The 228364-nt window shown below is 45.5% G+C and overlaps 4 protein-coding genes across 11 annotated transcripts; 3 read left to right on the top strand and 1 right to left on the bottom strand.

Annotated features, from left to right (window-relative positions):
* Window positions 1-6171: 6171 nt before the first annotated feature.
* On the bottom strand, window positions 6172-28746 carry MCOLN1 (mucolipin TRP cation channel 1). Its single transcript, XM_083184938.1, has 14 exons — window positions 28455-28746; window positions 20062-20258; window positions 17821-17988; window positions 15405-15555; window positions 14650-14719; window positions 14208-14304; window positions 13583-13682; window positions 12283-12389; window positions 11995-12144; window positions 10688-10789; window positions 8767-8889; window positions 8448-8654; window positions 8232-8365; window positions 6172-6999 (listed from the first exon to the last, which is right to left on the bottom strand). The coding sequence occupies exons 1-14, from the start codon at window positions 28513-28515 to the stop codon at window positions 6945-6947; spliced, it is 1722 nt and encodes a 573-aa protein (XP_083041064.1). The 5' UTR covers window positions 28516-28746; the 3' UTR covers window positions 6172-6944.
* A 25-nt stretch (window positions 28747-28771) lies between these two features.
* PGLYRP2 (peptidoglycan recognition protein 2) lies at window positions 28772-82122 on the top strand. Of its 2 annotated transcripts, none has more exons than XM_083184939.1 (6): window positions 28772-28875; window positions 49785-49863; window positions 65687-66583; window positions 67669-67879; window positions 78543-78837; window positions 82036-82122. In XM_083184939.1, the coding sequence occupies exons 1-6, from the start codon at window positions 28801-28803 to the stop codon at window positions 82042-82044; spliced, it is 1566 nt and encodes a 521-aa protein (XP_083041065.1). In that variant the 5' UTR covers window positions 28772-28800; the 3' UTR covers window positions 82045-82122. The 2 variants fall into 2 exon arrangements, with proteins under 2 accessions (XP_083041065.1, XP_083041066.1); XM_083184940.1 differs by lacking the exon at window positions 28772-28875 and adding an exon at window positions 48528-48661.
* A 140-nt stretch (window positions 82123-82262) lies between these two features.
* On the top strand, window positions 82263-138869 carry RASAL3 (RAS protein activator like 3). Its single transcript, XM_083184941.1, has 19 exons — window positions 82263-82898; window positions 90579-90607; window positions 100733-100840; window positions 102439-102517; window positions 112243-112307; window positions 117374-117447; window positions 118297-118417; window positions 118728-118826; window positions 120306-120830; window positions 120917-121061; window positions 122393-122537; window positions 123357-123593; window positions 126754-126955; window positions 128556-128647; window positions 133887-134145; window positions 135434-135550; window positions 136227-136414; window positions 137389-137464; window positions 138507-138869. Exons 1-19 carry the CDS (start codon window positions 82592-82594, stop codon window positions 138663-138665), a joined length of 3027 nt encoding a protein of 1008 aa, XP_083041067.1. The 5' UTR covers window positions 82263-82591; the 3' UTR covers window positions 138666-138869.
* A 17552-nt stretch (window positions 138870-156421) lies between these two features.
* WIZ (WIZ zinc finger) lies at window positions 156422-195652 on the top strand. Of its 7 annotated transcripts, none has more exons than XM_083184933.1 (13): window positions 156422-156557; window positions 164109-164439; window positions 166278-166335; window positions 168270-169801; window positions 172045-172278; window positions 177016-177144; window positions 179834-180097; window positions 180434-181213; window positions 183897-184253; window positions 185491-186333; window positions 186496-186852; window positions 186948-187137; window positions 192645-195652. In XM_083184933.1, the coding sequence occupies exons 2-13, from the start codon at window positions 164217-164219 to the stop codon at window positions 192799-192801; spliced, it is 5124 nt and encodes a 1707-aa protein (XP_083041059.1). In that variant the 5' UTR covers window positions 156422-156557; window positions 164109-164216; the 3' UTR covers window positions 192802-195652. The 7 variants fall into 7 exon arrangements, with proteins under 7 accessions (XP_083041059.1, XP_083041057.1, XP_083041058.1 ...); XM_083184931.1 differs by having other exon boundaries at window positions 186936-187137; XM_083184932.1 differs by having other exon boundaries at window positions 186493-186852.
* Window positions 195653-228364: the final 32712 nt, after the last annotated feature.

Below are 228364 nucleotides of genomic sequence, written 5' to 3'. Positions count from 1 at the left end.
TTCACTAGGTCTAGCCCAAAAGGTCAACATGCAATAGGTCGACAGGGTCAAAAGTTCAACATGAGAAAGGTCAACAGGGTCAGAAGCACACGGTATCTACCAATGCAGGGAGAGGAGTTGGGGTGCTGCCGAGGAAGCGCAGGGTACGCCTCCGAAATGATGAAAAACACCCCTCAGTCCAAGGCCTCGCCTACTTGCATAAGGCCACTCCCCTTTTTCGGCAGTGTCTGCAGCAGAACCCGCTTTCAACACTGGACATGTAAGGAGGTATGAGATGTCCACTTGGATAGTAATTCAAGTACATTTTGGTAAACCATGTGAAAAACCTAAAAATCACACGTCGATGTTTTTGTGTCAACCTAATGTGTATGAACCTATTGACTGTCTACCTAGACTGAGTAGCTCTATCATCTAGATACCGAAGCTTAGCACATATACTATACGTTTGTGAATGAACCCTGCACTATATATACACATGGGGAAACACATGCACAGCATAGTGCCCTTTGCTCTACATACCAGGCTGGCAGCCTGAGCAAAGACTATTTGTGGACCTTGTGCTGCATTTAACCCACGGGCATTTCCTCCCACTGTTTGCATATATAATACACTTATTATGTAACTACAAATATGCTTTTATTAAACTGAACTAGACTATAGCAGAGGCTCCAGTAGATACTGATATTTCAATTAAATAACAATTAATGCTACAAATTAATTCTTAGATTAGGGCTCCCCAGCATGTGTCAGGCACGCCAAGAATAATTCCCGAAGAGAACGGGTATCGGGGGGACGGGAGAGACGCTGGCACTTAGGATAATAGGATAGCTACGCCAACCCTATTAACGGTGGCATACCGCTGCTTGATCACTTTCATTTAATGGTTTGAGTATTTATTTATTTTTGTAGCAGTTCAAATGGGAGATCTTGAAATAATATAGAAACGGGTGACACTACCGAATTCATGAGCATATTCAGACTCGCTCATAGGAAGCCGAATTTTAGACCCAGAGTACGATAGGGTGGATGGCGCATGCGCGTTTATGCGTAAACAGCTTTGGCAAGTTTCACACTCTCCGGGCTGTTTGCTCTAGAGAGAGGACCAGGGGCAGACGGGGAAACATCCAGTGTTTTATGTGCATCCCCATGGGAATGCAGGCGGGTCAATGCCTACTCAGTGCCCACCTCCATTTTGCCCATCTCTGTCGTTAATAAAAGTCAGTTCATCTAGTGATTTCTCTCCCCATTGGCCGCATGGGAGGGGAGGTGTTCTAGTACTCATCCGCTTGCAATCAGGTCTGAATCGGGCCCCTACTGTGTATTTGGATGCAGCAGCGATATGGAGAAATGCTAATAGGAAATGTCTATTAAAAGACACCTCTATCGGCTTTTTTGTTCTGCTGCTTTGTCCTAAAGGCCCCCATACTGTACATCAGGACGACCTGGTCATATGACTGATTGTACTTTAAAAGCACATACAATCCACTTACAACCGCAATGAGAGCCGATGGATGAGACGTACAGCACATCTGATCTGGGGGTTGATCACAAGACCCGTGGGTCACAATGGCACACAAATCCATGGCACGACCAGTCAACATTGGATGTTCGGGTTCAATGTCATTCTAGTGTAAAGACCCTGGCTTCAGCACTCCCAGATAACAGGGGCCACATGCCTCCATTTCCTGGATGGCTGGCGATTACCACCCCGAAAAAACGGCTTTGGGGAACAGTAAAATGCCTTGCAGTAGAAAACCAGTGCATGATGTTAACCTGTGTGCACATAACATCACTGTATGCAACTGGCACATGCCCTCCCCGTTACTGTAAGGGGTCAATTTAATGAGATATGATGGGGGTGCACTTGCCATTGTAACCGTATTTCTATACTGCACATAGCACCACAACTCACCCACCTTGCAGTCCTATAGGGTCTCAGTCTCATGGGTTTTGTGTGAGTCTGCATTGACTATGAGACTGCTATCAAAACCCTGGGAGTTCAGGAGGTACAGTGGCCATGGCTTATAGCCACACTTACTCACTATGCCATTAGAGACAGTGGGCACGGCCCTCGAATATAAGTGGAGTCTACACAGCGCTTGTGAATGAAAAGATATATATATACACCTCACTTCCCTTTTTGTCGTCTAGGGTCTGAGGGCGTGAATAATCCTAGAGCTCTCAATGGTATCCCATGGGAATGTTCACATGAAGAGGCATGAAAAAAATGAAGACAATGTACTTTGTGTCAGAATACATGTAACCATATATAGAGAACAAGTCCCAAGTGATTCACGCTCAGGGAAAAACAGGTGTTTTGATAGATGTCCTTCCAACATCAAGTGCATGAAATAACGTTGTACCCATAAACTCACTTTAGTGAGGTGCAGAACCCACATATAAAGGTATCTTTAAGGATATTGAAGGTCATACCCCACTCACAGTAAAGAAAAGCCGATATTTCCTATAAAGGTATCTTTTAAAGGGAATATTCCATGGGGAGCGTACCCCAACTCACTGGATGTGGATGAATCCGGATTGTCCACATAGATGGTAAAGTCCAGGGTGTTTCAGTCCCCACAGGCAAGGGGTCAAGGTACCCCCACAGCTTTCCAACGTGTTTCAAGATACCTTTATAGGAAATATCTGCTTTTCTTTACTGTGAGTGGGGTATGACCTTCAATATCCTTAAAGATACCTTTATATGTGTGTTCTGCACCTCACTAAAGTGAGTTTATCGGTACGACATTATTTCATGCACTTGATGGTGGAAGGACATCTATCAAAACACTTGTTTTCCCTTAGAGTGAATCACTTGGGACTTGTTTGTTTCTCTATATATGGTTACATGTATTCTGATACAAAGTACATTGTCTTCATTTTTTTCATGCTTCTCCATGTGAACATACCATTGAGAGCTCTAGGATTATTCACGCCCTCAGACCCTAGACGACAAAAAGGGAAGCGACGTGTGAGATATATATATACATACATACATCTGTTCTTTCACAAGCACTGTGTAGACTCCACTTATATTCAAATGTTCCAGTATTTGTATTTGTGGGGAAGGTGATCCCCGATAAGTGTTAGAGTCAGGCATAGTAGCTGCGCAAGGAGGAAAAGGAGTTGTGGCCCTTTTTGTACTATAGCTGCACCTACTCCCTATGCCAGTAGGGACAGTAGGTACATCCTACAGCTGCACTTCCTCCCTATGCCAGTAGGCACAGCCTACAGCTACAATTACTCACTATGCCAGTAGGGACAGTTGATGCAACTTATTTGCACTGGTTTACTATGAAAGAAATTTGCAGGTTAATAAACCTATGCCTAAGAGGGACCAAAGTCTGCCATAAGCTGAGAGCATTTTGATACAGAATTATTCCTACCCCACCATAGAGATTTTAAAAATTGCAACTTTAATACTTTTAATGGAAGAAACCAACAAAATAACCATTGTCCTAATTAGAGGCAAAGGGATCTTTGTTCAGTAGTTGCCTTCAAAAAGTAAAATATTTTTTTTTACACAACTGTTCATCTAAAGGTTTTGTTTTTTTGTGGTAAGATTATTTCATTTGTGTCATATACCGCTGTACCAGATGTCAAATGTCTATGGTATTTTTGTTTTCGTTGTTTCTTTAATATTGACCAACTGCATAATAAATTTCCTGCTTGTCGGCATGTTATGCTGGGCACACATTAGGACAATCAGACAGCCCTGGTTTATGAATGGGATATGACCCGGTTCGGTACTGTATCCAAAAATCCAGGTGGGAAATGGAAATGGGTATTGGTAATTATGAAGCATACCCAAAGTAGTACAGTGTAGTGTCTAGTTCTAATCAGCGCCTCACTGGAGTCTACAATTCCCCACTCAGACACACAGAGGACAAGTGGGGAATTTAGACATGGTATAAACATGGAAGAGGAACAATTCAGACACAATAAGGAGCAGGGTCAATAATGAAGGACCAGTGGGCCGGGTTGCAGCTGCTTGTTACCAATTAACGACTGAGACAGACTGTGGCTTTATTTATTCTAGCAAAAACAAAGCACAAAAACTATACAAGTGCCCTGCTGTGTTCTTTTTGCTTATGGTGTCATGCCTGGGGTAACTTTAGGTGGCTGCGTACACACCATCAGGGTTATCTCTTACCATCCACAAATGCACGTCTGGCTAACCTGTGGCTCTCTAGCTGTTTTGAATCTACAAGCCCCAGCATGCCTTGCAACCATGTTGCTATTAAGGAGTGCTAAACCTGTGGCATGGCATGCTGGGACGTGAAGTTTCACAACAGCTGGATAGGCACAGGTTGCCCAAGCCTGCACTAGTGTGATGTGCCCACTTTTGATTCAATTCAGAGCTTCCTGAACGAGGGATCGGATGAGAAGTGGCCATATGGCATGCATTTATTCTCCCACTCCGATGTGGGTTCCTGTGCTCCTCGGAACGAAAGTCGCAGACCGCCATTAACATTTATAGTATATCGCAGCCATGACTTAGATAGCATAGGATACATCATATGCAAAAGGACCACAAACGATGTATCGTACGCGGCCCAGCCGCCCAGGAGCTGCCGAGTTGGCGGGAGAAGGAGGCGAACAATAGTTCACGCTAGTGGAAGGGAGCATTAAACAAAATACATCATGCTAGTCTATATTAATGGTAATAGAGCACTGGACTTCAGACAGATGGCATCACTTACATGTATATAAAATGAAAGTTTTAAATCAATGGACTGTTCAGACCATAAGCAAGAACAACAGTAACAAGTCATCTGCAGCCAGAAGATAGATGAATATTGCTCTACCCTGGCAGCCAGCACAAGCTGATGCTGTAAGTGTATGCGGCAGACCTTCCATGTGCAGACCCAGTGCACTCCTCCCTATTGTGTGTGCAGTGATAGAATACCCGTCATCTGCTGCAGGATAGGAATTTACGCAAAAGGGAAACTCACAGCAAAAACCTCATAGTAGGTCTGCAAATGGTATGGATCATAGCAGTGGTACTCAACCTCGGTCCTCAGGACCCCCACACAGTTCATGTTTTCCAGGTCACCCTGTGCATTTTTAATATGTGACAGTTGGTGATGCAGAGGGCAGCTGCTGGTGACCTGGAAAACTTGCAGTGTGGAGGTCCTGAGGACCGGTGTTGAGAACCACTGGATCATAGTATCTACGGCGTCTAGTCAGACAGGTTGACATGCGCAGTTTCGACACAAGCAAAGGGTGGACTTAAGTTTGAGAATAATATTTGGTGTCAGTGTCGAAACCTTAAGGATCAACAGTCAAAAGAGAGACCACAAATGGTGGACATGGGCCAGGACAACAGAGACCACAATGGTCAACTCGACGTATGTTTGTTTGTAGATTTCAGCACATGGACCTCAAATTAGTGTACCCCTGTGCTCGGCCCACATTAACATTCCCAATCTGAATCCACGTAGATGGTCAAAGTAAAAAAAGTAAATGAAAAAAATAAAGATAACCCACGTTGACTCATTGATATCAAATGAGCCAGAACACCTAAATTCCCTCCCCGCCCCGCCAACCTGGCTCTGGGATTTGTCGCGCCCTGGTGAGGTTATGCAGCCTTCAGTGTTGGTTACTTATTGTAATTGTCAAACATATTACATAGTGCTCTATACAGAGTATTTGTCCCAATAGAGCTTACACTCTTCTCCATCACACAATGGAGCACCTGGAGGAAACCAAAACCACACAAGCTCCAGAGAAAGTACAACATCAAACTCTAAGTGCTGGGATAAAGTCATTCTTACCACTGTGTAATCATGCTGTGGTTGTATATACTAGCACTGCCAACAATGGACACCATTACATCGGTCTGGAACAGACTCTGCAGTTCTGTATGCACTGTTTATGCCGAAGGCTAAACTATAATGCAGTGGCTCTCAAACTTTGTCCTAACTGACACATTTTAAAACATCCACAGCTGGAGCTAATTATTTCAATGGATTCTGTGAGGAGACCTGCAAAACATGCACTGTATGGGGTCCTGAGGACAGACTTTGGGAACCTGTGGTATAAGCTGAAGAAAGGATAGAAGATTTGGACACTTGTTCTTACCCGGTCAACAATTACCCCTCGAGAATGAGGACATCGTGTACTTTTAAGCGGTTACATCTATTTTTCTTTTGCTAAGTTTAGAGATCAGATGTTCAGCCCATATGAAAGAAAGGCATTTATTAGCCTTTTGCCTGAGGAGCAGAAGATCACTGGCATACATGTTCTAGTACAAGCACGCGGTACACAATGAGGTCATGGAACGTGGCTCACATGGTAATGCCTACTACTACATGGAGAACTCTAGGCAGCTGCTGTCAGGTTCTTGTAGCAAACAGGACCAAGCAGATTCCTGAAAGCACAGATCACAGATATAAAGCAGCAGTAGGAGGAGTAAGCACTATCGTGGCCTGTAAGAGAAGAGGCCAGTGTGTGACCTGGATTTCTGCAATTATGTTCAGTCTCAAAAATGCAAACTATTATGTACTGTGACACTGTTTATTCTCATACAATAATAAAAACAATAAAAAAAAATGAAAGATAAAAAATAAAGTGTCACCTAAATAACAAAAAACAGTTGGCTGAGTATGGAGTGTCCACTTGTGCGTTTGGCTTGGCTCCTCCAATGAAGCACATGCATTGGTTTCTTGTACCTTATACAGAGATTTGTCTCCAGCAGAGATTCTGTACCTCGCCGGACCTCCTAACAACCCCTACTAAAACATATTAGGTTTTCTTCATAAAAACATCTGATAAAAATTGTGTCTATATACGTTTAGCTTAATACTTCTAGCACCCTGTCACGGATTAGGGATTTTCCACATAAGGCAGGGGAGGAGTTACTTAAATATAATGGAAAAATCACCCTAAGAAAGTCCTTAAAATGGATTTAAAATCCAGGATTCCGGAACCCTTGTCCTCGCTCATGATGATGGCACAGGTTCGTTGATGACTAAATTAGACTCGTTCTCTTCAGCACTGAAAGAGAAGATTGAAAAAAAAGTCAGATCGAGGTGGGAATGGGGAAGATTGTGTGTAAGTGACAGACCAAGAGAACTAGCCTCTGCTAAGTTTGGCCATGGCAAGGAATGATGCTATCCATACAAAGGGCCTAATTCAGGTTTTATTTTTTCAGTTTTGCACCTGCTAATAATAGTAAATGAAGCTGCTGAGAAAGGAAGGAACGGAAAAAAATAATAAAAAAGACGCACCCTAGAACCATTGCAATGGTGTACACATTCACAACCTATATGCTAAAACATGGGACATTGGGTCTAAGGGCTTGCCTTTGGCTACGCAGTAGGGACATGGCAGTAGTGAGACCGGTGCCATGTTTTTATACATACGAACCCACAGCCAAAAGGCAGGCAAATTTTTGCAACCATTTCCGCTCATTTGTGAGGATCACAGCTGCACCTTGGCTAATGCGCAGTGCTATTACATCACATGTGCAGTCTGACGATAACCGCTCACTTGTGTGAACATCGGCCATAGCGTACAAACATGAATTAGACCTACAGGCTCCTTTTTGCCACTTAAGGTGCCCACACGCTAGAACGAATTTTTTGCTGATCTGCCAATTTTTACCGCAAATTGCCCCCCCCCCCCCCCAAAAAAAAAGTCTTCTGCCCTCAACCCTAAAGCATTTACATGTAAAGCCCCCATACACTACTGTAACTTCTCCGAGGGTAGAATTTGCAGCCGATCCCCTTGAACTGCCCAGGATCGCATGCGATAAATCGTATGGGGTCCTTTTGCATACGATATATTGCATGCGATGCCAGCAAGGGCTGCGGGATCTGATATATCTTGAGTGCAGCACTTGAGATCTCTGGCTCCGCTCCTATCTGATGCACACAGGACCGCACATCTGATTGGAGACAATACACATGGTGTTTACCACTTTTCACCCAATTTCTTGATTGAAGATTGAATTGAGTGACAAGTGCCCAAATTGTAAAAATGTATGGCCAGTTTTAAATGCGTTTGTCAAACATCATTTCCTCAACCTCTCCACCTTTGCCTCTACAACAGGTAGAGGTGCTAAGATTAGACCCATATACGAGAGAGATCACCATGGTTTCTCCCACATCTGCATAAGAACATAGGATATAACAGCAATTTCCAAAATATTCCCCTTTGACTGCAATCATAGGAGTTTGATAAGGCGAAACGCGTTATTTTGTATGGACCCATAAGACAATACTCACGGTTTAGTACAGCAGCAAAATATGGAGCAGCTGTTGGTACTGGTAGAACGGTATTTCCCGGAGCTGGGGCTGTCCTTACACTCTGCAATATACTGATACAGGGCAGACACACTGTTTTCACCTGCATTCTGGAACTGCGAGACACAAGACCATGTCACATTACAGAGGAAAAGGTTTGCCATCATCACGTCCCAATGCCCATTTTCAGGGATTTACCTTGATGGTCTCATAGGCTCCAGTGATCAGGGCGATGAAGAGACTGAGTACCATGTAGATAAAGAGGCTGATGAAGGTATATAAATACAGCTGACTGAACATCCACACGAGGTAACTACTGTTCTGCATCTCCGAGAAGGTGACAAACATGTCATCACCATTAATAAGGGAGAAGAGGCACTCGGACACCATGGAGAGGGAGCGGAACTAAGGAAAGACAATGGCAGGGTTACTACAGTGAGACAGAGGTAGAGAAGGGGATTCTGAAAGCTGGCGTCGGACACGGGGGTGGGGTGGACTGATGAGGGCAGCTACTCACCTTGACATGATAGGGTCCAAGCACAATCCAACCACAGAAGCAATATCCCAGGTAGATCACCGCAGCACAACAACAGAAGCGGATAACGTTAGGCAGAGCCACCCGGAGTGTAACAATCAGGATCTGCGCGGACAGAGGAGAAAAGGACACCATGAAATCGCCAATGCGGACCGTATGCCGGTCGCTTGCACCAATGTCACAAGAGTCCGGTAAATTCATGGTGCTATTACAATACAGGCATTTAGACCGTAACCCACATAGGGCATGAACGAGCGGGTGATAAAACCTGAAGGGTATGAAGAGCCCATGGGTCAGCCACGTTCCTCACTCCCATGGCCGGCTCTCCGCACAGCGATGCTTCAATTCTCTGCCGTCAGAGGCCATCACTTAATCAGAAGCACTTAATAGGGCCGTCTCGATCGGCACTTGGTTTTACATGTGGCCTCACATTTCCCTATGGGATACTGTGGTATAAAAGTGAAGTTCATGGGGGCACAACGAACACAAAGGAGCCCCCCCCCCCAAAAAAAAAAAGCAGCACATCCGCCCACTAGTAGATGCTTCTCGTTATTTTACAGTGTTCCTAAAATACAGAGGGGTTTATTTAATGACAGATTCAAATAGCTAAGTCACATGGTCATTTACGCCCATAACCAAGGAGTATAGATCGCCCGACTGAATTCGCATCTAGATGCATCTGCCGCTTTGTCTCGTGGCCCAGAGGTTGCAGCTCCAGGTGACTTGTGCTTTTTTCTTCAGATCTTTGCAAGCGAAAGCCAGATAGAGATAGATATCTATATATTATTTTTTTTTTTTTTGGAGAGAACGAACTTTCTCAAGGATAATATACCATGAAAACTATTCATATACACATGAATTTAACATTCGCAGGGATGCCCCAAACTGGCAGATACCTGGGTGCACCTTCTGGATCCTGTGATCTCTAGGACCGTCATACCCGTCTGGTCTTTGGATGAATTATCCCAGAAGCGCACAGGTGCACTTGATGATCCACACAGACACCGTGAGTTGCTCATCATTTGCCTCATCAACTTGATCAGACCTTTCACCCTCCGTGGAATACTGGCTCCAGGTGCTCGAAGACCCATGGCCGGTGCGGTCACAGACATGCACAGATAGCATGATAGACGTCGTCGTATGGGAGTCCATCTGATGAAACGGTGCCACTGGTCCCTTGGGTACACCCTGCTATGAGCGCCTTCATAATTCAGCAGGTCAATGAGTATCTCATGACAGCATTGGATTTTCATTTGTAGTTCTGGTACACAGCAGCGATTATTCCCATGAATTATATAAGAGCCTGTGCAATGTTTCCATTTGGGGTAGACTATTTTCTCAATGTCATTACAATTGGACTACACACTAATCTAATTTATGTCATATAATTTTGTACCAATCACCTCAGCTATTACATTTAAGGTATTGCTACTCCCATGGCGGTTGATTGTTTTTGCTCCAGAAAAGTCATACTGTTGGACCTTTGGATGCATTTGCTGCGAAGCCTGTCCTTTGACTTGTCAATGGTCTTCTAGGGTCTCCATTAAGAATGTATTTCACAGGTTTAGAAACTGCCTTCTAATGCTCTCAAGACTGAGGAGCAGCTTCCTGGACTTCATTGCAGAGGTCTTGGCATGGGGCAGGCACAATCCTTAATGCCCCCTCAGTAAACTACCAAGGTTTTTGCTGGTAGAGAAGGTGACAGCACCTCCTACTGATCAAATAATGCCGTGCACTCTATCAGGTTACTGATTTATAGATTTTAGAATCTACAAGTTCCCCAATCTAGAACCGGTAATTGTGTAAGGAAACATTCACAGAAGGTCTTCTGCAACAAAATATTTCATATATATTAAGTTAAAATCGATCCCTTTAAAGCACAAGCACAGTTCCCCATACTCACATTATATTTCTGGAAGAAGCTCAGATAGCGGATTACACCAACCCAAACCAGCAAGGTTGAAGTACCCAGGAGAATACTGCAAACATCGTAACTGGCAAAGGTCTAAAAAACAGGGATGAAGGGGGAGAAGAGTGATACAGACTATATTAAAACAGGATCAATTTGGGTGGATAATATCTGAACATTCATTTTTATTGAAGTCCTTCATTTCTTAGCTAAGTACAAGTCGACACAAAAAGAGTTGGTCAGTCGCACAGGACCCTCCTTGCTGTTTGAGAAAAATAGAGGGGATCCCCCAAGATTTCTATGCACTAGGTATAGAGTATACGATATGCACCAAACAAGAGAAAAAAGTGTGTCACGGTGTGGTGCACCTTTAATGACTCTCACAAATAAAAATTAACTTTTATGGTTATGGTTTAAAACTAGCGAAATATAAACACACAAGACAGAACAACAAAAATGTGGTGCGTTTAAAATACAGCGGCTCACTCTCTTAGCACAATATGAGAATTGTATGGGAATGCACTGTTGACAGGTAATTCTCGTCGACACTTATTATATTAAATCAAACTAATTAATATCCTATATATTAGTGTTCAAGTCGGGTTACACTTCCAGCATAGGGGTGTACATCAACTGCATGAGATAGCCTAACATATAGTAGGCTTGATATGACCGGTTATCTGGATTGGTCAGGTAAATCATAACAGTTTTATCATTCTCTATATCATCATCTGATGTTTATGGTAAGTATGTAGTGTCGACCTGTGTCGATAGTTCTTTGTGGGTGTTTCTTATTACACATACAGATTCTTATGAACCAAGGGCAGTTTGGGTAGCCTGTGCTCAATAGGTCAACCCAATTGTCTTATCGTTGGTTAGAGATCGTCACACTGAGTTATGCTACAGCAGTGTGGTTCCACTACAAATTTTAAATTTTAATCGTAAATGTTTAAGGATACGTTGTAATCACAAATAGTTACTCAGGAATAGGCAGTGTAGTGAATCAGCCTTGTTATCTCCAGGTATAGTGGTCGCACTGTATTATGCTGTATTGCAGTGATATGGTGTTACAAAAGTAGCTAAGTACAACCATTGGCAGCTGCACAAGGAGGGATACAGGAGAAGGTTCTCATTGGCAGTCACATGCACTCTATAACCTTTTAGAGACCAATTATATCGCAGAGGGTTTTTTTTTTTTTTTTTTATTATGGACAAATATATATATATTTCTATTGCTCGGAACAATGTGCAAGACTAAAGATACATTTTTAATATAGCAGGGTTTGATCCGCATCTGATACCTTGGACTCTATCCCAATCTTCATGACTGTCCCAGACACTGTGAGAATATCACTAATGATCAGCAGCAGGTACCAGCCGTTCACAAACTCCAGACGCTCAGAGAGCGACACAGTGAGGCCGCGGCGGCTGTGAACAAACATTGCAAATTCCTGGAAAGAGAAAGCAGGGACAAGGTCATCACACACTCAGCTGTCCAAGCCAGATCCCAAACCTATAGACTGCACTGAGAACGGACACGCTGGCCTCTACGAGCTCATAGCACAGGATAGGTAGAACCTAGAACTTACATTCTGCAGTGTCAGGCCTCGAACAATGGAACGCCCACACAGGATGAAGGAGAGGATGCAGGAGATTATCACAAACACATCAAACACCAATCGGTAGTAGTTATCACCTATTGGGAGACAATGTACAGAGGCAAATGTCATTTATCTAGGACCATCAGATAGGGAAGGAGAGTATAATACAGGCATGTCCAAGCTGTGGCCCTCTAGCTGTTGTAAAACTACACATCCCAGCATTCCTTGCCATAGTTTTAGCAATCCCTTATAGCAAAACTGTGGCAAGGCATGATGGGACTTTTAGTTTCACAGGAGGGCCATAGTTTGGACATGGCTGGGTGCACAGGTACACATCTATGCTTACATCTTTGTTCCCGATTTAGGTTCTAATGCAAAATATTTTGTTCTTTTACTGAAAAAGAGTTAAACTAAAGACGAGCTCTGAGCGGGAACACCCAGCTGCATAATAGACTCTTGTAGTTCAGTCTATACAACGTGGGTATGACAGTCCGCATCCCGCCAATTCATTCACTTCTTATGTCGTTTGGGTTTTATTTATAAAATTAGCCCCCACAAATGCCCCCCCCCTTCTCAAATAATGTGTCACATGGTCATCACTATGATTAGATACACTTAATGGCACAAGGGACTCCAGTAAAACTGTATTTATACATCATTTCTGTACAGGCGTAACCTCATTTTAATCAACGATAAACATGCAACATACATCTGTCCATAACACAAGAAACCATAGAAACAGACTTTGATGGCATATAAGAACTACTCTGTACATGTTATAGGGCAGACTAGAAGGGCAAACAGGGATACGGCTGTTGGGTTGACCTATATTAGTCGACAGCTATTGGGTCAACACCCTTAGGTCGACAGGCCACATGTCCACACCTATAAAAAGTAAACTGACCTAAGGATGTCAACACAATGTATGTTGACCTACAGTCGGTCGGCCCAATCACCCATACAAACAAATGCACACACACACTTGAGTTAATATTTGTTGCGTGTAAATTAACCCACGCAAGCACGAGGATAAAGGAAGAACCCCACAGTTAGGGCCACAATGGGATTCAAACCCAGAATGTCAGTACCGTGAGGCAGCAATGCTGACCACTACACTACCCATACTGCCCATGTCGCACTAATGGTTCCCGAGTGAAGAGATGTCATCTCCTATGATACGTCTGGGACAGATTAGCTGTATATGCTTTATCACTGTGGAAGATCACATCTACATCATAGGGGAGATCAATGTTGGAGTGTCCGAGATGGGAGTAATTCAGACGCTCACCTCGGCCATACACGCTGGGGTCCTTGCATTGTTTAATGGTCGCATCGTTGTCTAGTTGGATTTTCACCCTGCCACTGTGTGCCTGGTTGTCAAATAATATCTACAGGGAGACATGCACAATGGGTTAAATCAAGACTACTGTATCAGCCACTGGATGCTGTATATACTACTTTCTTAAACATCAAGAACATGCTTATATCACACTAGTAAGCCAAAGCAAACGCTTCGAAAGCTAGTCTGCTACCATCTGTGATTGTGCAGGTGTGAGAATGATGTAGTTTTGCTCTCTGCCAGCAGATGGCAGTGTTTCGGAAACTCACTGACACTAGACATATAGATCAGTGGTTCCCAACCCTGGTCCTCAAGGACCCCCAACAGTGCATGTTTTGCAGGTCTCAACACAGAATCACAAATGCTATAATGAGCTCCACCTGTGGATCTATTCAAATGTGCCTGAATAATGAGTGCACCTGCCGGGTGACCTGGAAAACGTGCACTGTTGGGGGTACTTGAGGACCAGGGTTGGGAACCACTGATATAGATGATGGCTTGTACTCCTATGTCCATGTGATGCCCTCTGTCCCTTCCCCCATCTCTGTCCCAAACATTCCCCCGGGTTACTCACAGTGATGGTAAAGGTGTAACAGTCAGGAATCTCATTGTTGATGATCGTCTGGATATTTATGGCTTTCAGCTGAAATTGTACCGTGATGTTGATCAGCCTGGAGGTAATAAAGATAGACAAGGGAGTCTGTAACCAGACCGTTCTGCAGAGAGAGGGTAAAGTTGCCCCCACACACACACTGAACATCTAGGTCAGTACGCAATGTCCCTGGCAGTGCCCACACCACACATGGATCTAACGGCTCAGGAGCTGCACTGGCCTGCATTCCCCAGGGGAAAAGGACCAGAGACTGGTCTAGTGTTCTGATTGGTCAGAGCCCACAAGCAGTAATACATCTGTATAATTGTAGCCCTGTGTACATGGGCAGCTAATGTGAAACTATCACAGAGGAGAATTAAGCGGAAGCCGTCAGACATTGATAATCTGCTGCAACATTACTTACTTGTGAAACTTAACGGTGAAGTTCTTGTAGCTCTGGCTGTCTGGGTCTTTGGGGTCCATGAAGATGCAATCTATAGCAAAATAAAAGATAGATATTGTCCTGTACGTGTCATCGATACAAGTTAATAACTAGATAGTACAACACTCCTCCTCCCCACATGTAGTGAGCTAGAGCTGCCATTTATCACAGGCTCAGCTGCAGGGCTACAGGGAGACTCAAAGCAATTACAAAGATGCGCAGTTGTGTGTCACAAGCCCTGGCAAGAATTAAAGTACCAGCCAATCAGCAACTGGCAATTTTCAAACACAGCCTGTAACATGACAGAAGCTGACTGTTGGTACTTTATCCCTCTCCAATGCCTCGTACTTATACCCCACAATCACTGGTACGTCCGCACAGCCCTGTACACATGTAGAGTAACGCCCATAACACACCAAGAGCCTGATTCTGGTTCACTCGCAAAAGCAGAATCTCTCTAATGGACAAAAACCATGTGCACTGTAGGGGGGGCAGATGTAACATGTGCAGAGAGAGTTAGATTTGGGCGAGTAAATACTGGCTGCTTTATTTTTTAGCTGCAATATAAATATCAGTTTGAAGTACACCCCCCACCCAAATCTAACTCTCTCTGCACGTTACATCTGCCCCAGCTGCAGTGCAGCATGGTTTTGTCCATTAAAGAGATTTTGCAATTGAAACAGAATCAGGCCTGTGGTCCACCATTAGCCATGCAGGCAGAATAGCTGTACATTTACCTGTGACCACTTTGGGATCAATATTAAAGGTATCATTAGCCGGATCGATGTGACCCTTCCGGTAATACTGCTGGCACATAGCGAGCGCCCCCTGGGTATCGGTGCTGACGTAGGCATAGCGGGCCGTGGTTTGGCTAGGTAGCAAGATATACTGTGTGAAAAGAGACAGATTTTACAATGAATTCATGATACAATACAGAACAGCTGTAAACATCCCTCCATACTCCCAATATCAGGGTATATCATATACAGATCACACATTTGATTACCCCAGATAATGCAAGACATCGGGTGCCCTGTAGCTATGCTGTCTGCAGCTGGTTAAGGTATACAGTATTAATCCTACTGAATGGAAACAAGAACTCTGCCTTACGCCCTTGGCGGCTGGGGATACAATGGTTTATATGCCTTGTGCCCAATTTCCCATGTAAAAGATCGCAGAGCGCAATGAATTGGTTTTTTTCTCTTTACGCTTGTCACACTCAAACTGGTGGGTTTAACTGAGTAAAACAACTATTCTGTGCTTTGCAAACAGTGTCGTATGGGTGCCCAAAATGGTCACTTTTCTCTAACTTTAGCTTGCCACCTCATGCCGGCGTAAGAAGCTGTTGGCACCTATATGTAGCAACAACTGAACTTCTCTGTTGGATGCCATCTAGTGAATGTTGATGCAATAAACATTACCCCTCTCCCCCCTGACATGTTACTTTACAACAGGGATGGGGAATTTTCTGCCCTCCAGCTGTTAAGAGAACTACACACCCCAGCATGCCCTGCAACAAATTTACCAAGTCCAAATAGCAAAAAAGTAGCAGGGCATGCTGGGATGTGTAGTCCAACAACAGCTGGGGCGTCAAAGGTTTTCCCATCCCTGCTTTACAACATAATATTTGTAACTAGCTTACATCTTTATGCCGGGTGAAATCCTGCAAAGCACATACATACATACTGTCCTTTTCTGCAAATGCTTTGAAAGCTAGTCTGCTACCTTGTGATTGCCTCTGTGTTTCTATATGTGTAAAAGAGAAAGATGCAGTTTCATTTGCTGCATAGAGGGCCTGGTTCAGAGCTGTAGCAAACGCCGATATTGACGCAGTTGAGAGATTGCCAGACGTGTCACCGTCACAATGTGCACACATGTGGCTGCTCACATTGAGATCTTGTGGAAAAATCGATTGACCGTCCAGGAGCGTTTTCTCGGACAGTTACAGGGAGAGGTGGAAAAACGCAGGTGTATCGCAACGTCTTTGCCTACATCTGTGATCTCATATGCAGAGAACATGGCATCAGGAATGAGGTTTCTAAGATGGTCAATTTCCAACAACCCGAGACCAGCGAAGCAGACAGAGGGAGGCTCAATCCTTCCCCAGGCGGCTGCACCATTAAAATATTTTTGCACACCTACTGTGTATGGGATCACAGCTGCAAATTAACTCAAGTACATCTGACAGGTGTATGGAGGCATGTGGGATACTCTAAGCCTTACACAAACACTGAAACTGAAAAATATAATAAAAAAACCACCACAGGTTTTAATTCAAACCAGGGCCGGTGCTAGGGTGTCCGGCGCCCTCCTGCAAACCATACATTTTGCGCCCTTTCACATTGCCATTGCAACAAGCTGCAGCCCGATTGTGGGAGTGTATGCAACATGCGATCCTATGGAGGATCTCGGGTGCATGTACATGTATGCATACACCATCTCAGTGCTGTGTCCACAAAATGTTGCAGGCACTAAAGGTGCCCATACACACTGCGAGAATCGCATAGTTATCGGCTAGATCGCATCACACGGCATGCATGCAATGTGTGTGCGATGCGATCCGAAAGCAGTACAAAAAGTATGTGCAGCACATTACATCCCTCTCATGACTGAGGGGGAAAGAAGGAGAGAGCAGGAGGAGATGGAAGAAGAGGGGAGGAGATAGAGGGGGCGGAGTGTTGAGGACTGGCAGCGGCACTGGCAGAGCACACCGAGAAGAGGGAAGGAAGGGGAGGCGGCGCTGCTGCCTGTTCGTCATTTGATTGACAGCTGACAGGCGCAGGGAGCAATGGGTAGGGGGCTGATCCGGACATGACATGTCATCCAGGAATTCACAGACAGCGCTACATGCCTCAGCGCAAGTGTCCGTGAGGAAGAGGGAGCTGCTCAGCCTCTCCATACTGCCGCCCCCCGCTGTCAGACAGGCGCAGTGACAGTGAGGGCTGAGGCAGCTTTAGCAGAGCAGGGAGGGAGACAGCGCCTTTTCAGCATGACGCCTCCCTGCTTTGCAGGAGCTGCTGAGTGGGTAGCGCCGGCCCTGATTCAAACCCACTAGACCTGCATTTGTATTGTACTAGTGTTACACAGATTTGCAGATTTTTCCTTTTATTACACCATGCAAAATAGAACAGCACAAGAAGACGGCTCCCTCACCTGCTGCACGGCATAGTAGAGGTGCTCATACACATCTTTCTGGGTGTAGACAGCATACGACTTGTCTGCGGCGTCTGTGTAATTCTTCAGGAAGAGGTGCTTGAATACCACAGTGTTCTCCTCCCTGAACTGCACAACCATCTGATTACTGAGGCCAAACAAGATCAGCTGCAACAGAAAAGGATGAGCCATAAGCGTCTGGACTAGCTGCATCAGTAAGTGACTATAGGGGACATCAGCTGTATCAGACGCTGGGCGGGATGCACTAAAGCAAAACTGGGGTAAAAACCCTGTTTACAGGTTTTTACTGCATTTCCAGATGTGCTAAAGCCCGCTTGCAGGGTTACCGCTGCTGGGGGGGGTGCATCGCCAGATATCCTATAGAAGTCTATGGACTTCCCTCCACATTGCTATGTGAGGGATCCATCACAGATCCCTCCCAGCATCCCCTGGGGCCGGCACAGTCACTCTGCGCATGCACCCGGAAGTCCATCGATTGAGCCGCATAGCGATGGACAGCTCTTATTGTAAGTGCTGTCCTTTGCTTTATTAAATCACATATGTTAGTGCATATGCGATTACTAAGAATGAGGTGTCCGGTGACGTGGGCGGCCGATGTCAGTGCATCCCCCCTGTAGTGGCTGATAGACAATATATAGGTCGACACAACAAAGAGTCAACATGTAAACCAAGACATGGTCGATGAGCTATCCTGAACCCTTATCAGACATAGGCTGACTAATGCCTTAAACAGAATTTGCTGAGCTATACAAGAACCTGTTAATAAATAAAATAAATCAATATCTAGGAGGGGTCTGTTCTGGCTCTACATTAAATGGGAGGGAATAGAACATGCTTTAACTTATGATAAGCAGAGATCAAAGAGATAGATGCGTCTTTATCTGGACAAGCGGTATCTCCATCTGGGCACAAATATCCAGAGAGCACTCAGATGTGACCTCATACACCGAGCATCTATGTGCCACACTGAGCCTGACCCCCAGCGGGACTCGGAGGAGTAGAGAAACCTTTCTTTAATAACTGAGCTGCTGGAAGCTGCACCTTCCAAACCGAGCATCAGACACTGTACATAGGGGAAGGTAACATGATGTACAGGAACAATATACTCCTACACAGCTTAAGCCTAGCACACCCAGGCCTTGTATAATGCACCCTTACAATGCAACGCCTTATGTCCACTCCACTAGAAAACCTGCACAATGCCTCTGTTAACAGTTTGCCAGGGTGGTGCATGACCTGGGCAAAGTCCTACAAGGCCTTTCGGAATCTGCTTGCTGTAGGAGGTGTAAACCGAAAATGAACTATAGGATCTTCCAGCTTGCTGATCACACAATCACAGAGAGTTGGATTTGTCCACCTGTAGCATTCTCCCATGAGTGCCCATTACCATCCAACTCCTGCCTGAGCAGTCCCTATTGCACAGATGTATACATTTACTTCTGGATTACTACACCGCAAGCCAACAGGTCTCATAACTGCTATACACTATAGCCTTCCAATCCCACCACCCTCCACCCAGCTGTATATGTACCTAGACCCCACCAGAAGTACCTGCTACCACGGACATTATGCGTAGTGCCTTAGGGGGTTATTTTGGTTCACTCTGACAAATTCCTTCTTAGATGGACAAAACCATGTGCAATGCAGGTGGGGCAGATGTAACTTGTGCAGAGAGAATTAGATTTGGGTGGGGGTTTTACTTCAAATTGCAGTGTAAAAATAAAGCAGTCAGTATTTTCCCTGCACAGAAAAAAAAAATAACTCACCCAAATCTAATTCTCTCTGCACATTTTATATCAGCCCCCCTGCAGTGCACATGGTTTTGTCCATCTAAGAAGGAATTTGTCAGAGTGATCCCAAAATCACCCCCTTAGTGCTCCAGTACCATATACTTCACCCCATGCATCCCACATCTCCCATCACTGTCCATCCCCTGGCCTACACTGTAGATATAAAATACAGATATTGAGATGAAGGGATATTTCTGCGCGCCATGCAGTTTATTCTAGTCATTCTTCTGCTCAGCTGTGCCTAAGCACTATGGCATATAACAACTGATGACGTGCTCTCAGTAAATGCTGGAGGAGGAATTGTATACAGCAGTTACTATCACCTCATCACTTCAGTACAACATACCAGCAATAAGTATACACAATGGCACTATACAACAACAGGATGTGTATATGTAGGTGTGGTAGTGCTAGATGCCCAGTGCTGTACCTGTATTGTGACCATCATGATTTTGATAAGCTGAAGTGCAAGTTTATACGGCTTCCTCCCCTTGGCTCTGAACTTATCACAAGGGCTCATGAAGAAATACTTAAGCCGCCGGCGGAGCCGCTCCTCCTCCGGGTTCGTCCCTTCACATATCCGGGCCCCATAGCACGGTGATGGAGATAGGAGGCGCTGGCGCTCAGCTACAAGAGAAGAGGAGACATTTGTAATGAGAGACCAGCGATCAAGGTTATAGGACGAATGCACAATAAGACAGAAGAGCTATTGGCCAGACTCCGCTGTGGTAAGGCCACAAGCTTGTAGCAGTCCCAGGGGGTGTATTCTACTGCAGGCCACGGTAAGCGACAAGGTTGCACTTTCCTGAGGTACGAACAGAAATCAGAGGCAAGTAGGTCTTACTAACACATACAATAAGCCTTCCTCCCGCACACAAACAGCTGCTAATGTGTGTCTACACCATGGGTCTTCAACCTGTGGCCCTCCAGATGTTGTGAAACAACATGTTCCAACATGCATTGCCACATTTTTTCCTATAAGAGCATGCCAAAAACCCTCAGGGCATGATGGGATATGTAGTTCCACAACATCTGGAGGGCCACAGGTTGAAGACCTGTGGTCTACACTATCACGCCAAATAAGTAACATACACAAGCAAAATAGGCTGCTCCAGCCCAGAGCTTGCAGAATCACTTCTACATTTGTAACAATACGTATAGAAGTCCATGTAATGCCAAAGCAGGATATGCGGTTCAATGTCCGCTGCCCTTCTCTGGCCTCCTCAAGAACAAGAAAAAAGGATTGGTTGTGAAAATCTATACAAAGTCAAAACATCACACCATCTTCCTTAAGGCCCATACACACTGGGCGATTTTTAGCTGAGTGTTGCTGTTTGATGGAAACATACTTGGGACACTATAGTTTTGAAATGTTGCAAAATACCTTTGGAGACGCCTTAATATTGAAATAGAGAAGAAATGGTAAAATGGAGGAGGAGGTGTAGCAATAAATCTAAATGGTGGCCATACACTACTGTGTTGTATCGCAGCAGCAGGGTATGGCCATTTGACCCCCGATACATCACATGCTGTCCTTTCCCATGTGACCACATTCCCCGACACCAGGAGGGGGCCGAATCGGAGGTCGGGTGGGCAGTAGGTCTGACCGCCAACTACATCCGAATCACACTGGACCATGTAATGAACTCGAAGGTGGATGTCAAACACACCGGATTTGGCCAGATCTGTCGGGATTGGGTCAAATCTGACTAGTGTATGGGGGCCAGACAAGGGACAGGTGTTTGCCGTTGTAACTGGATTTTGGAGCCATAGTTAAAAAGTTGATCAATATTGGTTGACATGGACAATATGTCGACGTGGTAATTAGACAACCCAGGAAAAGGTTGACATAAAATTTTCACAATGAATCCAGGCAGTGTCTATAAGGTTTGCTTTTTTGTCTCAGAATGTTTGGATCCCCCTTCTTCTAGATCAGTGGTTCCCAACCCTGGTGCTCAAGTACCCCCAAGAGTTCATGTTTTCCAGGACACCCAGCAGGTGCACTCATTCAGACACATTTTAAAAGATCCAGAGGCGGAGCTAATTATTTCACTTTTGATTCTGTGGGGAGACCTGGAAATTGTCCACTGTTGGGGGTATTTGAGTACGAGTATGGGTCATATGGTCGACTCAAAGAATGCCGACATACATTGGTTCCACCACTGAAGGTCAACACGGTTGGAAGGTTGACATGAATTCCACATATTTTGTCCTGAATGTCAACATGACACTAAAGCTGGTTTCACATTGCAAAAACCTGCTTTCAACCCATTTTTGTAAACGTGTCTTAAAACGGGTCAAAAGCCAGTTAAACCCCTTTCATACTGCATGTTGTAAAGGTATATTGCAGTTTCAATACCATTTTTGTACCTTCAGATTCAACCGTTTTCACCCATAGAAAGCCATACAATGTCATTTTAAATGTTTTTTCCTGTATGTGGGCGGGGATCATGCAGGGAGATAACATATCACCCTTGTGTGGTTATCATTTGTAGCAAATACCGTTTCTGAGCTGTTCAGACTGCAGGGAAAACGGCTCAGAAACCTGTAGGATCCTGCTTTTAACACATTTCAAAATACAGGTATTTTGTAACCGGTAAATTGATTGTGGAGCTTTCATATTGCAGCTGGTACCGTTTTAAAGCAGTAAAAAAAAAAAAAAAAAAAAAAAAAAAAAAAAAAATCGGCAATATGCCGTGTAAAAACTGCAATGTGAAAGGGGCTTACGTTTACCGCACCCCCTCACATGGCTTGCTGCGCTCGCCATGTTTTTGCACGGTGCCTCGTTGAACTCAGCACACAACGTAGTGGATGGTAAGGTATGAAATACAGGTTGAGTATCCCTTATCCGAAATGCTCGGGACCACAAGCATTTTAGATAAAGGATTTTTACAGTGATAAAAAAAAAAAAAAAAAAAAAAAAAACACTGTTTTTGGAATATTTCGGATAAAAGATTTCCGGATACGGAGACTCTACCTGTACTGCCTGTCCGCATGGTCCACAATGTATATTGATCTAGTGAACATATCCCCTTGAGGACCATGTTTGGGAACCACTGTTCTAGATCATACTGAGAATTGGTTCTAGTCCCATCTGTTAGAGAACTGCGTGTTGATTATTCATTTAAAAGTGGTGACTGGACGCTGAATGGGATGAATACGGTATAACCATGTAATATAGTATTCTTGCCTAGTATATACTGATTTAATCTCAGCGATCTGCTTCTTCTCTTTCCTCTGAAGTGCGTGGAGAAGCATTGGCAGCTATGTCAGCTTAGGGAAGACCCAGAATACAAACAGGTGCCATGAAGAGGAGTATTAACGCTTTAAGCGTCAACATTGCTATGAGCGATCCTCAAAATATCCACCAAAAAATGCCAGCGTCGCTCACAGCGACTGTTCTTTTAGTATAAATAAATGCAAACAGCCAAGTCAATTAATTGAAGTGTAGTTAAATATTGCACCCAAAAAAAAAAAAAAAAGTCGCTGTGAGCGATGCTGGCACTTTAATGGATATTTTGAGGATCTTGCAGCAATGATGGCACTCAAAGGGTTAAGAACTCGCACATCAAATATTCTCATTACACACTGTATATAGAACAGGTTCAGCCTGAAGGCCATGTTTGAAAAACAGGCCCGATGACAAATATAACGTCACCTCAGTCTCCCCATTACAACAGAATAAAATAAAGCACCTACACGTGTAACCAGACAAGTCAGTAACACAGAGATACAACGGACCATTAAAGAACCCTATATCTCTCCTAACCCTTTCACGCCGACCACCGGGCAATTACCTGGCATGTTTGAGTGCTGGGTCATTTTGCCAAGTACAGTCTGATGGGGATTCTCATCACCCGCAAATTACCGGGTTAAAACTTTTCAACACAGGAATTTGCTGAAAAACCCGGGTTTTTCTGTGGGGTGAGAGGGTCAACACAGGTATTACATCCCGGCACTAGTCAAGACCTTCATTGGTCGACCCAGTACACGTATACCTAGTGTGCATTCTAGCACTTCCCATCTTTGAAAACCCATGCAGTTCCGCTTCCCTGCCTGGGATGTCGCTGTCTGCTGTAGTGCTTCTAGCACAGTGTGGTCTGTATATCAGCACTGATAGACAAACCAGACCTGTGCTAGAAACACCACAGCAGACAGCGACACCCAAGGCAGGGAAGAGGAACTGCATGGGTTTTCAAAGATGGCGGGTGCTAGAATGAACACTCATATACCCATGAGAAATCTAGAGTAACAATGATGTGCTGTATAGTGACCGCTTGCAGGAAAGTGCATGTACAGGACTCAATTACCACATGTTCAATGCAGGTCTCTTCCTAAAGATAAACGGAACAGACCAGTTTATAGAATATGCTACTCTGTTAGCAATGCAAATAAATTATGCATGGAAAACAATCACCAGCATCACTCAGGAATCTGTTATTTCCCCTTGCTTATATTTAGATGCGTATTTGTGTTTTCCTATTAACTACAGCACGCTCCTCCATACCCAATCAGCTGTTCTATATTTGCGCAGGATTCAAGACAAAGGAACACACTGTTGAGAATTCAATTATACCCCTTTCAGGCATGCCATCTGGCAATTACCCGGCATTTTGAGTGCTGGGTCATTTTTCCGGGTGCAGTCTGACCCCCTTATACCGCTTTCAGACTGCATTCTAGACCCGGGTTATTGCTGTGTTCCGCCTAGGGTGGCCAATCCCGGGATCAGGATCGGCGGGATCCCGGGATTTGGCCCCCAAAAGGCCGGGATTTCAATCCCGGGATTGGAGTTTCCAATCCCGGGATTTCGGGATTAGACTGCGCATGGCTAGCCCATCCGCCCAACTAGCCAGCCAGCAGCATTAACCACCCATCCCCCAACCCGGCTCCTGAAGCTGACCGCCCATCCACCCACCCGGCAACCCGCCCATCCACCCACCTGACAACCCAGCTGCACCTGCATGTAAGTAAATGCGGGGCAGCCAGGGCATTTTTCTATTAGAAAAAATGCCCCGGGATTGGCTTCCCTAGTTCCGCCCCATGCGACATCACCGACACGGCAATATGCCGTGTCAGAGCTTTCAGACCACATATGCCGTATCGCTCTAGGGATGGGACCCGTGTCCTAATCCCGTGTGCAACACGCATTTGCAGTCTAAAAGCAGTATTAGCAAATTACAGGGTTTAAAGCTGTGAACCCGGTAATTTGCTGAAAACACGGTTATTTGTATAGTGTGAAAGGGTCTACCCGGGTCACAAATCCCAGGTCGGTGACCCTGGTAAAAAGCAGGGACGGTGACCCGGGATTTAGTACCAGGTACAACTGCTTCACCCGGTAATTTGCCGTTATGTCTGAAAGGGGTATTACAGGATGATTTTGCCCTGTCGATCAGCGTGGCAGCAACCAGATCTTGCACAGAAGTGCCCTCTCCTCTACAAGATAGAGAGCCCTGCTATACGTATTTGGGATTCGGTGGAAAGGCAAAGGGTGCAGGAAATGGCACAGCTGCTAGTGTTTAAATACTTCGGCACCATGTCATGGGAGAAGATAATTACATTATATGGGTATGGTCACAGTTTAATCCTCAAGCAGTAGAGAAACAGGACTTGAAGTCTCAAAGTCAGACATTTGTTAAGTGAAATAAAAGCAGAAATGTGAGGCAGAAATGATACAGATGTTACCAGCTACTATTCATGATGCAATTCCAAGGCAAATATGCCAAGAGGAGGAACCATCACACAACTATCCTAATCCCAATACTTTATATCAGGCATATCCAAACTGTGGCCCTCCACATCCCAGCATGCCTTGCCATAGTTTTAGCATTCTGTAATAGCAAAACTGTGGGAAGGCATGATGGGAGTTGTAGTTTCACAACAGCTGGAGGGCCATAGTTTGGACATGCCTGTTTTATTGGTAGTACATCAAACCATAGTAACCAAAACATAAGCCCTGTTCCGAGCTCCATTTCTGCTTTCAAACCAACCTTAATTGCATGACAGCCGAGTTTAATGGGGAAATTTACTTAGAAGGGAGTTCTATTTCACATGGGATGTTGATATGGGAAACCAATCAGAATCTTCTAGAAGAGAATAGATAGATCTGACTGGTTGCCCATAGCAATACCACATCTTAGTAAATTTCCCCCAATGACTTCTATAAAAATTACTTATGGAAAACAAATACTGGTATTATGGGGATACAGAGATTATGTGGGTGGTAGATTATCGGCGCATCATTTGTCAGCAGGGGTGTGGATCGTTTTATCGACCGGTCGACAGTCATTAGGTTGACACCGTTGGGTCGACAGGGGGCAAGGTCAACAGTGTTCTAGGTCGACATGGGGTTTTTTACTTTTCTTTACCCGAATGTCAACACAGTTGACATGGACACAGTTGAAAGGGAACCGCTTCGCTCGCTATGCTTCGGGCACGGTGCCTCGATGCGCTCGGCACACTATTTTATTCTCCCACCACGCCCTAGTGGATGGTAGGGCATGAAATAACACCTGCCGGCACATGTCAGCTCAAAAAACTGTGAAAAAACACATGTCGACCTAATGACCTGTCAACCTAACCCATGTTGACCTAACGCATGTGTCGACCTAAACCCATGTCGACCTAGAACCCTGTCGACATTGCCCCGTCAACCCAACGGTGTCGACCTCATGACTGTCGACCTAGGTGCTGTCGACAATATGACCAGATCCCGTCAGCAGAGTACACATCAGCATGTTCACAATGTCAACATCTAACCCAAAAAATTGTATCAACTTTACATTATGTCAACAGAGAGACTATTGACTTTTTTACTTCAGCGCCTTGTACTGGAGTATGGAAACCAGAAGTCTGCCCTCTGTATCCAGTACTGGGAACGTTCCCTCAGCTCCCTACCACATAAGCCAGCTTTGTCTCCGGGTGCTCAGGCAGCCCCCAGGCATGTCTACAATTGGAAGTCATATGGTTTAGATTATATGAGCACACTCAATCACTTTAAAAAGTTTGCTGCCATTCTCCCTGGTATGCTGCAATATTTAAGTGATATTAATGATAATGATATAGTCTATTGATTACACACTATAATGTTAACATCACACACCATCTCTCCCCCGTCATCTGAACATGCAGTCAGATTCACCGATATAGTCAACAGTAAGTTCAGCAGGGGGGTCAGGTGACATCATTAGCAATATCGTTAAGTGTTGGTTATCAATTATTTTCTAAATTCTCAAATCTAGACTATGATGGAGCCTTCTAGAGGGATAAAGTAACAGCCAATCAGCTCCTAACTGCCATGCAGTAGGCTGTCTCTGAAAAGTGACAGAAGCGGATTGGTTGGTTATCTCTCTCCACTTTATCACACTCAAAAAGCTTAGTAAATCTGCCCCTGGGAGTCTTCATCATTAACCCACACTACTCTGGCTGCAACAAAAGGGGTGTACCAGTCACCCTACAAAGCACAGGCAGAGAGGAATGATGGTAACCTTACAACTAAGCGTCACATATTACTATCCCCAGGGCAGTGGAAGAGTGCATGCTGCTGGCATAACACTATGGAGCTGGTGGTACAGGACACAGTGAGGGAGGGAGGAATGGTGAATGGTGCATGCTGCTGCAGGGCACTATTGTGGTACAGGACACGGAGAGAGGGTGGATGCTGTTGATGACCACTATGGTGGTACAGGACACAGGGAGGAAGGGTGCATGCTGCTGCAGGGCACTATTGTGGTACAGGACACGGAGAGGGTGGATGCTGTTGATGACCACTATGGTGGTACAGGATACAGGGAAGCGAGCAGGGTACCATAGTAGTACAGGACACAGGAAGGCAGGGTGCGTACTGCTGGCAAGACCCTATGGTGGTACAGGACACAGTGAGGGAGGGAGGAATGGTGAATGGTGCATGCTGCTGGCAGGGTACTATGGTGGTAAAGGACACAGGGAAGCAGGCAGGGTATTATGGTGGTACAGGACACAGGAATGGAGGGTGCATTCTGGTACAGGGCACTATGGTGGTACAGGACACGGAGGGAGGATGCTGTTGATGAACACTATGGTGGTACAAGACACGGAAGCAGGCAGGGCACTATGGTGGTTCAGGACACAGGGAGGAAGGGTGCATGCTGCTGCAGGGCACTATTGTGGTACAGGACACATAGAGAGGGTGGATGCTGTTGATGACCACTATGGTGGTACAGGATACAGGGAGGAAGGGTGCATGCTGCGGCAGGGCACTATTGTGGTACAGGACACAGAGAGAGGGTGGATGCTGTTGATGACCACTATGGTGGTACAGGACACAGGGAGGAAGGGTGCCTGCTGCTGCAGGGCACTATTATGGTACAGGACACGGAGAGAGGGTGGATTCTGTTGATGACCACTATGGTGGTACAGGACACAGGGAGGAAGGGTGCATGCTGCTGCAGGGCACTATTGTGGTACAGGACACGGAGAGAGGGTGGATGCTGTTGATGACCACTATGGTGGTACAGGACACAGGGAGGAAGGGTGCATGCTGCTGCAGGGCACTATTGTGGTACAGGACACGGAGAGGGTGGATGCTGTTGATGACCACTATGGTGGTACAGGATACAGGGAAGCGAGCAGGGTACCATAGTAGTACAGGACACAGGAAGGCAGGGTGCGTACTGCTGGCAAAACCCTATGGTGGCACAGGACAATGGGAAGGAGGCAGGGTACTATGGTGGTACAGGACACAGGGTGGGTACTATGGTGGTACCGAAGGCAGGGAGGGAGGCAGGGTACTGTGATGACACAGGAGACAGGGTCAGGTGCACAGAGCAGGCAGAAGAGTAATACTACCTGCCGATGCCGGCACGGGGCTATCACTCAGACTGCGGCTCCTGTACAGGGAGCCCATCATGCTCAATGTGGTTGGTCACTGCAGGGAGTGTGAGTACGCGCTGCCGCTCTCTCTCTCATCTGCTGGAGGAGGATGCGCTGAGTCTCCGGGATCCCTGGCAGCCTTTGTCCCATGGGTACAGCCAGAAGCTCTAGTAGAAGCAGCAGCAAACAGCCGCCTGTGCAGTCTCAATCAGCTGACCGAGTTCTGGCTAGTCATGTGACCGGCATGTTAGCACCACCCTCCTTCAACGTCACATGGAAGCACCACACACTACTTAACTCCTAACGCACAGTGTATGACGTCATGCACACTGTGCTGCAGGTCACGCCCATTTCTCTTCTTTCAGTTCGGGTCGGGAATCTGATTGCATCCCCCTGGGTAATATTCTCTGGGAGCTTGGCACAAGATTATTCCTATGACGTGAATCATATAAACTGCTGCCTATTATACCGTGTTTTAACTTCCATCCTAATAGATATATTATTTGGTAGTTTGCATAATGGAGCATGGAAATTACAGCATTGTGTCAACTGAGATTTATTTGCTGTAGTCATTTCAATGCAGAGGTACATATTATTTTTATTTTTTTATGGTAGGGGCTTTCTATCGGTGACATCTCAAGTAAATATTATTGTATTTGTATTATCTTTTAAAGCAGGGGTGTCCAAACTTTTTGCGACGAAGGCCAGATTTGGTGAGGGGAAATTATGTGGGGGCCGACCATTCAGCCTGACATTCTCTGAATCATTGTGAATCTCTCTGGTTTCTGCTGCCGCCCTGCTGTGCTGTATATATCTTTATCTGTATATTTATTTATTTACAGTGTCTTATATAGCGCAGCAGATTCCGTTACAGTGTCTTATATAGCGCAGAAGATTCCATTACAGTGTCTTATATAGCGCAGCAGATTCCGTTACAGTGTCTTATATAGCGCAGCAGATTCCGTTACAGTGTCTTATATAGCGCAGCAGATTCCGTTACAGTGTCTTATATAGCGCAGCAGATTCTGTTACAGTGTCTTATATTGCGCAGCAGATTCCATTACAGTGTGTTATATAGCGCATGCAGATTCCATTACAGTGTCTTATATAGCGCAGCAGATTCCGTTACAGCGTATTATATAGCGCAGCAGATTCCGTTACAGCGTCTTATATAGCGCAGCAGATTCCGTTACAGTGTCTTATATAGCGCAGCAGATTCCGTTACAGTGTCTTATATAGCGCAGCAGATTCCGTTACAGTGTCTTATATAGCGCAGCAGATTACGTTACAGTGTCTTATATAGCGCAGCAGATTCCGTTACAGTGTCTTATATAGCGCAGCAGATTCCGTTACAGTGTCTTATATAGCGCAGCAGATTCCGTTACAGTGTCTTATATAGTGCAGCAGATTCCGTTACAGTGTGTTATATAGCGCAGCAGATTCCGTTACAGTGTCTTATATAGCGCAGCAGATTCCGTTACAGCGTCTGGTACTTGTTTCCTAGCACGGCCACAATCGCGGGCATCGGGTGTCATTTTTAGTGGTATACGACGCGACCAACGCGATGCCCCCGATTTTCCCATTGAAATGCATTGAAAAAAGTCAAAATCGCGTCGGTCGCGTCGTATGCGGCTAAAAAAGGCTTAAATGGCCCAGACGCGATGCCCACGATTTCCCCATAGGAAACAATGTTAAATGGCTCAATGTACCCGCGATGCCCCCGATTTCTCATAGGGAACAATGTTAAATACCTCAATTTCACCAAATCATCATAGGGAACAATGGTAAATGGGCCAGAAAGCCCCAAAAACACCCCAGAACAGTGAAATGTCCCCCCAAAAGTACTTTACGCCACCCCACGATCAACGCGAACCCGAAGCGTGGCGAGCGCAGCGAGCCCGCGAGGGGCGGCGGTACGCGTCCTCCGACCTTTTCATACCCCCACTATCCACGTCGGCGTGGAGTTGAGAATAGAATAGTGTGGCGAGCGTAGCGAGCCACCGAGCCCGAAGCGGGGCGTGAGGGGACGCGGATACCTTCACAGGTAAACGCGTTCCTTCGCGGGCGTCACAGGTATCCGCTCGGTGGCTCGCTGAGCTCGCCACACTATTCTATTCTCAACTCCACGCCGACGTGGATAGTGGGGGTATGAAAAGGTCGGAGGACGCGTACCGCCGCCCCTCGCGGGCTCGCTGCGCTCGCCACGCTTCGGGTTCGCGTTGATCGTGGGGTGGCGTAAAATACTTTTGGGGGGACATTTCACTGTTCAGGGGTGTTTTGGGGGGTTTATGGCCCATTTAACATTGTTCCCTATGATGATTTGGGTAAATTGACCCATTTAACATTGTTTCCTATGGAAAATCGGGGGCATCGCGGCTAAATTGAGGCATTTAACATTGTTCCCTATGGGGAAATCGCGGGCATCGCGTTGCGACCATCGCACCCGATTTTTTTGTGCTTGCGATGGCCGCGATGCCCCCGATTTTTCCTCACGATGCCCACGATCATGATCGTTGTGGCCGTGCTAGGAAACAAGTACCCAGCGTCTTATATATTTCAAATGTAACATGCCAACACATGTTAGCCACGCCTCCCATTCATTACTGGGGGGGGCACAAAATATGTCCTTGCTCTGGGCACCATGGCACCTAGCTACACCGCTGGGACAGAGAGTCAAAGCAGGCACTGCAAGGACAGGAGATGCTTGGGCTCCTGCTGCCATCCTCCTCCGCTCTGCATGTTACGGGAGCAAGCTTCCCCCTTGCTGCACTCCCTCCCCACACACTGCTGTCACTGTGATTGTGGAGGAGGGTGATATACGATTGCAGCAGCAGGGGTTGGATGCATGCTGACCCAAAAGATGCCAAACACATCTCACTGTGGTGGCGGGCAACTCCTCAATGCAAGGTAAAGGCTCGCTCGCCGAGGCTCCACCTTTATTGTCCTGTGCTGTGCATCCCGCATCTGATGCTCCACACACTTCCAGCTGGAGGCTGCGGGCCGCTTGAAATGACAGCACGGGCCGCATGCCTGTTTTAAAGCAATTATTGTACAGACAAGTAAAAAAAAATGTTTGGGTACTTGTGTATTATCTGGGCGCCCATTGCATTGCATCGCATACCACTAATTAAGGTATACGATGGGACCCGATTTCAGGGTTTTAAGACCCGACTATACAATTTTTATATCGCATCGCATCGCACGCCATTATAATGGCATGCGATGCGCCGCGATCATAGCCGATTTGGGCTATGTCAGTCAGTCCCGGGCCCCAACATTTCTAGTGGCAGCCCTGGGTACTATGTTTTCTACCAATATGGAATATATAGTTCATATCGCACCGTGTGTATGCCCTATTAGACAAATAAATGTAATGTTTTATTAGCTGAGGATATCTTAGAAATATGAAACATTCTGTATATAAATAAATATCAAAAACCAAAATTGAAACCATTGAACATTATGGTTGGTCTGGCCCCTTGATAAATATATATATATATATATATATTTATATATATATATATATATATATATATATGTTGATAAATATATAAAGCAAATGGGTTGGGATCACTGGGTCGACCACAGGAAGGTCAACATGCATTCGGTCAACCACGGAAGGTTGACAAACTCCAAAGGTCAACATGGGGTTATGTTGACACAAACATTAGGTCGATATTGGGAAGCAATCAAAAGTCAAAAGGTGGACCTGGTTTTTGTCACTCCATATTATCACTTTTTGGAGCTTGATACATCCGGCCCTTAATCCATTATTTCAATGAATGTTAATTATTGCTTTTACCCCAGGGTTGCCGACCCTCCCGGAGAGGAGAATAATAAAGTCGGCAACCCTGTTTTACCCGCTTCACCATTACATTTTTATTTTTATGTAATGAACAGACTGTTGCAAGCAGTGCTGTTATATGGTTTTATCGAGGTTACTATTTGTATGTGTCAGGATTCATGTGGGATTTCCCCTGTAGGAATGTACAATACACACAGAAAACATTGCTGTGATTACTGTGAAATAATGTTATTGACATACTGGCTAGTGCAGGGTTTAATCAGCCAGATAACAAACAGGTATCAAAGCCAGGTAGGCACTAGTGAGCGTGGGTAGCTTTCTAGCGTGTATTCAATGATAAAGCCCACAGTTGCACTTGGGAAGGCAAAGCAAGAAGTAGTAATGTCCCGGGTATTAACGGTTAATTCAGGTAAACCGAGGTGTTAATTGCAATGTCCAGATTGTACTAAAAAGTGCAGGTACAATAGTAGGGAAGCCAATCCAGGGGCATTTTTTTCAATCCCCGGATTTGGGATTCAAAACTGCTCTGGGATTCCCGGGATTGGCCTCCCTGATAAAAAAAAAACGCCTTCTCCCCCAAACTGCCCGCACATTTACTTACACGTCCGGGAGCGAGCGGTGCAGCTGGGGGCGGGCCTTAGCGGCAGGCTAAACAGCCTGACCTCTGACCACATCATGCTGCACAGAGCCACGAAGCCGGGACGGGAGCAGCCAGGCAGCATCCGAGTGGGTGCTCAGAATCTGCACGGCATCAGACTGCGCATGCGAATCCTGAAATTGCGGGATTGGAAATCCAGTCCCGGTATTCAAATCCCGGCAATTTTGGGGCCAAATCCCCTATACACTAGGAACTTGGTATAGTACAATGTGCAGGTGACAGCAGGTAACATGAATGCTGCACGGAAGTGCAGGTGATGTGGAGCAAGGACTGGCTTGCAACTCGCACACTGGTGGTCAAAAACGTGACTCTGTGTTTCCACTGTAATAAATAAACGCAACAATAGTGAGTGTGAAAAGAACGGGAGGGAGCCAGTAGAGATATGCCGGGTGATAGGGAGGAGATAGAGAGCCACAGGGCGTTAGAGAGGTGAAAGCGAGACACTAGCTGGGGGGAGATAGCGAGCCGCAGGGCGGTAAGGAGGTGATAGCGAGATGCTAGCCAGTAGGGAGGAAATAGTGAGACACTAGCTGGTAAGGAGGAGATAGCGAGTCGCTGGGTGGTAAGGAGGTGATAGTGAGACACTAGCTGGTAGGGAGGGGATATATATATACACACACATATAGTGTGACAAAGATCACAAACACTGGATTAAAAGCAGTGGTTTCCTTTATTTGTAGCATGTAAACAGCATACAGGCTTGACAACTTGGCAATTCATAAGTCACAGCATAGCAGGCTTTCCAGCACTCAATGGACAGGCTTCTCAATGTGGGTGTAACTCTCCAGAGGTCCCCAGGGTAGTCCCCACAACCCAAGCCTATTGCCCAGCCACTATCTGGTGTTGGGAACCCTGATTTCTGCTCTGAACAGATATTTAAAAGGAAACCACAGGTGTTGTTAATTAGCAAAACCATGATTAATATCAGATCTCTGGAAAACCAGGACTGAATATAATTAGTACTCCTGCTGCTGACCAAAAAGGTGCATACACACAGGCATTTATCGCTGGCAATATGGTTGCTGGGCAACCATATTGCAAGTGATAGGAGTGTGCACTGGCGATAAATAGCCGGGTGCGCGCTCCCGTTTTTAGCCCCCTTATTATCGCTGGTCGCAGGAGCTTGCTCCTGCGACCAGCTGATTCCCTCTACTGGGGGAGCCGCATCTCTGATCGCTGATGAAAAGGAGACAATGAGCAATATAACACCCCCGTGTGTACACAGCTTAAGTCCTGGTCCTGCTGTTACACACCAACTTCCTGTGGAACTATGCTATCCCTGCCACAAAATATGTATATTCACTATCTGGAGGTGGACCAGAGCAGTGTTGCCTACACTCCCAGAATGGCTGGGAGGCTCCCAAAAATAAGGTCCCCCTCCCGGCCCTCCTGAAAGATGGGCGTAACACCCCGAATCTCCCTGGCCGCAGCAGTAAATTACAGTGATTCGCCACTTTTTGGGGTGGGGCTAAAGATGCAAATTGTGTCATTTAGCCCCACCCCTCCTTGAGGGCCCTCAAATTGCAGGATTTGCCATACTGGGGGCGGGGCTTGATGATGTCTACATCAGGCCCCGTCCCCCAAAGTGCTGCTGACCGTCTCCTCTCTGGGCTTCTCCCAGAGAGGAGACTTTAAAAGTAGACAACCCTGGACCAGAGAGGTTTGGCATCTAGACAAGCTCTTGCCTTCTTGATCTGCATTCCATCCAGACTGGTCTATCAGTGTATTTGTACTTAAGGGCCACTATGCTGAAGAGATTTGGTGACACCTCACTGCTTGTTTTAATGAGTATTTTCTAAAGTCTTTCGGTACTTGTTTCCTATCACGGCACCCATCGTATGTGATCGCATACCTTAACTTAAGGTATGCGATGGATGCGACCGATGCAATTTCAGGGCTATTTTTAGCCTTTTTCCCGACCATTTCGCGTCCATTGCATGCCTTAAGTTAAGGCATGCGATGCGAACGATGCGATGGACGCGATTTTACATAGGGAACAATGTTAAATGGGCCAATGGACCCGATTTTTCATTGTATACCCACCCTTATGGGTATTTGACATGACAAATGCCCCCCCCCATTGTTAACACCACTCCACGATCAACGCCAACCCGAAGCGTGGCGAGCGAAGCGTGGCGAGCGGTACGCGTCCTCCGACTTTTTCATACCCCCACTATCCACGTCGGCGTGGAGTTGATGTTATATAGTGTGGCGAGCGCAGCGAGCCACCAAGCCCGAAGCATGGCGAGCGGACGTGTAATACCTGTAAAGTAATGCGCGTCCCCTCGCGGGGCACGTTGCGCTCGCCACGCTTCGGGCTCGGTGGCTCGCTGCACTCGCCACACTATATAAAATCAACTCCACGCCGACGTGGATAGTGGGGGTATGAAAAGGTCAGAGGAAAACTGGAAGGCATCCAGTTGAAATGGCTGTTGGGTCAGCCTTGCTGCACTATACTTTGTATAATGTTTTGAAAATACACCTTTTTTTCTTCACCTCAAACTACGTGAGTGTTGGTCTGTTTCCTAACCTGGTTCCCAGGATAGGTAAGTGCTGACTACCATTATCCCCCTTGGACCCTGCACCGCATCATTCCTTAAACATCTGAGTGCCGTTTTGCTTCTCTCTCTCTCTCTCTCTATATATATAGATAGGCAGTAAAACCGCACACATAGGACTTTGCTCCTTCCGAAATAAATATTAGGCAACAGCCATTTCAGTGCAAGCTTTCGGGAAGCCTGTTGCTTCCATCAAATCGTTTGTACAGGTTGAGGAGTCTTCCATTAATGCATTGGAGGAATTAGCGCTGGCCCGTCACTCAAATCTCAATAACATTGAATATGATGCATTAAAATCTCTCAGCAATAGACGTGATATTGTCATCCGCGCCGCCCTTATCGGCGCGATTGTCGTGCAAAATGTATCAGATTATAGATGTGAGATTGAACGCCAAATGTCAGATGTCGACACATATCAATTGTTATCTGGTGATCCAACCAATGCATTTAAGAGGGAGCTTGACAATTATTTGGTAGCTGTGGTGGCTTCTGGTGTCATCACTCCTAATACCAGGAGAATCTTAACTTGTGAAATTTCCGCGGAGGGCGCTGTTATACACACTCCCGAAAATTCACAAAAGTCTGGTAAAACCCCCTGGCAGACCTATCATCTCTGCCAGGGGGTCTATTTTTCATCCAGTATCAGCTTTTTTGGATATATACTTGCAAACAGCTGTGCAGCACTCTCAGTACTATTTGCAAGACACCACAGCGTTATGTAGGGTACACACCAGGACGACCCGCTCACTATGCACATAGTGAGCGGGTCGTCAGTGTCTCGTCCGACCCGCTCACGGTGACGCGGGGGGGCACGACCCGCTCACGATGTGCACCGTGAGCGGGTCCGATCCGATGGCGACCCGCACCCGGCTGTATGGTCGTCATTGAGATCCTACCTGCAGCAGGTAGGATCTCAATAACGACCGACCCGCGGGACCGCGCATCGGATCGGTATCGGTCCACACCAGGTCAGAAAAGGGCCCAATCAGCACACAATCTACATCCAATTGATCGGAATTGGATCTAGATTGTGGGGATCGGGCCCTAGTCGTCCTGGTGTGTACCCAGCATTACTTTTGGCTCTTAAGGAGGTGGGCAGCATTCCTCGGGGCTGCTTATTGTGTAGTATAGATGTTACCTCACTATACACCAGCATTCCACACTCAGAGGGTATAGCTGCCACATGTCACTTGATTTCGAACAGCCCTTGGTATCAGGGTCCTGATGTTAACTCTTTTTTTGCAATTTATTGGAAATGGTTCTTATGAAAAATTATTTTTATTTTAATGGCCAATTTTTCTTGCAATTGACCGGCTGTGCGATGGGGTCCTCAGTGGCCCCATCGTACGCCAACGCTTACATGATGATGGTTGAACGTGACATTTTTTCACAGATCATGAGGTTACTCGTAATTAGGGTGGCCAATCCCGGGATCGGCGGGATCCCGGGATTTGGCCCCCAAAACGCCGGGATTTCAATCCCGGGATTGGAATTTCCAATCCCGGGATTTCGGGATTAAACTGCGCATGCGCAGTTTAATGCCGGGCAGCGTCTGAGCACTCAGACGCTGCCCGGCTTCTCCCATACCCCGCAGTGCGCAGCGTGACGAGGTCACGCTGCGAGGTCACGCTGCGCAGGGCACAGCCGCACATCCACGGCTGCCCGCCCAGCGCTCCCGGCCACCCGCCCGCCCACCCAGCGCTGACGGCCGGCCACCCGCCCGCCCACCCAGCACTCACGGCCGGCCACCCGCCCACCCGCCCGCCCACCCAGCGCTCACGGGCACCCTGTGGGGCCAATGCTTTTTATTATTTTCTGTTGTGAGCCAATGTGTATTTTACCTGTGCAGACCAATGTGTTTATTTTTTTTCTTGTGCAATGTTTTTCGTCACACATATGTCTGAGCTGCACCGCCCATGCGTCCTGATGGTGTTTGTACAGAGTTGCCGAGTTGCACTGCACCAACACGTGTATCAGAAATGTGTTCTGGTCTTTCCTTGGAGTTGGCTATTCAGACACCATATGGGCGTGTTATTTCAGTGACATGAGTGAGTTGCTGAGAGTGGTTGCATACAGAGACGCTGAATTGTTCACATTGGAGACCATACTGAGGCACATGATGTGCACTCAGCATAAGGCAGGTGAACGTGTTAATGGTAGCTTCTAAAGATACATAAAGCGTTATTGCAGCGGCTGTACACACTGACAGCTGAAATGCATTCGGACCCCCGATTTTACACCAGGGAAGGGGCAGTGTAATGACATTAGCATAAAGTGCAGCAAAAGACGCAAGGAAGGGCACAATTACATGCAACTTGGAATCAGACCATATTATACAATTTTATATAGTGTGGAGAGCCCGAAGCGCGGCGAGCGGACGTGGAATACATGTAAGGCAATCTGTGTCCATGCGACACTATGTAAAATCAACTCCACACTGGCGTGGATAGTGGAGGTATGAAAAGGTTGGGAGGACGCATTACGCCAACCGCTCGCCACGCTTCGGGGTGGAGTGGATAGTGGGGGGGGGGGTGCCTAAATCTCATTACATCTCATACAAATGTATAGCAAAGTCAATGGCATCGCACCCTATAAAATCGCATGTGATTTTGCGGTGATGTGCGGTGCAATGCGATGGCATCGCCCGTGGGTAGAGGGCAGTGAATAAATTACATAGGAAAATCGCATCGCATGCGATTGCATCGCACTCAAAAAATCACATGTGATGCGTTTTTCCCAGGATGCTGTATGTATGCTAATTGGGTGCCCTGCTAATACACAAGTACCATCTGTTGTTAAGCCCATTACACATTATGACACACACCATAACTCCCATTACAGAATATGACACACACACCGTAACGCCCATTACACATTATTATGGGCCATGGCAATTATTCCTGCTGGCTGGAGGCTGGGTTCAAATTTACCTTGTCTCAGCCACAGGCAGCAGAGATAAGTCAGAGGTGCGCAGGGTAGGGGCAGGAATCAGGACTAGCCAAAAAAGAGCAGGACACTGATCCATCATCCGACTACACATGGATGGCCCTGGCCCCCTCAGCTGCCACAACCCGCGCTGGCTGTGCAGACTGGTAATGGGCAGGTGCGGCCACAATGAAGTGGGGGGTGTGGGTGGTGCTTAGTGACTGACGACCAGGAGACAGCGGGCTCAGGAACGGCTGCATCATGATGGTGGGGGGCGGCGCCACATCATAACGAAGGGGAGGGGGGGCAGCAGCGGGCTCAGAATCAGCGCTACTGCAGAAAGTTCTAAGAACTTTCTGCACAAAATCGGCCATCGGCCCTGGGTGATGGCAATCATACATTACCAGGGAAGTCCAGGAGCAGAGCATTTTCTCCCTGAAGTAGAGGGTCAGATAGGGTTGCCTACCTGACCCTCTCCTTCAGGGAGAAAATGCTCTGCTCCTGGGCTTCCCTGGTAATGTATGATTGCCATCATACACACAGTGGTGTAGCTAGGTGCCACGGTGCCCGGAGAAATGGCATGTTTCGCGCCCCCCCCCCCCCGATTTGTAGTAGGCGGCAAAAAAAAAATTATAAAACACATTGTAACGCCCATTGCACATTGACCTGCAAACAGTAGAGCAGCAGACATCAGCACACAGCACAAAACAACAGATAATAGGCGCTAAAAAAAACACACACACATCTATCACATTATAGGCACATACACACACCTCTATCTCATTATACGCACACATACACACGCACATCTATCACATACGCACATACACATCTATCACATTATACGCACACACACACGCACATCTATCACATTATACGCACACACACACGCACATCTATCACATTATACGCACACACACACACGCACATCTATCACATTATACGCACACACACACGCACATCTATCACATTATACGCACACACACACGCACATCTATCACATTATACGCACACACACCTCTATCTCATTATACGCACGCACACATCTATCACTTAATATACACGCATAGCACTATATATGTGCACACACACTTCTTTCCCCTCAATCATTTAAAAAATGTGCATGATGCACATAAACAAAATTAACAAACACAAAGAGACCTACTCACATTTATTACAGATCGCCCCCCACCCCCACTCTGGGATGATGTCAACTTTTATTTTAGTGGGGGCAGACTGGGGTTGGGGTGCCCAGTGCTCAGTCCTCAGCAGCATCAATCTCCCCCCTCTTCCTCCTCCTTAGCATTAGCATAGTAAGCCCTTAAGAGTACCTAACCTCACCTGCAGACAGTCCGCAGTCACACCAGATGCTCCGTGAGTTACTTCCTCCTCCCCGCGCTCCCGCCGTGGAATGACAAAAGCGGCAGCTCTTCCTCTCTCTCCCCCCTTCCCTTTAATCAATGCGTCGCAGCGGAGCGTACCTCCCGGCAAGCGGCAATGTGCCCAGGGGACTGCTGCTTGCCGGGATACATACAGCTGGCTGCCAGTGGTGGCTGGGTGTTTATGAGGAGCCAGGCCAGAAGCCGACTCACTCCCCCCACACCGCACACATACCGCTTCTGCTCCCGCTGATGCCGGCTCCTGGATGAGTTCAGTTGCCTGATCCGACCTCGGCAGCCAGCCCCAGCATTACTGAGCAGGCATCAGTGGGAGCAGAAGCGGTATGTGTGCGGTGTGGGGGGAGCGAGTCAGCTTCTGCGGGGGGAGGGAGGAGAAGGGACAGCCAGGGAGAAGCTGTCACTTCTCCCTGGCTGGCGGCGGCTGTCTGGTCACAGCCTGCCGCCCATGATAGGTGCCTTAGAAATCCGGCCCTGGCGGGGAGCGGGCAGAGGAGAGAGCAGGGGTGCACGGCTCCGGCGCCAGTTGCTGTCTCTGCACCTGGAGCACGTGCTCCACCGGCTCCGCCCTCCCTACGCCTCTGATCATACATTGATTAATGTATGATTGCCTTAGAAATCTCGGTACTTGTTTCCTAGCACGGCGCCCGTCGGGTTGATCGCATGCCTTAAGTTTAAGGTACTTAAGGCATGCGATCGACGCGATTTTCTGTCAATCACAGGCTTAATTGCCGGTAAAAGAGAAAATCGCGTTGATCACGTCCATCGCGGCCCATTATAATGGGCCGCGATGCGACCGACGCGATCAACGCGATTTTTCCATAGAGAACAATGTTAAATGATTTTTAAAGTTAAAATCGTGTTGATCGCGTCTATCGCGGCCCATTATAATGGCCCGCGATGCGATCGACGCGATCAACACGATATTACATAGGGAACAATGGGAAATGGGCCAATATGGCCAATTTCTCATTGTATATGCCCCCTCATGGGTATAATGTATGGTTACTGACCCTCCATTGTTAACGCCACCCCACTATTGATGCCAACCCGAAGTGTGGTGAGCGCAGCGAGCCCGCGAGGACTGGCGGCACGCGTCCTCTGACCTTTTCATACCCCCACTATCCACGTCGTCGTGGAGTTGCTTTTATAAAGTGTGGAGAGCGCAGCGAGCCACCAAGCCCAAAGCGTGGCGAGCGCAGCGTGCCCCGCGAGGGGACGCGTATACCTGTGAAGTTATGCGCGTCCCCTCACGGGGCTCGCTCCACTTGCCATGCTTCGGGCTCGGTGGCTCGCTGCGCCCGCCACACTTTATATGATTAACTCCATGCCGACGTGGATAGTGGGGGTATGAAAAGGTCGGAGGACGCGTACCGCCGCCCTTCGCGGGCTTGCTGCACTCGCCACGCTTCGGGTTGGCGTCAATAGTGGGATGGCGTTAACAATGGACGGGGCATTTGAACCATGAGGGGGGGTTTGCTATTAAAATTAGGGGGGTTTGCTATTAAAATGGGGGGTTTTGGGGCTTTTTACATTGAAATCAATGTAAAATTGGGTCTCAGGGACCATTTTACCTTGATTCCAATGTAAAATTTGCGTAGATCTCATCGCATGAGATTTGGTTGGCATGCGATCGACGCGATTTTTCCGACCCGATCAATACAATCAAAATCGCGGGGCGCCGTGCTAGGAAACAAGTACCGAAATCTCTTACTCCAAAGTGTCATCAAGTGGAATAGGGAGATCACACTCCTGGTCACTGTAATGTTCTTCCTGGGCTTTCCTTTTGACTGATATCTCATTGCAGTTTCCCATTTTTTCTATCTACCTTTTTATATATATATTTTTTATTTTATTTCATGTATTGGACATGATGAAGGCAGCGCAGCAGTGATGTAGTTTGAAACAATGGGTGAATCCACTGCATTGGCAGACTGTGACTCAAGATTTGGCCTGTCTGATACTATGGGGGTTATTTTGGTTCACTCGCAAAGGCAAATTCACTCTCTAATGGACAAAACCATATGCACTGCAGGTGGGGCAGATGTAAAATGTGCAGAGAGAGTTACATTCGGGTGAGTTATTTTGTTTCTGTGCAGGGTAAATACTGACTGCTTTATTTTTGCACTGCAATATAGATCTCACTTTGAAGTAAAACCCCACACAAATCTAATTCTCTCTGCACAGGTTACATCTGCCCCCCTGCAGTGCACATGGTTTTGTCCATTTGAGAAGGAATTTGCCTTTGAAAGTGAACCAGAATAAAGGACTAAATTTACCACACAGGTTTTGGCTCACTTTAACGTACAGCCACCATTTTGGAAAAAAAAAGTGCCTTTAGTAATTCACATGATTTTATACTTTGCCAAATCACCAACATATATATGTTTATATATTTTAGACCAGGATACATTTGCTTGTTATACCTGACATGTAGAAAATGAATGACAACATACCCTCCAGCATGACCCATTCCATTAGGTACAAAATGCTCTATTCCTAGACTACCTTGCCGGTGGCCGTACCAGAGGTGGGTCTGCGTCACAGTCCAAAATTCAAGTAGGGGAGACATACCAACTGCCAGTGAGTACTGGCCAGCGCTCTATGGCAGTGTTTGGGATGGCAGTTGGCATTGTTACCCTATTTGAATTTTGGTCTTTGCTGCAGCCCCACTTCTGCAACTGACAAGGATGTCCCGGAACAGAGCATTTGGGGGCAGATGTATTATGTCTGGTGAAGTGATAGAGTGGTAGGTGATAATGCAGCAGCCAATCAGCTCCCAATTGCCATATTATAGGCTGGGATTGAAAAATTACAGTTAGGAGATCACAGGTGCTTCCTAAATTTATGGTGACATAAACAAGAGGATGTCATCTTATACCCTGGTTCATCTTACCACACTCTCTCTTCCCATGTGTGGACTAACAGCCACCAGTAACAAACAACTGTACACCAAACAACTAACCCATTTAACACATGCAGTTGTTGTGCCACCCCGCCAAATCGCCGACGCCCCCACTCCACCGGCCGTCCCCATATCCCCTCACTACCATGCTAGAGGATGTGTTATGGAAACACATCCCCTCGCATGTGCCCGCTGTTGGATGTCAGCACCGGGGATTTCTGTGTTCCCGGCTGTGAACTGGGTGGACCAGTGGAGGGCGCTGGAAACAGGAAACAGGGTGGTTTGATGTATGGTGAGGACATATACTGGGGTTCCAGGGATCAGCTGAACCAGAGGGTTGGTGGAGACCAAGAACAGGGGAGCAGAGTCTAACTCGCTGGTGGTTTACACCAGGGAGCCCTACAAGGAGCTTTGAACTTAGCTGCGCCCGACGAGTAGGTCGCAGCCCCCTGCCCTGGTCCTCTGGAACAAGCTGGCCGGTAATAGAGGACTCAGAGGAGTGTAAACTGGGGATCTTGAGAAGACTTAGGATACAATGAGTAACAGTCTAGGAACTGATGGTTTCAGTGGTCATGGGCCTGGTAGCCGGTGATGACAGGAGGTGTCAGCCTGAAAGCTGAAAATGAATGTCTATGGCCTGGGAGCCAATAATACTAGTCGACGGTCTGGTAGCCAGAGATGAGTGTCGATGGCCTGGGATCCAGAGATGAGTGTTGTCTACCTTAATAAATACCCTAATAAAACAACATTTTAACCCTCATTACATGTATATTTATTATGTTGTAATGTGGCATTTTATTCACTATCTATGTGTCCCCACATTGGTTTTACTTTTTTTTTTAAATATTAAATGTAGTTTTACTTTTAAATAAAGTTATGTTGGTGTTTGTGTGTCTGTACTAAATTATGTCCATAATTAGTTTGTTCCAAATTTTTAACATGTATACCTACCCTGATGTTATGTGTGATGTTTCAATCTAACAACATTAAACATTCATGCCTTTTCACTATGTGTTATTTAACCCAAAAACACACAAATTCACACATCAATCGTTACCCCTCACCTCAAATTACAAATATAAGTTACATTACACATCTGTATGTACCTGCCCTTACAAACCCTCTAACATATTTCTGATTAAAAACACAGGCAACTTCTAACTCAACAAAAACTTTTATTTTTTCAAAACATAATAAGGGAAAAAAAAAAAATTAAAGGAGGGCCTCCAGTCTGCCAAAAAGAAGGTTTAAATAAATAAGGGTGAGGAATATTTCCCTCAGAATGTGGGCCACATCATCCTGGTGCTGTCCAGTGTCTGTAGTGAAGGGAAAAAAAACATAATTAATATATAATATACACAAATGTTTGTTGTATTTTAACATAATAAGAAGTTGTGAGTTAAGTGTGAAGGCCACATAAATTTTTCAACTACATTGAAGATGGGTCTGCTGTAAACACGGTACTAAATACTATTATGTTTACACACACATACTGTACATATTACATAACATGAAATAAATTCCTCCTTCTTGGATGAATGTATGCTGCATCACAATTGGGAGGTTTGTGCTGGTGGAATCACCTCAAACCTCACAATTAACCTGTGCTATTTAAGGGTAATGACATAGTTGCGGCTTAACCACTCCTTACTTTTTAAAATGTAGGACATTGCTGTACAAATTATAGGCCTACAGCTATGTTTGAAAAGCATGCATCCGCATGGCCTCACACACTATTAACAAACAAATATATAAATGAATGTTGCACATCATGCTGGGAAGTGTAGTTACACAACACCTGGTCCCACATAACTTCAACACCACTAATGTAGGATATGTCATTGGATGTACTGTTATGTCAATTACTCAAGGGGTGAGGCATGCCCACACTCAAAAAATACACCAAGGGGACCCTTGTTCCTGGAGGAGGACAGGCCACAGCTCAGGGTTGCACTGCAGTGATATGTTGCAACTAATGATGATGGGGGCTACACATATGTGGGTGTTGTGATTGTTTATGTGTAGAAATGTGTATGTAAACATTACACACATTGTTTACTTATGGCTAGCAGTCCCATCCTGGTCACCACTGGATGGGGCTCCTGTGCTTGTGAATGGGGGGGACAGGAGCAAGGGGGATGGGATGGGAGTTGGGGTTAAGGTGGTGGGGTGGAGTGGGGATTGGTAAGGGTTGGGGGTGGGTGGTGGGGAGTAGTAGGGGGGTTGGAAATGGGGTTGGGGAGGGGGGTGGGTGGGGGTAGGGGAGTGGCTGGTGGAAGGTGAGGTGGAGATGGGGTGGGCACCAGCGGGCCCCAAGGTGCTCTCCTCCTCTTCCTCCAGGAGCTGGGCTTCCTGGCGCTGGGCCTCTTCCCTGGCCCTCATGCGTGCCCTGGCGTATGCTGAAATGGTGATGGTATTGAATTTAAAGGTTGTGGATCATGAAAATGGGGGAAAGAAAAACTCACATTAGTCATGTTTATAACATTACAAATGTACATTTTTCATATAACTAATAAAAATCTCATGCTAATGAATAGATATGCTACACAAAAAATCAGACCTTAGCTATATACACCCCTATACACCCATATAGACACCCACATACTCATGCACATATTTAAAAGCATTCTTTAAACCATTGCTAACAAACGCATACATATTTGTAAATAAAAATATACTTACATCGGCTAATATGCCGCCGAATTTGTAATAGCAGGACTGGCTGCTGGCGGCGCAGGTCTGACCAGCGCCGCTCCACCTGCCCCAGGCTCCTCCGAATGTGGGTCCGGGCATAGATTAAGCGCCGGGCAGCGTTTGAAACATAGGGGTCCCAGGCGCTGGTCCATGACCTGGACCAACGCCAGCAGCTCCTCATTGGAAAAAGGCACTGCCCTTGTTGTAGACATATTGGCAATGGCGCAGTTATTAATTGCAGGTACATATATAAGTTTTGTTGGTTGCTTTTTTTATTGTTAACTTTATTAATCCAAAGATTCGCTGACCATTCCGATATGCACACACGAACATACAGTATGCATTCAATGTAGGGAGACATGTACTGTATATACAGTATGTGAAAATTTATACACGCAACTATATACTAATACATACGCTGATAATAACGCATATACAACATGCTGCTCTGTGAATAATTATTACACATAAGAAATGTAAGGAAAGCATTGTAACGTTGGTATGTTTTTCATTTTGGATAAGAAAGCATACAAGTACTCCAACAGAGACCACCTGAAAACACATACTCATCAGTGGAATTACATGTGAACACATTTAGCCATGTAGCACAGAATGGTCAACAACCTGTGTATGTTCATGTACAGGTGTATGCTCAGGTGCCTTGTTACAGCGTAATTTAAGCGGGATTTATCGGCGGTAATTAGCTACAACATTGCGGGGGGAAAAATACGCCCCTTGTGAAAGGCGGGATTTTAGCATATAAATATGCAGCCAGATGCAGACCACTTTTGCTGCAAACATGTCAGGTTTTGATGATTCCGCAGCTGAGGATGCCCTAGAGAGGGCAAGACTTGAATCCATGATGGAAACATTGAGCAGGAGGCAACAGGAGCGGAGAAGGAGGGCCCAAGAGAGGAGTATGGGGGAAGATCAAGGGTGCCCCTCACAAACAGGCCCTGTTCCTACTGTACCGGCTCAACAAGGGCGCAGCAACCAGCCAGAACAAGAGGTTGCATCTCTACCAACATGTGTGACACAGCAGCTGCATGGTGAGGTGACTGGGGCCACCAGAAAACGATCTGCAACATCTAGGAAGAGTACTGGGCAGGATACCACCAGCAAAAAGAAAAACCCTGCATTTCAAGAGGAACAATTGAGAGTTTTAGTACCCCTAGCACGAGAATGGATTGAATTAGCTCCCAGGAGGCCGGTTCCCAGTGCAAGGCTAAAGATTTGGGAGAAAATCACAGAGGAAGTGAATAAGGTGTCAAGAGTGCCAAGGGATTTGGTGGCAGTTAAGAAAAGGCAAGTGTGTTTCTCCCCCAGATATTCAAATATGTGTGTACATATGTTACATGTATGTTTTGAGGATAATAGAAAGGTGTGTTTGTAGATAGTGCTACACTTCAATGACACATGTGAACAAAACCATGTCTAATAACCCACATTTATCTATGAAACATGCACCATTGGTGTGATGTGAGGTTATGGCCACAGTTCTGCTCATGTGAAGTATGTGATGGGACAACAACAAGTGTGTTGTTGTTATAAATTTGTGGAAACATGTTCCATATGATGCAAATTAAATAAGGATGTCCAAACTGTGCACATTTAGCGGATGGGAAACTACACATCCCAGCATGCCTTCCCATAGTTAAATTACTCCCTAATAGCAACACTGGCAAGCTATGCTGGGATGTGTAGTTTCACAACAGCTGGAGGAGCACACTTTGGCCATGGCTGCTCTCATTTCAGCATAGTGAGATATGTATGTGCATTTAGCGGCCTAATGAGGGATATCAGTCACACTAGTAAATGTAACGTAGTAATGGTGTTCAATATCAGAGTGGTGCACATATGTCCTGATTATACTTTTATTTATTATTTGTAGGTGGACAGACTTCAAAAGTGGGCTGAAGAAGAAGATGACTGAGCGGTATAATCACAGCATGTCCATCGGGAGGGGGCCTATCCCATCCAATTTGGACTATACCCCCATGGAGCTGGAGGCATTGGATGTGGTGGATTTGGCCGAGGTCAGGGGGGGGTAAGAGACATTGTTTGTGTGTGTGATGGTGACATTGATTTGTCTTTTTACCCTAGAAGATCCGGCTAGCCTCGGCCAACACGAAGCCCCCAGCTACAGCTGGCAGGGGAGCCCATGTGGACACAGCTGCTGGAGATGGTCGTGCAGCAAGAGGTGGAGGCTGCAGCCTGTCAACAGCAGTTTGGGGAGTTTTTTGGCGACTGGAAGGCTGCCAACAGCCAACAGTTTGAGGGGTTCACCCGCCAAAATGACATTCTGGCGGCTGGCATGCAAAACATTGGCCAACAACTCAGCCGCCAAAATGACATTCTGGTGGAGCTGCTCACCACCGCCAGGTCGCTCAGGGCGGACACCCCATCTGCTGCCCCACCCCAAGCTGCTCAACAAGCGACAACATCTGCCGACCCTCCTGTGCCCACTGGCAAAAAAATGGCGCAAGGCCGCTATCCCCAAGGCCCCTTGCCCCAAGGCCCCATCAAAAAAGGGGAAAAATGGCCAAAGTAATGCCACCTTATTCACTTCCTCTGTGTTTGGACCCCAAATCTTTGCATTTGCAACTCTTGAAATGCAGGGTATATTTTTGCTGGTGTGTATCCTGCTTAGCATTCTTCCTGGGTGTTGCAGGTCGTATGCTGGTGTCCCCTTTCATTTCACCTTTGCAGTTGCTGGGTAACACATGTTTGTAGATATGCCACTTCTTGTTCTGGCTGGTTGTTATTTTTGTTATTATATTTTTTTGTTAATATTTATGCCATTAAAAAAAAAAAAAGCTGTGATGCTTAACAGCAAATAAATTAATTTTACAAAATAAAAAACCCGTGTTGTATGTGTAATTTCTTGTGTAAACCAAATACTACATTTATGTGTACTTACTCAACTTGGTGAATGTAGTGATGTGTTGTTCAAGTTTGGCATGTAGAACCCTCTCCATGACCATGCACATGTTCATCTCCACCATTTCCCTGCTAATTTGTTTGTGCCAGCACATGTGCAGAGCAACTTAATAGGTGAGAAAGCAGTTTCTGTGCAGGTTATGTATCTCCTACATTACTAGTTAAAACCAGGGCCAGAACATTGATTTCCTCATGGAGTGGGTGAGGTAAGCAAACAAGGGGCCAAAGTGACATTTGTGTAGGAATGATTATGTGTCCTCCAAAAACAACCAGTGAGGACTCCCCATCGGTCGTGGTACAGGTATGTTAAAGATGTGTCATTCGACCAAGCATGACAAAATGGTTTGTGTGCAAACATGTTCAAATATTGATTGAAATATGAGTTTACAGTGTGATAGGCAGATATTGGGATCCTTTGTTAGAGAGATGTGATTGCAATAATGTGCTTGGTGGCATCTTACATACAGAGTGTGCTACATAAAATTCATAGCAGATATGAAAGTGCATAATGTATGTCGTTGGGCTAAAATAAAAAGATTGTGTGCAAAATAGTGGCCATGTCCTTAGGACATTGCTCAAACATCCTTGTTGCTCTTAGATGTGGTTTATGTGTCTTTTTCCTAATAAAAAACTGGTATGTTTGTGTTACAGTGAAAAAGTTGACACATGTCGACTTCTGTAAATTGAGTGTCCTGCTTTTTAAAGTATATAAAAACACTTACTGAATGGGTGTAGATGGTTATAAACTAACTACCTTGACATATATAACCAGGTATTAGAATGAATCTTACCTAAAATTAAACAAACCTTTACATGTTGAAGTGTAGAAAGATATGCTTCCAATGTGTTTGAGTGCTGTGTGTGTGTGTCTCTTGCAGGTAGTGAAATAATGGTTTGGACTTAATAGGCTGCAGCATTGCTTATTACATTCAGGTGCATGTGTTTGAGTAGTAATCAGCGTTAATTAGCAGACCCAGGCATCCGCTCTCATGCGGTATCTCTAGGAATGGTCATGAGCAATCTTTGGCGTCCGCCTGTTTTTGTATCAAAATGCACGGCGCGTTCACAGATCGTGGCGGTTGTGGCACTGTACGTTTTTGGTGCACACCCCTGTGTACGCCCATGTTTACGCCCAGTTTCCCTCATTATTCCGGCCGCTCACCGAAAAACGCCCACATCCCGCCCACAATGACCGTGCTCTTGAGGACAGTTTTTTTCGCATGGAGAGACCCGTCCGTGAGCGGTGTGAGGTTGCCGCACATGCGCATAGCAAAAGCTACGCATGCGCAGATTTAAAAAAAAAAAAAACGACCGCCTATGGTCCCACCGCACCGAGCAGAATAACCCCCTTATTCCCTGCAGTTTTATTTTGTTGCATACACCTGCCAAGACTTTATTTGTTCCATGTTTCTCTCACACTGCAGGTGGGCATAAATATGACTGCTTGGCATGTTATCTGCTTCCTCATGCTCCCTGCATGTTTATCAGCTGCTCCTCTACTCGGTAAGTGATGAACATGTTTAACTATAAGAAATGTGGGTACTCTTTACCTAGAACGGCGCCCATCGCGGGCATCGCATGTACATCGCATGCCATTATAATGGCATGCGATGCGACCGACGCGATTACCGCGATTCCACATAGGGAACAATGTTAAATGGCCCAATTGACCCGGTTTTACATAGGGAACAATGTTAAATGGCCCACAGAGGCCAAATAGCCACCCTCAAGTGTGAAATGGCCCCCCCAATTGTTAACGCCACCCCACGATCAACGTCAACCCGAAGCGTGGCGAGCGGCGGCGGTACGCATCCTACGACCTTTTTATACCCCCACTATCCACGTCGGTGTGGAGTTGAGAATAGTAAGTGTGGCGAGCGCAGCGAGCCACCGAGCCCGAAGCGTGGCGAGCGGACGCAGATACCTGTGGAGCCCGCGAGGGGACGCGGATACCTGTGAAGGTTTCCGCGTCCCCTCGTGGGGCTCGCTGCGCTCGCCACACTTCGGGCTCGGTGGCTCGCTGCGCTCGCCACACTTTCTATTCTCAACTCCACGCTGACGTGGATAGTGGGGGTATGAAAAGGTCGGAGGACACGTACCGCCGTCACTCGCGGGCTCGCTGCGCTCGCCACACTTCGGGTTGACGTTGATCGTAGGGTGGCGTTAACAATTGGGGGGCCATTTCACACTTGAGGGTGCCTATTTGGGCTCTGTGGGCCATTTAACATTGTTCCCTATGTAAAATCGGGTTAATTGGGCCATTTAACATTGTTCCCTATGTGAAATCACGGTAATCGCGTCGGTCGCATCGCATGCGATTTTTTGGTCGCATGCAATGCGACCGATGCAATTTTTTACCTTGCGATGCCCAAGATCAAAATCTTGGGCGCCGTTCTAGGTAAAGAGTACCGAAATGTGTTCCTAATTCCATCTATTCACTTGTTGCCTACATGCAAGTCTCCAGTTTGAGGACTTATATTTATCTAGAGCAGGGCTGGGCAATAGCGGCCCTCCAGATGTTGATGAACTACACATCCCAGCATGCCTTGCATCAGTTTCAGCATGGCCACATAGCAAAACTGATCTTTGACCTTTTCATACCCCCACTATCCACGTCAGCGTGGAGTTGAGAATAGAAAGTGTGGCGAGCGCAGCGAGCCACCGAGCCTGAAGTGTGGCGAGCGCAGCGAGCCCCACGAGGGGACGCGGATACCTTCACAGGTATCCGCGTCCCCTCGCGGGCTCCACAGGTATCCGCGTCCGCTCGCCACTCTTCGGGCTCGGTGGCTCGCTGCGCTCGCCACACTTACTATTCTCAACTCCACGCCGACGTGGATAGTGGGGGTATGAAAAGGTCGTAGGATGCGTACCGCCGCCGCTCGCCACGCTTCGGGTTGACGTTGATCGTGGGGTGGCGTTAACAATTGGGGGCCTGATCTAGAGCTTTAATAATCAATGCCAAAGGTTTTCACTATGTCACCATTTTGAAATTTCTCAAATCAACATAACATACTGTAGTGTTTATTAGTGAAAACAAACCAAGTGTGGCCTTGCATCATAAATAAGAGAAATAGAATATACGTAACTGCACATCTGGTAGCACTCAGGAGATAGAGAAAAGCAAATGTTGCCAAGCAACAATACCGGGTGCTGGTCTGGGGTGCGTGTGCGAAGCAGCTACTTAAAGGGGTGAGTAATACCTTAAAAAGATAGGTAAAGAAAAAGGAAAAAAATAGCGCTGATACACCAATGAACATTCACAATATTTAATATCAAGAATTAAAAACAAGTAAACAATAATGGTAAGACAACAGGATCCGTTCCTATGAATGCCACCGCTAATAGTGATTTGCTCCAATAATATCCAAAGCAAAACATGTAATGGGCACCAGTTGGTGGTATGCGGGTAGTGGGTGGAATTGAATAGTTACCACAGTTGCCACAGTTGGATCACCAGGAGGAATTGTTCCATTCGGAGTGCATAAACAGCACTGTCTCTCCAAAATAGGTGAAGGTGCCAGAGTCCAGTGGAATGGAATAAATGGAGTGCGCGGTTGTGGCGCTGGGGGTGGCTGGTCCGGATCCAGGGAAATAAAAGTGCTGGGTGCAATGTCCAGGGCTCCTGACTCGTTTACCTGCAACTAGGTGCAGCTTTGTCGAAGGAATAGCCATGTGGCTTGGAGGATGGTTTGTATACCTGTCCTTAATTGGACAAATCAGCACATGTGTGATGCTTACATCACTATGTTCATTGGTGTATTCATATATCGTATACAAAACCAATATATAAAGGAGGAAAGAGAGAGCTGAACAAGAAGGCATAATAATGAGCATAAAAAAAGACATGAATATTATAAAAATATATAAAAACAACTTCTGATACTAGCATCGTGTTTAATAACACTTCCGGGATTTAGTAACCATGGTAATCAATAAACAGACGTATCTAAGCCAATCACAGAGATGGAGACGTTCCCCTGTCTATATGATGCGGTGTCACATGACCCGCTCGTCCAATAGGTGTACCGCTATTAGTTTGAACAGAGGGGAGATAAACACGTGTTTAGGCGTGCGTCTCAAGCCTCACTATGGGGCTGATAGTTGGCCCGAGATATCTTAAAACACAGTCTCGTGTGAGGTCGTGGAGAACGCATATTAAATGAAGCGATCATGTGACTCGCGCTTCATTAGGCAGGAAGTGTTCCTGTATATGCATTCCAGGTCTCTCTATGAGAGCAGGCTTTCGGCTGGATATCATAAGACACATGCCTAATAGCACATGGTGTGAAGACAGACTTCTCATTGGCTGGAAGTTTATTACAGTCTCATTAGGGAGCTAAACATGACAGAGTATAATAAATGGTATGCAAAACACATAAAGATAAACATATAAACTGTAGGGTGTTTAGGACGAAACATTCTAAGAATATTTTAAAAAACGTAATCCAAAAACATATTTTATTTTAAGAAAGAAAAATAAATAAAGAAAAATAAAGAAAAATAAAAATAAACCAACAGTGGGAGAAAGACCCCCCTGGTGGTCGGTAATGAGAATACAATTTATTAGTATATTCAATTCAGTCTGATATCTTGGGTGTCAGCATCCAATTTTAAGATGATGACCATCACGTATATTGAATGAAAATATATATAGGAATAATATACTATACATAACCGTACATTATGATCAAAAAAATAATAAGGTACTTATGTAATATCTGGGCTCCCGTTTTTCTTATGAGACCGCGTCCCCTCGCGGGGCTCGCTGCGCTCACCACGCTTCGGGCACGGTGGCTCGCTGCGCTCGCCACACTTTATAAAATCAACTCCATGCGTAGTTGGATAGTAGGGGTATGAAAAAATGGGGTGCATTTAACATGGGAGCCCAGATAATACATAAGTACCAATAATAATAATAATAAATCAAAAAATAATAATAAATGAATAAAAGAATAAAATAAAATAAAGAAATAAATAAAAATAAAAATAGTGACGATAATAGTAGGAATAATATAATAATTAGTATTAATTAAACAGAAATACAAAATGTGAACCTCAAGACGGGCTAGATGACACTATTGAGTTCAACTGCTTCGTTTAGACCATTTGGATATATCGAATTCATTTGGTACATCCAAAATACCTCTCTCCTACAGAGTGTCTTGAACCGGTCACCACCTCTTAGGGTTTTTGGTATGTGTTCGACTCCTATTAGTCTGATTTTTGTAGGGTCACTGTCATGAAACTGAAAGAAGTGATTTGAGACACTATGTGTGCAGAGGTTTTTGGTTATATTTCTACGGTGCTCCAAAAATCTTTGTTTGAGCGGGCGAGTTGTACGTCCTACATACTTTTGTCCGCATTCGCAGATTAAAACGTAAATTACATAACTCGTGTTACAGTTGATGAAGCTTTTTATATCAAACATCTTATCTCCATCAATTTGGATTTGAGATGTTTTTCTTGTTGTATAATTGCAAGTTATGCAGCGACTAACGCCACACTGGAAAAATCCTTTTGGTTTTATCCCTAGCCAAGGGGTAGTTGTTCTGGGGTCTGGTGTTTTATCAACCTGTTTAAGGAAGCTTGGAGCCAATACATTTTTTAATGAACGGTTTTTCCGAAAAATAAAAACCGGTTCTTCTGGTAAAAATCCACACAAGAGATTATCCCCTTTCAGGATATTGTGATTTTTCTTTATTATATTCCTAATTTTATGACTGAAGTCATTAAACTTGGAAATAAAAGCTATTTCTCTTTTTTCTTCCTCTTTCTTCGAGGGAGCCTGCGGGATTTTGTTGAGAATAGTATCTCTTTCTATCTTTGATACTTCCACCAGTGCTTTGTCGATAATATATTTGGGATATTTGCATTGGTCAAATGCTTCACTCAATGTTTTTGCTTGTCTTTCAAAAGTGCTATTATTAGAACAGTTCCTTTTCAAGTGAAGGAACTGTCCTTTGGGTATGTTTTTCTTCCATGCGGGATGGTGAGAGCTATGGAAGTTAAGATAATTGTTGGTACTAACGTCCTTAAAAAATGTACTCGTAGTGATCTTATTGTTCTGGATTTCAAGAGACAGATCCAAATAATAAATCCGGTTAGGGTGATAGGTGTGTGTGAATGCTAGGTTGAACTGATTATCATTAAGGTGTTGAACAAAAGAGAGTGCCGATTTGTGATCCTCATCCCAAATAATAAATAGATCGTCAATGTAACGGCCATAGAGGACCAGGTTCGCACCGAAAGGGCCCCCCCAAATGAGGGAGTCCTCCACCTCCCCCATGTAGTGGTTGGCATAACTCGGCGCGAACCTGGTCCCCATGGCCGTACCCATCACCTGAAGATAAAATGTGTCTAGAAATAAAAAATAGTTGTGCTGAAGAATAAACAAAATACAATCCGTTATAAATTTCCTGTGTCTCTCCCCCAGGGCACCATCTCTCCTTAATTTGTTGTTTATAGATTGCACTCCCAATAGGTGTGGAATATTGGTATACAAATATAGGTATATCCAAGGTGAGGAAAGCATAAGAGTTTTTCAATTCAACACCCTGTATTAGTTGTAAAAAATGGGTGGGGGACTTCCGGTGGGCGGACCCAGCTGATGGCCGCATCTTAAGGAGCTCTCCAGCCCCAGACTCATAGAACCGACCAGCAAGGGCATAAAAATCAGCGGAGGAGTCCCAGGGCCCTGTGGACCCCCCGATTAGGAGATAGAGGTGGGCAAGAGGTGGATACCCGGCTCCCCACCACACAAAATACCCCGGAATCAGCGCCTGAAACGTAGCGCTACAGGAGTATGGGCCCCATCTTGGAAGCGCACCGCACACTCCACCGGCTACACACCGCTATAACACCGGCTAGGTGAATCCAACTGACCCGACCAGACGACCGCAGAAGACCCAAGCGGCAACACCACCGCACGGGGTGAAAACAAAGCGGCAGAGACCAGGCGAATGTGATCAGCCGGATCGCGGGCGCCATATTGGATGAGGCAGGCGGCGGCAAAGCCACACACAGCAGACAGGCAAGTGAACTGCGGAGGGGGAGTAGGGACACCTCAGCGGGCTGGGCTTCCCACATGCCCCTCACCCAATTCCCTAACCGCCCCAACCTCTCCAAACCTGCATAAGACCCACGAACATCGCTCACTTAGAGAAAAACTTAGGGGAAAAACTGCAAAAGACCCTGCAAATACAGTAGGAAGACTTACCCCAAGTACTCTCCATAAGTATATTGATCATACTATCTACGACAAGCTCTACAATACTGGCAGACGGCAGTGACATAAACGAGCAAACTAAATTAAAGCGGTCAGGCCCCCAGAGGACTGAACACCAACCTCAGGGCTACCCTGAAGCAAATAACCAGGAGTAGGGCTTTGGGCTCTCACATTGCTTCTCATAACATAGCCCCAAACACTAAGGAATAGCACTTTTGTGCTAAACTTGAAGCAAGCCACAAAATCTTTAAAACAAGCCTGCACTGCCTCCCTGTGGAAGGTGGTGGAACACCACTATAGCGGTGAAACAACACATTCACCTGCTGCCCCACCTGCACTGACATTAAGGAAAGAGGGCTAATGCAGCCTGCGAGACTGAGCACACATGTCAGTAATGGATAAATATGTTGGAAAAACGCCGAGAGGCGGGAGGAGTGGACCCTCGATGAAAAATAAAGATAAAAGATCCTCACCCACGCTCGAGACCACCCCTCCAACATCACCGGCTGACAAAAGAGCATCACGGGAGATGGATCCCCCTATAGAGAGCACCTCCTCCATAACACATGCACTGGAATTTGCGGCCATACTCTCACCCTTGCTTGACGAGAAACTATCTGGAATAAAGGAAACTATAGAATCGGTGGTCTCGCAATTGGGTGAATACGGCTCACGATTTGAAGAAGCAGAACAGCGTATCTCTAACGTGGAAGATGACCTCATTGCCGCAAAGAACACGATAGCATCTCAGGAGTCCACCATACTAGCCATCCAAGACAAATTAGAAGATTTGGAAAACAGGAATCGCAGGAATAACCTACGCCTCATTGGCCTACCGGAATCAGTGAAACATCGCGAGCTACTACAGCTAGTTTCAAAATGGCTACCAGAGGAACTCAAATGCTTACCACCTGCGGGCATAATACAAATCGAAAGGGCACACCGCATAGGCCCTGACAATCAAGACAAAAGGCGAAGACCAAGAACTGTCATCTTTAAATTTCTTAATTATCTGGACAAGATAACAGTGATGGAAGCATACCGTAAAATAGGAGACCTACAGTACCAAGGTGAACGTCTGCTACTGTTCCAAGACTTCTCCTACCAGGTAGCGATGAAGAGAAGAGAATTTGCCCCATATGCAAATCATTGTTCGAGGCAGGCATCAGGTTCGCACTGCTGTACCCAGCAAAATTGCGCATTCAGCGTGATGGAAAACAACATTTCTTTGATACAGTTGCTTCAGCACAGAACTTTCTGGACTCTGTTGTGAATGACCCTTCTCACTTATCGGACGCTGATTGACTGTCGCTGACATATACTTGCAAGTATACACCCATAGAAATAGCGTAAAGATGTTATTTTGGCTAAAGCATTACTGGATTCAATCTGTGATACTTATTCTAGTTGCCCCCCAGGGGTGCGTTACCCAGTTGGTGTCAAAAAGACACAAAGTTTCCCCCCCCCCCCATAAACTTTTATCTAGCCAATTATTATAGTAATGGTTACAACAGGCAAGGCTGGCCTGATTACTGGGTTCGAAAAAATATAAAAATTGTAGGAACTGTTCGGTATATCCAAAGGATGCATAGTGGGTCACAAGATAGGATTAGATATAAAACTAGTTTCGTGGTCAGGCCCCAGCTCGCTGGGACTGGGGTCCCCACGAGGCAGACGCTTGCTCTATTTGGTATGATTCCCTTATCAGGTATAGGTTAAATGAGCACACAAGTCGCTGATATGCTTATCACACGCACACATATACGATTTCTATCATGGAACGAAGGAGGGTTTAAATACACCTCTCAAGAGGAAAAAGGTCCTACAACAATTGAAACGTTTAAAACCAGATGTAGCAGTGTTACAAGAAACACATTGGAGGGAGGGAGACCCTAACACTCTCAGAGATACTTGGTTCACAAAATTTTATGCAGCCTCCTATACGATAAAAGACGAGGAGTCCTCATCATTGTTAACAAATCCCTAAGACACGAAGTGATAGACACCCTGAAAGACCCTGAGGGACGCTATGTGTTTTTGAAACTTAAGATAGAAGGTGAACTGTTCACCCTCGCAACATTATATGCTCCTAACTGCCCCAATACTGTCTTTTACACAAATCTGTTTGTTCCACTGCAGGGCTGGGCAGAGGGTCCTGTAATTCTAGGAGGAGATTTTAATGCCACGCAAAAACAATCGCTGGATAGAAATAATAATACATGCGGCGACATGCCACCCCCTGCCCTGGGTTTATTGATGAGCTCTCTGGATATTTCAGACCCCTGGCGCTACTTGCACCCGGTTGAGAGAGATTACACGTTCTACTCTCACCCCCATCACACCTCCTCGAGAATAGATTTTTGGTTACTGCCCACACACATGCTAAACAGGGTTAAAAAAGCCCATATTGAACCAATACTGATTTCGGGCCACGCTCCTACATGGTTTGAACTGGCTTTAACCACACCCACACGACATTCCTATAACTGGAGGTTTCCCTCATATCTAGCAGATTCCCCCGACTTTCAATTAGAGTTAAAACAACACTTCCTAAATTATGTCGATGACAATTTTCAACATATAGACAACATTAACCTATTCTGGGCAGCATCCAAACCAGTGATACGTGGACATGTAATATCATACACCTCAACCAAGAAGAAAAAATTGAATGCTAGATTCCTAGAACTGAGTACGGCTGTTTCGGACTCATATGAAGCTATGTTAGGGGTGATACCTTAGCCAATAGACAATGTTACACCGACACCAAAGCATTATATGACAGCCTATGTACGGAAAAAGCACAGTGCACACTGGATTTTCAAAAACAACGGTACTTCAGGTGGGGAAACAAATCTGGCAAGTTACTAGCTACCATTGCCCGTGGACAGCGCCCACAACATCATGTAAATAAGATAATTTTTAATTTTTAAACTACTATAAAAACCTATACTCCTCCCCTGCTGACCATCCAGCATTAGGGATGGATTTCCTTAGGAGGGCATCGCTTCCAATATTAACTCAAGCAAAAAGAGAAGCCTTAACAATGCCCATCACAGAATTAGAACTAGAGGCGACCATAAAAGGTCTCCCAAAAGGGAAGTCGCCGGGCCCAGATGGCCTAGGAGCGGACTATTACAAAATTATACTGCCACATCTTAAAACACATTTACTGTCCCTTTATAATTCTATATTAGCTGGAAATGCCGCACCTCCTGACTTTAACCAGGCAAGGATCATACTACTACCAAAACCAGGTAAGGACCCTACTCTGGTCGGCTCTTACCGCCCGATCTCCTTGCTAAATCAAGATTTAAAAATACTGACCACTATAATGGCCCGCAGGTTGCAAGTGGTTTTGCCGAAACTGCTTCATCCATCCCAGACAGGTTTCGTTAAAGGCAGATCATCAGTGCATAATATTAGGCAAGTAGTGGCGGCTATAACTAAATCCCAGTCAGTAAAACAGGGGGGCTCTCTACTAGTGAGCTGCGACGCAGATAAAGCGTTCGACAGGGTATCCTGGCCCCATCTCCTAAGGGTGCTCCACACCCAACAATTTGGGGTTAACTTTATATAATTTTTCCGCAGACTTTACAATAGCCCTACAGCAGTCCTTACTGTAAACGGCCTAAACACCGCCAGCTTCATATTAGCCCGCGGCACCAGACAGGGATGTCCACTCTCCCCGCTGTTATTTAATTTGGCCATTGATCCCCTGATTAGGCTATTTCACCGACAGGGCGATTGGCAGGGAATAAAGTGTGGAGGAACGGAACTGAGGGTCTCGGCATACGCCGATGACCTGCTGCTTTATTTCACTAACCCACAGGAAGCGTTCCCTGGCTTCTTAAAAACATTAAAAGAATTCGAGGACATATCTGGCTTTGTGATAAATAAAACAAAAACCAAAGCATTGGCACTGCACAGAGGGGCTAGATCTGGATGGCATAGTGAGTTCCCATTCATATGGGCAGATGGCTCTTTAACATATCTAGGACTTGAAATACCGGTAGACCCGACCCAATTATACACGGTAAACTATCCCCCACTCATAACAAAGTTGTTGACAGACCTAAAATCCTGGAAGTCCTTGCCCCTGTCCTATTTGGGAAGATGCCACATGATCAAAATGATCTCCTTCCCACGGATACTGTATACCATCCAAATGCTCCCTCTTTTAATATCTGAGACCGATTTACGTACTATAAACTCGGCAATCAGCAAATTTATTTGGGATGGGAAAAAACCCAGGATTTCTATGTTCAAATTGTCACAACATGTATCATTGGGAGGCATTAATTTACTGTGCATAAAAAGCTATATGTTGGCACCTAATTTCAGATACGCAATTGACTGGATACATTCCACAAGCCACTATGCTGACACAGGGCTTGAGCAAGCAATGAGTTCGCAGGTCCCATTGCCGAGTCTCCTTCACATGAGACCAACGGAATATCCACCTGAAATTGCAGGGAATCTATTGTTCACCACGACATGTAAAGCATGGAGAATGACACGCTCTAGACTTAAACTATCCACACATGACACGATATTCAACTCAATCCTTTATAACACTAACACTAATGGGCAGATAATCCAAAACACCAGACTGATCAGATGTTGTGAAGCAAAAGGTCTTAGATTACTGTACCAATTCATAGGAGATGGAGATGACCCCATCATGTCTTACCAGCAAATCTGTAATAAATATCCAGAGGTGAATTTGCCCATTTATGTATATTACCAACTGAAAAGTTATGTATCCAGCCAGATTAAACGAATCCCGGCAACATACAAGACTGCAGGCATGGATATTATGATCAAACATGCTCATAATAAGCCGTGCACCACCTCTCTACTATATTTACATATAAAAAGACGCATAGATGTAGACACATTAGACTCAGGCATGGCAAAATGGACCATAGACCTGCCCAATATAACATTGCCCTCCCTCCTATCTGCCTTTGTAAGGTTAAATAAAACATTGATATCTGCCTTATATATGGAAATGCAGTACAAACTACTGCATAGAACATATTACACTCCAAAAAGAATGTTACAAATGGGTACTGCAGAAGACTCTTGCTGTTTTAAATGTAAAATGCCTGAAGCAGATATTCTGCATTGTATGTGGAGTTGCCTGGAGGTGCAGAACTTCTGGGGCAATGTATGCACCTATATTAAATCGCAATATAATATTACATTTACTGCCACCCCTGAATGGGCATTATGGGACATATACCCAACCCCCAACAACATCCGCCAACCAGCGGGGCAACGAATATTTTTATCTAAAATAGCCGCAGCAGTACGAAAAACCATTTTATCGCAATGGATCCAATCTAATACTTTGTCCATATCTCTATTAGTGCCCCGGATATCCCATCTTTTCCAGATGGACTGGCTCGAGATGTCATTAAATAAGGATGCAAAGGCTAAAAAATTCTTTGCAATCTGGTTACCTTATATAAAATCCCTACCAGAATCTACAAAAATTAACCTTAGGAAGGCTGTACAACTAACATCATGGTATAATCTAATGTTATTGCAATATAACACACACCCCTTCTGATAGAATCCTCACTTATTTATTGTAAACACCCTTGTGTACTATTTTTTAACTGTGGAACTACAAGTGCCAGCGGGCCCTTTAATGCCCAGCAGGCTGGGACTTGTGGTTCTCCAAGTCCCAGCTTGCTGGGGAGGCTTGCTGGCACTTGTAGTGCCACAGTAAAAAACAATAGTTTAATCTTTTTTTTTACACCATAATCAGCCCGATGCCCACCGCCCAGGGGCATCGGGGACAGTACCAGGCTTCAGCCTGGTCAGGTAAGTCCTGGAGGGGGGGGACCCCTTCATTGGGGGGGTCCCCACTCCCCCAGGGCCCCTGGCCAGGCTGACTGGTCGGTAGGGTTAATGTTTTGGCCGCGGGACCTTTTATCATAAGTGTCCCCCGGCTGTGGCATTACCCTGCTGGCTGGTTGTGCCTGGGGCTGGTTCTTGAAATACGGGGGACCCCTAGTCATTTTGTCCCCCGTATTTTGGGAACCAGCCCCGGACCTGGAGCCTGGGGCTGGTTGTTAAAAATCGGGGAACCCCTATTTGTCGGGTTCCCTGATTTTTAATTACCGGCCCGGCTCCTTCAGCCTGGTGCTGGTTATAGCTGTGGGGGGACCCCACGCCGTTTTTTTTTAAAATTGATTTATTTTTCTATTTTTTTTTACACATTGCAGCCTGCACGGATCTGACTGATCCGTGCAGACTGCTAGAAAAATTCGAATTAGCGGCCGTATATATGGCCAGCTAATACGAATTGTTACACCATCGGAGGGTTACAAAGCAGTCGTATCTGACTGCTTTGTAATTTCCCCTCCGGAACACGACTTTGCATACGACTCAAACAGTCGTATGCAGCCGTAGGGGAAATACCAATACGAAAAACTAGGTTTTTCATATTGGTAAATTTCCCCCAATGTGTCTCAAATCACTTCTTTCAGTTTCATGACAGTGACCCTACAAAAATCAGACTAATAGGAGTCGAACACATACCAAAAACCCTAAGAGGTGGTGACCGGTTCAAGACACTCTGTAGGAGAGAGGTATTTTGGATGTACCAAATGAATTCGATATATCCAAATGGTCTAAACGAAGCAGTTGAACTCAATAGTGTCATCTAGCCCATCTTGAGGTTCACATTTTATATTTCTGTTTAATTAATACTAATTATTATATTATTCCTACTATTACCGTCACTATTTTTATTTTTATTTATTTCTTTATTTTATTTTATTCTTTTATTCATTTATTATTATTTTTTTATTTTTTATTATTATTATTATTATTATTATTATTTTGATCATAATGTACGGTTATGTATAGTATATTATTCCTATATATATTTTCATTCAATATACGTGATGGTCATCATCTTAAAATTGGATGCTGACACCCAAGATATCAGACTGAATTGAATATACTAATTTATTTATTTATTTATTTACAGTTTCTTATATAGCGCAGCAGATTCCGTTGCGCTTTACAATAGTAGACAGTGATAAGACAAACTGGGTAACAACAGATATACTTGGAGGTAGGAGGGCCCTGCTGCAAGCTTACAATCTATAGAATACTAATAAATTGTATTCTCATTACCGACCACCAGGGGGGTCTTTCTCCCACTGTTGGTTTATTTTTATTTTTATTTATTTTTATTTATTTTTCTTTCTTAAAATAAAATATGTTTTTGGATTATGTTTTTTAAAATATTCTTAGAATGTTTCATCCTAAACACCCTACAGTTTATATGTTTATGTGTTTTGCATACCATTCATTTATACTCTGTCATGTTTAGCTCCCTAATGAGACTGTAATAAACTTCCAGCCAATGAGAAGTCTGTCTTCACACCATGTGCTATTAGGCATGTGTCTTATGATATCCAGCCGAAAGCCTGCTCTCATAGAGAGACCTGGAATGCATATACAGGAACACTTCCTGCCTAATGAAGCGCGAGTCACGTGATCGCTTCATTTAATATGCGTTCTCCACGACCTCACACGAGACTGTGTTTTAAGATATCTCGGGCCAACTATCAGCCCCATAGTGAGGCTTGAGATGCATGCCTATACACGTGTTTATCTCCCCTCTGTTCAAACTAATAGCGGTACACCTATTGGACGAGCGGGTCATGTGACACCGCATCATATAGACCGGGAACGTCTCCATCTCTGTGATTGGCTTAGATACGTCTGTTTATTGATTACCATGGTTACTAAATCTCGGAAGTGTTATGCCCCTTTCAGACCGCACTTTGTAAACGGTATATTGCCGTTTTTTTACCGTTTTAAAACGGTAATCTGTGCGGTCTGAAAGGTGCAGGACCCCTTAACCGTTTTACAAAAGCCGATTTTGTAAAACGGATAAAATGGAGGGTCCTACCCATTTCAGACCCGGTATTTTTGCATCAAAATCGGGTCTGAAACGGTATTTAGGACCCAGCCAATGAGCTGGGTCCTAAATTCAGAGCAGCAAATATTTAATGAGCACTCATTAAATATTTGCAGCACTGGAGCCGCCCCCCCCCCGCGCATGTGTCGACACCCCCCCACGCTGCGCGTGTGTCGACACCCGCCGTGCAGCTGGTACCTTCGTTGTGGATCCCGGCAGTGAATTATGGTCGGGGAAGCACTTATGAAAAAAAAGCGTCTTTCAGAAAATGGCTGCCCCATAGGAAAACCTGTTTTAAAAAACTGTCTTTCGTATGGGGGCAGCCATTTTCCAAAAGTCACTTTTCTTATAAGAAAAGTGACTTTCGGAAAATGGCTGCCCCCATACGAAAGACATTTTTTTAAAACTGGTTTTCCTATGGGGCAGCCATTTTCTGAAAGACGCTTTTTTTCATAAGTGCTTCCCCGACCAACTGCAGTGCCAGATCACGCAACGGAGGTACCGGCTGCACAGGGAGGGGGGGTTGTTAGCCCTGGGGTGGGGGGGATTTGGGGGTCTTAACCCCCGGGGGAGGGGGGGCGGGGGCGGCGCACACTGAAGACTAGCTTTGACCCTGTTTTTGGAAAGTTTCCAAAAACGGGTCTGCCAGTGTAAAAAAAAACGCACTTAAACGGTAATATACCGTTTAAGAGATGCGGTGTGAAAGGGGTTTTACCTGGCAGACCCGTTTTTGGAAACGTTTCCAAATACAGGGTCAAAGCCAGTTTTGCGGTCTGAAAGCAGCATTATTAAACACGATGCTAGTATCAGCTGTTGTTTTTAGATATTTTTATAATATTCATGTCTTTTTATGCTCATTATTATGCCTTCTTGTTCAGCTCTCTCTTTCCTCCTTTATATATTGGTTTTGTATACGATATATGAATACACCAATGAACATAGTGATGTAAGCATCGCACATGTGCTGATTTGTCCAATTAAGGACAGGTATATAAACCATCCTCCAAGCCACATGGCTATTCCTTTGACAAAGCTGCACCTAGTTGCAGGGAAACGCGTCAGGAGCCCTGGACATTGCACCCAGCACTTTTATTTCCCTGGATCCGGACCAGCCACCCCCACGCACTCCATTTATTCCATTCCACTGGACTCTGGCACCTTCACCTATTTTGGAGAGACAGTGCTGTTTATGCACTCCGAATGGAACAATTCCTCCTGGTGATCCAACTGTGGCAACTGTGGTAACTATTCAATTCTACCCACTACCCGCATACCACCAACTGGTGCCCATTACATGTTTTCCTTTGGATATTATTGGAGCAAATCACTATTAGCGGTGGCATTCATAGGAACGGATCCTGTTGTCTTACCATTATTGTTTACTTGTTTTTAATTCTTGATATTAAATATTGTGAATGTTCATTGGTGTATCAGCGCTAATTTTTTTTCCTTTTTTTTTTCCTTTTTCAGCACTCAGGAGATACCAGATAACCTATACAGCTGGCAAACAGAGCCTCTGATTAGTGATTTGGGGCGGTATGTATTAATATACATCGCCGCCCGGCCGCCGCGAGCCAGCACATATGTATCAACATATGCAGCTGGCATCGTGGTGCGGTGACGGAGGCCACCCGCGATACCTGTAATGTGGTGTGCGGGGGGTCTCCGTCACCTCCCTGCCGCCTCCTGCTCCCCTCTTGCCGGGACAGCTCAACGTGACTTGCTAGGGGGAGGAGGGGTTTAACTTCGGGGTCCAGGAGGACCTGCAGCAAGGTAAGCCCGGGGAAGGGATAGAGGGGGGCTGCGGGTTTGCAGCAGAGGTGGCGAAAAGAAGCCCATAGGCTTCTATAGGGTGGCGATACCCTGCTATGTGGTCATGCGGCGGCCGGACATTAATACATTAGGAAATGCAGTAAAACCCCCGAAAACGGGGGGTTTACCACATGTTTAGCTTAATACATTCCGCTGTTGGTATGAAGGGGTGGACAGGGCGGATGACTGGAGGAAGGGTGAGAGGCAATGTAGTGTGGTCTAAGTCATTGTATATGCTACACTCGAGTGAGTGGATGTGTCTGCACTCATAGAGGTGCTAGCATTTTGGTCTTACTCACCACAGTCTGACTTACAATCTACTCTTAATCCTTCTTTAGGACAAGCTATGAATATGAAAACCTTTCTTGGCCTTGTGCAGGATTTGGAAGCCAATGTGACAAACTCCTCTGCCCAGGATCTAGCCCAGCTTCTCCTTTCTTCTGCTGCCAGTCCACCATTAACCTCCCCTCTGTATTTTACTGATGAACAAGCTGCTGTAGCCCGTGTTCTGCTGTCTCACAAGGTCCAGAGATCAGAAGACCTTGGGTGGCAGGAACAAGGGGTTGTCCTGGCCCCTGATGGCAGCACTGTGGCATTAAGACCTCTACTTGGTGCCATGGCCAGGGGATGGAAAGCTGCCTGTGATGGGCAGCATGCAGAAAGTGTACCCAAGAGTGTGGTGCAAATGTCACAGGATGCCGAGGGAAGACGTCCTTGTCCACATAACTCAAGTTCTTCTGACCAGCAGGGGTCAAGCCTAGAACCAGGCAGTGATGACAGTTTCCCAGCCCCCCTCGCAGTGTTGTTAGGATTGAATTTTGCTGATCTTGGAGCCTTCCAGGAAACACAACTATGTATTGCAGATGGCTGCTGGGATTCCATCTCCTCTCCCAAATACTTTCAGCTAAAATGTGCCCCTTCCAGAAATTACCTGACATTGGCCTACATCAATGGTGCAGTGGATGGTACTCTGCTGCGGGAGAGGTTGGCAAATGAGACCCAGACTATGAGTTCCCTGCTTCAGTCATACTACTGGGGGGAGCCAGCATTGAGCTCATTTAGAAGACAGGACTTCCAAGCTCTGCTAGAAGAAGGTCAGTTAGAAGAGGAGATCCGCAAAGCAATTGGTTGTTACAGGAAATCTGCCGCGAGCTGTGGACGTAATAACATCACGGACACAGAGCTGAACAGCACGGCAGCTGCAGCGGCTAAGGAGTTTCAGCAGCAATATCTCGGTACAAATCACAGTTTATAAGTCTGTATAATGGCCCTTATTCTGGTTTACTCTGAAAGGCAAATTCCTTCTCAAATAGACAAAACCATGTGCACTGCAGGGGGGGCAGATGTAACATGTGCAGAGAGAATTAGATTTGGGCGAGTTATTTTGTTTCTGTGCAGGGTAAATACTGACTGCTTTATTTTTACACTGCAATATAGATCTCACTTTAAACTAAAACCCCACCCAAATCTAATTCTCTCTGCACGTTACATCTGCCCCACCTGCAGTGCACATGGTTTTGTGCATTTAAGAAGGAATTTGCCTTTGCGAGTGAACCAGAATAACCCCAATATGTATATGTGTACAGTAATTGTATCCAGAAAGAGGCATTTTTTTTATCCAGACCGGCACTTAGTAATCCCAATACCTTTTATTGCCTTGGGTGCCTTGTGAAAAGTAGGGATATCCAAGTGAAATTCAACAGCACACCTGTAATTCTTCTTTGAAGAATATATACACTTCAGTAGGCTTGTACTGTATACAATAGTAAACGTTTCAGAGCCCAACCGGCTCTTTTGCCAAGACATACATATGAGTATATAATGTGGCATGCTGTCCTGACGGGGTCCCGACAGTCGGGATCCCGTCAGGCATTCACCCGACGTCAGGATCCCGACTGTCAAAACACCGACAGCCGGGTTCCTGACGGCCACCGGCTATTTTCCCTTAGAGGGAGAATAGAATAGGTGGCTCACGTAGCTCGCCACTGTGCCTGCAGCGCGGCGAGCGCAGTTTGGCAAGCTCAGCGAGCCCGCAAGGGGCTTAGTTGCGCTCACCATGCTGTCTGAGTCTGGGCAGTCGGGATCCCGACTGTCAGGCCCCTATATCACACCCGTCCTGCCTTGGCCTGCAGACGAATGGGCCATCAGCACCTATTTAAGGCATCTCTTTCCAGCTATGTGTTTTGCCTATTATATAATGATATGTATGTCTTGACATAAGAGCTGGATGGGCTTGACAATATCTCTTTGATCTGGCGGATGTTGCAGTTATACTGTGTCAACTATTTGTTGTCCTGATTCACTTTACTTCACTTTACAGAGTGTCCTGCAGTGATACCTCGCTGCATGTGGGAGGCCCAGCCATACAAAGGGACCCCCACTCTCCTGCAGCTTCCTCTGTCCAACGTCTATATCCACCACACCTATAAGCCATCTCAGCCTTGTACCTCCTTCCAGGAATGTGCAGCACATATGCGCAGCATCCAGAGTTTCCACCAGCAGTACCGGGGCTGGAATGACATTGGCTACAGGTAGGAACTAGAAGTGGATGATTAATTTACAAACACTATATAAATCAGTGGTTCACAAACTGTGCGCCTAGGCTCCCTGGGGTGCCTTGGGACACTTGCAGGGGTGCCTCGGGTTGGTCATCCAGGACCAATTCAAATTATTTATGATCAATTATTTCTAGACAAAACCAGTGTTGGTGGCTGCCAATCATAAAATGTGTACAATCAGAACCAAATCCTGCCCTTTACCACATAACTGACCCTAAGAAGCACATATAAACACAATCTACTTCATTTGATATATATTTTTTGGGGCCTAGTGGTGCCGTGGAAGAATTATGATACTCCAGGGTGCCGTGATTAGAAAAATATTGGGAACCCCTGATATAAATATTAATTATACAATGGTAAAAATGAAAGATAATGGAGTATAAGCTTCTTGGCAACAAACTTTTAATTTGAAAAAAAGAACCCCATACATTTATAACTAGGGTGGCCCCAAAATGTCCGGGATTTTAATCCCGGGATTTCGGGATTAGACTTCGCATGTGGCCTGCGCAACGTGATTCAGTCATAGGTCACGCTGAGCAGGTCGCAGCGCTGCACCACCAGTGCCGAAACCCGCTCGCCGCCGGATCTCTCCAGACCGCACGTATCTTACTTGCCTCCACATCGCTGCCTCCTGCCCCCCTCCGCCGCTCCCCAAATTAAGTCACTGTGGGGCACAAGGGAGGTTTACTTTTAGGGATGCCAATCCCGGGAATCCCAGGATTGAGCATTTTTCAATCCCAATTCCCAGGATTGAAAAAATGCCCCGGGATTGCCATCCCTATATATATAACCCTCTCTGATGAGCTACATTGAGTGATGGCTAATGGTGTCTCAAAGTCCTGTTTCTTTATTTCATTCTTGTCTGCAAACAGCCCTAACGGTGTAATCATTATAGACTGTTGCCATAGCAGAGCCCAGAGTGTATAACTTGTCTATTGCCAGCTCCGATTTCCATTTCTATATTGTTTACTCTGTCCACTTACTGCCCATTTGTATTGTTCTCAGGCGATTTCTAGTTTAAGACCATAACATTAAATCTAGAGATCCTTTTAGTGGCAAATCCATCCTTAAATGTAGGCAATAAGTTGAAGTGATAGGCAATTATGTTAGGGACACGGGAGATCTCGCCAACCCTAACTCCGTTGTCACCTATTGGAATTGGCGGATGCGTGCTAAGCTAACCTTCACCAATAATAGCCGCGTTCGTGGGAGCCCGTTAGTCAGGCTCCCACCCCGATGCCACCTGGTCTTACTAGTGACAACGCAGCCGGCAAGGCCAGAGGTAAACAAGGGGAAAGCTACAGTATGTGCTGGTGTTCATCCTTGCTGGCGGGTCGCCAGAACGTACACGCTGGCGACCCGCCAGCAGCCTCGCCAGCGAGGAGACTGAGACGCGCGTGCGTCTCACGCGCACGCGCGTCTCAGTCTCCGTCGCTAGCGCGACGGAAACCCTGTCCGTCTCCGCCTCAGGGAGACGGACAGGGTAAGGGGGGGTTAGGGGGGGTGCGGGCAGGCGGCGGGGACCCCGGGTTACCGCCGGCAAGCCGGCGGGGACCCGGGGGAACGAATGGAAGCGCCGTCGGAAGGGGACGCGTGCGCCGCTCGTGCGCGCGCGTCCCCTTCTCACCATCGCCATGGCGCTGGCGGGGGATGGCGGCTGGCGACGCCAGCGCCATCCCCTGCAAAGATGGGAAAAGACCCATCTGTAACTAACAAACAAGAGGCGAGAACTACCCTGCCCTACGGAGGAGGGTGCCAGTGGATAACACTCTAATGTGGAACCCCCTAGGCAAATGCTGTTGCCAACGGGTGTAACAATACACAATAGCTGATCCAACAACCAAAACTGACAGGTGTAACAATACACAGTAAGCTGACACAATACTGAGAATGCTGACGGGTGTAACAATACACAAGATGGATCCAATAAGTAATGCTGACAGGTGTAACAATACACAGTATGCTGACACAATAATGAAATAATAAGTAAGGAGACAGAGAGTGGGAATCTCCCAACTTATCTGAAAACGGAGGGATCTGCAACCAGGAGAGACAAGGATCCTGGAGGCAGCTAGGACAAGGCCACTGGGGACAGGAACAAACGCTGTACAGGAGCCTGGAACCGGGAACACTCGAGACACCAAATCAAGAACTATAGCCGGCGTCTGAGTGCACCGGTCATGCAGTTTAAATAGCGCGCCAGAGCGCTACCCTGACGCTGCGTGCGGCGTCATGCACACCCCTTCCTCCCTGCGGCCGCCAGGCGTCCCCCGTCGCCTTGGCAACCGCTGCGGCAGGGGAGGAAGGGGTTGTCTCCAAGCTGCCGGGCGCCCGTCTCCGTCCGCCGGAAGTATCCGGCTGATGACGCGACGGCGTCCCGGTAACCTGGCAACCGCCGGGCCCTCAGTGGAGACTGCCTGGCGAGCGCGGGCGCTGCCCGTGCAGCTCCTAACAGTACCCCCCCCTTGAGGAGGGGTCACCGAACCCTTAGACCCGGGTTTGAATGGGGAAGTTTTAAAAAACTCTGCTTTGAGTCTGGGTGCATGTAAAAATCGCTCAGGTACCCAAGACCTCTCCTCCTCTCCGAACCCCTTCCAATGGACCAAAAATTTGAGTTGACCCCGAACGATCTTCGAATCCAAAATCTGCTCCACTATGAATTCTTTGTGCCCCTGAACGAGGACCGGTTTACGCTTCTGGGCAGGCCCTGATTGAGAAGCCATCGAGACTGGTTTGAGAAGAGAACAGTGGAAGACATTATTGATTCGCAGCGCTCTGGGAAGCTGCAACCTAAATGCCACGGGGTTGATCTGAGCAGTGATCAGAAATGGACCGATGAACCTGGGTCCCAGTTTTGGGCATCTCTGGCGAAGCTTGATGTGGCGGGTTGACAACCACACCTTTTGCCCCACTCGGAATACACATGGTCTCCTATGTTTGTCCAAAAAAATTTTAGAACGTGCCGAAGATTGTCTCAGCGCTAAATGCACTTTTTGCCATGATCTCCTAAGGAGGGATACCGTGGAGAAGGGCAAGCGAGAAGAATCCCTAGGAACAAGAAAGGAGTTGCACTTGGGATGGAAGCCGAAATTGCACAGAAAGGGTGAATTCTTGGAAGCCACGTGGTAGGAGTTATTATAAGCAAACTCGGCCAAGGGTACCAGCTCAGCCCAATTGCTCTGACATTTGGAGACAAAACAGCGTAAATATTGTTCCAAGGCCTGATTGACCCTTTCGGTCTGTCCGTTGGACTGTGGGTGATATCCAGAAGACAGACTGACCTGTATTCCTAACCCAGCACAAAAACTCCTCCAGAACCTAGCCACAAACTGAGACCCCCTGTCTGAAACTATATCCAAGGGAAGGCCGTGTAGTCTGAACACATGAGTGATAAAGAGCTGTGCCAATTCTTTGGCTGTGGGAAGTTTACGCAAGGGTATAAAATGTGCCATCTTGCTAAAGCGGTCAACCGTGACCCAAATGGTGGTGAAGTGAGAAGATGGAGGAAGGTCGACAATAAAATCCATAGAAATATGGGACCACGGTCTTTCTGGAATGGACAATGGCAGGAGGGTACCCACTGGTGATAATCTGGAAGACTTATGTCGAGCACAAACAGGACAAGAAGAGACAAAAAGAGTAACATCTTGTTTAATGGTGGGCCACCAAACTGCTCTGGACAAATGCTCAAGATTCTTGGTGACGCCCGGATGTCCCGTGACCCTACTGGAATGAAAGTCCTTGAGGACCAATTCCCTCAGATGTTTAGGGACAAACAGGCGATTATGAGGAGTCCCTTGAGGGGCTGAAGGCTGAGAAGCCAGAACACGGGAGGCCAAATCCTGAGTCAGACCCGCAAAAATTACAGAAGATGGGACAATGGGTGCATCTTCCAGTTCAGCACTCTGACAAGTCTGGAAACTATGAGAGAAAGCATCAGCTTTGACATTTTTGGGACCAGGTCTGAATGTAATGATAAACTGAAACCTGGTAAAGAACAATGCCCACCGAGCTTGTCGTGGGTTTAGCCGTTTGGCCGATTCAATGTAGGCTAAGTTTTTGTGGTCGGTGATCACGGTGATGACGTGTTTGGCCCCTTCAAGCCAATGACGCCACTCCTCGAAAGCCCACTTAATGGGCAACAATTCCCGATTCCCGACATCGTAATTCTTTTCGGCTGTGGAGAACTTGCGGAAGAAGAAGGCGCAAGGATGAATCTTCTGATCATGAATGTCCTTCTGGGAAAGGACGGCTCCAGCCCCTACATCCGAGGCGTCAACCTCCACAAGAAAAGGAATTCTGGGGTCCGGGTGATGTAAGACGGGAGCCGAACAAAAGGCTTTCTTTAGCTTATGAAAGGATTCGATGGCCTGTGGGGACCAAACTTCCGGATCGGCTCCTTTGCGAGTCAACTCAATAATGGGGGCGACAATGTCAGAAAAAGAACTGATGAATCTCCGATAATAATTAGAGAATCCTAAAAATCTTTGGATCGCCTTGAGGTTAGTAGGACGAGCCCAGGACATGATGGCCTGAACCTTACTGGGGTCCATGGAAAAACCCTTGGGAGAGATGACATAACCTAGAAATAAGACTTGAAAAATTTCGAGTTCGCGCTTTTCGAGTTTGGCGTATAGTTGATTCTCACGCAACTTCTGAAGGATCAGGCGGACATGTTGCCGATGTTCAGGAAGTGACTTGGAAAAAATCAAAATGTCGTCTAGGTAAACAACAGCAAATAACCCCAGGTAAGGCCGGAGAACCTCATTGATAAAATCCTGAAAGACTGCAGGAGCGTTGGCCAAGCCAAACGGCATTACAAGATACTCGTAGTGGCCTGAGTGCGTATTAAAAGCAGTTTTCCACTCATCTCCTTTCCTAATCCTAATGAGGTTATATGCTCCTCTAAGGTCGATCTTGGAAAAGACTCTTGCCTCCCGGATTTGGTCGAATAAAACAGAGATGAGTGGTAACGGGTAGGAATTCTTTATGGTAATTTTGTTCAAGGCCCGATAATCTATACAGCGACGTAAAGATCCATCTTTTTTTTCTACAAAAAAACCCCCTGCGCCTACTGGAGACTTAGAAGGACGAATTAATCCTTTTTCAAGACTCTCATTTATGTATGAATCCATGGCCTGGGATTCAGGTGCTGAGAGGGCATATAGGCGTCCCTTGGGCAATCTGGCATTGGGGGCTAGGTCTATAGCACAAAGGGACGGTGAGGGGGCAACGTATCAGCTTCCTTCTTGGAAAACACATCGGCAAAGTCTCTGTAGGGTAAAGGTAGGGAAGAAAAAACGGGAAGAACAAGACGAAGAGGAAGAGAGAGACAATGGTCAGAACAGGAGGAGCCCCAACGTGTGATTTCTCCTGTGGTCCAATCAATACTGGGATTGTGCTTCCTAAGCCATGGTAACCCCAGGACGAGTGGCGTGAGAGGACAGTGAAACAAAAAGAAGGAAATCTCTTCAGAATGGAGGGCCCGCACCGAAAGCTGAAGAGAAGGAGTGCATGCGGTAACACTGCCGTTGGAGAGTGACTGACCATCGAGGCCACAGACCGACAAGGAATTGACCAAGGGAATGGGCTCGAGCCCCAACGAATGAACCAGACCCTCGTCAATAAAATTGCCGGCTGCGCCGCAATCAACAAAAGCAGTGGTATCGACAGTGCGGTTTTTACAAGAGACAGAAACCTGAATAATTATCGAGTCAAGGGGAGAAAAACAAGATAGGCCCAAGTGAGTTTCCCCAAAAACACTTAGGCCCTGTCTTTTCCCGCCTTCAACGGGCAGACAACCGCACGGTGACCCTGACCTCCACAATACAGACAGAGACCTCCTGCGATTCTTTTCTGAGGCTGACAAACGTGTAGCCCCAATCTGCATGGGTTCGTCACAGGCAACCTCCGAGGTTTCCCCCAGTGAAGATGAGGGAAATATCCCAGACTCCCTCTCTCTCTGGCGTTCCCGGAACCTCCGATCTACCTTGATGGCTAACTCCATAATTTCATCAAGGGAGGTCGGGGTAGGGTAGTGAACCAAAGCATCTTTTAAAGTTTCAGATAGACCAATTCTAAACTGGCTGCGGAGGGCTGGGTCATTCCAACCTGAATCAATGGCCCACCTCCTAAACTGGGTACAATAAGCCTCTGCATTACCCTGACCCTGCCGTAGTGCCCTCAGGTTGGCTTCAGCTGAGGCAGCACGGTCCGGGTCGTCATACAGCAACCCCATGGCAGAAAAGAAAGCATTCACAGAGGTAAGGGCCTCAGACCCTGCGGGAAGGCCAAAAGCCCAGGTCTGTGGGTCCCCCTGCAAAAGGGAGATAACCATTCCCACCCGCTGGGATTCCAAGCCGGAGGAGGCCGGGCGGAGTTTGAAGTAAAGTTTACACGACTCCCTAAAGTTAAAAAACTGGGAACGCTCCCCGGAAAACCGATCCGGGAGACTCAACTTGGGTTCAGGGTTTCTGGATGAGGATAATACCCCTTGTACCCGTTCCTCTTGTGAGTTAACCCGGAGGGTCAATTTCTGGAGCTCTTGTGTCAGGGTATGCATCTGTCCCGCCAAAGCGTGACTAGCAGCCTGCTGGGCCGGATCCATGATAGCTGAACTAACGCCAGGGAAGTGGTAGTGAAGTATGGCCGGCTATAATGTTAGGGACACAGGAGATCTCGCCAACCCTAACTCCGTTGTCACCTATTGGAATTGGCGGATGCGTGCTAAGCTAACCTTCACTAATAATAGCCGCGTTCGTGGGAGCCCGTTAGTCAGGCTCCCACCCCGATGCCACCTGGTCTTACTAGTGACAACGCAGCCGCCAAGGCCAGAGGTAAACAAGGGGAAAGCTAACTAACAAACAAGAGGTGAGAACTACCCTGCCCTACGGAGGAGGGTGCCAGTGGATAACACTCTAAGGTGGAACCCCCTAGGCAAATGCTGTTGCCAACGGGTGTAACAATACACAATAGCTGATCCAACAACCAAAACTGACAGGTGTAACAATACACAGTAAGCTGACACAATACTGAGAATGCTGACGGGTGTAACAATACACAAGATGGATCCAATAAGTAATGCTGACAGGTGTAACAATACACAGTATGCTGACACAATAATGAAATAATAAGTAAGGAGACAGAGAGTGGGAATCTCCCAACTTATCTAAAAACGGAGGGATCTGCAACCAGGAGAGACAAGGATCCTGGAGGCAGCTAGGACAAGGCCACTGGGGACAGGAACAAACGCTGTGCAGGAGCCTGGAACCGGGAACACTCGAGACACCAAATCAAGAACTATAGCCGGCGTCTGAGTGCACCGGTCATGCAGTTTAAATAGAGCGCCAGAGCGCTACCCTGACGCTGCGTGCGGCGTCATGCACACCCCTACCTCCCTGCGGCCGCCAGGCGCCCCCCGTCGCCTTGGCAACCGCTGCGGCAGGGGAGGAAGGGGTTGTCTCCAAGCTGCCGGGCGCCCGTCTCCGTCCGCCGGAAGTATCCGGCTGATGACGCGACGGCGTCCCGGTAACCTGGCAACCGCCGGGACCTCAGTGGAGACTGCCGGGTGAGTGCAGGCGCTGCCCGTGCAGCTCCTAACAAATTACTACTTTAACTTGAAGACTTCACCTTGGTGGCATCCGAGCACTGGTAGGTATGTTTAGTTCATGGTTGCCGACTCTCCCGGAATGTCCGTGAGACTCCCGGAGTCCTGGGACATCTCATGGACTACTGGAAGAGGGCCCCTTTCTCCCGCAGCTGCTGGTGCTCACTGCTTCCCTTGCGATCTACGCCTCTCCCCATACACAGCAGCTATTTACTGCAGCTGCTGCTGCTGCCACTGGCTGGTGGTGCCGGGACCAGGCCGACGAGCAGAGTGCAGCACGGCCCGGGGAGAGACCACTGCTGGGCGGCTGCATGATGGAGGGGATGCCACGGGTGGCCACCATGCTGGGGGGGTCCGCAAGAGAAGGCTTAGGTAAAGTGAATGTCGAAGTAGAGTTATGGCTGCCAATGACATTGGTAAAATGGCTGGTTCATGTTTCATGTCTTTACTGGCCACCTCTCTCCTCATTACGGCAGTTCTGACCCACTGGATGCTGTGCAGAAACCTCAGCCACCAGGGCTGCTTAATTGTAGCTATACACACATTGGTGTAGGGAGTGGTTTCCAACCCTGGTCCTCTAGTACCCCCAACAGTGCACGTTTTCCAGGTCTCCACACAGAATCACAAGTGACATAATAAGCTCCACCTGTGGATCTTTTAAAATGTGCCTGAATAATCTGTGCACCTGCTGGGTGACCTGGAAAACGTGCACTGTTGGGGGTACTTCAGGACCAGGGTTGGGAACCACTGGTGTAGGGGAAGGTTAGGGCTAGGCTGTGAAAAGGGGGGTTTTAGGATTTGGCACTTCCAAGGGGAGAGGGGTTAGATTTAGGCAGTAGGGTACGGTTCTAGTCCTCCAATTCTTCCATTTACCTTTATTTCCTTCTGCACTGCACTTCACTTCACACCCACCCTGAGTGCGCTATCCATACTCGCGCAGTAATAATCCCCAGGGGTCCATTTGGACAGACCCCAGGATAAGCAGCACCACTCTCACATACCAGGTAGAGCACAATATACCCTGTATTTTCACGGTTTTAGTCCATGCCTTGTTTTTCCTGTCTCTTTGCTGCATGTAGATTGTCAGTTCTCAAGTTCGTATAGACCATTTATTGCACTTTTTCAGGCATATGACCTAAAATTATTGGTAAAAGAGAGGGATAGGTGTAGTGGGTGGTGCTTCGCTTAGGTCAAACAGGTGAAAACTAAATAGCGGAGGTGCAGGGCATACTTAAATTCAGGAATTTATTTATGGTCCTGGTATTTTCTTTCAGGGGTGTATTCCACTGGTGCTCCTGTCCCCAATACTGCGTGAATGGGAAAAAAAAAGAAATGTGATATTTATAAATTCTGACTGTTCGTACACTTTATAGGATTTATTATGCTATAGAGATGGCTATTTTTTCTGTATCGCACCTGACTCACATCAGGTTATGTGCATTCCAGACGCATCTAGGTATCTTTTGGGTGGGTTCAAATATTGGCCAGTACTCACTATTGATCATGTCTGGCTCCTCCCATCAAGGTATCTTTTGAATGGATGATGTGCTCCAATGTTTTTTTATACAGATTTTATATTTACTAGAAAAGTGATTTGGTACTTGTGTATTTTGGCGGCGCCCATCGCATCGCATACCATAAAGCATACGATGGTATGCGATGCGACGCGATATCGTACGATACTGCACGATGGCATACAATTTTGAAATTGTATGCCATTGTACATGGCATACAATGCCATACGATGCGATGCGATTAAACATTGTATAAGCACCCTAATGGGTGCTTATACAATGTTAAGCACCCTAATGGGTGCTTACAATGTTAAATGCACCCCCACGCCACCCCCCCACTATAAACGTGAACCCGAAGCGTGGCGAGCGCAGCAAGCCCGCAAGGGGCGGCGGTACGCGTCCTACGACCTTTTCATACCCCCACTATCCACGTCGGCGTGGAGAATAGAATAGTGTGGCGAGCGCACCGAGCCCGAAGCATGGCGAGCGCACGCGGATACCTGTGAAGCCCGCGAAGGGACGCGTTTACCTGTGAAGGTATCCGCGTCCCCTCGCTGCGCTCGCCACGCTTCGGGCTCGGTGGCTCGCCACACTATTCTGTTCTCAACTCCACGCCGACGTGGATAGTGGGGGTATGAAAAGGTCGTAGGACGCGTAGCGCCGCCCCTCGTGGGCTCGCTGCGCTCGCCACGCTTCGGGTTCACGTTTATAGTGGGGGAGGTGGCGTGGGGGTGCATTTAACATTGTAAGCACCCATTAGGGTGCTCAAAAGCACCCTTTAGGGTGCTTATACGATTTTTAATCGTATAGGGGGTCAAAATCGCGTTGCATCGGGTACATGGCATGCGATGCGATACGTTCATCGTACGACGGACATCGGGGGCGCTGCCAAAATACACAAGTACCAGTGATTTAAAAAAAAAAAACACACAATAAAACAAAGATGTAGAATAAAAAGGGGAGGATCAGTTATCCTGGAAAGGCTGGCAAACACAAACCCGGTCAGTCCGGCCGTGAAAAGTACCAAGGTTTTCTAAAACAGTGTGTCACCTTTTTTCCAAGGATCCTGTGATGCTGAAAGTCCTCTCCTTTTCTATATGTCCCCTCTGGCCAACGCGTTTTGGGAATCAAAGTTCCCTTTATCAAGGCCTTGTAATAGTGAATGGGAGCTGGTGATCCGTGCAGAAGAGAGATGCAGATCTTGTGCAGAGCGGAGTGGTCGAGATAGGAGATATTTTGTGATAAGTGCAGAGATATAAGCTAGTGCAGTATGGTTAATAGCTTTATATGCAAATAGAAGTGTTTTATATGGAATACGGTAAGATACTGGTAACCAATGCAGCATTTAAAATGGATTGCAGTGGCGAGAGTCTGTTCTTGGGAAAACCAGTTAGGAGACTATTGCATTAATCAATGCGGGATAGAATGAGTACATGGATAAGAGATTTAGTAGCGACTAATCCATACAATGTTACAGATTTTGTAATCACTTCTTTTTTGCCACCTCTTCTAGCTTTGTGGTAGGTTCTGATGGACACATCTATGAAGGACGTGGGTGGCACTGGGTTGGCGCTCACACCAAAGGCTACAACTCAGTAAGTTACGGGGTCTGCTTCATTGGAGATTTTAGTAAATCACTTCCTGATAGCCGAATCCTGAGTTTGGTGAAAGATCGCTTCCTGAAATGGGCAGTGAGGTCTGGTTACATCTCTGCCAACTACTCCCTGCAAGGTCCCCGGCATGTAGTCAAAACCGCCAGTCCAGGAGATGCTCTGTTCCAGAAGATCACCAGCTGGGAGCAATTCAAGGTAACCAGAAACATAAACCTTATTCTTGTAAGCAAAAATAAACATTGTTCATTAAGGCCTAGAAAACAGATACATAATATAATTAGATCTCTCTGATGGAAAGGGTCATAACAAAGAAGTATTCTATTCTTTTTGTGGTATCTCAAGTCTTTGCATCTGGACATCTTTTATTTTTATTTATTAATTTCCCAAAATTCTGACTTTTACTGCAGTTAGATTAGTGACCAAGAATAAATATAATGTAACATTTTTCTTATAAGAACTATGAAGTACATTTTTTAAATAGACATTGCAGTCCATCTGGGATAACAAAAACAGACTATCAGAGCTATAAGAGCAGACAATAGGCAAAGATCATCAAGCTATAAGAGCAGGCCACAGGGAGTGATCACAGAGCTATAAGAACAGACCATAGGGTGTGATCACTGAGCTATAAGAGCAGACCATAGGTAGTGATCACTGAGCTATAAGAGCAGACCATATAGAAGGATCACAGAGCTATAAGAGCAGACCACAGGGAGTGATCACAGAGCTATAAGAGCAGACCATAGGGAGTGATCACAGAGCTATAAGAGCAGACCATAGGGAGTGATCACAGAGCTATAAGAGCAGACCATAGGGAGTGATCACAGAGCTATAAGAGCAGACAACAGGGAGTGATCACAGAGCTATAAGAGCAGACCATAGGGAGTGATTACAGAGCTATAAGAGCAGGCCACAGGGAGTGATCACAGAGCTATAAGAGCAGACCATAGGGAGTGATCACTGAGCTATAAGAGCAGACAATATAGAATGATCACTGAGCTATAAGAGCAGACAATATAGAATGATCACTGAGCTATAAGAGCAGACAATAGGGAGTGTTCACAGAGCTATAAGAGCAGACAATAGGGAGCGATCACAGAGCTATAAGAGCAGGCAATATAGAATGATCACTGAGCTATAAGAGCAGACCATAGGGAGTGATCACTGAGCTATAAGAGCAGACCATAGGGAGTGATCACTGAGCTATAAGAGCAGACCATAGAGAGTGATCACTGAGCTATAAGAGCAGACAATATAGAATGATCAATGAGCTATAAGAGCAGACAATATAGAATGATCACTGAGCTATAAGAGCAGACAATAGGGAGTGATCACAGAGCTATAAGAGCAGGCAATATAGAATGATCACTGAGCTATAAGAGCAGACAATATAGAATGATCACTGAGCTATAAGAGCAGACCATAGGGGATGATCACAGAGCTATAAGAGCAGACCACAGGGCCGGCAACAGAAATTTTGGGGCCCGGATCACTGATATCCTTGGGGCCCCCCAACACAGAATGCGGTATATTGAATGTATTTTTTTATTATTAGAAATAAACAGATAATTAATATTTACTATGCAATATAATTGGGAAGGGCAGATGGGAGGTCACAGCATTGTGCGTTGTGTGGTTTGTTGTGTTGCGTGATGTCACTAGACTTATTAGTACATGTAGCCAGACAGGTGACTAGGCAGCAATGCTTACAGCCCCTGAGTCCCTCAAAGCCTTGGGGTCCCTCCACTGGTCGGGGCCCGGTACAAGTGTCCCCCTTGACCCCCCCCCCCCATGTCGCCTGCCCTGGCAGACCATAGGGGGTGATCACAGAACTATAAGAGCAGACAATATATAATGATCACAGAGCTATAAGAGCAGATAATAGGGGGTGATCACTGAACTATAAGAGCAGACAATATAGAATCACAGAGCTATAAGAGCAGACCATAGGGAGTGATCACAAGGCTATAAGAGCAGACCATATAGAATGATCACTGAACTATAAGAGCAGACAATAGGGAGTGATCACTGAGCTATAAGAGCAGACAATAGGGAGTGATCACTGAGCTATAAGAGCAGACAATATAGAATGATCACAGAGCTATAAGAGCAGACCATAGGGAGTGATCACAGAGCTATAAGAGCAGACAATAGGGAGTGATCACTGAGCTATAAGAGCAGACAATATAGAATGATCACTGAGCTATAAGAGCAGACAATATATAATGATCACTGAGCTATAAGAGCAGACTATAGGGAGTGATCACAGAGCTATAAGAGCAGACCATAGGGAGTGATCACAGGGCTATAAGAGCAGACAATAGGGAGTGATCACTGAGCTATAAGAGCAGACCATAGGGAGTGATCACAAGGCTATAAGAGCAGACAATATAGAATGATCACTGAGCTATAAGAGCAGACAATAGGGAGTGATCACTGAGCTATAAGAGCAGACAATATAGAATGATCACTGAGCTATAAGAGCAGACAATATAGAATGATCACAGAGCTATAAGAGCAGACCATAGGGAGTGATCACAGAGCTATAAGAGCAGACAATAGGGAGTGATCACTGAGCTATAAGAGCAGACAATATAGAATGATCACTGAGCTATAAGAGCAGACAATATATAATGATCACTGAGCTATAAGAGCAGACTATAGGGAGTGATAACAGAGCTATAAGAGCAGACCATAGGGAGTGATCACTGAGCTATAAGAGCAGACAATAGGGAGTGATCACTGAGCTATAAGAGCAGACCATAGGGAATGATCACAAGGCTATAAGAGCAGACAATATAGAATGATCACTGAGCTATAAGAGCAGACAATATGGAGTGTTCACAGAGCTATAAGAGCAGACAATAGGCATATAAGTACAAATATTATTATTTTTTATTATTATTGTTTATTTATATGGCGCCACAAGGGTTCCGCAGTGCCTGACAATACATAGATGAGCAAAAACAAATAAATAGTGATTTACAGTACAAATGCAAATTAGGACAAGTACATGGTAAATAAAAGACAGTTGCTGCAGTGGACACTGACGCTATTTTAACAGTGGCAGAGAAATACAGTATTCTTACAGAAGTACATGAGGGGAGAGGGCCCTGCTCGTGAGAGCTTACAATCTAAACTAATGTAACTGAGATACTGTTTACTTGATGAATACAGATTATCTCTGTACCCTGTGATAACAAAAGATTCATCCTCATCAAATAGCAGACATAAGACTAAGATCATCTTGTTTTAAAATAAATAACAAATAGGACCGATGCGGATTTAGTGTAACCTGTACTACTGTACTTGTGTCATGTTTGTGAACTCAGTCACACTGTGAGACAGACGTTTTATAATGTAGAGGTAACTTTTATATTGTTTTCTTTCCAGGAATCGTGAAGGAGATTTGTCATGTCTTACATGCCTAGCTTAAACACCTCACTTGCTGCACTTAATAAATGTTGATGATTTGCAATAGATTTCTTTAAATCATGGCACATTTGCCTTACACCACCATCCCACAACCCCTCCTCATCTGCATGAGCAGCTTCTGTGACACCACACATTAACCGGTATTTGAAAACCCCCACAGAACATATATTTCCTGTCTTGAGAGAGAGACTGTGTGAAACTAAGACATACTGAGAGAGACAGAAAGGGTTTATAGGCAACTAATTGGGTAACAAGAGAGAGGGGGACAGATGGAAAGGAAAAAAGCTAGACAGAACAAGTGAAAAGATCAGAGGAAGTACCAGACAAGCGCAAGGACCAGAAGAGGTGTCAGCACGACAGAAATGTGGATGGAAATACAGCGGGCACCGTTGAAAAGGTGGACATCGGCTAGACAGTAGGGATCACTAAGATACAGTCAGGTTCTCAGTTGAGAGTACTTTGATACAAGACCTGGTTGCTGACATTTCAGAGACCTCATTATCTGAGATACAGGATGGTAGAACCATGTGGGGACCTGGAAGCCCCAGAGACCAGCACTCTAGAAATCTCTCCTCTAGGTTCCTATCAGTGGAAGAAGGAAAATGGGCAAAAGCGTGGTGTGTGGGGGCAGTTTAAACGCTGGAGATCTTCTCGTGGTACTCAGACCAAGGACTCCCCCCAAAAAACGCTAAGCCTATCAAAAAAAGCAAAAGCCTGCAATGAAGTCAATACAGGGGGCATTACACGTTACCTGCGCTCGATGTCCCTAAACCACAAAGGCCGGAAGAGAGACACAATTGAGATAACAGCGGTGGTAAATGGTGAGTATAGATGACATCACGTTAGGCTGTGGAAGGATTACTCCCTTTCTATTTACATCTTCCAGAATAGGTAGGAACAGGGGATTCTGGGATGTGTACCACCTGTCCTTATAAGACTCAGACCAAAGATTTCTGGTAAAGTGAATGACTTATGTACTGTAAGTCATTTTGCCCCACTAACATATAAATGTTAAAATACAAAGGGGCAGATGTATTAGGCCTTAACAAGAGATAAATGCAAGGGTGATAAAGAGAGAGAAACATCCAGCCAATCAGCTCCTTACTGACTTTTTTCAAACACAGCATGTAACATGGCAGTTAGCAGGTGATTGGCTGAATGTTTATCACCCTTGCATTTATCTCTTGTTAAGGCTTAATATATCTGCCCCAGATTGAGATGTACCATTGTGCCAAATGTAATTTTTACCTGTAATTTGTTTTCCACATAAAAAACATGATTTCCAAATAATTGCTTTTAAAACTTATGCTGCCTTCCCATACAGAAATATATGTACAGTATATTAAATCTGTTTCTAACCTATACACTTGAGCTGGAGTTTTTTGATGATGTATCTCATGTGTATTTGAAAGAGAGCTGTCTTGCATCTGTCTGCCATCCTTATCTACTACAAAATTAGTTGTGCATCTGCCATAACATCTGTGTTTTTATCTTAGTGAAGCAGTCTTGCAGCTACTGTACCTGCAGCAGAACATGTAGCTCTGCCTTGTCCAGAGACGCTTTGATGTGTATTCCGTAAACCATATGTATGGAGTCTGCTGCCCACTAGTTCTTTGATTAACAAACCCCATATGCTCCCAATTCAGTTTCATTATTATCACTAACAAATAAAAAGGCTTTTTATTAAGCCTAAAATGTATGAGATATCTCCTATGTTACTTTCAATATCAGAGCACACTACTGTCATTATACAGTGTATGAGGATGTTGTGGTTGTGCTATTTATCAAACTAAAGGTCCATACACGCTGGGCAACTTCCAGCGTGTATGGACAGAGATGGAGAAAATCACTGGAGCGATTTTCGCCTGTTATGCCAATTTTCCCTGGGGTAGAGGACTTTCCATAGCAGGGAGCTATGGAAAGCCGCCCGCTCCATTGATCATATGCTGGTAATACCAGCGATGGCCGGCAATGGTGCGAGAGCGTGCATCAGCGACCTTCGCTGCCCCTGTACACACTGGGTGGCTTTTGAGCTTAAATCAGCTCAAACTACAAAACTGAGCTGCATTGTGTGTATGTGCCTTAAAGGTGCCCATACACTTGGACGATTTGAACTGTCCGGCAGCATTTCGGGCGACAGGGCAGCATACGGTACATTCTATGCAGTCCTTTTGCATACGATGTATCGTATGCGATCCCAGCCAAGTCTGCCTCAAGCTTGGCGATCCGATTCTCATGGGACTGCGCATCTGATCAGATCTGATGTCAAACACACGTGATTCTTGCACTTTTCATCCGATTTCTCGGCCGATCCGTCTGAATCGGATGAAAAAAGGCCAAAATCGCCCTTTTGTGTGGGCACCTTTAAGAGATCTTGGAAATATCAGTTACAGGGGCACAGGGAACTATTTATGTAACAGTTTTAAGTTGTATATCCTAGAAAGAAAAACTGTTTCCTCAGGATTGGGCCAAATTTTTTTTACTGCAACACTGAAGTATCTTTAATACTTCTAAATTTATTAGCTCATATCAACCAATCAGGTTTAATATATCTACTGAATGTTTGACAATGGAATCCAGCATCTCATTGGCTGCTGTATAGTATAGATTAATTTTGAGCAATGGATCTGTATTTATAAAATTTGTAATCCGGACGATTATCAAGCGACTATACATAAGCAGTGTTCACAATGTATACACACATATTGCAATTACATAACTGTATGCATAGCAATCACAGTATGAAAGGAACTAAGTATTTAGGGGTGGAACCACAGCATTTTCTGGGTGTGTTTGCCAAAACGCAGGCGTACCCAGGCATTTTTGGGTGGGTCTCTGATATCAATGATGACCACTCCCAGCCTGGTTCTTTAATAGACTATAGTAGAGGCCTTAGCAAGCGCAGATGGAAAAATATATTCGCTATTTCTGTTTTCTGTTTTTTTTCATGGATGGACTTTTGCAAGGGTTGGTTATTCTTTCTGTATGGGCGGTGACTTTTTGATTGCAGGCAACTGCTTTTTCCTCTAACTAGCATTCATGCCACATGTTCTATAAAATTTGCATAATTTACATGTCATTTAGCAAACATGATTGTTTGTTATTTTTTTCTAACAGAAGTCCATGTAAGGTAAAAAAAAACTAAATTTGTACAAACTTATATTGTAATTTTTACTCCAAACAATATTTACAATATTACTTTCAGTCATCTTCATAAATGAACCCGCTTTAAGTTTGGATGGTATCCGGTTAGCCGCAATAATTTACCGCAGTCCATGAACTGCTTGGGGCTATCCTCATATCACTGGCCACAACCACTTATACCCTGATATCATCGTTACACAGACAGACCCAATGTATTTTTGTGCAAGATAAAGTGCCAGATGTACTAAGCTTGAAAAGTGATGAAATGAGTGATAAACCACCAGCCAATCAGCTCCTACCTGACATTTTTCAAACACAGCCTGCGACATGGCAGGCAGGAGTTGATTGGCTGGTGGTTTATCACTCTCAATTTTATCACTTTTCAAGCTTGGTACATCTGGCCCATAGGGAGATAAAAAATGTAAAAATAATAAAAAAAAACTTTTTGGGGGAATGCAAGCTATCATAGTGTCTCTCTGTACTGTATAGCAGCCATTACATATGGCAACCTGGATTATGTCTGTAGAAGTGCAGTGACGGGGAAACAGTTACCTTGTGGTTTCAGCGGAAGTATGAACACGTTTGAACATGTTTCCTGAGCAGTAATCTGGCTGACATGTAGATAACGGCCAGGATTTATACCTATTACCACACCAGACCAATTCTTGTGCTCCTCATTCCTCTTCTGACTGCTTTAATTCCCCGAGGCCTCAACACTGACTGCATCCATTTATGTGGCATAAAGGTACTTGTTTCCTAGCACGGCGCCCCCGATTTTGATCGTATTACATCTTATACAATCACATCGCATCGCATGCACTGCAGGGGCATGCGATGCGATCCGATTTTTAATTGTACAAGCACCCTGATGTGGACTTTCAATGTTAAATGCACCCCCATTGGTAACGCCACCCCCACTATCAACGCCAACCCGAAGCGTGGCGAGCGGCGGTGGTACGCGTCCTCCGACCTTTTCATACCAACACTATCCACATCGGCGCGGAGTTGATTTCAGATAGTGTGGCGAGCGGACACGGATTACTTTACATGTATTCCGCGTTCGCTCACCACGCTTTAGGCTCGGATTCCGCGTGCGCTTGCCACGCTTCGGGCTCACCACACTATCTAAAATCAACTCCACGCCGACGTGGATAGTGGGGGTAGAAAAAGGTCGGAGAACGCGTACTGCCGCCCCTCGCAGGCTTGCTGTGCTCGCCACGTTTCGGGTTGGCGTTGATAGTGGGGTGGCGTTGACAATGGGAGTGCATTTAACATTGTAATCACCCATCAGGGTGCTTGTACAATTAAAAATCGCATGCCATTTGCTGCCATGCAATGCTATGTGATATTTCATTGTACAAGCACTCCTGTTAATTTAACATGAATATCGCATCGCATACCACTAAGTATGGTATGCGATGGGCGCCGTGCTAGGAAACAAGTACAGACATAAATACAGTTAGGTCTATATATATTTGGACAGTGACACCATATTTATTTCAGATCTTTACTATAATGAATTTAAGTCAGTCCAGGGGCGGATTGGCCCACCGGGATACCGGGCCATTTACCGGCTGGGCGGTCCAGATTTTCAGCCCTGCGGTGCGGCGGCCATATTTGTTTTGGGCTATCCTGCCCTTCTGACCAGGCAGCTGCTGCTGGACACTGATTGGTGATGTCACCCGCGAGCCGCCTTCAGCCTGGTGGTGCGGTGGGTGACTGTTAAGTAACATCCACCCCCCCAGGGCAGTAGCACACGTCCTCCTGCCCGTTCCCCCGGCCGTTGTGCTCACCCACCACCCACCCACCCCCCCCCCCCCCCCCCCCCGGGCTGCTTTTAGCATGTTTAACACCGCCTATTGACACTCATTGTAGTTAAAAGAAAAGTCTCTCATCCCACACTACCAAACACACTAAAATTAATGACAGTGCATCACACACCCTCTACATGCCATAATGCCCATTACGTGTTATGCCACACACCATAATGCTCAGCCATAATACCGATTTACATATTATACCACACGCCATAATGCCCATTACATATACCACACACCGTAATGTCCATTACATGTTATGCCACATAAGTGCCACTTACCTACATGCTTGTTGCTATGGGTTGCATGCTTGATGCCAGGGGTTGCATGCTTAATACCAGGGGTTGCAGGCTCTTTGCCAGGGCTTGCATGCTCCTTGCCAGGTGTACATGTTTGTTGCCAGGGGTTCAAGCGCTTTGTCAGGAGTCAGCAACATATCCTCTTACCTCCGCAGCTTCAATGCTCCCTCCATGTGAGCAGGCGGCAGCTCCCGCACCTGCCTGCAGATTTCGTGACCCTGCGCTCCCCACAGACGTGGGGTCTGCTGCTGGCTTTTTGTTACGACAGAAGGGAGTGTTGAGGAGGAGGAAGGACGGCGGAGGAAGGGAGACTTGCGCAGCACCAGTGATGTGTCTGCTAAGGCAGACTGCTCCCTGTAGACCCCGTCGGTGCTGGCTCACCCCAAGCCACTGCAGGGTCTGCGGGACCATAGTTACGCACCACTCTGTTCGGCCAGGGGAATGCTGGACGAGAGAGAGAGAGAGAGAGAATATACATCGGAATTTGGAGAAGGGTTCGGGAATTAAAATTTTGAATAATTAGCCCTATGTTTTTTTTTGTTTGTTGGTTTTTATTTTCAAATAATTTTTATTGGGTTTCTTGAAAAGCATGACATAAAAAGATAGCTATGACAATGTAAAGCTATGAGTTATTAAAGATGTATACAGGCACTACGACTATGGCCCTTATTCTGATCGGTGCGGCCCGATCAGAATATGCGGCCGCGACCGTGCAGGCGAATCCCCGCCTTCCATACGGATCGCCACCTGCCGTCCGTATGCGGATATGTGGCGATCCGCATGAAATTGGACGGGGATACGCCTCCTCCGTCTTGGGAGCAGCCCCTGCATTCGATGGTCGCCGAACATCGAATGCAGGGCCGCACGCTCCACCAGGTCCCGCAACACAAGACCACACGGACACTTGTCCGTGTGAAATCATGTATGGGGGCGGGCAGCTGACATCCGGCGATGTCAGATGCCCGCCCCGTACCCACGCATCACGGCCTCATTACCATGCATACGCCCCGCGTTTGCATGGGAACGCCCATGAAACGCGGGGTGTATGCATAGGGTAATGAGGCTAAGTAGCCCCTCACACCCCTCTACGCCCCCTGTGCGGCGTATAAAGAATCCGTGCGGCGAAATCGCCTGCACATGCGCAGAGTGACCTCTGCACATGCGCAGACGATCAACATCGGCGGCCCGTCTGCATGCGGGAATATCCGCACCGATCAGAATAAGGGCCTATATATCATATGCAATAATTAGTAAGTAAGACCCAAAAGCTGTTATATGGACAGGTCTGGGCTATTCCTGTGTTATTTCTTTACCAATTAATCAGTGTCGCAGATGCAATTTATTTGAGTAGCAGGAGCGACAGTTGATGGTACAGTAACTGTAGTTTTGCAGGGCGAATGTAGCTCCTATGCATATACTGTCTCTCAAATCGATTTAAGCTGGCCATACATATACAGATTTATTGTCCGATCTGGCTGGTTGGATCAAAAACCTGGTAATGGATGAGAGTAAATGACAGTTGACCATTTGCTTTGAAATGCTGGAAAAAAAATCATTCAAATATTACTACCAGGTTTTTGTTCCAACCAGCCAGATCTGACAATAAATCTGTAGATGTATGGCCAGCTTTAGAAAGGAGTTGACATAACCCAGAGAAGTGGAGTGGAATCGAACACGGCAAATTGTCTTCACCAAGAACCAGCCCGAGGAGGTGTTGACTTTGACAACCTTACCATGCACGTCATGGCTCATTGCCCGGGACTCTTTACTGAAAATGCTGGAGACAGATGAGCTGTATTTCTGAGACAACAGTGGCTCAAGGAGGAAGATAATGAAGAATAGGAATACTTGATCCGGGGATTTACCAGGAGACTGGATCAAGCAGGGCCGGTGCTAGGGGGTTCGGCGCCCTCCTGCAAACCATAAATTTGCGCCCACCCAAACTTTACAAAGGGAGGGGTGTGGCCACACAATAATGCTCCCACTTCAAATTACACTACACAGTAGCACAATCTTATTCACCAGTGCCGTAAGTAGCCATTTCGGTGCCATGTGTAAAAAACAGGGACAGTGCGCGCCGAAGGAGCGCGCAAAATTATAGAAGCGTGGCTTCATGGGGAATTGGCGTGGTCACATAAAAGTACCAATAACACCATAATCCCCATAACACATTATGCTTCACACCTCAAAGCCCATTACACATTATACCACACACAGTAATGCACATTATTCGTAATGCCACACATCATGATGCCCCTTGCACAATATGCAGAACACCATAATGCCCATTACACATTATGCCACACACTGTAATTCCCCTTACATAATATGCCATGCACTATAATGCCCATATGACATTGACACACATTATGCTACACATAATGCCCCGAGTACTCCTGCATATGCCCACATTTGTAGTGTTGCTTATTCATAACACCCACACCAGTTGCGAAAAGTAGTTGCTCTGCTTACAAGTAGTGCCCACACCAGTTGCCGACAGTAGTAGCGCTGCGTAACCATATACCCACTCCAGATGCTGACAGTAGCACCTCTGCTTATACATAACACCCACACCAGTTGCCAAAAGGGGATGCAGTTAATTTGCCGGCGGTCGGGATCCCGGCGGTCGGAATCCCGACACTGGAATCCCGACCGCCGAAATCCCGAAACTTTCTCCCTCTGTGGGTGTCCACGACACCCATAGAGGGAGAATAAAATAGCGTGCCGAGCGTAGCGAGGCACCGGGCCCGCTGCGCGGCGAGCGCAGCGAGCCCGCAAGGGGGGGCGATCCATGTCCCCCCCTTGTCGGGATTTCGGCGGTCGGGATTCCAGTGTCGGGATTCCGACCGCCGGGATCCCGACCGCCGGCAAATTGTATCGGATCCGCCAAAAGTAGTTGCTCTGCTTAAACATAGTGCCCACACCAGTTGCCGACAGTAGTAGCACTGTGTAACCATATGCCCACACCAGTTGCCGACATTAGTAGCGCTGCCTGTACACATGCCTAGACCAGTTGCCGACATTAGTAGTGCTGCCTCTACACGTGCCCACACCAGTTGCCGACATTAGTAGTGCTGCCTCTACACGTGTCCACACCAGTTGCCGACATTAGTAGTGCTGCCTCTACACGTGCCCACACCAGTTGCCGACAGTAGTACTGCTGCCTACACACGTGCCCACACGAGTTGCCGACATTAGTAGCGCTGCATATAGACGTGCCCACACCAGTTGCTGACATTAGCAGCGCTGCCTATACACGTGCCCACACCAGTTGCTGATGTTAGTAGCGCTGCCTATACACGTGCCCACATCAGCTGCCGACATTAGTAGCGTTGCCTATATGCGTGCCCACACCAGTTGCCGACATTAGTAGCGCTGCCTACATATGTGCCCACACCAGTTGCCGACATTAGTAGTGCTGCCTACACATGTGCCACACCAGTTGCCGACATTAGTAGTGCTGCCTACACATGTGCCCACACCAGTTGCCGACATTAGCAGCGCTGCCGATATACGTGCCCACACCAGTTGCCAACATTAGTAGTGCTGCCTACACATGTGCCCACACCAGTTGCTGACATTAGTAGTGCTGCCTACACACGTGCCCACATCAGTTGCCGACATTAGTACACTCACACTTTACAATGGTGGCACTGGCAGCTCATTCTCTCCTGTTTCCTGGTGTCTTCAGTCATCCTTGCTCCCTTGTAGCTCCGCCCCTTCTGGTCCGTGTGGCCACGCCCCCTCCGTCAGTGTAGCTCCGCCCCCTTTCGGACCCTCCCGATGACCAGCTGATAATGAGCCAGGAGGGATCTCTGTGCCTCCGGCGCTGCTGCCTGTGATGAAGTGTGACAGGCGCAGCAGCAGCAGCCGGCAGGCACGGAGGACAGCAGAGGATGTACAGCAGGGACAGCGCCCCTCCTGCACGGCGCCTACCTGCTTTGCATCCTCTGCTGAGTGGGTAGCGCCGGCCCTGGGATCAAGGTCCACATGGTTCTAGGTCGAAAGGTCATTAGTTCGACAGGTCGTTAGTTCGACAGGTCATTAGTTCGACAGTGACTAGGTCGACAGTCATAAGGTCGACATGGGGTTTTTCACTGTTTTTGAGCGACATGTGCCAACAGGCGGTATTTCATGCCCTACCATCCACTAGGGCATGGTGGGAGAATAAAATAGTGTGCCGAGCGCAGCGAACGATGCAAGGGGATGCGGTGCACTTTAAACTGTGTCCATTTCGACTGTGTTGACATTCAGGTAAAAAAAAAGTGTAAAACCCCATGTCGACCTTTTGACTGTGGACCTAGACATTGTCAAACTAATGATCTGTCGAACTAACGACCTGTCGAACTAATGACCTTTCGACCTAGAACCATGTCGACCTTTTCCCATAAATGACTGTTGACCATCATTCTGTAGACCAAAGGATTCCAATCCGCCGAAGTGCAGCAGGGGGACACCTTGAGCCCCTCAGCCAGTGGCAATTTATAGGGAGGGGGGTGCAATAATCGTGATTGCACAGCAACAAGCAGATGCTCAGAAGAGAGAGAAACGGGAGGGGGGGGGGGGTTGCATTGCACTCGGGCCTCTCCATCAGGCCCAGATAATTAGTACCTGCTCCCCTCCCCCTTCTCGGTGTCAATGATTGCAATACAGAGAAGTTGGCACTGCTTCAGAAGAAATACAACCAGGGCCGGACTGGGACCAAAAATCGGCCCTGGCATTTTGAGCACACAGGCCCACCTGCTGCATGTCAAAAAGGGGGTGTGGCCCAATGGAAAGGGGTGTGGTATTACACATTATACTACACACCGTAATGCCCATTACACATTATGGCACACACACCGTAATGCCCATTACAGAATATGACAAAATCCTTATGCCCATTAAACATTATTATGGCATACACCGTAATGCATGGGGAAATTAAGGATGCATAATGACTCACGTGGCCAGCCCCTCAGCTCCCCCCTCAGACTTGATGGCGGCGCCGACGCGTCAGGTGCAGCCACGTCATGCTTGCAGTGTTACACCCCCAGCCATGGCTTTGAGCCGGGGTGACAGGCAGAGCAGCAGGTGCCGGGCATCACACTGACCTGTGGGAAGGCTCTTTGCTTCTGCATATTGGCGAGTCTCCTGCTGGTTGCTGACAGCTGCTGTGATCCTCTCAGTGCTACAACCTCCGCCTGCATTTCCGCCTTCCCTCCGGCAGCAGCTCTCCACCCCGCTGCCTCCTGGCCGTCGCTATCTAGGCTGCGCTCGGGCACTTACAAGCACTGCCTGGGAAACGTCAGCGTGCACACCCAGAGCTGCTGCCCAAAGTGCGGGCGGAGGTTGTAGCACTGGGAGGATTGCAGCAGTTGTCAGCGACCAGCAGGAGACTCGCCAACATGCAGAACCAAAGAGCCTTCCCACAGGTCAGTGTGATGCCCGGCACCTGCTGCTCTGCCTGTCACCCCGCCTCAAAGCCATGGCTGGGGGTGTAACACTGCGAGCATGACACGGCTGCACCTGACCCGCCGGCACCGCCATCAAGTCTGAGGGGGGAGCTGAGGGGCTGGCCACGTGAGTCATTATGCAACATTAATTTCCCCATGCATTACGGTGTGTGCCATAATAATGTGTAATGGGCATAAGGATTGTGTCATATTTTGTAATAGGCATTACGGTGTGTGTGCCATAATGTGTAATGGGCATTACGGTTTGTAGTATAATGTGTAATACCACACCCCTGTGTGAAGCCACACCTCCTTTCCATTGGGCCACACAGGGCCGGCGCTACCCACTCAGCAGCTCCTGCAAAGCAGGGAGGCGCCATGCTGAAAAGGCGCTGTCTCCCTCCCTGCTCTGCTAAAGCTGCCTCAGCCCTCACTGTCATTGCCTACTGCCCGCAGCACCTGTCTGACAGAGGGCGGCAGTATGGAGAGGCTGAGCAGCTCCCTGCACCGCGCACGCACTGTCCTCCTCCTGCGACCTGCCCCCCTCTTACTCACGGACACTTGCGCTGAGGCATGTAGCGCTGTCTGTGAATGCCTGGATGACATGTCCGGATCCGCCCCCTATCCATTGCTCCTTGCACCTGTCAGCTGTCAATCAAATGACGAACAGGCAGCAGCGCTGCCTCCCCTTCCTTCCCTCTTCTCAGTGTGCTGTGCCACTGCCAATCTTCAACACTCAGCCCCCTCTATCTCCTCCCCTCTTTCTCCATCTTCTCCTTCTCTCCCCTCCTTTCCCCCTCAGTCACGAGTGCTGCACATACTTTTTGTACTGCTTTCGGATCGCATCGCACACAAATTGCATGCATGCCGTGCGATGCGATCTAGCCCATAATGTATGCGATTCTCGCAGCATGTATGGGCACCTTTAGTGCCTGCAACATTTTGCGGACACAGCACTGAGATGGTGTATGCATACATGTACATGCACCCGAGATCCTCCATAGGATTGCATGTTGCATACACTCCCACAATCAGGCTGCAGCTTGTTGCAATGGCAATGTGAAAGTGCGCAAAATGTATGGTTTGTAGGAGGGCGCCGGACACCCTAGCACCGGCCCTGGGGCCACACCCCTTTTTGACATGCAGCAGGTGGGCCTGTGTGCTCAAAATGCCAGGGCCGATTTTTGGTCCCAGTCCGGCCCTGTGACCGGCATTGGTCGTATTTTCGGAAAAATAAAATTCGTAAATTGGGCAGATTTACCAATGGCATAGGCGGTCAAATGCAGCTGTATTCATATTTGGCAGCCGTATATATATACGCCCGCTAATTACAAATACGAGTCAACAACCTGCACAAATGAGTCTGTACCATGCAGGCTGCACTGTATAAAAATAGACAAAATAAATAATAATAAAAAATAATATGATTCCAATCAAGCCTGCACCACATGCATGGACTCAGAGAACCACAAGTCCTAGCATGTGGAGCATTAAAGGGCCTGCTGGGACTTGTATTTACACAACCGTACAAATAGTTAAATAAAACATGGACACATATGGAAATGTAAACTTTTTTTCGCACTACAATCATCCACTCATACTCACTTAGGGATTCCCTCGTTGGCTTGTCCTCTTCTCCATGTAGCATTCCCATTGTCCGCTGGATATTAATCGGACAGGGCCAGTGTTCTCACCGGAGAACACTGCCACTGACAGACCTCTCAGCACACAGCGCTGACACATCACTGCCGGCTGAGTGATCACGCTGAAGCATTCTGAGCGATCTCGCATCACTCAGAACACTTCAGCATCGCTACATGTGTATGACCTTGGTTTAATATAGTACTGCGCTGCCCTCCTGTGATGCTGACTAATATGATCTCCAGCAGCCACCAGGGAAAGGTGACAGCATTGTTTAAAGGGCCCATATATCATTATATATGTTTGGGGGGTTTGCCACAAATATTAAGTATAACCCCTAAGTAGCTGATACCTGATGCAATCCCATCCCCCATAGTTTTCTACTGCGTGCCGATTTACCAATATACGGAATGCAAAGCTTTATCAATATTAGCCCCTGCACCTATGGACTACAAATCGCATTGCTGGCCTGGCAGAGGGATCCCCCAGAACCTTCCCCATAAATGACTTCTGCGTGGTGCGATCATTGCTGACTGCATATGTGCAAACCCCCCTGGCAACTATCCTTTTTGAAGCCCCTTTTCGGAGCCCCTGTACATTTCAGTGTTTTCATTCCAGTACATCCCGCCACTGGGATTGTGTGGTACACCGGAAAAGATCGGCCAGTAACCCTCTGTGTTACCTTGATACTGGAGCTGAACAGACGTCTTCTTTCTTCTTGGCGGCCGAGACAATGAACAGGCTGAGGGTAGGCTTCAAGGGTGTTTATTTACCGGAATGCCTGTAGTCACCGGTAGAACACTCGCAACAATGTAACAGCATATATTTGGCAAGCATAAACAATGTCACTATCGCCTCAAATAAAGTGCGTGTGCAACTGGGCACTTGCTAACAGTTAGGTAAACCCGTATAATTATACTCTAATACTTCGGTTAGACTCTGTTACTTCAGGAAAGGTCCTCTCGCCGTGACTGGTTCACATGAGCGCTGTTATGTTACGTGCAGGCGGCACAGATGCTATTTCACGTGGGCAAACCCAAATCTACGCTCGGATGTGAATCAGCCTGACAACTTGAGGAATACTCTAACACTTTTCTGTACCTTACAGTATAAATCACTTCAACATGAAATCACATATATAGTGCAAACAGTATAAATCACTTTAACATTAAACCACAACAGTGTCACGTGACTGGGTACCCAATGAGTGTGTCCTTAACCACTGCCTCTGAGGCAGGCCTGTGCACAGGGTTAGTGTTGAAGTCAGTTAGAGGCCTCTATTCCGCTACTGCGCGGTCATGTAGAGCCTAAGAACAGTCTTCCTGGGGAACTACAGAGGACACTGAAGGGAGAATGTCCGGAATCCGGAAAAACACTGAAATCTCTGCTTGAGTGTTGGGAAAGGAAGTTCCTAATTCAGGCCACAAGATGGCGCTGTAGGATCTCTATTGAAGATATAACAGTACTCTGTAGAGTAAGGGGGCCTGATTCTACAGCGCAGGGGCTGGTGAGAGATCTTTAGGGCAGTCTCCTCTCCCTGTGATTACAGACCGTAGGGGAACTGACCTGACGTCTTAGCAGAATTGGTTTTCTCCCTGGGGAGGTTAAAGAGTCTCTCCGGGTCCCCACTGGCTAAGGGGAGAGCGTTTTATGGCTGTCTGGGATCAAACTGCGACATATGGGGAAGCAATCCCCTTCTCCTGGGGAACGCAGGTGCCCTGTGGTTCAGGCAGGGTAGCAGGTGGCAGGTGCCCTGTGGTTCAGGCAGGGTAGCAGGTGGCAGGTGCCCTGTGGTTCAGGCAGGGTAGCAGGTGGCAGGTGCCCTGTGGTTCAGGCAGGGTAGCAGGTGGCAGGTGCCCTGTGCTTCAGGCAGGGTAGCAGGTGGCAGGTACCCTGTGGTTCAGGCAGGGTAGCAGGTGGCAGGTGCCCTGTGGTTCAGGCAGGGTAGCAGGTGGCAGGTGCCCTGTGGTTCAGGCAGGGTAGCAGGTGGCAGGTGGGGCTCTCACTGTAGTGCTGGTGGCCGGGGGGTCAGGGTGCAGACGGATATGACTTACAGTTTGTTGCGGCTCCTGCCGTGGCGATGGGGTCTCCCGGGGTCTGACCTGCTGGCTGCTGGATCGCTTCTCCGCAGGGGGGCACGCTAGTGTGGGCGCTGCAGCCGCAGCGTTGCCACACTCAGCTGTGCCACACTCGCCCTGCTATACCTCGCCGCCGGCTGTCCTCACTGCCGCGCTGTTGACCCGGCGTCCTCTTCTCCCGCGCCGTCCAGTCTCTCCGTCTCGTCGCCGGGGGCGCGTGGGGGATGACGCGGCTGGATGACGCTGCGGGTCACTCGCGCTGTCTGGTCGCCTCCCCGCTAGTGCTGCCGGGTCTTCTTCCACTCTGCCGGGCCTCCGCTGCAAGCCGCGTCTCGCTGCTGTCCTTCTCTGCGCTGGGGTCTCCGTACACGCCAGCCGCTGTCCGACCTCTCCGTTACCCGCGGTCTCAGTCTCCAGGTCAGTCTCTCTCCGCCCCTGTCCCTTGGCGCCACACAACTCCCCTCCTCTCACTTTCGCGCTCTTCCTCGCCCTCCAATCCCAGGGCATCCTCATTCGCGCCCTTCTCACAGAGGCAGGATTAACCCTTCAGGGTCCTGCTTTCCAAGGCTGCACTGGGTTTGGTTGCCTAGCAACCCTTCTGTGGGGAACTGCGCAGTCAAAGTCCTGGGGGAAAACAGGGTATCCCCAGGAAGGGGCACCCCCAAAGTCTGGGGTGTCACAATTGTATATTGCAAACCGGTCCTGGGCAGTAAAGTTCCTGCGCAGGTCTCACTGAATCATACTTGCCTACTTTTAAAGACTAGTTTCAGGGAGATTATAGTTGGTAGTAGAATTTTGTACAGCGCCACATTGAGGGGGCGTGTCATGCTCCACCCAAAGGGCGTGTCTAGTTCCATATATGGAGAGATTGTGAAATGAGACTGTGAACGTGGCTGTGTACTGCTACATCTGAGAGGAATCTTTTAAAATCACATATATCCAAATGTAGATGAGCCCCAAAGCAGTAAGTAAGAGATACTATACTTGGTAAAGTGCTGGGAAATGGTGCTGATGATTCAGTGTAAATGTATCTATCTCTCATTCCTTTTTTCCCAAAAAATGTAACAGTGTAATGTGGGCTAGGTGAAATTAGGGAGATTGCTAGACTAATGAGGGCGAGAGGGAGATTGCTGCTATTTCAGGGAGTCTCCTGCAGGGATGCAGTTTAAATCCCGGCGTTCAAAATCCCGAAGCCGGAATCCCGAACGCCGATATCCCTTGTCGGGATTTCGGCGTTCGGGATTCCGGCGTCGGGATTTTGAACGCCGGGATCCCAACCGCCGGCTTTTCATGTCGAATCCCTCCTGCAGAATGCAGGAGGGTAGGCAGCTATTCACTGAATATGTGATCTGTGATAAATGGACCCCTGCAAGGGAGATCAGCCAACTTGCAGTGGGTGCCAGAGAGGAGTCATTTCTATGAGGCCCAGAGGTTGGTTTTGCCTTGTAAATGATGTGATATGGGCATACGGGATTCGCACTCAGCCTGCATCTTACAAGCTAGTACATAAGCCCCATGGGCTGGAACTAACATGACTGAAATAATGGATCAATTCATCACTGCCCCGATTAAGTCAATAATAATTCCTCGTTACAATCTTGCGTTAGAGGAAGTGATTAATGAATTTTGTGACATCACAAAAAGGAAAGAACGGAGACAGCAACTCAACAAATGAGGGACCAGTGTCAGTTGTACACATGTTTTGCGCAATATTGGATTTGCTGTCTTTTTGTTATATGGAGATGACAGATATTCACGAAAAATAGATGAAAAAAAGATAGGACTGGTGTTAGCCCACTTGTGTTTCTGTGAGTGTGTGTTCGCACATTTACATTGAGTTTTCTACATTGAATAAGGTGTTTTTTCTATCGGACGTGCACTACAGTACACTTGAGTGAGACTTGATCACACGCACTGCTGGGAGATGTGATCCGGGGTCATCGCTCCCAACACAAAGGCCAGATAGCCAAGCGGGACCGTGAGGACTGCAGATCGAAACTCGCTATAGATCCGAGATTTTTACTTCAACCAATATTCATTTCTAGAACATTCCGGAACATATTTGCATGTTTTTGGTGTACACAAAACAGGTTTGTCAAGAGATTCAGACCTGACGCTGGGATCTGAGTTTTCAGAGCCCAACGAACAGAAAGATGCCGCCCTGCAAATGTAAACTCCCGCCCATGTGCACGGCTGCAAACTGGTTCTTTTCCTGAAAAGACAATTGAAAAGCGTGTAGCTAAAGAAGATCTTGTTATCAAGCTTCCTACTCCTGTTTTTCACGAAGCAAAATGGTGTGTTTGTTTTCATAAACTCTACACAAAATACTCTCAGTTGTGTATGCAGGGGCGGATCCAGGATAAAATGACAGGGGGGGCACCATGATAAAAGAGGGTTTAGGTGGGGGGGGGACAGTGTTAGTGGTGCCAGTGTACATGCTAAGAGAGCGGCAGAGAGAGGGTGGGAATGGGATTAAAAATAGGCCCTGGCATTCAAAGTACGCAGGCCCACCATGGTGACAAAAGTGAAGGATGTAGCTTTGCGCGCTCCGGAAAATGTGGTGTGGCCACTCAACAGGGGGCGTGTCCTTGAGTGTAGTGTACAACACCATATACAACTTCTACACATTATGCAACAAAATACTAGACCCCATTATACTTGCCCCTTACACATGATGCCAAATGGAATGAGCCAAAATTCACATAATGCCACATGGATTGAGCCAAAATCCAAATAGTGCCACATGGATTGTGTCAAAATTCACATAATGCCACACGGATTGAGCCAAAATTTACATAATAACACACGGATTGAGCCAAAATTCACATGATGCCACACGGATTGTGACAAAATTCACATAATGCCACACGGATTGAGCCAAAATTCACATAATGCCACACGGATTGAGCCAGAATTCACATAATGCCACACAGATTAAGCCAAAATTCACAATACATTTCATAAACAGGAACATTGTCCACCAAAGGTGCGCATTAAACATTTACACCATAATGTCCATTACACGTTAAGTTACACGCCATTATATCCATTATGTATTATGTCAAACACCATAATGCCTTAATTAAAAATTATGCTACATTAGTGCTGCTTATCTACATGCTCATTGCCAAGGGTTCCATGCTCATTGCCAGAGGTTCCATGCTCATTGCCATGTGGGATTACATGCTCATTGCCAAGGGGAATACATGCTTGCGGTAAACGGGGGACAGCCGCCAGGCAGAAGTGATAGCCACTGACAGTGGCAGAGCCTGGCTGTATTCAGAGCACTGCAGGTCCAGGCTATTTGAAATAATACCCCTTTCACACCAGAAAATGCATTCCCAGGTTGGCCCCTTTTACACCAGCCTAGTCCCTGCATTTTCTTGTGTGAGGGGGAGAGAAAACCACCCCCCCTCCCCTTTAACCAGTTATCTTATTTAACCGGCTATATCTTCGGAACCAACTGATCCATTTACATGAGACAAGTATCATATTGAAGAACTTTTGAGTAGGCTTTGAATGATTTTGGTCCAGTGAAACATGAACGTTTGGTTCCAGAGTAATCTGCCTTCAAAGAACATAAACAGCCATGAAATTACATTTCAAAAATAAAAAAATTAGTTTACATGTAATATCTCTGGAACCGATTGACCGATATGGACCAGCCTGGTATCATATTGAAGGCCCAGCGATTTGGAATTGAATGAGATCAACCACAGGCTTCTGTGATGCCAGGGGGGGAACTGGCAGCCGTCGGAACCGGGTGGGGGTCGGAATTGACGGGTCCCATATTATCCTATGGGGAACAAAACGTTACAGCTTTGCCAGGTGATATCTCTGGTTCCCGGGGGGCTAGAGACACAGGGCTGGGCTCGTTGGAAAGCCCTGGTCCTCAGCTACAAAATGAAATGACAGGGGACACACGTTTCTTCAAGACAAAGCACTTTCTTCATACTGTGCACAAAGGGCTTGATTCAATACCGCTCGCTAAGCAGCGGTCGTTTGCTGCTAAGCAAGTGGCTCAACGCTGCCCACCGCTCCACCGAATGCCCCCTTCCCCCCCCCCGCTGCCATATATATTAAGGCTACAGGTCATGGTTCTCTCTGGTAGAGACCTAGGGCTTGGGCTCGATGCTGCTCGGTTCATGTATATGTTACTGGACCAATAACTTTGTTTGGATAGAACTGGTAAGTAAGTCTTTACTAACGTGATGTAAACCTATAAATGTATGTTTTCAGAGACTCCCATCATATTGACTTCCAGCACAACGCCCAATGTTCCTGTCTGGGATGTATCGAACTTCTCTCTTGTAGATGGATGTCTTCTGCTGACCAAAGGAGAGGAACAGGTAATACAGGGGCAGATTTATTAAATCTGGTAAAGTGATGAAGTGTCCGGTGATAGCACAGCAGCCAATCAGTTCCGAATTGTCAAGTTAAATGCAGGGTTTAAATGGCAGTTAGGAGCTGAGTGGCTTCAGGCCAGGTGTTTCACTCTGCCACATTTTACCATTCAGAGTCCATGCAGATCATGGGTCTTCAACCTGTGGTCCTCCAGATGTTGTGAAACATGTAGTTCCACAACCTCGGGGCCACAGGTTGAAGACCTGTGATGTAGATGATAAACTATGAAAAAGTGCAAAAAGAGTAAAGAAATGACCAAAAAACTTACGACAACCTTTTCACATGTCGGCCCTTGACATGTCCACCTTATTATGTGTTGATCTTTTGTCCGTCAGCCTTGTGCATGTGGACCATAGGTGTTGACACTGTCGACTGGATTCCCAGCTGCATCTCCCCTCCATGCTTCTACTAAAGAGGAGAAATATTCAGCAATTATGATTTTGATGTAACTCTAAAGCTGGATACACACTTGCCGATATATCGTTAACGATATGGATGATAGCGCTGATGATATATAGTGCAAATCATCCAGTGTGGACGCTAATGTTGTTAACATTGTGTGCTGCCATGCATTGTCAATGAGTCCCCTCCGGAGTCTGTACATGCAGCTCCATCTTGACTTTCTAGACTATCTGCATGTACAGAGTGGGAGGGGCAGGTGATGTCACTGACCGGTATCGTTAGCCCGATATCCATCAGATATTTGCACTAGGGGGGTTATTCTGATTCACTGAGAAAGGCACAATCACTCTCTAATGGACAAAACCATGTGCACTGCAGGTGGGGCTGATGTAACATGTGCAAAGAGAGTTAGATTTGGGTGGGGGGGTGTACATATTTCAAACTGATATCTACAGTATATTGCAGTGTAAAAATAGAGCAGCCAATATTTACCCTGCACAGAAACAATAAAACACCCAAATCTAACTCTCTCTGCACATGTTACATCTGCCCCACCTGCAGTGCACATGGTTTTGTCCATTAGAGAGCGATTGTGCCTTTCCGAGTGAATCAGAATAACCCCCAATATCATGACTCACACGGCATTGTCGGTAAAGTTAGCAATATCAGCGGGGCTGGGAATCGTCTTGTGTGTTCCCAGCATTACACTGCTTGCTAACATGTTTCCTCCTTCTTACTATTGGCATATCTGTAATGGGTCCCGCACAACAGAACTCGTTGGGGTGATGCTGGCACTATTTTGTAATAAAATAAAAAAATACACTGGTGGTGCAATTTTGCCAGGGGAACTGACCACACAAAAACTTGCATTCATGCCCCCTCATTGTTAACACCCATGAAATACTGAGCTTCCCATGTCAGAGCGCTGCCAGCATCCTTGTCCCCCCCCCACCACGTGACAATGCAGGTCAGTGAGGTGCTCGCACAGAGCCTTGCACATGCACATAACCGATTCTGTGAATGCGCAAGGCACAAACATTGGTCCCCACGCAGGGGACTGAACAGTATCAGTACCTATAAATGTTGATATGAGTACTGACTCACAAAATGTGCAATGTGTAAAACCTCTCTCTTCCCTTAGGATGCGTTCCACACTCGGAGTCGGGCAGGGAGCTGTCTATCTAACACTGATGGGGCACAGGCAGACAAGGTGGCGGCAGGTAAGACACAAGAATATATTGGGAGATGTTTTGTAGTGTTCTGGTAAATAACCCAATATCGGCTTCACATAGATGTGTTTCGCAGGGCTGTGGCTGGAAATCCAGTACCCAGTGATATGGGCAGGGGAGCAGTTACTGTAACCAAGGGCGTAACTACCATAGGTGCAAGAGGTGCAGCTGCTATGGGGCCCAGAGCTGAAGGAAGCTTATCTTTACTGTCTAAGTAATATGTTTTACATACATTTATCACCATCAGTTGCTAATTAGGGGGCCCTTACAAACTTTTGCTATGGGGCCTATGAATATCTAGTTACGACCCTGACTGCAACCTAGTGCAATAAGTTCTGTTTCCTTCCTGCAGGAAATGGCTGTGTTGAAAATCTCTCTGTCAGCGCTAATAATGTTGACTGACTGATAATATGTTGCCTGCTCCTCAGTAACACAAATATAGCTACATGATTACATCAGGGCCAGATTTACTAAGCTTCAAAAAGTGATAAAGTGGAGAGTTTAAGAAACAACCAGCCAACCAGCTCCTTACTGCCATTTTTCAAACCCAGAATGTAACATGGACACAAAGGAAAATAGCAGGTGGCCACCGGGAACCCGGCCGTCTGTGTTTTGACAGTCGGGATCCCGATGTCGGGTAAATGCCTGTCAGGACCCACTGTCAGGACCCCGTCCGCCACCCATATGAACGGACTACAATTCCAGTAAAACTGTGTAATTGGATACAGATAGAGTACTCAATTAAAATATGGGCGCTTTACAAGGTGAGAAAGAAGGGACTTGTACTCTCCTGTTATAGTGGTGGATCCTGATGTCCTTCTTCTCTCCTATTTCTCGATCACGAATGGTATATGAAATGATAAGAGAGAAAAGAGGGCAATTGTCCTTGTGTAATACTGTTTGGTTAAGGTGTCGGTTAGGGTATTCAATATTGGTGCCCCCCAGTATCACAATAGATCTATTATTTCGGGGATTGTCCCCCTTTACAAAACACTCACAATGTGTGAAGAATATAAAAGCATATCACACTATAACCAATGTAACCCAATGTAAATAGTGGAAGATGATATAGCGGGGTTAATTTCCCCCTAATCCATTTACTCACTCCGATAGGATTTTTAATCGCCTGTCAGGTGGGTCTTTTATTCCGCCGTCTCCTCCTCCGTTCCCCCTGATTGGCTGGTAGGTAAACCTTATGGGGTGGGTAGGAATTTCAGAAAAGGTACTAGTTCTATAAAAATAGTAACCTTTATTGGGAATAAAACATAAAAACAAAACTTTTATAAAAGTCCACACTGGAGTAGCCTCTGTATGGGACCGGTCTGACCTGGAAATGTTGCTATTGTGTGGGGGAGCAGAGCAAAGAATGGGGCCCCGTTCTATCTGCTCCCAATCAAGTCCAGATGATTCCGTCCCAACAGTTGGCTGGTCTCCAGTGGAAGATAATAGCAGAGAGAGACTCCACCCAAAACTGTGTAATCACCTGTTCTTAATCATGAGCAAACACAGGATATCGGGTTGAACCTCATGGGGCAATATTCAATTCTGTGCAGGATTTCCCCCCAAAAAACAGGACGTTCCCATGGTATGTGGGACAATTGGTATGGGTGCAGCCATTTTGGATGCAGTAACATGATCATTCACAGCCAATCCCATCATTGCTGATTCTGACATCACAGACTCCAGCCTATCCCCTTGCAGCAGGCCCTATAACTATACCAGGTTGAGCCTAGGCAAATCACCAGTACAATGATTACTCCAGAGTAGCTGCATCTTCAGAGTTGCTCCTGTGATATCTGTCTCTGTGTGTCTGCTATCCATCCTGCTGCATGGTCTGGCTCCCTCCAGTGTTCCCTGGAGGATCTACTCAGTTCCAGCTGAGCCCTACTGGTATTGCCAGGCATATACAGTACGTGCTGCAAGTCGTCAGTCCACGCCTCACCATTAATCTCAAACATCGATTGAAAATTGATCACTATCACTAGCACTGAATGCTACCTTCATTTGGTAGCAATGATCACTCAACATCGGTAGCAAACATCGATCGCGAGCATCAGTTATATTGTCTGTTTAGTTTTAACCATCAATACTGCAGTCCTGCACAGCTCATCACCGCAAGTACCATCTCCTCTTTACCAGACAGCCTTCAGAGAGTCATCTCCGATACCGGACACCATCGGTGTTTTGCATCGTAACTGTCATCACCAGGTGTATTCTATTCTGTAAAAAATGGAGGAATCCAGCTAAAGAGAGGCTGGAAAAAGACTGACAACGTCTTTTTCTGGGGCACTCTTAAATAATTTTATTGTTTAAAATTTAACTTGTAATAGGTTTTAAAAGACATTTATGCTGAAGCAGATTGTCTCACATCTCTGCCTTTTATTTGAGGTAGGGCACAATCAATTGTCTGTATCACAGAGCTCTATATAGCCTTTTGTGTATGTCCCTCCTAAATATATATTGTTACCAGTTACTCAGTTCAGTTTTATCACTTTTTATAAATCATGTGACCTGCTCATACAAAAGCTGTCTGGTTTTGCTGTGATTCCATGTTGATATATTCTTTGGTACAGTGGACTTAAATGTATCAACCTTGAGGCATAACACTGTTGCAGAAGTATAATTGTAACAACATTTCAATCATCAGACGCACATACATTTTCAGTGAATCATGTTGGTCAAAAAAAATCAAAAAATAAAGAATTTATATAACAGGAGAGTTGATGTTTACTATTTTCTATAATTAATGGACAGCTGTCACCCATACGACTCCAATAGGAAATCCTTTTTTACTTTACTCCTGTACAAAAAGAAAGAAAAAAAGGAAAAAAAGGGGGGGGGGGGGGGATTTTTTTATATACTGAATATGTTGCTTAGAAAGCCACTGGTTTTATGCTGGAAACAATAGAATAAATTGGGTACTTGTTTCCTAGCACGGCCACATATCTTATGGATCGTGTACCTTTAGTTAAGGTACACGATCCATAAGATGGACCCGATTTCCTTTGAAATCAGGTCCATTTGGCCGGCTAGGATAAAATATTGGGGGCCGCGTCGGTCGGGACCATTAACATAGGTCCCGACGCGATGCCCCCGATTTTTACATAGGCTTCAATGTTAAAAGATTTTTTAACATTGAAATCCTGAAAAAATGTGAAAAATGTGAAATGGGCCAATATGACCCATTTCACATTTTAGATGTCCCCGTCGTCACCCCACGATAGACGCCAACCCGAAGCGTGGCGAGCGCAGCGAGCCCGCGAGGGGCGGCGGTGCGCGTCCTCCGACCTTTTCATTCCCCTACTATCCACGTCGGCGTGGAGTTGAGAATAGAATAGTGTGGCGAGCGCAGCGAGCCACCGAGCCCGAAGCGTGGCGAGCGCAGCGAGCCCCGCGAGGGGCCGCGGATACCTTCACAGTTATACGCGTCCCCTCACGGGCTTCACAGGTGTCCGTGGCGACGCGGACACCTGTGAAGTCCGCGAAGGGACGCGTTTACCTGTGAAGGTATCCGCGTCCCCTCGCGGGGCTCGCTGCGCTCGCCACATATCCGCGGCCGCTCGCCACGCTTCGGGCTCGCCACACTATTCTATTCTCAACTCCACGCCGACGTGGATAGTAGGGGAATGAAAAGGTCGGAGGACGCGCACCGCCGCCCCTCGCGGGCTCGCTGCGCTCGCCACGCTTCGGGTTGGCGTCTATCGTGGGGTGGGGTGTACGCCGTGACATTTGGGGGGGTTGGGAATATTTTACATTGAATCCAATGTAAAATCGGGTCCCAGGGACCCGATTTACATTTAATTCCAAAAAAAAAATCGGGTCCAAAATCGGTCGGTCGCGACGATCGCATCGCATGCGACCAAATCGCATGCGATGCGATCGACCCGATTTTTCCGACACGACCACCCCGATGTAAATCGGTGTGGCCGTGCTAGGAAACAAGTACCATAAATTGTGATCCTTTGGGAAAGGAAATGATACTGTGCAGTTTTTATAGGTTATAGCATTAATGCAATCCCTGCAAGAAAAGGTGAGGCTAATGGGTGCGCTATAAAACCAAAGTGCTGCTATACACACACTGATAGAGTAGAAAACACCTTAGACTACTCAAAACATGCAACAGTTGTGGAAAAGAATGAGTGAGTGCAATAGCGCTCAGAGGTAACCAAATAAAGGAGTAATTTTAACCATATAATAATATAGTTAATAAAATACCATACAAAACCCTATACATTACACATCTGAGGTCAACAGGTAAGTAAATGTTAGGAGGGATGGATGGTCCAACTTCATCGAATTCTCCCCTTATTCTCCACGACATATATCGGCTGGATAGTGTCCCCTGTCCCCTTGTCACCACTGACAGTCTGACACCATCATTAGAGTCAGCACCCTGGAGTGGACTGTGTGTTATCTGCTCTGGGTTCTGCAGGAGGAGTGGGCTGTGTGTTACCTGCCCTGCAGGAGAGCTAGATGGCGGCAGCTGCTTGGTCTGAGCGGGTCCTTAAACTGGTGCTAGATCTCAACAATATATGTCGTGGAGAATAAGGGGAGAATTCGATGAAGTTGGACCATCCATCCCTCCTAACATTTACTTACCTGTTGACCTCAGATGTGTAATGAATAGGGTTTTGTATGGTATTTTATTAACTATATTATTATATGGTTAAAATTACTCCTTTATTTGGTTACCTCTGAGCGCTATTGCACTCACTCATTATTTTCCACAACTATTAATGCAATCCCGACATTGATCATGGTTGTAAACCTTTTTTACTCACGGACCAGCACCTTGCCGGGGAGTTTTGCAGACTAATGGTGTGTACACACAGTGAGATTCCTTTGCTATTCGACTTGCTATACAATCTTTGCTAACTCATGTGCTATTTACATACAATTCATGCTAACTGCTTTAGATTTGCACTATATAGTCATTACTGCCCTGTCTATCTGGGTTTCAATTTGTGCTGTCTCGGGAGCGCGCATCGGGATCGCAAGGTAAAAAAACCTGTGCGATCTGTTTACGATCTGCATATATATAGTCAAAATCTTATGCTGGATTGTACCGTGCGTACACACCATTATTGTTTGTAAGCCGGAGTGTTAAACATGGTCGGCGGCTGCCGTGCTTCGTCCGTCTATACAAGAACGCTGATGCCGGGAGTCCCGCTTTTTAAACCTGCAGCCTGTGTTAACCGGAGGCCGGTTGCTTTCTATGCTGTAATGGAGTGGGGAGTCTGGTCGGCGTTCGCTGGTCTATCACAAGTCAGCCCCCTCAGTATACACGGGGGGGGGGGGGGAGGAGAGCCGCCAGAGTCCAAATCACCCCGTACTTCACCTGGATGCCAGGTCACACTAATGGGCCAAAGTCTTGGGAGTTGCATGCCAACAGGGGAAAAAAGGTAGCTCTATAGTATTCCATACCGTGCCTGTGTTATTGGTACCCAACTTGAGCTGTGTGATTACCAGCTATACTTGCTAGCATATTCTTCTCAGGATATACTTGCCTCTTTTTCTAGACGCATCATCGATGGTCACCATTGGATATTCTCGACGACAGCCATTCTTCAGCTACAGCTGATTCCTCGGTACTTATGTATTATCTGGGCTCCCATGTCTGATCTGATCCGATGCGTGGTCCCGTGCGCATCGGACTGGATCAGGGAGGTCGGACGGTCAGCACATAAGATCACGTCCGACCTCCCTGCATATATGCCTGACCAGGGGAGCAGTGGGGCGGGCGGTCATCATCATCATCTGCAGGACACTGGGGTGTGCAGTGGGCAACGAGTCCTGACCTGGCCGGGCAGTAAATGCAGGTATCATCAGCGGGACGGGCAGTGCAGTGGCGGGCATTAGATTAGAGTGACTTGCTCCAAACGCTACTAACAATCGGTAACATTGATAATTTAACATCGGTAGCAAACATCGATCTGGAGCATCGGTTACATTGTTTGTTTTAACCCTAACTGCTGCAGTCCTGCACAGCTCATCACCGCAAGTACCATCTCCTCTTTACCAGACACCATTCAGAGAGCCATCTCCGATACCAGCCATGATCAGTGTTTTGCATTGGTAACGGTCATCACCGGGTGTATTCCATACTGTGCCTGTGTTATTGGTACACAACTTGAGCCATGTGATTACCAGCTATACTTTCTAGCATATTCTTCTCAGGATATACTTACCCCTTCTTCCAGACGCATTATCGATGGTCACCATTGGATATTCTCGACGACAGCCATTCTTCAGCTACAGCTGATTCCTCGGTACTTATGTATTATCTGGGCTCCCATGTTAAATGCACCCCATTTTTTCATAACCCTACTATCCAACTATGCATGGAGTTGATTTTATATAGTGTGGCGAGCGCAGCGAGCCCCGCAAGGGGACGCGGTCTCATAAGAAAAACGGGAGCCCAGATATTACATAATTACCGATTCCTCAATCCCTACCGGTTCCATTCCGGAAAAAGACTACTCGGTCATCACCAAGACTTTTCAGTTATTACTCATTTCTATTCTACTGTTTCAATAAACCCAATTATATTTCACTTCCAATTTCCTCCACCATTGGTCACACCTTTGGGCTCTGCACTCTGGTCTCAAGCCTGAAGTTACCCAGTTTTCATTACATACCAGCTGATAAACCCCAGCTTACTATACTTACCCCTTCTTCCAGACGCATTATCGATGGTCACCATCGGATAATCCCAACGACATCCATTCTTCAGCTCCAGCCGATTCTTCAATCTATACCAGTTCCATTCCAGATAAATACTACTCGGTCATTACCAGGTCAAAGACTTTTCAGTTATTACTGATTCCTATCCTGCTGAGCCAAGGACTCAACCGTTATTACAGTATTCCACCTGTCTTACAATAAATCCAATTATAATTAATTTCCAGTTTCCTCCATCATTGGTCATGCCTTTGGGCTCCGGACTCTGGTCTCCCGTCTGAGGTTACCCAGCTTTCATTACATACCAACTGATAGACAAACAAAAACCTCAGCCGTCACACTGGGTAATAAAAACTAAAGACCCCCAAGTCAGACCTGAATACCCCCGCAGCTCCCCAGGAGGGCTCACACATGATTAGGCACTTGATTTGACAAGTGTTGCATGTTATAAATCGCATGCAATATATCACATGCAATTCCCACGGAGCTGGAGGCGGAGGGAGCCAGGAGCCTGGCAGGGGGAGCCGAGCTGCAAAAAATAACCCATAGAAATGAATGGGAAGCCACTGATTGGCTGAGATCTGTCTCAGCCAATCAGCAGCCTCCCATTTGGGTGGCCACTGATTGGCTGAGTGAGCTCTCAGCCAATCAGTGGCTGCCTATTCATTTGTATGTTGTTTTTCTTCTTCTTATGTGCAGCCTGTCTGACCTCCGACACCAATCCAATGCGCACATGCAATTTGGGCCAGTTATTAATCAATTGTTATTCTCATTTGTATATTCATTTTAAATTTGTTTTTATTGTCAAAATTATTTATGGCATGCACATTGAACACAATTACAAGTGCTTAATATATATATATATAATATATATATATATATATAAAACAAATGGAGGAGGCGCACACAATGAGCAAGTATATTTCTTGCTCATTTTACTACAAAATAAAAGCTCACATACATGTAAGTTTTAAAAGATGCACATCATCACTTCACGTGTTTCGTCACGTCAGGACTTCGTCAGGAGGTGCCTCCTGATGAAGTCCTGACATGACGAAACGCGTAGATGGCGTGCTAGCAGTGACGCTGGAAGCCTCGCCGGTTCTGTCTGTAAAGCTGTGGGAAACATTGTGCTGCTGCTTGGCGGTGGGAGTTGCTTAACAGTGGATCGAGATTTGCCCTGTACGGAAGCCGTTCACCGCTGTATCTACATTGGTGAAGTGATGATGTGCATATTTTAAAACTGTTGAAATATACTTGCTCATTGTGTGCGCCTCCTCCATTTGTTTTCTATGTGAAATTTCCCTTGGCTGCTGGAGACAGTGGATCTTAGGAGAAGAGGCTGCACTGCATTGGAAAAAAGGCTATTAACCTTTACGACAGACCTTCTAATATTGGAAACCTTGTTGTATGTATGTATATATATATATATATATATATATATATATATATATATATATATATATATATATATATAAATATATATATATTTTTTTTTTTGTTCCTAGTATCCAACTTCTTATTAAGCAGCTAATAAGCACAATCAATACTCACATTTCCCATTATGAAGCTTTGGTGAGTGTTCTTCAGTGCATGCGGAGATGTGCGTCTACAGTGGCAAACGCAGGATTTTCAGAAGGGGGTTTCCAGAGGGGTGGAGCAAAGCACGGAGATGGACACTTAGGTGACCCAGTATATTCCGGGTCAGTTAAAGTATTATAGATAGACCAAATGTTTATATATAACAATAATAAAATGAAAAAAATAATATATATATATATATATATATATATATATACATACATACATACATACATACATACATACATACATACAGGAGCGTCAACAGCAGTGTAGACCCCTGGGCATAGCAATGCATTGGGGCCCCTACCGATCCTCCAGTGGTAGGGGTGAGGGAAGCTTTGATGTCCTGCGGGTGGTAGGGGGCATTATATCAACCGAGCAGCATGTAGGGCCTGGATCAGTAATTTCCACTAATTACCCCTTTACTGCACAGATGGTGGGAGATGAGGTGGGAGAAGGGGGCATTGGGCTGAATGAAGGGGTCCTGATACATAACTTCCTGGGTGGTAGAGGATGTTTAATTACGCAGAGGAGGGGTGTATAGTGCAGTGGGCTTATTATTCATAATTTTCTGGTGGGAGGACAACTTGTTTGAATGCAGATATCTCCAGTTCCCAGAAATAGATTTCTTAGATTTTAATGGCATTAAAAACTAGAGAATCCCACCTACCAAATGGTACTGGGGACTAGGGGATGGGAATTCAGGAGGCAGAGCAATCTGCCAACGAGTATATAAAACTACATACCAGGTGTGTGGAGCTGGAGCAGTAACCAGCTGCTGGAAGGCTGATATCTCTGGTTCTTGGAACAGTAGAGACCAGCTAGTAGTGTCAAAGGTGGAGAGTCCCAGCTTTTGGAATATACCCTCAGAAAAACTCTCAGACAGAACCTGAAATATCTGACTGGGAATAACAATTAACAGGCTTGGATGGGGACCACTGATTTGAAGTCAGATATCTCTGGTTCCCAAGGGCCGATTTTTACAATTCTTGTACCCATGGAAAGAGGGGACCCTCAGCTTTCAGATGAGGGCCCTTAGACTTCTGAGTACCCAGAAACCCCCCCCTACATGCGCTACTGGTCTATGCATTTTGAAACATTGTACGTCCTATTAAGAATCAGACGGAACTTTTTGGATATTCCCTTCTGTAAAATAGGGTGTTACAGGATGGGAGCTGACCGGTGACAATGCGATCGCACATAACTGTTCATCCTTGAGGGCATGTATCACAACGTGCGCACGTCATGCCTACAGGGACAAGAAACCTGTTTCTGGCGACTGCCAAGAGACACGTCTGCATCCGCCTCTGAAGCAGATCCTTAATGTGGTGACATAGATAATAAGTACCTCAATGCCTGCTGATTAGATTTCTGCATAGCTCCGTCTTCCCTATGACTGCTTGTCCTCTTGTGTTGCTTTATGGCAGTGTTACTTTTTATATTCTTTTCAGTAACAGATTCTGTGTCTGATGGAAATGTCGATGCTGAAACAAAGAATCAATATAATAATGTGAAGGTAACTTATGTGTATGTATGTTTCTATATAACAACAGTATACGGCCGTCAGGTTGTCACTATTAAGGTTGACATGCATTGGGTCGACCACTGAAGGTCAACATGGCTAAGGTCGACATATGCAAAACGTCAACACAATCATTAGGTTGACAATGGGAAGTTTGACAGTCAAAAGGTTGACATGAGTTTTTTTGGAGCCGACATGTGCCGACAGGTGCTAATTCATGCCCTGCCATCAGCTAGGGCATGGAGGGAGAATATAATAGTGTGCCGAGCGCAGCGAGGTCTCGTGCCCGAAGCATGGTGAGCGCAGCGGGCCATGCGAGGGGATGTCATGCACCAATACGGTCTCCTATGTCGACATTCAGGATAAAAAAAATAAAAACATCATGTCGACAATGATTGTGTCGACCTTTTGATCCCATTGACCCTTTTCATGTGTTGACCTAAGCCCTGTAGACCTTCTGTGGTCGACTCAATGCATGTCGACCTGAATTTGGTTGACCCAATGACCCATACCCATATCAACAGTGATGTTGCCTCAATTGTCAATCAACTCAGAAGGAATTAGTTAATATTGTTTAGTTATATTTGAAACAGGTTAAGGAGTTGCAAAAACATGGAATCCCCGTGAAGATGAAATGGGCCAATTCCGTGTAGTATTTTGCATGTGCGACAGACTTTGGGCCAGATGCACTAAGCTTCAAAAGTGATAAAATGGAGAGTGATAAACAGCCAGCCAATCAGCTCCTTCCTGACATTTTTTTCAAACAGTCTGTGACATGACAGGTAGGTGGATGGATCATTGAATAGACAGCAATTAGGTTGACACCACTAGGCTGACATGCATGAAGATTGACATGATGGAGGTCAACATGGGGGTAGGTCGACAGGGTCATTAGGTCTACAACAACATTGTTGCAGCAATCATTTAAGGCCCCCATACACGTGCGCATCGGAGTCGGGAGGTCGGACCGGCTGCACACCCTGCTCCAGATAAGAGGGAGCAGGGTGGCTGGGACGCTGCGGGGCGTATGTCGGGGGCGCTGCTACTATGGCAGAGGCAGCAGATGCTGTGGGGGACAGTAACAGAGGCAGCAGTAACGGAGAGCCGGGCAGGGGGAGCCGGGAGCTGTCAGTGCTGGAAAAAAAAGCCCATACAATGAATGGGCAGCCTGTGATTGGCTGAGTGCTCTCTTAGCCAGTCAGCAATTGGCTGAGAGAGCGCTCAGCCAATCACAGGCTTCCCATTCATTGTATGGGCTTGTTTTTCTCAACACTGACAGTTCCCGTCTCCCCCTGCCCGGCTCTCCGTCACTGTCACTGTCCCCCGCAGCGTCCCCTGCACACTGTCTCTGCCCTTCTAGCAGCACAGCCCAGCCACCAGCAGCACAGCAGTGTCCCCACAGCTCAACATTTTAAATAGGATTTTCTCCCGCCGCTCACCGCTACACCGGACCCTGCGGCAAGAGGGAGAATAGAAAAAATCCTATTCAAAAGACTGGGCGGCCGCTGATTGGCTGAGAGCTCAGCCAATCAGTGGTCGCCCAGTTTTTGAATAGGATTTTTTTTTCTATGCTCCCATCGCCCGCCGTTGCTGACTCTTCGGTCCCCACCCCCTGCCACGGACCCGGACCCTTTCCTGCAGCCCCCACCCCCCCAGACCCTGCTCTCCTGCAGCTACCCGGGTTTACATGTGACAATCACATGTAAAAAATGGCACATAAAGTGCCAAATCTTATCAAGCTCCCCCAGGGAGCTGCCGGGAGAGCTCAGGGGAAGTCGGCCGACTTGTCCTTAGGAATGGGGGCCTTTACACTTCAAAATCAAACTGGTTTTGCAGTGTAAATGATTGCAGCTTTAAAAAAACTGGAGATTTCTTCCCAAATCTCTCACTTTCTGAATCTCTCATAATATTAAATCTCACCCAGTGACTGTATACTGCAGGTAGGAGCTGATTGGTTGGTTCATGTTAGCAGCAGGAGAAGCACAAACACAACTTTAAGAGCTATGTGTGCAAATGCTAGGAGCTTAAGAAATAAAATCCCAGAACTAATTGCAATAATGACAAGGGATGAACTGGATATTGTGGCTATTACAGAGACATGGTGCAATGAAAATCATGACTGGGACATAGCTATACCAGGATATACTTTATTTAGGAAGGACAGAATGGGAAAAATTGGAGGAGGGGTTGCAATATATGTGAAAAAATATATAAAGACTACCTTAATACAAAGTATTAAAGAAAAAACGGAGGCCCTTTGGGTGACCATAGAAACAGGGGAGAAGGCGATTCTTCGTATAGGGGTGATCTACAGACCACCAGGTCAGGAAGAGGAACTAGACAAGAGCCTATTGCAGGACATCAATAAAATGGCATTAAAAGGAGAGGTGATAATCATGGGAGACTTTAATCTACCTGATGGTAACTGGGAGCTGCCTGTTGCAAGTTCCACCAGAAGTAGGGACATGCTGAATTCCTTGCAAGGAGCATCCCTCCAGCAATTGGTGAGGGAGCCCACTCGTAAGGACGCAATATTAGACTTAATACTTACAAATGGTGACAGAATATCTGACATAAATGTGGGTGAAAATCTGGGATCCAGTGACCATCAAGCAGTATGGTTCAAAATAAAGACAGAGACTGACTCATCGCACACAAAAACAAAGGTGTTAGATTTTAGGAAGGCTGATTTTGTAGAGATGGGAAACTCTGTAAGGGATTCTTTGGCAGAGTGGAAGAACTTGGAAGGAGTGCAGGATAAGTGGGAAAAATTAAAAAGTGCAATTCTAAAAGCAACAGAACTTTGTGTCAAAAGAGTTAGGAAAAACACAAGAAAAAGAAAGCCATTGTGGTTTGCAAAAGAAGTAGCAAGTATTGTGAAAGCAAAAAAGTTGGCCTTTAAGAAATTTAAGCAGACGCAGAAGAATGAGGAAAGAGGTGTATCTTGTTAGACAGAAGGAGGCTAAGAAGGTAATCAGATGTGCAAAAGCACAGGCTGAAGAGAAAATGGCCCAGTCAGTGGGTAAAGGGGGGAAAACTTTTTTTAGGTATAAAAGTGAAAGGAGAAAAACAAAAAGTGGAATAATTAGACTGAAGACAGAGAGTGGAAGATTTCTTGAGGGGGACAATGTAATAGCAGATAATATTAATAATTATTTCTGCTCAGTATTCACTGCTGAAAGAGAGGGGAAGGGGCCACAGTTAAGTTGCAAGTATAGTCAGAAAACTGAGGGAGAGACAAGTACAAGAACTCTCAAAACTGAAAGTGGATAAATCAATGGGGCCAGATGGGATACATCCAAGGATACTAAAAGAGCTTAAAGGGGAGCTGGTAAAACCAATAACAGAATTATTCAACCAGTCACTAGCTACTGGAGTAATCCCAGAGAACTGGAAAACAGCGAATGTAGTCCCACTGCACAAAAGTGGAAGCAAGGAAGAGGTAAGCAACTATCGACCAGTGAGCCTTACATCAGTAGTAGGGAAATTGATGGAAACACTCTTAAAACAAAGAGTTGTAGAATATCTCAAAACCAGCAATTTACAGGATCCAAAACAGCATGGGTTTACTGGGGGAAGATCATGTCAAACAAATCTTATTGACTTTTTTGACTGGGTGACTAAAGTAATAGATAAAGGTGGGGCTGTAGATGTAGCTTATCTAGACTTTAGTAAAGCTTTTGACACTGTCCCACATCGCAGACTGTTAAATAAACTTGAAAGCTTTGGATTGGATTCTAAGATAGTTGAATGGATAAGAGCGTGGTTGCAGGACAGAAAACAGAGAGTTGTAGTAAACGGAGTACAGTCAAAGGAGGGAAAGGTTACAAGTGGAGTACCCCAGGGATCTGTACTTGGACCGGTGCTTTTAAATATCTTTATTTGTGATATTGCAAATGGAATTGAGGGTAAAATGTGCCTTTTTGCAGATGACACAAAGGTATGCAACAGGGTAGACACACCAGGAGGGGTAAAACAAATGATTGAGGATCTAGGCAGATTAGAGAAATGGTCAAGAGAATGGCAACTACAGTTTAATGCCAAAAAATGCAAAATCATGCACTTGGGTCTCAGAAATCCAAAGACTCAATATAGTATAAATGGCACTATAATGGAAACTACAGAGGAAGAGAGGGATCTAGGTGTCACTATTTCAGGGGACTTAAAAGCAGGTAGGCAATGTAACAAAGCAATGAAGAAGGCAAGTCAGATGCTTGGTTGCATAGGGAGAGGTATCAGCAGTAAAAAGAAAGAAGTAATAATGCCACTGTATAGGTCATTGGTACGACCTCACCTAGAGTATTGTGTTCAGTTCTGGAGGCCATATCTCCAGAAGGATATAAATACATTAGAGACTGTACAAAGAAGAGCAACTAAAATGGTGCATGGCCTACATCACAAAACGTACCAGGAAAGACTAAAAGAGCTTAATATGTATACTTTAGAGCAGAGAAGGGAAAGGGGGGACATGATAGAAACTTTCAAATATATCAAGTGCTTTAACAAGGTACAGGTGGGAGACATTCTTCACAGGAAGAGGAGCAACAGAACACGAGGACATGCACTGAAACTAGAGGGAGGTTTCATTCAGGGGAAGATTCAGGGGAAATGTGAGGAAGCATTTTTTCACAGAAAGAGTAGTAGATAAGTGGAATAGCCTCCCAACAGAGGTGGTAGATGCAAATACAGTAGTACAATTTCAACATGCTTGGGATAAGCATATTGATATCCTTACATAAAAATAAGGATTAAATATGGTTTGAGGTAACATGATTAAAAAAAGGGGCAGACTAGATGGGCCAAGTGGTTCTTATCTGCCGTCAAATTCTATGTTTCTATGTTGCACATTCCATCTTGGCAATGTTACTGCCTGTGCCCATACTTTGAGGCCAATTCAGACCTTATGTTTGTCGTGTGACATCTTCTAGAACCACAGATAACAGGCAGTGTGGCCCGGGAAACCCAACCATTGCCTACTGTTATTACAGAACAGCAAGGTCTGTGCATTGATAGCTCGGCCTGATCTACTTGAATACAATGGTCACACATTATTTTCTTAGGGTTTAATTCTGAAGAGGAAAAAGAAGAAGAAAAGAAGAAAGACGAGCGTCTCGCCACTGCAGCCGGATGACAGGTAATGGCCGCACATTCTTACCTCACACTGGGCCTCATTCACAGATGGTCTGCAGGCTTTTATGATCCTTGCTGAACCCAAAGATGCAGCATCGGATCACTCGGTGTAAACATCAATTCATGCTTTCACGACCAGTGAAGGGATGTGGATCATTAAGTCGATAGTGAATAGGTCAATCACTATTGGTCGACAGTCAAAAGGTCACCACATAGTTAAGTTTCAAAAGGTTGACATGAGTTTTTCAAGTTTTATGTGTCTGTGTCTACATGAGTTTTTCAAGTTTTTTTGTGTGTTTTTTGCTGCGTTTGCCATTCCTTGGGCATGGTGCCTCGCTGCACGCTCCCTCTGGGTGGGATGTATTAATATACATCGCTGCCAGGCCTCATGCGATACCTGTAATGTGGTGTGCGGGGGGTCTCCGTCACCTTCCTGGCGCCTCCTCCTCCCCTCATGCCGGGACAGCTCAGTGTGGCTGTCCCCGGCACCTCCTCCTCCCCCCTGCAGCCAGAAGGACGTCCGGCTGCCTTGCTAGGGGGAGGAGGGGTTTACCTTCCGGGTCCAGGAGGACCTGCAGCAAGGTAAACCAGGGGGAGGGGGATTGGTGGAGGCGGCGGGTTTGTAGCGGAGGTGGTGGGCAACGAAAAGAAGCCCATAGGCTGACCACCTTGAGAGAGACACAATTCCCAATAAAAGAGTAGCAGACAGCCCTAATCTTTATTGCTATGCACACTTGTTATAGTGTTGAAAGCACAGAGGTCAGCCATGTAAGACAGACTACTGTGTGTGACAGCACATCACTAACAGCGCACAATGCACTTTCTGTGCTTACAATAGCAACTTTTATTGCAGGAGTCTGCACAGCTCCCATGAGTCACTGGGGTGTGTAGAAGTCCTGGACCTCAGTAATGAGAGAGACGTCATTATTCGGGCTCTACACAGCAGTATACTGGGCGAGCAGTTCTGCTTTGAGGTAGGTGAAAGATTAAACCACTGTAAGCTGTTGCAGGGTAGGTTATTAATGTCCAGTAGCCAAACCTGCTGCTCCCACCCCCCCTAGTGGCTGCAATATGCAAAGGGCGGTATTTATGAAGTTTGCCATATCAGATGCCAACGTTTGTGTTGTACATAATCTGCCATCTGCCACAAGGGCTAAGTACAATGATAATGCTCGGATCTACCCACCCTCAGACTGTTATTTGCCCAGATTTTAATGTGGATGGGTGGAGGGGAGTAATCCACAGAATGAATGTGCCCGCACTGAGCATTGTCATCTGTCACAGGTCATCACTAGCAGTGGGAGTCGTTGCTTCGGGTGTTCCTCCATTCAGGAGCGGGATCGGTGGATTGACAATCTCCGCCGGATTGTGCAGCCAGATAAGGTGAGCAGACCACCATCACTGCTAGAGGTGTGGGTCATGGGGTTAACCCAATTTAGGTCGACATGCATTGGGTCGACCACTGAAGGACTACAGGCCTTAGGTTGACACCTGAAATATGTCGACATGGCTAAGGTCGACAAGGTCGGAAGCTCGGCATGAGCATTAGGTATACAATGGGTAGGTTGATGCAAGCTCAGGGCGAATGTACAAATTCTCTATCACGTCAGCATTTCATCAGTTTAGACATGATAATGTCAGCAGGCTGCATGGCGACATTATCAGCATGTCGACATTCGCATGTAGTCGTTATTAAATGTAGATATATCATAACCCACCATAATACAACACATGCAATCATAGAACATTTCTAATTTAGGGGCTGATTCAGACCTTTTTGCACAGGTCCGAATTTGGCCCAGTCCCCGGTGGTGGGGCTCTGTATAATTGCGCATGTGTAAACCCCAGCAGCGAGCACCTTCACCAAATCTTTCATTCTCCGAGGCAGGGGATGCCTTAGTGACAGATAGGGGACGTTCCTGCCAAAAGAAAAAGGGTGGACGCGCCCATAGAAACGCCACGCAGACCCCAGCTAATGCAGGCATGGCCCTGTCTGCATTGGTCGGACGGATGGCGTCACATGACGTCAGCACTCGCCCCCAATTCGCCCATCTCCATGCAGGATAAGTCCAGGCTTACTTTTATCTGCGAGTAGAGGAAAAATCATTTGATGATGAGAAAACATCGAATGATTTTTCCTCTGTGCGGACGCATGCGAGCGGATGTGTAATCAGATACTGTTCTTGGCTTTGGTAGGATATCGGAAAACTAGAGCCTAAACACAGTCATGTCTATTACAAAAAAGCACCACTTATTACATTGTGGGCCAGATGCTCTAAGCTTCAAAAGTGATAAAATGGAGAGTGATAAACAGCCAGCCAATCAGCTCCTACCTGTCATGTCACAGACTGTGTTTGAAAAATGTCAGGTAGGAGCTGATTGGCTGGCTTTTTATCACTGTCCATTTTATCACTTTTGAAGCTTAGTGCATCTGGCCCTGTGTCCGTTATGGCTGCCGAACCATAAACATTTTCAACCTGCCGTAGAAGGAAGAGGAGTCGGTGGAGTTTTTCCAAAGCCACCACTTGCTGCCAGAGACACAGACCTGTGTCCACGGGCATCCTATGAGGCTCAATGTAAAGGAGTAAGACTGACAATGCTGGGTTCCCCCTCTGAGGTTACTGCTTCCGCGTCTGAAGTCTCAGCAGGAGGCATTGGAGATAATGCAGGGAGCTAGAACCCTGGTTTTACATCTTATTGAAGCCGCTGTTAATAGTTTAAACAGTTTATTAATATTTCAGTAAAACAAGGCTGAATAGAAGTCATTTTTTGTAGACAATATATTTATTACATCCGTAATAAATATATATATACACTATATTGAGGAAGCCATGCTATTGACATACTTATTCTGTTGCACAGGATAACTGTGAACGTGAAGAGTCTTCCCTCAGCCTGTGGATCCATGAGGTGAAAGGTCTTTCCAGTTCCGGTCTTGGCTCCCGTGGTCGTTACTTCTGCGAGGTCCACCTGGATGGTTCTCTTTATGGTCGGACCTCAAGCAAGTCAGCTGAGGATGGAGTGGTTTTCTGGGGCGAAAGCTTTCATTTACGAGACTTGCCCTTTTCTTCAGGCCATGTTGCCCTTCATTTACTTCGGGAGGGGAAGGAGGCCACCGGTGTGGGGACTGTAACATTGGCGCTGGAAGGCATGAAGGAGGGTGTGGAAAGATGGGTACCTCTTGGTGGAGAGGTGGCACTGAGGTTACGAGGTAGATACAGGAAGCTGTGTGTTCTTCCCCTGGTGCAGTACAAGGAGTTTGCAGAGTACCTTACTTGGAGATATCTGAAACTGAGTAGCGCAATGGAACCCATTCTGAGTGCTCGAGAGAAGGAAGAGCTGGGGAAGTCACTGATTTATGTCCTACAGAGCACTGGCCAGGCCAAGGTGAGATGCACCTATGTACGAGCTTATATTGTGCCTGTGCACTATTGAGGCTGAGTATAATTATCCCATTTCACTTTTTCTTATAGGAGTTCTTGGTGGACCTAGGAGTAGCTGAGATTTCTCGTCATGATGTCCAAGACTCATTAATATTTCGTGAAAACACCATTGTCACAAAGGCTATAGAAGAGTATATGAAAATGGTTGGACAGACATATCTGCAGGAGACCCTTGGTATGGAACTGATTCAGAGAGTAGATGTGATGGGGGAAATTTACTAAGATGTGTATTCTACTTCACATGTGATGTTGCTATGGGCAACCAATCAGAAGCTACTTCTTATTTATTTAGCACCCTCTAGAAGATAGTAGACAGGATCTGATTGGTTGCCCATAGCAACATCACATGTGAAGTAGAACATAGTTGCCGACTTTTTGGCTGCCCTCTCCGGGAGAGGGCAGCCAGCTCAGTAAAGCAGGAGGCGGGGACATCTCCGGGAGGGGAAAGGGGCGGTTCAGGGGCGGAGCCACAGGGCTGTCCTATTAGGGGTGTGTCCATAGTGATCTCATCATTTAGCCCCGCCCCCCGTCGTGCTATGCCTGTATTTCACACATTGCATGGCAGGGGGCGGGGCTAAAAAGCCGCGATCGCGTAATTTAACCCGGGGTCCGACAGTGATGAAGGGCAATGCGGGAGGGTTGCCCCCCTTTTCGGGGGGCCGGGAGGGGGACCCGATTTCCGGGAGGGTAGGCAACTCTGAAGTAGAATAGACATCTTAGTAATATATATATATATATATAGAGGGGGGTCAAGATAAAAGTGCCAGTTGGCACAGAAACGTCGGTATACCTGTGTGGTCTGCAATTATTTCAGAGTGCCGCCAACCCCCCTCTGCATATTTGGCATCCAGCCAAGGCCCAGCCAGGAGGGCACCGGAGTTTGTACCGTTAGATGATTACTATGGGAAAGTTGTTTCCCATAGTATTCCCATACTACTATCTCCCGTTTTCAGAAAGCTGGGCCTGTAGGTTACACCAGGCTTGCTCTATTAGGGAAGTCTCTGCTTTTCCTGTCAGAAAGGGTCTGAGATGGACATACACAAGTCCAACCTTCAGACATGGAATTATGTAAGCTCCATAAAGGACCTGGAGTAAAAAAATTTTGCTCACTATTGTTTTTTATCGATTTTTTTTATTATTATTATTATTATTATTATTATTATTATTATTATTATTATTATTATGCAGCACTGTATACCTTTCTGTTTGTTTAACCCTTTGCAGTCCAATTTTTCGTAATTCAAACGGTTTGGTTTGAATGTTTAAATTTATTGTAATTGTTTTATTTTATTTTTAAAAATGGTCTACATTGATTGTTGAACGATGTTAATGTTCTTATGTTACCATTGGGTCTGCTACTAGCGCTAGGGCTCTTGTGCCTGACCTGAATAGCAGGTTTATATCTATTCTAATCCTCGGAAATAAATGTAAAGGCAAGCTAAAATGATCACAGGCAAATATTAGATTTTTACTGTGGAGAATAATATCTGGTGTTTTATTTTGTAGGCCCTTTTATAGCTCGGGTCTACGCCTCAGGAGACAGTCACGAGGTGGACCCACTGCGCTGTCCCCCAGAGAAGCTGAGCGAGAACAGAGAGAAGCTGTGGCAGAGCTGTGAGGAGGCCATACAGGGTATCTTCCAGTCACAAAAGTGAGAGCTCACCACCTGTGACCTTTATTCTTTATACATAACTTCTTCTACAGACATAAAAAAATCTATAGCTCTGCATCAAAGCCAATCATTTCACGTAAATGTAATCAATTTGAGGGGATTGTCCTGATTGGAGGGCTCGGATAGGTAATCCACACCCACAATGAGATGTCCACCCTCCTGACCTGATGCTCAGAGGTTGTGAATGATGTAGGTCAGTGGTAGGTACAGCATGGTCGACAAGGAAGTAGACATACAGTAGGTGCATGTTGACCTCCATGTCAGTGCCAATGATCGTACTAATCGCATCACCATTTCACTTGCCATTTGGACTAGGATCAACAAGTATGCTCTGCAAAATGAAATAGTTTCTGTCCTGCCTACATCTCACTTACAAAAGAATCTTTGGTACCTATATGTTAGTTGGGCGCCCACTGAGCTATTTGCTTAGTTTTACGCGTCCCCTCGCGGGGCTCACTACGTTTGCCACGCTTCGGGCTGCGCTCGCCACACTATATAAAATCAACTCCATGCCGACATGGATAGTGGGGGTATGAGCGTACTAACTATAGTGGGTACCCAACTAACATATAAGTACCGAATATTCTATTTTAAGTATCAAGAGTTAGTCTAGTTGTGGTACTCCCAGTATAATTATTTATATTGGATACAATCCTTTTGTTTGTATTTACCATTTAACCATCTTTCACTGTCCACTTTCATAAAATATCTCTCTACCTATACATCTCGGGTTTCTCTACTTGTCTAATCCATCTCCACCTTCTTCCCATCAATGATCCTTCGTTTTTCCACTTACAGGTCTTTTCCTCCAGAGCTCCTAGCAGTGTTCTCCTGTTGGCAGGAGAAAGTTGGAATGCAAGGAAGACCTGATTTGGGTTCCCGTCTGGTCAGTGCTTGCCTCTTCCTCCGATTCTTGTGCCCAGCTATCCTGTCGCCAGGACTATTTCAGCTCTCGCCTGACCATCCGCATCCTCTTGCCGCACGTGCCTTGACGCTGGTCGCCAAGGTCCTACAGAACCTAGCTAATTTTACAAGGTGATCATTCTAAAGCTCACACACCAAGCAAGGGTTTCTGATTGGTTGATGGGCTGGGATTTGAGACCGGAAACAAACATTCCACAAAGTTGTATTGTTAAGCTGAAAACCAACACATTTGTAGAGAAGACTGAAAACAAGAGGCTCACAGACATATTGCATATTACAGGCACTAAGGGCCATAGTAAGACAATTCTGTCCCAATGGAATTTATTGGTTGACTGTCCAGCAGTAGAGAAACTCCATATTTCATTCATCATATATTCTCAATGGTGGTTGGTGCTGACCCCAGCAGATGAGTACAGCAGGGAACATTTAGGAGGGTGATCTGGAAGTGTTGGCAATACCATGTTCTACCCAGGGCCGGCAACAGAAATCTTGGGGCCCTGTTCACTAGGATTTCTGCTGCAAGCACCCTTTACTCCTCTCTTCCTTATGTCTTCTCTATGGCTTAAAAAAGTTTATTTTTCACAGTTTTGCAAACAACTAAAAAAGAAATAGAAACTCTAATACTTAATCATATTATAAATATGACAAATGAAAAGGCTGAAGGGAGAGAGACAGGACTGGTGGCGAGGAGCTGGTAATAGGAGAGCAGAGGAGGAAAGAAGGGGAGAGGCAGGCAGTGTAGCGCCACCTTACCTGTCCTACACGCAGCTCCGAGTCACCGACCAGGACTTGAACCATGAAGCAGAACAGACAGCCGAGCCGGTGGCCAGGGCGCATGAACAGTACAGGTGGCAGACGCTCAGCCAGCTGTACTGCGGCCCAGCACATACAATGCAGACTGAAGATGGCTGGCAGGTATACAGTGTATAGCAGGTATACAGTATATCACTGCCGCCGCCAGGGCAGCTTGCAACCCTCTGAATCATTGGGGCCCGTCACGGTTGTTCCCCTAGACCCCCCCTGTCGCTAGGCCTGGTTCTACCTCTACCATTCTGTATTGATTCCAAAATTTAACCAAAACAGATCAGCGTATATTTACCTTTTGTAAGGCAGAATATATATATATATATATTTGTGTCGGTTCGGCACTCACCACAACAGAACAAACAGTCCACGTGCCATTGTATATATATACACAAGAAACAGAGTGCGCCACTATGTTTACTCTCCACCACCAGTAAGAACTGTAATGATTTACAGACACATGATCACAATTTTAAACAATTTAATACATAATCTCTTAAAAATGATGTTTTAAAACTTTTGTTTGCAGTTTAGTCGTTTTCACATGATACATAGGGCCATATTCAATGAGAAAAATTTGCCGTGTTTTATGGCGAGTTTGTGCTATTTTCGCGTTGGAAGGAGCATTTTGCTCTCCAAAAGTGAACCACCCTGTTCAATGTGATATTTTCGCCGTGTCTCTCCGTGTAGCCATTCTCCATCTTTTCATGGAGAACTGGAATGTGAACTTTTAAACTAAAAGGTTTTTTTGGTCTCAAAAAATCAGGATTTTTTTTCTGTGAAGGGGCATGTTATTTTTATTCATGTGTTTATAGCACATGAATATATATTTAATTTAAAAAATATATATTTTATTAATATTTTTCTTTTCTTTACACAGAGCAGCCAGCAGGGGGCCGGAGCTCTCGAGCCGCTCATTAGATATTCATATATTTACTGCACCCGATCATTACATATGCACAATCGGGTGCAGTGAATACTGGGTCCCCTGCTGGCTATAGGGGGAGGGCAGCTTGTGCTGCCTGGGTCCCGGGGAGTCCTCCCCCCCTCCACATATGTTCTGGGGCAGCCAGGGAGACTTTAATCTCCCTGGCTGCCACCGTCCCCCAGCTCCCTGCCAGCTCCCTGCCGCGGATGCTCGTCCGCTGCAGGGGTTAAGACTCGCCGTGAGTCTTAACCACATTGAATAGTGGGAGCAGGAGTGGCAGCGAGCCCTCCGGAACAGGGCGAGTGCATGGCGAGAGAAAAAAATCTCTCGCCATGCACGGAGAATATTTCTCATTGAATACTGCCCATAGAAACACCCAACGCAATTCGTCACACTGACTTCCTCAAGGGTTACTTTCAATATGTTGTTTGTGCAGTGTGTCACACTACTACACATGGAACGACTTCCAATATATATATATAAAAAACGGACCTCAGATGGATCCTAATGGGATGTGCGATCATGCAGCATCGATTTTCATAAAAGTTTTTAAAAACCAATTAATTCGGCAGGGGGACAAATTGCTCTTTTCCAAAACAAGCCTTAAGCAAAATGTACTGGAGCTCACAGTCTGTCATCCACTGCAGATATATATATATATATATCTCGTGGGGTCCGGAACTTCCCACTGGCTCCTGCTCCACTGAATATCTTGGCCTGGGTGCCCGCCTGACCCGGAGAGTGACTTCGGTGAATAAATATATGTGAAAGAAGCAGCATCACTCCAGGTACTTAGTGGTGGAAAAATGGTTTACTGAGTGTCGTCAACAGTGTTTTGGGCTAGGGGCCATCATCAGGACAAGAATGTTCTTGTCCTGATGACGAGTTCTATCCCGAAACACTGTTGACGACACTCGGTAAACCATTTTTCCACCACTAAGTACCTGGAGTGACGCTGCTTCTTTCATATATATATATATATATATATATATATATATATATATATATATATATATATATATATATATATATATATATATATATATATATATAGATATATATATCTATATATATAATGTTTGTGGTTCCTTAGCGCACATTGGGTTAGGATAGAGCAATGTGATTGATTTAACCACTATTTCTGCACTTATGCACATTGCTTTCTCCTATGGAGTTCACCTTAACCACACGTCTCCCTTGCGTAAAACCACAGACCGCCACCATCACCAGCGCATGAGTTGAGGTTTACATGCTCAGCACAGATCTTCATGAAGTGTAATGCTGCACCTGAAGAAGAAGGGATGGACTCCTGACAGGTCATGCAATGTGATATTCCTTATGATGAGATGTAACACAGTAGGATGAGCATGTCAGGAGTTACTTCAGCTCTTTGACCTGTGGTCTTACCCAAAGAAGAAGTGTACACTTTGCCACATCACCTAAGACATACAACCTGGCGCCACCTATGGCTAATAAAATGCTAAACATGGACTGCTCAGACACTTACACTATATTGTAACCTTTATTCTGACTACACAGGTTTGGGGAGAAGGAGGACTACATGGCATTTATGAATAGTTTCCTGGAGCAGCATTGGAATGGGATGTCCATATTCCTGCAAGCAGTGGCTGATCCGGACAGTGAAGCCGCAGCGGCTGGTTACGAGGGCAGTGTCGATCTAGCATATGAACTTGCTGTACTTCACTATATGCTCTGTGGGATCTTCAAAGGTGTCCATCAGGTGCTTACTGAATCCTATATTAACTATGTGTTCCTTTTCTGCTAACCTGTTATTCCACTTGCCCTGCTCAGCAACTCCCCTCCTCTGACTCACTAGCATTGCTTGTCACAACCTTCTACATACATTCACTCTCCAGCACTAATCAACCACTTCCCTCCACATCCAGTGACTCTGGGGCAGATGAAGTAATTCTGACCAACTTTCCTCCAACCATCCAACTAGTTGCTCGGATGGGATAAAAATCTGGTACTGGATGGGAGCAAAGGACAACCAGAAATGTGCTCACAGACCCAGGAAAATGGACAAAAACATTCAGTCCAATTGTTTAAATCAAACAGGTTCAACTACAGTACTGTGTCTGAGCGACAATTTTTGGGAGCAAATAAAGTAAATATTAAATTTGCTCCCATACAGTACCATATTTTTATTCCATCCAAGCAACTATTTGGATGGTTGGAGGAAAGTTGGTCTGATGTGTGGCCAGCCTAAGCGCCCCATTTATCATTGATCGCATTTACAATGCGATCTGGGTGGAATATTACCTCCCAGGATCGCATTGTAAACTGCGATCATTATGACCCAATGTATCACCTGCTAGGCGCAGGGACAGGGCTCCGAAAGGAGCCCGTCCCTGCAATGCCTAGAGCCGGAAGTCGTGGGATCTGCGCATGCACGGTTACGCGCTGACCCACCCGCGACCCCGCTGACCGCACTGCCGCTCGGGCACTGCGATGTGTAGCCATAGGCTACCATGGGCTATCGCCATATCAGAATGGCGATAGCCCAGGGGTGCAAAGCTGGGCTGCCCGATGTTGATACGTCGGGCAGCTTCGCATCCCCATAGAAACCTATGGGGGATGCGGTCGGCGGCGCTGCTGGGAGGGGGTTTCGCAGCAGGGATAGGAGGTTCCTGATGTGGTCCCCTGTGATACATTAGGGCATGGGTCTTCAAACTGCGGCCCTCCAGATGTTGTGAAACTACAAATCCCAGCATGTTTTGCTATAAGGGAGTGTTAAAACTGTGGCAAGGTATGCTGGGATTTGTAGTTTCACAACATCCACAGTTTGAAGTTTGAAGGGCCACAGTTTGAAGACCCATGCATTAGGGGATACTTAATATTTCGGATATAAATATTTCTATATTTATTTCCCTGCGCCTAGCAGGTGATACATTGGGGCGAAATGATCGCATTTTACAATGCGATCCTGGGCAGTAATATTCCGCCCAGATCGCATTGTAAATGCGATCAATGATAAATGGGGCCCTAAATCCCATGAGATTTTGCACAAGAGGTTATATGCTTCACAGGCCCATGGGGGATTTACATTTATATTAATCCCCCACCCCTGCAGTTACCCATTGACCAAGTTTATACTGCCTTTACTCTGTGTTTTGACAGTGTAATATTCTCCTGTGCAGTTTGCAGCCAGTAATGACAAGTGGGAGGGGGGCCCCCAGTCTAAAGTGAACCGGGCCCCCCAAAGGCTTAATCCAACTTTAAATCATTCATTAATTTGGCCTCAGATTTTAAAGACAAACATAATCCTGACCTGTGAAGACTTCCTGCAGCCACTTACTGTGATTTTAATTCCTTCCCAGCAAACCAAAGATCAGCTGGAACCATTACCCACAATCCTCAAGGCTCTAGCGGAAGGTCTGCCTGTCCCAGAAAGCATCACCCAGGATCAGAGGTAACAATGCTGTACAGTATATAGGACACATTATATATACTGTGTCAATATCAATCCTTTCATGGGTTCTGTTATTATTCTAGCACAGCCTGTAAAATGACAGTTAAAGCTGATCGGTTAGTACTTTATCTCTCCCTTGTTATCTCCCTCCAAGGCTTGTTACATTTCTCCCTATGATTTAAAGATCATGGCTCAGCTGCCATCCCATCATTCCACCTCTTGGCTATGCCCCCGCACCCCCTGTAACATCACATTCTCAGCTCCTCTATCACTGAAACAGGCCGATTTGTTGGGCCCAATCCAATTACAATTACTGTATGACATGCAGCAGGACATCGTAGTGGTGGGAACTCAGAAACTAATTAGATTAAATGATGCTGTATTACTCCATGGGTTCTCCATAGTAAGGATGTGTGACAGTATATATGGCTGTAGTGTAGATACATAGGACAGCATAACTCATTAGATTCATTCCTTTTGGCTGTTGTGATGCATCAAAATGAAAAGTGAAACCCAAAGCCTCGGGAGGTTTCCCTACTAGTGAATGTAGTGAATTGGGGAATGTATTAGTCAAAACATTGGGCAACATCCATTCAGTGTCACTATGGCACATGTAGATGCCATTGTACATATAGGGTCTGTGGCAGAGTGACACATAATTCCATCTGCAGAAAGATGTTCTGATACTAAGCAGACTTCACATGCACTGGGCAACTGCGAGGGTGCTACTGGGCAGCAATGGGGCATTTCCCGGCAGGATGAGTATTATGTGAGTGTGCTGGTGAAATTGCACGTTTCGCCACTGTCAGTTCTCCTGCACCAAGTACTGGGCTGGAGATATTGCATGTGGGTGACGATGACGTTTTTTGCCGTGGAGGGATAGGGGGGAAGTGATGTCACATAGACAGGACTCGCTGTCATCATAAATTATGCGGCTAGGCACTGACAATATAGACAGGTGGTAGAACCAGGGTCCACGTTTATTTTGCTACACAGGTTGTCAGATTGGGTGTGGATGGGCAGGCAAAGGACCTGAGCTCCCTTTCACCTTCATACAGCACTTGCAGTAGGAGTGGGCTGGGAGCCCCTTCTCTGTCAGAGGGCCAGATGTACTAAGCTTGAAAAGTGATCAAATGGAGAGTGATAAACCCAGGGTTGCCGACTTCATTATTCTCCTCTCCGGGAGAAGCCCGGAGAGGAGAGTTTCAGCAGCCGCTCAGGGGGTGGGGCTTAAGAGTGACATCACCAAGCCCCGCCCCCATGTTGGTAAAACCTCAAATTCACGGATCTCCGTGGAGGGGGCGGGGCTAAAATGACACGGTTGTGTCATTTTAGCTCCGCCCCCTCCTCTGAGACCCGAGGATTGCGGCATTTTAATGCCGCGATCTGGGGCACAAGGGGGGTCCCCCCTGAATCCGGGAGGGTTGCCCACCCTTCCGGGGGACTGGGAGGGGGACCCGATTTTCGGGATACTCCTGGAAATTCCGGGAGGGTCGGCAACCCTGGATAAACTGTCAGCCAATCAGCAGCTAACTGCCATGTTACAAGTTGTGTTTGAAAAAAGACAGTAAGGAACTGATTGGCTGGTGGTTTATCACTCTCCATTGTATAATTTTTTAGGGCTTAGTACATCTCACCCAGAGTCCGGAACTGCTGTACATGTATTCCCCAATGATGATGGCCCTGCTCATAGATGTGGGAAACACGGAATACAAGCAGAAATATGCATTTATTTCTGAACTTGTGAAGCACATAGAATTGTGACCACTATACGCTCAATGCTAAATCAATCCCATAGAGCAGGGGTCCTCAAACTACTTTGCTCTATGACCCCATTAGACAATAAAATTAATGACAGGACCCCAGCAAGTTACTGCAGAAGGTCATCACATCACATGTGTATGACTATGCAGCAGACAGCACATATATGGCAGCATTGTGGAAGCACAAAATGATGGGAGGAGACAATTCAACAGACTTTTCAGACTCCTTGAATCACTGACTGAGATTAGAAATGTCATCAGCCTGATGGTCAGCAACATGGAGTCGCGACCCCATGCTGAGAAGGTTGGTGACCCACTTTGGGGTCAGGACCCACAGTTTGAGAACCGCTGCCATAGAGTATATGGTCCAGTCTATCAATGGTTCCAAAGTCACCTTATCCTCTAATGCTGTACATTTTATTGTTGATGTATTATTGACTATATAGTCTTTCAAAGATAAAACTGGAGGCAGTTGCTTTTAATTAGTTTATTAAAAACACATGACACAAATAAAAACAATTAAGATACATATATCACAAATTAGGTTCAATACTGAAAGCTTGGATATACAGTAAGGGGGGGATTTAATAGGATGAGAGAATCAGAAAGTGAGACATTTGGCAAGAAATGTCCAGTTTTTTTTTAAAGCTGCAATCATTTACCCTGCAAAAACAGTTTGATTTTGCCATGTAAATGATTGCTGCTTTAAAAAAAACTGGAGATTTCATTTTCTGATTCTCTCATCCTATTAAATGTCCCCCATAATCTCATTACTAAAAAAAAGATAATTCTTACATTGTACCACATCCTACATCATAAGGAGGCAGTTCACTAATAATAATACTCCTGCCTAGGGCCCGGCATCCTGGCCACCCAAAACGTTCCCAGAAAGGCATCGTCATGACATCATATGGGCCTGCTCACTCTCCCAAAGTCCCTTTAATGTTCTTGGATAGGATAAAAATATTTGGACACAAAATGGTCTCTTCCACTGTATGTCAGGCAGTCAGTTTACTTGGGGTATTAAGTATACTTCCAATAGTCCTAGAGCCTGATTCAGATTTGTACGCAATGGCAATGGTCACGCAGCTGAGCATTTATCGGTAGACTGTACATGTGACAAGGTACTCTATCCATGCCACCTGCAATCAGCAGCAAAAATATAGTGCTATGGAGGAGGGCCCCAAACTGGTATCTTGCCTAGGGCCCCATGAGGTCTAAATCATTCTCTGGGGAAAGGTTAGGGCTAGGTTGCATAATCAAATGCTGGAGGATCAGTTGTCTGACCCGGAAGTGATAGTCATATGATCGTCTGGACCCAGAAGCCCTCCTGAAGGTGCTGCAGCCGCCAGGAGCTGGTAAATCACAGCTGGACTGTGAGCAATCATAAGTTGACATTATAATACATGGATATTTCATCACTGTAAACATGATGAATGTCAACATTATGACATATCATACCTAACCCAGCTCTATAGGAGATTGTACTACCCATACTAAGGGCCTTATTTAGATAAAGGAGTTTGCAGGATATCCAGAGATATCCACAAATATCATGTATGTCCAAGATCGCCATCTGCAACGATGACCGTTTAGGATGGTGAGACGCCTCTTTTGCTGTAGTCATTGTGATTGTGGCTTCTGCTGCACGTGATCCATGGGCGCCACCAAGCCAGGTGATCTCTGAATCACCAACCCCATGCTACGCAATTCCGATCTGAACAATTGGAATGACTCTGAGGGTTTGTCAGGATTCTTCCCAGAATTCTGTGTGCAGGTGTCCTGAGCTCTCTTTTATGTGTTTCCAGTGTTTGAATAATCCTTTGGATTCAAGCATTCTCACTTTCTTCAGTTCTCCCGTCATCTGGTCCAGTCTGTCTGGTTATTCTCCAATTCCAGTGTATTCATCCGTTCTCCGGTCCATCTGTTAATCCTCAAGTTTCCAGTATACTCTCCAGTGCTCTTCAGTTGTCCATTTATTCCGGCCCAGTATTCTTGCATAATTCTTCTCTAAGAACCAGAGCTGGCAAAGAGGACCCAGACATGGGGCTTCGACCTGCACATCGGGGGCTGCAGAAATCTATATATCCATCCAGGATTTCCTGGTGAACACCCTCAATGTGTTAGATTCCACGCTCCTGTTCTGGGTCACAACAACCTCTATTGCTAGTCTCAGCATCTCCTTGGTTCATGAACAAAGAGTAGATTGGGCCTGAGGACCTCCAGTGGATCCTCAAAATTCTAAATGCGTGGCTGTCATGACCACCATGGCTGCTACCCGGTTCCCCTGTGCTGTGCCTAGCCCTAAGACCTATATCAGCGTGTCTCCTGCCCTGGCGCTCACCTCCGCTGCTGTGCCCCATGCTGGTAGTGTGTATGCTCTCGCACTGTCGCCGTCAGGTGACAGTGGTGGTGTGTGTTCCGGTGCCATGCGGGGTCTGGGTGGCGTGAGACATGAGCCGCCATGATGGGTCTGTGTCTGGTCAGGCCTCTGGCTGGAAACGCCGGCAGCAGCGCATCTGCGCACAATCACCGCCGGCTGATTTCTGTCGCCTCCTATGCCGGCGGCCATCTTTTGGGATCCAAAAACCTATGCTGCGTGGCTACACTCAGTGCTGTCAAACAGCAAGCCAATCAGCACGCAGCTCACCCTTCAAATACTGACTTGCCGGGAAAGACCGGCAGTCAGTACAATTATGTCGATCCACGCACATCATTGAGCTCTCCTGGCTGTCTGTAGCATTCACTACATTTCCTGCGCCTCCGGTGAAGTCATTCCTTTCTCCTGCTGATCGTCTCACTGCTATACCTCATCATCACGGACCCTGCTGCCGCCTATATGGACTGGACAAGGTTAGCCCCCCAAAGGGGTATTATCTTTCTCCTCATTCCTGACGGTTATTCTCCGTGGTCAATACTGGTTCTGCAGCCACGATCCTACTCAGCAAGATCATTTGGACTCCACCACCCAATCCTTATTCATTTCTTCCAATTTGTTATCCAATCATCCAATCTTCATCCAATCATCCAATTCTTCATTCAATCATCCAACGCTAATCCAATCATCCAATTCTTCAACCAATTATCCAATTTTTCATTCAATCATCCAACCCTAAATCCAATCATCCAATTCTTCAACCAATCAACCAATACTTCTTTCAACTACCCAATTACCAAGCATCTGGGGTGGAATAGGGGAAATCGAAAGCAAATCGAATCGAAAGCAAAGGTGTACACACCTTTACAAAGGCTGATAGGTGAGACAAGATTCAGCCATGTACCGTATGCAGAATCAGCGTTCATCGGCAAGTCCAATGCAGTGTAATTTGAAATCTAGGAATTCCTTTATTTGTAAATTGCTTTAGGCCCCACCATGCACATATTGCAGATAAGACTGAATGAATTAAATGGCCAAGTATTATCAGTCCGTCTACCTTTCCACGTCTACTAGTATCACAATGCCATTTTCCCTACAGTCGTGATGAGAGCGAGGAGCCAGAGTACATGTTTCCGAGGGATATGCGCAATCTTCGCCCACTTGTGAAAAAGAGCCAATCTCTGAGCAGTCTCATCAAGGAACGAATAGTTCCACCCCCAAGGACCGATGAGAGGGAGAAAAAGAACAGACGTCATGTGACTCGCACACAAAGTGTCCCTGCACAGAATAGAGCTGGACGAGAGCGCAGGACAAGGGTGACCACTGTACATGAGGACGAGGCGGCAGTCACTGTAAAGGTGTGAGAGCGGATATTGCCATGTTTTCCTTTATTTTTATCTAACTGTTCTGATGGGATGCAGTTAGTATCCCGGCGGTCGAAATCCCGACGCCCCCCTTTTTGGGATTTTGGCGGTTGGGATTCCGGCTTCGGGATTTTGACCGCTGGGATTCCGACCGCCGTGATTTCATACCGATTTCATACCGATCCCGTTCTGATATATTGAGCTGACACTAATGACCTGTATATGAATATGTTCAAGCTTCTACCTCATGTCCTATATAAATATAGAAAATGTATGTATATCTGGCGCATACTTGTGCACTAATCAGCTTACTTTAGAAATACTCATAGAGTTTCCACATGTCATTGTCAATGAAGGATGCCCAAGAGACTCTCATGACCAGGAACAGTTACGTTTGTTCTCATGCTCCATTGACAGACAGACCAACTCCCTTTATAAAGTATAAAGTATCACAGGCAGGTGCAAAGGCATCGCACTGTAGGCCAAGGTTCCACTTTCACCATCATTGCGGACCCTGCAATAATGCAATCCTGTACAATAGGAGCTCAGTACGAGGAATATCCCCCAGCCAAGTTTTGAGGACAGAGATTCCCATACCGCCAACAAGCTCTAAGCGGCAGTGCCATAATTCAGCCCCCTGCAGCTGCTGCATCTAGGCCTGCTGGTCCATGTCGCTCGCCCTGTATTTCTGGTGCAATAACAGGGAACCTGGCATATAACATTATCCAGCAGCATTTGCACTTAAGTCCCCAATGGTATGCAGTCATTAGGTTAACAGTGTCTAGGGCAACAGTCAAAAAGGTCAACTACTATTGGTTGACAGGCAGAAGGTCGACTGATGAAATAGGTCAACATGTATTAGGTCGACATGGTCAAAAGGTCACATGGAAAAAGGTTGACATGAGTTTTTTTTCATACTTTACCATCCCAGTGGGCATAAAGGGAGACATAATAGTGTCCCAAGTGCAGCTGAACATGTCTAGACACACAAAACGTGAAAAATTCGTGTTGACCTTTTTCTATGTCAACCTTTTACGTGTGTAGACCTTTTCACCATGCATGTTGATCTTTTTCATGTGTCAATCTTCTGCCTGTCAACCAATAAAGGACTACCTTTTGACTTTGGACCTAATGATCCACACACCTGCCTCATACAGTTATCTGTATCCAGTTTGTAGTTATGGAATAGAATTCTCTTATCTGCTCCACACTCTGCAATTGCCCTGTTTCCATACTGTATGTAGTGTTAGAATATTGACCTCTGGTATTCCCTATAATACAGAGGACGCCGCTGCTAAGAACAGCCTCTACTCTACCTCGACGGAAATCTACTGTACCTTGGTGCCGGAATGAGGGCCTACATCATATAGAACACAGAAGCCAGAAAGGAGACAGTCTGGTAAGTCTGTGTAAGATAATGGGCACCGGCTGGTTCTCCTGGGGAAATGTTGTACATCTACCGTGGCGCTGGCCAAATCGGTCCACAAGACCTACCAACGGTCCACATTTTAAAAAACCCTAGCTGCTGCACAGCTGTAGTCATTACTAACTGTCACATTTTCAAACCTGCTGCATTCATTCCTACTACAGATCCACAGGTGGCCTGAGATACATGAACTGTTGGTAGATCTTGAGGACAGGTTTGGCCACCCCTGATCTTTTTTATAGCTGAAAAACTAACCCTTTTCCAACCTCAGTATAACATATAGGGTGGTATTCAATGCCACCAGCGAGGGGGTTTGTGTGGCGAAGATCGATCAAATCCCCTTGCCAGGTTCCGGGGAAATCCTCACCATCAGAGGACAGTGAGGTTCTCTTAAACGGCGAGGTTTGCTGCATTTTGTGGCGAGCCCCACAGTTTTGATGGCTGCACTCGCTGTTTCCACCTCGCTAAAAAGAACCAGTGAGGTGGAAACGGCAAGTGAAGGGGGGTGGGTTGAATACTGAGGGGGAGCTATAATGGCGAGCTATCGGCACTGCTCACTGTCATAGCTCACCCTCAGGACTCTCATGGAACAGGTTGAAACGTTATATTTGTCTATGAAGCTGATCCCCCCCCCCTCCTGCCCCACCAGGAGCTGTACCTGCAGGAGATGAGGGGACAGATGGCAAAGAATCTGGAAACACAGAAGAACCTGGAGGAGCAGCTGCTGAGGATGGAGGAGAAGGTGCAGGAAGCACTGGGCCAGCTGGAAAAGATGGAGGAGATGCACAAAGCTTTTCAGGCGGAGATGACCGAGCAGATGGCACAAATGCAGAGCAGGCAAGTAACAGCTCATCCCTCCCTTACTGGCACTGGGCACGCGGGGTATTTCATGTTGTGCAATGTATCTATCTGCCTCGCACATAACAGGGAGCACGATACCATCATAGAGGTACATTTACTAAGATGGCAGTTCTATCTGGCATGGACCTGACAGAATGAGCCGGCAGCCACCGCTGTTTAGTCTGCGGGAAATGTGCCCAGTGGAAAAATATCACTAAAAACACCATTTTGGGTCCATTCTCTTCATTAACTTCAATATTTCCAGTTGTGTTATGCAGGATACACACCTAAAAAATTATCTGTCCAATCTATCGGGTGGGGAAAAAAATCTGGTAATGAATATGAGCATAGAGTATGACCATCAAGCATGTTCTCCAAAATGCTGAAAATGGACAAAAACGGATTTGTCTGACTGTCTGTCTTCCAGTGTTTGGGAGCAAATGTTCTCTTCTCATACGCTCCCAAACATTACCAGATTTTTGTTCCCACCAGATAGATTGGACAGGTATATATTTAGATGTGTACCCAGCTTCAGTATTAGATTTTAATTGAATCATGAATGAATCCTCAGGACTGTGTCACACACATTGAGGCACCTAAAATAGGAAAGTGCAGAACTCGGCTAGGGGCCCGGCGATGCCGCGCTCACCTCCAAGGGTGTGTTCTCTGCTGTCAATAAAACAGATCACATTGGCTGAAACACCCCCAGTCAGGTATCACTCACACCTTCCGGTAATCAGTGGCATGCTGGACAGGGGGATGCCCTGGGGCTATTGGTATCATTGGATTGTGTAACAGAAAGGAGGCAGGCCAGAGGGGATGGGTACAATATAACTCTGACCTAGGCATTGAAAGAGAACGAGAACAAAGTTAGTTCAACAACTGGATTCTCTGGGGATACAGCCAACCTGTGGTGTTATCCAACATGAATGCTCTCTAGGTTTACCAGTCTAATTACTGTTTTATATCAGGACTGATGCCTTAGAGAAGGAGAGTTCTGAGGAGAAGGCACGGCGAGAGGAATATGAAGGAAGGAGCTCCATTATGGTGAGATCTTCCGCATCACTACTGGATCAGATGGTGGGTTTAGCACATGGCAAGGAGACTTAGGGGTTATGGTGAGGTCCCCTCGCATGGTACCGATTGTGTAAGGCTGGCCGTTCACTGACCAATCCTGTTACTGGAAACATATTGTTGGCGAATCTGGATTAGATCCCTCTGGATAAGTGTCCGCATCACCTCCAGTAGAACTGGGGACTGTTGTGGTTTTGAAGTTGACTTCATGCAGAAACGAATCAGGATCATTTACGCTCATCTTCAGTTTTCATCTACCAACATGCCCCATAATGAACCAATTGATTTAGTTTAGATTAGGATATAGTAACAAATGTGGCCCAAAGCTACAGAAAGGTGAAGGGGGATATCTAAGGCAGCAGCAAAGTGTGAGACGACTGTAGACAGAACTATGTATACATGATAACTAGGGCTGGATTAGGTTCTTGTTACAGCTATGAACTGAGGCATCTACAGTATATAATAATTGTGCAAGGTGTTTCTCATCAACTTGTCCGAGCCCTGGCGGCTTCCACTGTGACTGGTAATGACTTCCTATTGGATGTTCTACCAGCTAGTTACCGGCAGTAATAGCAGTCCCATTGGGAGTTTTTTTCTCCCTCTGGAACTGCCAGTCTGGGCTGTGATAAGCAGAGATCTGGCTTCCTATAGGAAGCCACTCCATGTCTTACCATGCAGCCCTAGCTGGCTTCTATGGTCTGCAGCTGATGCAGCCCATAGAAGTCAGGCTATTGCGCATTTGCTGTGTTCGGCACCTGTCAGCTGCATTGTACAGGCGCTGGGACTCTGGGCGGCAGTGTGGAAGAACGGGACAGTGTAGCTAGTGGCAGCCGCCCTCCTACGGTCAGGTAGGAGCGGCCACTGGTCTTAACCTCCCCCGATATCATTGGGTTCATTTAAAAATGCATTTTTAAGTACTGTGAAAAGAATAAATGAAAAAAAAATGTGCCCACTTATTTAATGTGACATGGGCCATCTCACCACATTGACCTTGGCCTTATTGTCCTCTTGGTAGGAGAGACGCCTGTCAGTTCTGGAGAAGATGTACAAGAAGACACCTGACACATCCACAGAAGACTGCAGTAAGCAAGAAGACAAGATGGAAAATATGTCAGACAATGCAGCCACATCTACTGTCTCCAGCACCATTGAAGACAACTCAGATGCAGTTTAATCTGTCAAATATAACATTTTTACAAAAACCTTGTTGCATACAACTCAGGATTGTACAATTATAGACTATTATGGCACAATGCTTTCAGCCCTTCATTAATTCCCCTCAAGACAACTATCATTGTATAATGTCTAATGCAGACTGCCCTCTGTTACATGGTATGTCCTCATCCTCTCCCAACAGGAACATTGGGGCAGATGTATTAAGCCTTAAAAAGAGATAAATGCAAGGGTGATAAGGAGAGATAAATATCCAGCCAATCAGCTCCTTACTGACTTTTTTCAAACACAGCCTGTAACATGGTAGTTAGCAGGTGATTGGCCGGACGTTTATCTCCCCTTATCACCCTTGGATTTATCTCTTGTTAAAGCTTAATACATCTGCCCCATTATTATCTATGTTGAGATCATTGTTGTTCTTCAATGTATTGTAATAACCTGCAATAACCTCCATCTCCAATTAGTAAGAACCTATTCCAAACCACGCAGGCTGAGTACACGCCCAGAGCGACCGTTGCAGCACACGCCCAGAGCGACCGTTGCAGCACACGCCCAGAGCGGCCGTTGCAGCACACGCCCAGAGCGGCCGTTGCAGCACACGCCCAGAGCGGCCGTTGCAGCACACGCCCAGAGCGGCCGTTGCAGCACACGCCCAGAGCGGCCGTTGCAGCACACGCCCAGAGCGGCCGTTGCAGCACACACCCAGAGCGGCCGTTGCAGTGCTGTACATACAACCTATACAAAATAAATAGACCCCACCTGGGAAACCTTTCCTGCTAGAAAGCTGAAACCTGTGCCAAATAAAACCGCTATGTCAGTTTCTGTGTTTTATAACATGGTGTTCTTCCCATTTCAAAATAATAATGTGGAGAGAAGACTGTGACACAGAAGCCACATTCTTGTTGTAACTAAAGACAAACAAGTTGCTGCATGCTTGTTATGCACAGTTCAGAAAAGGCAAACTACTAGAAATAAAGTCTACGGATGATTGATTGTTGGGGGAAGCGTGTTTTAAAACAAAAACTACTTGGGACTTATGCTGCCCATACACTTATGCGATCAGATGCAATGGGACATCGCAATGCGATGTCCCATCGCATCTGATCGCATCAAGTGGTGCCCAGTGCAGCACCCAATGTCGCATGGGTGCTGCGGGGTACTACCTGGCTGGTGTCCGGAGCTGTCAGGTAGCAGCAGCATATGACTTTGAAATACTGGATGGCTGAGGCCGCTGAGACTAAGCGCTCTCTCAGCCAATCAGCTGCCTCACATTCAGGCAGCCACTAATTGGCTGAGAGAGCTCTCTCAGCAGCCTCAGCCAATCAGAGGGCCGTCCAGTTTTTCAAGTCAACTGCTGCGGCCGCTGAGTCCCGCCGCCTGCAAGCTCCACCGCTCCGATCCCCAGCTCCCGCTAAGGTTCTGGCTCCCGCTCCTCATCCGCCACCGCCGGTCCCCATCCCTGCCCCGCTCCCGCTAAGGTACCGGCTCCCGCTCCTCGTCCACCGCCACCGGCTCCGTTGCCCATCCCTGCCCCGCTCCCGCTAAGGTACCGGCTCCTGCTCCTTGTCCGCCAGCTCCGGTCCCCATCCCTGCCCCGCTCCCGAAGCTGATTGCATTCGAGCAATCGCATGTGGTTAAAATGTAGGCCATGCACCATTTTAGTTGCCCTTCTTTTGTACAGTCTCTAATGTATATATGCACGCCGGAGACATCTCAGTAGAAAGACGCCTATTGCATGGTGACATACAATCTCCTGACTCAACGATCGCTGAAAATGGGAGCGACAATTTTTTTTTATTCTATGCTATAATTTCAGAGTACAGTGAGACATTAACCGTTTGAGCGCCAACGTTGCTGTTAAAGATCCTAAAAACCGCTCACAGCGACTGTTCTTTTTTTTTGGGTGCAATATCTAACTAAACTTCTATTATTAGACTTGGCTGTATTTGTATTTATTTACTTATACTGTGAGTAACGATGGCATTTTTAGCGGATATTTTGAGGATTGCTCACAGCAAAGTTGGCTCTCAAAGGTTTAAGCAGCATAAATGAATAAAAAAAGGAATAATGGGGGTCTCCAAAAAATAAACAAGGTCTGTGCTACCCCTGCACAGTATGACATCATAATGTTGTGCAGAGAGAGCGGGGCCACCAGCATTGGCTCAAGGAGTCCTGAGAATGCTCTGAACAGCTGGACAAACCACAGGGTGCTGCTGCTGCAGAGTGTAGTCTGTCAGGGGCCTGCTCCACCATTGCCTGATAGAGGACTGAGTCATGCCTATGAATATTATTGTGCCATTGTTCAAATGAATAACACAAGACAACCAGAGATGTTTCTCAAGGTCTGTTCTGTTTGGTTGGAGAGTTGTCTGATTTCCTCCGTTATCAAATTCATTACTTGTAAAGTCGTGTGCACGCAGTGCGATTTTTGCTAGTGGACGATTTTAACTAAGCTATTTTAAATAAATGATTTTGACTCTGAGTCCGATTCAGCTGTAAATTTGCAGCCCTGATGATTATCGGAGAACCGGGCATGTGTTGGAGGTTTTGCCTATATGCACTGGAGAGTTTGTCTATGTTCACTATGATTGGCTATGATCTAGTCAAAATACACTTGCCCAGTCTAATTTTCCTATGCGATCATGATGGAGCAGTGCATCGATATCGGCTGATATTTGACTAACCTTCTAGCCGATTTTGACTAGTCAAAATCGCCTGCAAAAATCTCACCGTATGTACACCCTTTTACTCAGGGGCACAGGCCCAGTATGTTACAGGTGTTCAAAAATGATTACAAATATGACTGGTAGATATCCATTTGGCAAAACCCAATGAGATCACATATTAAGTTCATATCTAGAAATACATCTCTCATCACATTTTGTTATCACACAGGTTTGGCAGGGCTGCCCTGCCGGGCACTCACCTGTCTGTGCCACGCGCAGAGGTGCATGTCTTTTACTTCAGATTCATGTGTCAGTCCTTGCCGGCCTTATACATGTATCCCAACATGTTTATTGCCTCCGCTGCCTTTGGTTCAATCCCGGTAACTGTATCTGCTGTGCTCTGCTCATTGGATCATCCTGATTACCTGTACCTGCTGTGTTTTGCGCTGTATGCTGGCCTGCATTTTTTTCAGCTCACCACTAGACTCGACTCAAGGTGCTACTCTGCTAGAGTGTGCTTGGCCTGCATTCTTACAGCACTGTGTTTCCACCCAGCTGGCCTGCATTCTCCTAGCTCCCCACCACTGGTACTAGCTCTAGTGTGACTGACCTGCATCCGTAACTTTTCACAAATGCCTGCTGACCATTATTCAAACGTTGGGAGGTATACAGTGTTCATTTAGGTCAGGCATGTCCAAACTATGGCCCTCCAGCTGTTGTGAAACTACAACTCCCTTCATGCCTTGCCACAGTTGTGTTATTAGGGAATGCTAAAACTATGGCAAGGCATGCTGGGATGTGTAGTTTCACAACAGCTGGAAGGCCACAGTTTGGACATGCCTGATTTAGGTAGTTATGCACAGAGTCAGATCTAGAACTCATAGGGCCCTAGGCAACATACCAGTTTGGGACTCACCTTAAACAACCCATAGCACAATCAGCAGCCGGCATCAGCCCGTGCACAGTCTACCAATAAATGCCCAGCTGCGTGAACATCAGCATTGCCTATAATTCAATCAGGCTCTTGGTCTTTTAGAAGTACGTTTAATACCGGTGTCACATTTAAAGTAACCTGACTGCCCGCACACAGTGGGTGATACCATTTTTTTTGTCCCAACATTTTTTATCCTATCAAAAAACATCAATGGAACTTTTGGATTGGGAGCAGGTCAATGTGATGTCATGCAGTAGTCGCGCAATACTCCTGTGGGAACTTTTTGGACAGCCAGGATATCTTTATGGGGGCCCTGGGACCTGCTGAGCCCTGGACAGGCGCCTCTGGTTATGCAGGAGGTACAGTATGCAGTGTTCTAGCACTGAGCTGGGAAACTTGCACTACATCTAAAGCACCAATGAGGCTCTTGCTTGTTTTGTGTACTGCACAGATAAAAAAACAATTCCTGATTGATTGCTGTGGTTTTAATGCACCTAAATGCAATATTAATAAATAGGCCCTACATACGGGAGTGATGGTTTCTGCAATGCTGTAGGGTGCAACACAGATTTTTTCATAACCCCCTCTCTGCCCAGTCTGACAATAATAATAATGCACCAAGTAACTGCATTCCAACGGTCTCCAGGAGATTACATGAGGCGTTCACTAATAAACCCGGACATTCCAGCCATAAGCACCTGGATTACATGTACAGTAGGTGGCTGGAGAGGAAGCTGACCTGTTTCTCTACTGGTAAAAGACAATCAAGAGAAATATGGAAAGTCATAGGAATAGAATCTATATCCTTATTTTCCAAAATGCTCTAACGTGATCCCCCAACAAAATGCTCTTTTCCCAAACTTGGGCTGAAGTAACTAACAATGGTATAAAACCACACCCGCCTTAATTAGCCCTGTCCGTGTAACTGCAGCAATATCTTAAGTGGGATGTTTGCATCCAGGTAAAGAGGTCATATTGATGGGTCCAACTAACACAGACACAGTACATTGCAGTTACTAGCCATTCCTAAAGCTGGCTTCACATCTCATGGGTGATTCTGGTTGGTTTGTAAAACATAAAGCATAAAGCTAGATTTTCTGTGCTGAACCAATGTACCAATACAGCCATTCCATTCACCGATATCGGTGGCCTTGGGATCCCAGTGGGGTGCAAGCAGCTGCAAGTGCATATACACTTGCAGATGCAGGCGGACGATGAGAGACCACAGCAGGGGGGCGAGTGGGGGCCATTCCGCATTCTGTATGGCCCTCATTAATGAGCCATTCCATCACCTTTGTGTGAAGGGGGTCGAAACTGACCAGCGGGAGCGCACATCGGCCATCGGGTGCAGTATACACAAAGTGCGATTACATGAGTGATATCACACAGAAGGACTAAACTGAGCCTTATTGCTAATTTTATCGCCTCATGTTTATGTACCGTAAAGGGGTGTACACATGGGCAGGCTGCTGGCAGTGCACAAAACAAATGTGGCTTAGTGCACTGAGCGATTTTGGCCATGTGTGCGTGTTTGGCCATAGGAAAAATACACAGAGATGTGTGGTTAGTCAACATTGTTTTGCCTACATATTCAATATCACCAGGCAATAGCAACTCTGTGGGGGCCGCGCATCAATATCCCCTGCAGTGTACACATGGTGCAATTTTGACTATCTACTATCTAGTCAAAACTGGATGACCAAATCATACCGTGTGTACACAGCAAGTGATAGCGATGTGCTATGACAAATGAAAAGCTGTAGTGTCAAAGTGTTTGCTGTGCACTCATAAAAGCTTGCCTGATTCTAGTATATGGAAACATGCCTGTGTTCTGCTGCTTTCTGCTCAAACATAGGATCTCTAACATCCATAAAAGACTTCTGACTTCTCCGCCATCTTGGTTCAGCGGATGGCTCCTCTTCCAGTACGATCACAACATAATTGTTCTATCTCAGGGCTTAAAGTGCTCTCCGGCTACCAGGGCCCTGGTCTATCTACATCAAGAAGCAGCACAACCTGCTCTGATACCAGCTTAATTAACTTCCAGCTAATTCAGTTTATTTGGCCCTTGTGTCACACAGCTTTGATTAATTATCCATTAGCTAAAAACTAACACATCCTAAAGCAGCCAGAGGGCAGGTTGTCCTTGATCCACCTGTGATCTAAAAAACATTACAAACAAAAACATTTTGTAAGGTAAGTGCACTTTACCATATATAACTTCAAGTCTGTCCAAAACTTCTTACAAAGATTTATTTCTCTGAACTTAACACATTTCTCTGTACATTGTACTACAATTTAATTGTTGATGATTTACATTTTATCCAAACAGGGACACAGGAAATGAGTGGAATATTTGTAACATAAAAAGTTTTGCTCATTGTGGAAACTGGGAAAAAATGCAAACTAACAAAATGAAGAGAGAGAGAGAACTTACCTCATAGCACAGCCCAGCACTCACATTAATGTAGCCTATACACTTATAAGATATTGCATACAATCATTCGATTTTGACCACATCTGCTCGATAAATCAAATGATTGTATGCACATTTTGTTTACCAAGTGACACGATGCGCAGGCCGGCTGAATGTCACGTCGATAGATCGTATGTGCTGCACATAATATCTGTCGAATTGCAGGAGCATTTGCATGTAGTTTTTAACCACAGGTGGAGGGAGTGCTTTTGGCGGCGAATCAGAGGGCTGTCCAGTGTTTTAAACTGTATTTTCAAATTCTGCCGCAGCTTACCGCCGCTGCCTGCTACTACACTACTCCACCCAGCCGTCCTCTTCCAGCATTGATGGCATGCAACATTGAGATGCGATGGGACCATTAGCTTCATGGTGTGTTTATTAAAGACCCAACATAGTACAGGACAAGACAGCAGGTGCCCGATATCTGTTCCCACCACCCTCTAGCAGTCTTCTTTAAATCTATAGATAATTTAATAAATTCAAGAATAATATTCAGTTGTTAATTGACATATTTAAATTTGTTTACAGTACATTTGTATACAACTGATAAAGGTAATTGCAAGTTCACAGGATACTAATTGCTTGCATTATATTTTAATCAGAGACAATTGCCTAGCAGTGCTGGGGATACGTGTTCTCCATGTGGAGATTGGATATGCCTTCTATTGTGTATGGTCTACTGTAGGCTCCACTGGGATAAAGGGACTGATTTATTTATTATTTATTTAAAGTTTCTTATATAGTGCAGCAGATTCCGTTGCGCTTTACAATTGTAGACCGTGATACAACAAACTGGGTAACAACAGACAGACTTGGAGGTAGGAGAGCCCTGCTGCAAGCTTACAATCTATAGTGACATAGGAGGGAAACACAAGGACAGGCACCAGTAATAGCATAGCAGTCCCACCAAGTTACAAGTCCAGAAGGGAAGAAAATAATACATAAGTGCCTCAGAGGGTTATGCGTGTAGAACTTAAATATGATAGGCTTGCCTGAAGAGGTGAGTTTTCAGGGAACGCTTGAAAGTTTGGAGGCTAGCGGAGTTCTTATTGTGCATGGAAGGGCATTCCATAGGATAGGAGCAGCCTGATGAAAGTCCTGTAATAATGAATGGGAGCTAGTGCAGAAGAGAGACGCAGATCTTGTGCAGAGCGGAGTGGTCGAGATGGGAGATATTTTGTGATAAGTAAAGAGATATATGCTGGTGCAGTATGGGTAATAGCTTTATTCAGACCCTGTTCACTGGGCTGCAAATTCACAGAAAGAGCGATGATCAAAGTACTACACATGTGCAAGGACGCCCTGCAAAGACAGCATCTTCTTTTTTGCCCATACATAAGGTGATTGACTGGCATCCGGTGTTTGGGGGTGTCACCCAGCCAAGTGTCACGCAGGCGAGGAGACACATTTTCAGGGAGGCCCTCTGATGTTACCTCCCGTCCCAATCTGCCTATTTGGTACTTGTTTCCTAGCACGGCCACAACAATCATAATCGCGGTGATCGGGGGTAAAATCGGGGCCATCGCGGGCATCGCATGCGCAAAAAAATCGGGTGCGATGGGCCAGACGCGATGCCCGCGATTTCCCCATAGAGAACAATGTTAAATGCCTCAATTTATCCGCGATGACCACGATTTCCCATAGGAAACAATGTTAAATGGCTCAATTTACCCAAATTATCATAGGAACAATGGTAAATGGGCCAAAAACACCCCAGAACATTGAAATGTCCCCCCAAAAGTATTTGACGCCACCACGTGATCAACGTGAACCCGAAGCGTGGCGAGCGGCGGCGGTACGCGTCCTCCGACCTTTTCATACCCCCACTATCCACTAGGGCGTGGAGTGAGAATAGAATAGTGTGGCGAGCGCAGCGAGCCACTGAGCCCGAAGCGTGGCGAGCGCAGCGTGCCCCGCGAGGGGACGCGGATACCTGTGAAGCCCGCGAAGGGACGCGTTTACCTGTGAAGGTATCCGCGTCCCCTCGCGGGGCGCGCTGCGCACGTCACGCTTCGGGCTCGGTGGCTCGCTGCGCTCGCCACACTATTCTATTCTCACTCCACGTCCTAGTGGATAGTGGGGGTATGAAAAGGTCGGAGGACGCGTACCGCCGCCCCTCGCGGGCTCGCTGCGCTCGCCACGCTTCGGGTTCACGTTCATCGCGGGGTGGCGTGAACTACTTTTGGGCGGACATTTCACTGGTCAGGGGGGTTTTTTGGGCTTTCTGGCCCATTTACCATTGTTCCCTATGATGATTTGGGGAAATTGACCCATTTAACATTGTTTCCTATGGGAAATCGGGGTCATCGCGGGTAAATTGAGGCATTTAACATTGTTCCCTATGGGGAAATCGCGGGTGGACCATTTAAGCATTTTTAGGTGCACACGACGCGACCGACCCGATTTTTCAATGCATTTCAATGGAAAAATCGGGGGCATCGCGTCGGTCGCGTCGCAGGCCACTAAAATTACCCCCGATGGCCAAGATTTGTGGCCGTGCTAGGAAACAATTACCGCCTATTTCATCGCAGCCGCTGAGTAAGTCCAGGGCTACTGAAGACACTGCACACAGTGGGGAAACCATTGGTAAATGTGCTGCAAAAGAATTTGCCTATTTATTATCGCAGCCCATTTGCAGGCCTGCACAGGGGCGGGTGTTCACTCTGGCAGGACAGTGGCTATGTGAGCACAGGGCTCTGCTTGTTAGCAGCCCTGCAATCAGGTCTGAATCAGGCCCAAAGTCTGAATAAAGTGCTGTGAATATACACTGCTCTGGAATATTTTGTTACTATTGTAGATAAGGGATTTATTTTTTTATTTATTTATTTTAGGTTATCTTTTAAATTTCCATTTATGTCAATTTATATCTGATCATCGTGTACTTTACATTGAAGGATTTTTGTACTTGAGCTAAATCCTTTGGGAAATACAGGAACAATGGGTTTTGGAGATACACTTCAACATTACAGTCTAGGATTTAAGGATATCCATGCTTGAGCACATGTGACTTCATTAGTACCACAATTAATTTAATTTAACCATCAAGCATTTGTATGGTTAAACCTGGACTGTTTGTGAAACCCTGAGTTCTATGCCCCCAACTACTGTATATCTTCGGTCTCACTGGGTTCTGCCTGTCCTCTGGTACTGCATTGCCCAGCTGGCTCTGCTTCGTTTCTCATGTCCACTTTCTGGAATCTACCTTTGGTTCTTTCAGTGTCGACCAGCTCCCTACATAGGACCTTCTTATTGGGAACAACCATGTTCAAACCCCCTTGTGGGGGTCCCTACAAGGGAGTTGGACCACTTGCCAATTTTATAACCTTCTTGTACGATTTCGATGACCAATCCTGTGCCAAGAGAAACATCTGAATACATTGCCTTTTTATTACTTACACTCCACCTACCTGATTTATTTAATAACAGTTTCTTATATACTGCAGAAAATTCAGAACTTCAAACAAATCAATGTTCCAGAGCAACATTTTTGGAAGACACCTGAGATGGGCACAAAACTGCAGCTTAGGGGAACACAACACCTCCCAAAGGGTGTTGCCAATACCCTCCAAAAAGTATAATGGAAAAAAGGAGAGATGGAGAAGTAGTATTCACCCCGAGCGCCTAATCCGCCTATATATACAAACAAATAATAGAACAATAAAACACTATGCCCTTAAGGTGCCCATACACGGCACAATTGTCAGGTGCGATGAGATGCGCGCTACTGCGCAAATTCCATCGCACAGCTCAATAAGGATGTGCTGCACATACTTTTTGTACTAGATTGCATCTCATGGCATTGCAAAATGTATGCGAAGAGATGCGATCTATTCTAAATTGCATACAATAATTGTACCATGTATGGCCACCTTTAGGATTGAGTACAGGAGGTATTTTGAATCCTCACAATGGGCCTTATTTTGGTTCATTCTTTCTGACAAAATCCTTCTTAGATGGACAAAACCATGTGCACTGCAGGGGGGGCAGATGTAACATGTGCAGAGAGAATTAGATTTGGGTGAGTAATTTTGTTTCTGTGCAGGGAAAATACTGACTGCTTTATTTTTACACTGCAATATAGATCTCACTTTGAAGTAAAACCCCACCCAAATCTAATTCTCTCTGCACAAGTAACACCTGCCCCACCTGCAGTGCACATGGTTTTGCCCATCTAAGAAGGATTTTGTCAGAAAGAATGAACCAAAATAAGGCCCATTATTTTTGTGTGCTTGTGTTACTAGTCAGATGGTGACAGTTCTCAGTTAGGTATCCAATTCCATGCTGAAAAAAAGGATTTAAAAATAAAAAGACACACATCAGAGTGGTAAAACAGGCCTATACTTAGGACACGCGGGCATGTACTGGGGCTTGAGGAATATAAATTCCATACTGAATTAAGAAGAGGATTCTTCACTATTAGAGAGGTAACATTCTGGAACTCATTGCCGGTGGGGGTGGTTACAGCAACTACTGTTAATGAATTTAAATCAAAGCTGGATGCATTTTTGGCCACTAAGGGAATCCTATAGATAGGACTAAAGCTGCGTACACACGGGTTATAATTGCTGGCAATATGGTCGCTGAGCGATCATATTGCCAGCGATTGGATTGCTCGCTCCCGTTTTTAGCCCCCTTATGATCGCTGGTCGCAGGAGCTTGCTCCTGCGACCAGCTGATTCCCTCTGCTGCTCCCCCGGCAGAGGTTTCCTTTCATCACCGACCATCTCTGGTCGCTGATGAAAAGGAGACACTGAGCAATATATATCCCCCGTGTGCTATACTCAAGTCAGTAGTTACAAGTCAGATAGGTTGAACTTAAGAGACTAACGCAGGGGTTCCCAATCTTTTGTGATTCACGGCACCCTAGAGAATCAGAATTTTTTTTCACAGCACCCCTAGGCCCAAAAAATTATAATTAGATTGGGTTTATATGCGATTCTTAGCATCAGTTATGTGGTAAAGGGCAGGATTTGCTTCTGTTTGTACACATTCTATGATTGGAAGCCACCACCACAGGTTTTTCTCATAAATAATTAACCAATAATAATTTGAGTTGGTCCTGGACCACCAACCCACGGCACCCCTCCATGTGTCCCGAGGCACCCCAGGGAGCCACGGCACACAGGGCCTTATTCTGGTTCACTCTCAGAGGCAAATTCCTTCCTTCTCCAATGGACAAAACCATGTGAACTGCAGGGGGGGGGGGCAGATGTAACATGTACAGAGAGAGAGTTAGATTTGGGTGAGTTATTTTGTTTCTGTGCAGGGTAAATACTGGCTGCTTTATTTCTACACTGCAATACAGATCTCACTTTGAAGAAAAACCACACCCAAATCTAATTCTATCTGCACAAGTAACATCTGCCCCACCTGCAGTGCACATGGTTTTGTCCATTTGAGAAGGAATTTGCCTCTGAGAGTTGAACCAGAATAAGGCCCACAGTTTGGGAACTACTGGACTAACATCTTTGTTCAGCCTTAATTACTATGTTACTATATAGAGTATTTTAAATTTGCATGGTTAAGTAAGGCATTGGCGCGTACCCCGCTCACATAAGGCGGCGAGGGGGATGTGCTTATAAAGGTATATATGATATACAGCATACCAAAACTCACACTGTACTGTGGAAGTCAGGGCATATAAAAGTATTCTTTAAATATACAGCTTAATGCGTACCCCACACTCACACTTTGGGGGTGGTGTAAATTCTAGTAAAGGTATCTTTATTTCTTCTACGATCCCCATGGCAGCCACTCTGGGATATTTCCCCTCCTCCTACTTGTAGACAGGTTGATTTTTTTCTTGCCTGGGACTGCCCACCTCTGGTATATACTCCAGATCCTCCCCCAACTATGTTTTTTTTTTCTTGTCTCTTAGGTTAGACAGAGTAGGTTATTTGTGTTTCTAGGCTACCGGACGAGGACTGGGGGGTCCATTTGGTTTTCCTACCTCAATTAGAAACGGTCACTGTCCCCATCATTCGATTTGTGAGGTGAGTACAAGTTTCTGCCGTGCAGTGTTTCCTTTCCCTGCGTTCCTTTTCCTTTCCCTGCCGTTCGTCCGCGTCCCTGTTGTGCTGTCCTCCGGTGGGGCAGATGCGATGTCACAGACCTCCACTATCGGCTTCCGCCCTCCGCTCCGTCTCCGGCCTGGTCCTTGACAACAGAGCGGAGAAGGAAGGGGGGGGATGCGGAGGTCAGTGATAGCGGGGGAAAGGGGGAAATGAAAAGCTGGGAGCTGCGGCAGTGCAGTCCATATATATATAAACAGCTACACCAAGTGAAAGTACTGCCCATACAGGAGATGGACTTCCGGGGCATTGAGTATTTCTGGTTTATGGCTACTGTTGTTAACTTCCTGAGCGCTGTTCGATCTATAGGAGAGTGTACTTGGCATATTTTGTGATTGTGAGGTTGCTGCTGGATCTATTATGGAGCCTTCCCCCCCATAAGTCTGACTCTGCCCAATCAAGGTAAGCCTATATTTTTATGGGATAGAATTATTTATTAACAGTTTCTTATATAGTGCAGCATATTCCATTGCGCTTTACAAAAGGAGACAGTGATACAACAAACAGGGTATTTACAGACCGTCAAAAAGTAGGAGGGCCCTGCTCGCAAGCTTACAATCAGTGTGTCTTCATCGCCACCCAAGAAGAGGGTCTGCAAAAAGAAAGGAGTCGCTGTTAACTGAGTGGTATGTGACAAGGTCTTACCGTCTGCTACAAAGTAAGCAAGCGTGAAGATTGCAGCAGACCTGTGGTGCCCGAGAACACGGCTCAGCCTGAGATGTTGCGACAACTAATGAATGAAGAAATCCTTTGTCACAAAAGATGAGCTGGCGATGCTTCAATAAAAAAGATCTAGGTCGCAAGCAAGATTGGATGATGCTCATAGAGAGTCATCAGAAGAATGGCAAGCAGATCAGACAGGTTCTTCCAGTAAAGAATCGGGAGAGATTCTGGAGGAGAGGAGTTCATTTGATCTGGATCCGGTCAAGTGTATGTTAAAAAAAAACACTACGCAATTGATTATAAGGAGGCAGTAGAGCCAGCGGATGCTCAAGACACGCTGTTTGAGGATCAATCAAGGAAAGGCAGATGTTTTCCAGTACATTGAGTAATGAAGGACCTAATTCGCAAAGAATGGAGTATGGTTGAGAAGAGATTGGGTCGTCTGCCCAGACTCCATAGGATGTAACCGTTCAGAGACGAACAGTTTGTGTCCTGGTGTTCAGTCCCAAAGGTTGGTGCAGCAGTAGCTGAACTAACCTCCATGACAACATACCATTGGAAGACGGGGCTTCGTTTAAGGACGCTATGGATAAGAGAGCTGAAAACTCTCTGAAGAAACTGCATATGTCAGCCGCAGTGTCATTGAAAGCAGGGGTGGCAATCTCATCGTCGGCCAGAGCCCTAAGGTTGTGGAGCTTAGATATGCAGGATTTAGAAGACAGAATATCCAGACAGTATCTGTTGAACAGTTTGGAAACTATGCAGAGAGCCATTGGCTACATTTGTGCAGCCTCACTGGACATGGTGTCTTTTTCAGCTAAGACCATGGTGGCAGGAGTAGTAGCAAGAAGAGCATTTACCCTTTGAAGGATCATTCTTATTTGGTCAAAAGTTGGATGCCATGATACAGCAGATCACAGGGGGCAAGTCTGTTCATCTACCTCAAGACAAGAGAAATAGGTTTCCAGTTCCTATATCTTCACGGCATCAGTTTAAAGAAGCCAAAAGCTACAGACCAGAACGTCAGTATGGCAGGAGGGGCGCATCAGGACGTCAGTCATTTTGCCAACCAGCCAGAGGCTACTCGAGGCAATGACTACACCGAAAGTGCTCCGGTGGGAGCGAGGCTTCTGACTTTTGAAGATGTGTGGCAAAGTTCTGTAAAGGACAGATGGGTAATAATGAGACGGATATAGGCTACAGTTCCATCAGCGTCCTTAAAGAGACAGTTTCATAATATCCCGTCCTCCCCAAGTGAGAGTGGAAAGAGAGGCATTAAGAATCATCCTGGATCAACTTGTGGCCATAAACGCTGTAGATCATAAAGATCTCAGTGGAGAAAAGGGTTCTACTCAAATCTGTTTCTAGTGACAAAGCAGACCGGAGGGTTCAGGTCTATCCTGGATCTCAGAAGGTTAAACTCATTTTTGGAGAAGAAGAGGTTCAGGATGGAGACATTGGCCTCAATTCTGGCAGGAATCAGGAAGAATGTTTTTCTTGTGACCCTAGACCTAAAGGATGCCTATTACCACATTCCCATATGCCAAAACAACAGGAAGTTCCTGAGGTTTTGTATGTTAAAAGATCATTTCCAATTCAGATGTCTGCCCTTTGGTCTAACCTCTTCACCAATAGTTTTTTCAAAGGTACTTGTTACTCTGGTAGCAAAGCTGTGGGAGAAAGGAAGTCAAATTTGGCCATACCTAGACGACTTGCTGATTGCAGGCGACTCGGAGGCAGAAGCAAGGAAGAGTCTGCAGGTGGTGATAGAATACCTAGAAAGGCATGGCTGTATAAACAACCGGCAGAAGAGCAAGCTACAACCGTCTCAACTGGATACAGTTCTTGGGTGTTTTGACACAGCCAGTTTCCAGGTGGCTTTATCGCCAGAAAGATGTACAAAGATTCAGGATCTTGCATCAAGCTGTATGAGACACCAGCATATAACACTAGAGTTGGGGCTGCAGCTTCTGGGGATGATGTTCTCGGCAATCAACATTGTCCCCTGGGCACAGTGGAGGATGAGGAGTCTAAAATGGGAGTTACTTTCACTGGTGAGAAGCAAGTGGCACAGGTTAACAAGGATTCCAATGCATACGACGTTAAGAGAATCCCCAAGATAGTGGTCAAAAGGACTACAGGCAAGGCCGACATCTCTTCATCTCCCACAATTCGTAAACCTAACTACAGATGCGAGCCAGACAGGATGGGGAGCTCCTCTATTGGAACTATCGACTCAAGGAAGCTGGTCTCGGAAGGAAAGTTTACTGTCCTCGAATATGAGGGAAATATGAGCAGTTTGACATGCCCTATGCCACTTCCAGGGCCTGTTGAGACAGACACATTTGAGTTTTTTTCTGGAAAATTTGACGGTGGTGGCTCACCTAAATCATCAAGGTGGTACCCGAAGCAAACCCCTTCTGAATCTGCCAGGAAAGATCCTGAAGTGGGCAGAAGAAAACTTAAGGTCCCTGTCTGCAATTTATGTTCCAGGGAAGGAAAATGTGTGGCAGACAACTTAAGCAGAAAAAACATCCTTCTGGGAGAATGGGAGTTGAAACAAGAAGTATTCCAGATGGTAGGAGAGAATTTTGGGGTACCAGAAGTGGACCTGATGGCAACGCAAGCCAATTGCAAGGTGAAGACATTCTACGCCAAGATTTTATCTGCCTGCAGCAATGGCCGTCGATGCCCTTTCCATTCAGTGGAACTTCCAGCTAGGCTATGTATTCCCACTGATTCAACTCATAGGTCGAACTCTGAAGAAGATCCAAGAGGAGCAGGTTACAGTGGTAGCGATGTTACCCTTTTGGCCAAGGAGACCGTGGTTCCCAATGATGTTTAAGCTTGCGGTTTAAGAGCCCTGATCCTACCAGTAACTCCAGATCTTCTGAGTCAAGGGCCAGTTTTCCATCCCAATCCAGAAGTATTTTGTCTCAGGGCTTGGAAATTGAGAGGCAAGCCCTAAAGCGACAAGGATTATCGGATCAAGTGACCGAGATACTACTCCATGCAAATAAACCGGTGTCGTCATTAGTATACTACAGAACCTGGAAGACATTTTTTGCTTCGGTGGATGGTCCAGTTGTCCTGAGTGATATTCTGTGGCACAAGTGTTACAATTCTTATGCAAAGGTTTTCAAGTGGGGTTATCAGTTTCCACTCTAAAGTGTCAAATCTCGGCACTAAGTGTGTTACTGGATAGTAAATTGGTTAAAGAGGAACTGATTATCAGATTTTGCAATGCAATTAAGAGACTTCGTCCACAAAGGAAGTCCATGGTTGCCCCATGGGATCTTACTATGGTTCTGAACGACTTAATAAAAGCACCATTCGAAACCGAATTGAAATTCCTTCCATGGAAAGTTGTTTTTCTGGTATCAATTACATCGGCCAGAAGAATCTGCAAGATCCAGGCTCTATGGTCTGAGGAGCCTTATCTGACGATATTTAAAGACAAAGTATTATTAAGAATGCATCCGGATTTCTTACCAAAAGTGGTGTCCAAGTTCCATCTTAGTCAAGAAATCGTCCTCCCAGCCTTCAATTCAGAATCAAGAGATAACAAGGAAATCTATTGCCATTTGTTGGACTTGGTCAGGGCTATTACCGTCTACCTCAATAGAGTTCAAGAAATCAGGAAAACCAAGCATTTGTTTATGGTTTCTGAAGGTCCTAGAAGAGGTCTGGTTCCCACTAAACAAAAATTAACTAGATGAATCAGGCTGTTAATTTCCTATGTCTATGAGCAAGAAGGGCGGACCGTACCACCGATCATTAAGGCAAACTCTACAAGGGCAGTGGCAGCAACGTGGACCAGGAAGACACAAGCTTTAGTCGTTGACATCTGTAAAGCCGCTACTTGGTCTTCTAGCAACACGTTTACCAGACACTATGCCCCAGATGTTTCTCCTCATACATTTCGGGAACAAGTGTTAAAATGTGCCTTGGATAATTAAATATTGTTGCATTATGCTGTTTCCGTCCCTTGTTTTGGGCTTTGGTATGTCCCAGAGTGGCTGCCATGGGGATCATAGAAGAAAAGGTTAAATTATAATTACCGATAATTCCATTTCTTCTTAGAGATACCATGGCAGGCGATTGCCCTCCCTATATTGTGTGATTTTTTTTTTTTCCTCTATGCAGTTATAGGAGACAGTCAAAACACACAGAGTTAGGGGAAGAGCTGGACTAAATACCAGAAGTGGGTGGTCCCAGGCGGTCAACCTGTCTACAAGTAGGAGGAGGGGAAATATCCCAGATGGCTGCCATGGGATCTCTAAGAAGAAATAGAATTATCGGTAAGTATAATATAACCTTATGATGTCGGTCATTGACGAGAATCGTCAATCGTCGATATTCCTCAGATATCCAGTGATATGCAGAGATGGAAATAGACAGAAGAGACAATGTGTATTCAAATAATTTTAACCATATAAGACATTTCGCTATTGGGCTATAAAATAGAGCACCAGAGCGTACCCCACTCAAATATAGTGGTGAGGGGGATAGTCTCATGAAGATATCTTACGAGCCTATCCCCAAAATAATTCTGGCTGGGTCACACAAGGACAGGCACTGGAGTCTGGAGCAGAACAATGAGCCCCGGCCAACGTGTATAGATCCAGCAGCTAGGAGAGGAGAGAGAATCAGTATCCTATTACGTTCTGCCGAATAATCCTAATAATGCCCTCTTCCTCCTCCTCAGACTGCCCATCATTCACTTATATATATATGTCACAGCCTCCCTCACTGCCGCCCAGCCTCCCTCAGCTTTGGGACCGTCCTCCTCTCAGTTCAGTCCCATCCAAGGCCATCATCATCATCATCATCGTCGTCACGGTCTTCCTTCTGTCACCATTCACCACGCCCCCAGGTTTGCCTCCTCCAACATGGCGCCGCCAATGGGTCGGCGTCTGCCGTGACGTCATCCCCCCGCGCCCTGTCTGTATCTCAGCAGCCAGCCAGCAGCAGCAGCAGCCCCCCTCCTCTTGTCTCCTGTCTCCGGACTGAACGTCTTGCACCGGGAGCCGCTCTTAAAGGGGAAATGCACCGAGGCCGGACTCCGACACCCAGCCGGGGGGTGAGGCACCGGGTTAGGCAGGGGGAGGAGCCCCGAAGAGGGCGATATAGGCACTTTGCCACCTGTCATTAGGAGCAGTGCTGCGGGGTAACGGGTCAAGTGTACAGCCCTGGCTCAGGTGTGCGGGCTACAGACTGGCCCGGGAGGGAGGGTGAGATGTGCGGGTACTGGTCCCATCTCCCACTTACACCACACTGATGTCTGTGTCTGGAGAGGACATGCTATAAGTGTATTTGTGGTACTTTGTATATTGTGTTTTGATGCCCCCCAGCCATGGCCTTTACCCCATTCATTCTGACAAAGTTGTACCCCATGCATATTGGTCTGTATGTCACAGTACCCCTGGTACATGTATCCATAGTATAGTGAATTTTTATATGATTTCCCCTCATGTGTATGGATCATACCTGTGCAAATAGGACACTTCCTACCTTAACTTCTATATATCTTTAGGCATAAAGTCACAAATATGTGTCTAGTGTGGGTACATGACTTTAGAATAAGGATTTTGCTTCGTTCTGATGTTGGAATGGCTCTACAGTAATTTTATAAGTTACATTGTATTTTACTCTGGCCATATACAGAAAGATGTTTTCCAGCCAGTCCAGCTGACGTATGACCATTCCGATCGATTTATTGTTTATATGGGTATATTGGTATGCAGGTTTTTAGAAATGTTGTCCAGTGCAACCAATCAGATGTTACTTCTGATTTATATTGCTCTGTCTACAATATAATAGCTTGAATCTGATTGGTTGCTCCAGGCAACATCTCCCCTTCTCAAAACCTGCACATTAGTAACTATACTCCATTGTATGTACGTGAACAATAATCGTCCAACGCCAAAATAAAGTCATGATTGTTTGGTGGTTATTGTCGAACATGACAAGACTGTTGTTCTGACAATATCTTTAAGTGTACTGTACATTGTGGCGATCCATTGGTCATTATACTGGGGCTACTTTGAGCCAATTAATTCTAGGGTGCCGGATGACGCTCTAACAGTCGGAATTCTAATGTTCAGTGTACGGACATCATCAAAATCCCGACTGCTAAATGCCCATCAGTCAGGAGCCCAACTGACAGGGGCCATTCTCCCTCCTTGGGGTCCTTGACCCACATAGAGGGAGAATAGGACCTGTGGCGAGTGTGGTGGCCACCGATTCTGCTGCATGGCAACCGCAGAAAGCCCACAAGGGGTATGTTGGCGCTCGCCCTCCTGTCAGTGTACCGGCAGTCCAGTTTTCAATGTTGGTGGACTGACCTTCGGAATGCTAGAGCGTCACACCTCACCCTAATTCTCCCGGTCTATTGTATTATATGACCATCTTATGTTTTAACTATGAAGACGACAGAAGTTCTGTGAATTAGATATAATTGTATCTTAAATGCAGATGCAATGTTGAGCTTCAGGAGTTATCCGGATGGCTGACAGACAATAGGTCAACACAAGTAACTTGAGTTTTTGGGGACTTTTTTGTTAAAAAAACAAAACAAAAATTTTTTTCATACTTTTTATACTCTAACTCGGAAATGTAAAGGTTGCTGGGCCGAAGCATCTCAAGCAAAGTGCTACACTGATTGGGGGTTCATGTGTGCAGGTGTCAACATTGACTCCCCCAAAAAAACTTATGTCAACCTTTGCTTGTGTCGATTTAGACAGATTTGTCTGTGAGCTATACTAGACCCTTTTCAGGGTAACACAGGAAGAAATGTGCCTGCAGAAGATGTATGAAGTGATAGCTGGCTGCAGCAGTGTTGCCATTTGAAAGGAGATTCATAATGAAGACCTGCACTGTAATATGTATTGCATACCTCTGTACTAGTGATCACATACATGGCGTATTTAAGTTAATGTACTGTCAGTGTATTTGTTCATACATGTATATGTCATTTATATACATGCTTTGAAATGAACCCATGAGAATGCATGTATTTTGTTTTTGAGCATCTTAAAGGCAGTGCAACTTTTTTTTTTCCAACCAACAATTCATCTTATTTTAAGCCCTTCCTGTATGTGTGAAAATGTTGATCAAGTTTTGATAGACTGTGTGTGTGTTTGTTTACACCCACAAAAATGCAACCACCAAGTTTTGAAGGTTCTACTAGAACCTTTGTGCCGCCTCTTTCCTAGAATCTATTCTTGATTGGTTGTCGCACATGCCGTACCTCCTGCTCCGCACAAGCACCTGGCAACAGGATTAGTGTCCATTTTGCCCATACATACCATGGCTAGGTTGTATAAAATCTGTCCAATTTTCCAGATCATTTACAACATCACTAGTGGTTTTTTACATACTGGACCCACAGGCCAGCTGGTCGCCTCTGCAGTCAACTGCATTTGTCATCAAGTATAGCAGTTGTTTTGGGCAATACAATGTGATACTGCAGCATTAAAACAAGGTGTACATTAGATGTGTGGACAGAAAGCAAGTTTTGCGGCTATGGGGGGTATTCAATCCCCGCCGCTATTTTCAATGGGGAAATAGCGGCGTGTGCCTAGTCAATGCTTTCTTGCCCGACTTTAATAGCTGTTGGGGCGGTTTTGCTGAGAATGGATGTGAACTGTCGCAATCAAAGCTGGATCTTGACAATCCACTGCCGTTTATGCGAACACGCCCCCTTTTTGCTGATCGGCAGGGGGGACATTGAATCACGCCTGGTGATTTACGGTTCAGCAAATCGAAAACAGTCACGGCTGTCTGGACGGACCGACAGTCGTGACCCAGGAATGAATACCCCCTATATCTCTAATTACTGATCTTCTCAATTATCAATCCTCTAGTCTACTTTTAATAGCTCCCAGTAATGATGATCTAGTGTTTGCTGAAAGGTGACCGGATGCAGAACAATGATCTCTTTTTGAAAGCGTATGACTATTACTACTACAGACATTAAATACTCTCCTCCTACTTAGTATTGCAATTCTATATGACGCCTGTCTAACCTATTGCTTTCAGGTGTAAATTTGGGGATACATTTTAAGTAAGACCTAACAGTTGTTTTTCTACTTTGTATTTAATGGGTAGATTAAGAGCAGTAATGTTATTATGAAACCCGAGATAGGCGCTTTTACTGAAACATGCATGTTTTATTTTGGGAAACGGAAGAGACGAAAAAGGGGCGTTAAGGGTCCTAGAGATTAGCTAAGCCAATGAGAACACTGGTCTTGACCGATGTAATATCCAGCATGCTGGTTGTTAATCACCGGGCGATAGCAACGCTTGGGTCCTTGTATAACTATGGCCCCTACACACGGAGCGATGTTGGGGCATTTTCTAAGCAATTTAGTGAGATCGCTTTGCAAATGCCCCTTAATCGCCCCATGTGTAGGCCCCATAACACGGCGCAAGAACCGTTACATAAGTAGTTACATCATAGGAGATGTTTCTTCCAAATCATTTTTCTATGCATAAAAATCATATTAAAGGATCACTGTACAGAAACCTTTTTTTTTTCCCCCTTCAGTTTCTAATGTATATAAGAATACATACAGAATGAGAACCGGAAAGGAACAGAACAAAACTTGGCTTGTTTGAAATGGGCCAGGATTACCCAGACCTTATCACTGTTGTGCAAATTCACAAGCCGACCCATTATCGAACAACTACGCATGCATACAGATCGTACCCATAATTTTTTTCGCAATTCCCGTACAACTTGATAGCCAGGAATCCAGGAATTGTGGGTGTGTCAGGAAAAACGCGTCAGAAAAAAATTGTGGGTGTGTCAGAAAAAACGCAGGCGTGGCCAGGCATTTTCAGGGTCGATGTGTGACCTCAGCACCTGGACTTGATCACTTATCTTTCGCAGATTTGTGGAAGGGTCAGAATTAAGCACATTTGCACAAACTGGGAAAATCATTCAATGGTGAGGGAGTTGCAAATTGATTTGCCGCTGGCGACCAATCGGGGATTAATTTATAGACTTGCACTGGGCAGGTTTACACTCTGCCTGGGTGGCAAATATCTGATTGCAGGCCTTTACAGGTGCGGACGTTGGGGGAGACAGATGTGAGAACTTTAATGCTTTTTCAACCCAAAAAATTATTATCTGTGTACAAATAGTTAAAAAATGAAAGACAGACTCTAGTGTTGTAGTTCGCTTCCAGTCAGGAATGTGGTGTTGGACGGACTGTGTTATATTGTAGTTAGGTGAAAACTGTGAATTGGGGAATTTCATTAGCTGATTTAACACAATAATGCACTTATCTCATGATAATTCCGCTTATCACTGTATATGCGTTCCCGTTTATCAGGCAGGCAATTAGAAGATCGGGAGATCAGCATTCATGCGATAATTCTTGCATGTGTTTAATTATAGGTGAAAATGAGAAAATTTGCTCGTACCCCCAAAAAAAGACAAACTAATACAGGATAACTATACTGGCTATTAACAAAGTGTTTGTGGTTCATAAAATGTGATAAATGGGTTCTATATGCATTATTCTACTACACTGAAAAAAAAATTATTAGATGGCGTTTAGTGTGTGCAAAATAGGTGCCCTACTTAAGTTAAGATCCATACACACTGGATGATTATGCCCAGTGCGTATGGACAGGGATGATCGCTATCATCGCTGGGGGCAAAGCCGCTCAGTGCATACACACTGAGCCGCTTTACCCCTGCCCGGCGCCATCAGCGGGGGGAGGATGGCTTTGCGTAGCGCAGCGCTATTCAAAGCCGCTCATATGCTGTTTTGAGCGGCTTTCAGCTCAAAGTCGCCCAGTGTGTATAGGCCATTAGGGGTACTAATTTAAAAAAATGTGGGTCTTTTTAAGCCACTTAAAAAAAAAAATGCAAAGAATAAAAAACACTAACTTCGACATGCAAGTCTTAAAAACACCTGTCCCCATAAAGTATCCCCATATACCTGTCCCATACGTTGTACCCACATTTCCTGCATTTTGATTTTTACCTTTTAAAATAGACATTTTCCCCATCTATTTACCTGCTTGGGAGGTGGTTAAATGAAATCCTCATCAAAACGTATGGAGAATTATCATTATGGGTAAAAGTTTGCAAATCATTGGATAGGTCCGGTTTTTTTGTTTTTTTTTTAATGAAAACTGGATATCACGGCTGTTTGAATTCTCCTGCACATTTTGGTTGATGTTGTGGAATTAAGGATAGTGTTTCCCCCATATGTTAAGTTTTGGTGGGATGGATTTTTATTTATTTTTAACAAAAATAAATAAATGGCGCTTAATGAATACACCTGTGATGGCGTTAAAGTTCATTAACCCCACTTCCAACACTCCAGAGTTCTAGACTTTAGCTCTCCAGGGTTCTAGAGTGGACCATTGTGCATAGTACTTTTCTCTGTTTTAAGAGACTCAAATAATGTGTAATGAGTGGTATAAACATTCCTATTGTTCAGGTATTCACAGAAAGCTGCCAAATTCTGTTAGGAATCACACCAACGCTGGTGGCTGGCAATTATAAAATATGTGGGCAGAGAGAAGGGCAACCCTGTCCACCACTACATAACATGTGTGCCCAGCAACATCACAGTGGGGGGACTTGGCATTGGCAAGTGCATACACACTTGACCGCAACATAGCGGGGATCATGAAGCCTTCTGAAGTACGGCCCTCACTTGTGATGTCCTTCGTCATCTTGAATGTACAGATGATGGAGTGTGTCACTGAGGATACGCAAGAGCATGCATAGTCCGCGACATTGTGCATATACACTGACTAATTTTGTTACTACAACCCTTCAGATTTGGCAAAGTCGTTCATTTTATTGACTAGTGCAGTGGTACCAAAACTTTTAAATCAAGGCATCCTAGAGTTTCAGATATTGAGAAGAAGTTTTTTGTGGCGCTCCTAGACCAAGTAAAAAAAAATAAAAAATTTAGACCAAGGTAGAGGGCATTGCAGTAATCCAAACGAGATAATCCAAATGCATGTATGATTTTTGGCAGATCTTCAGAGGGGTTTAAGTGTTTGATTCTGGTTATGTTCATCAGATTAAAGAATGAGGATTTTATTTTGGCTGATATCTGTTTAAGTGTCAATCCACCATCCAGCACATGATCAGTTTTGTAATTCTGTAATCCCAAGTGTCAGTCCAGTTGGATGGCTATTCTGCAGTCTTGTCCTTTGATGTTGAGGCCCTATCATAAGAACCTCTGTTTTATCAGGATTCAGTCTCAGCCAATTGGCACTCATCCATTCCTGGAGACCAACTAGACAGCCATTTAGGGTTGTTATTTGGTTCTCAGTGTCTGGAGCAAATGACAAGTACAGTTGTGTGTCATCTGCATAGCAGTGGTAGACCAGGCCATGACACCTAATTATTTCACTCAGTGGCAGCATGTGCACTGAAAACAGCACGGGGGATAATATAGAACCTTGTGGGACACTGCAGATGAAGATGAGTATACTCCAGATGTCAATCTCTGTGACCTGCCAGTGAGAAATGATTTGAACCAAATTAGTACTGTGCCATCCAGTGCACATAAATTTTTCAGGCTCTCAATCAGAAGCCCACGGTCCACAGTATCGAATGCTGCAGAAAGATTCAGAAGGATTAAGATTGAACAGTCACCTCTGTCTCTTGCCATGAGAATATAATTTAGCACAGGGCTCTTTCAGTGCTATGTCTTCTCCTGAATCCCGATTGGAATGGATCATACATATCATGAATGTCAGGCGGGTTTCCAGTTGATTAGCAACCACTTTTTCAAAATCTTTTCCTAGAAAAGGAAGGTTTGGTAGTTGGTCATGCAGCCTGGATCTAAATTTTTTTTTTTTTTAAGAGGATTAATCATTGCTTCCTTTTAGGGGTTGAGGAAAAAATCCTTTTTGCAAAGACAGGGTCAATTATATCTATACATGCTATTTGGAGCTTGGTTGGGGCAGGGTCAAGATCACAAGAAGTGGGACGCAAAAACCCAGCAATTTCAGCAATTTCCATTAGGTCAAAGCTGGTCCATGACTATTAGGTGGTTTACAGTTTCAGGCTTGGTTATAGGCTGCGTTTACTAACACACGGTAAGTTTTTAAATGATTGGCCTTGCATGTGCAAGGCCAAACAGTGGAAAATCCAGTGTCTTTATCGCTAGCTACTCGCAAGTTTATTGACAGAAAGCTGGCATTTGTGGGTGTCACCAAGGCGGTTTCAGGGAGTCTGTTTGACGTCTGCTCTGTACTCGTTCAACCTGTTTCTACCGCATTTCATTCACTTACCACTGATAAAATGACAGGTTGAGTCTCCTATATTCAAAATACGAAATATTACAAACTTTGTTCCATGCACCAAATCTTAAAAAAACACTGTATAAAATTACCTTTAGGCTGTGTATATGGCACATAAATTCATTCATTCTGTGGTTAGATTATGATAGGCAAATATTTCAAACTATGGAATAATCCAATATCCAAAATATTTATACTAATCACATTTAATAGAAATTATGAAACTAATTCTCACTTTTTTTTTTCTTTTCTCTCTCCCCCCCCCCCCCCCCCCACACACACACACACATTTCTGTGCTTTCTGTCTCCTGTGTTACCTCCCTGTCCAACCTCTCCCATCGATCAGCTATCGCATACCTCCATCTTTGATCTCTTTCTGGTGTGCTAGGCCCCCCGCACTCTTATTCTGTTTTCCATTTAATCATCCATCTTCCTCTCTTCAAACATCTTCCTCATGGAGGATGTTCACCCCTCATACCTCTCGGGACAGGAAGATGTGGATAATCTACCCTACCCAATAGCATCCATTGGGCAAAATGACCCTTGCGTCCCCATGCCAGGAGGTGTGGAGATTGTCCTTGTGGGGGGAGGAGAACCCACAGTTGGAACATATCCTGAGGAGACCAGTGTCCTTTCATCTTACTCTCACATGGGATTTAGAGAGGAGAACCGAGAAGGTGAGAAGTACTGGCATACGTGACTTATTTTAATCTTTTTTTATATGTACATTTGTGGTGTCATTATTTTCTGTCATGGTCCAGTGCTACAGATATATGTACTAATGGACAGGCCTAGAATGTATCTATGGACCGGAGTTACCAGAGAGTTACTGCTGACCCCTAACTTTTTATGGTCATGTCTAATTTTATTACATTCAGAAAAATGTCCCAACTTTGTCGAACCTTAATGGAGAGGTCTATTTTAAGGGTCGATAAAGTTGGGACATAGGCCCCTAACATAGTCATAGTAGTTATGGCTGAAGAAAGACTTGCGTCAATAGAGTTCAACCTTGGTTTAATAGCTTAACCCTTGTTATATGTAGTGAATACTGATATTTTTAAAGACAGATTGGGTACTTGTTAGTTTCACGGTGGCAGTTACGTAGTTTACATAATGCTGTATTAAGAATACCAATACAGCACTATGCTGCCTACGTAAACTACGTAAGTGCTTCTGGAGCCCTGAAAGTACACAATGGTTAATATCCCCAGCGCTGACCACACTTAATAAAATCAACTCCACGCCGACGTGGATACTGGGGGTATGACGTGGATAGTGGGAGAAATGTGTGTGTGTCTTGTGCTTTACACTTACCCTTCTCCGGCCCGGCCACCGCGTCCATCAAGTCCACCGATGGGCAGCGTTCAGTCCCCCTCCTCCGGCAGTCACTCCCTGACGCCATTGTTCAGTCCCCTCTTCCGGCACTGGCAGCGGACAATGTACGCAATTAGCGTAGTGCTGCTGGGGGAGCAGGAAAACCATGTGATGTTCCCTCCAATGGCAATACGCTGAATTACGTACATTGCTGGCGCCGGGGAGTGACTGCAGGAGGAGGGGGACTGAAAGCTGCAACCGGGGAGTGACTGATGCCCGCGGGGATCTCCGACCGGAGGACAGTAAGTATAAAACAAAGCACCCACAACCCTGCTCCGCCTGCTCCCAGTGTAGGGTCACATCGGCGCCGGCTACACTGACAACGTATGCTTAGGCTACGTTGAAAACGTATTGTAGAGCTGCCGCCATGAAACTAAACAAGTACCACAGATTGTTATTCTTATTTGTACCCCTGGATGTTTTTAACCAATAAATGTTTGTCCAACCTTATATTAAATGTATTTATTATGTCTGCCAACACCACCTCACCAGGAAGAGAGTTCCATAGTTTGGTTGCCCTGACCGTGAAAACTTTTTTCGTTCTAAGGGAATGAAATCTTTTTTTCTTCTAAGGTAAACTCATGCCCACGTGTTCTAGAGTCCTTCCTTGTAGTAAAAAGGGCACTTGACAGTTCCATATATTGGCCCCTGATAGATCTGTACATTTCCCCCCCTTAAACATCTCTTCTCTTAGCATAAACAATCTCAATCTGTCCTCATAGCTTAAATTCTCCATTCCCTTCATTAGCTTTTTTGCTCTTCTTTGGGTTTTTCCAGTTTTATGATGTCCGTTTTATAGTGCGGGCCCAGAATTATACTCCATATTCTAGATGTGATCCAACCAATGCTTTGTACTTACTAAGTACTAATAATTACTTTGAGTCCCTAGTTTCCATACCCCTTTTTATACATGCTAGTATTCGGTTTGCCTTATTTGTTGCTATATGACATTTAGCACTACACCCCAATTTGGTTCAGCACTACACCCCAATCTATTTGGACTTCTAGATCCTTTTCAAGTTCTGAATTACCCAATGCACTTGGGTATGCACTTAATATTGTGCAATATCTCCTCGTTTTGCCATAGATCTCCCAATTTTATTTGCTTTATAATGATTTTTCCTTTTTTTTTTTTTTTTAGACTTGAGACTGACCAATCCCAGGGATCCAAATGAAATTGGCTGTGGCATCATGGGCCAGTAAGTACTATTGTTTAGCGAGCAGTATGGGCCTTAATGGAATGTAAAAATAAATTGTAATCAAATATTGCAATACATGTTCCAGTACTAACTCGGGGCAAAGCTCCTGGAGCCGTAACTAGGCCTCCAACAGCCAGAATTTCATCCATAGCATTCAATAAATAGGTTTATTTCCTTCCAACCAACACATTCTCAATACATTCCAACATAATTTCATTAGTAGTCCCCAGATTTAAAAACGAGGCACCACATAGCATTTTACCTCAATCACACATTATTTTCTTCTGTTGATGTCACCCAGTGGACCTCCTTCACCTTACACTCCAGCAGTCACCTCCACCTGAGGTCGCCTTTTTCCACCTCAGCGACATCTGAGTCTACTTTCACTTTCCTCTTTCTGAGCATCATATTAATAATCTGGTCTTGCTCTAAGCCTCCCGAGGTTAATCTCATGACCTACCTTCTACTCCAATTTACTGACCAAGTTTTACTCTGAAATCTCTACCCCTCCTGCACTGAGCAAACAATCTCATCATGGAATTTCATTCTCACCTCCACTGCAATAGCCATCATTCTCAGGCTCTGTCATTCTGCACCGTTAACCCTGTTACTCAGTAATTATGTTGTCACCTTCAGTATTTCTCCTCTGTAGCTGAAGATCACTTTTGTAATTCATGTCCTGGCTCTTACTAAATCCAGAAAGAAATTCTGTCTCCTACAGCTCAGCCCTTTCTCCTGCCACACAGTCTTCGTACTGCAGGTCGGTTATCTCCTCCAATTCACAGACACTGTTTATCGTCAACTCCCTCATCAGCTCTCCTGCCTGTCTGAGCTTGCCACACCACTTTATTACATCCATCTACAAGGCCATCTTCTCCTCCAGCCTCCTACCCCATCCAACTCTGGGGTAAATTTACTAAGGTGGGAGTGCTATTGAAGATGGGGTTTTACCCATAGAAACCGATCACATTATATTATCTTCTAGAAGGTGCTATATAAATAAGAAGTAGAATCTGATTGTTGCAACATCCCATCTTCAATAGAACTCCCATCTTAGTAAATTTACCCCTCTGTGTCCCCCCACCATAAAGAGTCAAAGACTGATTTTCCTTTTCTTTTTATCTGTTACCTTAACCCCTTCTCTCTACCATTGTTTAAATACTCTCCCATGATGCTTGCAACCATACTACTCAGTTACTCAAACGTGCTCTTTTCTGGCACTGGCCCCTCCTCTAAAAATGCCCTGTTCTCACTGATTCTTCAGAACCCCTCACTCTAGAACTACCACCCAAACTTTATTTCCTATCCCACCAAGCAGAGAGAATTGTGTACCAAAGCCTTAAGCCATTGCGACCCTTTAACTATTCTTGACCCTCATCTATATCACTCCTCTTCAATTGACCTTCTTGCCACCAAATCTAAGATTTTCTTCTCTGCCCATCCTCCATGATGTCATCTCCTCTTTCACGTAATACACCTCACTGGTATTAAGTTACTCTCTACTCTTGGTTCACCTCCAACTTTTCCTTCTCTTTCTATTTCTATGACCCAAGAAGCCCTCCCTTTCTCTACCTGTAGGTCTCCCCAAGAGAGTCCATATCAGTATTTATTTATCTATACTGCACCTACTCCCTCAGAAATGTGATCTGTTAATTCTGCCTCCAATGTCATCTGTACGCTGAGGACAGCTATCCCATCCTTCTTTCTTACTGGATTTCTGACTACCTTAAGGCCATTTGCTCTAGGATGTCTCAACACTTCCTGAAACTAAACCTGGCCAAAACCAACTGGATTGTTTTCCCTTTCTAGGGTCCTTCCACCTATCCCATCTCTTTTTGTTCTGTTGATAACATAATCTACTCTGTCTGCTGCTATTTTTTTTGTTTGTTTTATTACTTTTAACCGCTTTTTCTACCTTTTTCTAATTTTAACAGCTCAGAACAAGACCATGTTTCTTCTAAATTCACACTTCCGCCTCCTGACCATCAGACCTTGCACCACATTGGGTCACACCAGTCTAGCAAACACGCCGCATCCTGGGGATTCTCACCTGCGGACACTCCTGAAGATATTGAAAGGCAATCTGATGAAATGCCTTCAGAGGAGCAGTACTTGCAGAATAGAAGGATAGATTGGTCTTCAGGCTTGGAGGATGTAGAAGGTCATTCACAGTTAATCATGGCAAGGTCAGACCCTCCACCCATTACTATGCCAGGATTTAGAAGAGCTCTACAATTGGGAACTGCTCATGAGGCTTGGCAAGGGGGAAACTACTCAGAAGAGGATGCACATGTAGAGGTAGAAGAAGAGGAGGATGAGGAAGAGGGTTCTGTCTACACTTGCATTGAGTGCAGCATTTACTTCAAGAAAAAAGCCCACCTATTGGAGCATATGTTCCAGCACTCTCAGGAAGGAGAGGGCGAGGGGGTACAGGCAGGTGAAGATCCACACACCTGTGGAGAGTGTGGGAAGGTGTTTGGAGATGAGGAGAGCCTGGAATCTCACCGCCAGCTTCATCAAGAGTCCAGACAGAAAATAATAGAGGAAATTAGCAAATTAGAGAGCTTGACAGACGAGGGACGAGATGCCCGATTGCAATGCCCCAAATGCCTCTTTGGTACAAACTCTTCCAAAGTTTTTGTTCAGCATGCAAAGACTCATGTGAAGAAAGTTGGTGGGGAAACCCTAAGAACCCCAACATCTCTCAGAGTGTCGTCTGAAATACCAGATGGAGGGGAAACTTCAGAACCATCAAATGAAGAGATGTGGAAAATTCCGGAAGCAGAAGCTACATTTGAACAGGGGTGGAAAGCAGAATTGCCCCATTCTATAGTTCAGGGTCCTAGTAAGGCAAAGATGAAGACTCCAACTAGAGAAGACTCTGAAATTTCTCTGCACGATAAGCAACATAAGGAGGGAGAAATGAATAAGCAAACAAAGGCCTTCCTATTGCCGGAGGCTGCTGTAAAGCTAAAGAGTAAATTTAAAGAGGCTCTAAAAGCTGGTGGGGGAGGTGAGGAAGACCAGCGACGACAACTGAGAGAGGAGGTGGCTGTTGTTCTCCTAAAAAATATTGGCTCCAAGAAAAGGAGCGCTAAGGGCCATCAATCTTGGGGTTACGGGAAAAGGCTTTCTGCAAGTAACAGAAACCTGGTTTCACGCAGCTCCCTTAATCATCATCTAGCCAGGGATGATTGGGCAGACGAGGGGGATGATGATGTACCCTTAGATGTCCTATTAATGGATCCCAAATATGCAAGCCAGCTGGAAGCCCTTGGGCTAAGGAGTGAGGAACGGGAGTGTCCATATTGCCCTGATCGCTTCCACAATGGGATAGGTCTTGCTAATCACGTCAGGGGACACCTAAACCGCGTTGGAGTCAGCTATAATGTTCGGCACTTCATATCAGCTGAAGAAGTGAAGGCTATCGAACAGAATTACTCCTTTCAGAAGAAGCGCAAGAAAGGTGAGAGATGAGTTGTCCTCTTATTTGTCTGACTTGTGAGAGTAAGTTCTAGCTTTTGTACACCAAGAATAATAGTCTCTTCCAGCTGCATTGAACTTTTAATATTCAGTGATATGGTTTAGATCAGTGGTAGCCAACTACGGTCCTCGAGAGCTACCAACAGTTCACATTTTCCAGACAACCTAGCTGCTGCACAGCTGCACTTATTACTCACTAACACATTTTAAAAGATCCACAGGTGGAGCTAATTACTTCACTTGTGATTCTGTGTGGAGACATGGAAAACATGCACTGTTGGCTACCCCTGGTTTAGATGCATAGTCCTGTAAATTTTAAAATGCCTGTAACATCAAACAATATTTTTTTTATCACATTGGATCTATTAATTTTGCAATTATTTAGCAAAACAAATATGAAATAACTTTTTATAACCTTAGTGCTGTGTACATATACCCCCAGCAATCATATTGCTCAGTGTCTCCTTTTGATCAGCGATGAAAAGGAGACACTGCTACGGGGCGGAGGGGGAGCGCAACAGCAGCAGACGCTGCTGCTGTCACTTTGATGGGAGGAGGGAGGGAGCAGCGGCACGGGGCTGGGGAGATCAACGCTGATCTCCCCGGCGCTGACCTCCCAGCACAGCGATCGCCGGGGAAAGCCGCTGGTCGCATGCTCCTGCGACCAGCGACCATTAGGCAGTGCACACGGGAGCGCGCAGCTGGCGATTTATCGCCAGCTGCGCTCCAAATCACTGGCAATATGGTCGCTCAGCGACCATATTCCCAGCGATTTTACATGAAATTGCACCCGTGTGTACTCACCTTAGGACTAATTAAAATATGCAGACATTTTAGTGCTTGTTTATTAGAAAGCTTAAAAAACAAATCTCCAAATGTAAGCAAAAACCATTGGGTTCACCTTCACAAATATTGACATTAATAATATAATTTGTAATATCATTTATGCCAAGATCTCGGTCTGCTGCGCTAAACACAAATTTAGCTTGACAGCCTACACCTGTTTAAACAAGGCCAATTCAGCATTGTAGAACCAGAGGAGAATTGTGTTGAAGATGGTGTTTGATGTTATTGGGCCTTTTAAAAAAATATATATGTGATCTTATTCTAGCTTATTCTTTATGTTGTTTAATTTGGACGATTTTAGGTTATTTAAATCTATCTAGCCAGCATTTTACAGAGAAATGTCATGTTTATTGCTGATAATTATTTTGTTATGTAATCATTTTTACATGCGAGCAATGGGAACTAAATATGTAGACTAGGCTATACAAAGAAAGATATGAGTATAGTTAGTATAGGGCAGTGTTTCCCAATCTGTTTTCTGGGCACCCTATTTTAAGCCATGCTTGCGCACAGATGGGTCAATCAAAATAAAGGAGGTGCTAAGTAAATCATTTGTGCTCAAGTATAGCTATCCTTAAAAGCTGGAGTGATAAGTGTGCCGGGGCTGGGAAACACTGATATAGGCCGTATAGTGAGAAGATGTGTAGCATAAGAGGCCAGGAAAGCCGGTTTGTGTAGTAATAAGCTGCTCGGAGTAAAGTTGCTAGGTTTCATGGTAAGGGTATGGTGGTCAGGAGATGGCTGTCTACTTGATGATTCTGGCAGCAGGGTCAAGCTGATCTGCCTCGAGGGGAAGAAGGCTATGGCAGAAGGAGTTGCAGAGCTGGAATGTCCGACATGTGGCTTTCCAGTTGTTGTGAAACTGCACATCCCAGCATGCCTTTCCTCGGTTTTAGCATTGCCTAATAGCAGAACTGGGGTAGAGCATGCTAGAACATGTACTTTTACAACTGCTGGAGAGGCACAGGTCAGCCAGACCTGTTTTAGAGTATAGGACTGTGGTGGATTTTGAAGGGGGGGGGGTCTGATTAGTTAGGGTAACCAGATATTTATGGCAGAAGTGGGACATACGAACCACCCGGCCTCAGTGTGGCAGCAGTAGAGTAAGTCTTATCTGAGGAGAGGACAGCAGCCTTACATATAAGTTTAGTGGGCTGTGTTTATAGGAAAGTGGTGACTGAGTAGCACAGTGCATGTAAATCAGAGGTAGATGGGCTGAGCAGAACAGGAGGAAGGTCAGCAAGGATTTGTATTGGAGGCCGGGTGAGCAACACTGAATAGCAGGAGAGGAGGACGAGAACAGGTTTAGTATCAGAGGAGGCCGGGTGAGCAACATTAACTAGCACAGGACACAAGGTGATCTCGTCTCCCCCTCTGCAGTGGCGAACTTTGACCCCAGTACCTTCAGCCTGATGCGGTGTGAGTTCTGTGGTGCTGGTTTCGACACTCGTGCTGGCCTCTCCAGTCACGCCCGTGCCCACCTGCGAGACTTTGGTATCACCAACTGGGAGCTCACAGTGTCTCCCATCCATGTCCTTGCTCGACTGCTAGCCCGCTCACCCGGTCGTCCACTGCCCCCCTTTCCACCTTGGCACCAGGACACTGACACAGACGGTAAGAAGCCTTTGTGCCTGTTTATGCCATCACTGATGACATCACATTGCATCATCACCAGCCTGCAATCAGACCCAAGTGTGCATCCTGGCTTTATCCCTTCCCTCCCCTGCTCTAACAGCCTTATTATTCACTCCAGCCCTTTCAGCATCTCTTTTTCCTTCTACCCTTGTTGTATGCAACTTTCATTAGCAGTGATGATGTCACAAGTAGTTGCACCTTACGTGACATCATCACATGGCCGTCCTCCTGTTCTAACACTGGCGCATGGAGATGTAAACTGCCCTAAACATCAAATTAATTTTATTGTTGTTTCAGAAGTCTAATTTTTATTTAAATAACTGAGGCTGCCATACTTCTAGGGAAATTCACCCTGGACAGCTTTGTTAATGATCCATAAATCACTGTAAATGATCCATAAATCACTGTAAAATCTATCAGTGGTACACCCTGTCTCCAATACAGAGCGACTTGCTGATAGTGGTGTACTGGTTTTACCATTATCCTGTTGTCAGACCAGGAGTGTTTGCTGTCTGTGGCATAGATTCTCAGGAGCTGCTGATTTCTGAATATGGAAACCCAGCAGTTCTGACAATCTGTCTATGGTAAAGTCTGGCTGGACTTTGTAATGATTCTTTAAATATAGCAGGCCAAGAGTGGTGGTCTGGAGCAATATAATACTTAACAATACCCTTAAATAACCAAGATCATAGGGTGTCAGGTTAGCTTGGCTGGATCATCATTTGGGACTTAATTACGATTTCCACACACAGTCCTATACTTGGTGCAAGAGTTCTGTCTGAAATTAGATAGATCTCTCCAGAGCCCATAATTCCTTTTACATGACTACTCCTAATTTCAGCCACAAATGCACACTAAAGATATTTTTAACGATATGCACGATATCATTAGTAATATTATTGTGCGTATTGTCTAGTGCAGGGGTAGCCACCTCCAGTCCTTGAGAGCTACCAACAGTTTTAACGGTTTCTGTATTTCCTCACAGAATCACAACTGAAGTAATAAAATGTGTCAGTGAGTAATGAATACGCCTGTGCACCAGCTAAGTGGTCTGGAAAATGTAAACTGTTGGTAGCTCTCAAGGACTGGAGTTGGCTACCCCTGGTCTAGTGTGTATGCACTATTGGTAACCTTGCGTGCTCCCTTGGTTCCATAACGACCCTCCACAATCATCTGGTCACAGGTGAGTTAGGGGGTTATTCAGATCTGATTGCACAGCTGCTAATTTGCAGAGCCCAGCAATCCTGTAAATTGATGTCATTTTCATAGGCCTGGTACAGCAATCGGTTTATAGCTGCAACACCTACTTGGCAGCTATGATAAAAACGGGCTGATCATGGCTGTAGGGAATGTCAATTGACATCCCTCTTCAAACGCCTGGACACGCGTGGATTTTCCCTGATACTTCCAGAAAACTGGCAGTTGCCGTCCACAAATGCCTGCTTCCTGTCAATCAACCAGCGATAAAATAAGTAGCAGGATTTTATTGTAGGATGGTCTGGCACGTGTACTAGAATCTATACGCATGTGCAGTCGTTAAGAGGTACTTGTTTCCTAGAACGGCGACCAGATTTCCTACGTACGCAAACGTAGGTAAATCACATCGCATGAGCCATTTTAGTGGCATGCGATGCGTTTTTTTTTATGTCATTTATGCACTGCTGTGTGCCCCAGGGGATCGCATCGCATCTCCCGCAAAATCGCATGTGATTTTATCGGGTGTGCAATGCCACTACATTAGCTATACAATGATATGATTGTATGACCTACAATCATGGTTTACGCACCCCCTTACTATCCACGCCACCCCCGAAGCGTTGCGCGCGGCACGCGTCCTCCAACGTTTTCATACCCCCACTATCCACGTCGGTGTGGAGTTAATTTTATATAGTGTGGCGAGCCCGAAGCATGGCGAGTGCACGCGGATAACTATACATGTATTCCGCGTCCCCTCGCCACACTATAGAAAATCAACTCCACTCCGACGTGGATAGTGGGGGTATGAAAAAGTCATAAAACGCGTACCGCTGCGCTCGCCACGCTTCGGGGTGGCTTGGATAGTGAGGGGGTGCGTTAAACCTAATTTTAGGACATACAATCATATTATTGTATACCTAATAATATTACATGAAAAATTGCATCGCACGGCAGTACAATCGCGATGCGATTTCACTACGCAGAATACCCGACTAAGCAAATAGCTTAGTGGGCACCGTTCTAGCAAACAAGCACCCGTTAAGATTATCAACCGGCCTGCAAATTCACAGCCGTGCAATCAGGTCTGAATTACCCCCATAGTTAGTATCTCAGTCAATTGGATATAAGCTTCTATGCTGAGCCATGGAGCTACTTAAAACCTGGACTGTTGGGGTGCCTTGAGGAATGCATTTGGGTATGGATCATTAGGTCTACAAGAGAATGGTCCACACCATTAGGTCAACATACAGAAAGGTCAACATGGGTCTAGGTCGACAGGTCATTAGTATCGACCCAAGCATTAGGTCGACAGTCAAAAGGTTGACATGGGGTTTTTTTTAACCCAAATTTCCATACAGTCGACATGGACACTGAAACGTAGCACCGCAACCTCTCGCTACGCTCGCCATGCTTCGGCACACTAGTTTATTCTCTCATCATGCCCTAGTGGATGGTAGGGCATGAAATACTGCCTGTCGGCTCAAAAAACTGTGAAAAACCCTATGCTGACTTAATGACCTGTCAACCTAGAACCAGGTCTACCTTTCTGCATGTCAACCCAATGCTTGTTGACGTAATTACCGTATCCCCTGCATTTGGGAGCCTCTGATGTAGGCAAAGTCTGGATGTGCCTTGAACTTCTAGACCCCTAACAGCTAAACTAGAGATCATCAGGTTCACTTCTAGCTATTGTGCAGTCGTGCTCCATCACATACGTTATGAGACCTTTTAAGTAGTTTAAAAAAAAGTTCTATCAACCAGCAATTTCTTTTTATACAATGGGCGCACAATTCTGTCATTATCCCTCCGCTCTGTCATGGGGATATACACACCAGTGCTCCCAGTATAGTAGCTGGCTGGCTTCTGTAGTACACATTTAGGAAGGGCAAGGGGTTACTCCCACGCATCTTGCACAGCACTGTGTGTGACCTCATTGCAGTAGCCCAGCAAAGAGGGTGGGGTGTAGTATAGTGTTTGGACTCCTCCCGGGCACCAGCCTCCCCAGGAGCACGGCCAGCAGGCGGGCAAGTAGTATAATATAATATAGCTGCATATATATGTGTATTATAGCCTCAGCCTGTTGCTGCTGCATTGTGTGTGTCTCTGTGCTGCTGCTGTGTCCTCCTGTTCCCGCCTGTCTCTCTGTCACTCAGTCCCCGCTGCTGCATAACATTCCACCACCATCCGCGCGTTCCCTGCTGCTAGTGTCTGATTGGCTGCTCCCTCATTCTCGGCGCTCGTCACTCCATTGAGGCGGCCTTGCGCTCACGCCCGGGCGTGTGTGCGCGCTCACGGCCGCCCCTCCTCCTCCCCTCTTTTCACCCCCACCATGATGGCGGCGCCCAGCGAGCGGACAAAGGAGGCCGGGCCGTGGCAGCCAGGAAGGAGCGCGGCACTGCTGGGCGCCATCGGGGCTGGGGAGTTTGGCACACCGGAAAGGAGGAGCCTAAAGGAGGAAGAGGAGAGGGCGGCGGGAAGAAGAGGGCGCCCGTGGCCGCGGGAGGAAGCTGGGCCTGCGAGACGGGCAGAGGAGGCGGCGGCCGGGGCTGCAGCTGCAGCGGGTGAGAGCCCAGAGTGAGTGGAGGCGGAGTGCGCTGCTGTAGTGTCCCGTCCTGGCTGCTGCCCTCACAAGCCTGTATGCTACATGTGACCACATGCTGCTGTACACACGGGATACATGTTACACGTGTGTCGTGTAATCCAAATATGTCACTGATTAGTGGGAACATGTAGCCGCTCTAGCGCAAGTTTGTGTGTGTGTGAGATATATGGCTGCCTGTTGCCCCCTAGGTTTGGGGACTTTGCTATGTCTGTTACTGACTGCTGGTTGCCAACAGACCTTATATGTGTCACACTGTAGCTACAGGCTGAGGTGACATTTGTCGCTGGTGTCATGAGTGTACTCAGCGCTTGGGTGAGAGGGCTTCTGCTCAAAGTTAATGTCTGTGGCCACAGCACTAGGGAGATATACATATTGAGGCATTTAATAGGTACGTTTGAGAGCAACTGATTGTAATATGGGGGTCAGCAGGGCCCGGGCACAGCTGTTGCACACCACTCACTTGTACATTGTGGCAGAAGCAATTTTTTATAAAAACTTTAGCTCCATATATTGTGAGTGTAGTTGTGTTTATGATTATCTGCCTACAGCAGAAATTAAGCCACTCTTATCGCATCAGAGAAATCACAAAGTGATGGCATATTGTGGGTGTGGGTTCTGGCGCTGCTTCCATAATCACATTTACTTTTTGTATCCTATAAGCGGTGATCCTTCCTAGTTCTCTTCCTCTCTGCTTTAGCTGGAATACTGCATGCTCTTAGTCAATGGAGTTGATATTTTATCAACCGCAAGGGTCACATTAAAGGGCTCTTCATTTTTTCATAATCATGTGCGACAAGAATTGTGGGAAGCCAATCGCTAACTACCCTTACCCTACCAGTATTGATTTTTGCCAACAACACTATCTCCCTGATTGGAAACATCATAGTTATTGCTGATAAAATGATCTTGTTTCGCAGCTTTGGTGTCGGATGAGGATGATGACACACCATTAGATCTGGGGCGACAGAAGATCTTAAAATCTGAACAGAACCGCATTGAGAAAATGGCATCTGAGCAGAGTGCGGGCAAGGGGGAAGACTCTAAAGGTAGGTGATCTGTGCCTTGTGTAGTAATGTAAGATTTAATAAATAAAAAATGTTAATCCTGCATCTCCTCAGTATTTAGTAGTGTCATTGCCCAGTCCCATGCTGTCTAAGTAGCTGCTCATCCAATGATGTCCATAACTTTTGGTATAAGTGAGGCCACACTTGAAAATACAAGTTGTATTAAACCATTTCAGTGCAACTGCCATATTGTCTACATTGATGGTATCTGATTGTGTTCGCGTTAAGCGGTTTTTAGCCACCCCCTGCCTGACTTTTGAAGAGCAAAATGCACCCTGTCTCTTGAAGCAGCCTTTCTGTGACCATTGCTGTGTGAATTGAGGCTGTGCATCAGCGGCGCCATGCCACCAACATCATGCTGCCCCTATTGGTGATGGTAGCGCCATCCTAACCAAATCATGCTGCTCTGGTGCCCTGCCATGATCCTAATGGGATCACTTTGATATAAAGCCTGTGTACTTTTTCAGGCTTGTATGCATGGAGGACTATCCCTAGTAGTAGTGTTCTAGGTCTAAAATTCTAGATGGGCTGACGTTCTGCTGGGTGTGTGGAAGGGAGAACGTCATTGGTCAGTTTTGCATGTTGCGAAGTGTAGACTAATAAGTTGTACTACATTGCTGGCTATTCCCTCAGCCGTCACGGTGGCACAGACATGCTTAAATAAAGTAAGCTGCTTCCCCCAACAGAAAATCACCAGTCTTGGTGCCTCTGGCAACAGACAGTTGTGTGTGTTTTCCCAGCTACTTCTATCTCCCCCCAATATTTTGTAACTGTATGTTGACCAAAAAGGCTGTGTACAGTTTGTTCATCCTCTATATGAGTTAATGTCTATTGGCTGTACTACTGTTCTTTAAAGTTTTTTATTTTTCAGCTTCCCTATGATATGTTTTCTAATCGTGACTGCCAGCATGGCATTACCAAAAAGTCAGTGGGCCTAAATTGCTAGCACATAAAAGCAGATAGTGGGCATTTTAATTTCCTTCTTTCATGATTGAAATGGGCAGCAAGAAGAAAACAGGATGTTCACGACAAATGTTACATTTTGTCTAGTGCCACCATAGTAAGATGGAGGTTTCTGATTACCTCTCGGGTTCTAAATTGTTTCTATTTCAATAAAATGTAGGTATCTTTTATGTAAGAAACAATGCTACAGTTTGAAGGGAATGTTCTAGGATTGCTAAAGTAGTCAGGTTTACTGTATGTAGAACACCGCAATGGGGCAGATTTAAATAACTGCAGGTTTTGCGCACGCTTTTTCCTTGGGTGAAGTGCACAGAGCTGTTCTATCAGACACACAACCAAACTGCGAGCAGGACCAAGGCAGCAGTTAAATGGTCATTTATACTCCCCTTCTCCAGAAGGTACGAGCAGATATAAGAATCAACTAATGCCTTGAGGCTGCTCGCAGGTCTGTAATTGTATAGCTCCCGGCGAGCACCCCTATCTGTCAATGCTGCTCTCACACGTCGGCTGACCTGTTGCTAGGGTTTTACTTGTGGTTTATCTGCTCTGTCTGGAAGACTGCTATAAAACCTCCAACAGGCAGACGTGTATATAGTTCTTATTCTCAGGGACATGGTTTGTGCAGCTTCATTGGAAGTGAGCAGAAACATCCGTTTTGCTACCAAGTTACCTTGTGGAATCTGCTATTTAGTGTAAAAGGTGTCCATACACTAGTGAAAGCGTTCTCAAACTCGGTCCTCAGAACCCACACAGTTCATGTTTTTCAGGTCACCCGACAGGTGCACTCATTACTCACTGACACATTTTAAAAGATCCACAAGTGGAGCTAATTATTTCACTTGATTCTGTGAGGAGACCTGCAAAACCTGATTACACTGTGTGGGGTCCTGAGGACCGAGTTTAAGAAACTGCGATTTCTCCACTTTTCACCCGATTCTGACCGATCGTACCAAGAATTCGGCTGAAAAGCTGTCAAATAACATGTTTGACATCCAATGTGCAACAAGTCAGACATGCTGCATAAAGAATCAGTTGGATGTGCAGCAGTCAGCGCACATTGTGGGAGTCCTTTTTGCATGCGAAAAATAACATGAAAAAATAGCACATCATGTTCCAAATCGGATCGAAGGACTCCCAGGGAGTCGCACTAATGTATGGGAGCTCTTTAGGTATTGCGGAAAAAAAAAAAATTAACCAGTTCAGACCTGATCTAGAGTTTAATAGATATTTTACCTAGTTTATGCTAATGTGGGGAGGCAGGATTAGGAGCATCCAGAGGTGATAAGTGTCATAACAATGCAGCATCCCTTTCACATCGCACTGCCTGGACAACTGCAAGTCGAAGTGCTGTGTGAAAGCACCGAACCTAATAACATTTGTCCATCCACCAGGTAATAAGAAGGGGTAAACCCGGGTTGCCCTGTGTATAATGGGCGAGCCGGGTTAAGGGCGCGGTATCGCAATGTGAAAGGTGTATAAGTAATTAAGGATGTTTTATATTAGTAATTGTTGTGCAGCATACACCACACATTGTGATACAAGTCGGAATTATCTGTACTATTTCTATTATTATTGTTGTAAGGGTTAATTGTATTTTCAGCAGTATTCTGCTCTATACCCAATAGCTCAGTCATCCTGGGCCCATTTAGTAACTAACTATGTAAGTGCCTGCCAAGTAATTCAGTGTATATGATTGGACTCCTGCCAGGCCCAAGTCCCACCACGTGTGAGCTGTGTGGAGCATGCTTCGAGACCCGGAAGGGCCTATCCAGCCATGCACGCTCCCACCTGCGGCACCTCGGGGTGCCAGAGTCGGAGAGCAGTGGGGCCCCTATTGACCTTCTGAACGAGCTGGCCAAGCAGGGCAAGCTGCCGAAAGACGAGAGTATATTGGGGGCCAAGAAGGTGATAAGCCCACCGCCAGCATCCCCCAAAGGCCAATGGGGGGACGAGGACGGGCCTCTGAATCTAAGTGAGTGGTGTTGGGAGGCTACTATAGCCAAGAGGGTTGGGCTAGCAGGGCCTCTGAGGGTAGAGACTGGCATCTCCTTGTAATATTCAGCCTGTCTCGTGCCTTTCTTACTTTACTTTCTTCTTTTTCCTTGTTTCCATTCACCCCCATCATATTTACCACCCTCTGTCACTTCTGGACAACCTTTCTTTCCCGTTTTTATTCCTTTACCACGCTATTTGTATAATTTATACGTTTATCGTGTTTTCTTCCATTGCATGTCATTGCCTCATTACCCTCCCTTTTTTTTTTTTTTTTTTTTTTTTCGTCTCCCCACATTTCTCCTTCATTTAACAGCCATGGAAGGAGAGCCTAGCAGAGAAAATGACTGCCAGTTCTGTGGTGCTTGGTTCGAGACTCGAAAGGGCTTGTCCAGCCATGCCCGGGCACACTTGCGACATCTAGGTGTAATGGATCCAGATGCAAAAGGTTCCCCAATTGCTGCTCTCAACTCCCTCATCAAAAGCGAGGAGTTCAAAAAGAGGTTGTCAGGACACACTCCAGCAGATACTGAATGTCACACTAAAGCTTCTGGAGATAGCACCTCAACAAACTCTGGCACAGACCGTGGTCAACCAAGCAACAGCACAAAGGTCAAAGAAAGTGGTATTTTTGCCAAGAAGGTTGAGAGCACAAACAAGGGCAGCAATGATACCTCTGCTAACTTAACCGACAGCAACCCTCGCTCCATGCAAGCAGAAAGTGGCTTGAAGGTAACTGACCGTATGGGACCAATAGAGACCTCCGCACATTTCAAGTCCCCGACTGGGAAAGGAAACGGTACACAAATCAAAATTGTCGAAGCTGGTGCCTCACATCTTCTGTCTCCCGAGGTTGGTTCCCACACAAAGATAGTTGATGCTGGCAGTCCCCACATAAAGACTGAGGCTGGACGTGTTCATGGCAAGATGGAACCTGGCACTCACTCCAAGGCCTCATTAGCCAGCCTTGCACACCCCAGACCACCACCTTCTAGGACACCACCGGCAAAGAAGATGAAGGCCTCTCCTCAAGCCTGTAAATCCAACATGGACTCTTACTGGGTCCAAAAAAATACCTCCTCTCCACTCAATCTGTGTAAGTATTATATGGTAAGGTTTGCACATACAGGATGTAGAAAGCAGACTTGTCAGTACCTCCAGTATCTTTTAGGAAGTTTCAGTTTGATTTGTGCCAAGTACTTTGCATATGTGTAGATCATTATGCGTGCATGTTGATTTTTCTTAACCCTTTGAGTGCCAAGTGAATTTGTCAAAATCGGTGTGAAAACTTAAAAGGAATTATTTATATCCCTTATAATGACCTGTAATGTGTACCTTTTTTTTTTTATATAGGAAATAGAATATTTTTTTACACATTTTTTTTTTTTTTTTTTTTATTTAAATAACAAATGTGAGCGACGCTGGCATTTTTAGCAGGTATTTTGAACATCTCTCAAAGATGTTGACGCTCAAAGGGTTAAAATATCAAATACTAATTAGGTGTGCTTTGCATGCCTTAAGGTGCCCACACACTAGAACAATTTTTTTTGGGGGGGGGGGCGATTACTGACTGATCAGCTTATTATTATTATTTTTTATTTTTTACCGATATCGATCAAATGCGTACTACCGCAGATCTTTTGCTAAATCTTCTGCTCTTACGTGCTGCATGAAAGATCAGAAGATTTAACAAAAGATCCATAGGAATGCACATCTGATCTTAAGATAAATCTTTGAAGATGTGCGCTTGCCTGAAATGTTTTGTTCAGGATGGCTAATTTATGTGCACATCTTAAGATCGCAGATCTTTCTAGTGTGTGGGCACCTTAAGCCATGCCAATTACTAATCCTATTTCTGTGTATGTAGACTGGCACAGCAGGGGTTTGCTAAACATTGATCTTCCACAGAGTTAATTTGCTGTCAGGTTTTGAACATTCTTTACATATCTAATGGAGATCTATATGTTCATTGTGTATCCCTCGTTTTGTAATGAAGATGGAGATGTACATTTATATCATGCCTGTCAAATACACACTTTGGAGGTAGCCTATCCTTGCATGAGTAATCGCCTGCCTCACTGAGGCATGAGGTGGTACAATAATGAGAAGAATAAGCTCTGTAAAGGCCCCCATGCATCATACAGATATTGGGACAATACCACAGACCACCTTATTGATGTATGGGGTGCCTTTGATGCTGAATATTTCCGTCTACGGAATGATGTCCTCCAGTGTGTAATTGATGGGTGAGCTTAAGTTTGATGTTAATGACCCAGAACGAGCCCATTGGCCTTTACTGGGTTTTGTCTAATGTCACCGGCACTATATATTATGCCTCCTGCTCCAGGTACGTACTGGGGTGACTGCTGCTACTGTAGCACTGGAGTGGTGCATCATACCTAACTGCCGGAAGGCACATGAGAGAATATAATGCTCATCAGTCTTATACATGTGTTACTGGCAGCATGCAATGGCTTCTGTTCCATTTACCACCATCTACATGTCCTGCAAGGGCTGTACATAATAACAAAAGTAAGGCAGGAGTACGAACCAACACGTCTCTAATCTTTGCTTGCTTCATTGATTGGTTTGGTGCATGGTGGATTTCCTAATGCATTTCAGATGAAAGGGTGATCTAACAGTCTATCTGACCTTTAGGGTCCAGTTCTGCTGATACTAAACCGCTTCTGCAACTAGTAATGCCTGCTCCTAAGTCTGGGGGTTCCTAGCGGCACATATGGCGTCTGTTGACAGGTTCTCACCTCCTCTGACCCCTTTCTAAGCCGTTACTCGAAGTTGTTTGAGTTGCTGAAAGTGTTGGCAACAGAAGTGGGTTTGCAGGTATTGGTTTTGTTTGACAAAGAATTTTCATAGTAACACAAATAATCCTTTAAGCAAATCTCCGTTTTCAGTTTGCCCCTGTGATCTCGTTATGGTTGTTGGCTTGCAATGTGCCGGTTGCTGACGTATTGAAGGCCACTGTTCTGTGAGCAGAATTGTCTAGGAATTGGGAAACCTAATTGCACAGTTTGGCTGTGTGTAGGTGCTGTAAGGGCAGTAAAGCAATTCTTTATTCTGTTCCCTTAATCTTAGAATGTCAGCAGATCTGTAGGAAACCCTTCAGGCAGTCACTTGCCTTCAGTTAGATTGCAGATAAATAACCCTGCCTGTGACTCCTGCTAAGCTCCTTCTTGCATGGCCTGGCTGAGCATCCTGGCTTCACCTTCCAGTCTCTGCTTGCATGCCGCTCCTGTTTGCTTAGTGTAGTCTGGTTCGGGCTATCGTTTTTGTAATTATGTACAAGTGCAGGCTTAAAGACAATTGAAGTGTGCTTCTGAGCTACACGCCACCATGCTTGCACTGCATTTTATTGCAGAGAACCTTCGGTTTTCCTTCTTGCATGAGAGGCCTCCAGTCTGTGGCTGGACCAATATTGGTCCGTATGTGTCCTATCCATTCACTAGGGACTGATGAGGTAACTGAGGCTGAAGGTGCCTCTTATCAGTGTTGCTAGCGAATGATTAGCCAATGAAAAGGCTGCCAAGGCTGCAGGTCTGGGACATATACCTTGAACCCTCATTTTGATATATTGTGACTACCCTAAGCAGTGTACTAATGTAATATGGTTTTTCAATGTTTAATTTTGTATTTGAGGTTGCATATTATGCCCTAAGCGAAGGCTATCAGTTTGTGGAGCGCCATTTGTTGCCACAATACCCCCCTACTATTTTATTTTTATTTTTTGAAGACAGCAATTTATTTGTCATCCCCTCCTCCAGCCCCAAGTTCGGAAGAAGTCCGCTGCGAGTTCTGCGGCGAGTTCTTTGAGAACAGAAAGGGCCTGTCGAGCCACGCCCGCTCCCACCTGCGCCAGATGGGTGTTACAGAGTGGCATGTCAACGGCTCGCCCATCGACACCTTACGGGAGATCTTGGCCAGTGGGACCTGTCCCAGAACGGGCAACAGGATCAGAGACCCAAACTCGGAGAAGCTCCTCCCACATCATCCTCCCTCCTCCCCCTCCGGCTCCCACCCATACAGTGGGTTGGCTCCGGCAATGCAACAACGCAAGCCTCCTCGGCTTCCTACCTACCAGGCCAGTGAGTGGCCCTCCGATCTCTCACCTTTAAACTTATGTAAGTGGGTCACCGATCGGCAGTTCTACATGTTACTTGCTCATCTTCATTGCTTCCCATTTTGTCTGTTGCATTCATCTTTAATTCAAACAACCCCTCACTCTGCCAAGTAACCCTTCATAGTGTCCTTAGGGGCTAGCTCGTCACTTGTTAAATGAAATTTTTTTTTAGATGTCAGCCCGTGATGTGCCTGGTTTTTATGTAGGTCACAGGATTTTACGTTGGACCATCCTTTTACTAAGGAAATGAACTTTTAGGTCCCAGCTCCCTGTAGGGAAGAAACTGGTTTAAGGCTGTTACCATTCTTGTCTAAGGCTGAAGTAAACTTGTGTGGTCTGACATTGGCATTGCATGCTGCCAATAAACGTTTGTTTTTTATGGGTGCTGGCATTTTACGTGTCTTGGATGTAGGCGAGAGTTTGCAAGTAGACCATTGTGTACTTTGTGTGTAATAACCTGCTGCACAGAGCAGTAATGTGAGGTAACATGCAGTAGCCAATCAGATCTCTGCTTATTAAATGCACTGGCTGTTTTGGGGCATTGTCTGCTGTTTGTTTAGGTACATTACGACTCATTGTAACATGTATGAGGAAGGCCACATGTTTCCGCCTGCTAGCAATCTTTATAGGCATAGTGGACTATATATTTATAGGACCGTATACTTTACTGTATGTAAAAAGCAACCGGTCTCCTAATCACAGGATACGGTTCTGGCACTTAGTCTGCACATGATCTGTCTGGATGGTACTTTTCTTTGTGAAAGTTTTATATGCTATAGGATGTAGAATATATCATGCCCCTAAATCTGCTGGCATCATAAGGCATACGTTATTTTTAGTTTCAGAATGAGCCGTTGTACCTCAACGTGTTTGAGGTTGATAGCAGACCTAGCATGCCCCTTCATACAAGTGTCGTCATAATCACCCTGGGCTTAGACAACCCTGCTGTGCTCTTTATATATAAACCATATAGGTCAGTGACTTGTGTCCCTTTGCTTTTGTTTGGGGGATATGCCTTGAGTGCATGTGTGTGTGTGTGTGTGTCTTGTGCATTAGAAGAGACTGACGTTGTCACCCGGCTGCTGTGTGACTACCAGAACACTTTAATTTACTGTGTACTTTTCTTTCCCCTCTTTCTGTTCCTTTTCACCATATTTCCTTTTTTTTTTACACATTTGCAACCGTTTTCTTTTGTGGTTTTCTTTTTCTGTTAATTCTACGTTCTCTCCTACTCCCAGCTTCCCGGGCAGACCCCACCCGCGACATCCGCTGTGAGTTCTGCAATGAGTTCTTCGAGAACCGCAAGGGACTGTCTAGTCACGCCCGCTCACACTTGCGCCAAATGGGTGTTACGGAATGGCATGTGAATGGCTCGCCCATTGACACTTTGCGAGAAATTATACGCAAAAGGCGTCCCACACCACCACACGTTACTAACATAAAAAAGGAACCGCGAGGGGAAGAGCAGCCTACCAGCCCATCACACAGACTGTCACCACTTGGTATTGGGTCAGGAGGCATGACTCGAGATCTCTCCGTATCACCTCATGGGCGTCCGCACAACAGCTTTCTTTCCCCAATGATGACAAAAAGGCCACCATCCCATGAACCAAGACTTACCCAATCTGAGCAAAAGGGCTATATGACCATAGAGTCGAAAACTTGCAACCAGTCACAGCCTAAGTCTTACATGCAGGGTGAGAATAGGCCAAAAGCCTACGCACAGGATGAGGGAAGGCCGAAGACCTTTGTTCAGAGTGATGGAAGGCCCAAGCAGTTCCTGCATAGTGGTGATGGGAGGCCAAAGGCTTTCATGCATGACGGAAGACCAAAGGGCTTCATGACGGGTGAAAACAGACCCAAGCCATTTGTGCAAGGGGAAGGCAAGCCTAAAACGTATTTGCAAGGTGATGGAAGGCCAAAATCTTTTGTACCTGGGGAAGGTAAACCTAAACCCTATATGCAGGGTGAAAGCAAGCCTAAGACTTATTCTCCAGATGGCAAGCCGAAGGCTTACATACAAACAGAGCTTCCATTTAAAGTGAAGGTGAAGGCATCTCCAGACAAAGCAGTCACTACTTGTAAGTAATGCTTATGGTTATGCCTGCTTCCAGTTGTTGGTTTTTACAGAGTTTGTAATATTTCTGTTTTCTCCCTCCTCTTGATTCTGTTTTCCCTACTCCTTCATCCATTCTTTTCTGTCTCCCAATTTCCCCCATCCTCCCCTCCTTCTCCTCCAGCAGTGGAGGCTTGCTGCGAGCTATGTGGGCTTTACTTTGAAAACAGGAAAGCCCTTGCCAGTCATGCCCGAGCTCACCTTCGCCAGTTTGGGGTTACCGAGTGGTGTGTCAATGGTTCCCCCATCGAAACACTACGAGAGTGGATGAAACAGCGACCTCAGAAGGCTGGGGCCTACCTCAGTTATATCCAAGGAGGGCGTCCTTACACCAAAAAGTTCAAGCGAGCTTCGCATACCCCAAAACCTGGCGCACCAGAGAGAGAGAGCCCTGCTGCTACTCCTGGGAAAGTAACAGAGATAGATCGTCCTGCCGGTACACAAGGACCACTACCAGAAAAGCCAGCAGAACCACAGGGGTTGAGTAAGTGTGACATTGGGCTGGGTGTGGAGGAGATTGGTGTGTGGTAGATGGGAGAGATGTTTTTTTAAATAATTTAAAACTAGATTTGTCACCAGAAACAGAGCGCCGTCCGGCTAAACCAACAGAGGTTCCACTTTCACGGGATGATGCAGTTTCTGAAACCCTACCCAAATCTGAGGAACCGCGACCACCACCAAGAGCACGTCCTGTACCTTCCCTGGTCCCAAGACCTCCGCAGACCTCCTTAGTCAAGTTTGTGGGGAATATTTACACATTGAAGTGCAGGTGAGAGATTCTCATTTCCCTTCTGACATTTTGAAACCTTTTGCTGTTGTCTGAGCCCGTTCTTCTTTTTAAAGATCTCCTGTCCTGAACATTAGTAATTTAATGTTACTTTAGAGAATGATGTGCTGTTGCTTATACAGTGCTTTTTGCATTATTCGTGTTCACTCTAGGTTTTTGTACGGGTTGGGCGCCGGGGGGCGAACCAGGCCCACCGACGTCACATCGGTGGGCGGTCCCGGGCCGGCAAGTTCACCAAAGGGGGCAGGTCTGGCACCGCCGAAGTCGCTGTGCTGCCGGGCATCGCAGTCTACGGGGCGCTGAGCTTCCCCGTGCAGTGTGTCGCTGCAGACACCAGGCTGTTTTTAGCGGGGCGCATTTTTCCCTTTAATAATTGGTCAGGGCCCGCTAAAACAGCCTAGTGGGAACACTATGTAGAGCCGAGGTTCCTCTTTTCCAGGCTGCATTTACAGGAGAATGCTCTTGTTTGTGATCATTTCTGAGCAATTGTTCTACTGAACCTTACAATTACAGTGCAGGGAGACAAAACTTAACATTACAGTAAATAAGTACCAAAAATAGAGTAAAGGTAAAATTCAATGCACATTACAGCTTAAGTGTAAGTCGTGATCAACGTGCTACTAGGGGCTGGTGTCCAAAGATGGAGACTAATGTGGACAAAGATGGTCACTGAGTGAGTATGGGAGAGCTGTAAGTGAATTGTGAAGAGAAGAGCTTTGACAACAAGAGAGAAGAGGGCCATGATCTGTTACAATTACAATCTAGTAGTAAGGGGAGACAGACAGATTACATGAGGTGCACGTAAATGGGAGGTGGCTTTATAGCGGGATGTATGCAGGCAGAGATGTCAAGGCAGGCAGGTGGTCGGAGGACCAGCCTCAGGACTAGGTTATGCAGTGGAAGGGTACGCTTTGATGAATAGGATAGTTTTCAATGCCCGTGGGAAGAATTGATTAGGGTGCAGGAGAAACGAGTCGTCGGCTAACTGTAGAGGGCGGGAGGAAGTATGAATGGAGATGAGGTGGGAGATATATGCAGCAGTGGAGTTAAAGATGGGAGATAAAAGGCTTGATACGAGCAATGTTGCGTAACTGGAACAGGGAAGAATGGGCCAGAGCTTGGTTGTAGGGTGCAAAGGAGAGGGAGGAGTCAAGAGTTACACCCAGGCAGCGGAGTTAGGGACTGAAAAAGATGACTGTTTAGTGATAGAGATATTAGTAGGGGGTGTAACTGTGTGGGAAAGCTAACAAGTTCAGTTTTGTCCATATTGAGCTTCAGAGAGCGTTCAGTCATCCAGGAGGACATGGTGACAAGGCTGTTAGAAACCTGAGAGAGAGCAGTGGGGGACAGATCAGGATAGGTAGATTGGTGTCATCCTCATAGACACAAGTGTACCCAGGGAAGAGGTGTACAGGGAGAGCAGAAGGGGTCTAAGGACTGAACCTTGAGGGACACAAACAGGAGGCAGAGATGGAATGGTTGGAGAGGTAAATCATTCAAGGACAGTGCCAATGTTTTGGAGTGTGCGGAGGAGGAGAGGGTGATCCAGTGTCAAAGGCGGGGGGGGGGGGAGAAAGGCTGATAGCTCGTGGGTGATAAAGGGTCCAGGGGGGGAGGGGGGAGGCTGATAGCTCGTGGGTGATAAAGGGTCCAGGTTGGATTTTTTTTTTTCTTCTAAGAATAGGTGAGACAAGAGAATGTTTGAACGGCGAGGGAAAGATGCCAGTAGAAAGGGAAAATGTTAGAGGTGAACAAGGCCAGCAGCCAGTGGGGGGGAGGGAAAAGGTAGGTAGAGGGGGCAATGGACTTCCTCATTGGTTGTGGAGCAGAAGGAGGACAGAGTTGGATAGTTGGAGAGGGAGAATTATTGGGGTGGGTGGGCAGCAGAGGGTATTATCTCAATTTTATAGAGGAAGGAGGCAAAGTCAGTGGCTGTGAGGGATGATGGGAGGGGGAGTGGAGGAGGGCGAAGAAGAGTGTTGAATATTGCAAAGAGATGGCTGGGTTTGGTGGACTGAGAAGATGAGTGACTGGAAAAAAATTTGGGGCGAGGGAGAGTGCAGCGCTGTAAGAGGAGAGAACAAACTTGAAATGGAGGAAGTCTGCCAGAGAGATTTTTTTTGTAGAAATCGTGTTTGTTGTGCCAGGGTTGGGGTTTAGAGTGTCAGAGGGACAGTATAGAGGGGTGGGAAGGGAGAATGTGAGGGAGGGCTTAGGCGGGCTGACACGGAAGGTGCAGTTGGGGGAGAGAAGGATGCCCATTCCTCCACCCTGGCAGCCATCAGGTCTGACTGAGTGGGTAAAGGAGAGGGCTGCCAGGTTTCAGTGATGGTGAGAAGGTTGACAATGTGGGAGATGCAGAGGTTGTAGATAGTGGGAAGCTTGTTATAGATTGCTCTAGCATTCTAGAGAGCACAGGAGAAAGGAAGGGACAGGTGCGATGGGGATTAGGTTGTCTGGGTTGTGGGTGAGTGTGAGTGGTGTGGAAATTGAGAGGGGGAAGACCTGGCAGTGAGGACTGGTATGGGACAGGATCAGGGAGCCATATTTCTGGTACAGAAGTTTTACAGAGGAACTATATAGAATGGAGTTGGTGTAGCCAAAAATGAGCAGTGTGAATTTGATGGGTCCGGTATGATATGCCGGCGGTTTAAATATCGACGCCGGAATCCCGGCCGCCGCAACGCCGACAAGGGGGGGCATGGATCGCCCACCAAACCCCCACCCCTCTGCAGGCTCGGTGGGTTCGCAACGCAGCGGGCTCGGTGCCTTGCTACGCTCGGTACACTATTTTATTCTCCCTCTATGGGTGTCGTGGACGGACACCCATAGAGGGACAAAGTGCTGGCATTGCCGCGGTCGGGATTCCGGCTTCAGTATAAAGACCACCTTCATATTAACCGCATCCCAAGGTGATGTAGTAGAAGCGAGGTGTGCCTACAGAAAATATTGGAAGAGAGGGTGGCTGAAATTGTTACACAGTGTATATAGTTGGTGTATAAAGGAGCCAAAAGCAGTGAGTGCATTTAGTTCAACATGGAGTTCAGTGTCCAGGCTGTGCAGACTGCTGGTGTCGGTTGATTAGGTGCTGGTGTCCGCTGTGAAGACTGCTGGTGTCAGTACTGTGTGTTGATTGTTGGCATTTCAGTGGCGGTTGAATAGTTTTCTGTCCCTCTTTCTTTCCTGTGCATCTCTGATGTTCATATTAATATAATTCTTATACTTAACACTAACCTACTTTACAGCTTAAAAGTCTACACAGCCTAAAATGTATATAAAAAATACATACAAAGATCAGTCTATCTGTGATTAAATGTGTTTTATTTTGGTTGAGATAGTAAAGATAGGTTACATTTAGGCACAACTGTACTGTCTAAACACAATTGTTTTTGTAGCCATTGGTAATCCATATTTGTGTACAGTTAAGCTATACATACAGTCGGGCAAAAAAGTATTTAGTCAGCCACCAATTGTGCAAGTTCTCCCACTTAAAAAGATGAGAGAGGCCTGTAATTTTCATCATAGGTATACCTCAACTATGAGAGACAAAATGAGGAAAAAAAATCCAGAAAATGACATTGTCTGATTTTTAAAGAATTTATTTGCAAATTATGGTGGAAAATAAGTATTTGGTCAAAAACAAACAAGCAAGATTTCTTGCTCTCACAGACCTGTAACTTCTTCTGTAAGAGGCTCCTCTGTCCTCCACTCGTTACCTGTATTAATGACACCTGTTTGAACTCTTTATCTATATAAAAGACACCTGTCCAACACTTCAAACAGTCACACTCCAAACTCCACTATGGCCAAGAGCAAAGAGCTGTCAAAGGACACCAGAAACAAAATTGTAGACCTGCACCAGGCTGGGAAGACTGAATCTGCAATAGGTAAGCAGCTTGGTGTGAAGAAATCAACTGTGGGAGCAATTATTAGGAAATGGAAGGCATACAAGACCACTGATAGTCTCCCTCGATCTGGGGCTCCCCGCAAGATCTCACCCCGTGGGGTCAAAATGATCACAAGAACGGTGATCAAAAATCCCAGAACCACACGGGGGGACCTAGTGAATGACCTGCTGAGAGCTGGGACCAAAGTAACAAAGGCTACCATCAGTAACACACTACGCCGCCAGGGACTCAAATCCTGCAGTGCCAGACGTGTCCCCCTGCTAAAGGCAGTACATGTGCAGGCCCGTCTGAAGTTTGCTAGAGAGCATTTGGATGATCCAGAAGAGGATTGGGAGAATGTCATATGGTCAGATGAAACCAAAATAGAACTTTTTGGTAACAACTCTACTCGTCGTGTTTGGAGGAGAAAGAATGCTGAGTTGCATCCAAAGAACACCATACCTACTGTAAAGCATGGGGGTGGAAACATCATGCTTTGGGGCTGTTTTTCTGCAAAGGGAACAGGACGACTGCTACGTGTAAAGGAAAGAATGAATGGGGCCATGTATCGTCAGATTTTGAGTGAAAACCTCCTTCCATCAGCAAAGGCATTGAAGATGAAACGTGGCTGGGTCTTTCAGCATGACAACGATCCCAAACACACTGCCCGGGTAACAAAGGAGTGGCTTCGTAAGAAGCATTTCAAGGTCCTGGAGTGGCCGAGCCAGTCTCCAGATCTCAACCCCATAGAAAATCTTTGGAGGGAGTTGAAAGTCCGTGTTGCCCAGCGACAGCCCCAAAACATCACTGCTCTAGAGGAGATCTGCATGGAGGAATGGGCCAAAATACCAGCAACAGTTTGTGAAAACCTTGTGAAGACTTACAGAAAACGTTTGACCTCTGTCATTGCCAACAAAGGGTATATAACAAAGTACTGAGATGAACTTTTGTTATTGACCAAATACTTATTTTCCACCATAATTTGCAAATAAATTCTTTAAAAATCAGACAATGTCATTTTCTGGATTTTTTTTCCTCATTTTGTCTCTCATAGTTGAGGTATACCTATGATGAAAATTACAGGCCTCTCTCATCTTTTTAAGTGGGAGAACTTGCACAATTGGTGGCTGACTAAATACTTTTTTGCCCGACTGTACTTGTGACACTCAGAAATAAGCATGTGACATCAATGGCTTAACCTCGGTGTCCCCTACACATGACCACTACTGGAATTTCATCAAAATAATCCTTGGCGTCTAAACCTGATTTTCATTGGAATCCTCATTTACTGTTTAGTTTTCTTTTATGAGATTGTGTCAGGTCTGTTTTTGGGGTAAGAGGCATCAATATAATTTGGAAAAATTTACCTCCCAAGGGTAAACTCCAATGTTTTAGGAAATTATCTGTGATCTATGCGAGAACAGCTTCACCCCAGCACTTGTGAAAACTTGTAATGGGTTAATTGGTCAACAGTCATTTGCCCTCATCCATTACCAGGTTTTTGTTCCAAGCAGCCCGAGCGGACAATAAATCTGTAGATGTATGGCCAGCTTTAGTAGATGGTTCAATGTTAATTGTTTATCTGACCCCTTCTGTTTTCAGGTTCTGTGATATCCAATTTCAAGGTCCACTCTCCATCCAAGAGCAATGGGTCCGTCACCTGCAGCATCACATACTGGAAATGAACTTCTCCAAGTCTCCAAGCCCACCCCATGAGCTCTCCTCCCAAGAGCAGCCCGAGCCTACCAAAGCTCAATAGTCTGCCAATTTCTTTAGGACATGGATACAACACATTCATGCCAGGACAGCTAGTGTCCAAGTTAAGTGGAAGAAATCTATGGATGGCGGCTTCAGATTGGTAGTCGGGGGTCATGTGTAATAAGAGGCTGAGATGGCGTTGGATGGCCAGTTGGCTAAAGAGCAGGTGTCGACAGGTCATAGGACTCCTTGGGAGGTTGTATGGGCTGGAATGTTATACCGTAAGTAGAATGGGTATGAGGCTGGGTGGTCACAGGGCTGGGTTAAGGGTCTGAGCATGGGTAACTTTATAGAGAGCATAGCAGAGAATTGATGTTATGGTGGGTAAAGGGTTGGGAAACATTATGTGCCCACTGTCTGACAAGAGGATGTGGTATGTGGGCATTGTACAGTAGGAAGAATAAAATTGCAATACAATACGACCTTTACCTTTTTTCATAGGTGTTGGATGTTTCATAATCATGGTCCCCTGGGAGGGAGAGTCCTATCCTTTCTGCCAGGATTGGAGTTGGCTCCCATCTGAGTGCTGAATGGCCTCATGTTGGTGTACGCCTTTCCATATCCTGGACAAAGCCTCATATGGGCTTAAGATCTGCTCTGGCTGGAACAACTTAGGATTTTTATTTTTTTGTGGTGTCCTTGCGGTTATGAAATTAACATGAAAGGTTGGGATTCCTTAGTTAACTGTTTTTTGTAGTTTGGCAATAGTGTTTGTGGCAACGACATTGAGAACACTAGACATTAAATTAAAATGGCAGGACCTCTTCGAAGTACTATAAGTACCAGCAACTCATCTGCTCTCCACCCGGTTCCTGCTTCAAGATCTCACCGGGGCACTGCGTACATGGTGCTGGCTTAAGTGCTAGTAACTCCTGACTGACCAGACTTGGCTTTGTTTCATTGGTTATTTACGTAAAGGGTGAGCCCATGCCCTGGGTCACAGTCTTGGTGATGGTTAAAGGGACCTTACTGTATATATGCTTTTTATATAGTGTTTTTAAATAGGACCGTGCCCTGTAATAATAAAGGAAGTGTTTCTTTTTATCCGTTTGGAGCTGCTGTGGTCAGCTTTACAGTGTTTCTTTAAGTGATAAACAGCCAGCCAATCTGCTCCCAACGGCCATGTTACAGACTGGGTTTGAAAAATGGCGGTTCGTGCTGATTGACTTGTTGTTTATCACTATCAATTGTATCACTTTTTGAAGCTTAATATGGCCCTAACTAATGCACAGAATCACAAACCAGAGAAACCGCAACAATAAAATATTTAGCCGTTAAACTATAAATGTAATGTAAACATAATTTACGTTTAACAATGTTTTTGCTTAAATTCATTATACTGGGTATTAAAACTTGCTGGAATAAAAACCTGAGTTTTTTAACTGGAGATTTCAGCTAGAATTCTTATTTGACATTCTAGAAGTTATTGCACCAAGTATTTAATACCTAGAATAATTGACAAAAAGTTTGATTAGCTTTTTTTTTTTTTTTCATTTCTTTTTTTGGTTTAAGACCCTTTCGGAATATATCATGCCGCGTTCTTGTGATGGTGTCCAACAATGGCCCTTATTCAGATCTGATCGCAGTACAAATTTGTTTGGAAAATGGGCGAAACCATGTGCACTGCAGGTGGGGCAGATGTAACATGTTCAGAGAGTTAAATTTGGGTGGGATGTATTGAAATCTAAATTGCAGTGTAAAAATAATGCAGCCAGTATTTACCCTGCACAGAAACAAAATAACTCACACAAATCTAACTCTCTTTACACATGTTACATCTGCCCCACCTAAAGTGCACATGGTTTTGCCCATTTTCCAAACAAATTTGTACTGCAATCAGATCTGAATAAAGGCCAATGTCACACAATCTTGCAAAGGGAGTGCACATGCTTGTTTTATGTACCTGGGCAATATTACTTTGGGGGGGGGGGGAGAGTTGTGCCTTCACTGTGTTAATTATTATTTTATTTTAAGTTACATTTACATATTTGTAAGGTTGGTTAAAGGAAAGAGCGGAAGTTCAAAGATTCCATTTTGTGTTACCACTTCTAGTCTTCATACAGTCACCCCTCACCATTAAATATGGGATGTGTAACATGGTTTTCAAGTGAGGAACCTTTATGTATATAATATATACGTTGTAATATTGTGGTTGTATATTTTGTCACACTTCCCATATTTAGGCGAACAGAGCTGTGGTTTTAGATAAGATATAAACCTAAATGTATCCAAAATCTTAGCTTTTTCCATTTCCTGCCTGAATGTATTGAACATTTGCTTTCTGTACATGGAGACACTTGTATCACTATGTGTTTTTTCAGGGCGATGTGTACCTTAACTTGTAGTTTGGATATTACCATTCTGTTGAAATGTGCAGGGGTGTTTATTTATTAGGATGACCAGACTGGAGCAGATCTCCTGCCCTCACTCCCCACAGCCCCTATGTGGTGGGATGAGCAGAAGGGAGGCGTTACTCTGTGCACACTTCCTGTATAGGTCTTCCACTAGTCACATGCTTATTTACAGCTTCCTACGGTCTGCCAAGGATGATTTCACCTCTAGACCCCATTGTGATTGTGTATCATAGTGGGGCACCATCCAATGCAAATACTCTAGATAGGGTTCCTAAAATAATTATCCTGTCTTACATTTACTGAGAGGTTGGATCACGTTACCCTTTTTTTTGACCCTCTTACTCATTACAATGTGAATTCCTGTCCCTTGATGACCCCTGAGATGCTATTATTTGCCAACCTTTTCCTGATCACCTGAAATTTTATTTCCTGTATCAACTCAACTCTTTGATCTAATAACGTTATTGTGTAGAATTTAAGTAAAGCAATCTGTTTTTACCCTGGATGTATTTTTTCTGCTTTTGCTCACGGTTAGGTCTTGTGAAATATGTCTGCACTAAGCTGTATCTCATGCATTCGGTTTGGGAAGCTCTTACAGCAGATCTGGGCAAATGATGCACACATCTTAATGTAGGCATACCACTTCCTGGTCAAAGGTAACCAGGATAACTGGAGCATGTTCACGTGATTGGAAACTGTAATTGCTCCTTTTGTTAAAGGCAATGAATTTTTTTTTTTTTGTTTTTTTTTTTAATGGTTCCCTGAATTCCGCACATGTGACACTTGTCAGTGGTTGGAGACTTCAAACAGCAGACGGAGTTGCAGTAACTTCCTACTAAGGTTCAGGCACAGTGATTAGCGAAAAGCTTGTGCTAGATTTACCAAGCTGCTGGTTCATCTGAATTTACACCAGCGGCCAAATGTAATGGCTGCCGAATTAAATGGCTGTGGGCTGAACTCAAAAGGTTTTGGTTTTTGTTTGTTTTTAAATGGGCATTCATTTACAAGTCAAAAAAAAAAAAAAACTGTTTGGCTGGCATACCACACAGCCACCCATCTCAGAGGCTATTACATTTGGCTGTTGCTTTTGTGTTTAATATTCTTGCCCTTTGAAAATCCCCATGGCAAGAACTGGTGGCAAGTGTAGAGGTGGTCCACTTTTACAGAACAGTTTTACCTTAAGCCATTGGGCAGTATTCAATGAGCCTGATTCGCCATGTTTTTATGGCGAATTTGTGCTGTTTGGCGAATTTCTGACTAAAACGGTGAATCACCCTATTCAATGACCACATGGCGAATACATTTCAAGGTTTTTTTCACCATGATTCACCGAGTAGCAATCGCTATCTTTTTATGGTGAAGTGGAATGTGAACTTTTAAAATAAAGTGTTTTGTTTTTTACATTTGGTGTCAAAAAATCAGGAATTTTATTCTGAGGAGGGGCATGCTATTTTTATTCATGTGCTGTAAGCACATGAATATATATTTAATTTTGAAAAAAATATATATATATTTTTTTTTTTTTTTTTTTTTACACAGCAGCCAGCAGGGGGCGCCGGAGCCGAGCCGCTCATTACATATTCATATATTCACTGCACCCGATCGTTATGATCGTGTGTAGTGAATATACGCTCCCCTGCTGGCACCCCCGGTGGGCAGCCTGTGCTGCCTGGCACCCGGGGAGCCCACCTACCCCCCACAAAGTTCTGGGGCAGGCAGAGAGACTACCATCTCTCTGCCTGGCACCGTCCTCAGGCTGCCTGCGGCAATCGCCGCAGGAGCTCATATTCGCCAGTCAGGGGCAGCGAGCCCCTGACATGTTGAATACCGGAGCCCGCTGGCTCCAGAACGTGGCGAATGTGCAGCGAATCCTAAAAAGGATTCGCTGCACCTCGCAGGTATTCTCATTGAATACCGCCCTTTGAGTGCGAACATCTCTGAGACGTGCAAAATATCTGCTAAAAATACCAACATCCCTCACATTTGTTATTATAAATAAAAAAAAAAAAATTTTCACTTGGCACTCACAGGGTTAAGCTTCCCCATTCCTACAGTAGCTTTATGGGGTTCCAATAAACATTTTAATGGGGAAAAAAACATTCAGGGGTACAACCTATAATCACTGATCAATGATATTGATTCCTTCCAGAGATGGATTTAATCCTAGAATAACACACAATATTGTTTCACCCCTCTCGCACAACGTTCTTAGTAGAACATTGCCTTACATTGAAAAGGACTTGTAATGAATCATATGAGGATGTCAAAACCAGATAAAAATGTGGGAAACTTTTAGAAAATTATTTTAACAGGCTGTAATTCATAACCAAATATTAACAGAGGTTAACATCGACAAATCTTTGTGCGAAGATTCTTCCAAATCCTTTTCACAGCCGAGCAATTCTTCAGACTACTATTCTATCTGAAGCAGTTTTAGCCCACCCTGGTCAATATCTGAGCATGTACACCCCCAATTGGTGTACTGTGCATCACTACCCTCTGTGACACCTAGAGTGGCAAAGTTCTGTGCCAGCAAAGAAGGGTTATGTTCTCCCTGGGAGGATGTGGCCTTGCAGGTGGGGGTGTGGCCTGTCTCAAGAGTCGGTGTAGACCAGGGGTGGCCAAACCGGTCCTCGAGATCTACCAACGGTCCATGTTTTCCAGATCACCTAGCTGGTGCACAGCTGTAGTCATAACAAACTGTCACATTTTAGAACAGGTTGCACATATGCCAAGAGTTCTAAAAGGTCTAGGAGGGAAGCATTTTACAAATTAAGAGAAGTATTAAAACACAAGGACACATGCTGAACCTGGAAGGTTCAAAGGGAACTTGTGGAAAAATTACTTCATGTAAAGTAAATTTAATTTATATAGCGCACTTTCTCCAACAGGACTTAAGGTAAAGTGTAGTGGATAGGTGGAGTAACCTCCCATCAGAGGCGGTAGAGGCTAAGACCGTAGAACAACTTAAACATGTATGGGATGGATATTTAGGATATACTTACATTTGGTCTAAGGTTAACAAAAGACAAATAAAAAAAATAAAGGCAGAATAGATGGGCCAAGTGGTTCTTATCTGCTGTCAAATTCTATGTTTCTATCAATCAGACCAACTAGCTCAAACATAAATAAATCATTTATATTCTAAAGTAGCAAAACAATGTTCTGCGTTATTCCGTACACTGTGTATACCAATTTTCTCTGTAACCCTTTGAGTGCCAAGTGTATGTCAAACTAGGTGTTAAAATTGCCAAGCAAACATAATGACCTGTAATGTTTACCTTTTTATATAGGGGATATAATCTGGGGTTTTTTTATTTTTTTATTTTACACAGTATTTTTTATTTGAATTTATATAACAAATGTGAGCGATGCTAGCATTTTTAGCCGATATTTTGTACATCTGTGATGTTGGCACTCAAAGGGTTGAACACAATCATAATTATCATGTAACCGTATCATTCATTAAGACCTTTACACAGGAAAATACAAAATCCAGGGACATCACCTGCCAACTAAATGGTGACCACAATTAAAGGCAATTTCAGTCACCAGACTTTCCTGACCATTTAATTTCCTACATTCCTCACAAGTTGGTGATTTCTGCTACTGCAGTCACATAAATGCATTTTACTTTAAATAATACATTTAGACGGGATGCAGTTACAATCCCGGCGGTCGGGATCCCGGCGTTCAGAATCCCGACCGCCGAAATGCCGACACATTCTCCCTCCGTGGGTGTCCACGACACCCCTGGAGGGAGAATAAATTAGTGTGCCGAGCGTAGCGAGGCACTGGGTCCGCTCCGTGGCGAGCGCAGCGAGGCTGAAAGGGGGGGCGATCCACGTCGTCGTCCCCCCCCCCCTTCCTTGTCGGCATTTCGGCTGTCGGGATTAAATACTGAATCCATTTAGACATGTTGTAAACTGTTACATATACACCAAGGTACTGCAAATCAACTCCAGTAAGTAACAGATATGTGTGTGTGTATATATATATGTATGTATGTATATATGTGTGTGTGTGTGTGTGTATATATATGTATGTATGTGTATATATATATATATGTATATGTGTGTATATATATATATGTGTGTGTGTATATATATGTGTGTGTGTGTGTATGTATGTATATGTATGTATATATATATATATATATATAGCCAGATCTGTCACTCATCTGTGTAGCTAACGTTCCCGCCCAGCGGCATACACAAACCCGCCCCCCCCCCCCCCCCCCCCAGGGAAAAGACCAGTGTTTTATGTATATAACGTTTTCATATGTATGACGTTCCCCCCCCTTGACATCACCTCCACCCAGCCAGGGCTACAGTACATGCCCACGATTACTCCACAGCCACCATTACTCCTGCACCCACCCCCCCTCCCGCGATTTGTGAGATCCCCGCGATTTGTGAGACCCCCGCGACCCTCCCGCGATTCGCAAGGGCAAAAAGGGCTACCTGTGCTGGGCGGAGGTATCCGGGTGCCTTGGAACAGGAGCAGGGCGCTTCCGGAACATGTCGGTGTCTGAGGTCAGCGTCCCTTGGTCGGAAGAGTTGGGGGGGGGGCGCTCAAGGCTGCGTCTATCTCCGGCCGGCGCCTGATGTCAGGAGGCGTGACCCGCCAGGGAGATAGTGGATGCAGCGCTGGCTCGGGGTGTCTGACGTCAACAGTGACGCGGCGGGGAGTGGCACGCGTCATCAGGACGTGCCCGGCAAGTATTTCAAGTTTAAAAGCTGGGAAATAACGCTGACTGACGGCGGCACCAGGGAGGCTACAAGTTTTGAAGCCCAGAACCCAGCAGACCGGTAAGACTCCTGAGACAGCGTTTCTGGAGGAGTAAATTATGCTGTAATATGATATACTGATGGTATTGTACTATATTGCTTCTAGCTCAAGGCTGTTAAACAAAAAAACAGCATAATGGAGGATGATAAAAGGCAAAAGTTATCAGGGTAAGCCAGGAACTTGGAATTGTTTTTGATTTTTATTATACTGAGCAGGTTATGATTACTGCTTATGCTGTTTTAGATCTGATACTAGCAAAGGGAAAGTGGATGTCAAGGCTAAGCATAAGAAACATCCATCAAAATGTTCATTATGTGACCAAGTATTATCAGACAAGTGCAGATGATCCTCTTGTGAGGCGTGTAAAATAGCTCAGCTGGAGACATTACCGCAGATGACGGAGCTTGTAAGCATGTTGAAATCAGCTCTGGCTGACACGTTTGTCACTAAGCAAGACATAGAGAAAATGTCTGCTAAAAGAAGCAGGGCTGTTTTATTGGATGGATCTGATGATTCTGCAGAAAGCCCATGCATTAAAGATGATGAGCTAGATCAGGATAAAACTGATATTTTAATCCAGTATAATAAAAAAACTTCTGGCTCTTATACACAAATCTCTCAATATTGAAGAGGCTAAAGAGGAAGAAAAGTTACAGGACTTGCTCTTCCAGGATAAAAAAGTGAAAACATTTCCCCTCTCAAAAACCCTTAAAGAGTTGTAGAAGAGGAGTGGCGACATCCGGATAAAGTGGCGGTGCCGTTGAAAGTCGGAAAAAATGTATCCCTTCGACCCAGATCAGGTAAAAAATTGAGAGAAATCCCAGTGGACGCAGCCATTGCCAGAATCTCCAGAAAAACGATGTTACCATTGGAAGATGCTAACATCTTCAAAGATGCAATGGAGAGAAAAATTGAGGTTAAACTCAGAAAGCCGCATGTTACTGCAGTCTTCAGCAATGGCGGTTACATCCAGGGTGCTACGATCCTGGTTTCAGGATCTTGAATCCGATACCCTGGATGGGATCAAAAGATCTGAATTGATAAAGTTGATGCAAAATATTCAGGTCGCAGTAGAATTCCTCTGTGACGCATCATTGGATGTAATGAATTTGGCAGCCAGGATGGGCGCCACAGCAGCCATGGCTAGGAGAGCTTTATGGCTGAAACAGTGGGCAGCGGATACGCAGTCCAAGCAAAAATTAATCTCTGCCTTTTCAAGGACAATATTTATTTGGTGCAAAACTAGATGATATTATTACAAAACTGTCTGGTGGAAAGTCTGTGTGGCTGCCGCAAAATAAAGGTAAGTGGCTTTTCGGGCAGGTCCTTTAGGTACCAGCAGATTTAATTTTAAAGAAGCAGGAACCTACAGACCGGGGAGAAATTACAGAAGATCCTGGGCAGGCAGCAGGAACTTTTTTGTGGCGAAAGGGGAAGAGAGGGAAGATATCCCTCCAGACAATTCAGCCGACGCCAGAGTGACAGTAGGGGGCAGACTGCTCGAATACAGGCAGGTCTGGTCCCAATCTGGATGTTAGAAATAGTAATGTGCGGGTACAAGATCGAATTCGTAAAACACAGGATCCAGAAGAAAGGTCAGCCTTATTTACCAGCCTAACCAACATGATTAGCCAGAAAGTGGTGGGGAGAGTGCCAAAAGATCAGGAACTTCAAGGTTGTCAGTCCAAGATTTTTAGTCGCCAGAAAACCATCCGGAGGTTTCAGAACGATCCTGGATCTAAGAAGGCTGAACTCTTACTTAATAGTAAAAAAGTTCAAGATGGAGTCCCTAAGAACAATTCTACCAGATATCGAGACATATTTAACAACCATAGATTTACAAGATGCCAACTTGCACGTGCCCATATTCCCGGGACATCACAGGTTTCTAAGGTTCCATTTAAAAGGGGAAATGTATCAATTTGCCACCCTTCCCTTTGGGTTGGCCACCTCACCCAGAACCTTTACAAAAATCCTGGTAGTCTTAATCACCAACTTAAGACAACAGGGCATATCAGGGTGTCCCTACTTGGACGACATTCTTATTATGTCCCAATCAAGGGTGTAGTAAGAGGAATACACGCTGAGGGTGATGCGGTACCTGGAGGATCATGGATGGTTAATATATAAAAAAAAAAGTCAAATACATCCTTCCCGTATAGTGAAATATCAATAGACACTGTCTCAATGACGATAAAATTGACAGAAGACAGAAAGAAGAAACTGATCAGCGAAGTGGTCAAATTTCGAGACAGAAGAGGGGCATCGTCAGGAGACTTTATGAAGGTCATCGGTCTGATCAGCAGCACTGGATACTGTCCCCTGGGGCAGATTTCATATGCGTTCCCTACAAAATGGTTTCCTCATACAGTGGGATGGAGACAGAAAGAACAAAAGTCAGTTCATCCGACTATATCAAAAGGAGCAAGACCAGATCTAGCTTGGTGGTCTCGCAAACAAAGGTTGGATCAAGGAAGAATGTTTGCAATAAAGCAGAAAGTAGTATTAACCACTGATGCCAGCCAATCCGGCTGGGGGGCAGTATGCGGAGGTCGCATAGCTCAAGGAATCTGGTCACAAGAAATGAGTCAAACATTCAAATATCAGGGAAGGGCAGTTCTTATGGTGTGCCACCATCTTTTTAATCGGAAGAGATCTAATCATAATATCAGACAACCAGTCGGTAGTATCATATGTCAACAAACAGGGCGGAACAAGAAGCAGAGAACTGATGACAGGAGTGGCGAAGATCTTCACTTGGGCTGAAGACCGGGTGAACAGTCTAGTAGCGGTTTTTGTTGCAGGCAAAGAGAACTGGCAAGCCGACCGTCTCAGCAGGCATCCGTTAAAACCAGGAGAATGGGAATTGGCACCAGAAATTTTCAAGAAGTTAGTAGAAATGTGGGGAATACCCAAAAAAGATCTGATGGCCACAATTAAGAACTCTAAAGTACAGAGATTCTTTTCGAGACATTGGGAGCCACAAGCAGAACAATCAGACGCACTGATGGCCGAATGGGCAAAAACTCTGGTGTATGTGTTTCCCCCTTTTCCTATTATAGCCAAATTGTTGGCCAAGATTCAAAAAAGAGAAGGTGACTGTAATTGCAGTTCTTCCACACTGGCCGAGGCGGGTCTGGTTTCCCAAGCTGATGGTGATAGATGAACCCTGGGTACTGCCAGAACGGAACGACTTGATCGGTCAAAACGGGTTATGGCAAGCTTAACCACCCAGCTGGAAATTAGCGGCATGGTTACTGAGACCCAGCTGTTAGTGAAAATACTTTTTTCTAAAAAAGTATTAGGAACTCTTCTTAAAGTGAGGAAGGGGTCAACTTCTAAAACCTATCATAGGGTATGGAGAAAATGTTACCTTCTGTAGGTCGGCCAGTACACATCCGGACAGATTTACCCACAGTGATGGAGTTCCTTCAAGCTGGATTAAATGGAAATTTATCTACAGGTTCCATCAAAGTTCAAATTTCAGCTTTATCAGCAATGCTTGACTGGAAATTGGCTGAGGATAAGTATGTAAGAAGATTTGTCCAGGCAGCAAAATAAATTGAGCCATCATTCCATAATCCATTAGCACCATGGGACCTTAACCTGGTGCTTAACGCATTTGCAATGCGGTCATTTGGTCTACAGCATGATGGTTGAGTCATGAGGACAACACCATGAGGTCCACATGGGTCTGTCGACATGATCTAGGTCGAAAGATCGTTAGTTCAACAATGTTGAATACGGCTGTGGCCGGATAGGCTGTGGCCATAGTTTAGCTGTGGCCCTGTATTGAAGTGGGCCGTTTTAAAGTGGGAAAACGAGTCATAACTACAAGCGTTATACCTGCGTTGATTCATCTGACCCCTCCTCTATCCTTGTCTCCAACAGGTAAATTCAACTTTATAACAGGCATACGTGCAGACTATCTCTCTCTGCTGTAACATCCACATGCTTTTGAACTCTACTGGGTACATTTGCAACCAAGTGTCTTCACTGCAGAACATTGCATCCCTTGTGTGTGGGATTGTCTTATAGGTAAAAGCAACCAAATATCTGATCTGTGTAAATAACAGTACCTTGCCTGTGTGTAGTGAGGCATGTATTTTTTATTCTAAATGAGATATAGTATCCTGGAATGCCAGAACTGTTTTTGTAAGCCACTTTTATTGCTCTGTATAGCAGTGGGTGGGGACTGAGGGTGTAGATTCCAATTATTGGAAATTGGGAAGAAGGCATTGTTCGAGTATATTAGTTCTCATTGCATACGGCTGTGGCCATAGTTTAGCTGTGGCCCTGTATTGAAGTGGGCCGTTTTAAAGTGGGAAAACGGAGTCATAACTACAAGCATTATACCTGCGTTACACTGAAGGCAAACTACTACAAATCAACAAAAACACACATGGACTGCATTGATACCTCAAGAGTATGTAATTCATCTCCAATATGCTCTCTTCATTTCTGTGTTATGCAAACTCTTGTATGATTTGAAAAGTTCTGATTTAATGAATTGATTAATTGTTATTACTTGTTTGGGGACGTTGTTCAGTGAAGCATAGTTTAGTGTTGCATTCTGCCTGATGTCTACTCAAACACAGTGCAAATTATCTCCTTTGACCATTTGGCCGTTAGTGTTCAGGTGTAGCCTGACCTGAACAGACTCACTATATTCTTAGAATTAGTGACCTGCAGCTTTTCTGAACAGTAAAAAAATAAATACAGACATTGAACAACATAATCAAACAGGTAATTTCAACTTTAGATTTCGATTTTGTACTTTATGAACATGGCTAGGAATAACAGATGCACAGGCAAAAATTTTAAAACTATGTGTGCAAACGCTAGAAGCCTAGGAGACAAAATTCCTGATCTAATTGCTATAATGACAAGGGATGACCTAGACATTGTGGCTATCACAGAGACATGGTGTAATGAGAACCATGGCTGGGACATAGCTATACCAGGATACAATTTATTTAGGAAGGACAGAATGGGAAGAATCGGAGGAGGGGTAGCAATGTATGTAAAGAAAAGCATAAATGCTACTTTAATACAAAACATTGAAGAAAAAACTGAGGCCCTTTGGGTGACCATAGAAATGGGGGAGAAGGACATTATTCGTACTGGGGTCATCTATAGGCCACCAGGCCAGGGGCAGGATTTGGACAGGAGCCTATTGCTTGATGTCACTAAAATGGCTTTAAAGGGAGAAGTCATAATCATGGGAGGCTTTAATCTACCTGATGTGAATTGGGAGGAGTCTTTTGCAAGATCATCTACAAGTGGCAAATTTCTAAATTCCCTACAGGGACTCTCTAAAGCAATTGGTAAGGGAGCCTACTCGCAAAGACTCAATATTAGATTTAATACTCACAAATGGTGACAGGATATCAGACATATATGTGGGTGAGAACCTGGGATCCAGTGATCATCAAGCAGTATGGTTTAGTATCAAGGCAGGGTCCAACTCCCGTCACACAAAAACTAAGGTGTTGGATTTTAGGAAGGCTGACTTTGCAAAAATGGGGAGATGTTTAAGCGACTCATTAGCGGATTGGATGAACTTGAAAGGAGTGCAGGAGAGGTGGAGAAAATTAAAAAGTGCAATACTAAAGGCAACGGACCTTTGTATCAAAAGGGTTAAGAAAAGTACCAGGAAAAGGAAGCCAGTGTGGTTTACTAAAGAGGTATCAACTAGTGTAAAAGCAAAAAAGATGGCCTTTAGGACATACAAGCAGACTCAAAATAATAATGACAAAGAAGTGTATCTTGCCAGACGCAAAGAGGCTAAGAAAGTGATCAGGTGTGCCAAGGCACAAGCTGAGGAGAAAATGGCTCAGTCGGTAGATAAAGGAAACAAAACTTTTTTTAAGTATATAAGTGAAAGGAGAAAATCAAATGGAGGAATAATAAGACTGCGGACAGACACTGAGAATTTGGTGGAGGGAGACAAGGCAATTGCAGATCATCTAAATAATTACTTTTGCTCTGTATTCACTATAGAAGGAGAAGGGACAACCGTTAAGTTGCAAGGACATTCATAAAAATAAGGTAGATGGAGGTACATTTACTAGGGAGAAAGTCCTAACAGAACTTTCAAGACAAAGTGGATAAATCAATGGGGCCAGACGGAGTGCATCCAAGGATACTAAAAGATGTGTTGGTAGCGCCATTAACAGATTTATTCAACCAGTCACTAGATACAGGTGCAGTTCCAGAGGACTGGAGAAAAGCAAATGTAGTTCCACTGCACAAAAGAAGAAGCAAGTAACTAACTACAGACAAGTGAGCCTTACATCAGTAGTAGGGAAAATAATGGAAACACTATTAACCCCTTCCTGACAAAGCATGTTTTTGCCTTCCTGACAGAGCCCTTTTTTTCAAATCTGACATGTATCACTTAAGTGGGGATAACTTTTTTTTTGCTTTTACTTATCCCAGTGATTTTGAGATTGTTTTCTCGTGACACATTGTACTTCAAATTAGTGGTAAATTTGGGTCGATACAGTCTGTGTTTTTTTGTGAAAAATACCAAAATGTCGTAAAAAAATGGAAAATTTAGCAATTTGCAAAATGTTAAATTTTCTGCTTGTGAGACAAATAATCATACCACTCAAAATAGTTAATAACTAACATAGACCATATGTCTACTTTATGTTTCCATCATTATTTCAACTTCCTTTTAATTTTTTTGGACACTAGGAGGCTTACAATATGAATAGCAAATTTTCAAGAAAATTTCAAACACTGATTTTTTTAGGGACCAGTTCAGTTCTGATGTGACTTTGAGGGACTTGTATGTGAGACACCCCCATAAATGATGCCATTTCAAAAACTGCACCCCTCACAGTATTCAAAACAGCATTTTGGAAGTTTGTTAACCCTTTAGGTGTTTCACAGGAATTAAAACAAAGTGTAGGTGAAATTTCAAAATTTATTTTTTTTGCAGATTTGCAATTTTAATACATTTTTCTAAGGAACACAGTAGATTTTACTAGAGAAATGTGACTAAAAATTGATTCCCCCAATTCTTTTGTTTTCATAAATATCCTATATGTGGCCCTAGTGTGCACGTTGACCAAACCACAGGCTTCATAATAGAAGGAGCACCTACTTGATTTTGGAGCCTCCTTTTTATGAGATTATTTTTTAGGCACCATGTAGGTTTCTAGGCACCATAAGATGCTAAAAGTTAGGAACCCCCCCACAAGTGACCCCATTTTGCAAACTACACCCCTCAGGGAATTCAACTAGGGGTATAGTGTACATTTCAAACCCCCAGGGGTTTCACCAATTGTGGTACAACTGGGCAGTGAAAATGAAAAATTAAATTTTTTACACAGAAATGCAGTTCTGGCTCAAAATTTTTCATTTTCACAAGGAATGAAGGAGACCAAGCACCCCAAAATCTGTGCCCCAATTTCTCCCGAGTACGGCAATGCCTCATGTGTGACCAAAAAATGGCAGGACTCAGAAGGGAAGGAGTGATATTTGGATTTTGCAGCACAGATTCTGGTGGAATGTTGGTGGGTGCTATGTCGCATTAGCAAGACCCCCAAAGCACCAATACAGTGGAACCCCCCACAAGTGACCCCATTTTGCAAACTACACCCCTCAGGGAATTCATCTAGGGGTATAGTGTACATTTCAAACCCCCAGGGGTTTCACCAATTTTGATACAACTGGGCAGTGAAAATGAAAAATTACATTTTTTTTTACATAAAAATGCAGTTCTGGCTCAAAATTTTTCATTTTCAGAAGGTATGAAGGAGAAAAAGCACCCCAAAATCTGTGCCCCAATTTCTCCCGAGTACGGCAATGCCTCACATGTGACCAAAAAATACCAGTTGGGTGCATGGCAGGACTCAGAAGGGAAGGTGTGATTTTTGGATTTTGCGGCTCAGATTCTGGTGGAATGAATGGTGGGTGCTATGTGGCATTAGCAAGACCCCCGAAGCACGGTGAAATTATGAACCTAATAATCCATAGATGTGTGGTATATTTTAAAACACTCCTTTATACATAGGCCGGGTTTGTCGGGGCAAGTGTCACACTGGAAAATAGTTTGCTTTCTTATTCCCTTTTTATAGCAAACTTTGCACCTTTTTTGTGTCCTGCCCTTTTTTCTAGTGGAGGGGATTTCATCAGGAAAATGCTGCCCTGGTACAATACGGGGGCCAGTACTAGAAGTACTGGGGCCCTCTGCCTGCTGGTTCCCAAATATTAGGCCCTTTATGACTTCCTCTTGAAAGTGCATAAATGTCCCCCTCTGGCTGGTAGAACGGAATAGCACGTAAGCGTTATACAGTGCCATCTGGATGATATACACGGCCAGCTTCTTGTACCAGATTTTTGTTTTCCGCAGGGCACTGTACGGCTTCAGTACCTGATCTGAAAGATCCACTCCGCCCATGTACCTATTGTAATCCAGGATACAATTAGGTTTTGAGGTGTGGGTACTGGTACCTCGTACAGGGACGGAGGTGGTACTGTCTCCGTGAATTGTTGTCAGTATAAGGACATCCCTCTTGTCCTTATATTTGACCAACAACATATTTTCGGTGCATATTCCCCTGCTTTCACCCCTTCTCATTACTTTTTGTTTTTGGGAGGCCTCTTTGGTTCTTGCGCACAGTACCGCAAGCTGCTGTACCTCTTGAACCAAGGGCCTTAAACAGGGGGATGCTGGTGTAAAAGTTATCCACATAGAGGTGATAACCTTTATCCAGGAAGGGGTGCACTAAATCCCAGACAATTTTTCCACTAACACCTACGAGGGAGGGGGGGCATTCTGGCGGTTCAATTCTTGAATCCTTCCCTTCATATACCCTAAACCTGTGGGTGTACCCTGAGGTGCTTTCACACAGCTTATACATTTTTATGCCATACCTTGCCCTCTTACTGGGAAGGTACTGGCGGAATTTAACCCTTCCTTTAAAATGTATAAGGGACTCGTCTATGCAAATGAATTTATCTGGGATGTACATCTCTTCAAATTTGGCACTGAAGTGATCAATGACCGGCCTGACTTTGAATAGCCGGTCAAAGGTGGGATCATCTCTGGGTGGGCACTGTGCATTATCGTTGTAATGCAAAAATTTAAGGATTAACTCAAAACGAGTCCTGGTCATGGCCATACGGTAAAGTGGGGTGCTGTACAGAACATCTGTACTCCAATATTGCCTAATTTCTGGCTTTTTTACTATGCCCATATGAAACACCAGACCCCAAAACGTCATCATCTCTACTGCATCTACAGGGGTCCACCTAGCAAATGATGACGTGGGGTTTTGAGCAATAAACTGCTGGGCATATAAATTAGTTTGGTCCACCATTAAATTTATAAAATCATCAGAGAAAAATAATTTGAAAAAGTCAATTTCTCTGAGACCTGTGGAATCAAATTGGATTCCTGGGATGGCCAAAAACTCAGGAACCTGGGGCTCAAAATTGTCTGGTGGTGGGGTCCATATGAGATCAATTATTGGGGGGGGTCTCAGCTGCTCTACGGGGGCGTCTTTGAGGGGGTCCCTCATCACTAGAGGAGGAAGAGGAGCTTAAGATGAATCCTTCAAATTTCCAGCTTGCCTCACTGGCTGTGTCAGAATCAGAGGCAAGCATGGCATATGCCTCCTCCGCTGAATACATTCTTCTGGATGACTGGGATGACATTTGGGATGCCATTTTTATTTTTGTGTTTCTGGTAGTGAAATGTTTCAACACGTGTATAGTGTAGGGGGGGTACAAACTTTATTTCAATGTAGTGTGTAGTGTGTATGTAGTGCAGAAAAAAAAAGGTCCTGCGCCAAAAATTGAGCACAGATGTTGGTCAGTAACGTCCGTCACTGAACAGCGCTCAAAGGCAACAGGAATTTGATCAAAAAAATTTGATCAAAAAAAATTAAAAAGACCCCACAGCACCCTAAAAAAAAAAAGGTGATCAGTGATGCGACACTGATTACCAGTGAGGGGCAGCAGGTGCACAACCTTTGGTGCAACTGACAGTGCAACTGGCAGGTATATATAAAAAAAAAAACCTCTGCACCCCCAAAAAGTTGCTGATCACCTCAGATATAGTGATCAGCACAAAAGGGGGGGGCAGCAGACACAAAATATAGCACTCTATCACTCTCTGTCACTATCTCTCTCTATCTCTCACTATCTATCACTCTATGACACTACAGCAGCAGCACTGACAGTTATATATATAAAAAATAACCCCTGCACCCCCAAAAAGTTGCTGGGGGTGCACAAAAGGGGGGCAGCCGACACAAAATATAGCACTCTCTATCACTATCTCTCTCTATCTCTCTCTATCTATCACTCTATGACACTGCAGCAGCAGCGCTGACAGTTATATATATAAAAAATAACCCCTGCACCCCCAAAAAGTTGCTGGGGGTGCACAAAAGGGGGGCAGCAGACACAAAATATAGCACTTTCTATCACTATCTCTCTCTATCTCTCACTATCTATCACTCTATGACACTGCAGCAGCAGCACTGACAGGTATATATATAAAAAAAAAACCTGCGCCCCCACAAAGTTGCTGATCAGTTAATTTTTACTGATCAGCACAAAAGGGGGGGCAGCAGTCAGTTGCACACGCAGTACAGCTGTATATATATAAAAAATATATAGCACAATCTGTCACTATATCTCTCTATCTATAACTCTATCACACTGCAGCAGCACAAAATATAGCACTCTCTGTCACTAGCCCTCTCTATCTCTCTCTATCTCTCTCTATCTATAACTCGAACACACTGCAGCAGCACAGCAACACAGCACAACACAGGAAGTCACAAGAAGATCCAGGAACGCTACAAGCAGTGATCAGGTAAGTGTTTGCAAGGATCAGGTCAGTATATCGCGGCAGATAGGCACGGTGACCGCACTGCACGCAATTCCAGACCGGAATGGCGTCTGCAGTGCAGTCACCGTTAGTTTAAATCACCCTCCATGGCTGTGATTGGTTCGTCGGTCCGACGAACCAATCACGGCCTTTGGGGGCGGGTTGGGTGAGGTGGGGTGACACCAGTGTCACCCTTACACCCCGTGGTGATTGGTGCTGTACTTTACAGCACCATTTACCACCGATCCCTGTGTCACCGGCGAACGTTATTCGCCGGTGATACAGAAAACGCTGTAATTGGCTGTTCACACTGAACAGCCAATCACAGCGATCGCCGACGGGGGGGCGGCATCGCAGCCCCCCCTGGGCATGCAGGGACATGTCTGCTGTCAGGGACAGCAGACATGTTTAAACTGTCACCGCGTCTATAGACGCGGTGACAGTTTAAAGCCATGACGTACATTTACGCCATGTGTCGGGAAGTACATCCCGGCCATGACGTAAATGTACGTCAAATGTCGGGAAGGGGTTAAAAGAAAGAATAGTGGAATATCTTAAATTAAACAACTTACAGGATCCAAAACAGCATGGTTTTACTGCAGGGAGATCATGCCAAACAAGTCTCATTGACTTTTTTGACTCCGTGACCAAAATACTAGATGAAGGGGGGGCTGTAGATGTGGCATATCTAGACTTTAGTAAGGCATTTGACACTGTCCCACATCGCAGGCTGCTAAATAAACTTGAAAGTGTGGGATTGGATTATAAAACAATTAAATGGATAAGAACCTGGTTGCAGGTTAGGAAACAGACAGTTGTAGTAAATGCAGTGCATTCTATGGAGGGACATGTTACCAGTGGAGTACCCCAGGGATCTGTACTTGGCCCAGTGCTGTTTAATATCTTTGTTAGTGACATTGCAAATGGTATTGAAGGGAAAGTATGCGTTTTTGCAGATGATACAAAGATATTCAACAGAGTAGACACACCAGGAGGGGTAAATCAAATGACTGATGATCTAAGTAAACTTGAGAATTGGTCAAGAGAATGGCAACTACAGTTTAATGCTAAAAAATGCAAAATTATGCACTTGGGACTCAAAAACCCAAAGTCTCAATATAGTATCAAGGGTACTATAATGGAAACTACTGAGGAGGAAAGAGATCTAGGAGTCACTATTTCAAGTGACTTAAAGGCAGGGAGGCAATGTAACAAAGCAATGAGGAAGTCTAGTCAGATGCTTGGTTGCATAGGGATAGGAATCCGTAGCAGAAAAAAAGACGTAATAATGGCACTTTATAGGTCATTGGTACGACCTCATCTGGAATACTGTGTCCAGTTCTGGAGACCATATCTTCAGAAGGATATAAATACATTGGAGATTGTACAAAGAAGGGCAACTAAAATGGTTCATGGCCTACATCACAAAACTTACCTGGATAGACTAAAAGATCTTAACATGTATAGTTTTTTTTTTTTTTTTACTTCAATAAATTTTTATTGTAGTATATTCAGAATATGGGGTACAGAAATTAGAAAAGGGGAGACAATATCAGGGGGGGGGGGTTAGCAGACAAATTGAAAATCAAACACTTCGCTACGCAGAGCGAACAATGTAATACAGGCATAACATATGTACATAGTGAATGGGCAAAAGGATTTCCGATTGATCTTTGCTGAGCCTAACATCAGGTTACAGGTTAGGGGGGAGAAGGTAGTGTCCTCCGGTCGCTGTCCCTATCATGGCTCTTCCGGCTCATTTAAGCTAAACTGGCGGGGGTCTGATGTGGATGCGTGGGGGAAGAATCTGGCTCCCTCACCTTCTGTCACATATGTGTGCCATAGTAGCCATCGATGGGAGATAGGAGAGGATGTTGGCATGTGGAAGGGGGGCCATTCTCCATCAGAAAGTGGTGGTTCATCTTCAGGATCACCTGTAGGAGGGATGGGGGGGTAGGCTGCTTCCATTGTTGAGCTAGGTTAGCTCGCGCGGCTATGAGTATATGACCCATAACTAGTCTCTTCTCGGTTGGGATCTCTTGGGGGTAAGCATGGAAGAGGCTATGGATGGGTCGGGAGTGACTTTGGTGTTGAGTACTGAGGAGATTAGCTCAAATACCTCCGTCCAATACTTAAGGATTTGGGGGCAAGTCCAGAAAATATGAAATATGTTCCCTACTTGACCGCACAACCTCCAACATTTATTGGAGCTTGATGGTGCAGGCGCTCTGGAGTCATATAGATTCTGTTTATGAGCTTGATATGCATTTCTGTGTGGTTCAAGCAGCGGGACATATCAAAGGAGGTGAGGAAGATTTGGCGCCATTCTGCTGGGGAGAACGTTCGCCCTAGGTCGGCCTCCCATTTCGTATGTGCGGAGGTTTTCGAGAAAGTATTAGGGGTTATTAGAGTCTTATACCAGAAGGAGATGTCACGTTTAGTATGGGGGGTGAAGGGTCTGGAGAAAATGGGCTGGAGTGCGGGCTGTGGGGAGGGTAGTTTCGAAATGGTGGTTCTCCACCAGTGAGCTAATTGTATGTAGTGTAGGTATTCTGAAGCGGGGATCTGGAAGCTATTTTGTAGGGAGGGGGAGGGGAGCTTGTGAGTCCAAGATATCCCCTAGAGTGTTGATGCCACGGGATTAGATTAAGATTTGGAATCAATTTCGCTACAGTCGTTATGGAGACATTGGGTAGGTTATTTGTAGTGGTGGCTAAGGTGGATAGGAGCTGGTCCCAGGCTTGCAGGGATGCTTTGGTGGACGGGAGAAGAGGCTGATTCGGTCTAAGCTGACGAGGAATTCTAATTCGGTCGGCTAGGGGTATATTAGGGGAGAGGGTTTGCTCAATAGCAACCCAGCTAGTAGGGGAGTCAGATATGGAGTAATTTTTGATTGGGGCCAGGAGGGTCGCCCACTGATAAAGGAATAGATCTGGGAGATCTAGGCCACCAAATGCTCTGGGTAGGCACATTTTGGCACGAGCAATCTTTGGGGGCCCTTATGCCCAGATGTACTTTGTCATTATAGTCTAGCTCAGCCGAAGGGGCCTTCTGAGGGAAGCTGTAGGGGATAGTCCTAAACAGATACATCAGCTTTGGCAAGAGGGACATTTTGAAAGCCGCCATACGGCCCATCCAAGAGATATCAAATGCAGTCCAGGAATTAGGGCGGTCAGGGTCGAGAGTAGAGGGGTAAGGTTAATGTCGAAGACTTTGGATGTGGTGGAGGGGATATTGATCCCCAGATATTTTATGGACTCCTTTTGCCAATTGTATTGGTATAATGATCGTAGTTGGGAGATGGATGAGGAGAGGTTGATCGGGAGTGCAACTGTCTTGGTAGTATTCAGTTTGTAGTATGAAGCCCTGCTGTATGTGTCTAGGATGTCATGGAGGTGTGGGAGTGTAGAGACGGGATTGGATACAAAAAGCAGGACGTCATCTGCAAAGAGACTTCATTTATGGCGATCTTGGCCTATCTTTAAGCCGCCTATCCTATTGTCGTTGCGTATAGTAATGGCCAAGGGTTCGATCGAGAGAACAAAGATAAGCGGGGAAAGGGGGCAACCTTGCCTGGTGCCATTTGTGATGTTGAAGGTGTCTGAGAGGAAGCCGTTCCTGAGCACCCAGGCCGAGGGGGAGCTGTAGAGGGTCATTATAGACGTGAGGATACGATCTTTGAAGCCAAAGCGACGCAGCACCTCCTGCATGTAGTGCCAATTCAGTCTGTCGAACGCCTTTTCTGCGTCTAGAGATAACAAGAGGAGGTTCTGTTCACCGGAGAGGGAGTCGATTAAATCGAATACCCGTCTAGTGTTGTCAGAGACCTGTCTTCCCGGGACAAACCCGGTCTGGTCAGGGTGCACCAGCAACAGCAATATTTGATTGATGCGTAGGGCCATCAGCTTGGCGAATAATTTAATGTCGCAATTCAATAATGCTATGGGGCGGTAGTTCTGGCAGAGGGATGGGTCTTTTCCCGGTTTAGGGATAGTCACTATACGGGCTTCCAATAGTTCTGGAGGGGCAGACCCTAAGGAGGACAGTTCATTAAAGAGGCCTGTTAATGTTGGAGTCAATAAATCCTTGAATGTTATGTAAAAGTCAGTTATGAATCCGTCTGGGCCTGGGGCTTTGTTGCGTGGGAGGGATTTGATAGCTGCTTGGATTTCCGAATGTGACCAGGGGGCATTGAGGGCTGCTAGCTGTTCTGGGGTAAGAGTAGGGAAATGTATCCTATCTAGGAATGTCGAAATCGAGTCAGCAGATGGTTGGGGGGTAGAAGAGTCAGAGGACAGGTTATATAGTTTTGAGTAGTATTGGGCGAATTGGTTCGCTATGTCTTTAGGGTTAATGACTTTGGTGTTGTTGGGAGTGATAATGTGTTTAATCTTGTTTCTGGCTTGTTGGGCTCTCAATTTTCTGGCTAGCATTCTGCTTGATCTGTTACTAAACAGATAAAATTTGTGGCGCATTCTATTCAGTGCCAGTTGAGTGCGGGCTAGGAGGAATTTCTGGATCTGGCTTCGTACACCTGAGATCTCTTTTTTGAGATCTCTGGATGGGGTGGTTTTATTCTGAGCTTCTAGTGCGCTCAATCTGTCTTCTAATTCCTGTTGAGTCTTAGCAGAACGTCGTTTGAGGGAGGCGCCCGCTTGGATTGCGGCTCCCCTGGTGACTGCTTTTAAAGCGCACCAGTGGTTCGTGATAGAAGTATCCTGAGGGGCGTTGGTTGATAGGTAGGCGGTAATGGTGGATAGTATAGTGGTTTTAGAGGTGGGGTCTTTAAGGAGGTGGGGAAAAGCCTCCAAGGTTGCGAGGGGGTTTTGGGAGAGCGGATATTCCATTGCCAGGTGACCGGAGCATGGTCTGACCATGTAATGGGTAAGATAACCACATCTTTTGTGTGCTGCAGGGTCCACTTGTCACAGAGTATATAATCTATCCTGGGGTACGAGTTATGAACTGGGGAATAAAAGGTGTATTCGCGACCGGAGGGGTAGTTGGATCTCCATATATCATAGAGGTCAAACTCCAGGAGGAGGTTGCGGAAAGCTAGGGACGGGCCTGTTGTATGTGAGGGAGAGGGAGGAGGTACACGGGATTTATGAAGTTTTGGGTCAAGAGCTAAGTTGAAATCACCCAATAGTATCACATGGCCTTTTGAATATTTTTGCATTAAGAGGAAAAGTTTGCGCAGAAAGGGGACTTGGTTGGAGTTAGGTGCATACAAGCAGACAATAGTTATCTGCTTATCCTCCAGCAGGCCTGATAGTATAATATATCTACAGTTTTGTCTTGGGTCTGGGACTGTAGCACAAAGGAGGTATGTTTGCTAAACAGGATGGCAACCCCGTTCCGTTTGGTTGGGCCGTTGGCATAGTAGGCTGTGGGGTAGTTTGCATCCTTAAACATCGGGGGGTTGGAGGAGTTGAAGTGAGTCTCCTGTACAGCAATCACATCAGCCCTTTGTTTATGAAAGTAGGATAGGGCCAGTCGCCTTTTGTTTGGGGAGTTCAACATGTACAGTTTAGAGCAGAGAAGGGAAAGGGGGGACATGATAGAAATCTTCAAATATATCAAGGGTTTTACCATAGTACAGGAGGGAAATTTTCTTCAAAGGAAAACAAGTAATAAAACACGAGGACATGCACTGAAACTGAAGGGAGGTAGGTTCAAAGGAAATGTTAGAAAGAATTACTTCACAGAAAGGGTAGTGGATAACTGGAATAGCCTCCCATCAGAGGTGGTAGAGGCTAAGACAGTAGAACAATTTAAACATGCTTGGGATAGGCATATGAATATCCTTACAAAGAAATAAGGATTAAAAAGGGTTGAGTTTACCTAAAGGGTAAAAAAAGGGGCAGACTAGATGGGCCAAATGGTTCTTATCTGCCGTCAAATTCTATGTGTCTAGGTCGACAGGCGGTATTTCATGCCCTACCATCCACTAGGGCGTGGTGGGAGAATAAAATAGTGTGCCCGACACATAGCGAGGGGATGCGGTGCACTTGAAACAACTGTGTTGACATTCAGGTGAAAAACCCCATGTTGACCTTCTGACTGTCGACATAGACATTGTCGACCTAATGACCTTTCGACTTGACGTTGACCTAGACCCATGTCGACCATCATGCTGTAGACCAAATTATCCCAACCCGTTCATTACTGTTAACACTAGTCCCAACTCCCAGTGCTGGAACTTACTTATGCGGTGTCCCAGCATCCCTCAGAACACATCCTTGCAGGAAGGGCTTCCAGCTGCAGTGATGCTGACTTGCCACTGGTTGATACATTTACTACTGGTTCCTCAGCGCTGAGTGTTCTGTTCAAAAAATGGCACTGTGACCTGAGGGATTAATCTTTTCAGTGTCAAAGCCGCCATCATGGCCATGCATGCCTCCTCTACGGCCACAACTACCTTGAGCTTTCGGCAGGGGTTTGGCTACTGAAATTGAGTATTTAAGGCAGTGGTGGCTAACCTTGACACTTTAGCTGTTGTAGGACATGCTGGAATGTGTAGTTCAACATCAGCTGGAGGGCTGAAGGATAGCCATCACTTATTTAATGGCTAAAGCTCCATACACTATCCTGGCTGCTATCACTGGGACCGTTAAAGTATGAATGTTAGAACAACAATAAAAACTCATGTCAACTATGCTGTTTTGAGCATTATTATGTTGCTCTATTGACCTTGTTCACCTAATGCAGCGGTGGCCAACCCGCGGCTCGCCATACTGTAATGTGCGGCTCCCGTCCCATCGGCGAAGCGGGGTTTTGAATTTGGCGCCAATTCAAAACGCTGCATCGGCGGCCAATAGGAAACGGCCACAGCGAGCCAATCAGTGCTCGCCGCGCCGTTTCCGCCCCGGCGTCTGACATCAGACGCCAGCAGGAGGGCGAAAATTCGTCTCCACGCTGACGAAGCGCTCCTGAAGACGTGAGAAGCCGCCGGAGGACGGCGCAGAAGACGGCGGCGGGGAGAAGAGTTCCAGTGCCGCTGAAGAGGCCAGAAGACGCCGGGATCAAGACAGAAGATCTCCGGCGCCTTCTGCAAGAAGAAAGAAGATGGCTCCCGGAGAGGCCAGCGGGGGTGGGAAGCAAAAGAGCTGACTAAGCTCCCCCCAGCGGCCTCTCCCAACACCAGGTAGGGGCCTTTGGCCTCCTACCCCCCCATCCACCCTAGACCACCAGGTGTCGGGCACTAGGCCCGTGGGCACATTCAGGCCCTTCCGGCCTGTGGGCGCATTAGTCGGGCCCTTTAGTTATGAAGCTGGGCCCTCCAGCATAGGTGTTGCACTGTGGGCAACACCTGTGCTGGAGGGCCCAGCTTCCTAACTGTGGGGGGCATATGATGTTTGGCACTGTGGGGGGCGTTAAGTTTTGTCATGTGGCCACGCCCCTTGTCGTATGACCACGCCCCTTTTTGGCTTGCCCGACGATATTTTTCGGCTCTTTACCTCTGACCGGTTGGCCACCCCTGACCTAATGCATTTTGAATAGTAGTGGCCGAGCTTTATTGACCGTTGACCTATTAACGGTTATCCTAAAGTCCAGATACTACCTCTCTATTTTACTTTCCTCTCATGTCTTAGTCTGTAACCTCTTATATTTGGAATCAAGAACATTTATAGCCTATAAAAACTTATGGCAGGCTAGCTGCTTGATGAGCACTTTTTATTGTCCCATACATATTTTCACAGTAACTGTGGGGGAAATTATGCTCTAAGACAAGATTTCCTCCATTTCAAACTTTATTCATCCTTTAGTACTGCCCTTTCCCTCACTAAACAGTCATAATTTGAGAACCTCATCTCCTTCCAGTCTAGGAAACCCTGGTGCCTCTGCACTGTGAACTTCCTCTTCTGCCCGACTCCTCACTTTCTGCTCTTGACTTTGCCACTTCATATCCCAAATTTACTCCATACATAAGGACCTCACATCCCACCAAAGCATCAGCAAACAGCCTCCTCCTCCGCTACCTCCTTCTGCCTTTTCCTAACCTCCATCTATCCCTCTCATCTGGCATGGTCTCTTCTTTCTTCAAGCATGCACAGGTCTCCCCTATTCATAAAATAAACCATCCTCTCCAACTACCAACACATTGCACACCTCGCTTTTGTCTACAACTGCTTTACTGACTTCTTTTCCTCCCACTCATTGCTTGACCCATTCCAGTCTGACTTCTGTCCACTCCACTGAAACTGGCCTCACTATAGTCTGCAATGACCTCCTTGCTGCTAAATGTAATCGCCACTGCTCTCTGCTACTTTTTACACTGTGGATCATCTCCTATCTTGGTTTGAATACTACCCTCTTCTAGCTATCTTCCTAACTTTCCAACCATTCCTTCTGTCTTCTCTCATGACTCTACCCCCCCAAACTTCCATTAATAGTAGGTGTCCCCCTATGATACTCAAATCTACCTTTCCTACCCTGACATCTCACCTGCTCTCCTCACTTGTATCTCATCCTGTCTCTCTGTTATCTTTTCTTGGATGTCCCAGTGCTTTCTTAAACTCAACATGTCTAAAGATGGCCATACACCTAAACAATGTGCACATGATCCGCACAATTTTGATGGATCGTGTGCACTAAGTGCACAATGCAAGGTCCCACGGGTCAAGTGGTTAGCCTTAAGATAAGACTTGCTGCAAGCATGAACCGTTGGCTTCCACTGAGGTCATAAGCAGATCGTCTGTGCATTTACGATCACTCATTTGATTTCTGGTGTACGAGGGGGTCTTTAGACTGAGCTGATCATCTTGTCACTCCTGCACTACATCACCTCACAACGTCATTATTTATGGTACTAGTATCTCTAGTCCCCAAGTGCGCAAGTAATCCTTGATTATTCATTTGCCTTCTAACTACTGTACACATTCATCATGTCTGACAAACCTGCTGTTTTCATCTCAAAAATGTTTCCAGGATCAGAACCTCTCACCCAGGATGCTGTGAAGAACCTTATCTGCTCACTGTTCATCTGGCGACTATACTACTAAACTTCTCATATGTGGAATCCTTGACAAATACCTCTCTCCACTCCAAGATATACTCAGTGCTGCAGCCATGCTTATCTTTATCGCCACACTGGTTCCCTTTCAGATTCCAATTCAAGGTTCTCAAACTGATCCTCATCCCTGACATTATCTCACTTTATACTTCTACCAGTTCTGTGTATGCTGCCTCTCCTGCCTTCCTCCCACTCCTACCTGCAAAATGTCTTACGTGCTGCTCCATATTTATAGAATTCTCCACCTCTTTACAAAACTTTAAACAGATTCTCAAGACCCACTTTTTTTATCCAAACCCAACCAACACTTGACCTAACTCAATGGTACATGCTCACTTCTACCACTTGTAAGCTCCTATGAGCAAGGCCCTCTTACCTCATGTGCTCTTCCTTTTCCTTCGTTGGCATTTAATCCTTCGTTTTACCTCACCCTAATACTTAAACATTTCTTTATCAGCAGAGGATACTAATCTACCCTGTACTTGTCCTATCCTGTCTTGAACTGCAAGTCTCCATTTTTTTGTTTTGTTTTGTTTATGAACTCTGTAACTGGGTCCTGCAGCTTCCGTGTGGCACTATATAAATAAATGATGATAATGGTAATTGTGGCTTAATAATCTAGGGGAGTGGATCACACTATAGGAGCAGTAAGACACTCCTTTGGGAGCAATGGCAAACTCCCAATAAGGTATATTGGGCGCTTGTCAGGGAAGTTCTAGCAGCATCTACTCTAAGTAAGTTCCTCATACGAGCATACAATAGTAACGCTAAAACAAAATTATAAATATTAGGAGAATGGATTGCCTGCTGACATTAAAAATCATAGTAGAGGAAATAACCACAGTGTAGGACATAAATAAATATATAATACAATACATGTAATAGGGTGAAAGAATCAGAAAGAGAGATTTGGTAAGAAATCTCCAGGTTTTTTTAAAGTGGCAATTATTTACACTGCAAAATCAAACTGGTTTTGTACCCGTAGTATACATGCCCCTGCCTGTCAATCATGAGGCAAGTGTCCAGTCAATTCCAGGGTGGACACCTTGCATTTCATGGGTGTGGGTGCACCTATAGAAATGCTGGGCAGGCCCCAAGGAGCGCAGGCATTTCCCTGATTGCCCAGGGCGGGTGGCTGAAGTCACATGACGTCAGCTCCTTCCCCCAATTCGGAAAGGGGCGGGCCAGCTTTTTCGGCTGCGAGCAGAGGAAAAGTAATTTGATTGTTGGTAACCATCTAATGATTTTACTCTGTGCCAGCGGATGTGTATGACTTGAGCGAAGAGGTCACATAGAGGAGCTTTGAGGCATGAGTAGTAGATTTTGGACTATCAGCGATAATGATCATCACTAACGAAGGCAGAAAAACCTTTCAGAAATGGTATGGGCTGCCCAGGTAAGCAATCGATAGCTGCAACACACAGAGAGAGGAGTGTACACCAAATGATCTGAGGTGATGGAATATGTGGTAAAATTGTGCTATTGCCATAGTAATATTCAAACCCCACCTCCTTTACTGGCACCAGACCTGGGGGTGTGTGTGACGTGAAGACCAACGTGTGACAGTGCTGCAGGGAGAATGTGTCCATTTGTTGAGCCAAGTTTCTTTTAACCCCTTAAGGACGCGGCCTATTTGGGCCCAAAGGACGCAGCCCTATTTTTCAAATCAGACGTGTCAATTTATGTGGGAATAACTTTCTAATGCTTTTACTTATCCAACTGATTTTGAGATTGTTTTTTCGTGACACATTGTATTTCAAGTTAGTGGTAAATTTTGGTTCATACAGTCTGTGTTTATTTGTAAAAAATACCAAAATTTTGCAAAAATTTGAAAAAATTTGCCATTTTCAAAAGATAAAGGTTTCTGCTTGTAAGATAGATAGTCATACCATACAAAATCGTTAATAACTAGAATTTACCATATGTCTACTTTATGTTGGCATAATTTTTTAAACTTCCTTTTACATTTTTAGGACGGTAGGAGGCTTATAAACATAGAAGCAATTTTTCAAATTTTCAAGAAAATTTCAAAATGTCAATTTTAGGGACCAGTTCACTATGGATGTGGCTTTGAGGGGCCTGTATGTTAGACACCCCCATAAATCACCTCATTTAAAAAGCTGCACCCCTCAAAGTATTCAAAACAGCATTTTAGAAGTTTGGTAACCCTTTAGGTTTTGCACAGGAATTAAAGCAACATGGAGGTGACATTTTAAAATTTCATTTTTTTTGGCAGAATTTCAAGTTTAATCAGTTATATTCTGTAACATAACATATGTTAACCAGGAGACAAAATATAAAATATAATCCTCTGATTCTGCAGATTTTAGAAATACCCCATATATGGTTGTAAAACGCTATTTGGGCAGACAGCAGGCTTCAGAAGGGAAGGTGCGCCATTTGGCGTTTTTGGCGCAGATTTTGCTGGAATGGTTTTCATGCGCCATGTTGCATTTGCAGAACCCCTGTTGTATCAGAGCAGTCAAAAACCCCAACAAGTGATACCCTTTTGTAAACTACACCCCTCAAGGAACTCATCTATGGGTATAGTGAGTACTTTGACCCCACTGGTGTTTTGTCAAATTGTTAGGCATCGATACGTGAAAATGAAAAATGTCATTTTTTCCATTAATTTGTAGATTCACCCCATAATTTTATACTTCCACAAAGGGCAATAGTAGAAAAAGCACCCCAAAATTTGTTACACAATTTCTCCTGAGTATGGCAATACCCCATATATGGTTGTAAAACGCTATTTGGGCAGACAGCAGGCTTCAGATGGGAAGGAGTGCCATTTTATCACAGAGTTTGCTGGAATGGTTTTCGGGCGCCATCTTGCATTTGCAGAGCCCATATTGTACCTGTGCAGTGGAAATCCCAAGCAAGTGATACCTTTTTGTTACTAGCCCCCCTCATGGAACTCACTTACGGCCGTAGTGAGCATTTTGACCCCACTGGTGTTTTGTCAAATTGTTATGGGCTGTGAAAATAAAAAAAAAAAAAAAATTTTTTCCATTAATATGTAGCTTTAGATCAAAATGTGCCATTTTCACAAGGGTTAATAGGAGAAATTGTGTAACATATTATGGGGTGCTTTTTCTCCTGAGTATGGCAATAGCATATATGTGTTTGTAAATTTCTGTTTGGACACATGGCAAGACTCAGAAGGGAAGGTAATGGCATGCGGCTCTTTGTACAAACTGTGTGGAGTACATCTAAATAAATTTTAAAACATTAAAATTCAAGGGAAGTGTGATATATCTTAAAACAATCTTTGATACACAAGCCGGGTTGTGTGGGGCAGGTTTCACATTGGTAAGTTGTGTCCTTTCTTATCCCCTTTTTGTAGCATACTCTACATCGTTTCTGGGGCCTTCCTTTCTTTCCAGTGTGGGGGACTTCACTCGGAAAATGTTGCCCTGGTACAATTCGCGAGGCCTCGCTTCCAGAAGTACTTGGGCCCCCCTGTTCCTGGTTGCCAAAAATAAGGGCCTTTATTACTGCCTCTTGGTACTCCAGGAATGTCCCCCTTTGGCCTGCAAATCGATGTAGTACAAATGCGTTGTACAGTGCCATTTGTACTATGTGTATAGCTAATTTTTTATACCAGAACCTTGTTTTTCTCATGGCACTGTAAGGCTTCAGCACTTGATCTGACAGGTCGACCCCCCCCCCATGTACCTATTATAATCCACAATGCAGTTGGGTTTTGGGGTTTCGGTACTTGTGCCCCGCACTGGGACAGGGGTGCTGCTATGGCCATGCACTGTTGTCAAGATAAGGACATCTCTCTTGTCCCTATACTTGACACACAGTACATTGTCGCTGCATAATGCCCTGCTCTCGCCCCTTCTAAGTGTTTGCCCAAGCAGCGACCTAGGGAGGCTTCTATTATTTTTACGTGCAGTGCCGCATGCCACAGTACTTCTGGAAGCGAGGCTTTTGAATAGTGGGACGCTGGTATAGAAATTATCCAGGTACAGGTGGTATCCCTGGTCCAGCAGTGGGTGCACCAAATCCCACACTATCTTCCCACTAATTCCGAGTAAGGGGGGGCATTGTGGGGGGTCTATTTTTGTGTCTCTACCTTCATATATCCTAAATTTGTGTGTGTACCCTGATGTACTCTCACACAGCTTGTACATCTTCACGGCATACCTTGCCCTCTTACTTGGCAGGTACTGGCGGAATTGGAGCCTCCCTTTGAAATGTACCAGGGACTCATCTATTGAAATGTGCTTCTCGGGGATGTATGCCTTGGCAAACTTGGTACTAAAATGGTCTATTAGGGGTCTAAGTTTATATAACCGGTCATAATTGGGGTCATCCCGGGGTGGGCACTGTGCATTATCCCTATAATGGAGAAACCTAAGGATCGCTTCGAAGCGGGTCCTTGACATAGCCACACGGAACATTGGTGTATTGTATAAGATGTCTGTGTTCCAGTAGGACCTAATCGTGGGCTTCTTCACTAGCCCCATGCACAGTACAAGGCCCCAAAATATAACCATTTCATTTTTATGTACAGGGGTCCACTTGCGGGGCAGGGCATAATTAGAGGTGGGGTTTTGCTCAATAAATTGTTGGGCATAAACATTAGTCTGGGTGACCATTAGATTAACTAAATCATCAGTAAAAAAAAAATTAAAAAAGTCCAGCTCTCTGAACCCTGCTGAATTGAATTGTATTCCTGGATTCCCTGTGAACTCAGGGACCTGGGGTACGTAGTTTTCAGTGGTTGTCCATGTGGGGTCAGAGGACTCGACTACTGCAGTGGGAGTCCTGCGTTGCCTCCTTGGGGGTTCATCAGAGTCACTAGATGATGAAGAGGATGACAAACGGAAATTTGTCTCATCCTCGCTAGCAGACTCAGTTTCAGAGGCCAGAAACTCGTATGCCTCCTCGGCAGTATATGTTCGGTGGGCCATAGTTTTATTGGTGTATGTATTTATGAGGTGCTTCAACACGTGTGGGGTTTTGTAGCACTGACAATTTTCCAGAAAAATTAAGCCACGTAAAGAAAAATTATGGTGTGCACTGAAAAATTATGGTGTGTGAATGCACTGAAAAATTATGGTGTGCAAATGCACTTAAAAAATTTGGTGTGCGAATACACAGAAAAATGATGGTGTACGAGTAACGCACAGAAAAAATTATGGGGTACAAATGCACAGAAAAATTATGGTGTACGGATAAGGTACAGAAATATAGTATGCGGATCACGCACAGAAATATAGTGTACAGATCATCTACAGAAAAATTATAGTGTACGGATAAAGTACAGAAAAATTATAGTGTACGGATAACATACAGAAAAATTATACGGATCACAACACACAAAATTAGGTGGTGACCACAGGGAGGGTGATCACAGCACAGATGACCACAGGGAGGGTGATCACAGCACAGATGACCACAGGGAGGGTGATCACAGCACAGATGACCACAGGGAGGGTGATCCCAGCACAGATGACCACAGGAAGGGTGATCAAATGTGTATAGACAGGGGTAATGTGGTGATCAGCGCAATTTTAGTTTTTTTAACACTAAAAACAGCTCTGACACAGCTCTCTCTGCTTCTATTTCCAAGGCTCTAACACGAGTGAGACGGTTAGAGCCCGGGAAGAGAAGCAAAACGTCCTGTTTCAATTGAAAGGCTGTGATTGGTTAGTCAGGACTGACCAATCACAGCGATCGGCGGGGCGGGACCACTCTGATTGGTCCGCCGGGGCATTGCAGTGATCAGCTGCTGTCGATGACAGCAGCCATCTTTACTATGTCACCTTGTCACTTGACAAGGCGACATGACACGGCGGGGACGTACCGGTACGGCAAGTTGCGTGAACTACCTCGCTGCAGTGACGTACCGGTACGTCTCAGGGCAGGAAGGGGTTAAAGCCAGCAGGTTTAAGTTACAGTGTAATAAAGTTACAATTGTTAAAGTCACTGTCAGCATCGGGGATTTCTGTGTTACTGGCTGAGACTGGAGTGTGCCAGTGGAGGGTGCTGGAAATTAGAGATATGATGATTTGATGAAGTATGAATACATACACTGGTACACCAGGGAAATGCAGGACCAGAGGGCTGTCAGAGACCAGGAACAGGGGCACGGAGTCTGACTCGCCAGTGGTTTTCACCAGGGAGCCCTACAAGGAGCATTGGACTTAGCTGTGCCTGACGAGCAGGTCGCGGCCCCCTGCCCTGGTCTTCTGGACTTAGCTCGGTGGTGAGAGTGTATACTAGGGAATTTATACTGGAGACCGTGAGAAATTACAAGACTACTGTATATGCAAAGTTCAGTGGTATCAGTCTGAGAACTGAGGGTGACCGTAGTCGTTGGCCTGGAAGCCAGTGATGACAATAGATGGCCTGGAAGCCGGTGATGACAATAGATGGCCCGGAAGCCGGTGATGACAATAGATGGCCTGGGAGATGATAGTCGACCTGGCAAGCCAGAGATGAGTAGTGGATGGCCTGAAAGCCGGAGGGTAGATGCCGACCTGGGAGTCGGAGATGACTAGTAGAGGGCTTGGGAGCCAGGAGGGTACGTTGGCCTGGGAGCCAATAGATGGCAATGTCAGTCAGGGAACCGATCGTGTATTCTTCGACCTGGGAATGGTTGCTGATGGCCTGGAAGCTGGAGGTGAGTATTGTCAACGGGCTGGGAACCGGAGATGCTTGGAAACAGAACAGTTGTTTAAGGCAATTTGCTGGGAGCCTTCCTTATATCACCCTTGCTTAGATGTGATTGGCTGAAAGCCGCTGCGGCAATCAGTACCAGGAAGTAGCTGTATACGCCTTGGTCCAGAGATCAGGTCTACAGGTCAGAGTTTGTAGGTAACCTATTGGAGCAAACATGTCGGCTGATGGTCTTCAACTTGGAGGAGCCTAGAATGTAGACAACCTGAAGTAGCCTGTGATTAATTCAGCAGACAGGAATCCTCACAGGTGAGTAATCAGCCAGTAATGTGATGCTGCTGCAGCATGGATACAGGCAAGCCTGGAAACACTTGGAAATAGAGAAAACAAATGTGAAACAAGTCAGGTTTGTGACACAAACATTCAAATACTTGTTTATTTGTGTTGTTCAGCTGTTTATTTTCAAACACTTGGGGATATATTTACTAAACTAAAGCTTCTTAATACGAATAGAGCTGATGTTGCTCAGCGATAGAATATGATTGGTTGCTATAATTTTCTAGGATGCAAAAGTGAAATATAAATAGAATCTGATAGGTTGCTATGGGGAACATCACCATTTTTCATTTTTAGAAGCGTTAGTAAATTTATCCCTTGCTGTTACGAACAATTTGTGTATGTGAGCTCACCCTACATTGCATCTAAAGGAATGCTATGGCTAATTAATACAAGCTGCCAATGGGGCAAATGTTTAGCTCAGTAGTCACCAACCTGTCATTCACGAGCTACTGGCAGCTCGCCACAGCATTCTGGGTAGCTCAACCCCTACTGTTTACCTCCCAACATCACCCTCTCCAGGAGGGACACAATGCTCTGCTCCTGGACTTTCCTCTTAATGCATGATTACCTTCATCGGTGTTGAACGGGTTAATGGATCGGAAAGGTACTGTATCACAGGTGATGGCAATCATGCTTTTAAAGGGAAGTGCAGAAGCAGAGCAATATGTCCCTCCCGGAGAGGGTCATGTTGGAAGGTTTGCTACTGACTGCTCCTCCTCCCACCTGTCCACAGCAGTTTCTCTCCCTTGGAGGAGAGTGATACGGTCATATTGTCGACCCGACTTGGGTCGACAGGGTTCTTGGTCGACATGGATTAGATTAGATACGTCTTTATTAATAAAATACCAAATGATGCACAGACAATTTACAATAAAACTTAAGTCCCATTAACCCTCCCCCATGACCCAAATTAGCATTTAACTCTAAAATAGCCCTAGGAAAAACAACAATTGCCACTGTGCATTTTGGTAAACTTCTATCGTTGTGCAGTGGAAAGCATTCTGACTAGTTGTATCTCCGTTTGGTATGGGAATTGTACCGTTGCAGATCGAAAGTCAATCCAGAGGGTAATTAAATTGGCTCAACGGATAATAGGTACTACTCTCCCTTCTGCCAATGACATTGAGGAAGCGTTGTCTGCGTAGGGCGCATAATATCTTGAAAGATGGAACCCACCCGGCTAATGGGTTGTTTGCATTACTGCCATCAGGTAGACGGTTTAGTTGCCTAAGGAATAGGACCGGTAGGATGAGAAATAGGTTTTTTTTCAGCATTCTGGGTGTGTTGAAACAGAAATCGAAATTGCAGTGTAAAAATAAAGCAGCCAATATTTACTCTGCACAGAAACAAAATAACTCACCCAAATGTAACGCTCTCTGCACAAGATAAACCTACAGCGCAGCAAAGTTTGTCCATTTGGTAACAAATGTGTCCTGCGATCAGGTCTGAATTAGGCCCTATATCTGCAAGACAAATATGAAAAGTAAAAAAGTTGGTTATTTGGTGACAATTTTAAACTGGTGACAGTGAGGATGGCCATGGTTTCTGCTTGCCTGTTTCTATGGAAACA

Source organism: Crinia signifera, chromosome 4, assembly GCF_055691185.1.
Source record: "Crinia signifera chromosome 4, ASM5569118v1, whole genome shotgun sequence".
NCBI lineage: Eukaryota > Metazoa > Chordata > Amphibia > Anura > Myobatrachidae > Crinia > Crinia signifera.
This window is presented reverse-complemented; position numbering and strand designations above follow the sequence as displayed.

Bases quoted from the DNA above. Each gene is read 5' to 3' on its own strand.
- MCOLN1 (XM_083184938.1), bottom strand. From the start codon at position 28,515: ATGATGGGCTCCCTGTACAGGAGCCGCAGTCTGAGTGATAGCCCCGTG. The intron at 12,145-12,282 runs GTAAGTTCTAGG...TTCTCTTTCCAG, and splicing joins GAGGCCTGACACTGCAGAAT to GAATTTGCAATGTTTGTTCA. The intron at 8,655-8,766 runs GTGAGTAGCTGC...GTCTTTCCTTAG, and splicing joins TTGGACCCTATCATGTCAAG to TTCCGCTCCCTCTCCATGGT.
- PGLYRP2 (XM_083184939.1), top strand. From the start codon at position 28,801: ATGCACACTGTGCTGCAGGTCACGCCCATTTCTCTTCTTTCAGTTCGG. The intron at 49,864-65,686 runs GTAAGTGATGAA...ATCCTTCTTTAG, and splicing joins ATCAGCTGCTCCTCTACTCG to GACAAGCTATGAATATGAAA. The intron at 66,584-67,668 runs GTACAAATCACA...TTCACTTTACAG, and splicing joins GTTTCAGCAGCAATATCTCG to AGTGTCCTGCAGTGATACCT.
- RASAL3 (XM_083184941.1), top strand. From the start codon at position 82,592: ATGGTAGAACCATGTGGGGACCTGGAAGCCCCAGAGACCAGCACTCTA. The intron at 117,448-118,296 runs GTAATGGCCGCA...CTTTTATTGCAG, and splicing joins CCACTGCAGCCGGATGACAG to GAGTCTGCACAGCTCCCATG. The intron at 123,594-126,753 runs GTGATCATTCTA...CTGACTACACAG, and splicing joins AACCTAGCTAATTTTACAAG to GTTTGGGGAGAAGGAGGACT.
- WIZ (XM_083184930.1), top strand. From the start codon at position 164,217: ATGGAGGATGTTCACCCCTCATACCTCTCGGGACAGGAAGATGTGGAT. The intron at 166,336-168,269 runs GTAAGTACTATT...TAATTTTAACAG, and splicing joins GGCTGTGGCATCATGGGCCA to CTCAGAACAAGACCATGTTT. The intron at 187,138-192,644 runs GTGAGAGATTCT...TTCTGTTTTCAG, and splicing joins ATTTACACATTGAAGTGCAG to GTTCTGTGATATCCAATTTC.